Genomic DNA, 288,358 nt, shown 5'->3' on the forward strand with positions numbered 1-288,358 from the left:
TTTTTACATTTTTTCATCAGAATTATGGTCACTATTAGACAATATTCGGCAACGTTTGCAAACTGGTACGAAATCACTTTCATCTCCAGAAGAGATAGTCAGTGCATCAGATCTGTATGGTAAAGGCAATGGTTCTTCACTAACAGAATTAGCTTCACCCTCATTCTGTGCTGATTTTTTACTTCTGACAATGTAATCAATGATTATACTTTGCAATGATTTTACTAATTTTTTATACAGCTCGCGATATCCAGACATGCAGTTCTTCAGCTCATGTTGAAATTTAAAGGCTTGTTCAGAATTTGTGTCATTAACAAGAAAATGATTTTCCAATTTATTGCACAGTTCAAGACCTTGTCGAATTATATTTGCAGTGAGGGGGACAGGTTTTTCTTCCGCTTCACTATCGTTTTCTGGATCTTCGACGATATCTAAAGTTAATCGAAATCCAATAATATCGTCACTTAAGGCATTATCCACAAGCAATTTGTCTACATTATTCTGGCTAAATGTATCAAAACCTTCTCCACCAATTTCATGTACCAAAGTAATGATTTCAGCTGATAAGGCAGATGTTTGAATAGCTGCACTGTTTGCAACACATTCAGGCCAAGCTGTTTTCCAGCAGGCATTTAAAGTTTATGGTCTTATTTCAGCGATAGCAAATGCAACATGATTTAAGCAGTCCAAAATAGAAATTTTTTCCAAACATCAGTTACTGTTAATGATTAATTTTCTAGTTTATCCAATATAAATTGACAAATGTGCTTAATGTAATATTTTTTATAAGTAGCATTAGCCTTGATCTAATGGCTGAATAATGCTTGTTGTATTGGGTGCCTGCACATTTGGATGTTCTAAATGTGGATGACTTGGTGCATTGTCAACAATTAATAAAACTTTAAAATCAAGAGCTTTTTTTTCATATATGTTTCTGCTTCTAGTACAAAGCAATTATTGAAGCATTCAGTAAATACAGCAACTGTTACCCAGGCCTTTGTATTAGCCATCCAATGTACTGGCAGCTGTTTTAGATCATGTGGTCTTAGAGATCGATTTACTAGGAAGGGTTTCAACATTCGATCCCCTGCTACAAAGTAACACATACTTGATCTTTGCTTGCTTTAAACTCACTTTTTTTTCCTCAGACTTTGTGATGCAAGTTCGACTAGGCATTATCTTCCAAAACATTCCTGTTTCATCATCATTAAACTTTGATCGGAACAATATCCACCATCTTCAATAATTTTGGCTAACTTCTCTTGGAAAATTTTTGGCTGCTTCTTCATCTGCTGCTCCAACCTCGCCTGTAATCTTCATGCTATGAAGTGCATTCCTTTTAAAAACTCGGTTAGCCATCCTTTGCTAGCATCCAAAAATTCTTTATCAGCCTGGGAAGCGGAAGTAGATGGCTCCAATTGTTTAAAACCGAAGAGCTTTTTGTTTAATTAAATAACCACTTATAGGAATTGTTCTCAAGTTAATTCTTCAATCCAAATTACGAGCGCTCATTCCATTTTTTTCTAATAAAGCATCTTAAGTACGATGATAATTTGGCACTTAGTTTTGTGCCAGAAATGACAGATTTTCTTATTGTGACTTAATTCTTTTTAATTGCTCTTATAGATTCTTAATATGTTTACCAATCGCCATAGATCCCTCTCCTTTTGCTAAGTGATCTAAAATGGCAATTTTCATTTCCAAAGAAATTGTTTTTCTTTGGTGCTTTTTTTTCTCCATTGGGCCAAATTAAATTTTTAAAATAAAAATTAGCAAAATTTAGACTTACGCTAATGAAAAGACAAATGCTTACTCACATGCAAAATTAAACTTCACGGACACTCGCTGCTTACACGTTACACCTGAATGTGCTGCAACACGCTGTTCATTATGTACAACGGTACATAAGTTTTGAAGTTGTGCGGTGCATAACTTCAAAACCGCATAAAAAGAGACCGGAGTGTATATAATACCATGAGACCAAGTTTAGTATTCTTTGGGTTTCATAATTTTAGCTTTTTAGTTCACCATGTAACCTGTCCTAATTGGAACATCCATATAGTTAGCTACTTCCTAGGAAAGTACAACATGATCATGGTTACCCAACTAGTGACTTCTGTTGCTATGATCCATTTCTGGCTTTGAATATAGTCTTGTTTTATAGGTGTGATATATACACTCAAGTGATTGTATCCTTGCATTAACAAAAGCAGTGCATGAAAAATTAAAATATGCTCTTTAACATCCCTAAAACAAAACTATAAGGGGACCATTTGGACAGGAGAATTACACTGAACATGTTCAATAATCTTAATTGCTCCATTCTGGTAACAACTTGCGACTGAAATGTGTACACAGCCTCCATAGTTATTAATCATCACTAAAACTCCTCTCTGAGTGGATATTCAATGTATTGGCAATCTCAATCTTCTGGATAAACAGCATGTTCCATCCTCTTGTCTATTCATTCATTGTCTCCTTATACTTATCAGCACTTCAATATCAAGATCATGCAAACTGTTATTCCGATATCTCTGCAATACAGAACATAATTTCTGCAGTTAACAATTTATAAAACATTTCTGTGATTGAAAATACGGTTAAATTAGGGTATAATAACATGATAGCAAAATACATTTTAATTTCAGTATTCTCTTTCTTTTAATCTGAACATCACTCCTATACTAACTTGGAATATCCTTAAGTTTCCACTGGATTCTTTTCTAAATTTTAAAAATATAGATTTTTTAGTCTCACTCTACTCAGTGGGTCCACCTATTTTACAGTAGATATTGGTGCCACCAAAAATGATTGTTTATTAACAAGCTGCTGCCACAAATTAATGAAGCCAAAGTCATGTGAAGTGCAGCAAAATTCTGAAAATTTGGATTGGATTCACCATTCTTGTAGCAAGGACATTGGTCATACATAACTGGTAATTAACTTAAGGAATTTACAATGCATAAAATGGATATTAATTAAAAGAAACTTTAATGAATACCTTCAATGCCATCTTCAGGAACATACAAATATGGTATGTGCACGCAGGCACAGTTTCCTTTAATTTTTATGCATTGTAAATTCCTTAAGTTAATTACCGGATTCAGCATTATAAAGTTTTTCACAAGATTTTATTTGACATCTTTGATGTTAGTTTCATAAAATAACTAATATGAGAAGCAATGCATGAGATAATACTTGTATGTAGTGCAATGTATTAATAATAACCTTCGTTATTCACATTCTTTAAAATAGTTTTAATTACATCTATGTTAACAAGAAATGAGTAAATTTGCATGTTGTAATAATGTTGGCTTCTATTTAAAATCCAATTGACCTATTCAGATCAGTTTGACAGTTCTGTAATAATTATATTGCTCAACAAATGATTTTCCTTGATCGAAATTTATATGCAAATAAAATTTAAATGAGAAGTTTTTGCAGCTATATATTTTGTTATGCAACAGTATTGTTGCATAACAAAATGCTGTGGATCCTAAGCAAAAATGACCCCCAAACCCACCACTGTTATTTGACAAAGTGAGAGAAGACAATTGGGGCAGAAATTTTAAATTTAATCATTCCAGTAAATGATGTACGAGGGTGGTCTGAAAAGTTCTCAGCCTAACAATGAAAAAACATTCATAATTTCAAAATTATTTTTATTTTTCAACGTAATCTCCCTTAAGACTAATACATTTATTCCAGCAATGCTCCAGTGCCATTATCCCCGTCCTTGTAATGGTTCTCAGTAAGATCTGCAAAATATCCCTCTACAGCTGCAATCACCTCTTGATTCGAAGAAAAACGCTCACCAGCGAGGAAGAGTTTTAGTTTTGGGAAGGGACAGAAGTCAGAGAGAGAGAGACAAATCTGAGGAATAGGGTGGATGATCCAACATTTCATAGTGCAGATCCCTTAATTTTCCCATTGCCAAAACACCTTTGTGGGCAGGTGCATTGTCCTGATGAAAGGAGATTTTTTTTTTCCTTCTGCAAACTGGGTCTTTTCTCACGAATTTTTTCGTCTCATCTGGTTAAAAGATCGGAATAATATTTCCCGATTATTGTTTTACCCTTTTTGAGATAATAAACAAAATGCCTTTAGCATCCCAAAACACAGATGCCATGACCTTTCCTGCTGACAGAACCAACTATCTTCTTTGGTGATGAACAACCAGCTTCTATCCACTGTTTAGACTGCTGTTTGGATTCTGATGTGTAATGGTGAATCCAAGTCTCATCCATAGTAATAAATCGACACACAAAATCAGTTTTATTCTTGTTAAAAAGCTCCAAGCACTATTCAGAGATTTTCATGCGAGTGCATTTTTGATCTGCTGTGAGCAAGCATGGCACCCATTTTGCACAAAGCTTTTTCATTTGCAATTCTTAATACAAAATATATCCTGCATGTTCTTTTGAAATGCCTATAGTCTCAGCAATTCCACACACTTTGACTCACCGGTCATCCAATATCATTCGTGCACTTGATCAATGATTTCTGGCGTTGATACACTTTTTGGACGTCCTTCACATGGATCATCTTCAAGGCTGGTACGGCCATGTTTAAACTCAGCAGCCCATTTCTCAATTGTCAAAAACGAAGAAGAGTGCCCATAAACTTTTATGAACTTTGAATAAATATCTTTTGCATTAAATCTTCTTTTACAAAGAATTTTATAACAGCACGATACTCCATTTTATCCCTTTCAAGGGATACAGACAACGCTTTTGCTTCAGACAGCTGTATAAAGCAAACTACTTGATAGAATGACTTGTAATTTCATATGGATGCTTATGACAGATGCACCAACTTAGTAAAAAAAAAAAATCGTGCTGATAGTGTTGCCATCTATGGTCGAGGCCGAGAACTTTTCAGACCATCCTCGTACAGTAAAAGCTTTTAGAAGGAAAGTATGAGGTCAATTAACAGTAACTATTAAAGAGGATTTTACTCTTAAAATTTTTTTTTTTTTTTTTTTTTCTCTCCTGGTATATTTCTCTAGTGTGGTCAACTTCTATCAATAACAGCAAAACATGAAGTTGTTTCTATTAAATATATGAATGAAATCTCATTTTTATAGTTATATAAGATTAAACTGTATTTTTTTTGTTGCTTGCTTATAATGATTTTACTATACAGTCATACCCCGAAGTTACGCGGTAGGTGGGACCAACAAAAAGCGCATAAGTCAAATTCGCATAATTCGGATATAATTTTGCATACAAACATACAAAATATTAGTTAATTGGGACCAAAGGTTTACAAAAACACCTATTTTTTTAAGAAATATAATCATAATTGTAGTTTTTCGTACATAAAAAAAAGAAAGTTATTTCGATGTCAATGGTTTCATAAAATCTAATAGATTCGTCTGATGACATGTCTTTTTCTTGTCATGCAAAATTTCTTCATAGCAAGCTAATGATTTTTTATTCCTTACCTCGTGGCTATAATTCATTCCTCGTTAGAATCTATGTCCTCCAAAATCTGTAAACCTTTCTTTTATGATTGTTCTTACTGTGGATTCCTGTAGATCAACCTTCTTTGCTAGCTCACAAATTTTCATTCTGCCTTCAAAATCCTTAATAATGTTGAGTTTTGTTTCCAAAGTCAATGTTTTTCTTTTCTTGCTAGCTGTAGGGGAATCTGACTTGCTTCCTTTGGACGACATTATTTTTTTTTTATGTGATAAAATTTTTATCAAGAACATAACATCAAACAATCGCAGGGTTTGTAGACTATAAAAATTATGTATTAATGGAGACCCCGCAAAATGTCAGTGCTTTTCACAGCATGTGTGAATCTGGCAAATGCGGCTGGCGCCAGAAAAATACGACTAGTGGTGAGGCATGAAGCGGGACGGGAATACGTAAATACCATATTTTCCGGTGTATAAGACGCACTTTTTTACCTTAAATATTCATCTTAAAAACGGGGTGCGTCTTATATAATGAAGGTAAAGATTGTTTCCTCTTTTCAGTCATACGCACTCCCTTTTATGTTCCAAGATCTTTGTAGGCAGTTAATGGTGCAATCAAATTGATGCATGACCTTCACGTGACTTCTTCTAGCGCGTCATTGGCTAAGAATGGGGAGTCCCTATTCAAGTTTCATAATATCTTATCCGAGTAATCAGTTACCGATGTTTATCAGTATCGAGTTAACGTGTTGAGATATTTTGTGTTCAGTTTGATATTTCCCCATAGATTTAGTGATGGAAAAAAACAGGCGACATTCATATTCTTCACGTTACAAATTGCAGGTTGTAAAATATGCAGAAGAACACAGGAATAGGGAAGCTGAAAGACATTTTGGACCTCCTCCTACAGAAAAAAATTATTAGAACTTGGCGTGGTCAGAAGGAGATTTTGTACAATTTGCGTAATGAAAAGTGCGCGGAAAGTGGAAAAATTGCGAAGTGGCCAGAACTAGAGACCGAAGTTTTGAAATGGGTGCAAGAAAATCGGAAAAATGGCATTGCCATTTCAACAAAATGTCAAAGTAGCCTGTGAGCGTAACATTGAGGATTTTAAAGGTGGTGCATCACGGTGTTACTGTTTCATGAAACGCAGCGGACTTTGTATGCGTATAAAAACAAAAATCAGTCAAAAAATGCCAAAAGAATATGAAGACAAATTTCTTTTTTCATAAATATGTGATTCAACATCGAAAAAATTACGATTTTGAAATGGTTTAAAGTTTAGGTTTTTTCCAGAAAATTGTATTAAATTTCTTGGGTGTGTCTTATACAACGGAAAATACGGTATATGAAACCGCGTAGCTCCGGATTCGCGTAAGTCGGGGTATGACTGTATTTTTAAACAGCTGTTAAACATAAGACAGCAGAATGCTATCTTTTATTTTATGATGCAAACAAGGGAAAACAGCCCTTGTTTTTCCTCTACTTCATCAGAGAGGAAGGAAAAGAATAGGTAGGTCACAATGATCAAGAAAATAACCACTGAAGCTGGAAAGAAAGAAAAAAAAAATCTTGTGACATGATATAAAGGATTTATTTACAATGACATGATATCTACATCCAATTGTGGAAATCTCATGACATTATTTACAGGCACTACTTCAATACAAGATAAAGATATTTTGGAAATAAGCTGCACATAGCTTTTTCACTTCCTCTGAAAGATTAAAAACAAAGTTATGTTAGTTCTCTACAACTATTTAATTAAAAAGAAACATGAATTAAAATTTACACTGCAAAACATAAGAACCAAGTCATAAGAAAAATTTCTAAAACTAGGAGTGTTTAAAACTTACATTCACTAAGCTTGAACTATCCTAATTTCAAAGTTGGTTATTTTATCATTTTTTTAAGCTATGCAGCGGGTCACTTGGTTATTGTATTAGAGAGCTGATGCTGTTTTAATGACGTGCATAATTGCAAGGGTTCGAAGTAGAATGTAAAACTACTTTACATATTAGTTATAATAGGTAAACAAAATCATCTACCTCCTAAGAAAAATGAACTGCAGGCAGGTAACAACTCGGTACTTGTTAAAGATACCAAGCAATTTTATAAGTTAGGTTTTTAATCCATTTTCTCAAGTAAGCAAACAGACAAGTAAGTCAAGTTTGTGGCTGCACGTAGTGCAACTCGTTGTAAAGGTGGAGTAAGCTCAGCTCACTTTCCTTAGAATTTTCCTCTAATGCAAAGCACATTTCTAAACCTAGCTTATAAAATTGCTTGGTATCTTTAACATAATATATACCCAAGGTGAAAAACTTTCTATAACTCAGTACTTCTTGCATGATATGCAGGGAGTAGGAAAAAATCTTAGTGATGACCACTTGTTAAAATTACTACTAAAAAGTTTTATGGTTTTTAGAATTCTCCATTTTTCCTTTTATGTGCAAGTTTATAAACAACAGGGCCAGTTTTCATACTTTTAAATGCAGTATGTAGTTTTGCATCAAGCCTAGCAAATCCTTTTGCATGTGGTAATATTTTCAGCAATAAAACTGAGTATGAGAGGACTCTGCAGTGAGGCAACCAATCCCAAGGAAATGAGCTATTGTGGTAGTTAGCAGCAACTATGTATCATATGAATATTTCCATTTAAGTTATGGTTCAAGAACAATTCAAAAAGCAGAAAGTCAAATAATAATACCAACATACTGTACTGCAATTATGAATATCAATACCTAGCATCAGTCAACTTTACCAAATGCAACTGCTTCTTTTGCCATGGCTGACTTTGGATATTGACAAATATTATAATTAGCTATTTAGCTGCAGAGAGACAGAATGAAACTCTGCAGGCAACGAAATATTTTCTGCTTGGAACAGCCTTCCTCTCAAAGTATTATATTATCAATAACTACAACCTCCAGCTATTCAACAATCAACATATTCCTTCTCTCTACCCACACAGAGCATCAATGTGATGTAGGTTCCATAACCTTTCATGTGTGGGACATATAATATAAAAATATCTGATGGCATTTTGACTGGCCTCTCCACCTAAGATTAGCAACACTTTCAAAAAAGTTATAAACAAACAGGTTGTTTATAACTACATATTTTAGCATACATATTTTACTCTTTAGTCTTTTTCTTTTAGTCAACTTACCCACAGAATCCAAATAGATGTGCTATAAGACGATATGTTCTGCACTGAAGATAGCTATGATACAGGACAAACTTTTCCCCCTAATTTATTGGAAGGAATTTTATAACAATGTACTATGTAAAGCTCACTTTTACACTTTCTCTCTCTATCTTCACTCTTTTGCTTTCTATCATTTGACTTTCACATTTAGAAGTCTAATTTCTTCTATTTTTAAGTTAATTTTATAACAATGCTGTTTGAGTTTTAATAAATTGTTAATTCCTGTTCAGTTCACATTTCAGGCTTTGTGCAGCATGAGACAAACTTTCTAAGGATTAGTGCTAGGTCATTAATTTCTATCATTTAGGATTGCCAGGTATAATCTAGGTAAAATCCAAATCTAAAATACACCATGACAAACTTTGTATGCTATCTATTAATTCATTTGTTTTGAAGAATTACATTGAATTAAGCTGTTGCCATCAAAGAGAAGGCTCAACAGATGAACAAGGAGAAAGGAAATTGAAAAACTAGAATTCTGATCACTACAAATATTCAACTGCCTGACTTGGAGAAACTAATCCAAAGTTCTATAAATGTATTCTATTCTAATCACTTTCTGCGTGACATAAAGCATTTAAATGTCAAATACATGGCATTTAACTAGATGGTTAGAAATAACTACAGCAAGCTGTAATGGTGAACTTTGCATTTTATAAGTTAAGATTTATTGAAGTTTTACAAGAAGTACTTGCCTTACTGAAAGATGCATCATCAAGGTGCATATTTACCTTGATGAGAACATATGGGAGGAAGGGAACAGAAAATCTCTAGTACCTCATAAATCAGGAGAGGTGATGCATATGCCAGTATGATTTATCATGAGATTTTCCAAAGCACTTATTCTATCATTTGAAGTCAACTTAAGTATTTTTTTAGCAGATGTGATTTTGTCATTAGTCATACTGAAGTTGCCTTTAACAAAAAATTCCAGTCCTCCAACAAATATCAATTGAATAAACCAACAGCAACAAACCTTCAAATGAACAACCCTAATCCAAAATACTGATTATCCATTTTATATGATGCACTCACCTTGTAAGTTTTATTTTCAAAATGCTGAAGAAGAAACTAGCAACTCAAAAGAATATCAAGAACGTAGCCAAAGAAGAGAGAATGTATATTATTAATGATCCTTGTATATTCTAAACTGATATGAACACTGGTTAACCTAATTACAGTTCTGATAGTAACACTGGGTAAGGTTTAATTTATATTTATTAAAGATTTTTTTTTTTTCCCTCTTCATCATTATGTAGCAAACAGACAATTTCAAAGTTTTGTGATTATTTCCACTTATATCGTTCCTATAGGAAAGCAGACTTCAAATGGAGCTCAAAGTTTCAAGCAATATTCCCCTGCCTCCATATTATTAGAGCATATATGATACAATTAAAGCATATATGACATATTATTAAAGCATATATGAAAGCATATATGTTGAAATAAGTGCTAAGAAAGCACTATTTCAAAAGCATATAGGCCTTCCTTTGGCTTTATCATTCATCATTCTATGAATATTTTGCAATTACCAGTTTTATGAGTCAGTATTTGCCACTAATCTTGGATACACTGATTCTGATCTATACCCTGATACTCTAGTTCACTTCAATGGAGTTTTACTGGATTGAGATTATGCAGGCCAGTTATGTGTTTTCTATCATTTTCCTTAATGTTTGAAGAGCAACAACAGTATGATGTGGTGCACTATTTCGTTGAAAGAGACATGGTCTTCCATAACATTATCACAATGCAGGAAACATTATATTATCTGGAAGTGTTGCATATCTGAGCATTCATCTTTCAAGACATTACAACCAAAATGTTAAACAACCAAGTTAAAGTTAATACTAGGAGAAACAGTTCCACATTATTATACCTTCTTCAAACTTTCCAGCAAGGATGAAAATCCTGAACATAAAGCATTCCCAGGCATCTACTACATCTGAAAAAGAATACCATGATTTGTCACTCCATAGCACACGTTTGGTGCTTAAAGGTCAAAGCTGGATAACTGAGAGGAGACCTCCACATAGCCTTTAAAGGAATGCAGAGAACCGACCAGGGCTTTTGACCTAACATCCAATCTTCATGTTCTCGTGGTGAACCGTGTTAGGTATCTACCTGGATAGATACCTAATAGATACCTAGAATTTGGGATTAAGCGGACCAAATTGAATTCCTATTGGCTTAAACCGCAATGTAAAATGATGGTACAAAATGACAGAATTTCATGCTGGCTGGGGCGTTGCCTGGTTAAACAAGACCCATTGTTTTCACCACAAAACTAGGGTGAACAGTGAAAAGCCAGCTACTGAAAAAAATCCTGAAACACATCCCAACTCAACATCGGTACTATCAACATAAGAAACCTGGTGGCAAAGAAATAGAACTAGCTGAAGAATTAAATAAGTACCAAGACAACCCAATTTAGCCCACTTGGGGGGAGAGGCACCTTTAGGACCGACTTCAGTTGTTTTCTTCAGCAATATTTGCTTAGTGTTAGTGCCTGCGTGCACATATTATTTTGTGAACCCTGAAGATGGCAATGTAACATTACCGAAATATCATCTTCTTTTCAGTCATTTTCTGTCCACTGCTGGATAAAGGCCTCCTCCAGTTCCTTCCACCTTTCTCTGTTCTTAGCAATGGTTGACCAATTTTTCCCAACAAAATTTGATAATTCCACCTTTTTTTTTTTAGGATGTCCTCGGCCTCATTCCCCTTCTTTTGGAATCTAGTTCGTTAGTATGGTGGTCCATCACGCATCTTCTCTTCTGGAGATAGATGCTGAGCCCATTTCCATTTTAGTTGCTTGTAGTGAAGAATGATATCATTGATATGAGTCTGGCTTCTTATCCAGGTGTTTCGTTTCTTATCTTTTAATATGATGCCTAGCATCAAGCTCTTAATTTTTCTTCGAGCTGTTCCTAGCTTATTTTTCAGTGCTTTTGTTAGAGACCAAGTTTCAGAGCCATATGCGATCATTGGAAGTATACACTGGTTATGTCTTTCTTTTTAAACAGAGTGGAACATCATCATCATCAAATTCCTGCCATGTACCCTCAAGGGGTGTACAGGATATGATAGTACTACATGAAAAAAATTACATTAATTTCCTATCTACAATTTTCCTCCAAATCAGTCTGTTACTTGTCAAGACTCCAACATTATCAGATCTTATATTTCTATCGTCTAAAGCACTTTGTACTGTATCAATCCACCTATATCTTGGTCTTCCTCTGGGTCATTTTGCTTGCAGAGAACACTTGTTTTGCTAATCTTTCCTCGCCCATTCTGTTTAAGTGACCATACCACCTGAGATTAGCTCTGCTAACGTATTCCTGGATGCTGAGAATGTCAAGTTCTTTCCTAATATCCCCGTTTTTAATATGATATTGCCATTGATGCCATCTGTTCACGCCTATAATCTTTCTCAGGACTCTCATATCTGCGGTCTCTAGTCTTTGGTCAAGTGTTTTACTTCTGACCCAGCTCTCAGATCCATAGGTTAAAACTGGTTTGAACACTGTCTTGTATACAGCTAATTTAGTGTTCCGACTGATTTCTCTCTTATTCCATATGAATTTATTCAATTGACTTCCCACCATACCAGCTTTGCTGATTCTGTTGTCTATTTCTATATTTAATTTACTGTCTTCAGTAAAAATCGTGCCTAAATAGCTGAAATGTTTTACTTGTTCCACAGGTTCTCCATTCACAACACAGTTGATATTTTCAATAATTCTGCCTATTTTCATTGTCTTTGTCTTTTTATTGCAGACCTTCATACTATATCTATTACAACAGCTATTCAATTCAGTCAGAGAATCTTGCAGACTTGTAGCAGATTTATTTAGAAGTATAACATCATCCGCATAAAGCAAAGAGCTGACATTAACATCTCCAATTTTGATATCATGTTTAATACCACTTTCCTTCATAATGTGATCCGTATAGATAATGAATAACAGAGGGGATAATGTACATACTTGTCTCACACCAGATTTAACATTAAACCATCTTCCTGTACCTCCTTCAATTCTAACTGCTGACTTACAACTCAAATAAAGACTAAGTATAGCTCGATATAATGCCCCATTGACACCATATAACTGCAGCGTATTGAATAGCTTCTCTCTTGGCACCTGGTCATATGCCTTTTCCAAATCAACAAAACTTAAATACAGATCTTTGTTATATTCCCATGCTTTCTCGACTATTTGTCGTAAAGTGAAGATCTGATCCTGACAGCCTCTATTTGGCCTGAATCCAGCTTGTTCTTCACCAAGATTTTCTTCCACAATTCTTCTCAACCGTTTCTCAAGTATACTTGCATAGATCTTGCCAGGAACACTCAGTAGGGAAATACCTCTGTAATTCTCACATGCAGTTTTATTTCCCTTTTTATATATGGGTACTATGAGAGCTCTACTCCAATCATCGGGAATTCGTCCCTCTGTCCAGGCTTTCTGAACTATGCAGTGCAGCCACTGTAAGACTCTTATACCACCATACTTCAGCATTTCTGGTCGAATATCATCTACTCTTGCTGCCTTTCCACATTTCAAGCCTCTGATGGCTTTTTCTACTTCTAGTATGGATATGTATTCCTGACTGCATGCCTGGTCAGTGTTTTTTACCACTGTGCTGTCATCACTGCTTGTTTCATTTAGCAGTTTTTCAAAGTAATTACTCCATACTTCAAGGATATCTTTTTCTCCCGTTTTCATGTCACCTTTATCATCTCTAATTCCTTTTACAGCACTCTTTCCTCCATTCTTAAGCTTCTTCAACAACCTCCAGAATATTTTGCCACCTTCTTGATATTTATTTTCTATATTCTTGCCAAAGTCTTCCCATGACTTTTGTTTAGCTAGTTTTACACAGTGTTTAGCATTCTTGCATTTGTCTCTATATTCTCTAAGAGCACAAGCTGACTTATTTGACAGGAACTTTTGGTATGCGTTCTTCTTTTCCTTCACTGCCTCTTTAACTTCCTGTGTCCACCAGGGAGTTCTGATTTTTTTATCCTTACAGATAACCTCACCACATGCCTCTCTGGCAGAATCAATCAATGTTTTCTTCAGAGTTTGCCACTGAATCTCCAAGGTTTGATTCTTGTTCTCACACTCTTTCATTTTTTCTTCAATAATCTTTGTGTATTTTAGCCTACAGTTCACATCTGAGAGCTGCTCAACTTTTATTCGCTTTAAAACTTTCTTACATGTTATTCTTTTCAATATGAAATTCAATTTTATCCTGCTCAAGACTAAATAGTGATCACTTCCAATTTCAAATCCTCTGTACACTCTGGTGTCCTGCACCAGGGAGAAAACATCACTATCAACAATAACATAGTCAATGAGACTTTTCTTATTCCTAGCCTCTTCTCTCCATGTGAATTTGTGCACATTTTTATGTTGGAACATGGTGTTAGTAATAACCAGTCCATGTCCTGAGCAGAAATCTAACAGATATTTGCCATTATTATTAGCTTTGCTCTTTTCTCCAAATTTTCCCAAAATATTTTTGTATGTCTCACAATCATTTCCTACTCTGCTATTCAGATCCCCAACAAGGAACAACTTTTCCTTTTTCATTGTGTCAGTTGCTTTTTCTAAAGCGTAAAAAAATTCCTCCACTTCTACCTTAGTAGAACCTTCTGTGGGACCATAGGCACAAATAAGTCTCATTGTCCAGTTCCCCATTCTCATATTTGCCCACATTACTCTACTTGAGACTGACTGCCATTCAAGAAGATTAGCCTCGTATTTTGTGATGAATACTATGGCTACTCCTTCTTTTCCTTGATTATCATTGCCTGAGTATAACATTTTGTATTTATTGCTCAGAAAGATCTCACCAGTTTTGGTCTTTTTTTGTTTCAGTCACCCCTATTATGTCGATCTGGTACTTATCTAATTCCTCAGCTAGCTCCATTTCTTTGCCATTCAGGCTTCTTACGTTGATAGTACCGATCTTTAACTTGGGTGATAGTGAATTGGGGTTTATTGTCAGATTTGTTCCAGTAGCTGACTTTTCGCTGTTCGCCCTGGTTCCCTGGCGAAAACAACAGGGGCCTTGCTTAACCGGGCAACGCCCCAGCCGGCATGAAATTTTGTCATGTTGTACCATCATTCTATATTTTGGTTTAACCAATAAGAATACAATTTGGTCGGCTAAATCCCAAATTGCCAGCCCATCCTCGTCCGTTCAGTATCCAAGTAGATACCCAACAGGGTGCACCACGAGAAGGTGAGGATTGGACATTAGGTCAGAAGCCCTGGTCGGTTCTCCGTATTCCTTTAAAGGCTATATGGAGGTCTCCTCTCAGTTATACAGCTTTGACCCTTAAGCACCCCAGTGGAACATCATTGTTTTGAAAAATGCTTTTCGATTTTCTGAATGCACTCCAGGCAAGTTGAACTCTTCTATTTATTTCCTCTTGGAATCCACAGTTTAGATCAATGAGATGACCTAAATATGTATATGAAGAGACTCTCCAAGAAATTGTTTTCTGTTATTATGTATTTTGGTGCTACAAAATGATTAAACATGGTTTTAGTTTTTTCTCTGTTTATTTTTAGGCCAACTTTTCTGCTTTCATGGAGTATTTGCAAAAATTATGATATCATCTGCATATCTTAGGTATGTTAAGTTTCTGTTATTAATTTTCATACCAAGGTTTGTCCAGTTCATATTGTTAAATATTTCTTGAAGGACTGCCATCAAGAATTTGGTGATAGAGAGTCTCCTTGTTGGATGCCTTTTTCAATTGATATTTTATTGCTACTCATGTATAGTTGGATTGTTGCTGTTGCAATGTGGTATATTTCCTGGAGGAGGTCCATATATTCTCCAGGAACTCCCTGATTCTGGAGTGATTTGATTATTAATCATTAGTGATCATGATCATTAGTTTCGATGGAATCAAATGCTTTTTCATAATCAATAAAGGCTTAACAGAGAGGCAATTGGTTTTCTTCTGTTTTTCTATTATTTGTTTTACTGCATGAATATGATCAATTGTGTTAAAACCATCACAGAATCCTGCTTATTCTGCAGGGTTGATTTGAGTGTAAAAAGGGGGGGGGGGGGAGAAGATAACATGTTTGTTATTACTTTTGTGAGAATTTTATACAGATTAGAGAGAATACTAACTGGTCTATAGTTCTCTTCTTTGTCTCCTTTTTCAAATAACAGTATCAGAGCAGCATTTTTCCAGTTTTCTGGTATCTTTCCCTCTTTTAGGCATAGATTTAGTAAGTTTGTGACATGGTGAATTATGTTGTTCCCTATTTAATTCTATGTGAATTAAGGTCTTGTTTTTAATGCTTGTTTTTTTTATTTAAGGTGAATGGGGGGATGAATTCCATTTGTGATGGGGAAAGAGTTATATTTGATTTCTTTATTAAAGAATCACTATAGAGATTATTGTAGTTCCATTCTTATCTTTTATTGCAGTTATTTCACTTTTACCAACTGATAAATGTTTTCTTAGTATTTTCATATTTTTCCTTATTGCTTTGCATAGTTCTGAAAATTCTATTTTAGAAGTTTTTGTCTTGTTTCATATTTCATCTTTTAAGTAGTTGTAAGATTTCCTCTGAAAGTTTATGGTCTTTTTGGTCTTTTATTTCTTGCAAGTGAATTCGTTGGCTGCTGAGATTATTAATTCCGTTAGGTTTTTGCTTATTTTATTTATGTCTTCTTAAAATATGTTTATTAAGCCTAGTTTTTGATTGACCTAATTCACCGAAATATAGGAAGTATTAATTTAAGTTTTTAATTAATATTCTAGTATTAATTGATCTTTCATAAAAGTGATCTTTCCCTACAATCTGACAGTTATATATTACCAACATATAAGTTTATCTACAAGAATTGGATAAGTACCAGATCAACATAACATGGGTGACTGAAACAAAAGACAAAATGTTTTGTCTTTTGTTTCAGTGGTGAGATCTTACTAAGCAATAAATACAACATGCTATAGTCAGGCAATAACAATCAGGGAAAAGAAGGAGTAGCTGAAGTATTCAACATTAAATACAAGGCTAATCTTGAATAACAAGCAATGTCAAGTAGAGTGATGTGGGCAAATATCAGAATAGGGAACTGGATGATGGGACTTATTTGTGCCTATGATCCCACAGAAGGTTCTACTAAAGCAGAAGTGGAAATTTTTGGAAGCTTTAAAGAAAGCAACTGACAGAATGAAAAAGAAAAAGTTGGTCCTTGTTGGGAATCTAAATAGCAGAGTAGGAAATGATTGTCAGACATACAGAAATATCTTGGAAAAATTTAGAGAAAAGAGCAAAGTTAATAATAATGGCAAATACCTGTTGAATTTCTGCTCAGGACATGGACTGGTTATTATTAACACAATGTTTGAACATAAAAATGTGCACAAAAATTGACATGGAGAGAAGAAGAAAGGAATAAGAAATGTCTCATTGACTATATTATTGTTGATAATAATGTTTTCTTACTGGTGCAGTACAATAGAATATGCAGAGGAATTGAAATTGGGAGGGATCACCATTTAATCTTGAGCAAGATAAAATTGAATTTCATATTGAACAGAAGAACATGTAACAAAGTTTTAAAGCAAATAAAAGTCGAACAGCTCTCAGATGTGAACTGTAGAATAAAATACACAAACATTATTCAAGAAAAAAATGAAAGAGTTTGAGAATATGAACCACACCTTGGAGATTCAGTGAAAAGCCCTGAAGAAAACATTGATTGATTGATCAGCCAGGGAGGCACGTGATAAGGCTGCAAGGATAGGAAAATCAGAACTTCATGGTGGACACAGGAAGTTAAAGAGGCAGTGAAGGAAAAGAAGAAAGCATATCGAAAGTTCCTGGAAAATAAGCTTACTTATTTGCCAGGAACTTTCGATATGTTCCCTGATGCTTCAATACACTCTCTTAGAGAATACAGAGACAAATGTAAGAAAGTGCTGAATTAAACACTAGCTAAACAAATTTCATGGGAAGACTTTGGTAAGAACATAGAAAATAAATATCAAAAAGGTGGCAAATATGTTGGAGGCTGTTGAAAAAGCTCAGAAATGGAAGAAAGAACACTAAAAGGAATCCAGAGATGATAAAAGTGACATGAAAACCGGAGAAAAAAAGATATCCTTGATGTATGGAGTAATTATTTCCAAAAATTGGTAAATGAAAAAAGTAGTGACAGCACAGTGATCAAAAAAACACTCATCAAGCATGCAATGGCAATCAGGAATACATATGCATGCTTGAAGTAGAAAAAGCCATCATAATCTTGAAGTGTACAAAAGCAGCAGGAGTAGATGATATTCGACCAGAAATGCTCAAGTATGGAGGTATAAAAGTCTTGCAGTAGCTACACTGCATTGTTCAGAAGGCCTGAATAAAGGGATAAATTCCAGATTATTGGAGTTGAGTACCAGTATATAAAAGTGAAATAAAACAATGTGAGAATTACAGAGCAAGTGTACTTAAAAATGGTTGAGAAGGACTGTAGAAGGGGAAACTTGAAGAACAAGCTGGATTCAGGCTAAACAGAGGCTGTCAGGATTAGATTTTCATTTTACAACAAATAGTTGAGAAATCCATGGAATATAACAGAGATATCTAGAAAAGGCAAATAACAAGGTGCAAAGAGAAAAGCTATTCAAAATGCTACAGTTGTGTGGTGTCAATGGGATATTATATCAAGTAATACTTGGTCTTTATTTGAGCTGTAAGTCAGCAGTCAGAATTGAATTAGATACAGGAAGATGGTTTGATGTTAAATCTGGTGTCAGAGAAGGATGTACATTATCTCCTGTTATTCATTATATGGATCACATTAAAAAGGAAAGTGGTATTAAACCTGATATCAAAATTGGAGAAGTTAATCTCAGCTCTCTACTTTATGCAGATGATGTTATGCTTTTAAATAAATCCAGTACAAGCCTGCAAGATTCCCTGACTAAATTGAATAACTGTTGTAATAAATTTCGTATGAAAATCAGCAATAACTAGGCAGAAATATTGAAAATATCAACTGCATCGTGAATGTGGAACCTATAGAACAAGAAAAACATTTCAGCTACTTAGTCACAATTTTTAGTGAAGATGGTAAATTAAATGTGGAAACACAATAGAATCAAAACTGGTATGGTAGGAAGTCAACTAAATTAATTTATATGGAACGTGAGAGAAATTAGTCAAAACACTAAATTAGCTGTATACAAGACTGTTCAAAACAATTTTAACTTATGGACATGAGAGCTGGGTTAGAAATAAAACACTTGGCCAAAGACTAGAAGAAACTACAGATATGAGAGTCCAGAGAAAGATTAGAGGCATGAACAGATGGCAATATCATATTAAAAACAAGGATATTAGTAAAGAACTTGATATTGTTAGCATCCAAGAATGTGTTAACAGAGCTAATCTTAGGTGGTATGGGCATTTAAACAGAATGCAAGAGGAAAGAAATTAGTAAAACAAGTGTTCTTTGCCAGGTTGGCTGAAAAAAGACCCAGAGGAAGACCAAGATATAGGTGGATTGATACAGTAAAAAGTTCCTTAGAAGACAGAAATATAAGATCTGATAATGTTGGAGTCTTGACAGATAACAGATTGAATTAGAGAAAAATTGTTGATAGAAAGTTAATAATGATGTAAGTTTTTCATGTAGTACTATCTTAATATCCTGTACACCCCCTTGAAGGTACATGTCAGGAATTTCATGATGACACACATTTCAATGCACTAGAGATCATTCAATGATTTTCACACTAGTTTACTATGTTGTTGATTGCCATGGTTGATATTTGTCTCATTGCAGCTGCTTTTTGCAAGCACCAAGAATGAGATCCCCCACCCCATCACACACATCTTGGCAATAGCTTAATGGGTGATCTTGAGTTTCTTGACTGAAGCAATATCCTCATTTCCATCAAGCTGATACTGTATATTGTCTGCAGCTGATTTTGGATGAAGGAGTCTTACTAATTTCAAAAACCGATAGGCCACATATATAGTCCTATGATATATTTATATTTCATTTATATTGCTCTCTGTGACATGGATAATGTATATATGACAGGCATTATACAGTTGACTCAAGTAGATATACTATATCTGCTTAAGCCAACTTAGCACTTAAATATACAACAGCTTACAAACTTTTATGACCAGGATTGACATTAATAAAAAAAAAATATATCAATATGGTTCATTCTCACACCTCATATTTATTACAAAATAGTGTATATAGTGTATTTAAATACAGTTAAAAATAAGAATTTGCTTTATTTCTCACCATTGACATCAACTATATTGGCATTTTTCTGTTGAAGCACAACATAGAACTCTCGCCTATCTGACAATTTTCCTATTACCCAGCAATCATTAAGGGTTTTTCCAATCACTTCACCGGTATCATTCAGCCTAAATGACATCAATACAATTTACATGATCATACAAGAATTAAATTGATCTGTATAAAATTTAACCAAACCAGAAATAAATTCAGTTTGCTTGGATATGAATATTATCATATCAAAAACTTAATCCGTTTTATAAACTTGAGTATTTTTTTTTGATTCAACAACAACCACAAAAAAAAAAAAAAAAAAAAAGAGTTACTTCCAATGATTTGCCACAACACCAGAAATAGATGCCTTCATTTATATCTCAATTTTATAATAAAGCTTGTGATTCTTAATAAAACCAGTAAGTAATCTTGTAAAATTTACAAACCTTAAAATTAATATAATGCTACTACTAGAAACTGCCTGGCAGTCACAGACTCAGAGGGATGTCATATATCTAGCTGTCATACCTTTCTTGAATTCATTCATTCACACTACTTGCACTAACCCCATCTAAAGACAAGCCCATTCCAATCATATACTGCTCCATGATTGAAAACTCAAGCTCTCACCAACTTTTCTTGAATGCATTCATTCTCAACTTCCATATATGCCCTTTAATTTTAAAAATGAAAAATTCCATCTACTGGTATCCTATATAAACTTTCAAAAGTGTAGGTTTATATCACATCATTCCCTCTTTCTTCTGGTTGCTAGTGTCTGCAATAATAAATTCTTAATCTGTTCTCATTATCTACATTCAACAGTCCCGATATCATCTATTAACACTCTCCTTTACACCCTCTCTGCTATATCTGCATCACCACAGAGGCCAGAAGATGATCTGCTCCCAATAGTCTAGGTGAGGCTGTATCAAGGCCAAATGACTTCTTTGCCAATGTATGTCAATACTTTTTCAGTATTGCAATTATATGGCTCCTGAACTTCCATCTACCAAAATTTAAAGATTCCTATCCTGATGAGTTTCTTTTAGCATAATCCAAACAATATATCAATACCAAAGTCAGAACATTTACTAACATTCAACTAACAACTTCTCACACAATTCCAGCCTATTCGAATCATTCGGCAAGCGTGCATGTCAATCACATTCCCGATTACCTTGACTATCTTTACATCATTAGCAGAACTGTCCATCAAATTCTTCCTAATGTTATTAATGCAAAGAGAGGATGTAAAAATAATCATAACTGACAATTATGAATCTTTTTACAGTTGTTTCTATATTCTAATATAATCATTAGTTTGGGATTCATGACACATATATCAGCACTTGCAATGTGCCCGTTATTGATATTATTATTGTAAAAATGAAATGTAAAGCATTTGAAATTGATTACTTACTAGATTCTGATGGTTATGTTACTTTCAAATATTTTCTTTATTGTAATTTAAAATTAAGTATGGAGGTATTTGTGATGGTTTGTTTAGACATTCTGTTTACACTAACGTAGACGTGTCAGTCATTATACATAACTTCTCGCTTGCCATTTACATGGAGTGCATGCTTGCCGAGGAGTTTGATGGGTGATTGACAACTGACAGAGAGAGCATTCGGTATCAGGGTAATGAGGAAAACAAATAGAGAGCTAATGGAAATTTGAGAACGGAAGTTTTAAGTTTTACGTGACAGATGGGAGAATATTAATAGAAGATTCCGAAAAGGAATCATAGAACTGTGAGTCTTTAAACTGGAGGAGTTGAGACTGTAGACAAGTATTTAGTAAATAAAAGATATTGCAGCCCATGTTCTAATTGATGTTTGAGGAAATACTGAATGGAAACTTTCAACTTCTGTCTTAAGGACACCAGATTACTATGGAAAAAGCAACTGGTGAAATTTGAAACTGTAGAGCTCTTCATGTAGACTTAACATGAAGAGCTCAACTTAGATATGTTGTTTATGAAGTAGTAGAATTAACTTCTTTCTCTGGTACAAAAATTAGTAAACTGCGCATCAAATTGAACTGCATAAGGTAAGAATATTATACTTCAGTGAGACAGGAGGAATAATATTGTATGCTACATAAGGGAGATAAAAAAAAGGATCCCATGGAAAAGAAGAAAATTTTATATTTTCAGAAAGGGCCTAACAAAGAAACTGACTCTGATGAAAATTTTTGCTGTTGTGAAAACAAGGTGTTTAGTCTGGTAGATGTGATTTTAACTATATGTGAAACAATCCAATAATAGAATGAGTCAGAGAATGAATAATTTTAATATTTTTGGATAAAAAAATCTCTAAACTGTAGATTTATTTTAGAAGGCCTTGGATCCAGTTATTTTTGTAGTTATGTAATTTTATTTAAAGTATATATATTTTTTTTTTATCTGGTCTTGAATCAGTGTTCTGGATTCTAAAAGAAATAGTTAAGTCGACTGCACGATTGTTTATATCTCTGTTAAAGAGATTTTTACTCCAAGTGTTTATTTATTAATAAGGGTTCAACTCCAATTTGGTGCAATAACTTAAGAGATGATATTTTGCCTCTTGATAAGGCCTCACTTGGACTATTGTGCGCAGGTCTGGTCTCCTGGGTTCCATTGTAATTCTGATATACTGGAGAGAGCACAAAGGAGAGTGTTGAAAATATCAGGATTGTGGAATATTGATTATGAAGACAGATTGAGAATTTGTAGACTGCATGTGGTCAGAACTTGCTAGTAGTAGTAGTACCCAAGGCAAAGTTATTCAAATTAAGTGGATATTGAATCCAACATTACTTCAAAGCCGAGTAGAGAAACTACAAGAGTTTCGTGCCGAATATAGAAACTATAAAAGTTTCGGCGGATCCAAGCATAAGCAAACCTTTCATGACAGGGGCAACTCGTAGTAAAGGTGGAGTAAGATCTGATCACTATCCTTAGTATTTCCCATAATGTAAAACACATCTCCTAGCAGTCATGTTATGATGTTATACATTATGGGGGGGGGGGGGGTCACTACCCAGACCAGTTTCGACCTTTTTTGAGGTCTCGTCAGTGAGAGCCAGATCCAGAATGTAAATAATCAGGTTGAAGTGATGCAGAACTTATACTTTACCATACGAGTTGCCAAAAAAGGTGTCACATCACAAAAGGCACCAAGAATTACTGGAGAAAAAAAAAAAAAAAAAAAAAAAAAAACAGCCAAAAGGCTTCACTTTGGCGATGCAAAATTATTCAAATTACATGGATATTGCAATATCCACTTAATTTGAATAATTTTGCATCACCAAAGTGAAGCCTTTTGGCTCTTCTTTTTTTTCAGTAATCCAAGGCAAAGTTTTCATAAATCCTCTGAATACCTAGCAACAAGCAGCTTCAAGAAACTCCCAAATGAAATAAAATCAATGACCTCAGAATATGCATTCAGAAAAAAAGATTGAGAAACTACCTCATGGGACTAAATAATGTGGACCTTTATTTTAAACGTATACTATAAGAGATCATTATAACTTACATATCATGTCCAATTACGAGATGTTACGTGAGTCCTCATAGCCAGTCACTGGATTTTGCAGTGACTGTATCACGCAAATTTCCTAGTAACCAGTATGGCTACGGCCCTTGGTTGCACATAAAAAAAATTGTAAAAACTCACTAACTAACATTTTTATAGCCTATGAAACTATTTGATAATGTATTTTACTCTATTTCAATATATAAGGAAAATATTTTTATTTGTCTATAACAAAATAATCAGGACAAAATAAATGTAAAAACCAACAGAAAGTGCGATAGTAATATTTGAATTGTATATTTATAAATATCATGTATATGTGATGAGAATAATAAACTGTCATTGTCAATATCATAGCATGCCCCCTGATCTCTTCTAACTTGCCTATTCTTCCTAAAAATACTATCTTTTTCACTCAATACCACTTAGTATATCTGCATCTGAGAGCCATATTTCACTAATGCCTACAATCTGAAGCTACAATGTATTCACCAAGACAATAAACTTTGTTCCAAATACTCCCGGTTTGTGTATACTTCTATAGAATAAATAACCAAGTTGGAAAACCTGCAGATCTCTATTTGTATCTAAGGCCTCATCTATGCATTCCTAAACAGATGTCAGAACCAGGCATGCACAGAATCTCATCTTTTCATTATGATCAATTCCATGATTATGCACATTCATATCATTAACACAACTGCAACAACTAAGTTGCTCTTAGGCATAAAGTAGCACTGCTAATCTATACCTAAGAGCAACTTAGGCATAGATTAGCAGTGATATATTACTTTTTTCAATTCATTTTTCTCCAGACTCCTGATACCAAGTACATTCAAATGTAGATCATCCCTCATATAAATACATTTTTCCTTTAAACTCACCCCACAACCAAAGACTCAAGCATTTCCTTCTACAGAACCTATGCATAGAATCATTTGCCATCATAATTCAGTACCATCATATCTTGTTAATATACTACTGATTTTCATTGTCTCACATATCATATTCATTCAGCAATCCTTTCATGACCTATAAATAAATATGTTATTATGATTATCATGTGACACCACCAAGTCCTTGGACACCAAGTAGTCCAAGGACTTGTCACAGGAGGACTGACCCTCTACTCCACTCTACTACACTACACAAGTTTCACTGTCTCCCCTACTAAATTCTCCCACTACAATCTCATATGAAGATAGGATTTTTTTCTTTGGAAACTCAAGTTTTTCATCCCACATACAGGCAAATACATCATGAGAACATGCAATTTACAGACAAAAAATACTGTTGTTGTTGGTGATGGCATTGATAGTAGTTGCATGTAGTGGAAGAATTAAGTAGTAGGAGAGATGAGATGTGTGTGTCAGAGTGGAGTGCCCTTCAGTGATGAGCCCTTGGAGGTGTCACATAATAATGATAAATATATATTTATTTAGAGTGGTGTTTCACGAAGTGTAGTATATGCACTTTTATTTTTTATTACTTTTTTTCTTGCATACATGTACAGACATGTACCCTGAGGAGGTGTACAGAATACTATGATAGTAATGATGTAACTTTATCATCTAGTACTAACTTCCTATTGACAATTTTCTGCTAAAATAATGTTATCTGTCAAGACTCCAATATTAACATATATTTTGGTTACCATCTGAGGTTAGCTCTGCTCACAAACTCCAGCATGCTAACCATATCAAGTTCCTTCCTGCCTTCTTAATATATTTTTATTTTTAATATACTGCCATTTATTAACTCCTCTTATCTTTCTCAGAACCCTGTGGTCTCCAGTCTTTGATCAAGTGTTTTATTTCTAACCCAGCTCTAAGATGCATAAGTTAAAATGGGTTTGAACACTATCTTGTATACAACTAGTTTAGTGTTTTGACTAATTGATCTCTCTCTTACTTCATATAAATTTATTCAGCTTCCTATCATACAAGCTTTGCTAATTCTGCTAAATATGTATCTATTTCCAAATTTAATTTCACATCTTCACTAAAAATTGTGCGTAAATAGCTGAAATGTTTTACTTGTTCTATTTTTCCACTCAGGATGCAGCTAATGTTTTTAATGTTTCTTCCTATTTTCAATGTCTTTGTCTTTTTACTGCTGATTTTCATACTAAATTTATTACAGCTGTTATTCAATGTAGTCAGGGAATCGAATCCTGCACACTGGTAATGGATTTAGAGAGATTAACACCTCCAATTTTGATATCAGGTTTAATACCACCTTCCTTCATAATGTGATCCATATAGATACATTTCATATGGGTTGGATTTGTGCAAATAGAAAAAATGAATATATATACTAAAAGTCACAAATTTAAAGTTCAGATTGTTTCTAATCCATTGGACTGCATCCAGAGTAGCCTGGAACAGATCTGTCAATGTGTCCTTAAAACTCCGCAGTGGGCAGTCCTAAATAATATGATTGACAATTAGTTGATCAGCACCACGTGCTGGGGATTGACACAAGCCCCACTTGTACATCATAGTAGCACATCTGGCATGGCCTGTCCTCAGGCGGTTGAGTGTGCTCCATTGTCGTCTGGACAAGTCAAAACCAAGGGCCTCTGTTGTGGGGTCTGTAATGAGGAGTCCATTTTTTATTGTTGAAGTAAGCCAGCGATTCTTCCATTCAGTTTTAGGAGAATATGTATCTGTTTGCTGAGTTTTCCAGATCAGGTTGTGGGACTTCCAGAATAGGTGGTAGATTTTGGAGGTCCTTATGGATGGATAAGTTATTTCACATACATTTTATCCACTCTGTTAGTAGCAGCTTTCCTCCTTATGTCTGGTGGTATGATGTTAGAGAGTGTTAGTAGCCACTCAACAGGTGTAGACTTTATGCAACCCATGATAATTCTCATGGTATCGTTAAGCTGCACATCGACCTTGCTGACATGATGACTCGAATACGACACCAAAGCACAGTTTTCTGCACAGTGTTCTGCTGCCCATGCCCTAGTGTGCACAGTTTTCTGCTGCCCATGCCCTAGTGTGCACAGTTTTCTGCTGCCCATGCCCTAGTGTACTAGGGCATGGGCAGCAGATTTTAAAGTGTTAGCTCCTGCTCCCCAGCCCAAACACACAAGCTTCCATGATATTATTCATAGTTTTTAGCTTTTGACAAACATTTTCCAGGTGCTTCCTGAAGAGCGATCTAAGGTGACTCTGAGATATTTTGGGTTGGGGTTGTGCTCCCAAGTTTCTCCTTTGAATGAGATCTTCAGCCATTTATCAACTTGATGATTGTTCAAGTGAAACGTGCAAACTTCAGTTTTAGAGGGATTTGGGTAGGGACGTCATTTGATGTAATAGTTGTACAGAACTTCACGGTCAGAACTGAGCACAGTCTTGGCCTCTTTCAGGTGTTTAGTCTGAGTTCCCAACACCAGATCATCTGCATATGCAAACTTTCAGGAGGAGGTTTGTGACATATCACTCTCTCTCCTTCAATCTTTTGATTCTGGCCACTGCTGGATGAAGGTCTTCCCCCCATGATTTTCCAGATCGCATGGTTTTCTGCCTCTCCTATCCATCTCACCTCTTCACCTTCTTCTTGGTCTTGCTTCATCCATTGGTCTTCACTCTGTTGTTTTTCTAGTCCATCTCCCATCACTGCATCTGGCAATATTGCCAGCCGCCCATCTCCACTTAGCCTGTTTAATGTATTTTACAATGTTCGTGACATTGTAAAATACATTACAGGCATGTCACTAATGTATAAATTAAAGAGGAGCTGAGCTAGCACAGAGCCCTGTGGTAGTCCATTTTTTAGTACTTTAAAGGGACTATTTTTACCATTCAATTGTACCTTTAGAATGTTAATCATCACTGGATCTTGTACTACAGTTGCAAATTTCAGTATGTGTCCATTCACCCAAACTGTGTTGTATGCAGTGGACAGATCTATGAATGCTACTAAGGTTTTAAGGCCTTTTTGAAAACCAGCTTCTATATGTGTAGTAAGGGCAAGTACTTGATTGCAGCAGCTGCAAGTCTCTCTGAATCCAGATTGTTCATTTGGTACTATGGCATTAATCAATGGGTAAATTCGATTATAGAGTAATCATTCAAAAAGTTTATAGGGAATACTTAGTAAAGATATTGGTCAATAATTTGCTGCATCAGTATGGTTATAGCCACATAACCGTACTGATGCAGTACGGTTATATGGCTATAACTTTGCACCTCAGGAATTCCTTTGGGATGTTCCCACTTTCTAGAATTTTACAGAAAAACTGCAAAAGCCACTTATGAGCATTATTTCCATCCAAATTTGTAGCTCCAAATTTGTATTATCCTTAGGGTGAATTCAGTTTCCCTTATTTTTTGGTCAGTTTTGGAAAACTTTTTCGAAAAGGTCTGCTTTGTTTCTTCCTGTTCCAGTTTCCTTTCAATTTGCACATATTAGCTGGGAGGTCAAAAAAAAAAAAAAAAAAAAAAAAAAAAAGAGAGACAGGTTCGGCTCCCAAGTCATGAAAGTTTAGCTGCCAAAGACGTTGCCCAGGTGCACCACAAGGAGGTATTTTGTGACAATTCAGCACCCATCCTAATAGATGATGAATAACAGTGGAGATACTGAACACCATTGTCTCACACCTGATTTAATATTAAAACCACCTCCTGTACCTCTTACAATTCTAACTGCTGACTTGCATTTCATATATAATATCCCATTTACAGAGTCCAACTGTAGCATTTTGAACAGCTTTTCTTTTGCCACCTTTGTCATATGCCTTTTCCAGATCTACAAAAGTCAAATACAGATCCTTAGTTCCCATGTTATCTGAACTATTTTTTTTAAATGAAAATCTGATCCTGATATTTGGCCTGAATTCAGCTTGTTCTTCAAGCTTCCCTTCTACAATTTTTTAGCTCTTTCTTGAATATATTTACATAAATCTTACCAGGCATTTAGTATTGAATTATTCTGTAATTCTCACATTATTTTATTTCCACACGTTCTTCTTCTTTCATTTTTTTTTTTTTTTTTTTTTTACAGATGGATACTATTGAGAACTGTACTCCATCATCCAGAATTTGATCCTCTGACCAAGCCCCAAGCCTTCTGATTTATACAATGTAGCTACTGTAAAACTTTTATACCTACATATTTGAGCATTTTTAATTGAATATTATTATTATGACATGGATCTCCATGGAGTCATAACTCATCGTGGAAGACCTGCAATAACAATTATTCTCACAATACTTATCATACCACTCCTTCAACTTATTTTGAGGCACTCAAAACTACCTCTGGCAATCCATTCCACTCATTCACCTCTTCAAGCAAAGAACCTAGTCCACACACACCCTTACTAACACACTCTTACACAACAATTTCCAGTTGTGACCCCCCCCACACACTCCTCATGTACTGAAAAATTTCTTCTTTGTCAATCCCATACAATCTCTTTAGTAACTTATCATTTTCTATCATTTCTTCTGATGTCAATAAACTCTGCAATCCGCACACCTTCAATCTATCCTCATAGGGAGCATTCCACAGACCTGTCATCAGCTTGATCGCCAAGGAATCCAGGTGACCAAATCTGTGCACAGTAGTCAACATGTGCCAAATCACAGCCTTATAAAGAGGGATAATAACCTCCCTGACTATCTTTACTTGTCAATGTATTCAACATCCAAGTAATCCTCTGAGCTATTTTGCTAACTTTTGCAATATGTCCTCTGAACTTCAAATCTCTATCCACTATCATCCACAGATCACTTCTTCAATTTCATTTAATTTAGTACCATCAACATGATACAAAGTATGTAATCTTTTCATCTCAAAGTGATGAAAAGATTACATATTTTCCTTACATTTTGCAACATTAAATTGACAACCATTGTTCTTGCCTACATTGTCAATTTATTTAAAATCTTGCAGGATATCTACATCACCTCTATTAACTGCTGCTCTTCCCAGTTTTGCATCATCAGAAAATAACAGAATACCCCCCCCCCCCCCTTAAATCTTCTGCTATGTCATTAATATACAAATTAAAGTACTGGCTGCAGTCAGAGCTCTGGGGCACACCACTAGTCACAATTAGCTTTCTTACACTTTATTTTGTATTCTCTAAGAGCACAAGCTGACTTACCAGGAATTTTTGATATACTTTCTTCTTTTCTTTGACTGCCTCTTTAACTTCCTGAGTCCACCATGGAGTTCAGATTTTCAATTCTTGCCGACAACCTCACCACATGACTCTCAGGCTGAATCAGTTGGTTTTCTTCAGGTTTGCCAATGAATCTCCATGATTTGCTTCTTGTTTTCAAACTTCAATGTCTTCTTGAATAGCATTTGCATATTTGAAATATTAGTCTAAAATTTCAACCAAAGTTGAAAGCTGCTTAACTTTGATTCATTTTAAAACTTTTTTACACTCTTCCTTTTCAATATGAAATTAAATTTTATCCTGCTCAATACTAGATGGTGATTACTTCCTCTGTACACTCTTGTGTCTTGAACCAGCATGAAGATATCACTATCACTGGTGACATAGTTAATAAGACTATTTCTTGCATCTTCTCTCTCCATACAAATTTGTGCACATTTTGATGTTGGAACCTGGTTTTAGTAATAAACTAGTCCAAGTTCTGAACAAAAATCCAGCAGGTACTAACCATTATTATTAGCTTTGCTCTTTTTTCCGAATTTTACCAGACATGTAGAAATGTTTTGGAAATCATTTCTTACTCTGCTGTTTGATCTCCAACTTTCCAACTTTCCCTTTTTTGTTGTGCCAGCTGCCTTTTCTAATGTCTCGAAAAAATTCCTCTTCCTTCTTTCTTGCAGAACCTTCAGTGCAATTATTGGCACAAGTCAGTCTCACTGTCTAGTTCTCCCACTGTGTTATTTGCCCACATCACTCTACTTGATATGGTATGCCATTCAAGAAGATTATCCTCAATATTTAGTGTTGAATACTTACTATAGCTGTTATTCCTTTTCCCCTTATTGTTATTGAATGAATATAACATCTCGTATTTACTGCTTAGAAAGATCTCACCTATTTATGTTCTTGTTTCTGGAAGACCTAAAACAAGGCAAAAACAGGTGAGATCTTTCTAAGTAGCAAATACAAGATGTTATATTCAGTCAATAACAATAAGGTTTTGTTGAACAGGTAACACACCAGCTGGCATAAAATTCTGTCATATTTAACTATCACTGCACATTATGGTTTAAGCCACTAAGAATAGAATTTCTTTGGCTAAATCCCAAATTGCCAGCCCATCCTCATTCATTCAGTATCCAGGTAGATGCCTACTAATGGGTGCAGCATGAGGTGAGGACTGGACATTAGGTCTGAAACCATCGTCAATTCGCTGCATTCCTCAAAGGACTATGATTCAATCTCCTCCCAGTTATCTTGCTTTGACCCTTAAGTTAGGCTTTAATACATCATCATCAAATTCCTGACATGTACCCTCAAGGGGTGTACAGGATATGATAGTACTACATGAAAAATTTACATCATTACTAACTTCCTATTTACAATTTTCCTCCAAATCAGTCTGTTACTTGTCAAGACTCCAACATTATCAAATCTTATATTTCTGTCATCTAAGGCACTTTGTACCGTATCAATCCACCTATACTTGATCTTCCTCTGGGTCGTTTTCCTGCCAACCTGGCAGAGAACACTTGTTTTGCTAATCGTTCCTCGCCCATCCTGTTTAAGTGACCATACCACCTGAGATTAGCTATGCTAACGCATTCTTGGATGCTGACAATGTCAAGTTCATTCCTAATATCCTCGTTTTTAATATGATATTGCCATTGATGCCATCTGTTCATGCCCCTAATCTTTCTCAGGACTCTCATATCTGTGGTCTCTAGTCTTAGGTCAAGTGTTTTACTTCTGACCCAGCTCTCAGATCCATAGGTTAAAACTGGTTTGAACACTTTCTTGTATACAGCTAATTTAGTGTTCCGAATAATTTCTCTCTTATTCCATATGAATTTATTCAATTGACTGCCTACCATACCAGCTTTGTTGATTCTGTTGTCTATTTCCATATTTAATTTACCATCTTAACTAAAAATCGTGCCTAAGTAGCTGAAATGTTTTACATGTTCCACAGGTTCTCCATTCACAACACAGTTGACATTTTCAACAATTCTACCTATTTTCATTGTCTTTGTCTTTTTAATGTTGACCTTCATAGCATATCTATCACAACAGTTATTCAGTTTAGTCAGATAATCTTGCAAACTTGTCGCGGATTTATTTAGAAGTATAACATCGTCCGCATAAAGCAAAGAGCTGACATTAACATCTCCAATTCTGATATCGTGTTTAATACAACTTTCCTTCATAATGTGATCCATATAGATAATGAATAAAGAGGAGATAAAATGTACATCCTTGTCTGACACCAGATTTAACATTAACCACCTTACTGGCCATTATGGATCAAATACGTATCCTCATATGCTACTTATCCATCATATATTTCAATGTAATATCAATGGTATTACAATTTTAATATGCCCTTCGCATCCATGATAACCTTGACGTCTATAGACATATTGGCCAGTAGCGTGGTTAAACCATTTTCCTGTACTTTCTTCAATTCAAACTGCTGACTTACAACTCAAATAAAGACTAACTATTGCATGATATAATGCCCCATTGACACCATATAACTGTAGCGTATTGAATAGCTTCTCTCTTGGCACCTTGTCATATGCCTTTTCCAGATCGACAAAACTTAAATACAGATCTTTGTTATATTCCCATGATTTCTCAACTATTTGTCGTAAAGTGAAGATCTGATCCTGACAGCCTCTATTTGGTCTGAATCTAGCTTGTTCTACACCAAGCTTCTCTTCCACAATTCTTCTCAACCGTTTCTCAAGTATACTTGCATAGATCTTGCCAGGAACACTCAGTAGGGAAATACCTCTGTAATTCTCACATTCAGTTTTATTTCCCCTTTTTATATTTATATATATATATATATATATATATATATATATATATGGGTACTATTAGAGCTCTACTGCAATCATCGGGAATTCGTCCCTCTGTCCACACTTTCTGAACTATGCAGTGCAGCCACTGTAAGACTGTTATACCACCATACTTCAGCATTTCTGGTTGAATATCATCTACTCCTGATGCCTTTCCACATTTCAAGCCTTTGATGGCTTTTTCTACTTCAAATATGGATATGTATTCCTGACTGTATGCCTGTTGAGTGTTTTTTTACCACTGTGCTATCACTGTTTGTTTCATTTAGCAATTTTTCAAAGTAATTACTCCATACTTCAAGGATATCTTTTTCTCCCATTTTCATTTCACCTTTATCATCTCTATATCCTTTTACAGCACTCTTTCCTCCATTTCTGAGCTTCTGCAACAATCTCCAGAATATCTTGCCACCTTTTTGATATTTATTTTCTATGTTCTTGCCAAAGTCCTTCCATGACTTTTGTTTAGCTAGTTTTACACAGTGTTTCGCTTTCTTACATTTGTCTCTGTGTTCTCTAAGAGCACAAGCTGACTTATTTGCCAGGAGCACTTGATATGCTTTCTTCTTTTCCTTTACTGCCTCTTTAACTTCCTGTGTCCACTTATGCAGTTCTGATTTTTCTATCCTTGCAGACAACCTCACCACACGCCTCTCTGGCTGAATCAATCAGGGTTTTCTTCAAGGCTGGCCACTGAATCTCCAAGGTTTGGTTCCTGTTCTCAAACTCTTTCATATTTTCTTCAGTAATCTTTGTGTATTTTAGCGTACAGTTCACATCTGAGAGCTGCTCAACTTTTATTCACTTTTAAACTTTCTTAAATGTTATTCTTTTCGATATGAAATTCAATTTTATCCTGCTCAAGACTAAATAGTGATTATTACATCCAATTTCAAATCCTCTGGACACTCTGGTGTCCTGCACCAGGGAGAAAACATCACTATCAACAATAACATAGTCAGTGAGACTTTTCTTATTCCTTGCTTCTTCTTTTCATGTGAATTTGTGCACATTTTTATGTTGGAACATAGTGTTAGTAATAACCAGTTCATGTCCTGAGCACAAATCCAACAGGTATTTGCCATTATTATTAGCTTTGCTCCTTTCTCCAAATTTTCCCAAAATATTTTTGTATGTCTGACAATCATTTCCTACTCTGCTATTTAGATCCCCAACAAGGACCAACTTTTTCTTTTTCATTGTGTCAGGTGCTTTTTCTAAAGCATCAAAAAATTCCTCCACTTCTACCTTAGTAGAACCTTCTGTGTTACCATAGGTGCAAATAAGTCTCATTGTCCAATTCCCCATTCTGATGTTAGCCCACATCACTGTACTTGAGACTGCCTGCCATTTAAGAAGATCAGCCTTGTATTTGTTTTAATACATTTGGTATGAAAATCGGAAATAAAAAGACAAAAGTTGTGAAAGGCAGGAACATTGAAAACATGAGATAATTCCTGAATGGGAAACATAAATGTTTTACTGTTTATTAGTGAAGATGACAAATTAAATATGAAAATGGACAACAGAATTAGTTGTCCAATTCCATATCAGTTGATATACAAAAGACAGCATTAAAACCATGTTGATTCACAGGTCTAAGAGTTGGGTAAGAAATAAAACTTGATCAAAGACAGGAAACCACATACTGTGGTCTTAAAAAAATTAGAAACAGAACATGTGGAATCAATGTCAAAATCATATTAAAAATGAGGACATCAAGAAGAAACTTGATATTGGATAGCATTCAGGAATGGGTGAACAAAGCTAATCTAGCTGATATGATCAGTTAAACAGAATAGGAGATGAAGGATACGAAAAACAGGTGTTTGATGGCAGGTAAACAGTCTCAAGAGAAAATGAAGACGTAATGGATTGGATGCAGTTAGAAGTGCTTTGAAAATTGAAATGTAAGATACGACTATACTGAAGTCCTGGAAGATAACAGACAAAATAACTATCAATAGGAAGTTAGTAATATTGTAAATTTTTCATGTAACGCCATCATAGTATATCCTGTAGATCCCCCCTGCCCTTGAGGTTACATTTAGGAATTCAATGTGTGTAGGATTCATACATATTCATATAAAACATCTTGAAGTAGTAGATTAACTATAGAGCTGCTGCTGTAACACACGTATCTATGCTAGGAAGATATATTTACTCCAAAAGAATATTATTTTATTTCATTTTAAATGGTTACTAATTATTTGATTTTTGTTATCTGTTGATTTTCTGATATCAGGTATCAGCATCATCATCAAATTCATGGTATGTACCCTCAAGGGGTGTACAGGATATGATATACTACATGAAAAAAAACTTATATCATTACTAACTTCCTATCTACAATTTTCCTCCAAATCAATCTGTTACCTGTCAAGACTCAAAATTTCTTATATTAGATTTTATATTCTATCTTCTAAGGCACTTTTTACTGTATCAATCGGCCTATATCCTGGTCTTTCATGGGGTCTTTTTCCAGACAACCTGGCAGAGAACACTTGTCTGTTAATCATTCTTTCCCATTCTGTTTAAGTGACCATACTACCTAAGATTAGCTCTGTTAACACATTCCTGGGTGCTAACAATGTTAAGTTCTTACTTAATATCCTTGTTTTTAATATGATATTGCCACTGATACCATCGGTTCACCCCCTCTAATCATTCTCAGGACACTCATATCTGTAGTCTTTAGTCAAGCGTCCTTTCTAACCCAGCTTTCAGATCAGTAAGTTTAAATTGGTTTGAACACTGTCTGTATACAGCTAATTTAGTGTTTTGACAAATTTCTCTCTTATTCCATATAAATTCGTTTAGTTGACTTCCTACCATGCCAGCTTTGATTCTGTTGTATATTTCCATATTTAATTTACAATCTTCACTAAAAATTGTGCCTAATTATCTGAAATGTTTTTCTTGTTCTATAGGTTCTCCATTCACAATGCAGTTGATATTTTCAATGTTTCTGCCTAGTTATTGCTGATTTTCATACCAAATATATTACAAGACTTATTCAATTTAGTCAGGGAATCTTGCAGACTTGTAGCAGATTTATTTAGAAGTACAATATCATCTGCAAAGAGTAAAGACTGAGATTAACATCTCCAATTTTGATATCAGGTTTAATACCACTTTCCTTCATAATGTAAACCATATAGATAATAAATAACAGAGAGGATAATGTACATCATTGTCTCAGACCAGATTTGACATAAAACCATCTTCCTTCAATTCTAACTGCTGACTTACAACTCAAGTAAAGATTAAGTATTGCTTGATATAATGCTCCATTGACATGATACAACTGTAGCACTTCGAACAGCTTCTCTCTTGGCACCCTGTCATACGGCTTTTCCAGATCTACAACACTTAAATACAGATCTTTCTTATATTCCCATGATTTCTCAACTATTTGTCGTAAAGTGAAGATCTGATCCTGACAACCTCTATTTTGGCCTGAATCTGGCTTGTTCTTCACCAAGCTTTTCTTCCACAATTCTTCTCAACCGTTTCTCAAGTATATTTGCATATATCTTACCAGGAACACTCAGTAGAGAAATACCTCTGTAATTCTCACATTCAGTTTTATTTCCCTTTTTATATATGGGTACTATGAGAGCTCTACTCCAATCATTGGGAATTCATCCCTCTGTCCAGGCATTCTGAACTATGCAGTGCAGCCACTGTAAGACTTTTATACCACCGTACTTCAGCATTTCTGGTCGAATATCGTCTACTCCTGCTGCCTTTCCACATTTCAAGCCTTTGATAGCTTTTTCTACTTCAAGTATGGATATGTATTCATGACTGCATGCCTGGTCAGTGTTTTTTACCACCGTGCTTTTTACCATTGACACCATATAACTGTAGCGTATTGAATAGCTTCTCTCTCTCTCTCTCTTGGCACCTTGTCATATGCCTTTTCCAATTCAACAAAACTTAAATACAGATCTCTGTTATATTCCCATGCTTTCTCAACTATTTGTTTGAAAGTGAAAATTTGATCCTGACAGCCTCTATTTGGCCTAAATCCAGCTTGTTCTTCACCAAGCTTCCCTTCCACAATTCTTCTCAACCGTTTCTCAAGTGTACTTGCATAAATCTTATCAGGAACAGCACTCAGTAGAGAAATACCTCTGTAATTCTCGCATTCAGTTTTATTTCCCTTTTTTTTATATATGGGTACTATGAGAGCTCTACTCCAATCATTTGGAATTCGTTCCTCTGAACTATGCAGTGCAGCCACTGTAAGACTTTTATACCTCCATACTTGAGCATTTCTGGTCAAATATCATCTACTCCTGCTGCCTTTCCACATTTCAGGCCTTTGATGACTTTTAATACTTCAAGTATGGATATGTATTCCTGACTGCATCCTTGTTGAATTTTTTTGCCACTAAGCTGTTAATAATCGTTTCATTTAGCAACTTTTTGAAGTAATTACTCCATACTTCAAAGGATATCTTTTCTTCAGTTTTCATGTCATCTTTATCATCTCTAATTCCTTTTACAGCACTCTTTCCTCCATTTATAACTTATTCAACAACTCCAGAATATCTTGCCATCTTCTTAATATTTATTTTCTATGTTCTTACCAAAGTCTTTCCATGACTTTTGTTTAGCTAATTTTACACAGTGTTTAGCTTTCTTACATTTGTCTCTGTATTCTCAAAGAGCACAATCTAACTTATTTGGCAGGAAATTTTGATATGCTTTCTTCTTTTCCTTCACTGCCTCTTTAACTTCCTGTGTCCACCATGGAGTTCAGTTTTTTTCCTATCCTTGCAAACAATCTCACCACATGCCTCTCTGGTTGAATCAGTCAATGTTTTCTTCAGGTCTTCCCACTGAATCTCCAAGATTTGTTTCCTGTTCTCAAACTCTCATTTTTTTATTCAATAATGTTTGTGTATTTTAGTCTATAGTTCATATCTGAGAGCTGCTCAACTTTTATTCACTTTAAAACTTTCTTACATGTTCTTCTTTTCAACATGAAATTCAATTTTATCCTGCTCAAGACTAAATGTTGATTACTCCCAATTTCAAATCTGTACACTCTAATGTCCTGCACCAGTGAGAAAACATCACCATCAACAATAACATAGTGAATGAGACTCTTTTTATTCCTTGCCTCTTTTCTCCATGTGAATTTTTGTGCACATTTTTATGTTGGAACATTGTGTTAATAATAACCAGTCCATGTCCTGAGCAGAAATCCAAGAGGTATTTGCCATTATTATTAGATTTGCTCTTTTGTCCGCATGGTTAACCTAGTGACTTTGCGCTTCGCAACCATATGCCTGGGGAAGGAGTGTCCCAGGTTCAATTCCAATCGAAGACGTGAGGAACTTGAGGATCTTCATCAGCCATAGCCAAGTTAGCCAGTCTTGGGCGTGGGCAGTAGGTTTTTTTCCGCCAGTTTATCTGACTTTTTCATCCCGCAAGCAGGCAAACCAGCTCTGTGAACATACGCTACTACAGTCAAAAATATATATATAACCCCCCCCACCACCACCACCACCAGTGGCAGGCTAGGTGACAGGTCGGTTGGAAGTGGTACTAACAAGAAGTCGCATAGTGAAAGAAGAAGATTAGATTAGATCTTTTATCCAAATTTTCCCAAAATATTTTTGTTTCTCAGGTATTCAGAGAATAATTAAAAAAAGTTGTGAGCAAAAGGTTATGAAGATTTGAACTACAAATTATTTTGAAACAAGGAGATTTTTTGAATGATAACCAAATTAGTTTGTCTTCAATGAAAATCAATAACAGAGTATAAAAACAAAAAGTAACTACAGCTTACTTTGACAAGTCAAGGTTTATGTCAGCCAAAAGTTTTACCACTTCTGGAGGAACTGAAGCCTGAACAAGTCTCTTCACATCTGTGTGAATAGTTGACTTCTGAGCTAAATTCATGTGATTGAAATACATGTACAGATATTTTGTTTGGGGATCTCCTGAAGTACTGAAAATAAAGTTTAAAAATTCTTCTTATATTAAGGCATTATAATTTCATTATCTTTTTGCCATATACTGATACAAATGAACAACTTTTCAAAATAATTTCAAAATTAACAAACTATCAGCACAGTAACTATATGATAATAACAAAGCATGTGGCCTGGCTAACCAGGTAGATGGAGTTCCGACTTCCACATACTTGCCATGAGTTTTTATCTCAATTTGGTATATCTGTTTGTGTACATTTTTAAGTGGTAAATGATTATCATTATCATCTGGTGTAAAACTACCACCTGCTTACTGGAGACTGCCTGAAATGGCTTGAAAAAGTACAAAGTTGATTCTAGAGCAGTGTGATACTTAGTTCACTCAAATTGCTCATGTGCTACAGATTTATAATTTCTTATAAATAAATAGGAGTTACAATTGAAATCCCATTAGGGTCGCCCATATACTTTCAAAAGTAGTAGTAGTGTCATTAGTGTTACAGTATCAAATGAATGGGATTCCTAAATTACAATTCTGACATTCAGTCGAAAGTATCAGTGGAAAGGACAGATGTTGAGAAATCCGGGAATATAATAAGCATCTCTAAGTTTTGTTGATTTCAAAAAAATCACTTGACAGAATAAATATTCAGTAAACTGTTCAAAACACTAAATCTGAACTAAATGGAACAAAATAAACCAGTGCATACTTAATTCACAAATCAAAGCAGTGTAATACAGGATTGGTACACTATACTTCTCTTTATAATCTATGAACTACATCATTAAGGAAAGTGATATTAATCCTAAGATTCGAAAGAGGACATAATATGAAGCTCAGTTCTTTATGCTAAGCAGAAGATTGTTTCTTAAATAAATCTGCACCACTTTGAGAATAAGTAAATTGAATAACTGCTGCAAAAATTTGGTATGAAAAGTCAGTATTAAAAATAGAATACATTATTCAAATTAAGGGAACATTAAATCCCACATTGTTCGGTTTTAAAACCGAATAAGAAACTCAAAGATTGGAATTAGAGAGTTTCATGCCGAATATAGTAATCTATAAAAGTATCGGTGGTTACTAGCGTGAGCTAATGCAAGTAGTCCTAGTATGTAGTACAATCTCAGGCAACTCGTTGCAAAGGTGGGGAAAGTTCTGATCGCTAATCTTGGTATTTTCCATAATATAAAAACACATTTCCTAGGAAATGTATGCTGTTATTACATTATGGTGGGAGGTGATATTAATCCTAAGATTAATATTTGAGGCTTCATCAGTGAGTAGCTAGACCAAATAGATACCAAAGGGTATAGCGAAAAGAACTTATATACTCTGCTATACAAGTTGTCAAACAGGTGCAACCATTAAGTTACTTAAATATAAAGAGCCAATAGGCTTCATTCCGGCGATATAAACATTATTCAAATTAAGGGGATATTAAATCCCACATTGTTTTAAAACCGAATAAGAAACTCAAAGATTGGAATCAGAGAGTTTCATGCCGAATATAGTAAACTATAAAAGTATTGGCGGTTACTAGCGTGAGCTAATGCAAGTAGTCCTAGTATGTAGTACAATCTCAGGCAACTCGTTGCAAAGGTAGCAGAGTATATAAGTTCTTTTCGTTATACCCTTTGGTATCTATTTGGTCTAGCTACTCGCTGATGAAGCCTCAAAAAAAGGCTGAAACCAGTCTGGGTAGTGACCTCCCACCATAATGTAATAACAGCATACATTTCCTAGGAAATGTGTTTTTACATTATGGAAAATACCAAGATTAGGGATCAGAACTTTCCCTACCTTTGCAACGAGTTGCCTGAGATTGTACTACATACTAGGACTACTTGCATTAGCTCACGCTAGTAACCGCCGATACTTTTATAGTTTATATATTCAGCATGAAACTCTCTGATTCCAATCTTTAAGTTTTTATTCGGTTTTAAAACAATGTGGGATTTAATATCCCCTTAATTTGAATAATGTTTATATCGCCGAAATGAAGCCTATTGGCTCTTTATATTTAAGTAGAATAACATGAAAATTAAGCAAGAACACAAAAAAAACTACAAGTTTCACTGTGTTCTTAATAGTGAACCTATACAAAAGTAAAATATTTCAGCTACTTGGGCAATTTTTTTGTAAGATGTTAAACAAGGCAAGAGATAATGGTAAGCAAGACTAATATCGTGAACAGCCAGATGACTACATTTACATGGAGTAAAGAAATCAGCCAGAACACAAAATAAACAAAACAGATAATTCAACTCAATTCTAATTTGTGGATCTGAAGAGTTAGGACAGAAATAAATGAATGAAAATTGCATGGATGAGTTTGAGTTTATATCCCAAAAAGTTAGTTTGTTTGGTGTTCCTGTGAATAAATGATATTTATCTGTTTTATTGTGTTTTTTCTCACAATTATTAGTGTTTAATATACATTACTGCTGATTTTCATGTTTTTAAGTATTTCATGTATGTCATATCTGTTGGGATATTGTAATATAATAGTAGTACCATTAAGTCAAAAATGCACAAGAACAGTAGTACAGAAAAGAGAAATACTAACTTGTGAAGTGGAGAACAAGGCATGTCCCACCAAACAAATAACATGCCAATACTGAAACAAATAAGACTGATAATGAATTAACTACCAAAATCTCAAGACTGAAAGAAATTATTACACAGATGACACGAGAATTATAAGTCAAGAAGCACTTAGAGGCAGCATTATTGTGTGCTCATCTGTTTTGGACTTTTTTAATATATTCAAGGATGTCTGCATAAGTGAGGCATTAGATATATGAATAGCACTCTGCTAGTTACCCAAGTGGTCATGCAGACAATAGAGTTATCGATACAAAAAAAGTCTGAAGGTAGCTAACTTATTATGTCTACACAGATGCCAAGAGTATCAAGAACAAATGATTGGAGTTTTTGCCTGGACGAAAATACACTGTGGCCTGAGGTTATAGACAATAGTGAGACCATACTAACTGCCATCGAGGGTAAAGGGTACAATATTTTTGCAAAGGATAGAAAGAATAGGGGAGGACGGTGGCATGCTGCTAATGATACTGAATTATTTGAGTACAATTAGGGTAGAAAGCTATGATTGAAATATTAATAACTGTATGTAGCAGTTAGCTTTAAGCTATCTGGTGTGAAATAGTCTAATAAGATCAAATATATGGTAGGGTGCTGTTACAGACCTATTGAATCAGTTTCAGGTGATGAAATCAACGTAATGGGTGCTAAATGAGTAATCATCATGGATCGTTTTAATTATCCAAACATATTGGGTAGCAATGAAATCTCATGAGAAGAATGAAGCATAATTTACTGAGCTGTGGCAAGACAACGTCCTCAAGCAACCTGTGATAACAGAAAACTCGAGGTCAAAGAGTATAATTGATTACAGCATAAGTGAGAGCTTCAGTTAAAGATGTGACTGTTCTGCCTCCAGTTGGTGATAGTGATTATGCTGTATTGACCTGAGAAGTGCCAGGTCAATGGATGTTCAATGCAGAAAACATTAAATGCTAAAATACGAACCAGGAAATCATGATAAACTAAGGAGAATACAAATTTCTGTCACATGGTATTGGTTGTTAGACAAAAATGAAAAGCAGGGCAGGAATGAAATGGATGTGCAGTATATTCTTATGAAAAGATGATGTGGAAGGAATGCCATTTGCATCAGGATGATGTCAGTTATGAAAATCATGTCGCAGGCCACAAGTGTTACAACTATTGTATGGAAAGCTAAGTGTATGAAAAGAAACTGGCTCTGCAAGCTAAAGACAAACCAAAAGATTTCTACTGTAATGTTGCAAGTAGAAGACAGAATGAATGTGAAAGAATAATGCTACTAAATGCAGAAGATTGTTTAACTAATGAGCGCCCATTTTGCTAAAACTATCAACCTAGTATATGCAATGTGGAGCTCTGATACTTCTACATTGAATGAAGAAAAGTGTATAAGGAGGAGATACCAGAGCTGTTATATAAACTGAATAAGAATTTGGAAGTTGAGTCTGAAGTCAATTTCCAAATTCAAACGATGGATACATTCACAAACAATCACTCCCCCCCCCCAATAGTATGGGATTATAAAAACTTTATATAACAGGGCTAAATTAATTCAGATAACAGTGTCCTCTCAATGGAACCTGACCACCTTTACAAAACCTTAACCAATAGCACCAATTCTTACCATATCCAAAAAAACCATTAAAACCCCAAACCTCTCCAGAATAGAGACCACACCAGAGCTGTCACCATTCCTTATATCTGGGGCGAACACCTGAAAAGCTATCTAAAATATTAAAAAAATACAACCTTACAACTACTTACAGACCATATAAAAATTGTCATCCTTTATCCAATCCAGTGAAGAACAGCCACAGTCCCTAATCTACCAGGTGTTCATCTGATCCCTTGCAGTTTTAAACTATCCTACTATGGCCAACAACAGAATTGCTGAACATAAAGACTATATGTTTCCACCACTACAGCTACTTGGAACTTGCTGACCATGCTTTGGACACGCACCCTAGAATACATTGGTCATCGTATGTTATGCTTTCGCACAGGCCCTACACATTTTACCATGTAAGCTTCCGTAACCGATAATCCCACGGAGTAGATTGGTTGCTCCTTATTCCCACTAGTATCCCATTTCTGTCGAAGCTTGTGTTCACAGGGCTGGTTTGCCTGCTTTGCAGGAGGAAAACCCCCCCAGGATAAACTGGGGGACAAAACCCTGCTGTCCACGCCTAAGACCAGCTAACTTGGTGGTGGCTGAGGAAGATCCTTAAGCTCCTCACGTCGTTGATGGGAATCGAACCTAGGACACTCCCTCCCCGGGCATATGGTTGCAAAGCGCATAAGCCACTCGGCTAACTGCGTGGACTTGGTTGCATGAAACTGCACCAAATTTGGGAAGCTTTCATCCTCTGTATTTCAGTCCAACAGTCAAGCCACCCACAATTTAGGACTTTAGGCCTACTCTAAGTTGACATGCTTTGGCTTCCTTACTTAGTGTAGTACTTGCACATACTTCTTTATATTTTGTTCCCTGATGATGGCAATTTGACTTTTCCAAAATATTGGAAGTATTAAATTTATTTTAGTTAATATATTAGTCAACATAATTTCCAGTTGTTAATAACATAGGTGAGACTTTTCTTATTTCTTACATCTCTCCATGTGAATTTGTACACATTTTTATGTAAGAATAGGATGTTAGTAATAACTAGTCTATGTCCTGAACAGAAATCCAGCAGGAACTTACCATTATTATTAGCTTTACTCTTTTTTCCAAATTTTCCCAAACAATGTCTGTCTGGCAATCATTTCCTACTCTGCTGCCTTCTTCTAATTCCTCAAAAAATTTCCTCTGTTTCTTCCTCAGTAGACCTTTCTGTGGTATCGTATGCACAATTAAGTCTTATTTTCTAATTCTCCATTCTTATATCTGCCCATATCACTCTACTTGTTACTGCCTGCTATTCAAGGAGATCATCCTTGTATTTAGTATTGAATACTATAGCTACTCCTTTTCTCTGATTGTTATTGCCTGAATATAATATAATAGAATAACATTTTGCATTTGTTGCTTAGAAAGATCTCACCTGTTTTTTTTTTTTTATTTATTTCAGTCACACTTTTTATATCAATCTGGTACATGTTTAACCATTTGGTAGTTCCATTTATTTTCCATTGATGTGTCTTATGTTGATAGTATGAATCATGAACTCTGCTGATGTTGAATTGGGATGTGTTCCGAGATTTGTTTCAGTAACTGACTTTGAGTTGTTCCTCCTGGTTTCCTGACGACAATAGTTGGGCCCTGTTTCATTGATGTTCCATCCAGCATGAAAAACTGTCATTATATGTCATTATTTTGCATTAAGACTACAATTTGGTCAGCTAAATCACAAATTGCCAGAATGCACCAAGAGAAGGTTAGGATTGGACATTAGGTCAGAAGCTACAGTCAGTTCTATACACTCCTTAAAAGGCTACATGCAGGTCTCCCCCTAGTTATACAGCTTCTATCCTTAAGCACCCCTAACTTTTACTTAATAAAGTCAAATATGGAAAACATGCTTGGTTGTTTTGTGGACACCAGGTTTTGAGCATTTTCTTTTTTCTTTTTTTTAACAGCCCATTGAATATTATCAGCTTAGCAATCTAGTTGTACATGGTATTCATGTGTTTTGTGTGAATGTGACAAAAAAGTACATAGTCAACATAGCATATAGAAGAACTGGACACAAAGTGTCATCCTGCACAGTGACATGGAAATACCTGGAGAAAATGCAAGCAGCAAAAATTTGAGTGCTTCCTAAAAAGTAAATTTAGGAAGCACTCATTCATTTCCAAATATTGGAACTGATAAGATAACTGAACAGATTGTCAATTGTATGAATTAATAGCTATTCAGAACAAAAGTAACATTGGAGGAAAAGAGGAAACTTAATTTCTTGGATGCTGAGGAGGTGATTATGTTTAAACCAAGAGTTAAAATTATCCCAAGGAGAGAAATTTCATGTGTTACAGATGATTTTTCAAAAGTAAGATCAGAAGCCCCCCCCCCCCTTACACACACACACTGACTTCACTATTAAGAAAAATCAGCATTAAATCAATAAAAAAAAAATCAATAAGTTCAGAATGATTGGTTGCATCTGCATGAGAAAGACAACAAAGAGCATGTAAAATAAGAAGTTGTTATCCAAAAAAGTAGACTTGTCAAACACTCTCTCTGGAATGGACAGGACATATCAGAAATCAAAATAAACACTCACAAAAGCATACCTTTGAGATCAAAAGAGCCAGTGTCATTATGAAAAGAGAGATAAATGGGCAAATTAGAGTTCAGGTTCTATTAGTAAAAGTAGGTTTGACAGAATGGAAATGGAACTATCATTAAGGTTGGAACCAAGCCCACATATATTTTAGAAGTGGATCTAGAAAGTTTGAGGTGGTTTATAATTTTCCACATGTAATTACTTCTCTTTGCTTGACTTTTTTTTTGTAGTCTTGTTCTACAGATCCATTCAGGATGCAGTTGATGTTTCAATGTTCCTACCTGTTTTCAGTCTTTCAAAAGAGGGGAAAGGAAAAAAATTTGTCTTTATAATTTCTGACATCAAATTCCTGATATGTATCCTCAGAGTATGTACAGAATATTATGATAGTACTACATGAAAGGCTACATCATTCCTATAGACAATTTTCTTCCATGTTAATCTACTACACATCATGAATCCAATATTGTTAGATCATATATTTTGGACTTCTAAAGGCACTTCGTACTGTATCAATCCAACAAGATCCTAGCCTTCCTATAGATCTCTTCCCCACCATCCTAATAAAAAACACCTATTCTTCTAACCTTAACTCTTCCATTCTGTTTTAAGTGACCATACCACTTCAGGTTAGCTCTGTTCACACACACATGCCTGAATGCTAACATTAAATTCCTTCCTAATATCCTCATTTTTAATATGATTCTGCCACTGATGTCATTTGTTCATTGCTTCAACATTTCTCAGAAATCTCACATCTGGGATCTCCAGTCTTTGATCAAGTGTTTTATTTTTAACCCAGCTGTCAGATCCATAAGATAAAATTGTTTTGAACACTGCCATGTATACAGCTAGTTTGGTGTTTGACTTAATTTCTCTCTTTTCCATAAGAGAAAAATTCATGTTCCATAAAAATTTATTCAGTTGACCTCCTATCATAACAGTCTGTAATTCTCTTGTTTTAATTTGTCATCTTCACTGAAAATTGTGCCTAAATAGCTGACCAAATTAAGCTGATAGCTATAATTTGATCAGCTAAATCCCAAGTTGTCATTCTATTCTCGTCTGTTCATTAACTAGATAGATACCTACTAATATGGTGCATCAAAAAGGTGAGGACTGAACATTAGGTCTGAAGCCAGGACTGGTTCTCTACAATGCTTAAATGCAGAGAACCATTCTCCCAGTTATCCAGCTTTGACCCTTAAGCACTTCAGCTAATTCTTCAGTTAAGTCTTGCATTAGCTGAAGTGGTTTAATAATGGAGTATTACACAACTCTAATCAATACTAAATGCTGAAAGAAATGGGTGAAAAAGTAAACCAAGACTTTGCTTCCGAGTCCAAACATGATGTGTTGTCACTTTAAGCCTCCAATAACAAGAGCAATGATATTATGCAGTTGATTCTCACTATAACAATCAAGAAATTTAATGACAGCTGATATGTACCTATAAAACAATCATTACTATGACAAATTCATTCACTCAATGTAACAAATTACTGAAATGTCCTCACCAAAGATCTACAAGTGCATGCTATGCTAAAAGAAATTCATTATACCAAGCTACATACACTACTTTTGTGGTTCCTTCAAGTTGTTCCAACAATGCGGTTGGAACAACCTGGGTTCAAATCCTGTCTAGGATGTGAAAAATCTTTAATAAGGGATTTTTGACAAGATGAATTAGCTAGTCTCATATGGAGATGGATTTTTCCTCCCAGAAACTCTGTTTTTCATTCCATAAAACAAGCAAACTAGTTAGAACACACAATTTACAACAAAATACACTAGCCTCACAGTCTTAGTTGTTTCAGCTGTAAATACAAAATAGCCAACCAACCCTTCAAGTTCACAAGTGAGAGTTTAGTGTACAATCACAATCAGATGGAAGAATTTCTGCTGACACTTAGTGATAGATAAGTTTTCTCCAGTCTAATGGTGGACTTAACTAAATGATTATCTTTTTTTTTTTTTTTTTTTTTTTTTTTTTGTTAATACATACATAAAAAAGATGTATAACATATAGCAGAACAATACTATGGATAGGCAAATGTTAGAACATGTGGATGTTGCAGTTTTGGAGAGCCACATTTTTAAGAAAGCTTGTTCCACCTGGAATGAAAGTGAAGCATTTTAGTCTTTTTTTTTCCTTTTTCCTTTTTTTTTTTTTTTTTTTTTTTCCAGATGAACTATAAAAGGATGTGTGAGCCAAGTGCCTGCTCATTTTGTAACAGGTTTAGAGGAAAAGTGCAGGAATAATGGATATTCATTTTGTGTAACATACGTATGAAAGTACCTGCTGAAAAAACATAAGGCCAAAACAGACTGCATGTGAGATAGCAATTGAAGTAAGTCTGTGATGGAGATCACTGATTAGCTGAACTACCCTTTGCTAGACAAAATATAAATCTGAATCCATTAATTTAGATTAACACAACTCAGTTCAAAGTCAGTTTTACAATATAAATAATGTCAACTTTCAGATAGCAAACAACAGTATAACAAATTCACTCACTATAACAAACTAATGAAGAGTTCCAAATGAAACAATGCAGGCAAAAATACTAAGATTAAATAAAATTCAATATAGCAAATTATCCACTAACAAACTATTCCAAACTATGAGTCTACTATAGTGAGTGAACTATAAATGATAGCAACAAAAATAAAACTACTATTTTATAGTGAAGCAAATGTAAAATATCTTATACCTGTTTACAGTTTTGGAATATTGGTCTCCAACCTCAGAAGCCAAAGAAGAAAGCTGTGGACCAAGGAATGTGTCAAGAATTTTGAAGAAATTTAATGACAGCTGATATGTACCTATAAAAAGACAGCATAATTTAATTTTCAAAAATCCTCATCAACAGGATGGAATCTTTCAGTTTTGAATATACAGCAAAGAATTTTAATAATGATTCCTGAAATGTACTTCCCAGAATAACAATAATGTGCTAGTCAACACACTTAAGTTTCCTAGCATAAATTTTCTTCCATACTGTTTTATTATTTCTTAAGTGGACGAACTCTCTTCAGCTGCCTTGTGGAGAGAACACTAGTCCAACAAACTCCCAACAAATGGTTTCCTGTTTGAAGATCCCTGTGCTCTGCAGCCTAGTTTTGCCCTTCCTAAGAAGATTTGGTCATCTATCAACATGATCAGAACTAACCAGGGCAGATGTGGCTACCTACTGCATAAACGGAGACTGTCAGACCACCCTTATTGTAACTGATTCCCTGTGGCCTAGACGTTCACTCATATTGTGAATGATTGCCCAAGGCACCAATTTCATGGTGGTGGCCTCCAGGACGTCCACGAGATGACCGATGAGACCCTGGATTGGTTTTCTGGTCTGGATATTGACCTGTAGCTGCTTTTGCCATAAGAATAAATAAATTTCTTAAGTTTCTAATTTTATTTGTCTCTATACTTCTATCTTTATAGCCTAGCAGCATCCATCTTAGTTTTTTTTTTCTTCTTTTAAATTAATTCATACTTTACGGACAAAAGTTAATTAGAAATCATCATTAAAAATGCATCACTTTTGAGACTTGTGGTCCCCTTCCACTTCAAAAAAAAATAAAAACAGACCCATCCACCTCCCTCCATGATTATTATTTTAACAAATGTGATGTAAGATTTTTCAATTAAAATTTCTGGATGAACAAGTTTCTACTTTGATCTTTCTTTATGCTTCTATCTTTATGAGCCTGTGTAATGTGAGCCAGAAAAAAAAACAATCTCACTCATTTTATCTAGTCAACATTCAACAGGCTTTCAAATATCAGCAATTCTACTTGCATTGTAATACAATGAATCACTGTTAATTCAAAGCATCGAGGAACCAAAAAACTGTCATCTCCTAATTAAACATTCATTTATAAATTGTTTCCGCAAAGTTTATTCCTGCCTGGAAGAAGAAAAAATCTTGATCACAGGCTCTGCAATCTTTTCTCTACCTCTGGTTCATATAAGAAGTTCTGCCACAATTTTTGAAAAGCTTCCTTGTCATCTTCTCTCCCACTTAAAAAAAAAAAAATGCAGGCATGAATCCTGCCACTGGCATGGATATTTCTGAATGTCTTTAGGCCTCACACTGCTCCACTTATTGAAGTGACATGAAAAAAGCTCCACCTTTGGTCTCTAGAGCAGTTTCTGGACCTGTGTAAAAATAAATTTTAAAAATGCATACAAGAAATAAAATAATAATAATAAAATAAAATATTCTTTAGCCTCCACAGTACTGATGTACTACAGATTACAATCTTCAATGGTGAGAGGAAAAAAATGCACACACACGCGCACACACACACACACACACTGAGATCATAAATTTTAAGCTCAATAAAACTTGATAAGTTTTATTAAACAAACACAAAGCAGTAAGTGAAAAAAAATTCTGATCCCCTGACATGCAGAAGCTACAAAACTTCATATTCGCCTTCTAAATCCTGCATCTATGCAACATCAGATTTAGTCTTTCCTATAAATCTATTTCTGTAATTTAACTTCAATAATCACTATAATTTTTTTAAAACTAATTTTGTAAAATAAAAGAGTTGATATTTCACATCATCTCTAGAACATAATCAACAAGAAGTACAGGATACTATGGTAGTCCAACATGAGGTTGATCAGCTTGAAACTAGTAATAATTTTCTTCCAAACTAATTTATTATTTGTGAAGTGTCTGTATGATCAGCACTTAACATTTGTTTTCTAAGGCACCCACAACCACATCAATCTAGAGCTTGGTTTTCATGCCATTTCCCCCCCCCCTTTCAAAACATCAGTTCTAACCTCCCATTTCCCATTGTGGAATTTAAGTGACCATACCACTTGAAATTATCCCTGGTTACACATTCTTGAACACTAATAGTGTTCAACATCCAGTTTATTTCTGATATCATAATGGTGGAGTGCTTAAAGGTCAAAACTGTATAACTGGGAGAAGACCTCCACATAACCTTTTAAGGAATGCAGAGAACTAACTGGGGCTTCTGACCTAATGCCCAACCCTCGCCATCTCACAGTGCATCACATCAAGTATCTACCTGGATACTGAACAATCGAGGATGAGATAGCAATTTGGAGATTTGGCCTACTAAATTGTATTCTTACTGGCATAAACCACAATGCAAAATGACACAATTTCATACCGGTTGGGGAATCACCCAGTTAAACAAAGTCCACGTTGTTTTCATCAGGGAACTAGGATGAACAGTGCAAAGTCAACTACTGGAACAAATCTTAGAATTCATCCTAACTCAACATCTGCAGAGTTCAAGATTAGTACTAATCAACATAAGCATCAACACAAAAGAAATGGAACTAGCAGAAGAATTGGATAAGTACCAAATTGACATAATAGGCATGACTGAATGATTGAATTCCATGATTGAATTGACAATAATAGGCATGACAGGTGAGATCTTTCTAAACAACAACATATACAAAATGTTACATTTAGGCAATAACAAGAAAAGGAAGAAGCAGCTATAATATTCAACACTAAATATGAGGATAATCTTCTTGAATGGAAGGCAATATCATGGGGGAAGTGGACAAAGACTTATTTGCAGCTATGGTCGCACCAAAGGTTCTACTAAGCAAAAAGAAAAAGGAAGAATTTTTCGAGGCATTAGAGAAGGCAGCTGACACAATGCAAAAGGAAAAGTTGGTCCTTGTTAGAGATCCAAATAGCAGAGTAGAAAACAATTACTAGACATATAGAAATTTTTTGGAAAATTTGGAAAAAAAGCACATAGCTAATAATAATGGTAAGTGCCTGCTGGATTTCTGTTCAGGATATTATGCATTAGTTATGAACAATACCATGTTCCAACATAAAAATGTGCACTAATACACATGAAGAGAAGATGCAAGTATTAAGCAATCTCATTAACTGTTATAGTTGACAGCAATGTTTTTCCTGCTGGTTCAAAACAAGAGTATAGAGGATTTGAAATAGGAAGTGTTCACTATTTAGTTTTTAACAGGATAAAATTGAATTTCATATTGAAAAGAAGTGTGTGCAAGAAAGTTTTAAAATGAATCAAAGTTGAGCAGCTTTCAGATGTGAACTGTAGACTCAATACACAAACATCATTCAAGAAAAAATGACTTTGAAACTAAGAACCAGACCTTGGATATTCAATGGCAAACTCTGAGGAAACAGTGATTGATTCAGCCAGAGAAGAATGTGGTGAGGTTGTTTATGAAGATAGAAAAATCCTAACTCTATGGCAGACTAAGGAAGTAAAAGAGGCAGTCAGGGAAAAAAAGAAAGCATATCAAAAGTTTCTGGCAAGTAAGTCAGCTTTGTACTATTAGAGAATACAGAGAAAAATGTAAGAAAGCAAAGAACTGTGTAAAAACTATCTAAACAAAAGTCATCAGAAGACTGGTAAGAACAAAGAAAATAAATATCAGGAGAGTGGCAAAATATTCTGGAGGATATTGAAATAAATTAAAGAGTATTGTAAAGTGAATCCGACATGATAAAGATGACATGAAAACTGAAGAAAAAGATATTCTACATATCTGCAGTAATTACGGTGAAATATTGCTAAATGAAACAAGCAGAGTCAGCACGGTAGTAGAAAACTCCCAACAGAAATGCAGTCAGGAATACATATCAATACATGAAGTAGAAAAAGTCATCAAAAACTAGAAAGGTGGAAAGCAGCTGGAGTGGATGAAATCTGACCACAAATACTCAAATATAGAGGTATACATGTTTTACATTAGGTGCATTGCATAATTCAAAAGACCTGTTCAGAAAGTTAAATTCCAGATGAATGGAGTAGATCTCTCATAGTATCAATCTATAAAAAGGGAAATAAAACTGAATGTGAGAATTACAGAGGTATTTCCCTGCTAAGTATTCTGGTAAAATTTATGCAAGTATACTTGAGAAACAGCTAAGAATAATTGTGGAATAATAAATTTAGTTTAATCCTTTATCCAAGTGTGAGCAAACAAAGTTTGCGCCTGAAAGTATCTTCAAGACTGGGGTAAGGTGGTACAACACCAGGGCACTCTTTGCAAAGGTGGAGCAAGCTACCAACACTCCTATCTCAGTATCTCCCATAATGCAAAACACATCTCCTTGCGGATATGTCTAATGTTATGCATTAAGGGAAGGGCCACAACCCAGACTAGTTTCGACCTTTATTGAGGTCTCTTCAGTGGGAGCCAGGCCCAAGTGGAGATACCAGGCAGAAGCATTAGCAGGTCATCTCTACCTATAGGAGTTGCCAAACTTTGTTTGCTCACACTTGGATAAAGGATTAAACTAAATTTATTATACTCTAAACAAGTGAAAAATAAACTTTCAACATCTTTCTCTAAATCCAGAGTAATTTATTAAAAAAGGGTGGCACACCATTTGGCAACTCCTATAGGTAGAGATGACCTGCTAATGCTTCTGCCTGGTATCTCCACTTGGGCCTGGCTCCCACTGAAGAGACCTCAATGAAGGTCAAAACTAGTCTGGGTTGTGGCCCTTCCCTTAATGCATAACATTAGACATATCCGCAAGGAGATGTGTTTTGCATTATGAAAGATACTGAGATAAGAGTGTTGGTAGCTTGCTCCACCTTTGCAAGGAGTGCCCTGGTGTTGTACCACCTTACCCCAGTCCTGAAGATACTTTCAGGCACAAACTTTGTTTGCTCACACTTGGATAAAGGATTAAACTAAATTTATTATACTCTAACCAAGTGAAAAATAAACTTTCAATAATTGTGGAAGGGAAACCTGGTGAAGAACATGCTGTATTCAGACCAAATACAGGTTGTCAGGATCAGATTTTTACTTTAAGACAAACAGTTAAGAGATGGTGGGAATATAACAACGATTTGTAATTAAGTTTTGTAGATCAGTAAAAGGCATATGACAAGTTGCCAAGACTAAAGTTCTTCAAAAACACTACAGTTATATGGTGTAAATGGGACATTATATTGAGCAATGCAAAGTCTCTATTTCAGCTGTAAGTCAGCAGTTAGACTTGAACGAGATACAGGAAGACAGTTTAAGGCAAAATCAGGCGTATGACAAGGGTGCACATTATCTCCATGTCTATATGGACCACATTATGAAGAAAATTGATATTAAATCTGATAATTGATGTTAATCTTGGCTCTTTACGTTATGCAGATGATGATAATTCTTCTTTCTAAATAAATCCAGTACAAGTCCGCAAGATTCCTAAATTGAATAACTGTTCTAATAAATCATCGTCAAATTCCTGCCATGTACCCTCAAGGGGTGTACAGGATATGATAGTACTACATGAAAAAAAAACTACATCATTACTAACTTGCTATCTACAATTTTCCACCAAATCAGTCTGTTACTTGTCAAGACTCCAACATTATCAGATCTTATATTTCTATCATCTAAGGCACTTTGTACCGTATCAATCCACCTATATCTTGGTCTTCCTCTGGGTCGTTTTGCTGCCAACCTGGCAGAGAACCATTATGTTTAAGTGACCATACCACCTGAGATTAGCTCTGCTAACGCATTCCTGGATGCTGACAATGTCAAGTTCTTTCCTAATATCCTCGTTTTTAATATGATATTGCCATTGATGCCATCTGTTCACGCCTATAATCTTTCGCAGGACTCTCATATCTGCGGTCTCTAGTCTTTGGTCAAGTGTTTTACTTCTGACCCAGCTCTCAGATCCATAGGTTAAAACTGGTTTGAACACTGTCTTGTATACAGCTAATTTAGTGTTCCGAATAATTTCTCTCTTATTCCATATGAATTTATTCAATTGACTTCCCACCATACCAGCTTTGCTGATTCTATTGTCTATTTCTATATTTCATTTACCATCTTCAGTAAAAATCGTGCCTAAGTAGCTGAAATGTTTTACTTGTTCCACAGGTGTTCTCCATTCACAACACAGTTGGCATTTTCAATGATTCTGCCTATTTTCATTGTCTTTGTCTTTTTATTACTAACCTTCACACCATATCTATTACAACAGCTATTCAATTTAGTCAGAGAATCTTGCAGACTTGTAGCAGATTTATTTAGAAGTATAACATCATCCGCATAAAGCAAAGAGCTGACATTAACATCTCCAATTTTGATATCATGCCTAATACCACTTCCCTTCATAATGTGATCCATATAGATAATGAATAACAGAGGAGATAATGTACATCTTTGTCTCACACCAGATTTAACATTAAACCATCTTCCTGTACCTCCTTCAATTCTAACTGCTGACTTACAACTCAAATAAAGACTAAGTATAGCTCGATATAATGCCCCATTGACACCATATAACTGCAGCGTATTGAATAGCTTCTCTCTTGGCACCTGGTCATATGCCTTTTCCAAATCAACAAAACTTAAATACACATCTTTGTTATATTCCCATGCTTTCTCGACTATTTGTCGTAAAGTGAAAATTCGATCCTGACAACCTCTGTTTGGCCTGAATCCAGCTTGTTCTTCACCAAGCTTTTCTTCCACAATTCTTCTCAACCGTTTCTCAAGTATACTTGCATAGATCTTGCCAGGAACACTCAGCAGGGAAATACCTCTGTAATTCTCACATTCAGTTTTATTTCCCTTTTTATATATGGGTACTATGAGAGCTCTACTCCAATCATTGGGAATTCGTCCCTCTGTCCAGGCTTTCTGGACTATGCAGTGCAGCCACTATAAGACTCTAATACCACCATACTTGAGCATTTCTGGTCGAATATCATCTACTCCAGGTGCCTTTCCACATTTCAAGCCTTTGATGGCTTTTTCTACTTCAAGTATGGATATGTATTCCTGACTGCATGCCTGGTCAGTGTTTTTTACCACTGTGCTATCATCACTGCTTGTTTCATTTAGCAGTTTTTCAAAGTAATTACTCCATACTTCAAGGATATCTTTTTCTCCTGTTTTCATGTCACCTTTATCATCTCTAACTCCTTTTACAGCACTCTTTCCTCCATTCCTAAGCTTCTTCAACAACCTCCAGAATATTTTCCACCTTCTTGATATTTATCTTCTATATTCTTGCCAAAGTCCTCCCGTGACTTTCGTTTAGCTACTTTTACACAGTGTTTAGCATTCTTGCATTTGTCTCTATATTCTCTAAGAGCACAAGGTGACTTATTTGACAGGAACTTTTGATATGCTTTCTTCTTTTCCTTCACTGCCTCTTTAACTTCCTGTGTCCACCAGGGATTTCTCATTTTTTTATCCTTGCAGACAACCTCACCACATGCCTCTCTGGCAGAATCAATCAATGTTTTCTTCAGAGTTTGCCACTGCATCTCCAATGTTTGGTTGCTGTTCTCAAACTCTTTCATTTTTTCTTCAATAATCTTTGTGTATTTTAGTCTACAGTTCATATCTGAGAGCTGCTCAACTTTTATTCGCTTTAAAACTTTCTTACATGTTATTCTTTTCAATATGAAATTCAATTTTATCCTGCTCAAGACTAAATAGTGATCACTTCCAATTTCAAATCCTCTGTACACTCTGGTGTCCTGCACCAGGGAGAAAACATCACTATCAACAATAACATAGTCAATGAGACTTTTCTTATTCCTAGCCTCTTCTCTCCATGTGAATGTGCACATTTTTATGTTGGAACATGGTGTTAGTAATAACCAGTCCATGTCCTGAGCAGAAATCTAACAGATATTTGCCATTATTATTAGCTTTGCTCTTTTCTCCAAATTTTCCCAAAATATTTTTGTATGTCTCACAATCATTTCCTACTCTGCTATTTAGATCTCCAACAAGGACCAACTTTTCCTTTTTCATTATGTCAGTTGCTTTTTCTAAAGCCTCAAAAAATTCCTCTTCTACCTTAGTAGAACCTTCTGTGGGATCATAGGCACAAATAAGTCTCATTGTCCAGTTCCCCATTCTCATATTTGCCCACATCACTTTACTTGAGACTGACTGCCATTCAAGAAGATTAGCCTCGTATTTTGTGTTGAATACTATGGCTACTCCTTCTTTTCCTTGATTGTCATTGCCTGAATATAACATTTTGTATTTATTGCTCAGAAAGATCTCGCCCGTTTTGGTCTTTTTTGTTTCAGTCACCCCTATTATGTCGACCTGGTACTTATCTAATTCCTCAGCTAGCTCCATTTCTTTGCCATTCAGGCTTCTTACGTTGATAGTACCGATCTTTAACTCTGGTGATGTTGAGTTGGAGTTTGTTTTCAGATTTGTTCAAGTAGCTGACTTTTCGCTGTTCACCCTGGTTCCCCGGCGAAAACAACGGGGGCCTTGTTTAACGTGCCGACGCCCCAGCCGGCATGAAATTTTGTCATGTTGTACCAACATTTTTTATTTTGGTTTAACCAATAAGAATACAATTTGGTCGGCTAAATCCCAAATTGCCAGCCCATCCTCGTTCGTTCAGTATCCAAGTAGATACCCAACAGGGTGCACCACGAGAAGGTGAGGATTGGACATTAGGTCAGAAACCCTGGTCGGTTCTCCGCATTCCTTTAAACGCAATGTGGAGGTCTCCTCTCAGTTATACAGCTTTGACCCTTAAGCACCCAGTTCTAATAAATTTATTATGAAAATCAGCAAAAAAAAAAAAAAAAAGATAAAGACAGTGAAAATAGGCAGAACCATTTGAAAACATCAACTGCATCCTGCATAGTGAGCCTATAGAACAAGTAAAACATTTCAACTATTTAGGCAGCACGATTTTTAGTGAAGATGGTAAATTAAATATGGAAACAGACAACAGAATTAGTAAAGCTGGTATGGTAGGAAGTCAAGTGAATAAATTTATATGGAATAAGAAAGAAATTAGTCAAAACACGAAATATAAGATGGTATTCAAACCAATTTTAATTTTTGGATCTGAGAGCTGGGTTAGAAATAAAACACTTGATCAAAGACTGGAGACCTCTGATAGAGTTCTGGGAAAGATTAGTGGAGTATACAGATGGCATCAATGGCAGTATCATATTAAAAATGAGGATATCAGGAAGGAACTTGCCATTGTTAGCATGCAGAAATGTGTTAGTAGAACTAACCTCAGATTTTATGGTCACTTTAGACAGAAAGGAAAAGGAAAGATCAGCAACTAGTGTGCTTTACCATGTTCTTTACATCTGGAAAAGATCCAGAGGAGGACCAGGATGTAGATGAATTAATACAGTAAGAAGTGCTTCAGAAATAGAAAAATAACATCTGATAATGTAGAAAACTAGTTTCAACAACATACATTTTCTACAAACAACGTTGCTATTCTGCACAACTATCAGTAATTTTCACTGGAACAACTCCAAGCTCACAAATATTTTTCTTACTCTTCATCCATTCACTCACTATTACTATCCTACAGAATAATTTTCCTTCATATGCTTTCCTAAAAATGTAAAATACTAATGTTTCAAAAACAAAGGCATATAAAAGCAAGTAAAGACTGATATCTGATTATCTGTTACTACTTTTAATAAACATTCTAGAAACTTTAATACAAGCAAGATAATCCAAGAAAAAATACAGATATATATGTATGTATATAAAAAATTAGTTTGAATGACTATATACCGAGAATAAAAAAAAAAAAAACTTTAATATTAAGATACAACTAGTTTTGTTGAATGATTCAACTTCTTCAGGTATCACAGGCAAAGAATTATAAAAAAAATGACAGAGACATGATAAAATTACATCAACAGATCTAGTATAAAAGACAATAGTACATTTTACAAATAGGAATGCGAGCTTGAGTTCCAACTAAAGTTGACTACGTGCATGAGCTGCCACGAGTGCACCAATACTGAACAGTGGCAATGTGTGCGTCAGAGAGATTGAAACTAAGGCTGTTGTTAAATTCTAGTGAAATTTCTCTGGATTCGATGATCTTCTTTTGAGATTACTGCATTACAAATCTTTATTTGTAATGCGGTAATTTCCAACCACACCCCATCAGGTGGGAAATTACTTAAATTCTAATCCCTTTTAAAATTATGAGGAAAAACTTATAATGCCAACTAAAGTTGCATTAGCTGGTCTCATAAAGAGATGGAAAGCTAATTCCAGTAAATAAACAGTTTCTTTTTCTTTTTTCATGAAAAACAGAAAGAGGATGGGTAACAATTTGGAACTCACCAAATCAAACTACATCCTACTCTGACTGGAACTACACATACATTAGAACAGTACAATGCAATCAGATTACGCTGGCTAATGTATCACGTGGGAAGTTAGTTACTGAAACAGTCAACTCCAAGAGAAGTGAAGAAAGATACTACAATGGAGGAAATGGCACTAGCAGAAGAATTAGAAATGTACCACATTGACATAATTGATGTTACTGGAACTAGATATGAAATAAATCCTAATGTGTATAGTGAAATTCAGTACAGCAAACTCGTAAGGGCCAAAGAAAAGACTGTTAAAGACCGTTTCCTTATGCATAACACTGACACTATACAAACTTTTCAGTCATCTGTTATAGCAAGTGAATTCACTGCAGTAGATACTTGCTATAGATAATCGTGTATGTATTTATTTTCAAAACATGAAAATAAACTTCTAGAATGCAAGTATATTTCAAGTATAGTGACGTGGACAATTTCGAAAGGAAACTATAATAAGACTTATTTGTGCCTACAGTCCACACAGGTTAGAAGATAACTCACAAAGAAAAAGCTGGCTCTTTATAGACCTGAACAGCAAGGTAAGAAGCAAATACAAAACAGGCAGAAATATTTTGTACAAATAAAAGTCAGATGGTTACAGCCAAAGTAACTATGGCTGTGAGGTCAATGTATTATTTCAGTAAATGGTGTGTTGTGCTTTCAGTTTGTCTATTTTTAGGGTGAAAACCCACTTTCAGGGAGGAAAGACACTGTGCCTACATAATGAGACCAGTTAACTTACTTTTTATTTGGAAAGTGCTTATATTAGTTCTTCACATCTTGAAAGGGATTCAAACCCAATTCTTTACATCCAAAAGGTATTATTATTAGCTGAGCTACAGATGCTTGGACAAATAAGGTGAAAAACCAAAGCTGACAACAATAATAAGTATGTGTCAGATTTCTGCTCAGGACAGGGAGAATAATTTTACATGGAAAAAAATGCATGGAATAAGAAAGATTAACAATTATATTACTGATAATGGGTTGTTTAGAATGGTACAAGATAGATACAAGTGATTTGAAATATTGTACAAATAATTCTGGATTTGAGTAAGACAAAATGAGTGTGAAAAGAATTTTCTTCAAAAGTCACGCTCATATGAACTTTCAACTCAAACATATGAATACTATTGAGTAAAAAGTGAAAGCTTCAAAACAGAAATCTGAGTAACAAAAAGTGAAAAGAATAGTGAATTCAGCCAGAGCTTATTAAGATAAACTTTTGGCAATGAATCTGGAACAAACTCATCACTTTCATCTTGTATACTCTGCTAAATCAGCACATACTCTTCGAATATATTTCAATAATTAGGTTAAAAAAAAAAAAAGCCATTAGAAACTCAAAATGAGGAAAGATGGAGTAGATGATATCAGACCTGAAATATAGTAGCATAAGTTTTACAATAGTTGGATTGTATGACTAGTTAGCAACTAGTAACCATGTGGAAAATTTACATGCTGTGGTTTCCAGAAAATAAGGAAATTAACAATACAAGTGTTTGAAAGCAAAAATGGATGGAAAACTGGAGAAAGATCAAAATTGGTTGAAGCAGTGTGGAATGCTTTTGAAGGTGAGAGCTGATCAAATCAGTTCTGACAAATATTGAACCAACCAATCTGAGGAAACTGATAGGACACTACACAGGAAACAGTGTGTTAGACTATCATAATATCCAGTATACCACTTGACAGAGTACAGCATAAAATAAAACTCACTGTCAACTAAAAGGCAAACTGTTGCACTTAATGCTCTATATGCTAGTAAGTAATATTCCTCTTCACCAGAATTAAGATAAACTTTTGGCAATGAATTTGGAACAGGTTCATCACTTAAATTTTTTGGCCCCATCATAAATCTGGAAAAGAAGTTTAAAAAGCTAATATTAACAAGTTGAATTTTTCCCTCAACAATTTTCATACTTTTGCTTTATTAAATTCATTCAAATTACACTTATTATAGTTCATAAACTTTATTATTTGAACAAAAAAAAAAAAAAAAAGGTCTCAATGATCAGAATTGGAATCAGTTTTAATTTTTTTTTTTTTTTTAAATATACAGCATACAAATTTCAGTGAGAATCTTAAAATTCATGTATTTCAAGTTAAGACTAATTAAAAAATAATTTCAATGTTCAGATTTTAAACGTTAAATTTCATGTTAAGTAAATACAAACCATACACCAGTTTGACAACTAGTGCACATGCCCATCTATATCACTGACTCACTCATGACATTATATTATTATACGGGCACCTGCATGGAGTCCGAAGACTCATCGTGGGAGACACAATCTATCATACCTCTCCTTGAACACATTAACACTTTTATACTTTCATAATTAAGCATTTCTGGTCAAGTATCTATTATCTACTCCAGTTGCTTTTCCTCATTCAAGTTTTTGATGGTTTTTCTACCTCAAGTATTGATATGTACTCCATTTTGCATTCCTCTTGAAAATATTCTAGTATGGTCCTGTCACTGCTTTGTTCCTATAAGTCTTTCAAAGTAATTACTCCAGACATCTAGGATTATTATTATATGGACACCTCCATGGAGTCCGAAGACTCATCGTGAGAGACCCAATCTATCATACTCTCCTTGAATCCATCAACAGACAAAGCACTCACAACTGAATGTGGCAACCCATTCCACTCATTCAACACTCTCCAAGCAAAAAATCTAGTCCTTACACCCCCTAATGACTACACCTTTATTCAACTTCCAGGAATGACCCCTTGTTCTGGTCCCTCTAGTCAAGTACTGAAACATTTCCCCTGCATCTATCCTATAAAAGCCTTTAAGCAACTTAAATGTTTCTATCATATCCCCTCTTTTTCTCCTGTCAACAAACCTCTGCAATCCACACATCTTCAATTTATCCTCATAGGGAACATTCCACAGGCTACTCACCATCTTGGTCACTCACCTCTGAATCCTCTCCACCGTTTCCTCATCCCCAAGAAACCTAGGGGACCAGACTTGAGCACAGTACTTCAGATGTGGACATATCAAGGCCTTATAAAGAGGAATGACAACTTCCTTATCTCTATTGTTAATGTGTTCTTCAACAGCCGAGTAATGTTATGAACTTCCTTAGCAACCTTAGCAATGCGTCCTCTAAACTTTAACTCTGTCTACCACCACCCCTAAATCTCTAGCTTCACTATACTTCACACTTCACAGTGATGACACTATACTCTATTTCCTAGAGTATAGTGTCATCACTGTGATACAGAGCTGGTAATCTATTTATCCCAAAATGCATAACTTTACATTACTCAACATTAAACTGACACCTGTTAACATTTGCCCATACTGACAGTCTATAAAAAATAATCAAAGCTAGATTTAAAACTAAATACAGAAATATGACTATAATAATCATACATGGACAAACAAACAATGCAAAAAACAGAAGAGAAAGAAGACTTCTATGATATAATGCAAAAAGAAGTGGATGAAGTAAAAGAGTAAAGCTATGCTTTTAATAATAGGGGACATGAATGCAAAAGTAGGAGATAGTAATGTGGGATATGAACAAATAATGGGATAAGAAAGTTGAGGAAACTGAAAGAAAAGGCTGGTTTCTGGTCAAATAGATCTTGTATTGACCAGATGATAACATTAAGAATGTAAGTGGAGGTTTCTGTAGTTTAGAAGTTTTAAGGCATATGTATAGTTTGCCCACCAATTAGAGGTCCCTCGACACTCCTGCGCATCTCAGAAAAAGGAGAACCCATTCCGATAATAGGGTAATCAGTCCGTATTGTGGTATGAGTTGTTTATTATTGCCGGTCGGAAAATTAACTTCTCTTTTATGATTATTGTAGTTAACTATGTTGCTTGTATAACAGTTGGAAAATTTTACCTATAAAGCACGTAATTTCGCGTGTTGGCGACCAATTCAGACATCCTTCATTTCTTTCTCCCCTTCAGCATGAATCGACTATTCTTGGAAAGATGCAAAGCAGAGTACAAAACAGAGTACTTATATTTCTATCGTCTAAGGCACTTTGTACCATATCAATCCACCTATATCTGTCTTCCTCTGGGTCATTTTCCTGCCAACCTGGCAGAGAACACTTGTTTTGCTAATCTTTCCTCACCAATTCTGTTTAAGTGACCATACCACCTAATAATTGCTCTGCTAACATTCCTGGATGCTGACAATATCAAGTTCTTTCCTAATATCCTCATTTTTAATATGATATTGCTATTGATGCCATCTATTCAGGCCTCTAATCTTTCTCAGGACTCTCATATCTGTGGTCTCTAGTCTTTGGTCAAGTGTTTTACTTCTGACCCAGCTCTCAGATCCACAAGTTTTTATGGATCTGAAATCTGGGTCAGAAGCTTTTCTTCCACAATTCTTCTCAACCGTTTCTCAAGTACACTTGCATAGAAACACTCAGCAGGGAAATACCTCTGTAATTCTCACATTCAGTTTTATTTCCCTTTTTATATATGGGTACTATTAGAGTTCTACTCCAATCATCGGGAATTCATTCCTCTGTCCAGGCTTTCTGAACTATGCAGTGCAGCCACTGCAAGAATTTTATACCACCATATTTCAGCATTTCTGGTCGAATATCATCTACTCCTGCTGCCTTTCCACATTTCAAGCCTTTGATGGCTTTTTCTACTCCAAGTATGGATATGTCTTCCTGACTATATCTCCTTCATTTTCGACAATTAAGAAATGGGCTGCCGAGTTTAAATGTGGCCGTACAAGCCTAGAAAATGATGCACGTGAAGGATGTCCAAAAAGTGTAACAACACCAGAAATCATTGATCAAGTGCACAATATAGTATTGGATGACCGGTGAGTCCAAGTGCATGAAATTGTTGAGACTATGCATTTCAAAAGAACGTGTAGGATATATTTTGCATAAGGAATTGCAAATGAAAAAGCTTGTGCAAGATGGGTGCCGCATTCGCACAAAAATGCACTCACATGAAAATCTCTGACTAGTGCTGGGAGCATTTTAATAATAATAAAACTGATTTTGTGTGTTGATTTATTACTATGGATGAGACTTGGATTCACCGTTACACACCAGAATCCAAACAGCAATTAAAACACTGGACAGAAGCCAGTTTTTCAGCCAAAGAAGACAAAGTAGGTTCCATCAATATCTTGGGATGCAAAAGGCATTTCGTTTATTAATTATCTTGAAAACTGTAAAACAATAACCAGGGAATATTACCCTGATCTTTTAACTAGACTAGACCTGGTTTGCAGAAGAAAAAAAAATCATCTTTCATCATGACAATGCACCTACACACAAAGGGAAAATTAAGGGATCTGCACTATAAATTGTTGGAACCGTCACCCTATTCCTCAGATTTGGCTCCCTCTGACTTCTATCTCTTCCCAAAACTAAAATTCTTCCTCGCTGGTCCGCGTTTTTCTTTGAATCAAGAGGTGATTGCAGCTGTAGAGGGGGGGGGGGGTATTTTGCAGATCTTACTGAGAACCATTACAAGGACGGTATAATGGCACTGGAGCATTTTCAGGATTTTCAGGACAAATTACACTTCAACAGCTAAAGATTTGGTAAAAAAGCATAACATTAAAAAAGCTCCAAATAAAAATATACAAGCAAAATCCATCCATCCATCCATTAGTTGCTTTAATAAGCAACTAAGCATCCACAGCCTTCCAAGCATCCTCGGACTTCTCAACCATAATACAAGGATAAGGTGGTTAACCCTATGCCTCCTGGTATTTGTCTATAAATTGTGTGTTCTACTAGCTGGTTTGTCTGTTTTGAGGGACGAAAAATCAGAGTTTCAGGGAGAAAAAACCCTCTACCTCTGTATGAGACTGGATAACTCACCTTTAGTCGAAAAAGACCAGATAAAGGTTCCTCACATCATGGACAGGAATCGACTTTGACAGATTTTCCAGAACTGATTTTACAACTTTTGTTTCATGGTGGATTCAAAACAGCAATCATTGTTGTCATGCATTGCCTTATCAAGTGAACTGAAAAGGCTGACCAAAACTTTTAAGATATAGAGGAGATTTTTCTGAAAACAGCCATATCTTTAAGTATCCAATAGTTTTTAAAATTAAAGTTGGTGCAAATCATTCTTAACAATTATTACTTTATTAAATGATAAAATGTGAAAATCATTTGATTTGATCATACCTGCCAAAGTGCATTGCAATGCATCTGGAAGGAGAAAAAACACCACCTCTAAGTTCTGATTCTTGAAAGGCAGGAATTACAGTTAGTGTAAGATATCGATATAGAATTTGCATATCTTCTTGTTCTAACCCACTCCTGAAATTGAAATTAAACACAATAAAATGTCAGCATGATAAAAATAACCAAACTGACATTTAATTTTAATGTTAAGAGTTTGTAATACAAATCTCCAGTTTAAAATACAACCAACTCCATTTTCTTAATATTAATTTATGAGTAGCTTAATGAAATCAACATTCTGGACACAGCATAATTAAGGCTTCCACTTTATCTTGGTCAACTCTTGTCAAACCTGATATTAAGAGTTGAGAAAAACATTAATACTTCACGACAGCATAAGGCAGTTAAGCCCACCAGCACCATCAACCAAGTGATGAATGATGAAACCATTTTGCATCATGACAGTATACTAGATTTGTACATTTGTAAACTGTTCATTTACTCTATACGTCATCAGCTATATGAGCTAAAATTTTGTGGTTTGCAATAACGATTCAAATTTATGTTGACAGACTACTTATTGGGACACTAGTATGTTTAAAATCAACTTCTATTTACAAGCTATCAAAAAGCTAACAAATCTCTTACTTTTTAATTAATTAGGAAGAACTAATTAGAACTAATTAATTACTCTTACTAAAAGATCGAACAGACTAATAAGATATAACCACTTGCTGTAATGTGCTTTGATTTCACTGTACATAAAGCATCTCCATACAAACTAAGTCCCCTTTCTGAACCAATACAGTATGCTAAGTTCATCATGTAGGGAAATTTTTTCAACTATGGGTAACGATATCTATATGAAAAAAAAATCATTTATTCAACGTTAAATTTTGTGGTTTTTTAATTTACTCACATTTTTCTCTTACAGCATTAATTATTAAAATATCCCTTGTCATGAAAGGTATAAAGGCTATGAGGTTAGATCTACAGATTTTTATTAACATTGTAACTGCAAAGCATTAGAAATTTCTTTATGCATATCAACTATTTAATCCATGAAATCCTTATCTGACACTTGATTTTAATAAACTAAATTATATTAATTCTTCATTCACTTATTCTAATATAAGGCTAAAATTATAGAAGCCTTATTAGACACATTTCAGAATAATTTCACTGTCTGTATCACCAGCAATATCAATTTATAAAATTGATATTGCTGGTGATACAGTAATTACTTCTCATGCACTCCCCATCTCCAAGAGAATCTGAATCCTAGTTTCAATATTCAATCCTGTCAAATGACTTGGCAAAATCCAGAATCCATATTACATCTGTTCCCCCCATGTCCAATTCTGCTGACATGCTATTACAAAATATGAGCAAATCGCTAAAGGAAGCCCTACCTTTAACAAAACCATGAAGTCTCTCTATAGAGGATCCTACTGCTGTGTACTTCCATTGGATGTAACTCCTAACCTGTCTTTCCAATACCCTGATCGTCACACTAGCAATACTGACTCATCTACAGATGCATCAGTCCTAGCACCACCCTTGTATAATGGAATTTTTTTTTACTCTCCTTCCAATATCAGGAATAATGTATGTGCTGATACTCAACTAAAATCAGGTCAAGCACATTACTGTCTTGCACATTCCTTCAGCACTCACCTACTCTGAATGCCATATTCATATCAAGCTCTTATAATAGCTTTAATATCTCTATTCTTTGTTGGCATCCAGAGAATTCGTGGATCTACCCAGTATGCACAGCTTACTAAAGTGAAGCTTCAAAAATATGTTATTACTATTATTATATAAAAACATCACGGACAAATTAGAACTGTAAATATCACAGAAATCAGAAGCATCTATAGCATGTCTGATGAGTATGTTTTCACATTCACCAAGCTTGACTAGTTCTATGTAAAGAGAACTGTGCTAGCAACTGGAAATGCTTCAGGTTGTAGAGGTATTGTAAAATCATTTTGTAGTCTAGCAAAATACATGATATTCCAAAATTGAAAAGATAAAACTTGACCATGTATGAATCACTGCATTTCAATATATGGTCTCTTTAGAAAACCTCAAATTCAAGTGTTCAGTAAAAAATGCACTGTGCAATACACAATGATAGAACTGTTTCCACTGATGTAAAACTTATTCAATCAGGTAGCTAGAGGCATCGTACCTACCCTCAGATAGGTAGCTTTAGTATTTCAGTAATTTTGTCTTGTGGATAATGGCTGGAAAAATAATGATAGAGCCTCCATAGCTCAGTCAGTATAGACAAAGCCCTTTGGTCAGAAAGACCTGGGTTCATTTCCCGTCAGTGATGGGAGGACCTTTATCTGATCCCTTTAAACTAAAGGTGAGTTAGCCAGTCTCATATAGAGGTAGGGAGTTTTCTCACCCAGAAACTCAGGTTTTTCGTCCCCCCAGAACAGGCAAACCCATAAACACATGCATCTCAAGACATAGGACACACTGGGTGGCATAAGGTTACCGCCTTATTATTATTATTATGTGACACCGACAGCGAACCTCATCACCTACACCAACTGCATCTACTGCCCACCATCATCATTAGTATTTTCACAGACAATCACAAACATTCATGCCCACAGCAGGATTAGAACCCACAGCCTTTTGGCTAGAGAGCAGATATGCTAACCATTGTTCTCGTGATATGGTTGCAGTTAAATGAATAGAAAATCCTCGATACTGAAAGGTAAAAGAAGACGAAAGGAAGAAGAAATAATCATGTCATTGTACACAAAACAAGAATCAGGAAGTGTTGGCTTGCAGTCAGCATGTGGAACAAAATGGACAACAGAAGAAAATCTTCAGATGTTGATCTGAAGATTTTCTTCATAAGTCCATTTTTTCCCATATGCTGACTACAAATCAATACTTTTTGATTCTTGGTTGGTGTAGAATATTTTAAAGGCCATTATTTTATGCCAATCACCAAGTGTAACACCACATGCACTTTTCTCATTCATATAAGTTCTGGGTGTATTGCATAGCAACATGAATTTGAACTGGATATAGCAACTTCAAATATTTTTGTCACCCATGCACGGTGCACTGGTACTGAAATTGATCTAGTTGGACAACTTAAACAAGCAGTATTTCAATATGACAAATGAAACCAATTTTTCTTTGTTTGTAATAATAATAAACATCAATCAACTGCTGTCTCCAAAATCATAACTGGTGATTTGTTCACTACACACTAGGGATATGGCAAACCATGATCTGACCAAATAACTGAATACTGAATATTCAGTTGGAAACTAAGCCTAAGCATACTGAATTAAATTTTATAAATAGATGTTTGGGGGAAAAAAAAATTAAATACACTCCTTAAAAACTGATAAAAAATTCGATGTGTGTATATTTTTTGTTCAAAACACTTTGTCCAAATATCTGGTGCTTCAACCAAATTGCAAAATGAACTAAGACATCATCATCAAACTCCTGATATATACCTTCAAGAGGTGTACAAGATATGATAGTATAATACTACATGAAAAACTTACGTCACCACTTACTTCTTATCTACAATTTTCCACCAAATAAATCAGGGTGTGCTTAAGTCAAAGATGTATAACTGAGAGGAGACCTCCATATAGCCTTTAAAGGAATGCGGAGAACTGACCAGGGCTTCTAACCTAATGTCCAATCCTCACATTCTAGTGGTGCACCCTGTTGGGTACTGAATACTGGATACTGAACGAATGAGGATGGGCAATTTGGGATTTAGTCGACCAAATTGTATTCCTATTGGCTTAAACCAAAATACAATGATGGTACAACATGCAAAATTTCATGCCGGCAGGGGCGTCGCCCGGTTAAACAATGCCCCCGTTGTTTTCGCCAGGGAACCAGGGTGAACAGCGAAAAGTCAGCTACTGGAACAAATCTGAAAACACATCCTGACTCAACATCCAGAGATAAAGATCGGTACTATCAACATAAGAAGCTTGAATGGCAAAGAAATGGAGATAGCTGAGGAATTAGATAAGTACCAGATCGACATAATAGGGGTGACTGAAACAAAAAACACAAAAACTGGTGAGATCTTTCTGAGCAATAAATACAAAATGTTATATTCAGGCAATGACAATCAAGGAAAAGGATTAGCAGCCATAGAATCATCATCAAATTCCTGCCATGTACCCCACCCCCAAGAGGTTTACAGGATATGATAGTACTACATGAAAAATTTATATCATTACTAACTTCCTATCTACATTATCAGATCTTATATTTCTCTCATCTAAGGAACTTTGTACAGTATCAATCCACCTATATCTTGGTCTTCCTCTGGGTCGTTTTCCTGCCAACCTGGCAGAGAACAATTTTTGCTAATCTTTCCTCGCCCATTCTGTTTAAGTGACCATACATACCACCTTAGATTAGCTCTGCTAATGCATTCCTGGATGCTGACAATATCAAGTTCTTTCCTAATATCCTCATTTTTAATATGATGCCATCTGTTCACACCTCTAATCTTTCTCAGGACTCTCATATCTGCAGTCTCTAGTCTTTAGTCAAGTGTTTTACTTCTTACCCAGTTCTCAGATCCATAAGTTAAAATTGATTTTAATACTGTCTTGTATACAGCTAATTTAGTATTCTGACTAATTTCTCTCTTATTCCATATGAATTTATTCAATTGAATTCCTACCATACCAGCTTTGTTTATTCTATTGTCTATTTCCATATTTAATTTACCATCTTCAGTAAAAATCGTGCCTAAATAGTTCAAATGTTTTACTTATTCCACAGGTTGTCCGTTCACAAAGCAGTTTACATTTTCAATGATTCTGCCTATTTTCTTTGTCTTTTTATTGCTGACCTTCATACCATAGAATGGTAGCCATAGTATTCAGCACTAAATACAGGGCTAATCTTCTTAAAAGGCAGGCTGTCTCAAGTAGAGTAGTCTCAAGTAAGAAGCAAAGGAATAAGAAAATCTCATTGACTATGTTATTTTTGATAGTGATGTTTTCTCCCTGGTGCAAGACACCAGAGTGTAAAGAGGATTTGAAATTGGAAGTGATCACTATTTAGTCTTGAGCAGGATAAAATTCAATTTCATATTGAAAAGAATAACATGTAAGAAAGTTTTAAAGCGAATAAAAGTTGAGTAGCTCTCAGATGTGAACTGCAGAATAAAATACATGAAGATTATTGAAGAAAAAATGAAAGGGTTTGAGAACAGGAACCAAACCTTGGAGATTCAGTGGCCAGCCTTGAAGAAAACCCTGATTGATTGATTCAGCCAGAGAGGCATGTGGTGAGGTTGTCTGCAAGAACAGAAAAATCAGAACTGCATAAACGGACACAAGAAGTTAATGAGGCAGTAAAGGAAAAGAAGAAAGCATATCAAACGTTCCTGGCAAATAAGTCAGCTTGTGCTCTTAGAGAACACAGAGACAAATGTAAACAAAAGCCATGGGAGGACTTTGGCAAGAACATAGAAAATAAATATCAAAAAGGTGGCAAGATATTCTGAAGGGTGTTGAAGAAGCTCAGAAAAAAGTGCTGTAAAAGGCATTAGGGATGATAAAGGCGACATAAAAACTGGAGAAAAAGATATCCTTGAAGTATGGAGTCATTACTTCAAAAAATTGCTAAATGAAACAAGCAGTGATATAGTTCGCCCACCGATTTGAGGTCCCTCGAAACTACTGCGCATGTCAGAAAAAGGAGAATCCATTCCGATAATAGGGTAATCAGTCTGTCTTCTGGGAGGTAATAAAAAATTTTCCGACCTGTAATAATAAACAAACTGAGTTTGTTTATTATTACAGGTCGGAAAATTTAGCTTTTCTTTTACGAACATTGTTGTTTTTAAAGTGTAACTATTTTGCTTGTATAACAGTTGGAAAAATGTACGTAGAGTGTTAATACGTGCAAATACTACGTTCTACATAAAACAATGTCACTTCGCTCCATGATAAGTTTCCTTTTATTCTGGGACTTTTTAAAACAAAATCCGATTTCATGAAGTATTTTCCTTAAAGTTTCTCTTTTCCAAGGAAAATTAATTTTTTCTTTAAGCACAGGAATCAATTTCGGAACAGTTGGCACTCTTTTCTCGAATACGTAAAATTCGTGAATAGCTCTTCTTATAACGTCTACATCAAAATCATTCAAAGCTACGGTTTCGATGGTTTTACTCTGGCGCTTTATTTTTATTTTTTTTTTTTTTTAGGAGATTTAAATTTTGGCTTACGTTCACCTTTTGATTCCCTACGAATTCTTTTAACAGTCGACCCCGATACGCCTGCAATTGCACTTGCACGTTTTATGACTTGAGAAAGGGGAACAAGAAGACGGCCTTCTGACGATTCTTTTTCGCAGAATCAGCACATTATTCAATATTCTTTTGCAAGAGCTACTGAAAAGTGTAACAATAGAACTTGTTGACTGTACTGGATCCATCATACAAATTAATAATAAAAAAATAATGCAAAAAGAGAACAACAAAAATCAAGCTAGTACTAGTACAGCGACAGACAAGAAAGCACGTGATTTCGCATGTTGGCGACCAATTCGTACATCCTTCATTTCTTTCTCGCACAAATCCAACAAGGGATCTAGAAATGGTGGGCGAACTATAGCACAGTGGTAAAAAACACTCAACAGGCATGCAGTCAGGAATACATATCCATACTTGAAGTAGAAAAAGCCATCAAAGGCTTGAAATGTGGAAAGGCAGTAGGAGTAGATGATATTCGACCAAAAATGATGAAGTATGATGGTATAAAAATCTTACAGTGGCTGCACTGCATAGTTGACAAGGCCTATACAGAGGGAATAATTCCCGATGATTGGAGTAGAGCTCTCATAGTACCAATATATAAAAAGGGAAATAAAACTGAATGTGAGAATTACAGAGGTATTTCCCTGCTGAGTGTTCCTGGCAAGATTTATGCATGTATACTTGAGAAACGGTTGAGAAGAATTGTGGAAGAAAAGCTTGGTGAAGAACAAGCTGGATTCAGGTCAAATAGAGGCTGTCAGGACCAGATCTTCACTTTACGACAAATAGTTGAGAAATCATGGGAATATAACAAAAATATGTATTTAAGTTTTGTCGATCTGGAAAAGGCATATGACCAGGTGCCAAGAGAGAAGCTATTCAATACACTACAATTATATGGTGTCAATGGGGCATTATATCAAGCAATACTTAGTCTTTATTTGAGTTGTAAGTCAGCAGTTAGAATTGAAGGAAGTACAGGAAGATGGTTTCATGTTAAATCTGGTGTGAGACAAGGATGTACATTATCCCCTCTGTTATTCATTATCTATTTGGATCACATTATGAAGGAAAGTGGTATTAAACATGATATCAGAATTGGAGATGTTAATGTCAGCTCTTTGCTTTATGCAGACGATGTTATACTTCTAAATAAATGCGCTACAAGTTTGCAAGATTCACTGACTAAATTGAATAACTGTTGTAATAGATATGGTATGAAGGTCAGCCATAAAAAAACAAAGAGAATGAAAATAGGAAGAATCATTGAAAATGTTAACTGTGTTGTGAACGGAGAACCTGTGAAACAAGAAAAACATTTCAGCTGCTTAGGCACGATTTTTAGTGAAGATGGCAAATTAAATATGGAAATAGACAATTTCTCTCTTATTCCATAAGAGAGAAATTAGTCTGAACACTAAATCAGCTGTATACAAGACAGTGTTCAAACCAGTTTTAACTTATGGATCTGAGAGCTGGGTCAAAAGTAAAACACTTGACCAAAGACTAGAGACTGCATATATCAGTCCTGAGAAAGATTAGAGGCGTGAACAGATGGCATCAATCCCAATATCATATTAAAAATGAGGATATTAGGAAAGAGCATGGCATTGTCAGCATCCATGAATGCGTTAGCAGAGGTAATCTCAGGTGGTATGATCACTTCAACAGAATGGGCAAGGAAAGATTAGCAAAACAAGTGTTCTCTGCCAGGTTGGCAGGAAAACGACCCAGAGGAAGACCAAGATATAGGTGGATTGATATGGTACAAAGTGCCTTAGACGACAGAGATATAAGATCTGATAATGTTGGAGTCTTGACAATTAACAGACTGATTTGGAGGAAAATTGTAGATAGGAAGTTAGTAATGATGTAAATTTTTCATGTAGTACTATCATATCCTGTATACCCCTTGAGGGTACATGGCAGGAATTTGATGATGATGATAAATCTGTTACTTGTCAAGAATCCAACATTATCAGATCTTATATTTCTGTCTTCTAAGGTGCTTTTACCATATCAATCCACCTATATTTTGGTCTTCCTCTGGGTCTTTTTTCCTGCCAACCTGGCAGAGAACACTTGTTTTGATAATTTTTTCTCTCCCATTCTGCTTAATCGACCATACCATCTGAGATTAGATCTAACACATTCCTGGATGTTAACAATGTCAAGTTTTTTCCTGATATTGTCATTTTTAATACGATATTGCCATTGCTGCTATTTGTTCATGTCCCTAATGTTTCTCAGGAATCTCATATCTGTGGTCTCTAGTCTTTGGTCAAGTGTTTTATTTCTAACCCAGCTCTCAGATCCATAAGTTAAAATTGGCTTGAACACTGTCTTGTATATAGCTAATTAGTGTTTTGACTAATTTCTCTCTTATTTCATATACATTTATTCAGTTGACTTCCTACCATACCAGCTTTTTCGATTCTGTTGTCTATTTCCATATTTAATTTACCACCTTCACTAAAAATTGTGCCTAAGTAGCTAAAATGTTTTACTTGTTCTATAGGTTCTCCATTCATAATTCAGTTAATATTTTTAATGTTTCTACCGATTTTCATACCAAATTTATTACAATAGTTACTCAACTCAGTCAGAGAACCTTGCAGATTTGTACTGGATTTATTTAGAAGTATAACATCATCTGCATAAAGCAAAGAGCTGAGATTAACATCTCCAATTTTGATATCAGGTGTAATATCACTTTCCTTCATGATGTGATCCATATAGATAATGAATAACAAAAGGGATAATGTACATTCTTGTCTGATAGACTTATGAAGAAAATCTTCTGATCAACATCTGAAGATTTTCTTCCTGTGTCCATTTTGTTCCACATGCTGACTGCAAGTCAACACTTCTTAATTCTTGGTTGGTGTACAATGACATCACTATTTTCTTCTTTCTTTCTTCCTCTTTTACCCTGCTGTGTCAAGAATTTTTTGTTCATTTAACCACAACCGTATGACGAGGATAAGGTGGTTAGCCCTATGCCTCCTGGTGTATCCTATGTCTGTAGATGCATGTGGTCACAGGCAGATTTGTGTGTTCTGGGGGGGGGGGGGGGGGGGGATGAAAAACCCAAGATAAAAAGAATAAAGAACCATCCTTCTTATATCATAACCAAATACATATAGAAACTTGAAAAGTTTCAATAAAAGACCAGAGGGCTTATTATTATACAATCTATGGAATTGAAGTTGTTTATCTTTCACCACTTTATACACACACACTGCTTGGAAAGAAGTCAACGGACACCATAGTGAGGTACAAACAGCCATGGCTCCCATCTTAAGATGTAGGACCTTTCGCTGCAATGACTGCAGCAATCCTGCAGGCATACTTTCCACAAGCACACAATAAAGACTAATGGGAATTTTGGACCATTCTTCCTGTAGACGTATAATCAGATCCTGGACTGTCATGGGGGCAGATGTCCTTGACCTCACACAGATCCACACATGTTCAATAAGGTTGAGATCAGGGCTTTGTGGAGGCCAGTCAAGTGTGGTGATGTTCATGTCCACAAACCACACAATTACATAGCAGCATTATGACATGGTGCATTTTCTTACTAAAAGAAACAATGTCAGTTCCTTGGAAATGCCACAAAATAGGAAGCATTGCATTGTCCAGAATGTTTAGATATCTCAGAGGTCTGAGACCAAACTAGGAAAAACAAAACCATACCACCACCTTGGAATTTCATTGTTGAGGTTGTGCACTCTAAGAGAGATTCACCAGGCATCCACCACACTCATACATCTGCTCAGTAGAAGGTATAGCATGATTCATCATTCCATAACACAGCTTTCCAAGCTTCATGGTCCCACTGAAAATGGCGCTGCATGTTGGTTCGAGTAATGTGGGACTTGCATAATGCAATCCTACTATGTCGTGAGCTTCAGTTAAAGTTTTTGTGCAAATTCGTGTTCCATTCAATGCCCAGAACTCTATTTCAATATCAGCCAAATAATGGCGGTTTTTACATATTATTCTTTGTAGCACCCTACAGTCACATTCAGTGAGTGTGGTGGGTCATCCACTTTGGATAGCACTTACAGTTGATTCCTTGCTCTTCCATCTCAGTATGGTATCACTGATTGTGGACGTGCAATGGCCCAATTTGTCAACAATTTGCCAAACAGATAGACCTGCAACATGATGCTATCATAATGCCTCTTTCAAACTCCGTCAGTTCCCTTCTCACAGCCATTTCACATGGACACAATTACGCTGACTTGGGAACATCATATTCCTCCAACGTACTGTTGTGTCCCAATTTATGATTTTTATTCTATCTAGTAATTTCCTCTTATCTATGCTCTACTATTATCTATGCTCGAGATATCACCAAAAATTTTTACTAATACTTAAGTTATTTCTCCCCTTAGTACCCCTAATATTTGTATTTATACTGCGCCTTTTGGGATATTTAGTTTGAGATATTATATACAAAAACAAGGAGAAAGAACTAAAATATGTCAGTAAGTGTAACTATGTTGCAGTCGTGACACTTTATCCCGTTTCTTAACACATTAATTTCCCGCGTGATTAGGTTCGTAAATTTTCAAGTGGTGCATTGGACAGCAATTTCAGACAACTGTTTTATCATTGGACAAAAGGTTTATTAAATTCCTTAACATGGTACAATTCAAATTTTAGTTATTACTCAATTCAATGCTATACTAAATATTTACAAACTGACATTAGCTTATCATAAATAATTAAGCTATGATCCTATAATGGGTATTACGATCATGCCGCCATACACATTCAACACATAACTTCATATGACATGGACATATAAGATTAATTCACACAATTTAACTATTCAAACTTAAGTAGATTAACTAAACCTTTTACTGCACTAACACACAACTATGACATTTTAACTTTCCTATACATTACAATAGACATGCAAAATTCTCAGGACACTTAATTATTCATATAACATTAACACTAGCCAGCTTACTTTTAATATATATTCTGTCAGATACTAAAGTCCTAGTAGAAATTTTCCTTGGTCACTTCAACAGTTCCGTATTAGAATAATGATACCTATTACAGACAAATTTTAGTTAACATTAGATATGTTTTACAGTATACCTTTCTTTCTTGAGTTTTTCATATGGGCCTTTACCTTTTTCCGATTGAACTAGCTTTGTATAACATCTCCGATAATCTGCTACTCCTACGTTCCTTTTGGAATTGAACTATGCTTACATGGTCTTAAACTTTCGTAATTCAGGACACTTTGAATCATCTATATGACGGCTGTGCAACTCGCGACGTGGATATCGATATCTTTACAGCTTTCCCTTTCTCGTGGTTGTCACTGAAGTTGAAACACAAAGAATATGTTTCCTTTTCTTTGACTCTATGGCATTCTTCGCTTCTTACATAGGAAATCCAGAATCGAAATCCCGCTCACTTTTGTTTCCATGTTGTGACGACGGAGATATAACCCCAATCCCCACTCAGGAAAACCGCATGAAACCTATGTCACGGAGCTCGTAGAGAACTCCTCGGGAACAGAACCAAAACAAAAACCAAAAAGCCTTCTGGGGGGTGAGGGGTTCCAACCCTTTTATACTTGCTCTCCTAACGGCACCCTCTTTTCTCTGCCCCCTACTTGTTTCTACTTCACCGCCCAATTAGGGTGACGTTTTTTTTTCTCTGCCAAACGTCCTTTGGTCAGCGAGCCAAACGATGTCTCAATCCGGGAATCAGCCCTGAGCGATAGTCTGTTGTTTTTCTTTTGCTAGCCTCTAATTTAATCCCCTTTCCAAAATTTTTCTATGAATTTACTTAATAACTTAATCTCTAGCCTCTCACATACCATCTCTTATGACTAATCCTTCTCTGTCTTATTTATTTAAATTTTCTCATTTAAATCATATCACAATATTAATATATTCTTTCTTTTGTTAGTTAGTTTAACAAAAACCTTTATTTTTTATACATTTTATTGGATGCAAGAATCTTTCTTTTTCTTTTAATTAATTCATCTGTTATTTTTTTTTTTTTTTTTATGCAGGGTTTTTTATTTATTTGCTCTTCATGTTACACCATGATAGCTGAGAATTCTATATTCTTTAGATATCAGGTGTAACAATACCGACTATAAACACATGAATTCTGCCATTGCAGGTCCCAAGCCCAGATGAGAGGAGGAGGAGGGTTGTAATTGTGGCTAGCAACTGCAACATGTAAAAAACATATTACTACAGAAACCTCAACCATTGTTGGAAAACTGACACAAAAACAAGATGGAGAAGTACTGGGAGAAATGAAGCAAGCCAGTGAAAACCTCATGGGGGGAAGCTGACAGGCAGAAAACTTCAAGGAAAAAAACCTCTTTAGCCAAAAACTTTGAACCAAAATTGGATGCTGGAATATTAGGACTTTGTACGAAAGTGGAAAAGTTAATTTACTGTACCAGAGCAATGTACAGATACAAAATAAAAATACTAGGTCTAAACGAGACAAGATGGAACAGTAGCAGAGAAATCCAACTAACAACAAACAAATGCATTTTATATTATGGAAACCAGAATAAGGATGACACACACAGCAAGGTGTGGCTTTCATGCTAACAACAGATGCCAGAAGAGCACTAATTGAATGGAAACCAGTTTCTGAATGAATAATCAAAGCTAGATTTAAAACTAAACCAACAAACAATGCAAAAAATAGAAGAGAAAGGAGATTTCTATCATATATTTCAAAAAGAAGTGGATGAAGTAAAAAAGTAAAGCTATGCTTTTAATTATAGAGGACATGAATATGAAAAGAAATAATGGGAAAAGAAGGTTTAGGAAACTGTAATGAAAATGGGGAAATCCTAAAAGATTTTTGCGCTTTCAATGATATGATCATAGGAGGAACCTCATTTAAACACAAAGACATCCATAAACAGACTTGGATATCACCTGATAAGAAATCCAAAAACCAAATAGACCATATTTTAATCAACAGACTATGTTGAACCTCTTTGATAGATGTAAGACTTTGGAGAGGTTAAGATGAATTTACAGACCACTTATTGATTGCAAAAATAAAAATGAAACTAAGAAAAGTATTTAAAGGCAAGAACCAAAGAATTAAATACCATATATCCAAACTGAAAAAAAAGGATACAAAAGAACAATAAAAAGAAACATCATCATCATCAAATTCCTGCCATGTACCCTCAAGGGGTGTACAGGATATGATAGTACTACATGAAAAAAATTACATCATTACTAACTTTCTATCTACAATTTTCCTCCAAATCAGTCTGTTACTTGTCAAGACTCCAACACTATCAGATCTTATATTTCTATCGTCTAAAGCACTTTGTACCGTATCAATCCACCTATATCTTGGTCTTCCTCTGGGTCGTTTTGCTGCCAACCTGGCAGAGAACACTTGATATACTAATCTTTCTTCGCCCATTCTGTTTAAGTAACCATACCACCCGAGATTAGCTCTGCTAACGCATTCCTGGATGCTGACAATGTCAAGTTCTTTCCTAATATCCTCGTTTTTAATATGATATTGCCATTGATGCCATCTGTTCACGCCTATAATCTTTCGCAGGACTCTCATATCTGTGGTCTCTAGTCTTTGGTCAAGTGTTTTACTTCTGACCCAGCTCTCAGATCCATAAGATAAAACTGGTTTGAACACTGTCTTGTATACGGCTAATTTAGTGTTCCAACTAATTTCTCTCTTATTCCATATGAATTAATTCAACTGACTTCCCACCATACCAGCTTTGCTGATTCTGTTGTCTATTTCTATATTTAATTTATCATCTTCAGTAAAAATCGTGCCTAAGTAGCTGAAATGTTTTACTTGTTCCACAGGTTCTCCATTCACAACACAGTTGACATTTTCAATGATTCTGCCTATTTTCATTGTCTTTGTCTTTTTATTGCTGACATTCATACCATATCAATTACCACAGCTATTCAATTTAGTCAGAGAATCTTGCAGATTGTAGCAGATTTATTTAGAAGTATAATATCATCCGCATAAAGCAAAGAGCTGACATTAACATCTCCAATTTTGATATTAATACCACTTTCCTTCATAATGTGATCCATATAGATAATGAATATCTTAGGGGATAATGTACATCCTTGTCTCACACCAGATTTAACATTAAACCATCTTCCTGTACTTCCTTCAATTCTAACTGCTGACTTACAACTCAAATAAACACTAAGTATTGCTTGATATAATGACCCTTTGACACCATATAACTGTAGCGTATTGAATAGCTTCTCTCTTGGCAGCTTGTCATATGCCTTTTCCAAATCGACAAAACTTAAATACAGATCTCTGTTATGTTCCCATGCTTTCTCGACTATTTGTCGTAAAGTGAAGATCTGATCCTGACAGCCTGTATTTGGCCTGAATCCAGCTTGTTCTTCACCAAGCTTTTCTTCCACAATTCTTCTCAACCGTTTCTCAAGTATACTTGCATATCTCTTGCCAGGAATCAGTAGGGAAATACTTCTGTAATTCTCACATTCAGCTTTATATCCCTTTTTATATATGGGTACTATGAGAGCTCTACTCCAATCATCGGGAATTCATCCCTCTGTCCAGGCTTTCTGAACTATGCAGTGCAGCCACTGTAAGACTCTTATACCACCATACTTCAGCAATTCTGGTCAAATATTATCTACTCCTGCTGCATTTCCACATTTCAAGCCTTTGATAGCTTTTTCTACTTCAATTATGGATATGTATTTCTGACTGCATGCCTGTTCAGTGTTTTTTACCACTGTGCTGTCATCACTGCTTGTTTCATTTAGCAGTTTTTCAGAAGTAATTACTCCATACTTCAAGGATATCTTTTTCTCCTGTTTTCGTGTCACCTTTATAATCTCTAACTCCTTTTACAGCACTCTTTTCTCCATTCCTAAGCTTCAACAACCTCAAGAATATTTTACCACCTTCTTGATATTTATTTTCTATATTATTGCCAAAGACCTCCCATGAGTTTTGTTTAGCTAGTTTTACACACTGTTTAGCATTCTTGCATTTGTCTCTGTATTCTCTAAGAGCACAAGCTGACTTATTTGCTAGGAACTTTTGATATGCTTTCTTCTTTTCCTTCACTTCCTTAACTTCCTGTGTCCACCAGGGAGGTCTGAATTTTTTTTATCCTTGCAGACAAACTCACCACATGCCTCTCTGGCAGAATCAATCAATGTTTTCTTCAGAGTTTGCCACTGAATCTCCAAGGTTTGATTCCTGTTCTCAAACTCTTTAATTTTTTCTTCAATAATCTTTGTGCATTTTAGTCTCTACAGTTCACATCTGAGAGCTGCTCGACTTTTATTCACTTTAAAACTTTATTACATGTTATTCTTTTCAATATGAAATTCAATTTTATCCTGCTCAAGACTAAATAGTGATCAATTTCAAATGCTTTGTACACTCTGGTGTCCTGCACCAGGGAGAAAACATCACTATCAACAATAGCATAGTCAATGAGACTTTTCTTATTCCTTGCCTCTTCTCTCCATGTGTATTTGTGCACATTTTTATGTTGGAACATGGTGTTAGTAATAACCAGTCGATGTCCTGAGCAGAAATCCAACAGATATCTGCCATTATTATTAGCTTTACTCTTTTCTCCAAATTTTCCCAAAATATTTTTGTATGTCTCACAATCATTTCCTACTCTGCTATTCAGATCCCCAACAAGGACCAACTTTTCCTTTTTCATTGTGTCAGCTGCTTTTTCTAAAGCCTCAAAAAATTCCTCCACTTCTACCTTAGTAGAACCTTCTGTGGGACCATAGGCACAAATAAGTCTCATTGTCCAGTTCCCCATTCTCATATTCGCCCACATTACTCTACTCGAGACTGCCTGCCATTCAAGAAGATTAGCCTCGTATTTTGTGTTTAATACTATGGCTACTCCTTCTTTTCCTTGATTGTCATTGCCTGAATATAACATTTTGTATTTATTGCTCAGAAAGATCTCACCAGTTTTTGTGTTTTTTGTTTCAGTCATCCCTATTATGTCGATCTGGTACTTATCTAATTCCTCAGCTAGCTCCATTTCTTTGCCATTGAGGCTTCTTATGTTGATAGTACCGATCTTTAACTCTGGTGATGTTGAGTTCGGGTTTGTTTTCAGATTTGTTCCAGTCGCTGACTTTTCGCTATTCACCCTGGTTCCCTGGCGAAAACAACGGGGACCTTGTTTAACCGGGCGACGCCCCAGCCGGCATGAAATTTTGTCATGTTGTACCATCATTTTTTATTTTGGTTTAACCAATAAGAATACAATTTGGTCGGCTAAATCCCAAATTGCCAGCCCATCCTCGTTCATTCAGTATCCAGGTAGATACCCAACAGGGTGCACCACGAGAAGGTGAGGATTGGACATTAGGTCAGTATTCAGGTAGATACCTAACAGGGTGCACCATGAGAAGGTGAGGATTGGACATTAGGTCAGAAGCCCTGGTCGGTTCTCCGCATTCCTTTAAAGGTTATGTGGAGGTCTCCTCTCAGTTATACAGCTTTGACCCTTAAGCACCCCTATAAAGAAACATTAAGGAATAAATATGGAAGTCTTATAGAGCTACATAAAGACATAGACATAAAAATGAATTGGGAAAAATAAAGAGTATATTTAAATAATACCGAAGTAGTTCTTGGAAGGAAGAGCGGAAATCACAAACAATGGATCTCTGAGAAAACCATCAAATTATGTGAAGAAGGGAAAGCTTTATGGAATACACCTGTGCAAAAACAGAAGAAAATGAAAGAAATAGAATAAATGAAAGAAAAATGGACAGGTAAAAAAAAAAATGCAAGGAAAGATAGAAGAGATTGCCTGGAGGAAATGTGTAAAGAGGCTGATGAAGCAGCAAGTAAATTTGACTCAAAGAGGGTGTTTGAGATAGCAAGAAAGTTAGCTGGGAAGAGTTTTAAAAGAGAAGGACCTGTAAAAAACAAACAAGGAAAGCTATTCACAAATGTAGCGGACATAGAAAAAAGATGGGTAGAACATTTCCAAGAAATTTTAAATGGAAAAATAGAAAATCTAGCATAAGAAATACTAGAAAAACAGAAGAAGAAGAAATACTTAAAGAAATACAGGAACTATAATTAAATTAGAAATAACTCGGGCAGTAAAGAAAACAAAAAATAATAAAGCTGCTGGCAGTGACAATATACAGGCTGAACAGCTTAAAGCATATATAAACATTACTGTTGAAATGCTACACACCCTCTATTTAATGAAATACAGGAAAAGGAGGAATGGCTAGAAGACTGGAATATAGGACTCCTGGTGAAACTACCAAAAATAGGAGATATAACACTTTGTAAAAACTGGAGAGGGATTTCACTTCTAAATGTTGTAAGTATTTACTAGAATACTATTAGAAAGAAACAAGAAATTGAAGCTAAATTGAGGAAAGAACAGGCTGGGTTCAGGCCAAATAGATCTTGTATTAACCAGATGATAACATTAAGAATAATTATTCAACAATCAACAGTGTGGCAGAATAACCTATTTTTGGGATTCATTGACTTTGAACGAGCATTCGATAGCAGAGACGGAAAGACTATGTGGAAGTTAATGAAGCACTAGGGATTCACCTAGAAAATCATAAATATAACAAAGAAAACTCATAAAAAATACAAAATCCAAATAATAAATAATGGCAAACTATCAGAACCATTTACAACAAACACAAGAGTATGACAAGGATGTATACTCTCCCCGACAATCTTTCTCATTGTTATTGATTGGGTGACGAGGAAAACATCTGTATGGTCAAATAAAATAAATGACCTGGATTTTGCAATGACATATGCCTTTTGGCACAAAAACATCAACACCTCCAAAAGAAAACAGATAATTAAATTAGGAAGCAAATAAATGTGGAGTGAAAATAAATCATAACAAGACTAAAGTAATGAAGATAAACTCCAAACAAGAATTAGTTTGACATACTAGGGAAAACATTGAAACAAGCAGATAACTTGGTCTACCTGGGATCAGTGATTAGCACACAAGGAGGAAAATCGCACAGGATATACAAAATAGAATTCAGAAAGCACAGATTGCATTTAGTATGATGAAGAAAATTTGAGGATCCAAAGAAATAAAATTCATCATCATCAAATTCATGCCATGTACCCTCAAGGGGTGTACAGGATATGATAGTACTACATGAAAAATTCACATCATTACTAACTTCCTATCTACAATTTTCCTCCAAATCAGTCTGTTAGTTGTCAAGACTCCAACATTATCAGATCTTATATTTCTATCGTCTAAGGAATAAAATTAGAAACCAAAATTAGGCTCTTTAACACTAATGTTAAACCAGTTTTACTATACGGAGATGAGACATGGTCATTAACAAAGGAAAGCATAAATAAAATACAGGTCTACATAAATAAACGCTTGAGGAATATAGTGGGCGAATAAAATAACAAACACAGTACGTACTTTGTGGAAAGAACAGGTCAAGCCAGCATCAGAAATGAAATCACTAAAAGAAAATGGAATTAGATAGGTCACAATCAGGAATCCAGATAAAGAAATAGCAAAAACTGCACTGGAATGGAATCCCAAAGGCAAGAGAAAAAGAGGTAGACCCAGGATAACATGGAGAAGAGAACTGAGACAGAGAGAAGACAGCTGGGACGTTCCTGGAAAGAAATAAAAAAAGAAGCACTGCATAGAGTCAGATGGAAGTCAATGGTTGAGGCCCTATGCTCTGTAGGGAGCAAAGAAGAGAGATAAGGCAACATATACATGACTCATTACATGGCACAATGCATCTTGTCCATATGGTTGTCCGTTGACTTTTTCCCAAATAAAAAGTAGTATTGCCAGCTAAGGTAACACTGCTGCAGAGAACTGTATTTTCAATATCTAATAATTTTATGCTTTTCATAAATATAATAAATTGTCAAATATTAAAAGTAGAGCTAAGAAACTTCAATTTGGCATTAGTAAGATATTAATTTTGAGGAAATATTTTGGCAGGAAGTTAGTAACGGTGTAACTTTTTCATGTATTACAATCATAATATCCTGTAAACCCACTGAGGCTGTATATCGGAATTTGATAATGAGATATTGAAATTTGAATATTATGGATCCATCCACATTTTATAGCCAAATGTAGCTAAATTTACCAGAACTATTGAAATCTACAACTACTTTATCATAACTATGGGAAATTTTAGAAACTTAGGTTTTTTCTAAATTTGGGTATTAAATAAAAGTTAAGTAGCTCTCAGATGTAAACTGTTTCTCTCCGAAGAAAACATCGATTAATTCAGCCAGAGAGGCATGTGGTGAGGTTGTCTGCAAGGATAGAAAAATCAGAACTCCATGGTGGACACAGGAAGGTAAAGATGCAGTGAAGGAAAAGAAGAAAGCATATCAAAAGTTCCTGGCAAATGAGTCAGCTTGTGCTCTTAGAGAATGCAGAGACAAATGTAAGAAAGCTAAACACTGTGTAAAACTAGCTAAACAAAAGTCATGGGAAGACATAGAAAATAAATATCAAGAAGGTGGCAAAACATTCTGGATGCAGTTGAAAAAGCTCAGAAATGGAGAAAAGAATGCTGTAAAAGGAATTAGAGATGATAAAGGTGACATGAAAACCAGTGAAAGAGGTATCTTTGATGTATGGAGTAATTATTTCCAAAAATTGCTAAATGAAACAAGCAGTAATAACAGCACAGTAGTAAAAAAAAACACTCAACAGACATGCAATCAGGAATACGGATCTATACTTGAAGTAGAAAAAGCCATCAAAAGCCTGAAATGTGGAAAGGCAGCTGGAGTAGATGATATTCAGAACAGAAATGCTCAAGTATGGAGGTATAAAAGTCTTACAGTAGCTGCACCGCATAGTTCAGAAGGCCTCAACAGAGGCACGAATTCCAAATGATTGGAGTAGAGCTCTCATAATACCCATATATAAAAAGGGAAATAAAACTAAATGCAAGAATTATAGAGGTATTTCCCTACTGAGTGTTCATTGGTAAAATTCATTCAAGTATACTTGAGAAACGGTTGAGAAAGATTATGGAAGGGAAGCTTGGTGAAGAACAAGCTGGATTCAGGCCAAATAGAGGCTGTCAGGATCAAATTTTCACGTTACAACAAATAGTTCAGAAATCGTGGGAATATATATATCTGAATTACAATTTTGTAGATCTGGAAAATGCATATGACAAGGTGCCAAGAGAAAAGCTATTCAAAATGCTACAGTTGTATGGTTTCAATGGGGCATTATATCAAGCAATACTTAGTATTTATTTGAGTTGTAAGTCAGCAGTTAGAATTGAAGAAAGTATAGGAAGATGATTTAATGTTAAATCTGGTGTCAGACAAGGATGTACATTATCCCTCTGTTATTTATTATCTATATGGATCACATTTTGAAGGAAAGTAGTATTAAACCTGATATCAAAATTGGATATGTTAATGTCAGCACTTTGCTTTATGCGGATGATGTTATACTTCTAAATAAATCCGCTACATGTTTGCAAGATTATCTGACTAAATTGAATAACTCTTGTAATAAATTGGTATGAAGGTCAGCAATAACAAGACAAAGACAATGAAAATAGGCAGAAGCATTGAAAATATCAAGTGCATTTTGAATGGAGAACCTATAGAACAAGTAAAACATTTCACCTACTTAGGCACAATTTTTAGTGAACATCATCATCATCATCAAATTCCTGCCATGTACCCTCAAGGGGTGTACAGGATACGACAGTACTACATGAAAAAATTACATCATTACTAACTTCCTATCTACAATTTTCCTCCAAATCAGTCTGTTACTTGTCAAGACTCCAACATCATCAGATCTTATATTTCTATCGTCTAAGGCACTTTGTACCGTATCAATCCACCTATATCGTAGTCTTCCTCTGGGTCGTTTTGTTGCCAACCTGGCAGAGAACACTTGTTTTGGTAATCTTTCCTCTCCCATTCTATTTAAATGACCATACCACCTGAGATTAGCTCTGCTAATGCATTCCTGGATGCTGACAATGTCAAGTTCTTTCCTAATATCCTCATTTTTAATATGATATTGCCATTGATGCCATCTGTTCATGCCTCTAATCTTTCTCAGGACTCTCATATCTGCGGTCTCTAGTCTTTGGTCAAGTGTTTTACTTCTGACCCAGCTCTCAGATCCATAAGTTAAAACTGGTTTGAACACTCTCTTGTATACGGCTAATTTAGTGTTCCAACTAATTTCTCTCTTATTCCATATGAATTAATTCAACTGACTACCCACCATACCAGCTTTGCTGATTATGTTGTCTATTTCTATATTTAATTTATCATCTTCAGTAAAAATCATGCCTAAGTAGCTGAAATGTTTTACTTGTTCCACAGGTTCTCCATTCACAACACAGTTGACATTTTCAATGATTCTGCCTATTTTCATTGTCTGTCTTTTTATTGCTGACCTTCATACCATATCTATTATAACAGCTATTCAATTTAGTCAGAGAATCTTGCAGACTTGTAGTGGATTTATTCAGAAGTATAACATCATCCGCATAAAGCAAAGAGCTGACATTAACATCTCCAATTTTGATATCAGGTTTAATACCACTTTCCTTCATAATGTGATCCATATAGATAATGAATAACAGAGGGGATAATGTTACATCCTTGTCTCACACCAGATTTAACATTAAACCATCTTCCTGTACTTCCTTCAATTCTAACTGCTGACTTACAACTCAAATAAAGACTAAGTATTGCTTGATATAATGCCCCATTGACACCATATAACTGCAGCGTATTGAATAGCTTCTCTCTTGGCACCTTGTCATATGCCTTTTCCAAATCGACAAAACTTAAATACAGATCTTTGTTATATTCCCAGGCTTTCTCGACTATTTGTCGTAAAGTGAAGATCTGATCCTGACAGCCTCTATTTGGCCTGAATCCAGCTTGTTCTTCACCAAGCTTTTCTTCCACAATTCTTCTCAACCGTTTCTCAAGTATACTTGCATAGATCTTGCCAGGAACACTCAGTATGGAAATACCTCTGTAATTCTCACATTCAGTTTTATTTCCCTTTTTATATATTGGTACTATGAGAGCTCTACTCCAATCATCGGGAATTCATCCCTCTGTCCAGGCTTTCTGAACTATGCAGTGCAGCCACTGTAAGACTTTTATACCACCATACTTCAGCATTTCTGGTCAAATATCATCTACTCCTGCTGCCTTTCCACATTTCAAGCCTTTGATGGCTTTTTCTACTTCAAGTATGGATATGTATTCCTGACTGCATGCCTGGTCAGTGTTTTTTTATCACTGTGCTGTCATCACTGCTTGTTTCATTTAGCAGTTTTTCAAAGTAATTACTCCATACTTCAAGGATATCTTTTTCTCCTGTTTTCATGTCACCTTTATCATCTCTAACTCCTTTTACAGCACTCTTTCCTCCATTCCTAAGCTTCTTCAACAACCTCCAGAATATTTTGCCACTTTCTTGATATTTATTTTCTATATTCTTGCCAAAGTCTTCCCATAACTTTTGTTTAGCTAGTTTTACACAGTGTTTAGCATTCTTGCATTTGTCTAAGAGCACAAGCTGACTTATTTGACAGGAACTTTTGGTATGCTTTCTTCTTTTCCTTCACTGCCTCTTTAACTTCCTGTGTCCACCAGGGAGTTCTGATTTTTTTATCTTTACAGATAACCTCACCACATGCCTCTCTGGCAGAATCAATGTTTTCTTCAGAGTTTGCTACTGAATCTCCAAGGCTTGATTCCTGTTCTCAAACTCTTTCATTTTCTTTTCAATAATCTTTCTGTATTTTAGTCTACAGTTCACATCTGAGAGCTGCTCAACTTTTATTCGCTTTAAAACTTTCTTACATGTTATTCTTTTCAATATGAAATCAATTTTATCCTGCTCAAGACTAAATAGTGATCACTTCCAATTTCAAATCCTCTGTACACTCTGGTGTCCTGCACCAGGGAGAAAACATCACTATCAACAATAGCATAGTCAATGAGACTTTTCTTATTCCTAGCCTCTTCTCTCCATGTGAATTTGTGCACATTTTCATGTTGGAACATGGTGTTAGTAATAACCAGTCCATGTCCTGAGCAGAAATCGAACAGATATTTGTCATTATTATTAGCTTTGCTCTTTTCACCAAATTTTCAATTTTTTTTAAAAATTTTTTTAAATAAAATTTTTTTAATTTATTTATTTAAATAAAATAATACAGCATAAAAAATCAGAGCAAATATTTCACTTATTTCCTCAAATAACAAAATACAAATATTAATGGAATTATTAATCAAAATGAATTCACAATAAATTACGATATTTATGTCTATTATGAATTATGATACTTGGTCAACCTGGCCTGGTTGGCCGAGTGGTTAGCGTATCCGCTCTCCAGCCAAAAGGCTGCGGGTTCGAATCCCGCCGTGGGCATGGATGTTTGTAATTGTCTGTGAAAGCACTAGTGGTGGTAGTAGGCGGTAGATAGCATTGGTGTTAGATGATGGTTGGTGGAGTAGTGAGACGAAGAGTTGTAGAGTTGATGCCCTCCCTTGATGAGTCTTTGGATTTCCTGGAGGTGTGATATAATAATAATATAGGAAAAGAAATTTGTTGCTGTTTTTGGGATAAGCCTACATTTGCCTGTTTGCATATATTGCATATATACATATTATTATTTTTTTTTGAATTATTTGTTAACATCAAATAACATTTGCTGTTTTGGTGGATTTACTTTAGATTCTGACTGCATACTTGTTTTTGAATTGTGGTTTGATATTTCAGTTTGCTTCACAAATTCATTGCAATGCTGGTGTTTTTACATGATTAATCCTAGATATGCATTTCCTTTTTCCTGTGTCAAAGATATTTTGTCGTTTGCATATTTTACATTTTGCAAATTTTGTATCTTCGTAAAACAAAACTTCCAAATACTGCTTTTTTATTATGGCCAAACTGTCCTCTTTTTCAATATTTTTAGACTGCATAATATAGACTAAAATATATACATCAAAGAAAGTGCCTGTATCAAATGTAGCCTTTGGATGAAGTGGTGCAAGATAAGGGAAGGCTTTTCCTGATTTGTTGCATTTGCTATGATGCACATAACAGGAATTTTTCTGCTTCAGTATGCAAATATTTCTATTGATTTGATCAAAACCAAATATCTGGAAAACATGCAAAATCAACCAAATACCAAAGCAAAACCAAATTATATTAAGTTATAACCATGTCAAAAATCATGCATGCAGATTAGCAGGTATGCTAAAGATATTGTTCAACAGAAACCATCAATATGCACTATAGCATAAAATACTAGCAAATCTTGCTCTTACTTAAGCTCTTGATTTTTTTTTTTTTTTTTTTTTTTAAATAAACAATTTTCTAGTCCAACAGTTCATGACATACATTAATTCTTACTTCATTTCTAAAATTTCAAGTGGGTTGATTAGAATTCTGGCCAAAGCAAATAACGCTTATGCAGCCAGCATTATCATCAAATTCCTGATATGTACCTCAAGGGGGTATAGAGAATGCTGATTAGCACTCATGATTAGGTTTACATTATCAATAACCTCTTATCAACAATCTTCCATCAGATTAATCTATTTGTCCAATACTTCCAGTTCTTATATTTCAGTATTCTAGACACTTAATTGCATCAATCCACTTAGATCTTGATCTTCTTCAGGGTCTTTTTTTTTTAACTCAAAATCTTTAAAAATTAAAAAAAAATTTTTAAAACATCAAAATCAAACCAGCTAATGCCTTTTATTCCCTTATAGAGAGTAGGTGAGGCCTTTATACCCTATCTAGCTTTTAAAGACTGAGTGGGCAGTTCAATCTCCACCAGTAGCCAATCAGAGATAGCTGGCCCATGTCTATCACTAATTATAGCAGCCACCGATGAAGAGGCTGGCCAACAAGTGCTGCCATCTCTTGGTATCTAACCCTAACAAGATATGTCACTGTCTGAAATAATGTGGGTACTACAGTCGATTTTCTTGAGTTTAAGGGATGAAACACCCCGAGTTTCCGGGAGGAAAAACCCGCTTGCCTGTTCCAGAGATCGACTAATTCGGGAACAGGTGGAAGAAAGGCTTAGAAAAAGTTCCTCCAGTCGGTGACCAGACTTGAATTTAAGTCAAAACTTCGAGAGACCAAGCGCCACTTCCAATGAGCTACACAGGCCAAACCAGACTAAAAGTATACAATACATTAGTCCTACCAGTCTTATTGCAAGGAAGTGAAATCTGGACAATAAAACAAAAAGACAAACAAAGATTAATAACAGCAGAAATGAAGTTTATGAGAAAAACTGCAAAGTATACTCTATTTGATCACAAAAGCAATGAAGAAATTATGAAAGAATTAACCAAGAATCAATAATAGAAAAAATTAAAAAATATAAACATAAATGGATGGAACACATTCAAAGAAGGAAAATAGAAAGATCACATACCAGAACAAGCCTTAAAGTACAAGCTATTAGGGAAAAGAAAACCAAGACATCCTCTTAAACGATTCAACAATGACTTCTAAGGTTGGAACAGACCAGGCTAGGCCTAAATCCTTGATGTGCATAATGATGATGATCAATGCATCAACTGTTTCAAATAAGCTAAGTTACTCAGCTATGACAGGCCAGGGAGCTTAACATGCAAGGAAACAGTACATCGAATAGGAAATGGACAACAGAAGAAATTATGCTGGTAGGTGAGGATCCATTAAATAAATTCATATGGAATAAGGGAGAAATTAGACAAAACTAAACTAGCATACTGTGTTCAAGCCAATTTTAAGCTACAGATCTCAAATTTGGATTAGAATTAAAGCAGTTGGAAGTTTATTTTCCACTTGGTTAGACTATAATAAATTTAGTTTAATCCTTTATCCAAGTGTATGCAAACAAAATTTGTGCCTGAAGTACTTCAGGACTGAGGCAACTCGTAGTAAAGGTGGACCAAGCTCTCACTTCAGTACTTCAGGCACAAACTTTGTTTGCATACACTTGGATAAAGGATTAAACTAAATTTATTATAATTAAAGCAGTTGATCAAAGACTAGAGAAAGCAGATATGAGATTACTGAGAAAAAATTAGATAAGTGAACAGATAGTATCAAAAGAAGAAGGTGCTGGCAATTTACAGGTGCTAAATAAGTATTGATGCTGAAATACAGCATCAATACTTATTTAGCACCTTAATTGTAAACAACAGTAAATCAATAAGGTTAAATAGAACAGAAACTAAACATGCACATGAAATATGCAGTACACCATGCAGTTTTATTTTTCTCTAATGGAGTAATTCATGCATTCTTGTAATTCACACACACCACAATTTGACTTCTCCTTTTGCATAATTTTTGTCCTTAATTAAGAATTTAATGAAATAACACTTACCATGCCAACTGATCATTAAACAAGAAAACTGAGTGTTTGATTTGGCTGAAAAATAAATATACACATTTTGTATTTTCAAATATTACCTTCATCATAAATATTTTCAAACACTGACAAAATAAAATATTCATACGTGTTTAATTTTAGAATAAATTCCGAAATATTTTCAAAATGTTATTGTTTATGTAAATAAGATTTATTACAAGGTTAACTTTTACCTTAATGTAGCTTCCAGAAGATTGATGAAGCATTGAATCTTCAAAAAAGCACCACGCTCCAAAGGTAAAAACTTAATACCTTGAAACACGTCCAGAAGGTCAGCTTGATTTAACTTCAATGCTGGTAAATGCTGCAATATTTAATAAGCATTAATGCAAGAAAAATAAAAAAAAATTCAAGAAAGCTAATATATAAACTATACGTGAATTCCCTGTGTGGAACTTGCAGGACAAAATAAGCAATATAAGCTTTCAGAAAGATTTTTAAACTGATGAAAATTGATAACCATTTGTAATGTTACCCGTTGAAAGATTTCATATTTTTCAATGTATCATTTTCTGGTATACACCCACAAGGGATGTTCCAGATATGATAGTAGCACAATACAGGTATCTCTTGCTTAACACAGTTTTGCTTAAAGCAGGATTTGATTAATGCAGCGAAATTAATTGCAACAATCCCTTTATATACGTGGCAAGAGTTTTAATTAACATGCCTTTAAATTTACCACGCAAAAACATGAAACTCGAGGAGTGTTTCCTGGTCAAGAGAAAGAAAGTTGTGAGCATGATGACGTCATTCCTCCCATTAAGCATTAAAATGGGTATATTACAAGCTAAAATTGTTCTGCTGAATTCACAAATTATGTTCTTCGTAAATTTTTTCATCCAAATTCTCTTAATGATCTGTGCGAGAATGTGAAAGTTTTATTTTTTACACCAAATACATCATTGCTACATCCCATGGACACGAGCATCATTGTGACTTTCAAAGCTTATTTTCTTAAAAAGACATTTTGAAAGGTAATAGAAACAACAACGGTAGAAAATGCGATTATTATTATTATATAACGGGAGTTTAACTAAATCATACTTACCGGGTGCAAAATTTAAGGATATAAGTGAGAGTATTAGAGTGCAAAACAGAGGGTGAAAGAACTGATAGTAGTGGCGGGTATGAATGAATTGAAAGGAGATAAATTTTTTATGAGAGGACTTGAAATTATTGTTAAAGATAGCGAAAGAAAAGAGTGACAGACTCACTATGCAGAGAGGAGTTTAGGAGGAGGGTCATAATCGCAAATGACTTTATGTGCAGGTTATGCAGACTGTGTGGTGTGGAATGAGTTTGATAGGCAAAAGGATTTATACAAGATGGATGGCCTGCATTTGGATGGATTTGGTGTGCGGAGACTGGAAAAAGTGTTGCAGTGAAAAATGGATGTGCAGAACCAGGGAAACTAGAACTACCAAGGAGGGGGGGGGAGAGTGGATATGCAGACATCAGTGAGACAGTTGAGTGTAAGAATGTATATAATGTACCCGAGCCAGTACAAAGGACAAGTAATCGGAATGGGATAGTTAGAATAACGCATCAAGAGAGGGGTAGGACAAAGGGAGCTCTGCATTTCATGTGTACTAATTCCAGGAGTATTAGGAACAAGAAGGAAGAATTTTTGGCCTTGGTTGGCTCTTCCTGGCCACAGGTTATTGGCATTAGTGAAACATGGCTAACGGAAGATGATATAGTTAGTGGGACAGAATGTGTAGATTATAGTGTGTTTAGGAGGGACAGAGAGAATAAAATGGGGGGGAGGAGTGTTATTGATGATAGCTGATGAACTGCAGCCAAGGAGAATTGAAGTTATATTGCAGGATAGTGAAAAGAGCTCATTTGAGGCTATATGGTGTAAGATTGAGACTGGCAGAACAAAATATACAGATGGGTGCTGCTATAGACCAGATGGTGAAGATAGTATGCATATACAAATTGATGAAATGAGTGGAAGGAGGATAATTATTATGGTGGATTTCAACTATTAACATTGATTGGAAGGAGGAGAGGACACATGTGAGGAAGGAACTGGATTTTATTCAATTATTAAGGGATAACTATCTGAGACAGCATGTAATTAAAAATACTAGGGGTTTGAGAGTGCTTGACCTGGTAATAGCATCTGAGAATTTGACTGTAATGAATATGATCATGTCATGTTGCCACCTATCTGTGAGAGTGATCAAAAGACCTGGGAGGTGGGTAAAGGTGTGGAATTTTCGATTAAGACAGGGTATATGTGGAATTACCGTGCTGGCAAGTATGACAAGCTTAGGAGATTGCTTGGTTTAGTGCTATGGCATGTAAAACTGCAAGGGCTGGATGTCGATAGAACATGGGAAGTGGTCAAGGAGCATTTACAGGAGGTTATGGCTGATTGTACACCTAGGGTCCGAATAGTAAAACAAGTAGGGGTTAAATGGATGAATAACACTATTAAGCTTGAGCTGCAAAAAAAGAAACAACTGTGGAGGGAATTTAAAGAGAAAGGTGACCTGCAGGAACACGAACGGTATAAAGCGCAGGCCAGAAGGGTAACGAGTGTGGTAAGAAAAGCAAAAGCGGATTATGAAAGGAAACTAGCTATGCAAGCTAAAGAGAATCCCAAGCAGTTCTTTCAATATGCTGCAAGCAAAAAAAAAAAAAAAAAAAACTGTACACAGCAGAATGATTTTAAGGAATGCCGATGGTAAGGAGGTCGCTGAATCAGTCGATATAGTGGAATTACTAAGTGAGCACTTTGCAAGAGTATATCATCCAGGTGGTGACATTGAAAGAATGAAGGAACCATTAGTTTATATGAGAATTGTGATGAATGAAGTGGAGATGAATAGTCTATTACAGAACCTTAATGTGAATACATGTGTGGGATTGGATGGTATACCGGCACGGGTCTTACGTGAAGCGGCTAAAGAATTATCAGTGCCCTTGACCATGTTGTTTAATCTGAGTCTCGGGTCTGGTTTAATCCCGAAGGTGTGGAAGAAGGGGAAAATAGTTCCACTGCATAAAGGAGGATCCAAGATTACTGTTGCAAATTACCGACCGATCAGCATATCAGGAGTCGTTGTCAAGGTCTTGGGGAAAGTAGTCAAGGGAAAAATATAGGAATGGATTGATGAAAATGAGATACTGTACGGGGGACAGCATGGCTTTGTGAAGGGTAGATCATGCCTTAGTAACTTGTTCAAGTTTTATAAACACAGTGACGGCTGAACAGGATAAGGGTAATGGGTTTACAGTGATAGTGCTGGACCTGGCTGCCTTTGACAGGATACCACATGGAATTCTAATCCGTAAACTGCAACATATGGGAATGGACATAGGGTTGGTGAGATGGATAGGTGGGTGGTTGATGGAGAGATATCAGAGAGTAGTTTATTCAGGAGTAGAGTCCAAAAGAAGGCCTGTGACTAGTGGTGTGCCGCAGGGTTCTGTTCTTGGACCACTGCTGTTTAATTTGTTCATTAACGATATAGGGAAGGATCTAAGAGGAACAGTTCATTTGTTCGCTGATGATGCAAAGTAGGGTAGGGCAATAGTGAATGCACATGATGTCAAAATTTTGCAGGATGATTTGGATAGATTGGAGTTCGGGGCTAAGGAAAATGGATGTCAATTTAATGTGACAAAATGTAAGGTTATGCATTTTGGGGCAAAAAGATTAGCAGCAGTATTCCACATTGGTGGAACTGCACTCCAGCAGATTGATGAGGCCAGGGACTTGGGAGTGTTGGTGGATAGGGAGATGAAGTTTAGAGGGCACATTGCAAAAGTGGCTAAATCAACTCATCAACTCACTCACTTGGTTGTTGAAAAATACTTTGACGAGCAGAGACAAGCAAGTTATTGTTCCTCTGTACCGAGCCTTGATAAGACCTCATCTCGACTACTGTGCCCAGATTTAGTCACCTAGGTTTCTTCTTGATGGGAAAGAGGTGGAGAGGATCCAGAGGCAAGTGACCAAGATGATAGCAGGTCTATGGAATGAACCTTATGAGAACAAGTTGAAGATTTGTGGGTTGCAGAAATTGGTTGATAGGAGGAAAAGGGAAGATATGATTGAGACATTCAAATTGCTGAAGGGTTTTTATAGGATTAATTCAGAGGATATTTTTGAGATCAGGACTGGTGGTGAGAGAACTAGGGGACATCTATGGAAGCTGGGCAAGAGTGTGGTTAGCAAGGGTGTTAGAGCTGGGTTCTTTACTTTTAGAGTGGTAAATGAGTGAAATAAGCCGCCAGAGTCTGTTGTGGGTGCTATGACAGTGAGTGAGTTCAAGGCAAGGTATGATAGATACTGTGAGAATGTCGAATAGTTGTGTGGACATGATGTTTAGGGCCTCCCTCGATGAGTCTAAGGACTCCCTGGAGTCTCCCGTAATAATAATAATAACGCCTCCAGGGAGTCCAAAGCCTCGTTGAGGGAGGGTACCTACTCTACAACTCTCAGTCTCCACCACTCCACCAACCATAACTGCCTACATCATCTACACCAATGCCATCTACCACCGACCACAACCACCACTAGTATTTTCACAAACAAACATCCATGCCCACGGCAGGATTCGAGCTTGCAGTTTTTTGGCTGGAGAGTGGATATGCTAACTGTAATCTTTTTTACGCTCCAAGAATTTTAAATTCAATGTGCAACTTAAAACATTCATGACTCGTGGCAGCAAGTGCCTAGCTGCATGAGAGCTGTTTGGAAAAACCTTTTGCCAGAATGCACTAATGATTTAGGTGGGTTTCAAAATCCTGTGAACAATGCGGTCGAAGAAATCATTGCAATTGGTAAATACCTTGGTTTTCATGGTGTTGATGCAGAAGACGTTAAAGAATTATTGGATTCACATTCAAAAGATTTCAGTGATAACGATCTTCTTGACCAACAACATGCATATGAAGACAACGAATGGAATATGAAGATGAGGTTCCAAATGAGATAACAATCAAAGAACTGGATGGAATATTTCGCAGTTTAGAATTGCATAAACAGCAAGTAATGGATATGGATCCAGATGTTAATCGAAGAATGCTTGTTATCGTAGAATTTATGCTAAGAAAAAAACTAAAACTGTTCAAACGACTCTTGATAACTTTTTTGATAAAAAATTGTAGTAACTAGGTGCAAGCATTTATTAAACATTTACTTTGCATAAAAGAGTACCATATAAAACAAATTAATAAAGTAATCGATCATGGACGAATTGTAAATTTTATCATTGGTTATTACATTTGATTAGCGCGATTTTGATATACGTGGTAACACCAAGTGATTAATTAATTGCATTAATCAAGGGATACCGGTATTTTACTTCTAGTTTCCAATCAACAATTTTCCTCCACAGGTTGATTATTTATCTGGTCTGTGATTTTATCAATTCTTACACTCAAATCTCCTAAAGTAATTCTAACTCATCAATCTACTTATACCTTGGTCTTACTCTATGTTAGTCTTTCATTTTCTATTCTGTTTAAATAAACATTCTTTGATTAGCTCTGCTTGCACATTCTTGAATGTTAATAATGTCAAGTTCTTTTACTAATATCCTAATTTTTAATATGATTCTCCACTGATTCCATCTGTTCACTCCTGTAATCTGTCTCAAAACTCGTGTGATCTTCAGAGATCTTTAGCCATGCTGTTTACAAGGCATCCCATAGTTGAGAATGTACATTTCATAGAATAATAAAGGGCATCCAACAGATATTTGAATTGAGATTCCTTGTTAAGGGATATTACATCCCATATCGTTTCTTAGCCAAATAAGAAACTCAAAGAGTTTCATGCCGAATATAGTAGAAACTATATAAAGTTCAGCGATTCCAAGCGTAAGCAAATACCTGGATACTGCAGCAACTGACCCTTAAGGTAGTGCAAGCTGAGACAACTTGTGTCTAAGGTGGAGCAAGCTCCGATCACTATTCTTGATATTTACCCATAATGTGAACTTAGCTCCTAGGAGCTGTATCTTCATATATCTAATAATTTATTAGGACACCTCTCGGCAATATTCATAGAAGGGTTGTAAGTTCTGTTCGCTACAAACTTGATATTAACTAGGTCTACCTACTCACTGATGAGACCTCAATAAAGGTTGAAACCGGTCTGGGTAGTGACCTTCTCTCATAATGTAGAACAGTAATACAGCTCCTAGGAGCTAAGTTCACATTATGGGTAAATATCAAGAATAGTGATCGGAGCTTGCTCCACCTTAGACATGAGTTGCCTCAGCTTGCACTACCTTAAGGGTCAGTTGCTGCAGTATCCAGGTATTTGCTTACGCTTGGAATCGCCGAACTTTATATAGTTTCTACTATATTTGGCATGAAACTCTTTGAGTTTCTTATTCGGCTAAGAAACGATATCGGATGTAATATCCCTTAACAAGTCATATGTCGCCGAATTGAAGCCTTTGGCTCTTCATATATCTAATAATGATATTCCTTGGATTTGTCACCCATTCAAGATTCATGCATGAGAGTAACCACTTCCTGACAGGCCTCTCTTTATTTGGACTTTAAAATATTTATACCTCCATTAAACCTGAGTTATCCTAGAATTTTTAAAACAAGGTATAGAAGAAATACATAGAAATCACGAAATACAGCGATGCTATTTCTGTACTTAAGCTGCATAAAAAGGTAAAACTTTTAAATAAACAGGGGAATAAAAAAAAAAACTAGTACAGAAAAATGTTATTGATTGGGGGTGATTACATAAACGACAAAAAAAAATAAATAAAAATCAATAACATTTAAAAAGAAAAATCAGAAAAAATCCTTAATCCACCCAAGATATACTAATGTATTATAGGTTTACAATCTTTTGTGAGTGGGAAGTGACAGAAATCTGCCTTAAAGGAAGTTTTTACATGAACCGAATTGAAAGAATAGAGGAGTTAAACTTAATGAGAATATTTGATTCATTTCTGTTTTGCCGATGATATAGTTCTCTTGACAGAAGATGCAGATGATCTAAAAATAAAATTAAGAAAATTAGCTCTGGTGTCTATTCAAACTGGACTAAAGATAAATCTAAACAAAAATTAATGCGGTATGACAACATCCAAAAAAACAATGATACTGAAAGATGGGGACATTAAGAGAGTAAACTCATATATTTATATGGGTACAAATTATGAAAATGAAAGACAAACAGAAGAAATCAAACATACAACCAGGGCTCCAGAAATAAATTTTACTCGCCAAAGGTATCAGTCTACTTTATATAGATATTGTTATAAGTGATTTAAAAAAAAAAAACATTAAATGTTATGTTCACAAAGCAAAGTAACACATTCTTCAATTCTCACTATACATTACACATAATTGTACAGAAATATTTTTCCTTTAATGTGGGTTTAAAACGTACTCCACAACTCTGTGTTTTCTTTTGTCTACTGTACACAATGAAAGATAAATTTACATAAACCATCCATAAACAATCAGAATGGGGAACTGGACAATGAGACTTATTTGTGCCTATGGTCCTACAGAAGGTTCTACTAAGGTAGTAGCAGTGAAGGAATGTTTTGAGACTTTAGAGAAAGCAAATGACACAATGAAAAAGGAAAAGTTGATCCTAGTTAGGGATCTAAATAGCATAGGAAATGATAGTCAGACATACAGAAATATTTTGGGAAAATTTTAGACAAAAGAGCAAAGCTAATAATAATGGCAAATACCTGTCGGATTTCTGCTCAGGACATGGACTGGTTATTACTAACACAATGTTCCAACACAAAAAAATGTGCACAAATTCACAAAAAGAGGAAAGGAGTAAGAAAAGTAAGAAAAGGAGTAAGAAAACTATGTTATTGTCGATCGTGATGTTTTCTCACTGGTGCAGGAAACTAGAGTGTACAGAGGATATGAAATTGGAAGTGATCACCATTTAATCTTGAGCAGGAAAAAATTGAATTTCATATTGAAAACAAGAACATGTAAGAAATTTTTGAAGCAAATAAAAGTTGAGCAGCTCTAAAATATGAACTGGAGATTAAAATACACAAACATTATTCAAGAAAAAATAAAAGAGTTTGAGAGCAGGAACCAACCTTTGGAGGTTCAGTGGCAAATACTGAAGAAAACATTGATTGATTCAGCCAGAGAGGCATGTGGTGAGGTTGTCTGCAATGATAGAAAAATCAGAACTCCACGGTGGATACAGGAAGTTAAAGAGGCAGTAAAATTTTTGAAGCAAATAAAAGTTAAGAGCAGCTCTCCGATATGAACTGGAGACTAAAATACACAAGCATTATTCAAGAAAAAATGAAAGAGTTTGAGAGCAGAAACCAACATTTGGAGGTTCATTCTGTGGCAAATACTGAAGAAAACGTTGATTGATTCAGCCAGAGAGGCATGTGGTGAGGTTGTCTGCAAGGATAGAAAAATCAGAACTCCATGGTGGACACAGGAAGTAAAAGAGGCAGTGAAGGAACAGAAGAAAACATATCAAAAGTTCCTGGCAAATAAATCAGGTTGTGCTTTTAGAAAACACAGAGACAAATGCAAGAAAGCTAAACAATGTGTAAAACTAGCTAAACAAAAGTTGTGAGTCGATTTTGGTAAGAACATTGAAATAAATATCAAGAAGGTGGCAAGAAATTCTGGAGGTTGTTGAAGAAGCTCAGAAATGGAAGAAGAGTGCTGTATAGAGATAAAGTGACAAGAAAACTGGAGAAAAAAGATATCCTTGATGTATGGAGTAATTACTTCGAAAAACTGCTAAACGAAACAATCAATGCCAACACAGAAGTAAAAAAACACTCAACAGGCATGCTATCAGGAATACATATCCATACTTGTAGTAGAAAAGCCATCAAAAGCCTGAAACATGGAAAGGCAGCTGGAATAGATGATATTCAACCAGAAATGCTCAAGTATGGAGGTATAAAAGTCTTACAGTAGCTGCACCATAGTTCAGAAAGCCTCTTTTGGAACTCATCCAATTTTGGAAATCATTTGGAATCCATCCCTCTACAGAGGGACGGATTCCAAATGACTGGAGTAGAGTTCTCATAGTACCCATATATAAAAAAGGGAAATAAAACTGAATGTGACAATTAGAGGTATTTCCCTACTGAGTGTTCATGGTAAGATTTATGCAAGTATACTTGAGAAACGGTTGAGAAAGATTGTGGAAGGGAAGCTCAGTGAAGAACAAGTTGACTCAGGCCAAATAGAGGCTGTCAGGATCAGATTTTCACTTTAAAACAAATAGTTGAGAAATTATGGGAGTATAACAAAGATGCAAAGAGCTGTATTTAAGTTTTGTAGATCTGGAAAAGGCAAATGACAAGGTGCAAAGAGAAAAGCTATTCAAAATGCTACAGTTGTATGGTTTCAATGTGGCATTATATCAAGCAATAGTCTTTATTTGAGTTGTAAGTCAGCAGTTAGAATTGAGGGAAGTACATAAGATGGTTTAATGTTAAATCTGGTGTCAGACAATCGTGTACATTATCCCCTCTGTTATTCATCATCTATATGGATCACATTAAGAAGAAAAGTAGTATTAAACCTGATATTATAGATGTTAATTTCAGATCTTTACTTTATGCAAATGAATGTGAAAATTAAATTACTAAATAAAATAAACTTTTAAATAAAACCGGTACAGGTGTGCAGAATTCCCTGACTAAATTGAATAACGGTTGTAATAGATATGGTATGAAAATCAGCAATAACAACTCAAAGACAATGAAAATAGGCTGAAGAATTGAAAATGTCAACTGCATTGTGAATGGAGAACCTATAGAACAAATAAAACATTTCACCTGCTTAGGCACGATTTTTAGTGAAGATGGTAAATTAAATATGGAAATAGAGAACAGAATCAACAAAACTGGCATGGTGGGAAGTCAACTTAATAAATTTATATGAAATAAGAGAGAAATTAGTCAAAACACTAAATTAGCTGTATACGAGACCGTGTTCAAGCCAATTTTAATTTATGGATCTGAGAGTTCTTGAGAAAGATTAGGGACATGAACAGATGACATGAATGGCAATATCATATTAAAAAACGAGGAAATTAGGAAAGCAATGACATTGTTAGTATCCAAGAATGTGTTAGGAGCTAATCTCAGGTTGTATGGTCACTTAAACAGAATGGGAGAGGAAAGAATAGCAAAACAACTGCCAGGTTGGCTGGAAAAAGACCCAGAAGAAGACCAAGGTATAGATGGAATCAAGCAGTATAAAGTACCTACCTTAGAAGACAGAAATATAAGATCTGATAATGTTGGAGTCTTGACAGGTAATAAATTGATTTGTAAGAAAATTGTACATAGGAAGTTAGTGGTGATGTAAGTTTTTCAAGTAGTACTTTCATATCCTGTACACCTCTTGAAGGTACAATTTCAGGAATTTGATGATATCACACATCATCATCAAAAAGCCAAGAAAGACAGAGAGAGAAACTATTCAAAACGCTACAGTTATATGGTGTCAATCAGGCATTATATCAAGCAATACTTATTCTTTGAGTTGTAAATCAACAAATAGAATTGAAGTACAGGAAGGTGGTTTAAGAAAATTGTACATAGAAAGTTAGTGGTGATGTAAGTTTTTCAAGTAGTACTTTCATATCCTGTACACTCCTTGAGGGTACAATTACAGGAATTTGATGATATCACACATCATCATCAAAAAGCAGAACCTATAGAACAAGTAAAACATTTCAGCTACTTAGGCACGATTTTTAGTGAAGATGATAAATTAAATATGGAAATAGACAACAGAATCAACAAAGCTGGTATGGTAGGAAGTCAAGTGATTAAATTTATATTGAGAGAAATTAGTCAAACACTCAATTAGCTGTATACAAGACAGTGTTCAAACCAATTTTAACTTATGGATCTGAGAGATGGGTCAGAAGTAAAACCAAAAACTAGAGACTGCAGATATGAGAGTCCTGAGAAAGATTAGGGACATGAACAGATGGCATCAATGGCAATATCATATTAAAAACGAGGATAATAGGAAAGAACTTGACGTTATCAGCATCCAGGAATGCTTTATGAGAGCTAATCTCAGGGGTATTGGACATGCAAATGGGAAAGGAAAGATTAACAAAACAAATGTTCTCTGCCAGGTTGGCAGGAAAAAGAACTAGAGTAAGACCAAGATTGATTGATATGGTAAAAAGTGCCATAGAAATATAAGATCTGATAATATTGGAGTCTTGACAAGTAACAGACTGATTTGGAGGGAAATTGCATATAGGAAGTTAGTAATGATGTAAATTTTTCATGTAGTACTATCATATGCTGTACACCCCTTGAGGATACATGGCAGGAATTTGATGATGATGAAATTGAATATCATATTCAACAGAAAATTTTGTAAAACAGTTTTAAAATAGAATCAAAGTAATCAGTTCTCAGACGTGAACTGTAGACTCAAATATACAAATATTATTCAATAAAAATTGAGTTTGAACACAATAACCAAATATTGCAGTTTGTTACAAATTCTGAAGTTAGGGGAATGTAGTGTGCAGGGATAGAAAATAAGTCTGCAGGATACAGAAAAATCAGAACTCCACAGTAGATGGAGAAGTTAAAGTGGGCAGTCCTTGAAAAGAAGTACTGAAAGCTCCTAACAAGTAGGCAAATGCCCTAAGAGAAAACAAAGAAAATAATAACTTAAAAAAAAGACAATAAAACAAGCAGTGAAAGAACAGTGGTAGAAAATATTGAAGAGGAATGCATTGGAATATATGTCAATATTTGAGGAAGGGGGGAAGCTATTAAAAGCCTGAAATGTGGAAAAACACAGTAGATGATTTTGGACTAGATATGGTCAAATATTCTCATATACAACTGAATATGAGAATATTTGTGATCCAGATTTTACCTGGAACACTCAGCAAGGAAATTCCTCCAAGTAAAATCTGGATCAGGACAACTTCTCTTTGTCAGGATCAGATTTTCACTTTATGACAAATAGTAGAGAGAGAGAGATCATGAGAATAGAAGGTCAGTACTTATGTTTGGTATATCTGAAAAAAGCATACAAAATATTAAGAGAATAGCTGTTTAGAACACTTCAATTATATAGTCTAAATGCAACATGATACAACTACGTATTACACTGCATGTCAGCAGTTGAATTTGAGGAGGTATAGGAAGATGGCGTAAATTCAGGTGTAATAACATAAGAATACACTATCTCCACTCTTATTCATCATCTATATGGATCTTCAAATAAACATAATTCTGCAGTGCCTGGCTGGAATATAATTTAATGAAATTTGACATTTATAGTATTAAAATTTGTCAACTCATTTTAATCAGACCATTTGAGTGGGAAAAATTAAAAAGAATTTTTTTTTTAATGACCCACATGCATGAAAGTTAACATTTACTCATGCAGTGCTATGTGTGAGTAAATGATTAGGAAATAAGAAATAATCTACTGATATGTTTCTTAAAGAGTTGGAGATTGTACTCGGTGTGAAAAAGAGTATGGGAAGAGTGTTCAAAAGAACAGAGTTGGATAGAATGAAGGAAAGTGAGAAATTTATTCAGTATGTTTGGAGTCAGACATATATGGGCATTGGCCAGTCCCTACTCTAGTTCTTGAATGATTAGAAGAAAGTGGAGGGATGGTAGTGGTCAGTTCAGTGGGGCAGTGACTATGTAAGCACTTATAAAAAATATAAAGCTGGCAGTAACTCACAAATACCATCCTTGTGGGAGAAGGGATCAGTGTATAGTTAAGACAGACTATGCTTGTTATGCCAATAATTGGTGATTCTGTCAAAAAGAGATCACGTTTGGATGTCTGTATCAGGCGATGCCACATATCATATAATTTAAGATGGTGTTTATCATGAATGTTAGTGAAGTGAATGTGGAAGAGAGATTTTTTGTAAAGTTTCTTGAGTTTTAATCTTTCCCTAGTTAACTAGGATATATAACATCCTAGTTATCTTGTCTCAATATTTAATTAAATAAATATGTGCTACTTTATTAAAAAAATAAGCAAGCCAGTACTGAACAGTGAGCTAAGATTTAATTTTTTTTTTCTTATACCTATTAAGTAAAACCACTGGTATGAATTTTCAAAAATGAAATACTTACTGCTCTGAAAAAGTGTTCTAATAACTGCTTCAAAACATTAACATCTCCTTCTGCTCTCCTTAGAATACTTGTGAAAGTTCCTCTAAGTAACTGAAGGAAATTGTTTTCATTAAAGAAAATGAAATTTTAATAATATTTAGAGCATTTAAAAAAAGTAACTTAATAAAGACAAGCAGTAAAAGTACAGTATGTGTACTTTTTCATTTCATTTTGTTCCACCATTACATAATGATTCTTCCAATAGCATAGTTTCAGGATGCAGTGACATTTTTAATAACTCTCCCTATTTTCATACCAAATTTATTACGGACGCCATTCAATTTAGTCAGAGAATCCTGTATTTCTAATGGATTTGTTTAGAAGTATAACACATCTGCATAAAGTAACAAGCTAAGTTGCCATCTCCAATTTTGATAAATTTAATACCAATTTCCTTCGTAATGTGATACATATAGATGATGAATAACAGTAGAGTTAATGAATGCTCTTGTCTCACACCTGATTTAGAATCAAACCTGTATCTTCCTGTAATCCTTCAATTCTAACTGCTGACTTAAATAGAGACCAAGTACTGCTTGTTATAATGTCTCATTTATACCATATAACTATAGCATTTTGAACAGCTTTTCACACTTGGCACCTTGTCATATGCCTTTTCCAGATCTATAAAATTAAATATAGATCCTTGTTATATTCCCATGATTTCTTACAATAATAATCTGATCCTGATAACCTCCATTTGGCATGAATCGAGCTGGTTCTTCTTCTTCTTCTCCAAGCTTTCCTTCAACAATTTTTCTTAGCCATTTCCCAAGTATACTTGCATAAATCAAACCATGAACACGGAGTATGAAAATTCCTTTAATTCTCACATTCAATTTTATTTATTTTTTTTTTTTTCTTATAGGTAGGTACTAATGAGAGTGCTATTCCAATCATCTGGAATTCTAGCCTCTGGCCAGGCCTTCTGAATTATGCAGTATAGTCACTGTAAAACTTTTATGCCTCATATTTGACAATTTCTGGTCAAATATCTACTCAGCTGCCCTTCCACATTTCAGGGTTTTTGATGGCTTTTTCTACTTCAAGTAATCCTAACTGCATTCATGCTGAGTGTTTTCTACCACCATGTTATCATTGCTTGTTTCATTTAGCTTTCATTTACTGTCACTTGCATGACAGTGTCTCACAGGGTGACAAAGTTGCTCACATCCATAGCGATCCTTAAGCTATACGTGCCCCCTGGGTGGTGCTAAATGAGCAACAGCAACAGGCTGTTGCTCATTTAGCCAGTCCATCCTAAGGATCTCCTGGCCAATTTCATGATGTCTACAATATAGTGACTTGCAGAAACCAGAATTTAGCAACATTGGCCCTACACTACGTATTTGTCAATTAAATATTGAATCTATTAGCAAATCCGATGTGATTAGATATCGAAATTATTGCTAACCAACAATGTTGATATGATTATTGTCCATGGAACACATGCTGCTGATCCTGAACAGCTCCTTAAAAGAGGTCGCATTCCAGGTTACACTGCTATTGGTGCAACTTATCATGAAGTATATGGAATAGCAAAGTACGTGCAAAATCGTCTTAAATAAGTTTTTCTTCTATCTCAAAATATTGAAGAAACATACATACAGTAGTGATAAAAGTTCGAGATATTACAATTACGAATATTTTTAAGCCACTTGGTTTAGAAAAAATTATTCCTATTGCTGAACATCCCGCAATTTATATTGGGGACCTTAATAGTCACCATGAACAGTGGAATTATGCTCGAAACAATGAATGTGGTGAAAAACTTGTCGACTGGATTGAACTAAATAACCTTCATTTAGTCTTTGATGCCAAAGACACTTTTAGATCTGTGGTCTGGAAAAGTGACATTTTCTGTGGACTATAACCCTGATTTATGTCTTGTGAACAAAAATAATTCAGGTCACCCTATGCAAAATTTGAGAACTGACTTTCCTCATAGTCAACATAGACCGGTATTAATTGACATTGGTATTTCTATTCCACTTGTCAGATCAATGCCTTTTCCACATTGGAATTTTAAAAAGGCTGACTGGAATAAATACGCAAATGAACTTGACAAATGTATTTGCTGGACATCTCCAATAAGTAGTAATTTTAATCGATTTATAGGTGTAGTCCTGCTTGCTGCCAAGAAAAATATTCCTAGAGGTAATAGGCATAACTATATACATGGTTGGAGTGAAGAATGTGAATTACTTTATAATGAATATCAGATAAACAATGACCCAAAAAACAGATGATCTTCTAGAAAACTTGGATATATCCCGAAGGAAAAAATGGGTAAATACAGTTGATGGTATAGACTTTACTCATTCCAGCCTTAACGATTAGAGCCTTCTTAGGAAACTAGGTGGTAGTGCTCCATTGATTAAAGAACAACCAAGAATCACCTCAGATCAACTAGTTATACGTATTGTTAATACATCACGTACCCCAATCAATAAAAAGCATACAAGATATATTAAGAGAAAATTAAAAGAATTTAGCAAGTCTTCACCTATAACTTCGAATTTTGCATGCCCTTTTAAGCAACAAGAAGTTGGGGCAGCCTTAAAGGAATTAAAGCCTGGTAAGGTTCCTGGTTTTGATAACATTCATCCAGAATTTTTGATTAATCTGGGAAGAAATGCAAGATTAACGTTAGCTAAGTTCTATACTGACATTCTTACAACTGGTAAACTTCCCACTATTTTTAAAAAAGCAAAAATACTTTCAATTTTAAAGCCTGGTAAGCCTAATCATAAACCGGAAAGTTACCAACCTATTACTCTCCTCAGCTGTTATTATAAACTCTTTGAAAGACTTATTTATAATAGAATAAGCTCCACTATTTTTAAATATGTCGCAATAAAACAAGCTGACTTCAGACCTAATCGTGGGTGTTGTGACCAGGTTTTCTCTTTAGTAACTCACACAGAAGCTGGTTTTCAAAAAAGGTTTAAATTCCCTAAACATCAGCAGCATTTATTGATTTGTTAGCAGCCTTCAACACTGTCTGGAGATAAGGCCTTCTATATAAAATTATTCCATGTAAAACAATAGTCCACATCGTTAACAATATGCTAAGAGATAGAAGATTTATAGTGGCTATAGGTAATAAAACTAGCAGCAATAGATAATGGATTGCCACAGGGATCTGTTTTATCTCCCTTATTATTCAATCTGTATATATCTGATCTTCCCATCACTACATCAAGGAAATTTTGTTATGCTGATAATATAGCAATAACTATATAGCATAAATCGCACAGAAGAAATTCTAAAAGCTGACTTAACTATACTGGATGAGTATTTTAATAGATGGAGACTGTCTTTAAATAGGAGCAAAACAGTAATATCTTGTTTTCATCTAAATAATAACTTGGCAAATGTGCAACTAAAAATTGAATTGAACAACACTACACTTCCATATAATAAATTCCCTAAGTACTTGGGAGTCACACTTGACCATTCTCTCACTTTCAGGCAACATCTTTTAAACTTGGCATACAAACTAAGGACATGTAATAATATTCTACAGAGACTCTGTGGCACTACCTGGGATTCAAGAGCCTCTACTCTTCGGACAACAACAACCCTTGCTTTGGTATTCTCAAGTGCTGAATATTGTGCTCCTGTGTGGCTAAATAGCCCTCACCCAAGGATTATCGATTCTCAATTGAATAATACCTTAAGATTAATTACGGGCTATCAGATCAACTCCAACATATTGGTTACCTCCTTTAGCAGGCGTTATCCCTACAGAACTATGTAGATTGAATTCTTTAGTCTGTGAATTTCAAAAAATTGCTGGTAATCCAAACCTACCTATTCATCGGGATCTCCCAACTCTTAATGTGAATAGAGTGAAATCTCACCATCCATCACTATGAGCAGCAGAAGAACTAGTGCTAAATAATTTTAATCATTTATCAAAGTGGGAGAAAACATGGAAGGAAAATACGAAAGAATATTTGTATAACATCCTTAAAGGTGATCAATTCATTACGGGATTGGATCTACCTCACAAAACCTGGACAACATTAAATAAGATTCGGACAAACCATGACCTATGTGGAGATACTCTCTGCAAATGGAACAGACAATCATCTTCAAAATGTGACTGCGGTGCTCCACGACAGACTATGCAACATATTGTAAAAGAATGCACCTTCCATGCTTATCAGAATGACTGGAATGACTTTTTACAAGCAGCTCCTGAAGCTGTGACCTGGATTACAAACTTAGATCTGAATTTATAATGATATATATGCTTTTTTCCTTATTATAACATATTAAGATTTTTAACTTTTATTTATTTTATTTTTATTTTAATTTTCCAACTCCTTGGAGTAGATTATGTTTTCCCTTCAAAGTTTTCAACTTAAAATATTTTAAATTCTTCAATCCTGTTAATATATAATGACATCATGATTCTCTTTTTTAACATCATGTTTTTGCCATGAGCTATGTATGTGGTGTCTCACATCAACAAAAACATGGATGCAAAGTGTCCAGTGAAAGTGAAATATATTCAGATGTGATTAAAATATGGATACAAAGCATAACATGGCTGATATATTTCATAAATATGGATTGATGGGTGCTTAATATTTCAGTTTGATTAATAAATTATTCTAGAAATATTTTAAAAACAAGTATTAGTTAATATCCTTAATTTAAAATTGTAATTTTATAATATATACTGAAAAGATATTAGTAATTCATCATCAAAATAAAATTCTTGATATGTACCCTCAGAGGGTGTACAGGATCTGATGATAGTACTACATGGAAAAGTTACACCCTTACTAATTTCCGATTAACAATTTTACTCCAAATTAATCTGTCATCTGTCAAGACTCCAACATTCCACATCAGGAATTTGATGATGAAATGTCAGCTACAATAAGCAAAAACCACAAACAGGATAAGTGTTTTATCATTATTTATGATGTTGATTCATTTTTTTATTATATTTTGCATATCATGAATTTGTGCTGTTAGATTATAGGCTAATATGATGTAAAACATATTCCACAAAAATAAAGTAGAAGCCTATATACTATTAGTATAATATCATTTCTATTAAGTTTTATGATGCTTTTTATTACATTCCTGAAAAGATGTCCATACTATCTTTCTTTCAGGTCACTAAAAGCAAAGTATGGTTGCTAAATCCCAATTCTCTTTGGTGAAAGAGTATGAAAATGACATTAGCAAACTAATGTCATTTAGATGTTTGTACCATGGATGTAGAGATTTGAAACCTGAAGGAAAAATTGTTCCTATCTTGTTAACTGATTTCAATGCCACTTTACTATCATAACATTTTAATATCTTTGAAATGCTAACTGGCACCATTACACCAACAAAGTCATTGTGCCATGAAATCTGTGTATAACATCAGAAAGTCTTGATAACGTATTTCTTTTTTTCTTTGTCTTTCTTATAACCACTGCTGGAGTATAACTTTAATAAACTTGAGTTCTTATTCAAACACTGAGAATAGAAATCTCCGAGGAGAGTATAAAGTTTTGTATGTTTTATCTTATAGCTATTGCTAGAGATCACCCATTCTACTGGATACCCTTGAATATAAATATTTTTTTTTTTTATTATCCTACATCACACCTCCAGGGAGTCCAAAGACTCATCGAGGGAGGGCATCTACTCTACAACTCTTTGTCTCACTACTCCACCAACCTTCATCATCTAACACCAACGGCATCTACTGCAGACCACCACCACTAGTATTTCCACAGACAATCACAAACATCCATGCCCATGGCAGGATTCAAACCCACAGCCTTTTGGCTGGAGAGCGGATACCCTAACCACTCAGCCAGCCAACACACTGGAATATGGGCAAATTGTCATTTGTTCCAAGTGTTATGTATTCTGAATGGAGGATACTGCAGGTAGAGCATAATATTAATGGGAAATGCTACAATTAGTCAATGAAACTAGGAACTTTGTTACAGTGAACAGAGAATTAGTGTTGAAGAGAACACTAACTTGTAAGAAAAAGGAAGTTACTCTCCTACTTCAGATATTTAAGGCTACGATAAGATCACATCTGGGCCATATGAGAACTGCATAAGAGAACAGACCAAAGGAATGTGACCTCAACTGTTTGAGGAATACCTAGAGAGGAAATATGATAGAAACATATATATTATTACTAATTTAATAAGCCGAAAGGCTATTTTACCAACGAATATGTTAATAGAAAGGGGGATGGTAAATCCCTTTATGTTTTTATAGCCGAGTATGAAACTCGGATCGAAATCCATAGTTTCATGCCGAAAAAACTATCGGCGAGCCCAAGTGTAAATGATCACTTGGGTAGTACAACACCAGGGCAACTCCATGCAAAGGTGGCACAAGCTCCGTCACTAACTTTAATATTCTCTCATAATGTAAAACCCAGCTCCTAAGAGATGTAAATATATTGTTTTACATTATGAGAAGAGGTCACTACTATTATTAAAGTTATTATTAAAGTTAGAGACGGAGCTTGTGCCACCTTTGCATGGAGTTGCCCTGGTGTTGTACTACCCAAGTGATCATTTACACTTGGGCTCGCCGATAGTTTTTTCAGCATGAAACTATGGATTTCGATCAGAGTTTCGTACCCGGCTATAAAAACATAAAGGGATTTACCATCCCCCCTTTCTATTAACATATTCACCGGTAAAATAGCCTTTCGGCTTATTAAATTAGTAATTAACAATAAATATAGGAGTACACCACTTCGGCAATTCGATAGCAGAGGTATGTAAGTTCGTGTTCACTTAAAACCTTGATATTCCAGGTCTACCTACTCACTGATGAGACCTCAAAAAAGGTTGAAACTGGTCTGGGCAGTGACCTCTTCTCATAATGTAAAACAATATATATACATCTCTTAGGAGCTGGGTTTTACATTATGAGAGAATATTAAAGTTAGTGACAGAGCTTGTGCCACCTTTGCATGGAGTTGCCCTGGTGTTGTACTACCCAAGTGATTATTTACACTTGGGCTCGCCGATAGTTTTTTCGGCATGAAACTCTATGGATTTCGATCTGAGTTTCGTACCCGGCTATAAAAACAAAGGGATTTACAACCCCCTTTCTATTAACATATATATTATCTTAGCATTGTACTCCTTTTAGGACTTATGTCGTAATAGGAACAAAATACACTTTGTAATCAATACCACTTTATTGTTTTGAAACTGTGTCTTTCTACCAATGACATGAAAACTGCTAACATCAATAGGTTCCTATCCAACAAGAAAGTTTGAAACTATCTGGCAATAGAATCTTAAAAAAATGAACTAAAAAAAAATTATTTCACTACAGAAGATGGCACTGTTTCATAGTTTTGTTCTTAGTAAGTAAGAAAAAACCTACCAAGAATAAAAAAAGAACTCTGCAATCTTTTGGTAGGTAGAAACCTAGCTACCAGCTTATTCCTTGAAAATTTTTTTCAGAAATCTGAAATATTTATGAAGAAACCAGACATATGCTACTCCAAAAAATGCTGAAAAATTTATTTTCCTACATCATAATTTATTGCAAATTCATTTTGATTATTAAACCCATAATTTTCTCTATTTCAACATTTAAAATAAGTTCCATCAATATTTTTGTTACTTGAAAAAATAAGTGCAATATTTTGTTCTGATTTCTATGCTGTATTATTTTTAAATATAATTTTCTCTATGAAATTAAATGAGTTTCATTATATTGAAATGGAGCAGATATTATAGATCCATCTATATTTTGTAGCCAAACAGAAAGTGAAGTTTTTAAAATTTACCAGTGAATTTATGAGAGCAAGATAGGAATCGAATTACCTTAGCAGCACTATTTAAACATGAACTCTACCCACAACCCATATATTCACCTTTTATTAATGTACAGAGCAAATAGCCTAAAACACCAGATTTCAAACTGACCATGCTAAAAAAAATACAAGTGGAACTGAAGATTCGATGCTGTAAGCAAGCCATATCAGAAAGTTAAATTCCTCTTAAGTGGTGATTTAATAAAATATTAAATATTTTAAATAAAATTAGATAATAAAATATTGAACTATAGAGCTGAGCAGCTCATATTTTCTCATATAAGTGTAGAAAAATATTCTAACTTTCGAAAAATTACAATTAATTAATTAAATTTTAAACATTGCAAATTACATTTTATAAAAAAATATTTTGAACAAAAAATATATACTCATTAAAATTTTTTATCAATTTTTAATGAGTATTTTTTTTAAAACCATCGTCATCATCAAATTCCTGCCATGTACCCTCAAGGGGTGTACAGGATATGATAGTACTACATGGAAAATTTACATTATTACTAACTTCCTATATGCAATTTTCCCCCAAATCAGTCTGTTACTTGTCAAGACTCCAACATTACGATCTTATATTTCTATCATCTAAGGCACTTTGTACTGTATCAATCCACCTATATCTTGATCTTCCTCTGGGTCATTTTCCTGCCAACCTGGCAGAGAACACTGTTTTGCTAATCTTTCCTCACCCATCCTGTTTAAGTGACCATACGACTTGAGATTAGCTCTGCTAACGCATTCCTGGATGCTGACAATGTTAAGTTCTTTCCTAATATTCTCATTTTTAATATGATATTGCCATTGATACCATCTGTTCATGCCTCTAATCTTTCTCAGGACTCTCATATCTGCAGTCTCTAGTCTTTGGTCCAGTGTTTTACTTCCAACCCAATGCTCAGGTCCATAAATTAAAACTGGTTTGAACACTGTCTTGTATACAGCTAATTTAGTGTTTCGACTAATTTATTCCATATGAATTTATTCAATTGACTTCCTACCATACCAGCTTTGTTGATTCTGTTGTCTATTTCCATATTTAATTTACCATCTTCACTAAATATCGTGCTTAAGTAGCTGAAATGTTTTTCTTGTTCCACAGGTTCTCCATTCACAACACAGTTGACATTTTCAATGATTCTGCCTATTTTCATTGTCTTTGTCTTTTTATTGCTGACCTTCATACCATATCTATTACAACAGCTATTCAATTTAGTCAGAGAATCTTGCAGACTTGTAGCGGATTTATTTAGAAGTATAACATCATCCGCATAAAGCAAAGAGCTGACATTAACATCTCCAATTTTGATATCATGTTTAATACCACTTTCCCTCATAATGTGATCCATATAGATAATGAATAACAGAGGGGATAATGTACATCCTTGTCTCACACCAGATTTAACATTAAACCATCTTCCTGTACTTCCTTCAATTCTAACTGCTGACTTACAACTCAAATAAAGATTAAGTATTGCTTGATATAATGCCCATTCACACCATATAACTGTAGCGTATCAAATAGCTTCTCTCTTGGCACCTTGTCATATGCCTTTTCCAAATCGACAAAACTTAAATACAGATCTTTGTTATATTCCCATGATTTCTCCAGTATTTGTCATAAAGTGAAGATCTGATCCTGACAGTCTCTATTTGATCTGAATCCAGCTTGTTCTTCACCAAACTTTTCTTCCACAATTCTTCTCAACCGTTTCTCAAGTATACTTGCATATATCTTACCAGGAACACTCAATAATAGATATATGTCTGTAATTCTCATATTTGTTTATAAAATTTAATTCAGTATGCTTTGGCTGAATATTTCATGCTTCGGTCAAATCCTGCTTCAGCACATTCCTAGTATTATCAGAGCTAATACATTTATTCACATTTCACTAACATAAAATATAAAGCTTGGAAATTTTCATAGATCAACAAATCTCAAAAGGATTATTATGATTTTTAAATTAGCACTAAAGTTTTGACCTATCAAGGAAAGAATTCTAATCTCAAAGTAACAGCACTATCAGAATAACTGTTAATTTGCCCAATCTTTGCAATCTAATAATAGATTGCAAATAACTGTTAGAAATTTATTGCAAATAACTTATAGATCGTAGTTATCGATAATAACTACGATCTATAAGTTTCATGCCGAAAGATGAGACCTCAAAAAAGGTTGAAACCGGTCTGGGTAGTGACCTCTCCTCATAATGTAATGACAGTATTACATCTCCTAGGAGCTGTGTTTTACATTATGAGAAAATATCAAGAATAGTGAGGGAGCTTGCTCCACTTTTACTTCGAATAGCCTTCACCAATAGTTTTTCGGCATGAAACTTATAGATCGTAGTTATCGATCTTTAGTTTCGCTTACTGGCTATAAAACAACAAAGGATGTTTATCCCCTTATTTTCTATATTAAGGTGCCAGAAAACTAGCCATTTGGCTTTTTATCTTAACTAAAATTTTTAACTATCAGTGCATATGTTTCTCATTGCAACATGATGACCAGATTAGAAAAAGTGATCTGAACACATTATCGAGATATAAAAGGAAACAGTTATTAAAAAATAAGCAATAATATGTAATATTATCCAGTTTATTAAACTGACCCTAAACAGCTTATATACAGCTTTGAGTAATGCTTGGAATACATGATCTTGGACTTCATCTGCTTGATAATCTATGTATATTTGGCTGTCTCTAGTCTTTTGCTGGAATGGTATAGCAACTGTCTAAAAAATAATAAATGAAAAAATATATAACACCAAAGTAAATTACCTCTCAACTATTTCTATTTCAAAATTAATTATATAGCACTAACAAAACTGATTGCAATCACGTACCGAGTTACAGTCAAAGAAATATAACCAAAATGATTTTAATGTCCTTAATTCTTCTTTTATCAGTATTCTTTTTGCTGATATATATCATCATTAAATTCCTGATATATACCTTCAGGGAGAGTACAGGATAATTATGATAGTACTACATGAAAAAGTTATACCATTACTAACTTCCAATCAACAATATTCCTCCAAATTAATCTACTATCTATCAAGACTTCAACATTACTAAATCTTATTTTTGTCTTTTAAAGACTGTACTGTATCAATCCATCTATATCTTGGTCTTCTTCTGGGTCTTTTTTCCTGCCAACCTGACAAAGAACAATTCTTTTGCTAATCGTTCCTTTCCCATTCTGTTTAAGTGACCATACCACATGAGATTAACTCTATTAACATATTCCTGAATTCTAATAACGCAAGTTCTTTATCCTCATTTTTAATGTGATACTGCCACCAATGCTATCTATTCACTCCACAAACCTTTCTCAGAACTCTCATATTTGTTTCCTGCAGTCTTTGATCAAGTACTTTATTTCTAAGCCAGTTCTCAGATCCTTAACTTAAAATTGGTTTGAACAGTCTTGTATATAGCTAATTTAATGAAATAACTATATTTCAGATCTTTGACAAATTTCTTATTCCATATAAATTTATTCAACTGACTTCATACCATACTAGCTTTACTAATTCTGTTGCCCATTTCCATATTTAATTTACCATCTTCACTAAAAATTGTGACTAAGCAGTCACAATGTTTTATTTGTTCTAATAGGTTCACCATTCGGAATAAAGTTAATGTTTCTGCCTATTTTCATTGTCTTTGTCTTTTTTATTGCTGACTTTCATACAAAATTTATTAGAGCAGTTATTCAATTTAGTCAAGGAATTTTGTAGACTTGTATTGGATTTATTCAGAAGTTATATAACATTATCTATATAAAGTAAAGAGCTAAGATTAACATTAATTTTGATAAGTTTAATACCCCTTTCCTTCACAATGTGATCCATATATATAATGAATAACAGTAAAGGTAATATGCATCCTCGTTGCACACCTAATGAAATCATCTTCTTGTGCCTCCTTCAATTCTAAAAGGAGGATTCTAAAAGACTATGGATTGCTCGATATAATGCCCCATTTACACCATATAACTAACATTTTGAAGAGCTTTCCTCTTGGCACCTCGTCATATGCTTTTTCCAGATCAACTAAACCTAAATACAAATCCTTGTTATATTCCCAAAATTACTGGACAATTTGTCTTAAAGTGAAAATCTGATCCTGACAACCTCTATTTGGCATGAATCCAGCTTGTTCTTCTACAATTTTTCTTAGCCTTTTCTCAAGTATACTTGAATAAATCTTACCAGGAACACTCAGTAGGGATATATCTCTGTAATTCTCACATTTGTTTTATTCCCTTTTTTTATAGATGAGTACTATGAAGGCTCTGATCCAATCATCTGGAATTCGACCCTTCTGACCAGGCCTTCTGAATCATGCAATGCAGCCACTGTAAAACTTTTATACCTCCATATTTGAGCATCTCTGGTCAAATCTCATCCAATCCAGTTGCCTTTCCATATTTCAGGTCTTTGATGACTTTTTCTACTTCAAGCATGGATCCAACTGAGTGGACATTCACCATGGAGCTCTGATTCTTCTATCCTTAGAATCTCACCACATGCCTCTCTGGTTGAATCAGTGTTTTCTTCAAGGTTTGCCAATGAATTGCATGCTTTCAAAGTCTTTCATTTTTTCTTCAATGGTGTTTGTGTATTTGAGTCTACAGTATTCAGCAGGATAAGATGAATATCCTATTCAAAACAAGATCTAAAAATTTCCAAAAAGAATCAAATATGAGCAGCTTTCAGATCTGGACTCTGCACTCAGATATACAAATATTTTTAAAAAATGAACGTTTCAAGGCAAGAATGAAACCTTGAAGACTCAGTGGCAGAGTCTGAAGAAAACATTGATTCAACTAGGGAGCTGTGGAAAGAAAGAAATCACATCAAAAGAAGAATCATATCAAAAGTAAATCAGATGTCCAAAGGGAATACAGAGAATTCTCTCAGGATCTTGAAGGCTCTGGATCTATCCAGTGATAGTGGCATGTCTGGGCAAGTGATTACAGAAGAAATGTACCTACTAATGTGTTTCTTAAAGAGCTGCAGGTTGTATTCATTAGGAAAATAATATGGGATAGATTGTTCCAAAGGGCAGAGATATGTGGAATGAAGGGAAGAAATGAGAACTTGGTTTGGTGAGTCTTGGGCTGAACCAAATAGAAATGTTGACCAGCAACTGTCAGTGTTTGTACATGATTAGAACAAAGTAGAGAAAATGTGATAGCAACTTGAGTGGAGCAGCATCCATGGAAATACTTATAAAAAAGACAATGTAAAAAGAAACAAAGAATCTATGGGAAAGTGACTGTAGGAGTCACTGCTTGTTTCCTTTAGCAGTCATTCAAAGTAATTACTCCAGGCATCAAGAATATCTTTATTTTCAGTTTTCATGTCATCTTTATCATCTGATCCCTTTTACAGTACTCCACTGCTTCATCTGTAAGTTTTTTCAATAGCCTCCAAAACATTTTGCCACCTTTCTGATATTTATCTTTTATGTTCTTACCAAATTCTTCTCATGACTTTTGTTTAGCTAGTTTTACACAGAGCTTTGCTTTCCTGACTTACTTGCCAGGAACTTTCGATTGGCCCTCTTTTTCTCGACAGCCTCTTCAACTTCCTCAGTCAACAATGGAGTTCTGACGTTTCTATCCTTACAGACAACCTCATCACATGCATCTCTGTTGAATCAATCAGTGTTTTCTTCAGGGTTTGCCAATGAATCTCCAAATGATTCTTGCTTCCAAACTCTTTCGTTTTTCTTCAGTGATGTTTGTGTATTTGAGTCAACAGTTTGCTTCTGAAAGCTGCTCAACTTTGATTCATTTTAAAACTTTCTTACACACTCTTCTTTTTAATATGAAATTCAATTCTAACCTGCTCAAAACTAAATATGATCACTTCCCATTTCATATCCTCTGTATATTCTTATGTCCTGAACCATTCAAAAAACATCACTATCAACTATAACATAGTCAACAAGACTTTTCTATTTCTTGCATCTTCTCTCCATGTGAATTTGTGCACATTTGTGTTCAAAAATTTGTGTTGAAACATGATGTTAGTAATAACTAATCCATGTCCTGAACAGAAATACAGTAGACATTTACACCATTATTCTTAGCTTTGCACTTTTCACTAAATTTTTTCTGCATTTTTCTACCAAAACATTTCTACATGTCTGGTAATCATTTCCTACTCTGCTGTTTAGATCTCCAACAAGGACCAACTTTTCCTTTTTCATTGTGCTAACTGCCTTCTCTAATGCCTCAAAAAATTCCTCCATTTCTTCCTTAGTAGAACCTTCTGTGGGAACCACAAGTACAAATAATTCTCATTGTCCAGTTCCCCAATTCTAATATATGTCCATATCACTCTACTTGATATTGCCTACCATTCAAGATTATTCTCATATTTAGTATTGATACTACAGCTACTCCCTCTTTTCCCTGACTGTTATTGCCTGAATATAGCATTTTGTATTTGTTGCTTAGAAAAATCTAAGATCTGTTTGTCTTCTTTGTTTCAATCAAAGCTTATCCAATTCTTCTGGTAGTTCCATTTCTTTTTCATTCATGCTTCTTACGTTGATAATGCCAATCTTGAACTCTGCTGATGTTGAGTTGTGTTACGGAATGTGTTCCAGTAGCTGACTTTGCACCATTCACCCTGGTTTCCTGACAAAAACAACAGTGGCCTTGTTTAACTGGGCAATGCCCCAGCCTGCATGAAATTCTGTCATGTTGTACCATCATTTTACATTGTGGTTTAAGTAAATAAGAATGTAATGTGACTGACTAAATCCCAAATTGCCAACACATTTTCGTTCATTTCAGTATCCAGGTAGATACCTAACTTACGATTAAAAACAACTAAAGTAAAATAATAAATAGCTATTCTAGTTTAACTAAGTAAGAAAAATACTAAAAAAAGAAGTCCCCCCACCATATTTCATAAATTTTAGAATACATTTGAATATACTCAAATGATTTAAGAATAATAAAGGATAACTGGAATCAACAATCTGTGAAAGTAATAAATACCTTTACAATGAGCAGATATGCTTGTTTTACTTCTTGAAAAAACTATATATTTGAAAATACCCAAATCTCTAGATAGACAAGATCTCTCTCATGATAATTAGCATCCAATTTGGCATAAAACAGAAAATATTCTTAGCCCACCTGTGCCACTAATGTATGATAAGTTTATAATTATTCATGGTTTGGGAGTCATATAAAAAATATTGATAATATCACCTCTTCATGATTCAAGAAATAGATTTTTTGCTCCAGCATTAAACCTCTGAACAGGCATTAACACTATACAAATCAGTCTAATCATCAAATACTGTTTTCATGTTTGGTGTTTATACTACTTTATTTGAGCATTTTAGAACAAAATATGATTTACTTCAGCTGCCTTTCTGCGTTTCTAGTGGCTCTTTATTGAGAAACTGATAATTTAAGTGAAAGAGAGAATGAATTAGTGAATAGATCCTTAACTTGCTTTTCTGTTGTCAAGCATTTTAAGGGAGCGCTCTGGAATACTCAAATTTCAGCCAGTATTTGATGGTTCAAATGTCTGATACAATGTTTAGAAGTTAAAGTGTAATGCCGTGTGCAAAAGAGATTCTTGCATTCTCAGGCATCTTGCACAGTTGAAATTTCCATTATTTAATAAAAAATTCAAAATATTTTCTGATTTTCTTAAAGGAATTTGAAAATAGTCTAAATTTAGATCAAGTTTTAAAAAGTAATCTGTTCCATCAAGATTCATTAATAATTCCTCAGGCTTACACAAGAAAATCAATATGTTTAGATAACTTTGTTTACAGCTCTAAAATCTAAGACAAACTTCAAAATTTCCATTGGCTTTTCAATTAAAATAAAAGGATTCTATTGAGAAGTACTTCTCAATTATACCAGGCTGTTTCATTATCATGTAATAAGCTTTGAAAATTTTCCATATACTTGTGAGGAATTTGATATTTAACATGAAGAGGATTATTACTCCTAATATATAATGAATGCTCTATACTGTGCATGACACTGAAAGAATGTCTTCTAACATTGCCTCAAGAAAGAGCTTAGATCTGCATGAATACCAAGATTTGTGAGTAATCCTCACTGTTCTATCAACTAACTGCAAAATACTAATTATTACTGGCTATGTTTCCAAAGGAAATTACTTGGTTTTCAATCTACTGCATCAGAAATTTAATACATTATAGGAATTCCTCAAAGGTGAACTTTGTACAAGATCATATTCCAGACATCAAAATTAAAGTTACAGTAAATTTACATTATCACAAACAACGGCATACTTCTGGAGAAAATCCAATCCCAGAATAACTCGGATGGATGGATGTATCAGCAGCACTAGGAGATACTAGGAATTGATGACTAATTACAAGAAGAAAACAAGTGAGATTAGGTATTAACAATTTTTGTTGCATATAATTCTGGGTCAAAATTCCTTTAAATTTAACTGGATGACATCATCATCATCATCAAACTCCTGATATATATACCCTCAAGGGGTGTACAGGATATGATAGTACGACATGAAAAATTACATCATTACTAACTACCTATCTACAATTTTCCTCCAAATCAGCGTGTTACTATCAAGACGCCAAAATTATCGGATCTTGTATTTTTGTCTGCTAAGGTACTTTTTACTGCATCAATCCATCTATATCTTGGACTTCTTCTGGATCTTCTTCCTGCCAAACTGGGAGAGAACACTTGTTTTTGCTAATCTTTCCTCTCCCATTCTGTTTAAGTTACCATACCACCTGAGATTAGCTCTGCTAACGCATTCTTGGATGCTGACAATGTCAAGTTCATTCCTAACATCCTCATTTCTAATATAATATTGATGCCATCTGTTCATGACCCTAATCTTTCTCAGGACTCTCATATCAGCAGTCTCTAGTCTTTGGTCAAGTGTTTTACTTCTGATCCAACTCTCTGATCCATAAGTTAAAACTGGTTTGAACACTGTCTTGTATACAACTAATTTAGTGTTCTGACTAATTTCTCTCTTATTCCATATAAATTTATTCAATTGACTTCCTACCCTACCAGCTTTGTTGATTCTGTTGTCTATTTCTATTTAATTTACCATCTTCAGTAAAAATTGTGCTTAAGTAGCTGAAATGTTTTACTTGTTCCACAGGTTCTCCATTCATAATGCAGTTGACATTTTCAACAAATCCACCTATTTTCATTGTATTTGTCTTTTTATTGCTGACTTTCATACTATATCTATTACAACAGTTATTCAGTTTACTCAGATAATCTTGCAAATATGTAGCGGATTTATTTAGAAGTATAACATCATTCGCATAAAGCAAAGAGCTGACATTAACATCTCCAATTCTGATATCATGTTTAATACCACTTTCCTTCATAATGTGATCCATATAGATAATGAATAACAGAGGGGATAATGAACATTCTTGTCTCAAACCAGATTTAACATTAAAACATATCCCTGTACTTCCTTCAATTCTAATTGCTGACTTACAACTCAATTGCTTGATATAATGCCCCATTGAGACCATATAACTGTAGCGCATTGAATAGCTTCTTTCTTGGCACCTTGTCATATGCCTTTTCCAGATCAACAGAACTTAAATACAAATCTCTGTTATATTCCCATGCTTTCTCAACTATTTGAATTGTAGAGTGAAGATCTGATCGTAATAACAGCCTCTATTCGGCCTGAATCCAGCTTGTTCTTCACCAAGCTTTTCTTCCACAATTCTTCTCAACCGTTTCTCAAGTATATTTGCATATATCTTACCAGGAACACTCAGTAGAGAAATACCTCTGTAATTCTCACATTCAGTTTTATTTCCCTTTTTATATATGGGTACTATGAGAGCTCTACTCCAATCATTGGGAATTCATCCCTCTGTCCAGGCATTCTGAACTATGCAGTGCAGCCACTGTAAGACTTTTATACCACCGTACTTCAGCATTTCTGGTCGAATATCGTCTACTCCTGCTGCCTGTCCACAATTCATGCCTTTGATGGCTTTTTCTACTTCAAGTATGGATATGTATTCATGACTGCATGCCTGTTGAGTGTTTTTTTACCACTGTGCTATCACTGCTTGTTTCATTTTGCAATTTTTCGAAGTAATTACTCCATACTTCAATGATATCTTTTTCTCCTGTTTTCATGTCACCTTTATCATCACTTTTTCCTGGTTGTCTGAGTGGTTAGCGTATCCGCTCTCCAGCCAAAAGGCTGCAGGATCGAATCCTGCTGTGGGCATGGATGTTTGCGATTGTCTGTGAAAATGGTAGTGATCGGCAGTAGATGCCGCTCATGTAGATAATGAAGGTAGTTGCGGTTAGCGGAGTGGTGTAGACGGAAAGCTGTAGAGCAGTTGCCCTCTCTCGATGAGTCTTTGAACTTCTTGGAGGTGTTATGTAATAATAATAATAATAATAACTCTTTTAACAGCACTCTTTCCTCCATTTCTAAGCTTTTTCAACAACCTCCAGAATATTTTGCAACCTTCTTGATATTTATTTTCTATGTTCTTGCCAAAGTCCTCCCATGACTTTTGTTTAGCTAGTTTTACACAGTGTTTAGCTTTCTTACATTTGTCTCTGAATTCTCTAAGAGCACAAGCTGACTTATTTGCCAGGAACTTTTGATATGCTTTCTTCTTTTCCTTCACTGCATCTTTACATTCCTGTGTCCACCATGGAGTTCTGATTTTTCTAACCTTGCAGACAACCTCACCACGTGCCTCTCTGGCTGAATCAATCAGGGTTTCTTCAAGGCTTGCCACCAAATCTCCAAGGTTTGGTATAGTTCGCCCACCGATTTGAGGTCCCTCGAAACTACTGCGCATGTCAGAAAAAGGAGAATCCATTCCGATAATAGGGTAATCAGTCTGTCTTCTGGGAGGTAATAAAAAATTTTCCGACCTGTAATAATAAACAAACTGAGTTTGTTTATTATTACAGGTCGGAAAATTTAGCTTTTCTTTTACGAACATTGTTGTTTTTAAAGTGTAACTATTTTGCTTGTATAACAGTTGGAAAAATGTACGTAGAGTGTTAATACGTGCAAATACTACGTTCTACATAAAACAATGTCACTTCGCTCCATGATAAGTTTCCTTTTATTCTGGGACTTTTTAAAACAAAATCCGATTTCATGAAGTATTTTCCTTAAAGTTTCTCTTTTCCAAGGAAAATTAATTTTTTCTTTAAGCACAGGAATCAATTTCGGAACAGTTGGCACTCTTTTCTCGAATACGTAAAATTCGTGAATAGCTCTTCTTATAACGTCTACATCAAAATCATTCAAAGCTACGGTTTCGATGGTTTTACTCTGGCGCTTTTTTTTTTTTTTTTTTTTAGGAGATTTAAATTTTGGCTTACCTTCACCTTTTGATTCCCTACGAATTCTTTTAACAGTCGACCCCGATACGCCCGCAATTGCACTTGCACGTTTTATGACTTGAGAAAGGGGAACAAGAAGACGGCCTTCTGACGATTCTTTTTCGCAGAATGTCAGCACATTATTCAATATTCTTTTGCAAGAGCTACTGAAAAGTGTAACAATAGAACTTGTTGACTGTACTGGATCCATCATACAAATTAATAATAAAAAAATAATGCAAAAAGAGAACAACAAAAATCAAGCTAGTACTAGTACAGCGACAGACAAGAAAGCACGTGATTTTGCATGTTGGCGACCAATTCGTACATCCTTCATTTCTTTCTCCCCTTCAGCATGAATCGACTATTCTTGGCACAAATCCAACAAGGGATCTAGAAATGGTGGGCGAACTATAGTTGTTCTCAAACTCTTTCATTTTTCCTTCAATAATCTTTGTGTATTTTAGTCTACAGTTCACATCTGAGAGCTGCTCAACTTTTATTCGCTTTAAAACTTTCTTACATGTTATTCTTTTCAATATGAAATTCAATTTCATCCTGCTCAAGACTAAATAGTGATCGCTTCCAATTTCACATCCTCTGTACACTCTGGTGTCCTGCACCAGGGAGAAAACATCACTATCAACAATAACATAGTCAATGAGACTTTTCTTATTCCTTACTTCTTCTCTCCACGTGAATTTGTGCACATTTTTATGTTGGAACATGGTGTTAGTAATAACCAGTCCATGTCTTGAGCAGAAATCCAACAGGTATTCGCCATTATTATTAGCTTTACTCTTTTCTCCAAATTTTCCCAAAATATTTTTGTATATCTGACAATCATTTCCTACTCTGCTATTTAGATACCTAACAAGGTCAAACTTTTCCTTTTTCATTGTATCAGATGCTTTCTCTAAAGCATCAAAAAATACCTCCACTTCTACCTTAGTAGAACCTTCTGTAGGACCATAGGCACAAATAAGTCTCATTGTCCAATTCCCCATTCTCATATTTTCCCACATCACTCTACTTGAGACTGAGTGCCATTCAAGAAGATTAGCCTTGTAATTTGTGTTGAATACTATGGCTGCTCCTTCTTTTCCTTGATTGTCATTGCTTGAATATAACATTTTGTATTTATTGCTCAGAAAGTTCTCACCAGTTTTTGTCTTCTTTGGTCCCCTATTATGTCGATCTGGTACTTATCTAATTCCTGAACTAGCTCCATTTCTTTGCCATTCAGGCTTCTTATGTTGATAGTACCAATCTTTAACTCTGGTGATGTTGAGTTCAGGTGTGCTTTCAGATTTGTTTCAGTAGCTGACTTTTCACTGTTTGCCTTGGTTCCCTTGCAAAAACAATGGGTGCCTTGTTTAACAGGTCGACGCCTCAGCCAGCATGAAATTCTGTCATGTTGTATTATTATTTTTTTATTTTGGTTTAAGCCAATAAGAATACAATTTGGTCGGCTAAATCCCAAATTGCCAGCCTATCCTCATTCAGTATTCAGATTCTTGGCAGGGTGCACCACGAGAAGATGAGGATTGTGATTAGGTCAGAAGCCCTGATTGGTTCTCCGCATTCCTTTAAAGGCTATGTGGAGGTCTCCTCTCAGTTATATAGCTTTGATCCTTAAGCACCCCTAACTGGATGACTTAAATTATAAATATCACCAGGGATAAGATTGGTAAGGCTTAAAAACAATTTCAACTAAAAGGAAACAAAGGCTCCTATATCCAAAAAGTATTTTACATGGAGTACTTTCTATAAATACTTCTAATATAGTCAAACTGACTGTCATCCATATATAAATGTCATCCATATATTAAGTCCCTAAAGAGTGGAAGGAGGGCAAGATTGTGCCACTTCATAAAGGAGGTGATCGAACTCAAGCATCAAACTATAGGCCTATCTGTGTGTCGGGTGTTGTGGTTAAGTTGTTGGAGAAGCTTGTGAGAGCTAGAATCCAGAGTTGGGTTGACAACAATGGTATAATCTTTGATGGACAGCATGGATTTGCTAAAGGGAGGTCGTGTTTTAGTAATCTACTTACTTATTACAATAAAGTGACTGCTTCCTTGGACAGAGGAGAAGGATACACAGTAATATACTTGGATTTCGCAAAAGCTTTTGATAGAGTGCCTCATGATAAGTTGACAGTCAAACTAGAGCAGATGGGGTTGGATATTAGATTAGTGCATTGGATTGGAGACTGGCTATCTGATAGGTATCAACAAGTTGTGTATGGGGGTGCAATATCCAGGAAAAGGAAAGTCACTAGTGGAGTGCCTCAGGGATCTGTTTTAGGGCCATTACTATTTAACTTGTATATTAATGATATTGGCGAAGATTTGGATGGAGATATTCAGTTGTTTGCAGATGATGCAAAGTTGGGAAGAACCATAAAGAGTAGTGAAGATGTTGTGGCCTTGCAAGAAGACTTGAATAAATTGAGTGATTGGGCAAGCAAATGGGGGTGTGAGTTCAATGTTGCAAAATGTAAGGTTTTAAAATTTGGAAAACAAAGATGGGATGCAGAATTTATGCTTGGTAAGAATATATTGTTGGAAGTAGAGGAAATAAGAGATCTGGGAGTGATAGTGGATAAGGATCTAAAATTTAGGGGTCACATCGCCAAAATTGTGAAGACAACACAAAGACTTCTGGGAATGATGAGGAGGACACTGACGTGTAGAAGTAGGGAGATTCTTGTTCCATTGTATAAGGCTTTGATTAGGCCACACATGGACTATTGTGCCCAGATTTGGTCACCTGGTTTTCAGAAGGATAAGGAGATGTTGGAAAGGGTCCAAAGGCGACTGACTAAGGTAGTTTCTGACCTCTGGAATGTCGAGTATGAGGAAAGATTGAAAAGATGTAATTTGCAGAGACTAGTGGAGAGAAGGAAGAGGGGAGATATGATAGAGACCTACAAGTTGGTAAGGGGTTGCTATAGAATCAATGGTGGAGAAGTTCTACAGCGAATAGTGGGAGATCAGGGGAGAACCAGAGGTCATCCCTGGAAACTGTATAAAGAGGGTGTGAGTAGGGGAGTGAGAGGCAGGTTTTTTTCGTGCAGAGTTGTGAATGATTGGAATGCCTTGCCTGAGAGTGTGGTGTCTGCAAGGAGTTTGAATGTGTTTAAGACCCGGTATGATGAGATGTGTGTGAGATAAAAGGACCTCCTAGATGAGTCTTTGACTCCATGAGGTCTTGTTTAATAATAATAATAATAATAATAAATTTCAGCAACATCAACTACATTTTTTTTTTTTTTTAACCCTTATAACTGATTATCAATCATATAGCGCAATATATCTCAATTTACCTGGATTATGTTAGAATCAAACTCCCTTCTTTTAAAGCATTGTGTTTTCTTTCTTTCTTTAATTCCTACAATCAATTGCGAAATAACCATATCTGCAACAACGAAAACATTTCAGGAATTGCCTTTTTTCGGTATTGGTCCTACCTTTAATTTCTTGCTTGGTATATATTGACTGTGCTAAAAATAAGTCAGACATTTTAACAAGAAGATTTTGACTTTCTAAAATTGGCTGCTACCACTTTCAATTTTCTTCAGTAAGTAAATTCTTTAATTGGCCCATTTCACATGATTCAGAAGAAGTGTTTTACAAAAGGGATTTGCAGTGTTCACCAATCTACTTATTCTGATCTATTCCCTTTGCACCTGCATTTTTTCTTTTCTGATTCATCTACCTTACTAGCATTATAAAGTAATGCATTAATCCATACAATGCACTTGCTTAGAAGAAGAATGTTTCAAGATGTCTCTTAATCCAGTTTCCTTTTGACTACTTCAAAACATGAAGATTCTTGGCATGCCTTTTATAAGCTGATTCGTTTAAAATGTCTTTCAGACTGGATCTAAGGATTATCTGATCAAGACAGGATTGTTCTTCAGGTAATACATATAATCCATGATTGGTCTCTAATGACTATTAAATTATTTAAGGAATTCACAACGTATACTGGAATATTAATTAAAAGAAATTTAATAAATACTTCCTATATTTCGGGAATGTCACATTGCCATCTTCATGGGAACATATAAATATGGCAAGTGTACGCAGGTACTACAAAAAGCAAATGAAGATAAGAAACTACTTTTGTTCCTAAAGTCCTACTGGTGCCCCTAGCAGGCTATATATTGGGTTGTCTTGGCCGTTGGGCTGATGTTCTCATGATATAAGTCTCCCAAATTTGGGGCAGTCTCATGCACATAAATTTGTTGAGGTTTGGAACATTTTTTAGAGCTGAGGTTGATTCTATGAATAATCTTTCGTACTTGAACTTGCTGTGGTGTATTACTTTGGCTTTCTTCCAACGCATTCTGTGGCGAGTATCTAGAACATGGTCTGCAAGACCAGAGTGGCTATACTGGTGAAACCGGATGTAGTCCTTGTGTTCTGAAATCCTGATATTCGCTGCCCTGCCTGTTTGGCCAAAGTAGGACAATTTACAGCTGCAAGGGACCTGGTATACCCCCGGGTAGGTATAGGGGAAGTGGTTGGTCTTCGGTTGAGCAGATAAGGGATGCCAACTTTTTATATGGTCTGTAACAAGAAGTCAGGTCATATTTTTTAAGGAGTTTGGTTATTTTTTCAGAGGTACCCTGAATGTAGGGAATGGTGATACATTTAGTGTAATCTTTATTATGGGGAGAGTGGGAGTTTAGTTTACTGGTTTTTTTGGGGGGTTGTAGCCATTGGCTAAGAAAGTATTAAGGATGTGGTTTAGTTCAGTGGTTAGGGCATTGTCATCTAAACAGATTAATTTTGCCCTGTTATACAGTGTGTTAATAAATCCATATTGCTGTGGTGGGAGGGGGGGATTGCTGGTAAAATGGGTGGGTTTTCTATAAACAGAGAAAACCAAGTATCCATCAGGTTGGCGAGTGATTAGAGTGTCTAGGAATGGGAGGCTGTTGTTTTCCTCCTTTTCCAGGGTTAACAGAATTCTGGGGTGTTGGTTGGTTAAGTGTGTTAAGGAGTAAAGTGCATCTGAGCCATGTGGCCAAATAGTGAACACATCATTCACGTAACGAAGCCAAATAGTGGGTTTTTGTGGGGCAGAGTTTAAGGCTTTCTCTTCAAAAAAGTCTCCATAAAGAAGTTGGCCAAGGGTGTGGAAAGCGGTGAACCCATGGCTGTCACCTCTATCTGTTTGTAGAATTTTCCTTGCCAAACGAAATAGCCCGAGTTCATTGTGAACTGAAACAGGGCTGAGATATCAGGAGGAAATTTGACTTGTATGAGCTCTAAGGTTTCTTTGAGTGGGACATTTGTGAATAGAGAGGAGACGTCAAAACTGACCATTATGTCAGTGTGTTGGAGTGAGAGGTTTTCTATACTGGCTTTGAAGTGGGCTGAGTTTTTTTATGTGTGATGGTGTGTTGCCAGTATAGTGTGTGAGCGCTTTGGCTAAATGTTTGGCTAATTTATATGTGGGGGGAATCAATGCCATCCACTGTGGGAAGTAATGGTCTCTAGAGCAGAATTTTCAGACTATGTAAAAATAAATAAATAAATTTAAAAAAATATATAAAATTAATAAAAATTGAAAAAAAAAAAAAAAAAAAAATCCTCAGCCCGCCTACAGTGTGAAAATGTACTATAAGTTTATAATAACCTTTCATCTGTGGGAACCACATACACTAAAAAAAAATTATAACCTTTAAAATCAGATTCTATACTTCCTTGATGTATTGCTATATTTTCCATATATTTCAACTAACTTTACTTATCCTAGAATATTCAGTAAAGAATAATTCATTAAAGGTATTGTAATCAGCGTCCTAAATTTACAAGTTGGAAATTATTATAAAATTTAATTTTTTTATATAATGGTTTTAATTCACAATATAAGAAATATATTATTTATTTATTGAAATTTCACAGTTTTATATCCAGCATCTTCAAAGCAGAAACAGTGCATCACAGTACACAAGCAGCACAATTAGTTAAGTTTAAATCTGTGATAGCCAGCGCAAAAGACCTACAGTCCAGCTATGTGCTTTCTACTGTTGGATAAAGAGAGAGTTTAACAAGAATTAATTTGATCTTAAAATAACTATCTCCCAAATTTTGATAAGTTTATACAACAATACTTGTTGAGGTTAGAGGAGGGTTTGAAAGATGCTGCAAGATTCCAGAAATATTATCTGACTTATGACATCTGTGTACCACTTCCATTTTCTTCCATCTGATCCTGTATGAAGGAATGGTCTGTTAGTCCTGATTTGCCATAATAATGGTGCCGTATGTATTTATTGTTCTCTGAGTCAACAGATCTTCCATGAGAGTTTGTCCTTAGGTGAACAGATGAGTGTTACCAATTTAATATATATATACAGTTTAAATGTGGTGTAGTGTTTATATGAATTAAGCACTCCAGATATCTTTTCAGATGTGCCCTTAATGTGTGGGATAGTAAAATTTTGTTGCAGTCTTGTGTATTAGGAAAGGTGGGGAGGGATCTAAGGGGCATTTAGTACTTTATCTATTTTCTGGGGATTATAGTTCACTGGCTAAAAAAAAAAAAAAAAGTGTGGCAAGGGTAGGCAAGTTCAATGGTAAGAGCAATTTCATTACAACAGATAACTGTGGGTGGGTGTTAATGTTGACTATATTGATGATGTGTTTCTCTTTGGCCACATGGTACAAACACATTAGATAGATTTTGTGTATTTAAAAAGCTAACACCCTAAAAATCCACTTCACAATGGAAAAGGAATTTAATAACAGTCTGCCCTTCCAGATATGCTAGTCACACATACATATGCTTCATTATCCTTTTCTATTTATAGAAAACTTACACATGCCAGAAGATTTGTTTGCACAAACAATCACAGCATGACAGTTTGTACAAACAATATTTTTTATTATTATTTTATGTGATCTATGCTACAGGTTGCAAGATCTATAGCATATGAATGGCACGTGTGGACAAAAGAGTAAGAAGAAAAGGAGGAAGCTGTTGACATTCTTTTTGTATAGCTGAAGGTTGTATTTTTTGGAAAAGCAGAGTGAAGGAGACTGTGCCAAAGAACAGAGAAGTAGATGGAATAAGAGGAAAGAGAGAAATTGGTTCCGTAAGTTTCGAGCTGGAGTGTAAATAGTATTGGTTAGTAGCAGTTCTTATAATTTTAGAGAAAACTGGCCAATCCAGCAGAGCAATGTCTGTGAAAGTCTGTAGAATCAAGGATTGAACTGTATCTGTAGATTAGAGGGAGAGATCATTTAATCAACCAAATTGCTGTCATCGAGAGGGCATGAAGTATTTGCATTCAATAATCGCAGATTTTTGACTACCCTATTTGTTATAACCCAGGTAGGTTAATATTCAGTATAGGCTGAGTGGTTAGAGAAAAAGATGTCGCCAGATTAATGAAAGCGGGGTGCTTAAGGAACATAGCTGTATAACTGAGAGGAGACCTCCACATAGCATTTAAAGGAATGCGGAGAACCGACCAGGGCTTCTGACCTAATGTCCAATCCTCACCCAACAGGGTGCACCACGAGAAGGTATCTACTTGGATACTGAACGAACGAGGATGGGCTGGCAATTTGGGATTTAGCCGACCAAATTGTATTCTAAATAAAAAATGATAGTACAACATGACAAAATTTCATGCCGGCTGCGGCTTCACCTGGTTAAACAAGGCCCCCCGTTGTTTTCGCCAGGGAACCAGGGCAAACAGCCAAAAGTCGGCTACTGGGACAAATCTGAAATCTGAAAACAAGCCCCAACTCAACATCACCAGAGTTAAAGATCGGTACTATCAACATAAAAAGCCTGAATGGCAAAGAAATGGAGCTAGCTGAGGAATTAGATAAGTACCAGATCGACATAATATGGGTGACTGAAACAAAAAAGACAAAAACTGGTGAGATCTTTCTGAGCAATAAATACAAAATGTTATATTCAGGCAATGACAATCAAGGAAAAGAAGGAGTAGCCATAGTATTCAACACAAAAATACGAGGCTAATCTTCTTGAATGGCAGTCAGTCTCAAGTAAAATAATTTGGGTTCTACTAAGGTAGAAGTGGAAGAATTTTTTTGAGGCTCTAGAGAAAGCTACTGACACAATGAAAAAGGAAAAGTTGGTCCTTGTTGGGGATCTAAATAGCAGAGTAGGAAGTGATTGTCAGACATATAAAAATGTTTTGGGAAAATTTGGAGAAAAGAGCAAAGCTAATAATAATGGCAAATACCTGTTGGATTTCTGCTCAGGACATGGACTGGTTATTACTAACACCATGTTCCAACATAAAAATGTGCACAAATTCACATGGAGAGAAGAAGCAAGGAATAAGAAAAGTCTCATTAACGATGTTATTGTTGATAGTGATGTTTTCTCCCTGGTGCAGGACACCAGAGTGTACAGAGGATTTGAAATTGGAAGCGATCACTATTTAGTCTTGAGTAGGATAAAACTGAATTTCGTATTGAAAAGAATAAGATGTAAGAAAGTTTTAAAGTGAATAAAAGTTAAGTAGCTCTCAGATGTGAACTGTAGACTAAAATACACAAAGATTATTGAAGAAAAAATGAAAGAGTTTGGGAACAGGAATCAAACCTTGGAGATTCAGTGGCAAACTCTGAAGAAAACATTGATCGATTCTGCCTGAGAGACATGTGGTGAGGTTGTCTGCAAGGATAGAAAAATCAGAACTCCCTGGTGGACACAGGAAGTTAAAGAGGCAGTGAAGGAAAAGAAGAAAGCATATCAAAAGTTCCTGTCAAATAAGTCAGCTTGTGCTCTTAGAGAATATAGAGACAAATGCAAGAATGCTAAACACTGTGTAAAACTAGCTAAACGAAAGTCACGGGAGGACTTTGGCAAGAATATAGAAGATAAATATCAAGAAGGTGGGAAAATATTCTGGAGGTTGTTGAAGAAGCTTAGGAATGGAGGAAAGAGTGCTGTAAAAGGAGTTAGAGATGATAAAGGTGACATGAAAACAGGAGAAAAAGATATCCTTGAAGTATCGAGTAATTACTTTGAAAAACTGCTAAATGAAACAAGCAGTGATAACAGCACAGTGGTAAAAAAAACACTACCCAGGCATGCAGTCAGGAATACATATCCATACTTGAAGTAGAAAAAGCCATCAAAGGCTTGAAATGTGGAAAGGCAGCAGGAGTAGATGATAATCGACCAGAAATGCTGAAGTATGGTGGTATAACAGTCTTACAGTGGCTGCACTGCATAGTTCAGAAAGCCTGGACAGAGGGACAAATTCCCAATGATTGGAGTAGAGCTCTCATAGTACCCATATATAAAAAGGGAAATAAAACTGAATGTGAGAATTACAGAGGTATTTCCCTACTGAGTGTTCCTGGCAAGATCTATGCAAGTATACTTGAGAAACGGTTGAGAAGAATTGTGGAAGAAAAGCTTGGTGAAGAACAAGCTGGATTCAGGGCAAATAGAGGCTATCAGGATCAGATCTTCACTTTACGACAAATAGTCGAGAAAGCATGGGAATATAACAAATATCTGTATTTAAGTTTTGTCGATTTGGAAAAGGCATACGACAAGGTGCCAAGAGAGAAGCTATTCAATATGCTGCAGTTATATGGTGTGAATGGGGCATTATATCAAGCAATACTTAGTCTTTATTTGAGTTGTAAGTCAGCAGTTAGAATTGAAGGAAGTACAGGAAGATGGTTTAATGTTAAATCTGGTGTGAGACAAGGATGTACATTATCCCCTCTGTTATTCATTATCTATATGGATCACATTATGAGGGAAAGTGGTATTAAACATGATATCAAAATTGGAGATGTTAACGTCAGCTCTTTGCTTTATGCAGATGATGTTATACTTCTAAATAAATCCGCTACATGTCTGCAAGATTCTCTGACTAAATTGAATAGCTGTTGTAATAGATATGGTATGAAGGTCAGCAATAAAAAGACAAAGCCAATGAAAATAGGCAGAATCATTGAAAATGTCAACTGTGTTGTGAATGGAGAACCTGTGGAACAAGTGAAACATTTCAGCTACTTAGGCACAATTTTACTGAAGATGGTAAATTAAATATAGAAATAGACAACAGAATCAGCAAAGCTGGTATGGTGGGAAGTCAATTGAATAAATTCATATGGAATAAGAGAGAAATTAGTCAGAATACTAAATTAGCTATACAAGACAGTGTTCAAACCAGTTTTAACTTATGGATCTGAGAGCTGGGTCAGAAGTAAAACACTTGACCAAAGACTAGAGACCGCAGATATGAGAGTCCTGAGAAAGATTAGAGGCGTGAACAGATGGCATCAATGGCAATATCATATTAAAAACGAGAATATTAGGAAAGAACTTGACATTGTCAGCATCCAGGAATGCATTAGCAGAGCTAATCTCAGGTGGTATGGTCACTTAAACAGAATGGGCGAAGAAAGATTAGCAAAACAAGTGTTCTCTGCCAGGTTGGCAGCAAAACGACCCAGAGGAAGACCAAGATATAGGTGGATTAATACAGTACAAAGTGCCTTAGACGATAGAAATATAAGATCTGATAATGTTGGAGCCTTGACAAATAACAGACTTATTTGGAGGAAAATTGTAGATAGGAAGTTAGTAATGATGTAATTTTTTTCATGTAATACTATCATATCCTGTACGCCCCTTGAGGATACATGGCAGGAATATGATGATGATGATTAACGAAAGCATTTTTTTCTCTACATTCTTTGGGAAAAGCAGAGTGAAGGAGAATGTGCCAATGAACAGAGAAGTAGATGGAATAAGAAGACAGAAATTGGTTCAGTGAGTTTCAAGCTGGAGTGTAAATAGTGTTGGTTAGCAACAGTTGTTCTTATGATTTTAGAGGAAAGTAGAGAAATTATACTGGCCAATTCAGCAGAGCACTGTCTGTGAAAGTACATGTAGAATCAAGGATTGAACTGAATCTGTGGATTAGAGGGAGAGATCATTAATCAACCAAATTGCTGTCTTTGAATGGGCATGAAGTATTTGCATTCAATAATTACAGATTTTTGACTACCCTATTTGTTATAACCCAGGTAGGTTAATATTCAGTGTAGGCTGAATGGTTAGGGAAAAAGATTTGTCTCCTGGTTAATGAAAGCATTTTTTTCTCTATGGGCAAATAGCATGGTGAGAGTGAGAAAATCCAGAGTTCAGAAAAGACAGTTGTGTTATACATAATATTAACAATTTTTATACGTAATACATATCTCAAACATCTTACAAAGTTTGAAAAGCTCAATCAGAACAGTAAGCAAAATTAAGGAGTTCATAATTTAACTACAAAAATAATTTCATTATCTAACGTAATCTGTTTCATAAAACACAGCAAGTTAATTCCTTGTCAATTCAAACATGACAAGATATTATGGAGAATATACCTTTACAACATAATTCATTACTTACTGAATGAACCTTAAGTTACTGATTACGTACGACAACAAAACTTTGGTACATTTCACAATACAGTGTTTCCTTATTTAACCTGATGTTACACCATTCTTCGATGTTTTTATGTTTTCACTATCTCTTTTCTTTTTACACAAAGAAATAATGTCTTACCTTCAAAGTACCTTGAAGGTAAGACATTATTAACTAACTTTTAATTATATATTTATAAGCATTAACTAACTCTTAAGTTTACAGTTAGTTTAATGGGAGAGGGAAATGGCTTTTTTACTGGCTGAAGTGTGTTCATTGCATTAAAAAGCATCATCTTTGCAATCACTGGGATAAAGCTGCTGTTAGTATTTAAAATGAAGGAAAGTTGTCTTCCTGCTGAGATGATCTTCATAGACTCTCCTAGCTTATCGACTGTGAAGAAATTTTCAAACCACAATTTATAGAACTTTCACCTAAGGTACAGAAATAATAATATTCTTAAACACAGTTCTTCAAGCCTCCACAGCTCAGTCAGTATAGACTAAATCCTTTGGTTGGAAAGACCTGGTTTGAATCCCATCTAGGATGCAGAGCCTTAATCAAGGTGATTGCCAGTCTCATATGGAAGTGGCAGGATTTATCCTCCTCGAAACTGATTTTTCATCCACAGAAAAGGCAAAATGGCCAGAAGAACACACACAATTTACATTCATAGCAGGCAATGCAGATAGGATTATAAGAAATATCATGTTTCTAAGAAGTTACTTGGCTAAACTAACATGAAATGGATGGATGGATAACAACATAGTTCTTCCTTCCAAATAAATTCTTTCCACTAAGGTTTCATGCTTCCACCTTCCTTCTGTTTACTCATCTTTTCCCCTCTTTGCCTTTTTTGGCACACACTCTCTCAGAATGCCTTCAGGATTCATCGTCAGTACTCTCTCCTGGGCACGTTCATAGCAATTCTTCTGGAACTCCTCCATACTAACTTCCAAGAGCCTAAGATTCCTCTCTTCTTTTTTTCTTTCAATTTGAGTAGGTCACATGCCACTTTTGAAGTCACAAAGCTGCACCATTGGTATTTGTGTTCTTGGATATGACAATATGACCAACCGTTGAACATCTGTTTCTGCTTACATCATATTCTCTATTTTTCTAACCTTTTATAATCCTGTTTTCGTAAGATTTCAGACACATGAAATAATTCAAAACTAATAAGACTGAATTCTTACATTTCTTTATGATTTCTGTCCTTTAATATGTTCTGATAGCTAGTTATAAAATTAAGAACCCTAATGTTATATTTTCAACTCTCACTATAGCAAACTTACTTCCCATGACAAACTATCAAAAAGTCATGGCTGAGCTCCATAACAATGCTATGTTAAAACAAACGAATTTACTACTATAACAAACTATTCCTTCGATACTGCAAGTTTGCCAAAGTGAGAGATGACTTTAGCATGAGGCTCTCAACTTTTGATATTTAAAATAATTGAGATTAAAATGCCACCCTATATAACAGATAAAAAGAAAGATTTACACTCTGAAAATATAATTTAAATTACATTTTGGTCTTGATGCATAGAATTATGCAACAAGCAATGCAAAGTGTAAATCTGAAAAGATGCTTCAAAAGAAACTTAAATAAGCAAACATCTGTATAGTAGTTCATTCTAGAACTGGCTGTTGTTAACAAGGAGAGATAAATGTGCTTTTATCTCTAAGTACAAATAAGTGAGGTACTACTGATAATTTGTGAAATTATGCTATCAAAGTTCTTAGAAATAATCAATTAAACATCTCAAATTTGAGTGATAAATGTTAAAGTGTTAAATAAAGTGAATTTCTTAGAGTAAAATTATCTAGGAACACAATTTTAGCATAAATGCCAACCAAAAATTACCATAACAATCCAGAAGTTAGTTTCTGGTTGAAAAAGCAGCTGTCGTGTCTTCTGAGTATGCACAGCTTCACATGAATTACTGGGATTAAATGACCTAAAAAAAAAGAATACCAACACTTTTACACATTCAATTTTTGCTTTTAAATCAAAAAGTTTATGCTAATATGGAGATGGTGAACAGTCTTATCTAAGTGTTTTTATTCTCAATACATGCATCTGAGTCAGAATCTGTACTGTCTTGAATCAGAATCTAAGTCAGTAGCATCACAGACAGTTGATTGATATAAAGTGATTCTGTATGGTGATACTGAACAAATATGAGACTGGTTCAGCTATTTTCCAATTACAAGTGAGTATGCCAAGACTGACATGCTATTTTGCAATTTCACTTAACATGTACATTCTCAAAAGGGGCTATCCCTGAAAGTTGTATAAAAAAAAGGATGTGAGCAAAGGAGTGAGGACCTTTTTACCGGGAGGGTAGTGAGTGAGTGGATTCTGTTGCCATAAGGTGCTATGAATCTGAGGAGCAAATGAGTTAAGATATATCACAAATATATTTATTATTATTTTTATTTATTTTATTTTTTTTAAAATAACGAAACCTGTGGTGAGATCATAATTAAAAGAAACACTTATTAACCACAGTGAAAATTATTTACTTGTAAATATTTCATCCTAAGTATCTTAGGACATCATCAGTACAGTAGTTTAAACAATAATAGGAATAACATACAGTTAGGGTGCATGATTACAATAGAATCTCATTAAACGTGCGTAACGTGTTACAGAAGTAAAAAAAAATAAAAAATAAAATAAAAAATAAAAATAAAAAACGAATAATAATTATTTTACACAATTTTCTATGACAATTTCCCATACTTTGGGAATAGTAAGAATGTCATTGCGGTTTAAATTTGGTCTGTGTAGTAGGGCTTCAGAACTTTCTTTATATAAACGTTCATGTTTATATAAAGATCTATGTAAAAGCTTAGACTTTTCCCAATGGATCCAATGGCTTGGATTTTCAATTCCGTGTTGAGAGAGGCCAGATTTCTGTGGTTTAAAAAGACGAATATGGTCTTGATGTTCCGAGATGCGTTTCTGAACAGACCTACCTGTCAGTCCAAAGTAAGACAATTTGCATGAGCATGGAATCTCATAAACGCCAGGCAACATCAAAGGTGAGAGTTTGTCCTTAGGAGAAGGTAAGAAGTTGTAAATTTGGTTGATAGGTTTGTAAGCAGTAGCAAAATTGTATTTCTTCATAATTTTAGAAAGACGTTCTAAAATTATGAAGATGAAGAAGGTTAATTTTATCTAGAAACAGTCTGGGATCATCCCAAACATGAATTACAACTGTTTCTAGATAAAATTAACCTTGTTTATCATTGCATCAACTTTACGTCAGAAAAAGAATCTCCAGAGGGTATCTCCTTTTTGGATTTACACATTCAAAGAAAAGAAGATGGTTCCATCGTGACGTCTATCTTTCGCAAGCCTACATTCTCAGGTCGCTACAATTCTTCCGCTCATCATCCATCTCAGAAATCTGGCATTATTAAATCACTAGTTTCCAGAGCACACAAATTCTGCTCCTCTGAAGAATCTCTAAACCAAGAATTAGAAGTAATCAAAAATACAGTCATCCTAAATGGATATAATCCTAGAACAACCCAAAAAATCATCAGTCACTTTCCCATACATCAAACCAGACAAGAAGAAGTTCATAGGATTCCCATACCTTACATCAAAGGCATCTCCGAACGTCTTTCTAAAATTATGAAGAAATACAATTTTGCCATTACTTACAAACCTATCAACCAAATTTACAACTTCTTACCTTCTCCTAAGGACAAACTCTAACCTTTGATGTTGCCTGGCATTTATGAGATTCCATGCTCATGTAAATTATCTTACTTTGGACAGACAGGTAGGTCTGTTCAGAAATGCATCTCGGAACATCAAGACCACATTCGTCTTTTTAAACCGCAGAAATCTGGCCTCTCTCAACATGGAATTAAAAATCCAGCCATAGGATCCATTGGGAAAAGTCTAAAACTTTTACATAGATCTTTATATAAAGAAAGTTCTGAAGCCCTACTACACAGACCAAATTTAAACCGCAATGACGTTCTTACTATTCCCAAAGTATGGGAAATTGTCATACAAAATTATGTAAAATAATTATCATTAGTTAACTTCTGTAACACGTTACGCACGTTTAATGAGATTCTATTGTAATCATGTGCCCTAACTGTATGTTATTCCTATTATTGTTTAAACTACTGTACTGATGATGTCCTAAGATACTTAGGATGAAATATTTACAAGTAAATAATTTTCACTGTGGTTAATACATGTGTTTCGTTTAATTATATGTATTATTAGTTGAATAAGTCTACTGATTTCATGCATGTCTGCTAACCTGTGTTAAACATGGAATGAAAAGTAACTTTTAGAATATTAAAACTTAAAAATAATACTATGTATTTTTAGTCACTGTTTGGTTACTGATAGCAATTGTTAGTGCATGAGTGACATTTAGACTGATGCAGTAAAGTGATATTTGGTTTCTTGCATTATGGTTTATATGTGCTCTCTTTGCAATGGTGACTATCGTTATTTAACTTTATGATGACATTGATGTGTGTTGGCTTGGTTGGCCAAATAGTCACCATCCTACTCTAACAGACTGCGCATTTGAATTCCACTATGAGCATGAATGTTTATGAATGCATTTAGGAGGATAATTTTGCTGCCCGGTGTAATATCTGAAATCCCATGTTTGGTCTCCAGAACAGTTTCCTAGAAATATAAAAAAAATCTATAAAAAATAGGTGAGATTTACATTTAAAAAAAAAATAAAAATGCAATGGTAGGTAAAAGACTCAAATATACCATCAACACAAAGGGAATCCCATCTTCTGTCCATGCATGGCCTAACAGCTTTTCCTGTATACTGCCATGCTGATTCCCCCAGGAAGTCTGGAAAAGAAAGTGGCAGGAAGCTTCCTGATTCAGTTACTATTTGGTCTGATCCTAGTACTATCTAGCAGCTAGCCTGCAGACTGTTTTACTATTATACCCTAGAATGAGAGAGAGAGAGAATCTGGATCCTTCCAGTTTATGTGGGATGCCCTTGAAGGGTTTCACTTGCACTGCATATGAGAAAGGAGGGCAGAAACTAGAGATTTTGTTCTGGAAACTATAAACATGGCAGCAGGCCAAGAATAGAGTGGTGTTTGTTTAAAAAATTGTTATTCCCACTCCAAAAAAAATGGTTTTTAAACTATGTAACCATGGAAGGGCTGAGAATCAGGTAATCTAGCATCTTTGCTCTAGAGCCTAAGCAGAGAATATCTGCAAGCCCAAGCATCCAAATAAAACAAGATAAGCAGCAGTCTCACACTGGATGATGGATACTGCTCATCACTATAAGATTTAAACCTTAATTAGCTCTTTGATTAGATCTATGGAGAAACTGGAGGAAGATGGCTGGAGTGTTATGTGATAAGAGGGTGCCGATCAATCTGAAAGGCAAAATTTATAGGACAGTAGTGAGGCCAGCTATGACATATGCTATAGAAACTGTGGCCCTGAGGAAAAATAACATTAGCAGGATGGAAGTAGCAGAGATGAGAATGCTTAGGTGGATGTGCGGTGTGACCAGAAAGGATCATCTGAGAAATGACTATGTCAGGGGAACAGTGAAAGTTACGAACTTAGGAGCGAAAATACAGGAGGCAAGGTTGAGATGGTTTGGTCATGTGATGAGGAGAGAGGACGAATATGTGGGAAGAAGGGTCATGCAGATGGATGTGCAAGGAAGGCGGAAGCGTGGGCGGCCAAAGAAGAGATGGAGAGAGCTGGTAGAAGAGGACTTGAAGATGAAGAACTTGGATGTGGTGACAGCCCAAGACAGGAAGGTGTGGAGGAGACTCATAATAAACAGTGACCCCACTTAAGTGGGAGAAGCTGCAGAAGAAGAAGAAGATTAGATCTATGGAGTTCAAATATGTTGTTTAAACTTCAGTGATCTCTCAATTATCAAATCAGACATGCAACTAACAATTCTTAGTTTAACAATCCATGAAAGGATTCACATATCATCTGACTCCTACAATACCAGTATGCAAACTATGCACTCCCCCTATATCCCTCAGTTAACTGACTAGCAAATCTATTCCCCATAGTGATCACATAATTAAGAGTAGTACTGTGTTACAAAATACGTGTGAAAGTAGTAAACAAGCAACAAATAACATTTTTTTAAAAAAACATTCCTGACCAAAAGAAAATAACTTATTAAAAATTTATGGAATAAAATGCATAAAACATTTTCTACTTTTAAACATATTAATCCATATATTTTACCACAAATTAGCTATATATAAAGTAACAATACAATAGTTTGGTGTAGTTAAACTTACTGTGTGAATTTAATTAATGCCTCACACAGGCCTACATTTTTTATTCTGGTATCCAGATCTGCTTGTTCTGGGAAATAATATAATATCTTCTCTTGTTCCTATAAAGAAATCAATAAAAAGAAATCAATCAATTTAGCTATACAAAAGAATACACACAACACACACCTCACTGCTCATGTTTTAATTTAATGGGAAAAACAGATGTCTGGGAATAATAAATTTATTATCCCTATAATTCATGTGTCATTAAACTAAAACCTGAGTGATAATCAGAATCATGTATCCACACCAGATTATTTACACACACACACAGTAATCTCTCAATTATGACTACAAATAACTCAACTGACCTTCGAATGGTTAGCATGCCAAATGTTCTTGTACAGTACCATACCAGATTGATTTCTAACTGCAGCTAGATGACTGATATGGATGTAAATGAACTAGTGAAAATTGAGGAATGAATTTACTTGCACAAGAAATTTTATTCTATAGAACTTCCCAGTGTTTTTTTTTTTTCATGATTATGTTCAATGTATATTGCCAATTGGCTCAAAAGATGAAACGAGTTAAAAAGCATGATTAGATTAAATCAACTTCAATGAATGAAATAACATCACATAACATGAAGATAACAGAACTGCAATTTAAAAAAAAAAAAAAAGTAAAATTATCTATTTGCTAACTGTGTTGCAAGTTCAGAAAAACAATTTCTCAAGGTTGTAATAACCAACAACCACCATTTCCAATTAATATGCAATAAAATCCTACAAAGTAAAATAAAATACAATATAATATAAAAACCTACAAAGTAAAAACTTTCAAAATGGGAAAAATGCTACAATAAAAATGATGGAACTTAACAGCTTAACTATATATTGAGAGAGAGATCTTGAACATGAAAGATAGAATTCCACAAAATTTCTCCCTGAGGAGAGGAAGTTCTATAACTGTCCATAGCTTCTTACATATTGTTCCTAAACCCATTGTTGGATTCTGATTATGTAGAAATTAGATTTGTTATTTGATTCAGAATCCAACATGATTTTCTGTCACAAGGGCTAAATTTGTAAATATTATTTAATGTAAATAACATAAATTATAATTTGATATCATATAACTACCTTAATTATATCAAATATTTAATTGTTTAATCAAAGGAATGTGTTAATGATAATAAGATTCTGTGTTAAATATTATTAAGCTATTTTATTTATTGTTATGTCAATATTATAAGAAATTATATTTGCAATTTAACTACGCATTTATTGAAAAGCAAATATTCTAATTATTCCTAGTTTGTGGAAGCTTAACGTTATGTAATAACTCAATGTAGTAGTATAGCCTAATGGAACATTAGCGAGAATGTTTACGTTTATCCGTTGTCATAGAGACGCGTGAAATAAACGAGCGCGAGTGGAAGAGAGCGTGGACTAAAGAGAGAGGAGAAAAGATATACGAAGTAAGGGAGTCGGAACGGAATTTTGGAAGTAAAAGGTAGCAAGGGGATAAACTAGAGAAGTAGAAGTAAATAAAAGGTTCTTAAGGGTAGGAGTTAAGTGGATAATTTTTATAAGTGAGCATGGAAGAAACGAATTTTATAGTTAGCTGAAAGTGAAATCAGCAGTAATTATAGAAAGGAAATTAATGCTACAATCGGGTAAAATAAGTAGCTGGACGTTTAAGGAAGAATTCTGAATGAACCCAGCTATTCTAGAATTGTGGCTTATTTCCGATTTGCCCTAAAGGAACCTCACAGCGTTTTAATTAATTTATGAGTGGTAACAACGATAGTTGAAGTACCCTATAATTGAAGTCTAGAATTCTGAAGTGCGTTTGATAGTGCTTTAAGTATAACTGTGGATAAGTCTTGTTGATGTGTTTTTTTTAAGTAAGATAAATAAATTCCAAAAGTTTGCTCACAACATAAATGATGTACTAGGAACTAATTCCGGTAAGGTTTATCATAGTGTATTGTTTCAATGCTTGAAGAATTGTGTGTTAATTACGCTATGCTTAAACGCTACTTTAACTGTGGAAATGCTTCGTGAATGAGAGTTGGAGATAAGAATTGTTTGAAAGATATTTTCAGCTATTAGTGCTTGTGATATTTTGAACTTATAGCATGACTGAGAATTGTGTGAAAACTGACTAGATTGGATGTTCCATTATATTAATTTAAGTGTAGAAACTTTGTAACCCAGAAGCTGAGAAAGTACATGTGAAGGCTTGGAAGATTGTGCTATTGAGATTATCTAAACTTAATGTTTGACTTATTTCTAGTATATAGAAATTAGAAGTAAAATATATGTATGTGTTATATGACCTATATTAAATGTTTCATTTGTTAATCTAACTATTGTATTTGCCTGAACTTCTTTTTACTGCACCGTTCACAAAATAAATACTTCGGCCTGAATGAATGAAAAGACTGCTAACTAACTTTGAATTGATCGTACTATTTCATATAGACTTATCTAAGGATAGAGTGGCGCAGTATAATAGAAATTTCTCTACCCTTGGATTAGTGATCAATTTACAATTAGTTGTGTTTATTTTGGTGAAAGTGACTTGTAACAAGATGGCGGATTCGAACACACCATGAGAATAGAACGTCACGACAAATATTTATCGTGACGTGTGTTCGAATCCGCCATCTTGTTACAAGTCAGATTCAATTCGATTAGATTCGATTAATATCCTCAATCTCCAGAAGTATCTCCAATGCTTGTGTATGATGTAGTGTGGCATTATCACCCATAAAAATGAATTCTTCACCTACAGCACCATGGAACAATCAAATGTGATGTTGAAGGACTCTGTTGCAATATCATTCACCAGTCACAGTCACTTTTTCCAGCACTTGTAGCTTGGTTCATCCATTAAGCATAATGCCTTCCCACACCATAACCTCAGCACCACCACCATATCTATCCCTTTCAAGAACATTCTTGCAATGGTAAGCAATAACCACTATCATGACTGATCAGGTATCATCTAGAATCAGACGAAAGACTAAAACGACTCATCTGTAAAGAGTACATTAACCCAATAGTGTCTTGTCCAATTTTTATGAATACAACACTGCAAAATGTGCTCTACAATGAGCTGTCAATAAAGGGATGACTACAGACCTTTGGATGTGTGTAGGCCTACTTGTCACAGTTTGTTGAGATATTCATGTACCTGTGCTTGAATGGAGCCGACTTGCAAACTGACCTGCTGTGGTGTGTCAATTACATTTTGCTGTTATAACCAAAAATCTGTCTTCATGCTTCATGGTAGAACAAGAATGACCTTTTAGCAAGCATCTTGAATGCATTCTATTAGTTTGAAACACTGCTCAGAGCCTGGACACAATGCTATGTGAGATTCCAAACTCTGGCAATATCAATAATTCTCATTTTCATTCTGCATACAGACTAATCAGATGAATATAAGATGAATACAAGCAATTAACAGACAAAAATACTATTTGTAGGTGCGAGACTGCATAAGTGTATGATAAATTATGTAGCCTATTAGGGCTGGTAAATGTATGTAGGTGGTACAGCAACTGTGGCAAATCCTTCAACCCCTAGAAAGTGTCATGTAATAAGAATCTTGCAGGATTTCTATAGCATCTTTATTATCATTCTCCCTAGTTCAGCATCAATGGCAAACAACTGGGGCCCCCACCCATCACTTTATTATCACTGCTGTACAACCTGAACATCAGCAGCAGTAGCCTAAGGACAAAGCCCTGTGGCTCACCATTGGTCACTTGCCTTTGCTTTTGATTCAACTATACCATATACTACTCTGATATCTGTCCATTAGCCCATCTTATGTTGAAAATTCATTCGCTTGGTTAAACTATAAATTAAAGATGCCAAGAAATTATACTTTTGGTTTCATTCTTTGTAAGTAAACAAAGTTTGCACGTGAAGTAATTTCATGAGTGGGCTACTTGTATATAGAGGGCTGATGACTTCACATTAATAGCCTTAGTATTCCATAATGCAATGTACATATCTAACATATATAATGCTATGGGAAGGACCAGTTTTGATCTTTACTGAAGTAAAAAAGTAAAAGGGCATCATAGGCCTAGAGTAATTAGTATAGGGGGGGTGCAAGAGAGCCTGATAGTATTAGGAGAAAGATAGATAGTATGAGAGAGAGAGAAAAAGACCTCAGCTCTTTTATATCATCATATAGCCAAAGGCTATCAGTTTTCCTTTTTTACCAGTCTCATGCAGATGAACAATAAAAAGACTAATTGAAACTAAAGAGCAAAGATGCCTGATACTCAGGTTGTTAGCCTTATCCAAGTTAACCACCTTGAGTTAGCCTTCTCTAACTAGGATTGCTCTCCAGTCATCCCTGCAATTGACCATGAGACCACATTGAGCTAATAGGATCGAACCATTTAAAAAACTTCTCAAGTAAAAATAAACAGAATTTTATCCCCTCCCAGTGAATATTGCACAATGTAGATGGTCTACACCAGTGCTTCCCAAACTACTGGCCCCTTTATAAAAATTAAAATATTTCACGGCCTCCCTCGAAATAAAATCGTAATTGAGACATATATTATTATAATATTTATTGTATTTATATTTAATACTAATTTATATCCAAAAACATATGCAGCGAATATTGCAAAAATCAAATGCAAATATTAAATTTTTAGCATCTTACATACATATTTGACATGGCACATTATCTCAGATTTTTATATAGATATATTGTTATTGTACATTTGCATATTGTACACAAGCACATGAAACGTCAGACGATTAGTAATAAAGAAAGAATCAAAAACATAAAAGAAGTTTAATAATAATTTAATGTGATGGATGTGTTTCAATACTGCTACACGAAAAGTCAATATCAGGTGAAATATTTGAAATGGCTATTCTTAGATTTCTTTCCAATTTTTCCATTGATAAGCAGGACCTATGTTTATTTTTAATTATCAATAACGATGAAAATGCTGTTTCACAAAGGTACGTAGATGCAAAAGGAATTAACATATTTAAGGCTGCGTTTGCTAATGAAGGACATTCTTTTTTTGTCGAATCCAAAATTCGGATAAATCACTGTTAAGAAATTCTGATTCGAGGGTTGAATCTGCTCTCACATCAATTAGTTCTTCTTGGGATGACCATGGAAGATGGCTAAATTGTAGAGAAGGAGCAAATGGTGTTCTTATCCAATCATATTCTTTATCTTCATTCAAATTAGGAAAATATTTTTCGAAAAAAAACCATAGCATTTGTGAGGTGGATAATTATTATTCTTTTATTTTCTGCTGATAGTAAAATATTATTTTCTTTAACATATTTATGAAGAGAAGTAAACATTTCCATTTTCTTATCCTTAAAACTTTTTAACCACGCAAAAACTTTACTTTGAAATGCTTGCAATTTAATGTTTAGTGTTAATATATTGGTGCTTTTTCTTTGCAGAGAAAGATTCAATTCATTACCTTTTTCGAAAAAATCTGACAGATAAGAAATGAAACACAATCAATTTTGATCACAAAAATGAGATGCTAACATGGAATTCTTATCAAGAAGAAAAATTCGTAATTCATCTTTCAATATTAAAACTCATTTCAGAACTTTTCTGCGGGACGATGTTACTTCTGTGTGATATAAAAGAGTGTCGTAATTGGAATCCATCTCTTGGAATAAAATACGAAACAGTCTTGTATTAGTAGCATTACTTTTTATATAATTAACTACAGTAGAAACTTCTGATAACACTTTACTCAGCAATTCTTCCATTTGTCGAAATACTAAGTTTTCTCTATGGATAAGGCAATGAACATGTCTTGCATTCGGATAAACTTTTTTACTTCTGCTACAAACCCTGAAATTCTCTCCGTCATGGCTGCGGCACCATCAGTGCAAATTCCGATGCACTTTTGCCAATCAAGTTCATATTCTTTACAAAAATTATTCACTTTTTCAAATATATCTTTTCCTTTGGTTGTACTGGAAATATTTCTGCAAAACAGTAGATCTTCATGAATTTGAAAATTATAGAGATATCTAACAAAAACCATTAAATTAGTGTCCTTTGTATTATCTGTAGATTCATCAAGTTGAATGGCAAAGGCATTACTTTGTTTGATTCCTGAAATTAATGTAGACATGATATTATCGGCAATGCAATCTATTCTTCTTTTAATTCTGTTATTAGACACAGTAATTTTTTTTTAAAGTTCTGATATTTTGGAACCATAGATAGTTTCGCAAATTTTTATTGCTGCTAATAAGACGAGGTCTTCACCAACTGTATGAGGTTTCTTTGTTTTTGCAATTAACAAAGCAATTTCGAGATACTTTTACTAATTTGTCATTCAGTTTAACATACTTTGAAAAACATTTAGTTTGTCGTTTTAATTTTTCAGCCTTTCTTTGAAAAAACTCAATTGTCTTACTCTTACATTCCCCATGAACAGTATCTAAATGGTGACAAAGTTTTCCGGGTCGCATGCAATCATTTGATAACTGTTTACAGCAGATTATACACATGGGTTTGTTTGGATTATTATATGATGGTACAAACCCATATTTCAAATAAGAAGGATCATATTTTCGAATTTTTTCATGCGACATTTTTTGCCTCTTACCGTTTGGTGCTGAAGACGACGCGGACTGCTCTGGTAAAATATGAAATCCTTTTTTTTTGAGTCTGTTTCTGCTTCTGATTGTTTGCTGGATTTTTTTTTAACAGCCACTTATCCATCTCAGTGTTAAATTTTTAACGGAGAATAGATCAAATAATAGCACCACTTACCAATACTGGCACACCACAGACTAACAACATGAAATTAGTGAATATTACCTGAATAAGGGAATCCCCAGACCAGGAACATTTTTCTCTTTTGTGACTTTTCTCCCTTTACGGTAATTAAGCCTAACGCGAAACAGACAGCAAAGGCAGGTTATTAAAACGTGCATATGATTCGTGCAGTATTAACAAAAGATCGTGCGACCGAAAGATAAAAGCATAGCTGACAATTGAGTTGAAATGCTAATTCTCTTCAATTAGCATTTCAACCGAATTCCATATGTGAAACTGCCATAACATTCACTATATATATATATTTCTTAGTTTTAACACGTTTACAAATTTTAACATGTTCGGTTGAATTTTATTGCTGCCTTGCGAAATCGAACTCGCACACATCTAATTAATAACAATAGTTTTTAGTTAGACACTATGTTTTTCAGTGCAACATATGGTTTTGCTTGAGTCTATATATACAGCATAGTTTCTGTATGAGGGGACATGTGATTCATTAATTAGTGTCGTTTTTATCTTAGTTGTCTCTAATTGCATTATTTGTTGAGAAATATATTAGCAGACTGCTCATACCTTAATCACTACATAATAAAAGTACTTGTTTTTCTTGCCTCTGTAGTATAGTGATGGGAGGAGTGTTGTTTACCCCTGCAAGCAAGTTACTATTGCCCCACGTGAACTTGTTTAAGCTCTTTTTCATGTGTGAAGTATATGCGAAACTTTTATTGGTAACAGAAAACTAGCTCGGATGACAGTGATAATAAAAAACGAGTTTCGATATGTATATAAAGTCAATATCAACAGTCGCTTGATTATGAACGCGTGATGAAAGGGACGGGAAGATTTGGAGCTTCCCCGGAGAGCATTCAAAGTAAATACAAGTAACCACTGCTTTGAAATGAAACTTATATGAATAAGCATATATTTAGTAATATTCATTAAGTGCTGAAATAGCAGGAAGTAAAGTTTGTGAACCAACCCCAATGTGTGAATTTTTCCATTAAAATATAAAAAATAACAAAAAAAATAAAATAAATAATAAAAGTTAAATACGTTTCTTTTAAGATAAGAAAAATCTACTTAGTCTTAAAACATTTTAAATTTGTTTTCATTATTTCACAGCCTCCCCTCAACAAAACTTACGGCCCCCCCAAGGGGGCTGCAGCCCACAGTTTGGGAAGCACTGGTCTACACCACCTAGTCAAAAATTTGATATCTCCTAGAATGCTTCTTTATAAATACAAAAATCATCTGATTGAACAATAAAACTTCCAAGGACAGAGCCCTGTGGCATACCATTGGTCATCTGTCTTCGCTTCTGATTAAACTCCGCCATATACTAGTCTGATATCTGTCCATAAGCTTAAATCCTCCATGCTTCCACAATGCAATATTATAAAGCATTTGTATGTCAATATTATAAAGCATGCTTCCACAATGCAATATTATAAAAGCACATGGATTAGAAAACATGGTTTTCTAATCCATGTTTCTTTTTAACCATCCATAAATGGTATTTTAATTCAATAATTATAAAAATCAAAATTCTCTTCCCATTGCTGATGGGTACTGCATAAAAAAGAACCTGTTCTGTTGTAAGTAATGGAATGCCAACACATTACATAATCTGTTCCAAATACGCAAGGCAAGAGGGCAGCTGTAGAATGCATGTTCTACTGTTTCCAATCGGTAACAGATGTCACAGATTGCATCTCCAATGTTACAGTACCTCCAATTGATGGTATTGACTGGAAGGTGGCCATATGCGATTCTTCAAGAAAGATCCCACTATTAGGGTATCCTTGAAACTTCGATAAGTTACAAAACAAACTGCTGTTGTCAGTATCCAATTGTGAAGTTCATGGCAGTTAAAGATTTCTTTATACCAAATTTTACTTTTTTTTAATGGAAAGAATGTCAATGTCAGAATTTGTAGCAATCTTAGAGTTAAGATTGCTACAAACCACAGAATGTTGTAGTATTCAAGAACAATCTCAGCTTTTGGACCTTTATAATCATTTACTCCAAACAGGGGAAGATGAAAACCCAGGTAGTACCAGAGAAGGTCTGCACATATGTGATATTGGTCTGCAACATTTTATGGATTTTTGAAACCGTATTGCTTAAATAGCAGCATTTTTAAGCTGGAAACTCAAATCGTCCATGCTTTTTTGATAATTGAAGAAATTCCTTTTTAACTTCTTAGTATCAGCTAGAACCAAAAAAAATTGCACAGGTTTACTATATAATTGCTTTTCTTCAGCTTCTGTGATATCTGTAATATTTATTATGGTTTTTAGATTATGGCTTTAGAGGAAAAGGAAAGTGGCCCAATTTTCCAGTCTTCTAAGGTTTCAATGTTCTTGTAAATAGTATGGTGAACCAAAAAAATGCACAGGCTTACGGTATAATTGCTTTCCTTCAGCTTCTGTGATGTGACTGAGTGGTTAGCGTATCCGCTCTCCAGCCAAAAGGCTGCAGGTTCGAATCCCGCCATGGGCATGGATGTTTGTGATTGTCTGCAAAAATACTAGTGTAGGTGGAATTGGTGTAGATGATGATGGTAGTTGGTGAGTAGTGGAGACAAAGAGTTGTAGAGTGGGGACTCTCCCTCGATGAGTCTTTGGACTCCCTGGAGGTGTCAGGTAACAATAATAATAATGTCTGTAATATTTATTATGTACAACTGAGCAGAAAAGATGAGTTTAGTTCTTGAAATGTAATACTGGGTAAGTGGAAAAGGGAATTCCAAGGGGTTAGTCCAAAATGAATGACTCCAAGATCCCACTTTCCAAATACTTAATTTTGTCTTGTCTTCATTAGCAGTTAATCCACTGATCTTGCTGAATTTTTCCAAAATACCAAAAAACATTATATGGAATCATTATCCTTCAAATGCTCACTACATCATTGGCATATGCTAATACCTTATTTTCCTTCATAGTTGAAGAAACTGTTATTCCTTGCACAGCACGTGTATTGTCGACTTTCCAATGCAAAGAGCAATGGACTAAGAGGGCAACTTGCTTGACCCCTTTTTGAATTCTGACCAGGTCTGATAGGAACCCATTAACTAGAGGCAGGTAGTTGAATTGGCATAGGCTCCTTTAATAATGGATAACAGTTTTTTATCCACACCAATTTGCTGGAGGATGTGTAACAGAAAGGGATGCCGGACATTATCAAATGCTTGAGTAAAGTCGACTGATAGCACTGCCATTGGCTGCTTTTTTGTGTTAACTAAGAGGAGTAGATCACATAAGAGAAAGATTAAATTCTACTGCTCTGCATGAAACTCCATACACCCGTATGCTTTTAATTATGTATATCATTCTTACTTTGAGCCTGTTATTGATAATGTGGAAAAATATCTTGTAGTCACTATTAGATGGTGAAATAGGTCTCCAGCTGCTGATTAAGGTGTGATTTCTATTAGGGTTTAGGAATGAGGATAGTATGGCTTGCTACAAATTCACTTGGTATGCATCCTGATGAGAGAAAGGAATTAAACAGTGTAACTAGAATGGGAAGAATAAAATCCCAGGCCGTGCGATCAAGTTCTATCCCTAGACAATCAAGTCCTGGGGATTTTCTTGTCTGACATTCTTTATAGGCTGTTAACTTCAGATGCTGTAATGGATCTGTCAAGCCTATCTTGGATATGAACAGGAAAGCCATTAATGTTCCAAGAGTTATAATTTCCCACAGTGCTATTGTCTTCAAACAGATTTTATGGTGTTTTTGAAAGGAGTCAAGGATGTCATGAGCAGTGGACATCTTCACCATCAATGCAGATTTGAGTGACAGTCCTTTCTTTGTGGAATTTAGTGAATTGTCTATTGAAAAATGCAGCTGAAGGACTAACTGCTGCTGCTGTATTCTTATTTTAAAATTTCTTTCTTCTACTTGTTTCTACCTTTTCACTTCTGTTGCATTTCTAATGTTACATTCTATACCATTGTACTAGCTTGCTACGAACCAGCTTTTCTCTTTATATGTCTTTCAACTTTTTCTTTTGAGGGAAAACCTGTTCCTTTCCCCCATTCAATCATATTCTGTTTTACTGCTCGTTTGAATTTTAACCATATATCTCAGTTCCAAGTAACATTGTTCCAATTTGAACAGAGGGTCTGGAATTTGGCTAAAAAGATCGATGGAAAATTTGGTAGAAGTCTCCATAGTCCAGAACATCTCTACTTGTTCCTTCCAGCGGAATTTAAGTAGAACTGGATTATGATCTGACATATTGATGTCAAGATGTTTTATCTAAATTATCCTATTTATAAGGAAAGAGAGATAAATTTGATCAAGACATACCTTGATTCATGTATATGCAAGCCTGGATATTAGGATTTCAACTCTTCTGTATATCTAGTTGAGAAATTCGAGATGTGTTTTTAACTGTGCATATCCCACTTTTCCACTCCTGGGATGTCCTTCTATTTTGTCTAATGTGGGGTTTTCAATACAATTCCAGTCTCCAGCCGCACTATATAAATACGGCTGCAAATTCCTGGAATCTATTGTCAAGATTCTCCCTTCTGCATCCCTTTAGATATTACAGAATAACCCAAGGAGGAGGGGGGGGGGAATAAGAACACCTATTCCAGTCCTGTTAAATCTTCCAAAATCTCCAATAAGAAAGAAGTGAATATCTGTTAGTTTTCATATCTATAACTGCAGACGCATGTTTCTTGGAGAGAAAAAAAACTGATATTATGGCACAGCATAAGTTTCCATAGCTTCATGTTTAACTTGCCTGTGGAATCTTCGTACATTAAATGATGCAATGTAGAAAGGAGATGTTATGATTAGCGAAGTGTCACTGATAAGTCTTTAACTTCTAGATTTTGGATGAAAACATGAAGTCTTCAATATGTGAAGGAGCAACTGTGTAACCTGCTTCTTATAAACTGTTTTCTAATTTTTTTTTTACAGTTGCTTTCCATTATTTCAATTTCATGCCTATCATTCTTAATTTAGAAGCTAGTGATTTTCTTTTCATGTAAATGATAATCATACTGAAAAAACTTTAAATCAATTAACTTTATTTTTTCTTTAACTGTATTTCTTGCTTTCCTTTTATTAGCATGAGATGGTTCTTCATAGTCCATAAACTCTTAAGAGTCTGAAAAGTCTTCATTTGATGATCCACATTGAGAAATCTCCTTATTTACATTTTTATTTTTTCTTCATGTTAAGTTCTTTCAGTTGTCTTACTTGCTTTTCTGTTTCTTCTCCAGTTTCTCCTTGTAGAACAGTTTCATTTGTTTGCATTCTGTCTTGTATCTGTTCAGTTGTTATACTAGGTTCATTATTGGTAATTTCAACTAATGTTGTTCCATCCATATTTGACTGGGAAAGTGACTCCTGCAGTTCTGGAATTTTGGGGCTAATTTCTGGCTGATTTGGTCAGGAACTTTCAGTGATTTAATCAAATAAAGTTTGTTTAAAAGTATCACCTTTACTAGATTGAATTGAAAGATCTGGGAACTCTTCTTTATGCCTCTCTGATATATATATATATACACTGTTCTAACTGGCTCTACTGGTGCTTCCACTGTTTCGGCAAAAATTCTGAAAGAACAGGTGTTAACACAGTGTTCAGAACTTTTGCATTTCTGACATGGTTTGAAACATTCATTAGCAAGATGTCCAATCTCCATACAGTTGAAACATTTAGCTTTGGGGAAGTTGCCACCCAAATGATCGTATGAACCACAATGCAAGCAATGCCTCTGTACTCGGGGATAGTTTACCATAACTCGAGTTCCACCAATGTTGACAAAATTTGGTGCAGGCGTCTTCATATCCATTGTGCATGTTAAAATCTGCATTATGGGATTACTTTTGGCAGTATCATGGCCACCATTTTATAGTAGCTTAAATATAGCATTTGCTGGTGGTGTAAAAGCATTTTTATATCATGGGATTATTTAGTTTTCAGTTTTATGATTTTTTTTCCTCTTACAATCAATCACAGGGGTTTTAGACCCCCCCCCCCTTATTGAGGTAATTGTACCACTTCCTTGAAGGGTGAAAGCTGCAATCTCTAGGAATTGAAATTCCAAGATATTTCAATAAGGCAAACTACCAGCAATCGTGATATTTACTTTAAAAATGTCAGTGTTGGTGGGGGTGAAACCGCCACTAGCGTCAGTAAAATAAAATCAAAGTCAAAAACAAAGGAAAGAAAACCTTAAGTATTTATCTTGCCAAAATCCAAGATGTTATCAGTGGGAGCCAGACCCAGAAGTGACACCAAGGTTGAAGTAATGCAGAAGTCATATTTCCATATACAAGTAGTTAAAAGGTGTAACACCTTATTACTAAAATACTCTGCATTAGAGATGTTAAGTTTTTCCACTTAATTATACTATAAACTAAAGATGCCAAGAAATTATATTCTTGGTTTCATCCTTAATCCGAGTGTAAGTAAACAAAGTTTGTGCATGAAGTAACAAGTAGCCCAGTCATGAAATTACTTCACATGCAAACTTTGTTTGCTTACAACTTGGATAAAGGATGAAACCAAGAATTTCTTGGCATCTTTAATTTTTAGCCCATATCTATGTAACTTGCTTCATATCCATTCCCATGCGCTCCAACATACATAACAGGGTTCTATGTAGTATCCTGTCAAATGCCCATGCAAAATCCAATATCACAGTATACCATTTCCCCTATCTAAGTTAGTTGTTGCTTTATTGTTGAGTAAGTAAATTACTAAGATAAGACTACTCTTCACAAAGTCATGCTGTTCCCTATATAGTGCATTTTCTATCCGATTCCTAAATTCTGCCCTTACTCGACTATAATTTGAAACTCCACATTTGAAGCTTCCATCGTATAATGCAATTATTTTGCCCTCTTTTTCACTTTCTTGGCAGTCTACTAATACTGAGAAACAGTCTGGTTAAGAGCATTGCCATTTTTCACTTGTATTTTCCCATAACATCAAGGTCAACATCCCATCCACCTCACGCTATGTTCAGTGAGTTTTCTTACCTCCAATTAATCTCGTCTTGATCTTGCATCATCTTCACTTGAACACACACATGTACAAAGTATTCACTTAATAATTCAACTATTTTTTCTGTTTCTACAACCTCCTTACCATCAGAATTCATTTAAAGTTAGCCTTCATAATCCTTCTTTTCTTTACCTTGCCATTCTCCATAGCAGCTTCTGCTTAATGATTCCACTCATCCACTTAACTTCCACCTGATTTATACTCCTAATGCTCTTATTTAGCTAAGGACTAAGTATTCAATCAGATACTGTTTTCCTTAAATACACTTTCACCATTTCCTATGCATTACTCACACTTCCCCCTGCAGTTTTAGGCACAAGTTCATCATAATCATCAGCTTTGTAGTTCCATATATATATATATATTAGCCATCTCCCAAGTCAAGGGACATGATCAGTCTTCCTAACCCAGAGGCGTGGTGATTACCTTTGTTATGAACAAATTCTCTGATGTTATTGCCAGATCTGATACTCTCAAACCCTAAGTACCGTCCATCACATGCTTTTTCAGATAATTATCTCACAATAGCTGTAATTCCATCTCCTTTCCTCTTTCAATCTATGTCTTCATAGTTGAACTTAACTATGATTAATCACCTTGAACTCATTCAGCTTATTTGGCAAGTCAAGTCATCCATATCTTCTTTTGCTTCCCACCCTGGCTTATAGTAAAAACCCACGAATATATTGGTTTTTACTAATGGATTTAGTTTCCCTGATTTTGCACATTCATTCTCACTGAACATAATTTCTCTAAACACCTAACTAAATCCATTCAAGTAAAAAAAAAATATGTAATTATATATTTAAGAAAAAAATAGGAGGTGTAAGGTAGGGATGAAGCTTGTTCATCTCCAGTCCTTTAATATATTAATGAAATATTAAAACATGAAAGAATGATTTCTTCAATTAATGTGAAAAAACACAAGGGATAGGTAATACTATTTAAGGCCATCTATTTCAGCCTGAATAAATAAACGAATAGTATTACTTATTCCTTGTGTTTTATCGTGTTAATTGAAGAAAGATCTCATGACACAAGTATCTCTTAAGCAATTAAAAGAATGAGTTTGTAAATACAGTAAAACCACCTTATACGAACACCTCCAATTATGAAGAAATCGTTTTACGAACTTTTCCATCAAAAAATAATTGTACTGATTGGCGAACATTCATTTTATGAACGCACCAACACTCATGTGAGCAGGCATTATCTCTGCAGTTGCTGATCAATTTGCATCAGTGAGTCTGGTTCTATTCAAGTGCTGTGAATCCACTCTTTAGGGTGTGTTGTAATTTTGATGAATTTACTCTCTAATTCAAAATTTTTTTTTTTTTTTTTTTTTTTTTTCAGTTGTGTTGTGGTATTTATTAATAATTAGTTAATATGGTTCCTAAAAAGTGCAATGAGACAAACTATTGAACTCAAAAAAGAACTTATAGCTAAATGGGAAAATGGGACTTGTATTTCTTAACTTTCTAAAGATGATAACATGGCAAAATCAGCAATCTGTACTATTATTAAAAACAGAGATGTGATTAAAAAGGATGATGTGGTGAAAGGAGTGAAAACTTTATATCCTAAAAGATCTCAGGCTGTTGAGGAAATGGAGAAACTTTTGTTAGTGTGGATTAGTGATAAACAAATGGCAGGTGACAGTATTTCAAAGGCAATGATTTGTGAAAAAGCTAAGCAACTAGCAACCTTAAGGCATTTAATTCCAGGATCTAGTGCCAACAGGGACAGATTTCAAAGCTAGTAGGGGATGATTTGAGCATTTTAAAAAAGAACTGGAATCAATAGTGTAGTAAAGCATGGAGAGGCTGCTAATCAACTTGTGAATGAATTTAAAACTTAATTAGGGATGGAGGGATTTATTCCTTAGCAAGTGTTTGTGACAAGATGAGACTTTTCTGGAAAAAGATGCCTAAGCGAACATATATTACACAAGAAGAGAAAGCACTGCCAGGACACAAACGGATTAAGGAACAGTCAACTCTCTTGTAGTGTGGTAATGCTAGTGGCAACTATAAAATTAAACCTTTGTTAGTGTTTCGCTCAGAAAATCCCAGAGTGTTTAAATTAAATAATGTAATAAAAAGTAAAATTGGGTATAACAAAGCAGTTTTTTAAAAGAGTGGATCCACAAAGTGTTAACCCCCAGTGTAAAAAAATACCATGAAAAGAACAATCTACCTTTGAAAGCAATTCTTGTGCTGGACAATGTTCCTGCTCACCATCCAGACTTGAAGAATAATTTGGGCAAGCACAACTTTATAAAAGTCAAATTTCTACCTCCTAATACCACTCCTCTTATCCAACCCATAGATCAGCAGCTCATTTCCAATTTCAACAAACTTTATACAAAGGCACTATTTCAAAGATGCTTCGAAGTGACATCTGACACACAACTGATCCTCAAGGACTTTTGGAAAAAGCACTTTAACTTCCAAAGTTTTCAATGATACCCCCCCCCCAATGTTTTTAAATAAAACATGAGGGGAACGTTTCTTTGAAAACTATGAACTCAGCCTGGAAAAACTTGTGGCCTGGGTGTGTGACAGGCACAGATTTTGAAGGTTTTCCTGCAGAATCTGTGGTTGATGAAATTGTGTGTCTGGGCAGATCCATGAGATTAGAAGTGGACAATGCTGATGTAGAGGAGTTGGTGAAAGATCACCAGAGAGAGAGCTTACCACTAGGAGCTGAAAGAACTGCAAAAGGAGCAGAATGAGGAGTTTTTAAGGAACTTTTTTCAGAGGAGGAAGGGCCCAGTAAGGGGACCATTTTCACTGCTAAAATTAAAGAACTGTGTTTCCATTGGGAAAAAATCAAAACCACAGTAGAAAAGTGGCACCCTGATGCATCTATGGTTAGTAACAGTGTTAACGTGTTTAATGATATCACTTCATATTTTAGAAAAATTTTAAGAACAAGATCAGCCAGAGAGGCATGTGGTGAGGTTGTCTGCAAGGATAGAAAAATCAGAACTCCATGGTGGACACAGGAAGGTAAAGAGGCAGTGAAGGAAAAGAAGAAAGCATATCAAACGTTCATGGCAAATAAGTCAGATTTTGCTCTTAGAGAATACAGAGACAAATGTAAGAAAGCGAAACACTGTGTAAAACTAGCTAAACAAGTCATGGGAAAACTTTGGCAAGAACATAGAAAATAAATATCAAGAAGGTGTAAGATATTCTGGAGGTTGTTGAAAAAGCTTAGAAATGGAGGAAAGATTGCTGTAAAAGGAGTTAGAGATGATAAAGGTGACATGAAAACAGGAGAAAAAAATAACCTTGAAGTATGGAGTAATTACTTCAAAAAATTGCTGAATGAAACAAGCAGTGATAGCACAGTGGTAAAAAACACTCAACAGGCATGCAGTCAGGAATACATATCCATACTTGAAGTAGAAAAAGCCATCAAAGGCTTGAAATGTAGAAAGGCAGCAGGAGTAGATGATATTCGACCAGAGATGCTGAAGTATAGTGGTAAAAAAGTCTTACAGTGGCTGCACTGCATAGTTCAGAAGGCTTGGACAGAGGGATGAATTCCTGATGATTGGAGTAGAGCTCTGATAGTACCCATATATAAAAAGGGAAATAAAACTGAATGTGAGAATTATAGAGGTATTTCCCTACTGAGTGTTCCTGGTAAGATATATGCAGGTATACTTGAGAAACGGTTGAGAAGAATTGTGAAAGAAAAGCTTGGCGAAGAACAAGCTAGATTCAGGCCAAATAGAGGCTGCCAGGATCAGATCTTCACTTTACGACAAATAGTTGAGAAAGCATGGGAATATAACAAAGATCTGTATTTAAGTTTTGTCGATCTGGAAAAGGCATATTCAATACGCTACAGTTATATGGTGTCAATGGGGCATTATATCAAGCAATACTTAGTCTTTATTTGAGTTGTAAGTCAGCAATTAGAATTGAAGGAAGTACAGGAAGATGATTTAATGTTAAATCTGGTGTGAGACAAGGATGTACATTATTCCCTCTGTTATTCATTATCTATATGGATCATATTATGAAGGAAAGTGGTATTAAAAGTGATATCAGAATTGGAGATGTTAATGTCAGCTCTTTGCTTTATGCAGACAATGTTATACTAATAAATAAATCCGCTATAAGTTTGCAAGATTCTCTAACTAAATTGAATAACTGTTGTAATAGATATGGTATGAAGGTCAGCAATAAAAAGACAAAGACAATGAAAATAGTTAGAATTGTTGAAAATGTCAACTGTGTTGTGAACAGGGAACCTGTGAAACAAGTAAAACATTTCATCTAATTAGGCACGATTTTTACTGAAGATGGTAAATTAAATATGGAAATAGACAACAGAATCAACAAAGCTGGTATGGTAGGAAGTCAATTGAATAAATTCATATGGAATAAGAGAGAAATTGGTCGGAACACTAAATTAGCTGTATACAAGACAGTGTTCAAACCAGTTTTAACTTATGGATCTGAGAGCTGGGTCAGAAGTAAAACACTTGACCAAAGACTAGAGACTGCAGATATGCGAGTCCTGAGAAAGATTAGAGGCGTGAACAGATGGCAACAATGGCAATATCGTATTAAAAACGAGGATATTAGGAAAGAACTTGACATTGTCAGCATCCAGGAATGTATTAGCAGAGCTAATCTCAGCTGGTATGGTCACTTAAACAGAATGGGCGAGGAAAGATTAGTAAAACAAGTGTTCTCTGCCAGGTTGGCAGGAAAACGAACCATAGGAAGACCAAGATATAGGTGGATTGATTTGGTACAAAGTGCCTTAGACGCTAAAATATAAGATCTGATAATGTTGGAGAAATATAAGATCTGATAAAATTAACAAGTAACAGACTGATTTGTAGGAAAATTGTAATGACTGATATAGGAAGTTAGTGATGATGTAAATTTTTCATGTAGTACTATCATATCCTGTACACCCCTTGAGGGTACATGTCAGGAATTTGATGATGATGACAAACCCAAACAACACTTGTAATCAAAGCTAAAGAATCACCATCTAGTCTACCTACAAAAAAGACAGAAAGAGCAGTGACACCTGAGGGAAAGTTACCGGACATTTTTATGACTGGTAACTTTACCATCAAAAGAATAATTTTCTCCCTCTTCCTTCCCATGTATCTTCAGTAAAGGTAAAGTGCATGTTATATTCTTATTTTTATTTTAATTATTTTGAATTTGGGTGTCAATGCTATCAGGTGAAAAGATGTGCTATTAGAGAGCTGAAAGATTTGTAATTTTTGTTGATTTATTAACTGTTTTTTCAGAATTAATTGTATACTTTTAGTATATTATTCTAGTTTTTTAGCGTAATTATTGTACTACAGCATTTTAAAACATGATTGTGTTTATGTTTATGACTGCAGCAAACTTGTCATAACAAGGCAGTGTCTAAAGCTCAAGTTGTTGCTACTGAGGAGATCGTTTGTCCTGATGAACAAAAGTACTGCAGCAGTGATGATAATTTAGCTGAAGATAAGTTGACATTAGAAATATCTCGATTAAAAGAAATTATTAGAAAATGGACCGGGGAATTGGAAAAGATGGAAAAACATTCGACTAGAATAAGAAAAATGATCAGAACAAGAACAGGTGAAATTGTGATATCACTTCACAATTTGTGCTTGCCAAAGAAGTCACCACTTTTTTCCTGGGAGCAGAAATTAAATATATCATAAACGTAATTCAAAACCAAAAAAGAAAATTAAAGAGATGGTAGTTCTGGTAGGTACAAATAATTTAAGTACTGACAAATATAGTATGAGAAAAGATATGAATGGTCTGTTTGAAGAAGCAAGAAAGAAATGTGACACAGTAAAAATTGTAAGATTACTACACGGATATGATAGTAATGAGTTAAGAAGGAGGAAGGCGATGATAGCAAATGATTTCACACACAAGCTGTGTAGAAGATATGGATGAGAGTTTTTAAATGTGTGGGATGTGTTTGATGGCAGGAAAGACATATAAGAAAGATGGCCTACACTTGAATTGATTTAGCATCAGAAGACTGAAGAAATTACTTCTTGGTATGGGACCTAGTGCAGAGAGCCAGGGAAACTAAATTGTCAAGGGAGGAATAGGAAGAATTCGTGTGTGAAATTCAGTTATGGTAGCAAATATGATAAAGATATTGAAAGTTTAATTTTCACTTGGTTAGACTATAATAAATTTAGTTTAATCCTTATCAAATTGTGAGCAAACAAAGTTTGCACCTGAAAGTATCTTCAGGACTGGGGTAAGGTAGTACAACACCGGACAACTCATTGCAAAGGTGGAGCAAACTAACATCACTCCTATCTCAGTATCTCCCATAATGCAAAACACATATCCTTGCGAATATGTAAAAAATAAACTTTCAACATCTTTCTCTAAATTCAGAGTAATTTAATAAAAAGGAGGCACACCGTTTGGTAACTCCTATAGGTAGAGATGACCTTGCTAATGCTTCTGCCTGGTATCTCCACTTGAGCCTGGCTCCCACTGAAGAGACCTCAATAAAGGTCGAAACTAGTCTGGGTAGTGGCCTTCCCTTAATACATAACATTATACATATCTGCAAGAAGATGTGTTTTGCATTATGGGATATACTGAGATAGGAGTGATGTTAGCTTGCTCTACCTTTGCAACGAGTTGCCCGGTGTTGTACTACTTTACCCCAGTCCTGAAGATACTTTCAGGAGCAAACTTTGTTTGCTCACACTTGGATAAAGGATTAAACTAAATTTATTATGATAAAGATATGAATGTCTTTGAACATGGTTATTTATGTGGTGAAGGGGGCAGAAAAATATGCTTTGGATTAGGACCTTTTAAATATATCTGGGGAGAGAAAAGAGAAAATTCTAGAACAAGACCAAGTAGATTGCATATCTAATTATAAGAATAGGCTAGGTGATAATTTATTATGTCTATACACAAATGCCAGGAGCATTAGAAACAAAGGGGTTGAGTTTATTGAATACGATGTGGCCTAAGATTGTTGACATTAGTGAAACCTGGCTATAAGAATTAGATGTGGTAAGTGGGATAGAGTGTAATGGGTATACTATTTTTATATATATATATATATACTATACAGAAGAGATAGGAGAGGAGGAGGAGTGCTACTAATAATGATATCAGATGACTTAAATCCAGTTAGGGTAGAAACACAAAAAAACAATGATGGTAACAATGTCCCATTTAGCTGTGAGTTTGAGTCTATCTGGTGTGAAGTGGAGGTTAACAGAATGAAATATATGGTGGGGTTTTGCTTCAGACCTGGTGGCTCAGTTGCAGGGGAAGAAGAAATGCATCGCCAATTTAGCCTTATGGGTACCAAACGAATGATTATTGTGGGTGATTTTCCAAACATTGATTGGGTAGAAGAGAAATCTCATGATACGAAAAAGAGGAATATATTGAATTGTTGCAAGACAACTTTCTCAAGAAGCATGTAAAAGATGGAACTCGAGGTCAAAGAGTGTTTGATTTGCTCATAGCATCAGAAAGGGTCTCTGTCAAGAATATGGCTATTTTACCATCAATTGGTGACAGCAATCATGCTGCACTTTCTTGGGAAGTATCTAATTGTTAGAAGATTTTTACACTTAGTTAGGCTATAATAAATTTAGTTTAATCCTTTATCCAAGTGTAAGCCTGAAGTATCTTCAGGACTGAGGCAACTCATGGTAAAGGTAGACTAAGCTCTCATCACTTGTGCTTTGCATTATGGGAGATACTAAGACAAGTGATGAGAGCTTAGTCCACCTTTACCACGAGTTCCCTCAGTCCTGAAGATACTTCAGGTGCAAACTTTGTTTGCTTACACTTGGATAAAGGATTAAACTAAATTTATTATAGCCTAAGTGGGAAAAAAACTTCCAACATCTTTCTCTAATCCAGAGTAATTTAATAATAAGGTGAGACACCTTTTGGTAACTCATGGTAAATATGAGTTCTCCATTGCTTCCACCTTAGTATCACCACCTCTGGATCTGGCTCCCACTGATGAGACCTCAATAAAAGTCTAAACCAGTCTGGGTAGTGGCCCTCCCTTAATGCATAGCATTATACATGTCCACAAGGAGATGTGCTTTGCACTATTGGAGATACTAGGACAAGTGATGAGAGCTTACTCCACCTTTACCACGAGTTGCCCGAGTCCTGAAGATACTTCAGGCTTACACTTGGATAAAGGATTAAACTAAATTTATTGAAGTATCAAATTGTATTGATGCTCTAATTAAAACAGGTTACATGCTGAACTACAAAGCTGGAAATTATGATCAACTTAGGAGAGCATTATCTTTGGTCCCATGGTATCAGTTACTGAATAGGAAAAATGTTAGCAATGCATGAAAATCTTTGAAAAAGTACTTAAATGAAGCAGTATCTGAATGTATCCCTAGTGTTCGAAGAATAAATAGGATGGGAATGAAATGAATGTACAACTTTATTAAGCAAGAGATCCACAAGAAGATGATGTGGAAAGAATATCGTGAAAATAAGAGTGGGAGAAGTTGTGAAATATAAAGCTCAAGATAGAAAAGTAACGAGTATTATGAGGAAAGCTAAATTGGAGTATGAAATAAAATTGGCATACAAGCTAAAGACAATCCAAAAGAATTTTATCTTTATGCTGCAAGCGAAAGAAAGAATGAATGTGGAAGAATAACTTTACTGAATGCAGATGGTAATCAAGTGTCAGAAGCTAATGAGATTGTTCAGTTAATGAGTGCTCACTTTGCTAAGATATATCAACAAGGTGTATGTAACATGGTGCACAGTGCTACTGCTACATTGGATGAAGAGTTGGAGGTTCATGAAAATGAGATTGAAGGGCTGTTGCATAACCTGGGTAAGAATTTGTCTACAGGGACAGATGGAATATCAACCCATTTGCTAAAGGAATGCTCAGCCGAACTGGCTATGCCTTTCACATGTTTGTATAACTTGAGTCTGCTCAGGAAAGATACACTGCAGGAATGGAAGGAATGTATGATAGTTCCATTGTACAAGGGTTGCAAAAACTGATGTGTCTAACTACCAACCTATTAGTATCTCTGGTGTGGTAGTGAAGATTTTAGAGAAGTTGATAAGAACTTGCATATAGAAGCTCACATGCTATACTCTGCAAGGAGCAGCAAAGGTTTACTAAAGGAAGGTCATGTTTTACCAATTTGCTCATATTTTATAACAATGTTATGGCCGAGTTGGATAAAGAGAATGGATACGCTATGATAATGTTGGATTTTTCTAAGGCATTTGATAGGATACCACACGAAAGGCTGTTGCATAAACTGGAGCATATTATTATTATTATTATTATTATTACGGGCAACTCCAGGGAGTCATTAGACTCATCGAGGGAGGCCCCAAATCATTTTCATCACAACTATTCGACATTCATACAGTATCTATCATACCTCGCCTTAAACTCATTCACTGTCACAGCATCCACCACAGACTCAGGGAGCGCATTCCACTCATTCACTACTCTAAAAGTAAAGAACCCAGCTCTAACACCTTTACTAACCACACTTTTGCCCAGTTTCCATGGATGTCCCCTAGTCCTCCCACAACCAGCCCTGTTCTCAAAAATATCTTCTGAATTAATTTTATAGAAACCCTTCAGTAATTTGAATGTCTCAATCATATCTCCCCTCCTCCGCCTATCAACCAATTTTTGCAACCCACAAATCCTCAACCTGTTCTCATACGGTTCATTCCACAGACCTGCTATCATCTTGGTCACTCGCCTCTGGATCCTCTCCACCTCCTCCCCATCAAGAAGAAACCTAGGTGACCAAATCTGAGCACAGTAGTCGAGATGAGGTCTTATCAAGGCTCGATACAGAGGAACAATAACCTGCTTGTCTCTGCTTGTCAACGTATTCTTCAGCAACCAAGTGATTTGATGAGCTGATTTGGCCACTTTTGCAATGTGTCCCCTAAATTTCAATTCCTTATCCACCAACACTCCTAAATCTCGTGCCTCATCAATTTCCTGGAGCACGGTTCCACCAATGCAGTAAACTGCCTCCCATCTTTTCACCCCAAAATGCATAACCTTACATTTTGCCACATTAAATTGACATCCATTCTCCCTAGCCCAGACCTCCAATCTATCCAAATCATCCTGCAAAATTTTGACGTCATCTGCATTCACTATTGCCCTACCCAACTTTGCATCATCCGCAAACAAATCAACTGTTCCTCTCAGATCCTTTCCTATATCATTTATGAACAAATTAAACAGCAGTGGTCCAAGAACAGATCCTTGTGGTACACCACTAGTCACAGGCCGTCTTGTGGACTCTACTCCTGAGTAAACCACTCTCTGATATCTCTCCGTCAACCACCCTCCTATCCATCTCACCAACCCTATGTCCATTCCCATATGCTGCAATTTACTGATTAGAATTCCATGTGGTATCCTGTCAAAGGCCTTAGCAAGGTCCAGCAGAATCACTGTAAACCCATTACCCTTATCCAGTTCAGCCGTCACTGTGTTATAATACGTGAGCAAGTTACTGAGGCATGACCTACCCTTCACAAAACCATGCTGTCCCCGATACAGTATCCCATTTTCTTCTATCCAATCTTGTATTTTCCTCTTGACTATTTTCTCTAAGACCTTGATAATGATTCCTGTTATGCTGATTGGCCGGTAATTTTCAACAGCAGCCTTGGAACCACCTTTGTGCAGTGGAACTATTTTCCCCTCTTTCCACCCCCTTGGGACTGACCCAGTCCTGAGGCTCAAATTAAACATAATGGTCAAGGGCACTGACAATTCTTTTGCCGCTTCACATACGACACGAGCTGGTATACCATCCAATCCCACAGATGTATTGACATTGAGGTTCTGTAACAGACTAGTTACCTCTACCTCATTCATCACAATTCCAGTATAAGCTGTTGGTTCCTCCATTTCCGCAAGGCCACCACCTGGATGATATACTCTTGCAAAGTGCTCGCTCAGTAATTCCACAACATCGACTGATTCAGTTACCTCCCTACCCTCAGCATTTTTTAAGATCATTCTACCATGAGCATTTTTCCTTTTACTTGCAACATATTGAAAAAACTGTTTGGGATTCTCTTTAGCCTGCATGGCCAATTTCCTTTCGTAATCTGCTTTTGCTTTTCTTACCACCCTTGTTACCATCCTGGCCTGAGCTTTATACTGTTCATGCACCTGATGGTCACCCTTCTCCTTAAATTCCCTCCACAATTGTTTCTTTTTTTGCAGCTCAAGCTTAATAGTGTTATTTATCCATTTAACCCCTACCTGATTTATTATTCGGACTCTTGGTATACAGTCAACCATTGCCTCCTGCAAACAGTTCTTGACCACCTCCCATGCACCATCAACATCCAGCCCTTGCAGTTTTACATGCCATGGCATTGAGCCAAGCACACACCTAAGCTTGTCATACTTACCAGCCCGATAATTCCACATATACCCTGTCTTAATTGTAAATTCGACTCCTTTAGCCACCTCCCAAGTCATGACCTTATGGTCACTCTCACCAATTGGTGGCAACAAGGTCATGTTCGTTACAGCCACATTCTCAGTTGCAATTACTAGGTCCAGCACTCTCTGCCCCCTGGTATTTTCCAATACATGTTGCCGTAGATAGTTGTCCCTTAATAACTGCATAAAATCCAATTCCTTCCTCCCATGTGCCCTCTCCTCTTTCCAGTCAATATTACCATAATTGAAATCACCCATAATAATTACCCTCTTTCCATTCATTTCTTCTATTTGCTTATGCATACTATTCCCACCATCCACTCCATCACCCGGTCTATAGCAGCACCCAATTGTATATTTTGTTCTGCTAGATTGTATCTCACACCAAACAGCCTCAAATGTGCTTTTTTCCCCATCCTGCAGTTCAACTTCTATACTCCTTGGCTGAAGCTCATCAGCTATCATCAATAACACTCCTCCCCCCTTTTTATTCACCCTGTCACTCCTGAACACGCTATACCCATCGCATTCAATCCCACTAGCTTTATCATCTTCTGTCAGCCATGTTTCACTAATACCGACAACCTGTGGCCTGGAAGTGCCAACCATGGCCAAAAACTCTTCCTTCTTGTTCCTAATACTCCTGGCATTAGTGTACATGAATCGCAGAAGCCCATTTGTCCCATCCCTACTTTGATTCCTTATACTAATTATCCCATTCTGATTTGTTGTCCGTCGTACTCGCCCGGGCATAATATACTCATTCATACACTTAACTGCCCCCCCTAAAGTCTGCATATCTACTCCCCCCCCTCTTAATAAATCTAGTTTCCCTGAGTCTGTACATCCACTTCCACATCATTCATCAACACTCTTTCAAGTCTCCGTACACCAACTCCATTCAAATGTAACCCATCCATCTTATATAAGTCCTTTCGCCCATCGAACTCATTCCACACATCCACAAATTCCACACCACTCTCCATGCATAACCCACGCATAAAGTCATTGGCAATTATGGCCCTCCTTCTAAACACTTCGCTGTCATACCGCGGTAAGATACTCACCATCCTAACTCTCTCACTCTTCTCTTTTGCTACCTCAAACAACTCCCTCACATCCTCTATCATTTCCATTTTGTCCTCTTTCAAATCATTCGTTCCTGCCACTATTATCATCTCTTTCACCCTCTGTTTTTGCAGTCGAATAGATTCGCTGACGTCCTTTATGTTCGCACCCGGCTGGTACGACTTCGTTAAACTCTCAATTATTACGCCTCTTAATAGCGAATCCCCATACAGCACTCGCTCCTTCATTTTATTGACGTTTACGTACATTCTATTGTTTGCCGTCACAGACTTCCGCCGGTTATTTGTCGGTACGTTCAACACACATTTTTGCATACGCTCCAGTTGTCGTTTGGCTCTGTGTATCGCGCCATTTAAACGGGCAATTTCGCTACTCGCATTTATCTCACCATTTTCATTATCGATCAAATCATCCATTCCTTCGGTGTTTCTACCTTCATTTACACTTTCAGCGACGCTCTCACACATATCTGGCACTACCACGCAATTCTCTAGTACACCGCCATTTTCTGCATTCTGACTACCGTTAACGATATCAGTCTCGATACACGAAACACGCTTGAAGTCCTCATTCTCTTTACACTTTCTACACATATTAACTCCACTATCACTTTCTAACCAGACTCCTACCGCTCTTCGCAAGGCATACATCTCACAGACAGCACATTGCATAAATTCTTTTACATCAAAACTCTTAAGCAAGCATGGCGACCTGGCCGCCATTTTTTTCTTTATCGGTGCCATGTGTACGCTATCTTTTCTTAAAAATAATAGTTAAAATAACAGAAAACACGCAAAAATTGCACAGACACACCAAGAAACAAAAAGCAAACAATACTACTTAAAATTCTGGTAAAATATCTAATGTTAACACAAAATAATACTGATCTTTTCAGGAGCTCTCGACAAGCCGACGATCTAATCCGTGCGACACCTAGCGACCCAATATGGGATTGGAATATAAACTCTTGACTTGGATCAGGGGATGGTTGACAGACAGATATCAAAAAGTGGTATACAGTGGGTGTGAATCTGCCAGATTTAAGGTGACCAGCAGTGTGCCTCAGGGTTCAATCCTTGGGCCATTATTGTTCAATCTATACATTAATGACATCAGGAAGGATCTAACATCAGATGTGCAAATGTTTGCCGATGATGTGAAGATAGACAGAGCAATCAAGCAATTACAAAATTATTTGAAAAGACTGGAAATTTGAGCAAGCAAAAATGGCTGTCAGTTAAATGTTAGTAAGGGTAATTTATGCACTTTGGCATGATTAGAGTTCCAGCGTCATATTATATTAGCAGATTTATGCTACAAGAAACTGAAGAGGCAAGGGATCTTGGCATATTAGTGGATAGAAATTTAAAGTTCAAAGGTCACATAGCAAAAGTTGCAAATACAACTCAGAGGATAATTGCAATGTTGAAGCGAACCTTGACATGTAAGGAAGTCATTTTGCCTCTTTATAAGGCTTTGATAAGACCACACCTGGATTATTGTGTGCAGATTTGGTGTCCTGGGTTCCAAGGGGATATAGAAGCTGTGGAAAGGGTGCAAAGAAGAGTTACGAAGATTATATCTGGATTATGGGATTTAGATTATGAGGATAGATTGTGAGTATGTGGACTGAAGACTCTGGTGAATAGGAGAAAGAGGGGGGTGATATGATAGAGGTCTATAAACTTTTGAATGGGTTATTATAGGCTATCAACTGATGAAATTTTTCATTATATGGAAGGTGGGGAGAGAATATAAGGACATCTATGAAAGTTAACTTTGTTCACAATCAAGAAAGGAGAAAGAGCTAGGTTTTTCTCCCAAAGAGCAGTGAGTGAGCAGAATAATTTACCCTTAGGGGTAGTGAATGCATCTAGTGTGAATAAATTTAAGGGAAGGTATGATAGCTGGTTTGGGCGAGTTACAGCCTCCCTGATGAGTCCTCGACTTTCCTATCATATAATTTTCACCTATTATCAATAATAATAATGATAATAGATGAAAATTTTTCGTGTGGAACGGTGAATTTATATTACATTAATTACTAGAGGTGGAAACTAATGTTTAGTACATTTACCATATGGAGACTCATTAACTGATAATCTTGAACGTACCAATTTTATGTGCATTACAGTACATTTCTCAGGAGAGTGAAATTAACTATTAGGACTGACTGGGTTTCAACAAGCAAGCTAACAGCAGAAATAGTAAAAAGCATATCTGAAAAATAGAGAAGAACACTAGTTATTTGGCTATTTCAATTGCTGGGATATTTTAGTTCTCATTGAAGGTATATCATATGCACATCTCAGACATTCTACTACATATTACATCTAGTCATATGATAGGCTTTTGATGAGAAACTAAACCTGATGCAGGATCATTCCTTGCTCCATTGATTGCAATTTTATCAACATTTTGATGAAAGTTTTTTTTTTTCCCACTTGGTAAGACCATAAATTAAAGATGCCAAGAAATTATATTTTTGGTTTAATCTCCAAGAGTAATGACCTTACATCAATTGCCTTAGTATCCCATAATGTACAGTACATGCTCTTTCAGATGTGTATAATGCTATGCATTATGAAAAGGGCCACTTCCCAGACTGGTTTCGACCTTTATTGAGGCATGTTTAAGTGTGGGGATATCTCTCCAAACTCTGAGTGATCTACAAGATCACTAAATCTCAGTGAGTGAACCTAGAGGATCACTACTAAACTCATTACTCCTGATCTGAATCGGATTGGAAACTCAGCAGTGGCACTACTCAGTGACAGTAAGTCTATAGCAAAAACCTGCTACCAAGAAGAGTCCCAGGTAGCAAGCAAACTCAAAGACAAACATTATAAAATATCATCAATGGGGAGCCAGGCCCAGAAAAGATACCAAGGTTGATGTAATTCAGAAATCACACATTTCCCATATACAAGTAGTGAAAATGTGTATCACCTTATTATAAATTTGTTTGCTTATACTTAAAGATTAAACCAAAAATATAATTTCATAGCATCTTTAATTTATAGTTCCAACCAAGTGAAAAAATTTTCATCTCTAATCCAGAGTATTTTAATAAGTTGATATAGTTCACCCACCGATTAGAGGTCCCTTGACACTTCTGCGCATGTCAGAAAAAGGAGAATCCATTCCGATAATAGGGTAATCAATCTCATCTGGGATGTGTTTGATTATTACAGGTTGGAAAATTTAGCTTTTCTTTTACGAACATTGTAGTTTTTAAAGTGTAACTATTTTGCTTGTATAACAGTTGGAAAAATATTCGTAGAGTATTAACAAAATTAAAAAAGATATAGCATAAAACAAAAATTTAACTAAGCTTATTTTTAAGAAAGTTTTCTATAAAATAAAAATAATTATACAGAAAAACAGAAATTTTTTCAAATGAACTTAGATATTCTAAACTTACAGTTGAGAGAACTGAGACACTTTAATGTCCTAAACCGATTAATTATTTATGACTTGTTGCGACTCTTTTAACAAACCCATGCAAAAAAAGGTTGAAAAAAAATACCATTATCAAATCCTTTTAATCTTCATAGTCATCTGAATCAGTGTCCAAATCGCCATCACTTTCACTTAAACTGATCACCAAAGGTTCGCATAATTCTTCGATAATTCCATCTCTGTCCCAATACATATTTTCCAATTAGGTGACATGAAAGCAATGTTTTCCCCAGTTCTGAACTGTAATACTTTCAATCACCTGTTCTGAAAGCTTTAAAAAGTTTCGACATGTCAATATCTCCAGTTACGTTGCGATGGCGAATGAAACTTTTCACTTCTGCCAAACATACTCAATAGCATTAATATCGCAATGATATGGTGGTAGCCTCAAAGCTAGAAATCCATGCTCTTTGAGCATCGTCTCGAATTTAAAGAGTTTTAGTGTAGGCGAGTTTCTTTTGACCAAATTAAGCAATTCAATTTTTCGCATATCTGGGGAATGTACGTGGAATGAGAAATGTTATTTGCAGAGAGCCGATCCATAAGAACTTGCTTCCTATTCGAGCAATTTGGAACTTTGTTTAATCGAATAGAGTGATATGAAGCGTTATCAATTATAACAACAGCATTTTTAGGAAGGTTTGGAATCAGTCTTTCTTCTGCCCACTTTTCGAAGATCGTAGACTTCATTTGCCCATGGTAATCTCCAGTAGTTGAATTGGCTTTGTATAGTAAGCTTTAATTCGGTAAAAAACCCATTTCTCCACCCACACAAAATTATTATGTGCTGCGAGGCATTTCCGGTTTGTAGCACTCCACATTCTTCTTTAGACTCCCAACATTTTCCATAAGTTAAATTACTATCAATCCAAGTTTCATCTAGATACATAATCGGTCTTTTCTCCTCCCTGAAATGTCTTATTGCTCTCAAATACTGCGTTCTAGATAAAACAATGTCACTTTGCTCCATGATAAGTTTCCTTTTATTCTGGGACTTTTTAAAACAAAATTCGATTTCATGAAGTATTTTCCTTAAAGTTTCTCTTTTCCAAGGAAAATTAATTTTTTCTTTAAGCACAGGAATCAATTTCGGAACAGTTGGCACTCTTTTCTCGACCACGTAACATTCGTGAATAGTTCTTCTTATAACGTCTACATCAAAATCATTCAAAGCTACGGTTTCGATGGTTTTCTTTAATCTGGCGTTTTTTTAGGAGATTTAAATTTTGGCTTACCTTCACCTTTTGATTCCCTATGAATTCTTTTAACAGTCGACCCCAATACGTCTGCAACTGCACTTGCACGTTTTATGACTTGAGAAAGGGGAACAAGGAGACGATTTTTTTTGCAGAATGTCAGCACATTATTCGATATTCTTTTGCAAGAGATACTGAAACGTTTAACAACAGAACTTGTTGACTGTACTGGATCCATCATACAAATTAATAATAAAAAAATAATGCAAAAAAGCAACAACAAAAATCAAGCTAGTACTAGTACGGCAACAGACAAGAAAGCACGTGATTTCGCATGTTGGTGACCAATTCGTACATCCTTCATTTCTTTCTCCCCTTCAGCATGAATTGACTATTCTTGGCAAAATGCCAAGGAGAGATCTATAAACGGTGGGCGAACTATACACCTTTTCACAGAACCTGTGTAGCTCAGTGGCTGTGACATTTGCATCCCATGGTGCTTGACAGCACGAAGGAAGACTTGGTGTTTCGAATCTAGTCGATGACTAGAGGAAATTTTTCTAAGCCTTTTTTTGACTGGTTCCCGAGTTAGTCGATTTCTGGCACAGTCAAATGGATTTTTTCTCCTGGAAACTCTAGGTCTTTGTCCCATAAATTCAAGAAAATCAACAGTAGAACCCACACTATTTGAGACATTAAACATATTGTGTTAGGGTTAGGGACCATGAGATGGCAGCACTTGTTGAGCCACCTCTTCACTACGTGCAGCTTAATCAGTGATAGCCTTGGGCCAGCTATCTGATTGGGTAACAATGGAGATTGAACTGCCCACTCAGTCTCCAAAAATTAGATAGGGCTAAAAAAGGAGCCTCGTCTACTCCCTTTACGGGAATAAAAAGGCATTAGCTATAATAATAATAATATTATTATTATTTTTTATTTCTTTATACCTTTTCATTGCTTGGATTTGGGAAATATAAGGCTTCTGTCGTCCTCCATTCTCCCTGAAGCTATTAGAGTACTCAAGGGCTAGGGGTGTTTCCTCCTCTTTCAACTAACCACTAATAGTTATAGTAGTGAGCAGCAGCAGTGCTACTTGTATTAACCTCCTGTAGCATACATGTTACAATACTGCGATGTGGAAGGCAAGGGGAAACCACCATATTACATTCCCAAGTAAAAGCAGCAATGGAAGTTAAAAATGAAATGAAGATTGGTGATGGAGCCTTCACTGAAGGAGTCATGCCCGGCAGGAGAAGTAACCGGGCTTCTCGGGTCAACAGCCAACGAAATCCTGGTACTTATTCAAAAATGAAGACAAGAAATAAGCTGAATATTGGAACATGGAATGAAATGCAAGAACACTGCTAGAACCAGGTAAAATAGAAAATGTGAAAAAAGAAATGGAAAGACTTGAAATAGACATTCTGGGAATTAGTGAGACGAGATGGGAGGGACAGGGCGATTTCTGGAGTGGAGAATTTCGGATAATATATTCAGGACAAAAGAAGGGAGAGTCAGGTGTTGCAATAATGCTTCATAAAAAAGTTGAAAAGTTAATCACTACAATATTTAACCATAGTGACAGAATCATGGCGATAAACATTCAAAATGAACTAGTAAACCTCAATATTATAATGGTCTACATACCAACATCACAACATAGAGAGATGAAGAAATAGAAGAAATTTATGAACAAATAGAAGAAATCTGGAGCAGCTTTAAAGACAGAAACAATACAATAATAATGGGAGATTGCAATGCTATAGTGGGAGAAGAGAGCAATGATAATGTTTCAGGAAGATTTGGTCTTGGACATAGGAATGAAAGAGGAATGCAATTAATAGAATTTTGCACACAAAAACAGTTAGTTATAGCAAATACACTATTTCAAGTTCCAAAAAGAAGAAGCTACACCTGGAAAGTGCCTGGGGATTCAAACAGATATCAAATAGATTATATATTGGTCAAGAAAAGATACAGAAACCAAATAAAAAATTGCAAAAGCTATCCAGGTGCCGGCATCTGTAGTGACCATAACCTTGTCTTAATGAAAACAGAACTGAAACATAGGAAACAAATCCAAAGATACAAACTAATAAGATGGAACCTTGAAAAATTAAAGAGTAAATTAAAGAGAGGATACCAAGAGGCAACTGATCATAACATTCCAGAAAACATAAATAGTCAGAATAATATTGAAAACCAATGGAATATGATTAAAGAGTTAATTACAAATTCATCAAATCAATTATTGAAAAATGCAGAAAAAGAAAAAAGAAAACATTGGATAACAGATGAAATACTTGGCCTTATGGATGAAAGAAGAAAATATAAAAATGTTGTTAAAGAAGATGTGGCCAAATACAAATATCTTAAAAATCAAATTACAAGAAAAGGTAGACAAGCCAAAAAAGAATACCTGGAAGAACAATGTAATAACATAGATGAATTATTTAAAAAAGAAAACACAGAGAAAGCCTATAAAGAAATTAACAAACTGACTTTCAAATTTAATAAGAACAGCAAAAACAATGCCATCAAAGATGAAAATGGAAAATTACTAATAGAATCTGAGGATATATTAATGGAATGGAAGAATTATCTTGAAAATCTCTATAATGGCGACGAACTTGATGTTGATATCAGCATAGAAAATCAAAATGAAGATAGTCTAGTACCCCCAATAATGCGAAAAGAATTTGATAAAGCACTGTCTGAAATGAGTAAGGGAAAAAGTCCAGGTGTAGAAAATATTCCTATAGAACTGCTACAAAATCTAGGTGATGAGACAAAAACCTTACTCTATCAATTAATAGCCCAAATCTATGATAGAGGAGAAATACCAAAGGAGTTTATGAAATCAACCAATACCAAAAAAGAATAATACAAACAAATGCAGCCAATTTAGAACAATAGCTTTAATCCCACGTTAGCAAAATTCTGCTAAAAATTATTCAAAATAGAATTTATTCAAAAATAGATTGTCTATTGGATGAAGACCAATGTGGATTCAAAAAGAATAAAGGAACAAGAGAGGCAATACTCTGTTTAAGAACAATCGAGAAAAGATTAGACCCTAGTCAAAATACTTACATTTGCTTCCTTGATTTAGAGAAAGCATTTGATAAAGTAAACCAGCAAATACTCCTAAATTGTCTAACTAATATCGGCATAGATTTGAGGGATAGGAAAATAATTTATCAAATTTACAAAAATCAAAATGGGTGGATTAAAATCAATGATAAGGAGAAAATAATAAATATAAGGAGTGGAGTAAGACAAGGATGTATACTTTCACCACTTTTATTTAATTTATATATTGAAAAGGCCATTCAGGAAACTAAAGATAAAATAAATAGTGGCATAAAGATAAATGGTGAGCAAGTCATGTGCATAAGATTTGCTGATGACAGCCCTTGTAGCAGAAAACAGAAGAATGTTAAAAACAATGCTAGAATTACTAAATTGAATTACTAGAATTACCTTGAAAAATATAAAATGAAAATCAACATAGATAAGACTAAAACCATTGTTACAGGCAAAATCCTTATCAATACAGAACATATAGACATCAACAGGGAACAAATAAAACAAGTGAAAAGCTTTAAATATTTAGGAAGCCTAATAACAGAAGATGGCAGAACAAGAGAAGACATAAGATAAAGAATAAACAATGCAAAAGCCCAATTCTCTAAGATGAAAAGCATGTTAACAGGAAACCTCAACCTACAATTAGAAAAAAAATTAGTAAAGACATTGATAAGGAGCATTGCACTGTATGGATGTGAAACCTGGATTCTAGGCAGAGAAGATGTAAGAAGATTGGAGGCTTTTGAAATGTGGTGCTGGCACTGCATGAACAAAATAAAATGGACAGAAAAAAAATCAAACCAACAAGTCCTGTGTCCTGAACTCTAATTAAATCAGTCAAAATTAGAAGGGATAGGTGGTTTGGACATATACTTCGACATGATGGACTTGTGAAAAGAATAACTGAAGGCAAAATAGAGGGGAAAAGAAGAAGAGGCAGACCAAGGAAAAGCTTTCTTGACCAAGTCAAAGACAGCACAGGTTTGAGGCGTTACCAGGAGGTTAAGAAGAAAGCCAAAGACAGGGTGGAATGGAGGAAATTGCTGCTGAGCTACCAGTCCCAAGACTGATGCAACTGATGAAGAAGTAGACTTCTGTATTACTTCAACTTTGGCATCTCTTCTGGCTTCAACTGATGACATTTATGAATGCTTGTCATTAGGTTTGCTTACTTCCTGGGAAATAGAGAGGTTCTACTAGGTAGTGGTGTTTTTCCTGTCACTGGGTGGAACCACTACTGAGTTTCCTATCCTGGAGTGATTAAGGTCAGGAGTAATGAGTTCTTAGTAATCTCTAATATTAAGAGTTATTATTAATCTTTAGTAATCTAATCTTTATTAGATTACTACCTCTAGGGTCACTCAGTGAGATTTAGAGTGATTTCGTAGATCGGAGTTTTTGGAGAGGTATACCTGTACTTAACCATACTTGAATAAAAAATCAAGGTCAAATCAAAACAGGTATGGGTGGTGGCACTTCCCATAATGATAGTATTATGCATATCCAAAAGAGCATGTCCTGTGCATTATGGAATACTAAGGCAATTGATGTGAAGTCATTAGCATACAAATAGCCCAGTCGTGAGGATACTTCACTTGCAAACTTTTTTGTTTACACTTGGATAAAGGATTAAACAAAGAATATAATTTCTTGACATCTTTAATTTATATTTCTAATGATTCCCTGAATTCTTTAATTAAAAAATTGTAAATCAATATAATAGGCCATTTCTATACACTATATTTCATAGTGTATAGAAACACAAATCATAGCACTTGATTTGTCTGCTGTATGTATGGCTAGTCCTGATTTGTTTTTTTCTCATCCTTGATATGTTCTTGCATGCATATCTCTCCTGATCCCTGTTTGTCCCACATAGCAAATTCCATACAAACTATTGATCTTCTATACTTCTGGTTCAGAGTGGTGAACGGGATAGGTTTAAGAGGATGGAGACATGTTTAACAGAGTGAATACCACTTTTGTTCCAATTGTTTCAGATCTTATGTGTGATAGACTGAATAAGGGAGTGATGCTGCTCATCTATATTTCAGTTTTTTTTTTTGGCGATTGGTTTCTTCAGGAAGCTCTTCTAGGTATTCTCTACATTAGGCTGTTACCACATGGAAACTGTTAGTTGAACAAGTTAAAGGTGTTAAAGCATTTTTTTAAAAACAATTATTATTCTATTTTAATATCCTAAAAATGCTTTACAAATGTATCCCACAAAAAATGTTTCTTAATGGAACATCCTAAAAGCATCTCCTAAACAAACCAATGAAGTGGGGGGGGGGGGGGACTGCAATCTCTCAAAGACACTATGGCAGTAAGAAATAAAAGTGGCATGCTCATTATTAAACAAAATTAAATGCTTCGAACCTCCCCATTCACATCATTTGTGCTTCTACTTGATATTACAATGAGTGGGTTTGTTACAATAAACCCAGTCACAGTAATATCAGATTTATTTCACTCTCCTGAAGAAATGTATTATAATGAACATGAAAGTAGCTGAAATTATAACTTAAATTCTTCTGCCAACAACTTCTATGTGATAAATGTACTAGACAATTTCCAGTGTGTTTATGAATAAGCATAGAAATATAACTGGAATCTAATTGCTGGCTAAATATGTAATCATATGCAGCTGATCAAATCTCAACTTGGAATACAGATGATGAACTATAATAATTCCTTTACAACCTTGACGAGATTTACAAAGTGTGGCATGAGAATATCTTCTGACAAAACAAAAGTTATGGCATTTATTTTTAGAACAGCAGAATACATTAAATTAGATAAAAAAAGAAACAAATTTTACAAAAACTACAACCTTGAATTTTGGTTTTGGAAAAATTACAAACCAGAGATACAAACCACTTTACAAACTATAGATAACTACACACACAAATGGATTTAAAACATAAACAGAACATTAAAGATAGAAAACTAAAGAAATAGAGGGCAACCCTTAAAGAGATGGTGTAAGACCACCTTCAATGAAAGAAAACCAAAAGGTGCAAAGTGATCTATCAACTGTTGAATCAAAAAAAAAAGCAGAAAGTGAATACCTATATTCTAAAAAATAGCAAATTTATGTTTCTTAAATTTAATCTTGAATTTTAATCAAAATTTTTTGATGGAAAGATGTTGGAAATCCATTGTAAGAGAACAAATGAAAATTCATATACTGAATCTTAATAGTGTGCTAGTTACAAAGTATTACACTATTAATATATGCAGAGATAAGCAAGTTATTGTTTCTCTGTATCGAGTCTTGATAAGACCCCATCTCAACTACTGTGCCCAAATTTGGTCACCTTGGTTTCTTCTTGGGGAGGAGGTTGAGAGGATCCAGAGGCGAGTAACCCAGATGATAGCAGGTCTATGGAATGAACCTTATGAAAACAGGTTGAAGATTTGTGGGTTGCAGAAATTGGTTGATAGGCAGAAAAGGGGAGATATGATTGAGACATTCAAATTGCTGAAGGGTTTCTATAGGATTAATTCAGAGGATATTTTTGAGAACAGGACTAGTGGTGGGAGGACTAAGGGACATCCATGGAAGCTGGGAAAGAGTGTGGTTAGTAAGGGCTCGGTTTTTTACTTTTAGAGTGGTGAATGAGTGGAATAAGCTGCCAGAGTGTGTTGTGGGTGCTATGACGGTGAATGAGTTCAAGGCAAAGTATGATAGATACCATGTTAATGTCAAATAGCTGTGATGGACATGATGTTTAGGGCCTCCCTCGATGAGTCTAAGGGCTCCTTGGAGTCGCCCGTAATAATAATAATAATAATAATAATAATAATAATAAATATATATATATATATATATATATATATATCACAAAAAATTAAATAATACAGTGTTTAATTAAATTTCCCAGAATTTGAACATGCACAGTCAGTCCATCACTGATGTTGAAACGAAGGAAGAATTTGGATGACGTTTGAATTTGTAGATGCTCCTATATTGCAACTAGCATCATTCAAAAGGAATCCTGTGGCCTGAACATGTTAATTTTTAAACATTTTCACTGTAGATATGTTTTGTTATATTTTCAAAAGTATAAAATTATCTTGTTGAATGATATATAACTGATTCTTTCCATGGTCGCTTTGCTGCCATCCACCAGTGTTGCCTTTCAATAATTATTCCTCTTCGCTTGCTACATAGCCGAATTTCCTTCAGTTGGTTAGGCTGCCTAATTACACTATTCATATATTTCACCACTTTATTTATTCGTCTAGTTTTTCGTATACAGTTGTATGTTTGTTAATTTTCACTTCCTTTGCACTTTTAGATATATTTTAACAGGAGCGCAAAAGAATCAGTAAATTTGGTAATCGGGTTTATCAAATAAAGAAATTCAAAATTAGTACCTACTGCGGCGATGCAACATGTTTATTCACCAGATAAATTACAAGTCTGAGATAAATAATAACAATATCAAATGATCTTCATTTAGAAAATAATAAAGTACGAGAAAAATCATTTACCTCACCCTCTCTGGGACCATATAACGAATTAAATACAAAAAAATTTTGGAGAGTTATTGATGACTTCGACGACATTAGGTGCCTTAATTAGACTAGAAATGAGTTTTCACGTCATAAAACTAGAATGTACTTATTCCAAAATAATGGTCACCTCATTATAAATAAATACATGTGATACGCCATATTAAGTAATATTTATGAGCAATAGTAATGCTATACGCTTGGCAGTGTACCATGCAAGAACACGGAGAACTTGTAAACCATCATTTAACAATCGTGCCAGTCACTACATCACCGAAACGTTAAAGTCTAGCGGAACAATCCGTTTTCATAATTCACCAGACAATAGAGGACGCTGTACACAAAATTTATCTAAATTTAATTTAAAAACTATCGATTATTGTTTTTTTTTTTTTTTTTTTTTAAACCTATAACCGTTTGTGGATCAGTGGACCCTAATAAAATCTATAATTGTGAGGCAGTTGGACACATGGAATAAAGAAAACATTCCTGTATCTGATAGATGGGTACACATTTTTTTCTGAAATGAGCGAAAAACGCCTAGACTTTGAAGACCTTTGTAATACTGTAGTTTATTCTTTATCTTCCAGGTAGTAAGTAGAGCACCTGTTGAAAGAATATTTCCTGTTATGGATAGTATGTGGTCAAAGAAGAAATCTAGATTAAGTGTTGAGACAATGAAGGCTATGTTAGTGGTAAGACAAAATTGTGTGATGGAGTATGTAAGATCACTTCATCGGAGAAATATTCATGGTACGATCTTGGTGAAATACAGTCCCCCCCCCTTCATCTACCTAAATTTTTGTAGGGGTTCTATCACTGAAGAATAATGGTAAGCTCAATATGTTTATGTAATAAAACTTTTTTATCGTCTTACTTTTTCATGAATACTGAATATTACATAACCCCAGTCCCGTTTTTTCCACCCTAATGTCCTGTTTTTTGTCTCGAGGAAATATGGTCAGCCTATATACTGTATACACGTTTGAATAGCCTCCTAGAAACTTTCATGAAGCTAGATCTGCACAAGAAAGACTTACAGGTTCGATTTTCAATCCATTACAGTGTTCAACTTTAAGTTAACTCTTTTACCAGAGTTTCATGCTTTAGCATCCCACAGCTTTCATTAATTATTAATTAGAAAAACGTCTTTCATTCAACACACTACAGAAATAAATACATCTGCGACAATAAAGGTAGAGGCCTCTGTTTATTGATTTTATCATTACTGTTATCAACACACCTCCATGGAGTCTAGAGACTCATCCCAGGAGTCCTGCTCTTACATGCACAGCTCATTGTACCTCGACTTAATGCACTCACTGTTCCTGCACTCCCCACACTCTCAAGCAATGCATTCCAATCACCCACTACTCTCCATATAAAAAATCTGTTCCTCATCCCATTGCTCATACCCAACTTATACGGCTTTCAGGGATGGCCAATCGTTCTCCTGTCTCCAGATATTCTAGAAAAATATCATCCATACTAATCTGGTAATTAACCTTTACCAACTTACAAGTCTCTATCATGTCGCCCCTCTTCCTTCTATCCACTAGGCTCTGTAATTTGCATTCTCTCAATATGTCCTCATATTCCCCATTCCAAAGACTAGAAACGAATTTTCTCAACCGTCTGCAGCATCTCGTCATCCTTTCCAAAACTTGGCGACCAGATCTGTGCACAGTAATCTATATGCGGCCTAATCAAAGTGTTGTACAATGGGAATCCAAACATCCTTACTTCTACACATCTGGGTTCTCTGTATGTGTTGTCTTCACAATTTTATCAAAATGTCCATGACATTTCAAGTCCCTATCCACCAAAACTCTCAAATATTTCATCTCTTCCACCTCCTATAAAATATCCTCACCAATCTTATATTCTGCAAACCATCTTTGCTTCCTAAATTTTAAATCCTCACATTTTGAAACATTAAATTGACATCCCCACATGTACCAATTCAGACAGTCTATTTAGGTCATCTTGCAAAGCTATAACATCTGTTCTACCACTCATAACTCTCCCCAACTTTGCATCATCAGCAAACAATTGTATATCATCATTTACATCCTTTTCAATGTCATACACATGCAAATTAAACAAGAATGGCCCAAAACAGCCACTTGGACACACCACTGGAGACTTTCCTGTTCTGGGAGGATATCAATCCCCCATACACAACCTGCTGATACTTATCAGAGAGTTGATCTTCAATGCAACACACTAATCTACTACTCAATCCCATATGTTCTAGTTTAACTATTAGTTTGTCATGCGGCAATCTATCGAAAGCTTTTGGTAAATCTAAATATACTACTGTATCTACAACTGCCTTGTCCAATGTATTCATCTCCTTGTTATAATATGTAAGCAGATTGCTAAACACACAATTGCTAAAAACACAAACAAACTTCATTTATCAAATCCATGCTGTCCATTAAACAGAATTCTACTGCTCTTCACCCAGTTCTGAATCTTGTCCTCGCTAACTTCCCCAACGTGTTTACCACAACTGCAGACAAGCAGAATTAGCCTATAATTTGAAGGCCTATTCTTATCATCCCCTTTATGAAGCAGAACAATTATGCCATTTTTCCAATTCTTTGGGACCTGGGATAATCTAAGATTCAAGTTAAACGTATACAGTACTCTAAAGCTGTTGTTAACTCCCCGAAACATTCTTCCAAGACACATCGTGATATGCCATCAAGTCCCATGGTCTTGTTTTACTCAATTCCTCATATACCTCGGGCTCAATATCAGTGATTTTCCTTCCCCATTCCCACTGCTCTCACGTTCTGCATTATGTTACAATCACTAGGATGGAATACTCGTACTTTAATGAACTGCGCATTAAACACCCTATTATATCCTCCTCACTGTTTATCATTCTCCCATTATCACTGACGAACATCATCCTCCCATAATCATTCTTCCTTCTACTAGCCACATATCCAAAAAAGCTCTCTAGGATTTCTTTAAGCGTCATTTACTAACTGCTGCTCACACTGCACTTTTGCTATCGTTACTAAGTGAGCTACCTCTCTTGATTGCTCTTTGTATTCTTCATGTAACTGATTATCTCCACTCACCTTGTGCCCCCCTCCACAATGTCTTTTTCTTCCATATTGCATGCTTCACCTCTTCAGTCTTATCTTATTTAATCTTCTGTCCTTTGGAATACACTCATTCATCGCCCCTGCCAAGTAATTCCTGAGTAGAGATCAAGCAGTATTGATTTCCTTTTCATGCAATTCTGCATTCCATGATATTGCCGTAAGGCGCCTCCTGAGTTTGCCATAATCAACTATAAGGAACTATAAGGTAGTTCCATAAAAAATGTGGAACTACCTTATAGTTCTACACATAACCCTTTCTCACAAAAGTCCTATCGCTGGCTACCTTCGTGTTCAGGGCTGCAGTTACACTTTTGTAAAGGCTGGTGGGACCCGATTCTCTAGACTGCTCCTGAGCCCCCTCATTGTTTAGGGTCTTTAAATTGGCCCTAATTTTTCGGGGCCCTAGCTAGAGCCTCATGTGCCATTGCATAAGTACGGCCCGTTTCATGATCACTTTCACAAAGTGGAGGAAGAAGTAGCACTTCATTTACAATATCTTCTGATGAGATAATCAAATCCAAGACCCTCGATCAACGTTTAACCTCTGTGACGTTTTGCTTGAGGCCGTTATACCTTAACAACTCAAGAAATTCAGTCTTTTTGGTTCCTGATGCTGTCTCTTCTTCCCATCTATATTACTGTAATTGAAATCGCCCAAAATGATCACTCTTTTCTTATTAGCCAGACCTATTTCATAAACATTTTCTTCTCACTGCCTTGCACATTACAGATCAGGTCTTTATATGGACTTTATAACATCATGTTCAAGAATATTTATATGGTTTTTTTCAATTGAAGGTCGTTTTTTTCCACACTGGAAATTCGTGTTTTCATCCTGCATACAGGTGAATCAGCAAAAATTCACACAATTTACAGTCAAAAATGCTACTAGTGGACGGTAATGGTGGAGTAGTGTGTGTGTAGATAGTGGTAGTTCTATATCATTAGCTGTACAAATAGATTGAGAAGTGTAGACGGTGGTTGTGTGGAACTGAATGACCTCGTGCGATGAGTCCTTGCACGTCTCATATAATAATAAGAAAAGAAGAAGAATTCTTATATTCTATTCTTAGATTTTTGGGTAGAATCTGAATTGTTCTGTATCACCAGTCAAATTGTTGTTTAAATAATATCTTGTTTTGACTGTGCATCAATTATGTGAATAAAATGTAATAATAATAATAATAATAATAATAATAATAATAATAATAATAATAATAATAATAATAATAATAATAATAATAATAATAGCCGAAATATGGAAAACTGGAGGGGATTCGTTATATTGTAAGAATTGTAATATTTTCAGTATTACAAATATTTAATTATATTTCTCATAAGACTAAAAATCACTGTGAAAACTTTTCAAATTCAGGATAAAATCAGATCATCACGTACTCTCTGCCATGCAATGTATGTTAGATGGTCAAATTTGTCACAGGCTATGTCAAGGGAAAAGTCCAATTGTGTAGTTTATATGAGGATGTTCCATAGGCAGAAGCAGAACGAAAACAACTCATGCAATTGACAGCAAAATAACAGCTGAAAGAATGTAGACATCGTACTGGAAAGAGATGAGCTAAATTGTTATTTTATTATTGTCATTGCTATTGCCAGTGGTTAGCGCATACGCTCTCCAGCCAAAAGGCTGTGGGTTCGAGTCCTGCATGAGCATGAATGTTTGTGATTATCTGTGAAATGCTAGTGGTGGTAGTTGGAAGTAGATGGCGCTGGGTAGATGATGATGGTAGTTGTGGTTCTCTGTGGGTGGTGAATTGAGGTGGAGATGGATTCAGGTGAAAATGGAAATTTGTAGAGTTGGTGCCCTCCCTCAATGAGTCTTTGGACTCCTTGGAGGTGTCACATATTAATAATAATAATTTTTTTTTTAAGTTTAAGTCTCCATAATTGAAGCCTCCATAGCGGAACTAGAAATATGAGAGGACGTTGCACCCTCTAACCTAAAAAGATCCCTCAAAATATCCCTAACCAGTTGGCAAACAACAATTTCAATCAGCACTGTGAGCTCTGTCCAAAAACTGCATGAAACATTCTCCTTTCACACAAAAAAATATTCCCCACTAAGACCACACACAATCCAGTGAATGCAGTTCCCTATAGTAACAAAAGAAGAACATCATCAAATTATCAAATTTGATGTTCTTCTTACAATTCATCAAATTAACCCTAATAAAGGGCCAGGAATAGACGAAATCAGACCAAAAGGCATCAAAAGACATTCATCTAGCCTATGTACCGTAATACTAAAACTGTTCAATAAAATGTATGAAATGGGGCACATACCTGAAACACTAAAGACTGTATTAATCACTCCTATACATAAACATGGAAAAAGATACATTATAAGTAACTACAACAAACCCATCGCCATATTGTCAGTAATCAATCAAATCATGGAATGCATTGTGTCTTGAAAACTCTCCACATACATAGAAAAATTCTACATCGTCCCTAACACAAAATATGGTTTCCAAACAAAATCCACCAAAATCCTTAACACAAAAAACCTTTTTGAACAAACTAACACACAAAACCTTGTTGAACAAACCAGTGGCGCACCCAGGGAGGGGGCCAAGTGGCCCTGCCCCCCCCTCAAAAAAAAAAGAAAAAGGAAAAAAACTAAAAAAAATTATAAAAATCTTTTCCTAATTAAAATTATTATTTTTTATTTATATTGTGTCGTGTCTTCTATTTCTATACTACTTATGAATTAGCCGTCACATAAGGTGGGAATACCCTATGGCTCTCGGGAATAATCACGGCCATTGTTGAAAGCGAGGCGAATCAACTATTCCTCCGCTGACCGAGCGCTACTTCGTTTGCCCGCGCCGGGCCAAAGGAGATCACGGGTATCATGTATTCTCAAATCGTATACTTAACACCCCCAACCCCCCAAGATTAAATCTTGAGTGCTCGGCTCCCTCCAAGATTAAATCCTGAGTGCGCCATTGGAACAAACTAACACATATCGGAATCGGAGAACATCTACTCCTGTGGTTCAAGGCATACATGAAAAACAGAAAGCACATCGCGCAGCAAAATGCCTCCTAGAAACCTGTGAAGCACCACAAGGAGCTGTTCATTTTTTCCATTCTGTTTAACATATACATATGATATTAGCCAATTTCACCTAAAAAATAATATCTTCCAATAGGCAGATGACACAGCCATAGTTTCACAACAATGCAGATACAGCTTACACATATATATATAATATATATATATATATATATATATATATATATTATATATAATATATTATATATTATATATTATATAATATTATATATTATATAATATTATATATTATATAATGTTATATATATATATAATATATTATATTATATATAATATATTATATTATATATAATATAATATAATATATATAATAATAATATATATAATATATATATATATATATATATATTAGGGTTACCAAGTAATTTTATAAGCTAGGTTATTTAACTCCTAATCCCAACTATGCAACCAATTAAGTTTGCGCCTGAAACATAGTTCAAGTCTAAAGATGGTACAACACCAGGGCAACTCATTGTAAAGGTGGTAAAAGCTCTGAACACTATTCTTAGTATTTTCCCATAATGTAAAGCACATGTTACTAAAAGATGTATACTGATGTATACCGGTTTCAACCTTTTTTGAGGTCTCCTCGGTGAGTAGTTGGACCCTAAATACCAAAGTTTTAGTAATACAGAGCATTATCTACTTTACCTATAGAAGTTGCTGCAAGGTGGTTTTATTTTTAATAAGAATCTGTGGAGGAGATATAGATGTAATTAATTTTTTTAACTTGGGGATAGTGTATATTAGGGTTACCAAGTAATTTTTTAAGTTTGGTTATTTAACTCCTAGTCCCAAGTATGCAAACAATTAAGTTTGCACCTGAAACATAGTTCAAGTCTAAAGATGGTACAACACCAGGCAACTCATTGTAAAGGTGGTTAATTGTTTGCATACTTGGGATTAGGAGTTAAATAACCAAGCTTATGAAATTACTTGGTAACCCTAATATGCAGTATCCCCAAGTTAAAAATTAATTACATCTATATCTCCTCCAGAAATTCTTATTAAAAATAAAAACACCTTGCAGCAACTTCTACAGATAAAGTTTATAAGGCTCTGTATTACTAAAACTTTGGTATTGAGGGCGATAGGATCAATCAATCGACCGTGAGATGCGGTGATTGATTCATTCAATCCAATCCAATACCCTTGGAGGGAATGGATGGCAATGCTGTAGCTAATGAAGTTCTAACTGAGGCTCGGCTATTGCTGTTACCCTCCTGCCATGATCAGAGCTTTAATTGCTCAATAACACCTTATCCCTACACTGTCCTCTACAGATAACGGGGAAGATGAAAAGCATTCTTGCTTCGCCACTTTAAGCCAGTAAGGATTATAAGAACCTTGGTATTTAGGGTCTAGTTACTGACTGAGGAGACCTCAAAAAAGGTTGAAATCGGTCTGGGTAGTGACCCCACCCCTAATGTATTGCAGTATACATCTTCTAGTGAGATGTGCTTTACATTATGGGAAATACTAAGAATAGTGATCAGATCTTTACCCACCTTTACAATGAGTTGCCCTGGTGTTGTACCATCTTTAGACTTGAACTTTGTTTCAGGCGCAAACTTAATTGTTTGCATACTTGGGATTAGGAGTTAAATAACCAAGCTTACAAAATTACTTGGTAACCCTAATATACATTATTCCCAAGGTAAAAAACTGATTTATATATATATATATATATATATATATATATATATCAGTGACGAATATTCCAGGTGTGCGGTGCTCATCCAAGAAATATCAATATCACCGATATCATATTTTTGCATTTATTCCCATTAACGAATTCCCCAACTGTTTGCATACTTCACATGATTCCTAAAATTGAACACAGTATACTAATGCTTCATTTCCCTCTTCACAAGGGTAATAAAGCATTATTGCTCCATGAAGAGAGCACTTTTCGACACGTAAACATTGAGTCACATTCGCGTTAATAGCCCGGGCATGCTTTCAAAATTCATACACCTTCGAGCCCTTCTAAAAGATGTAAAGAGGGTGCAGTGGGTCAAATTCTTAGCGTTTTAGTATTTTTAAACCACTGAGAAGGCGAGGCTGGGTGAGCTAACATTTTTTGCTCACTCAGCACCTAGAGGCTGTGATTTGTTATTCTGCCAACCAATCCAATTGAATGTTGTCACTTGTCATGAGTTGAATGCTTTCTGTATCCGATGGCTGTATTACAAACAGTTACACATGTTTTCTGAAACTGAAAATTTGATAGTGGATGTTAGGAGAAAAATGCTAATTGTTTTTTCTTTTGCTTGTGCAGTATAGCATCTGTTGCGGTTGCAAAGTTTTTTTAATGGTATAGAGGCATTTTTATTCTATTCTACGGAAACAGCAGACAGTTAAAAAATACTATTCCTGAATAAAAATGAATATTCTGTGTATTATAAGACTTTATTGATCTACAACAAAATACCAACATATGTGAGATTGATAATACAGAAAACCACTGATACTGGAAAAACAAAAAGAAGGAAAACACTAATGAATGTAGGATTCCTGAAAGTGTGGATAATTCCGATATCATGTACACTGAGTCTCAATAAACAAAGGAAAATTCTCGGAAAACGGAGCGAAATATACCCAAACCAGAGAAATACACATAACATGGACAACAAACTTTACTAAATGATTGTCTGGTACTCCATCGAACCATATTTATTCCTGCAATACTCTCTCTCACTTCATAATTTTTTTTTTAATTATGCCATCATAAATTCACTATTTCATGTCTAGACTATAGAATCATGCTATTCGCTCTGCCCAGCAACTTATAGGACACATATCACAAATGATAATTATTAATAATTCGTTTACCATTAAAGAAAGTATTTCTACTCACACTTATTCTTTTCTTTCATTTCATATTCTTACATGTCTTATAAATGACGGTTCACGTTGGTCGATTGGTAGAGCCTCTGCTATTAATGGCTCATGCAAAACGTTAAGCAAGTTTGAGCGCGGTTAGTAGTAGTTGGAAGGGATAAATCGTTCGATGCTGTTGGCACATTCTCCCTCGATGAGTCTTTGGATTCCTTGGAGGTGCCCAAATAATAATAATAATAATAATAATAATAATAATAATAATAATAATAATAATAATAATAATAATAATAATAATATTTCAAATATACCAACCAAATATTGCATTCTCCTTCATTGTTGTTTTCTAATAAATCCTAAAACAAACAGATTGTTTCCCCCACTCTATGCAAAAGTATTCAAAGTTATCCTGCAATTAATTGCATTGGACATTAAGATGAGCGCTGATGCGCTATGCACTCTCAAAACTTTCATACATCAATAAAAATGCAATCACAGAGTCATGGGTGTCTGCAAGGGGCATTTTCCCCGGGATCGAGTAAAAAATTCCACAAATAATAATCGTAAAAGTGATTGAGAAATGTTATCTTACGCCCTCAACCCTGGGATGCTTTGTCTGTCTTAAAATTTCATTATGGGTTGACCAGTTTCGGCTCATGGTGGGGTAACCATAGAACATGTGTTTTATTCAAAGATGTGTTTTATTGAAAGTTTATTTTTCACTTGGTTAGAATGTAATAAATTTAGTTTAATCCTTTATCCAAGTGTGAGCGAACACAGTTTGCGCCTGAAAGTCCTGAAGATACTTTCAGGCGCAAACTGTGTTTGCTCACACTTGGATAAAGGATTAAACTAAATTTATTACAAACTATGAGGGGGAATTTGATACTTGCTCTGATCAATAATCTTCCACACAATTTAGAACACCCAACCAGTTATCGAACACTAAACAAGAGATGAAAAAGAAGAGGACTTTGCTCCCGGATCTGTTTCTCTAACATGTCCCATACATGCTCAATTGGTTCAGATCTTGGCTTTGTGTGCTGGCCAGGGAAGATGGTGGAAAGTCGCTTTCATACTCGCCGAAACCACTGCTGAACAATTATTGCTCGATGGACAGTAGCATTGTCGTCCATGAAACAACCGTCACCTGCTGGATAAAACTCAATATTGCAGGATAGACTTGATTGGCAGCCATGTTAAGATATTCCTTGAAGAATGCCAGACTTTCCAGCAATATCAGGGGATCCATTCGGCACCAACAGAACACCTCCAGAACCTTGAGTTGTGTTTATTGCTTCATGGAGCTCCAGCCAAACTCTCTGCCTGTCATCGGCATAGAACAAAGTGTAATTTGACTTTTTGAACCATGTGGCTTTTTTTTCCAGTCTTCCCGTGTCCAGTCAAGTTGTTCCTGACACGACAGTAGATGAACTTTCCCGTTCTTTACAGAAGTCACTGGTTTCCGCAATGGCATACAACTGCCAATACCACCCTCTTCAATTCCCTGCGCATTGTTCAGTGAGATATGGGACTGGAACAGACTTCATTAAATGCTTCGGTCAATTTTAGGTGAAAGATGAATTTCATCGCTGGATACAAAACCACCTCCCCACTTATTGGAGGACTGACGTGGCTGAAAAAAGTTCCATGTTTGGTCTCTAGGGTAGGGTTTCAGGACCATTTAAAAATAAATAAAAAATTACAAAAAATATACAAAATTGACAAAAATGGAAAACATATCCTTAGCGCACCCACGGTACAAATGTACTATAGATTTAGTAATAACCTTTCATGGGTGGTAACCACATTAAAAACAATTGCTGCATACAAGTCTTCTCAGACGCCGAAAACCTCAATCCGGCGTCTCCTACACAAGCAATCAGGGTTATTATTATAATTACGGCTATTTTGCCTGCTTCAGTTTAGGAGTGCCCCTGTTTAAATGTCACTGGCTATTTACTCATGGATTCTTAGGGCATTGTAGATGTAAATTTACCAAAAAGTATATGTAGCATAAGGAAGAGAAATTTACACATACCTTTTTCTGGGTGTTGCGGCTTTTCTTCTTTCTGCGATGTCCAAAAACTACTGAGTGTGTGGAGGAGGAGGTAGGCAATTTGGGAGAATTTTCCCCTTCCCTATATAAAAAATCAACCCTTTCACCTTTTCCCCCACCCTATATAATATAGTAATATAATATATATGTTTATATATATATTACTGAAAAAAAAAACTGGGTTTTTCTAATTTAATTCTCCCAAATTGCCTACCCCCCCCCTCCACACACACACTCAGTAGTTTTTGGACATCGCAAAAAGAAGAAAAGCCGCAACACCCAGAAAAAGGTATGTGTAAATTTCTCTTCCTTATGCTACATATACTTTTTGATAAATTTACATCTACAATGCCCTAAGAATCCATGAGTAAATAGCCAATGACATTTAAACAGGGGCACTCCTAAACTGAAGCAGGCAAAATAGCCATAATTATAATAGTTTATTAAGAGGAGTAACATGGGAGTTTTCCCAGAAATAATATACACAATCAGGGTTATTTTTCCACCGATTTTTTGAGAAACCAGTCAGCTCTGCTGGTTTCGAATTCGTGACCCCCAACCAGACGAGCACCCACAATAATTCCTTTATCAAACTCCGAAAGGCTCTTTGTTTTTCCCATTGTGATCAGCACTATTGACGATTGCTGACAATAGCTTTCATGAACAGCTGCCTGCGGAGAACATGTGGTGACGCATGGGACCAAGTGTTTTAGATATATGCTGCATAAGTGACGTTCACGGACATCTGCATAAAGGTTTATAATTCGGTATGTGTATTACTGTTACTACTACCAGTAATGCATGAATTGCTCTACTGTATGATTTCATATGTGCAAAGCAGATATTGGAATCTAAACTGAAGCACATCTGAAGAATTGTAGTATTATTTCCTAAATTGTATGCTATACTATATATATATATATATATATATATATATATATATATATATATATATATATATATATATATATATATATATATATATATATATATATATATATATATATATATGTGTGTGTGTGTGTAATTTATCCGCTACATAATTTAGTTGACATATAATAAAGAGTACATTAACATTTAGAGAAACCACCAGGGAGTCAGGGACTCATCGAGTGAGGCCAGATATTACAGATATTACCCACACCATCTGTCACACCTATTGTTGAATTCATTAGCTACCTGCACTCACTACTTCTAATGGCACTGCATTCCAATAACGAACCACTATATGAGAGAAAATTCTAGATTCCTTACCCCCCCCCCTTCTTGGCAACGTTCATTTTCAATTTCAATGATGCTCTCTCATCCTTTCCCTACCCTCTATAATATGAAAATTTCATCTGCTGATATCTTGTGTGACCCTTACAGAAGTTTGCAAATCTCAATGATATCAATCCTCGTGTCTCTTGTTTTCTATTGACTGAAGTCCAGAAATTCTCAATGTGTCATCATAATCTACATTCCACGGTCCTTGTATATCATTTTGAACACTTTTTGAACTCTACACTTATTAGAATCACTATGTTACTAGACCTGCGCACAATAGTCCTCTGAGTTGTATTTGCGATATTTACTATATAGCCCTTGAACTTTAACTTCCTATTTACTACACCATCAAGATCCCTAGTCTGATAAATTTCTTCTAGCATAATTCCCGAGATACAATATAACATTGAATATCTCATCATACCAAATTATGAGTTTGGTACATTTACCAGCATTCAGCTGACAGTAATTTGAACATGCGTACAATTCCAGCCTATTCATATCATTCTATGAGTACTGCATATCAGCCGCATTCCTGATTATCCTGCTATCTTTGCATCAGCAAAGATAACAGGATGTCATCGGAAAAGAACTTTTGTATGTATATGTAACTGTATTTTTTATGTATGTATATCTTTTTGTCGCCTGTTAAATCCTTCCAAATATCATTAATGTACAGATTGAATAACAGTGGACCAAGGACTGATCCTTATGGTACACCACGGGTTATCTTAAATCTTGCAGACTCGCATTCCCCGTATACCACTTTTTTATATCTGTCAGTCAGCCATTCTCTTATCCACTAATATTTAATAATCCAACTTACCTCCATATTCTCCAATTAATACAGCAGTTTTCTTCATAAGCCTTATCGAGGTCCAAAACGGTCACAGAGTATTCATTTCATTTGTCTTACCCAATGGTAGCATTATTACACAATGTGAGCAAGTCGCTCAAACACGACCTTATATTAGTAAACCCTTGCTGTTCTTTTTTAAAGTATAGTTTCTCTGTGAAGCCATTTCTGTATGCGAGCCTAACCAAATTTTCCAAAATCTTCACTACCACTCCAGAGATACTGCTAGGTCGATAGTTAGATATATCAGTCTTTGCATCACCCTTGTGCAATGGGATTACAATACATTATTTCCACTCCTGTGGAATCTTCCCTGTTCTGAGAACTCAAATTATATAGCTTGGTGAAAGGAATAGCCACTTCAGCTGAATGCTCTTTTAGAATCTGTGCTAATATTTAACGTCGCTATTTCAGAATTCTTATTCACTTTGTGCAACGTCTCTAGTACCTTCTCTCATAAAAATGAGCTTCTTCATCCAATGAAAAGGTAGCAGTAAGTTCAATGTTATCAGGTTATATGGTGTATACCAAGCATTGGCGCACCCAGGGAGGGGGGAAAAGGGGCCCTTCCCCCAACGAAAAAAAAAAGGGGGGGGGGGCTTTTACTCTCGGTAATCACGGTCTTCGTTTGCCTTGCGTTCACAACGAACGCAAGGTGAACGAAGTAGTGCTCGGGCTATACTTTGTTTGCCCGAGCCCGGCCAGAGATCACAGGTATCATGTATTGGCGATCACTGCAGATGCGTATTGTGCGTATTCTCAAACTGTCTACTACTCAACTCGGCCTCCCCAAGATTAAATCATGAGTGCTCGTCCCCCCCCCCCCCCCAAGATTTAATCTTGAGTACTCTGCCCACGCCAAGATTAAATCCTGGGTGCGCCACTGAATTACCAAGTTCATAGCGCTTAGCAAAATGGGTGCTCATTAGCTGAACAGTCTCTTCTGCATCTGTTATCTGCATACCATCTACATTCAGTAAAAGTGTTCATTCATATTTATTCTTTCTTTTACTTGCATATCATAAAAGACACATTCTCTTCGGTTAGCTTTAGCTCTCACAGTCAGTTTCATTTCATACTGAGGCAGATTTCCGTATAATAACAGTTGAAACTCATAGGACCTACCCCTTTTAATTTTCATAACTGACATAATCCTTACGCAAACGCTATTCATTCGACGTCATCTTTTTCTTACGAATCTCTTGCTTAATAAGATTACACATCTATTTCATTCCTATTTATTCTTCGAACTCTAGGGACATAATTCGATAATCTACCATTTAAGTATTTTTAAACGCTTTCCATACACTTCAATATATCCTTAGATCAGCTGAACTTACTGTCTTTCTTAGAGCGTATTCCTAGTTAGTCGATCTCAACTCAGTTTTATTTTATTTTAGTTTATTTTTTCCTCCTCTCTGAAACTGAGTTCATCATCCCAAATCACACAAAAAAAAATAAAAATCTACCCTATATATATAAAATGATAAGCCTTTGTATGTCACGTTTTATGAAATGTTTTGAAACTCAGTGGCTACCCTGAGTGTCGAGTCTTCAAAATTCGAGTCATCAGAATTCAAGGAGAACTGGCCTACCAGTCCGGAACACGGGGGGGGGGGGGGCGCCGTAGGCGCCAGGTGGGGGCATGCCCCCTAGTAAAAAATAAAATAGAAAAATAAATAAATGAGTTAGAAAATATAATAGTTTACAAACAAGCAAGCTAAACCTAAAATGCTAAGGGCCAATAAGTTAAAAGAACTTGCAATTGTTACTCTTAGGTTACACATATGATTGTGCAACATATTGTACTATTATAGGAAGCTTACAATAAACATGATTTTTTGATTAACTGTAACGATTAATCAGCCACAAAGACCGTTATTAATCTCAGAATAATTGACGCCATTCTTCAGAAGCTCCACTTCAAGCACGAAAATTTAAAAAAAAAAAGAAAGAAAGAAAAGAAAATTTAAAAGAAAAAAATTAAAAATAACACAAAGATCCAAGACTCTTCTTTAGGAAAAATGTAACACCAAGGTATACATATGTAATCAGAAATCCAGCAAACTAAATACCTTATGGGAGAAAAATACTATATATATAAAGCTTTGTATACAGTACAGGCAGCCCTCGGTTTACACCTCAGTTCGATTCCTAAAAAAACGGGCGTAAACTGAATCGGCGTAAAACAAACCCAATTTTAATGGGAGGTATGAAGTTATGTTCCGCGCAGTCAAAAAATATGCACATGAAGTATGTGTAACATTATTATATTTAAAGCTTTGATAATACATACATATATATTTGTTAAAATACAATTATTAATAACGAAAACAAAACAAAATTATATACAAAAAATATGGAACTTCGAAAAGATATTACATATTTCTATATTTCTATGTTGAAGTTCCTGGTTTCGGATTACCTGCATTTTTTTTTTTAAAAGTATCCAGTATTAACTGCCTAGATTTTCTTTTATAGATGCGATTACACTTTTTTTATAGATGCGATTACACTTTCGCACTCCGTTCCCAATCGTGCTCCATTTCGTAGAGTTCATCAGTCAATGTCTCTATGCTTGCAAGGATACCCTGTAAATCGACCGTTTTCATATCTCTCAGAGGACCTTCTTCGTTTTCTTTCTCCTCCTTTGGATGTTGACTTAATTGTTCGGCTAATTCTTTTAAGTCTTCATTGGAAAGCGGTTTATCATGGCTCTCTAAGACTTCTGTCACATCTTCAGCTGTCATATCGTACAATCCCACTTCTCGCGCAAGCTTGGTAATATCTTCAATAACATTCTCCTCTTGCTGTAATTCCTCGAAGTCGTGCATAAATGCTAGAAGAAATTTTCGCCATGCTCATTTTAAACACTTTGCTGACACGTCGTTCCAAGCTGCCTCGATGTGTTAACGCCCTTCAAAATAACGAATAACCGCTAATAGTCTTTTATAGTTTTTCCTGAAGTGTCCAAGACTCTTACCATTTTCGATAAATGTTATACGGAGGTAATAGGCTTTGAAGATTGATATAATCCCCTGATCAATCGGTTGCAAAAGCGATGTTGTGTTTGAGGGGCATGTAAACAACCTTGACATCTAATGGTGTTCTTATTTCAGCAAGGTTTTGAGGATGTCCAGGGGCATTATCCAAGAGAAGCAATGTCTTGGCTGGCAAATCATTTTCTTTACAGAAGCGAAGCACGGTAGGACAAAAATAATTTGTGTACCAATCTATAAAAACGTCTTGTGTAACCCACGCTTTCTTGTTCCATTTCCAAGAGACTGGCAGCATGACTTTTAGAGACCCTTGAAGGCGCGTGGTATCTGTGAATGGTACAGCAACATTGGTTTAAGCTTCAAAGTTCCGGAGACATTTGCACCGGAACTTTGAAGCTGCAAAAAAAAGACTTACTTACGGTAACAAAAGCGTAAGTCTATCTTTTGCAGCTTTAAAACCTGAAGCGGAACGTTCTTCACAAGAAATGAAGGTGCGTGATGGCAATTTTTTCCAGTAGAGCCCAATCTCATCAACATTAAAAATGAGATCAGGAGGATAACTTCTTTGTTCTACACAGTCTTGAAATTTTTTAGGAAAAGCAGCCGCTGCCGCAACATCTGCACTTGACGCCTCAGCACATAATTTGACACTGTGGTACTTACTTCGAGACTTAAATCTCATGAGCCAACCTTTGTTTCCTAAAAATGTTTCTTCGCGTCCATCTGTCTTTTTTTTTAAGATCCTCAAAAATTGTTTTTGCTTTCTCAGTTATAACAGCCTGCGTCAGAGGAATCTTTTTCTGATTCAAGTCATCCACCAATAATGATAATAATTTTTTCGATTTTTTCATGACATTTACCCCTGCTATAACGTACATGTTTTGCATTTAGTGGTGCTGTAGATTTTTTGCGCAGACTATTTTATTCTATCTGCATTTTTCATAATTGTAGTAACAGTCGATGGAGGTAAGTTCATTCTGCCCATCTTCCATTCTTCGAATCACCTCCATCTTCTTTTCAAGTGTGATTGATTTGCGCGCTTTCTTAACACCAAGTTCTGCTAATTTTTCTACACTTCTATTATCAGACATGGTATGTAATTACGTAATGTATCAATTTAAATACTTATGTACTTAAAATAATTAAATTGAACAATTAGGTAGATTCAAAATTAAAACTAGGTTTGATACATATACGTCGTAATAGCTAGATAAACACTCAAACACTAGAGTGCCTGTTAGCGTAGTTTCTCAGTCAACCATACTACAGTAAGAAGGCACGCGCAGGCAACCGGCGTTATTGTGAATCAGCGTAAATTGAACCGGCGTAAACACCTGCGGTTCCTCTCAGTACGAGAGGAACTGCAGGTTCGGACACTTGGTACATGTGCTTGGTCGAGTTACCAGTGGTGCGAAGCTACCAACCGTGGGATTATGAGTGACGACACAGGCGACACTAATCTTGTTAAAATGAAATGTGATTTCTAGCAGTCTTCTAAGAATTTCAATCAAAGCTTTATTCAGAAAATTATATCAACTTGCTTCACATCATTACTCGAATTACAATTTGAATATTGACAGTAAGTACAATATTCGAATACGTACTGCAGAAAAAGAGGAGGAGACGTACGTGGAGATATCAGCAACCTACAGTGTGACTGAAGAAAATGTTCCATTTATAGCTGAAGATGATAACCTTGTGGAATTTTTGATTGATTTTCCTGCACAAAACAGGAAACTGCATAAGAAAATCCTAAGAAAGTCCCACCTTAAATAAATAATCAAATTGTTATGATTGGTGATAAAAACATCGATTTATGACCCACTCCCCCCCCTTCTATATCGAATTAACTTGAACTAAACGCTAACTATAACTTTATGAATACCATAACAGATGTAACTAGAGATGAACTTATAGAATTAACCAATTCGGCTCATCGAGCACATCAATATATTCGCCCCAAAACAGTGAGCTATCTCATATGGCTGGAAAAAAAGGGGTGCAATTTTTTCATTGTGGAAATCCATCTTACTCAGATGAAAGTTATCAGAGAAGTTGGTTTTTGATTTAGTTTTGAAACATATTAATTATAATTTCGTTGAACTTACTAGTGATGTATGCGTTTGAATCATCTAGATGAAATATTATAAATAAATAAAAATAAATTTAAGTTACATTTAAGCTAGCATGTAGCCTGTGTAGCTCAGTGGATGTGGCGTATATGCAGAGCTACCGTCTGTTTCAGTGTATGTGTTTCATGAATTCTGTTTGTTTGCATCGTGCTACAGTGATTATAAAAGTCTTCCAAAATAACTCCACAAACTATCCCTGAAGCCGACGTACAAATCTGGCAAGAACCCTGGAATTCCCCTTGCAGGTACTTCTGCAGACTTTCAAATGCCGTTAGAGCAAGTTACACTTGGGACTTCTGTTACGATGATTGACAACTGCAGCTCTTGGACTCATAGATGACCACGATTTAATACCTTTTTCCTGCATAAGTTGGTACTAAATATTTTTACTAGGTGGTCACCCTGATTATCAGTGGAAGTTCATCGATGGCGTAGGACTGCAACATACTAGCAGCCTGTGTAGCTCAGTGGATGTGGCAGTAGAAAAGAAGTGGCGTGAACTCTGACCAGAGCAGACGTGTTTTTGTGTGCTCCTTAGTGTTCGAGCGTAAGAGGATTAGTGCTGCTAAGCCTTACCAGTGCGGGCACGCTGCCCTTAACGTACCGTCTGCTTTCATACAGCATGTCGTCGATCGCGGAAAAATCTTCACTTGCTAATACAAGCTCACCTATTAAGGCTACTAGCTTTCAACAACTACCGGAAGGAAATGTTTCATCTGGCAATACCTCTTCAAGTACCAAGGCTACTGGATCTCTGAAGGACATCCCCAGTCTCTACAGTAACAAATCTACATAACACAATGGAACAGGCATCAGCGACTGTCTTTCAGTCACCTGTTGCCAGTACAACGAAGGATTTCAATTCAGATGTTCTCTCATTGTTGAATCTCCCAGATGAACTAGATTGGAGCAAGGCCTGCATCCTAAAGTGTGATCCTTCTGGCGCCCCATATACAGAACTGGATATCATCGAAAGTTTGAAAGGCAAGGTAAGAGGTTCCGATGTATGGCACCTTGGCTCCTTAAAGTTCAGTTATGTTTTCATAATTTCATTTAAACATGTTTCTTTGAAAGAAAAATTTGCTAAATTAAAATCGCTTAATGTTAATAACCATACATGTGAAATTATCCCCATTGTGAGATCTAGAAAATTAGATATTTTAATTCATTGGTTGTTCCCCCAAATATCTAATAGATTAGTTGGCATGCACTTTGAATCATTTGGTAAAATAGAATGTATTGAAAATGTATCCAATATAAAAGATAAAGAATTGGGCGCATGTATTATCCAACAAAAAAAGATTGACTATTACATTGAATGACGATGCCAGAATAGAAAATATCCCGTACATTATAAAAGTTTCTAAAATGCCAGGCTTAGTAATCATTCCAGGAAGACTCCTGTATGCTTCAGATGCAGGAGGTCTTCCTGCATCTAAGAAGAGAAGTACATTCTCTTCTTAGATGACCTACCTAAGAAGAGAATGTACAGCATCTAAATGTGAGCGATGCAAGAGAATCGGACACGATATTAAACAATGTCCAGGGCAGACATATGCCTCCATGTTGGCCGCGCGCCCTTCGGGCAGTCAACCGAACACATGCGATGAGCTTGAAAAAGCAGAAGACTTCCAGGAAATAACCTCAAGTATTGCATTTGAGGCAGATAATCGGGTCAATGAGAGAAGTACCCCAGGGCTTAACACCCACGGCCACGCCACGCGGAATGTAATGAGAATAACTCTCCGCTAAAGGCAAAGGAAGGGATTATCCGGGCGGGCGAGGAGACTAGCAGCCAAAGGTCAGTTTCAAATTCAGAAAAAGTAACAAAACCTGAAACTACAGAGAAAAAAAAAATCACTCCGAATAGCACAAATGAAGAATTAAATAATAATTGCCCGGTTGAAGATGAAGAACTTCCAAACAGTGAAATAATTCAAACCATCTCGGTAACACAAATTACAGAAAAAAGTAAAACGGATTTAGAAAACGAAGTAGAGAAATCAGAATGGAATACTAAACAGACCCCAGTAAAGAGAGCAAAAATGAATTTTACGCCTAACATCACCAAAAGCCAGAAGTCAAAACCCAGAGAAAAAAAAATAGCTAAGTGTCCGGAAAGAAAAGGCTCTAGAAAACTTTCAACTTTCTAACTATGACTCACAATCTAAAAATCATCACACTAAATGTAAACGGGCTAAATAATAAAACATCGATTCAACTAACAGTTAATTTAATCTTTCAACACAGACCCGATATACTTATGATACAAGACACTAGGCTACACAACAACACTGACCCATCAAACAGCTTCAAATACAAGTTACAAACAATGTACCATATCGTTGCCGAAGAGGCTCAGACCAATGGAATAGATGGAGTTACTACACTAATAAAAAAATCGGGTAACCTCCAAATATTATCCCATAATGTCGTAATCAGGCATAGAGTTCTGGAGGTCGAGCTCCTTTGGCAGAAAAAAATACACAACATAATTAACATATATGGACCAGCCACACATAATCATAAGACCACCTTCTGGGAGGAAGTGCGACACTATATTCAACAAAAAAAATAACCCAATAATAGCAGGAGATATGAACTTTACAGAACAACCACAAAAGGATCAAGAACACCCAAACTTAATTCCGCAGAAAAATTTCACAAGAGTTTTCACCTACTGTGGCCTATCAGATGCCTTCAGAATCTTGCATCCCCAAAAGAAAGAATTCACATATTTTGCACCCGGAAACGCCTCTAGAATAGACCACATATACATCCAAACATTCAGAAATATAAAGGTCAAAACTGTACAACACACACCTGTCATGTTCAGCGATCACCATATGGTGATGGCTGAACTACAATATCAACAAACAGAAACAGCTGATAAGTTTACAAACAGAAATTTCCCCCTATGGAAATTTAATAAACACCTTAAAGATGACGATGAATTCAACAATAACATAGAGAAAATAGTTGAGGAAATAGAATCCATAGAAAATGCTGTAACAGCCTGGGAGAAATTTAAACACATGACAAAACAAACAGCAATCAAAATTAGTAGAATAAAAAAGCAGCAACAAAGGAACAAACAGAACGCTGACACGAAGAAATTATCAAAATTGTATCACCACCATGACAGAAATAATGAAAACATCAGAACAGAAATAGAAGAAATTAAAAACCGCATAACAGCGAAACAGTTTCAGGAAATAGAAGGAGCGTGGCTACGTGCTGGTCTCAAAATAATTGAAAATGATGAAGGGAAGACCTCGACAGCATGGCTGTTTGAGAAACAACGGAACGCAAAACAGAGAATAAAAACCATAACATACGAAGGCCAAACACTAAATAAAGACTCCGAAATAATTCGTGGTGTTCAAAAATACTTTTCTTCACTATTTCAAGAAAAACCCAGCAGTCAGGAAGAAAGAGAAAGATTCCTTTCACTCCTCCCCAAAATCACCCAGCAGGAGGCTGAGGAGATCGACGCACCAATCACCGTAGCAGAATGCCGTCTTATAGTGAAACAGCTCCCGGATAACAAATCACCAGGTGAAGACGGACTAACAGGCGAATTCTATAAAGAATACTTCCCAAAATTTGAACATATTTTTATTAAAATGATCAACACTGGAGAGGCATAACCCTACTGAATACTGATTACAAAATAATATCTAAAATACTTACAAACCGAATACAAAAGCACCTCCATAAACTTATCTCACCAGCACAATCATGTGCAGTGAAAGGAAGAAATATTCTTGACACAATAATGCACCTCCAATGCATTTGCGATTATTACAGCCTCACAGAAAATCCATGTATTGTAATGGGTCTAGATATTCAAAAGGCATTTGACACAGTTAGCCACCAATACCTGTTTGAAACACTAGACCGAATAGGAGTTGGAGTAAACTGGAAAGAAACGATTAAGCTTTTGTACAGAATCGCGGAAAGTAGGCTGATCATCAATAAAAATCCCTCAGCTTCTTTCCCAATAAAATGTTCCATCCGGCAAGGAGACCCACTATCCATGGCTCTATTTGTTCTAGCCCTAGAACCACTCATTATAGCCATTAACACAAACAACAATATCAAAGGAACACATATACACAGAGAAAGTGACGCCAAAATTTTGGCATATGCTGATGACGTCACTCTAACACTAGGAACACAAAAATCCTTGGACACAACACTCAAAATAATAAAAGACTTCAGCAAAGCCTCAGCACTGAATGTTAATCTGGCAAAATCCCACTGCAAAATAATTGGCAAGTGGGAAAACCAACCAAGGATTCCTTCAGGAATACAGGTGAATAATTACATACCAGTTCTCGGCATCAACATCGGAAGCTCAGAATCACACGAAGAACAGTGGAAAGAACTCCATGACGGCATAAAGAAGAAAATTAATGCAATGCGCCCTAGACAGCTGTCCGTCAGAGGAAGGGCCCGGGTTTGCAACATCTACCTAACATCTCGCCTGTGGTACAAGATACACAACACACCGTATCACGGAAGGTGGGCCGAAAAAATACACAGGCTATGCGCTACATACATCTGGGGCTCTCAGTATGAACCCATGCGCAGATCAACACTCTTCCATGAAGTTGAAGCTGGAGGTTTAGCATTGCTAAACATCCATCTGAAAACTCTCATCGGCAGGGCAATAACAGCAGCCCGAGCACACACAAAAACCTATCATGCCTATGCGGCAACATTCTTACAAAAGTGTTTGCCGCATAGGTTTATAAGCTCACTTCCAGATATAAAAAAACCAAGCCCGAGAATGTTCAAAGAAATAGCCGAAGGGTACACATATATAATGAAACACGCAGATACCGAAACCTTACTGACAATTAAACCAAGAAAACTATATAAAACATTAAGTCAAGTGACATTCCCACCTCCCCAACACAGGGAAATAAGAAAAGGAGAAATTAGGCTAAGTCCAGTGCTTAGCAAAGTTTTCCGACTTCCAATATCACCAAAATACAAAACATTCTTCTATAAAGTACACCATGCCTGTCTCCCCACAAAAATGTGGTGTGTAGCAAAAAAAATCCCACTACAAGGCCCAGCGAAGTGTCATTTCTGTCCCGACCCAGAAACAATATATCATATTATGATGTTCTGTAGCAAAACGTCCACAGTATGGAACACCATACAGAAATTCCTACATAAGACACAACCATTCTCTGAAAACACACCAAAAAATGAAAAAAACAGAACTAATAATCATAATAATAACAATGTATGCAATATGGTCCCACAGATGTGACAAAATACACGGAAGAGACACCAGACCAGACATACTAGCAAAAATTAACAATTATTTAAAGGAAATTATTATAAACACTACACAAACCAAAAGCATAACAACACAGCAATGGAGGAAACTCGGCCTAATTGAAGAAGGAGAAGAAGAAGGAAAAATAAAACTTATACCGATAATGGAACCCCCATAGTTAGTGGTAGACAATAATGATAACCCACTATCTGAACAAAAAGCATAATCCCAGACAAAGGTGCTGTTAACGTAGGCTCATTCGCCACAACGAGAGGAATAATGACAACAAGATATCAAATCAAATAAAAAAAAATAAAATAAAAATAAAAAAAATTAAAAAAAAAGTATATATGTATATAAAATAATTAAAATAAATAAATAAGTAAAAGTTTAAAAAAATAATAAAAATATTAATAATAATATATAGGTACGCCTATATATAAGGGATAAGAATGTTATATATATATATATATATAATTGTGTAAAAATAAAATTAAAAAAAAATAAAAGTAAATAGCAAATTAGTCCTTAAGATAAGTCAGTACTACTCTAGTAATAAATATGTAGATTAAGATATACTACCAGACATGTATATGTTCTTGTACATACAGACACAAGGACGGTAGAAATGTCAATTGTAAGAAATGCAGATAACATAAGTTCATAACATGATAATAACCCAAAATGTTAATAGGATATATTATCCATTTATAGACCTGTAACTAATTCTGCAATTCAGAAAACTTTGTACATAAGAAACTACAGATTTACCTCTTAAGTTAAGCAAACAATATAATGTTAAAGCAAGATGGAATTCTTTTTGTAAAAATAAGAGTGCCTACAAAAAAATAAAATCTGCATGAGATATAGAGATAATACCAAAATATATGCATATATAAATGTAAATAAAAACATAAGCAATGTATGTATTTTAAGAATAAGATGTGCATTTAAATTAAGTTAATAAAATAGTCTTCCAAAATATGTGAACAAAGATATAAAATGAAGATATATGTAAAACGAATTGTACATATGGAAAATGTCAATGCTAACATATATATGTATGTATATGTATATGTGTGTGTGGGTGTATATGTATGTATATATGCATATGTATGTATGTGTGTATGTATGTATATATATATATAAACGAGAATAGACTGATCTGATAATGGAACTTATAGACTGAAATCACTATGTAACATATACCAACAAAAATAACAGCTCAAGCAATTCAATAGGACAATAAGGAAAATAGAAATTGAGCATGTGATGTTGTATCTTATTTAAACAGTGATTGTAAAACAGGTGTCATAAGTATATTGTAACGAGTAAATGAAAATGCCTAATAGAATTAGCAGCCTATGTACAAATTGTAAATAGCTGTATATATATTTATTTTTAAATGTACACAGCTGCTGTTGTTGATACAAATAACCTCAGTAGAAGTAGCCTCAAGAAATGTAAATCAAAATGTCAATTAGAATAAGCATTCTATGTACAAATGTATATATTGTAAATAGTTGTATATATATTTATTTTGATTGTACATAGATGCTTTAGTGTTAATAAAAATATACTCAGTGGATGTGGCGTTTGCACACTATGGCGCTTGGCCGCACGAAGGAAGACTTGGTTTCGAGTCTAGTCGGCGACTAGAGGAAATTTTTCTAAGCCTTTTTTCGACCGGTTCCCGAGTTAGTCGATCTCTGGCACGGGCAAGCGGGTTTTTCGTCCTGTAAACTCAAGAAAATCGACCGTAGAACCCACATTATTTCAGACATTAAATATATTGTGTTAGGGTTAGGGACCACGAGATGGCGGTACATTTGAGCCGTCTCTCTTCACTGAGTACCGCTTAATTAGTGATAGCCTTGGGCCATCTATCTCTGATTGGTACCAGTGGAGATTGAACTGCTCACTCAGTCTCCAAAAGTTAGATAGGGCTAAATGGCCTCGCGTACTCCCCGTATACGGGAATAAAAAGGTGTTAGTTGATTTTTTTTTTTTTTGTAAGCTTGGGTAAGAAAAAGGATCAATAAATTGGGGAAAGAAGAAATGAGTTGCTGACCAGGGAAGTTCTACTGGCAAAGTCCAGGCCGGCACTCTACCTGGCGTTAGCCACAGTACGAACATTATGAGTGTGTTGTATTATAATTTGGAATTGTCTTGTGCTGGCGAGTATGGCTGATAGTCATACTGTGGTAAATGCATGAACTGAACGACTTTAGGTTCATGTAACACGGAGCGTTAAGGACTAAGCGTCTTTAGGTCCTTAATGCGAGACAGGCGCACATTGCCAAGAGAGTCTGACCTGATATTATAGTAGACCAATAGAGGATAACCTGATAAAGATGATAGGTTAGTTTTACCCTACTGATGACTAGTCGTTGCGATAGTGATCTGCTCAGTACGAGAGGAACCGGAGGTTCGGACACTTGGTACATGTGCTTGGTCGAGTGACCAGTGATGCGAAGATACCATCCGTGGGATAATGAATGAACGCCTCTAAGTCAGAATCCCGTCTAGTCACTGCAACGATACCGTTCGTGTCTCGCGCGTTAAAAGGCAGCGCTAGCCGGAGTTGCTTTCGTACTGTTACGGTGCGATCAATCTGGCGATGAGGCCACTAAAATGGAAGCATCAAGGCAGCCGTTGAGACTATGCGGCAGCTGCTTCCTACGCCGCACCATTCAGGTGTGATGTGCGGGCACCAAATCGTCCGCAGACAACCTAGGTACTGGGGAAAGAAGAAATGAGTTGCTGACCAGGAAAGTTCTACTGGCTAAGTCCAGGCCGTCGCTCTACCTGGCGTTAGCGACAGCACGAACATTATGCGTGTATTGTCAGTATCAGAGGATGAGTCTCGATCGATCGCAGTATGGTGGCTGCTCTTCTAAGCATGACACCCAGACCAGTAAGTTCCCGTTATTCTATTTCATTCTCTTTATTCATAGACAAGCACATGATTTCTTGTTCCCATCTTACAAACTGGCTTACAGACTAGCTTACGTCTAGGAATTACATTCCCACCTATTCCTATCTGGGAACTTCAAATAATAATATTAGATTCTTCTTACAGAGTAATTCATTATTTGGCACATTGACTCGGCGAGACCACAATCTGCAATCCGCCGAGAAACCCAATGCCTGTGGGTTAGAAAGAACCTCCCTAGAGGTTAATGATAATAAGCAGTATACGATGAAAACAGTACGATAGAAAACTGCTGTTATCTCGTAGTCCGTAACGCAATGTATTATTTTCTGAAATATGTGGGTTGTACGGTCGATTTTTTTCTGTTGCGGGATTAAAAACCTGAGTTACCTGTGCCAGAGATCGACTAACTCGGGAAATGGTCAAAAAAAAGGCTTAAGAAACGTTTATGTAGTCGCCGACCAGAATGAAACTTAGAACGCTTCTTCTTTGGATGGCCTAGCGCTACACATGCAACTGCCACAGGATACATAGGTTTTTAGATAAAATTTAGAATAATTCTTGGACATTCCCTTTCTTCATTTATTTATCAGCTCCTTTATTCCCTTCCACGGTTTCTTAATGTCACCTTTCAATGATTGAAAATATGCTGCTGTAAGAAAAACATAGGTTCGATTTCGTCAACGAGAGGAGTTTTGAAGGCATTTCTTCAGCAGTTCCCGAGTTTGTCGATCTCTGACATGGGAAAGTAGTTTTTTTTTTAATGGGGATCTCGGTTTTTAACCCGAGTTCCTGCAGTCAGGAACTAGAATCGAATCTATGAAGGTCTTTTAATCTGAGATCTGGAACTATGGACCATGTGTAACTCCGTGTGTTACCATAGATACAAGCATTATGTGAATTATTTGAATTTTAAAATGCCATTTTGAATTTTTTTAAATTTACCCCTTAATAGCTATATAATTATACATAACTATATAGTTTAGAGTTATATGGTTTGTTGTTAAAATTTTATTATTATTATTATTAGTAGTAGTAAACACTGCATACATGGTTCAAGAACTACCTCTCAGACAGAACATAAGTAACAAAAATAGGTACATGTCACAGTCGGAGTATACAAGTAAAACACGGTGTACCTCAAGGTGCCATACTATCACCCACTCTATTCAACACATACATTAACGATGTTCATAACATATCCATAAGAAGCCAAATATTTCAATACGCAGATGACACTGCACTACTAACAATCCACGCAGACATTAACACAGCTCTCTGCAAAGCACAACAAGACCTAAAAGAAATCACAACATACTTCCACCAAAACGCAATTCTAATCAACGGCACCAAAACACAGATGTTGATAATACACAACCCAAGAATCATACGCCCTGCATCATTATCGATACATTGTCACACATACCGCTGCATTAACAACAAAAATACCTGCCAATGTTCCGAAATCAAACCTGTAACACACGCAAAATACCTCGGTCTCTATATAGATTCCCACCTTAAATGGACAAAACATATAGAATACCTACACACCACACTCCGGATCATCGCAGCAAAACTCTTCCAAGTTAAGCACATTATTCCACCCAACATAAAAAAAAAAACTCCTATATCACGGTATCTGCGAATCCCTACTCAGATACGGAATAACAGTCTATGCAAATACATCAAACAGCCACCTAACAAAATTAGAAACACTACGATCTCGACACCTTACACGCTGCATTAACAACAAAAATACCTTACAGGTATTTTTGTTGTTAATGCAGCGGTATGTGTGACAATGTATCGATAGTGATGGCGATACACAGAATTCTGAGCATTAAAAACCTGAAACACTACATGACATTAACAAGGAATTACTTCAGCATCACCTATCGAAACAACAGAGACAGATATCGTATTACACGACCTACAACAACTCTACATCCCCACACCCTTCAACAACTCATACGGTTCTTTTGTGAGATAACATCAGATACCCACGCAACTAAACAACCTACCAAGAAAGTTAAAAACACGTACAGGGTGTTCGGGATAAATTTGACATATTTATAATTAATTATATTTTTCCGTAAGTTACATGTATTAACACACACTTCTCTTCATTTAAAAGTTTGGACCCTTCTTCATTCATATACAAGATGTCAGAAAGGATGGATAGCTGGAACCCACCTGAATCATGGAAGAGAATAACTTGTATCATGATGATTCGTGCCCGCCATCAAAATAAGGATATTACGACTGCTGCCCAATGCTCCCTGAATACAGTAAAAACAATCAGGCATGAACTAGAGACTTGCAATGGTGACTACGAGGATGTAGCAAGAAGAAAGATCCCTAGCAGACGATCTGATTGCGTTCGTACAGCAGAATTCCTCGCAAATCTGCAGGAACAGGTGTTGAAGAACCCTGGCATTGGAATTCGGGCTTTGTTCGTGGAGTTGCTAACTGTAGTCAAGCCCTGGATAACAAGGGTAGCCAATGGTAGGCCGTATGTATGGCAGCAGGATTCGGCCCCTTGCCACACCTCTGGGAAAAGTCAAAAATGGTTGTCTGAAAATTTCTACGACTTCACCAGTCCAAATGTTTGGCCTCCAAACTCCCCAGACCTTAACCCCATGGATTATTTTGTATGGGGCGCAGTTGAAAAAGACACCAATCGCACTTCCAGTAATACAAAAGCCCAGTTAATGGATAAAATTAAAACAGTTTTTGTGGCCCTTCCCAGGGAGACTGTAGCATCAGCTTGTTCGAGGTTCCGAAGCAGAATTGAAGCTGTGATCGATGCTAATGGTGGTTATTTTGAGTAAATCTTGTTGATAGTATTGTAATTAACTCTGCCTGTAATGTTTTTTTGGTCAATTCATTAAATTTAATAGATACAAAAAAGATTTTCTTTTTCCTTACGAAACTGTCAAATTTATCCCGAACACCCTGTAGATAACTACAGAACATTAAAAAAACGAACTCTGGAAAATATACCAACAAAGTTAAGAAACCATTAACACTAATATACACATCACAAATCACTAGCATCCAATGCCTACATCCCATACATAAACAGTAGCAACAACACAAATAGTGAAGGCTAAATCCCACTCTCTTCATAAAAGCTAACCCAAGCTTCGAAGTAGGTGGGATTAACTTGCCTCACCCATCTACAAGTAATTCTTATAAGCAAATGCAGAAATTTGTATGTATAATCACTCTTTCTCAAACTTCAAAAAAAAAGAAATAAATAAATAAAAATGAAATAAAAAAATAAAAATAAAATAAAAAAATAAAAAATTATACAAAAAAATTCTGTATAATCTTCATCGTTAATATAGAATAACATGTATTGTAAATACATAATATAAAGGCAAAAAAGTATTACTAAAAATTTTAATTGAAATCCAATGTAGGAATTGCAGCACTTAGTGCTGGACTCTGTAAAATTATGGGGTGCAATGTCACACAAGATGTTTATTGTATGTATAAATATTTTAGCAATCAATAAAATATATATATATATATATATATATATATATATATATATATATATATATATATATATATATATATATATATTTTTTTTTTTTTTTTTTTTTAAATATTATTAAGAGAGATCTCCAGGGAGTCAGAGACTCATCGAAGGAGGCCACATACTACACACACACAAGCTGTCATACTTATTCTTGAATTCATTCACACTGCTTGCGCACACACATCATCCAATGGCAATCCATTCCAATACATCACCACCCTCTGAGAGAAAAATCTATCCCTCACACCCTTCTTGGCGGCCATCATCTCAGTTTCCAAGGATGCCCTCTCGTTCTTTCCACACCCTCCATAAATTAAAACCCTGTATGACACTTTCAGACGTTTGTAAGTGTCGTTCATATCACCCCTCTTTCTAATGTGTGCTAGTGTCTGCAGTCGACAAATTCTCAATCTGTCTTCATAATGTATTCCACAATCCTGATATCATTTTTAACACTCTCCTTTGTACTCTACCCAGCATATCATAATCACAACGGAAACCAGGAGACAAGACCTGAGCACAGTGTTCCAAGTCAGGTCTTATCAATGCCATCCAAAGAGGAAAAATAACATCCTTATCTCTACGTGTGAATCGTTTCACCATTGCAATTATCTTTGGAGTTGTATTTGCAACCTTTGCCACATGGCCCCTAAACTTCAGCTTCCTATCTATTAACACTCCAAGATCCCTAGCCTCATCAGTCTCTTCTAGCCTAATCCCACCAATATAATAACATTGGATATCTAATCATGCCGAAGTGAATGACTTTACATTTACTCCCATTAAACTGATGCCCATTTTCCCATGCCAAAAATAAATAAATAAATAAAAAAATATTATTATTATTAAGAGAGACATCCGGGGAGTCAGGGACTCATCGAGCAAGGCCACATACTACACGTACCATACTTGTCATACTTGTTCTTGATTTCATTCACACTACTTGAACACACAACATCCAATAGCAAACCTTTCCAATCATGTACCATTCTCTGAGACAAAAATCTAGATCTTACCCCTTTCTTCACGGCATTTATTATCAGCTTCCAAGGATGCTCTCTCGTCCTTTCCCCACCTTCCATAAAATGAAATATACCACCAACTGAAATCCTGTATGACCCTTCAGAATCTTGTAAGTATTCTGAAACATATCACCCTTCTTTCTCTTGATGGCTAGTGTCTATCATCTAGAAATTTTTAATCTATCTTCGTTCAGTACTCGACAATACTTGTTCTCCCTCTCTCTCTCTCTCTCTCTCTCTCTCTCTCTCTTCACTATATCACAATCACTACGGAAACCAGATCAGACCTGCACACTACTCCAAGTCCAAATGAGGTTGTATCAAGGCCTTATAAAGAGGCAAAAACGAATCCTTTTATTATTATTATAATTATTTGAGCATGGCAAACCCTGATACTGGACCATGCCTTACTTCATGTAATATACATCTGTTATATTATCTGTATACTGGTCCCTCCCCTTCTTTCTTTGCTTCTTTCTCCTCTTCTTGCTCCTTCACCCCAATGCTATTAGAGTATTTGAGGGCTAGGGGGTGAATCTTTCCTATCTTGCTAAGTCACTTCGTCTTACGCAGACACCGAAGGAAGCAAACTAGCCTCAATAGGTGCCGGTCTCAAGCCCGGATAAATGGCGAGGGTTGACGTCAGGAAGGGCATCCGGTCGTAAAACTTCACTGCCAGCTCTAGCTATGATCTAATGAGTCAAAGAGAAAGTGATACAAGGGCTAGCGCGTACCCTTTAAGCGATGCGCAGCCACAGCGCCCTACAGCTGCGAGAAGTGGACGAGGGCTACCGCATCAAGGGCGGGTGCGGTTAAAGAAGAGAGCCCAGCAGGTGGAGCGGATGTTGCGAGTGGGAACACTGAATGTTGGAAGCATGACTGGAAGGGGAAGAGAGGTGACAGACATGATGAGGAAGTTGGATATTTTATGTCTACAGGAGACGAAAGTGGAAGGTGAAAAACGCGAAGGAACTAAGAGATAGGTATAAATTGTTCTACTCTGGAGCTTATAAAGAGGAAAGAAACGGTGTCGGAATTGTGGTGTGTGGCAGAATGAAGGGCGAAGTACTGGAAGTGGGTAGAAGGAATGACAGGATCATGCGAATGAAATTGGTTCTTGGAGAAGAGCAAGTGATCGTCTTATGTGTATATAAATTGGTTGTACAGCAGAGGAGAAAGATGAGTTCTGGAACGTGTTAGATGAAGAAATGAGGGAACTGGAAGAAAACGAGATGATGATTGTCGTAGGAGACTTGAACGGGCACATAGCGAGACAGAATAGAGACTGTGAAAGGGTGCATGATGGCCATGGAGTGGGAATGATGAACCAGGAAGGAGAGGGGATTGTAGACTTTGCAGTATCGTTTGATCTGGCAATTGTGAACTCGTTTTTCTACAAGAGGGAAGAACATTTGATAACATTCAGAAGTGGTTACAACAGTTCACAAATTGACTATATTTTGACTAGAAGAAAACATCTTAAGGTTGTGACAAATGGTAAGGTAATTCCAACAGCTCAAGTGGTGCAGCAACACCGACTACTGTGCTCAGACTTTAAAATAAGATCGAAGATAAGAACCTCTGGAAGCCATGGGATGAAGACAATTGAGTGGTTTCGCTTAAAAGAAGAGAGCGTGAGGAATCGTTTTAAGGAGAGGGTGTTAGAGAGGATTTCGGATGGACCGGAAAGTGTACAAGATTGGTGGAAACATAATTCAAAAGTAATCCTGAGCTGTGCAATCGAGGTGCTTGGTGAGATATCTGGAAAGATTAAAGAGCAGAATGAGGGTTGGTGGTGGAATAATAATGTTCAAGAAGCAGTGACAGTTAAGAGGAAGGCAAAGCAGAAGTGGGATAAGTCAAGAGTGGAAGAGGACAGTGAGGTGTACAGAGAGAGAGAAAGCAAGAAGCCAAGAGAGTTGTGGCCCAGGCGAAAGCCATGGCATATCAGGATCTGAGTGATCAATTAGAAACAAAGGAAGGACACAGAAAAATTTAGCAACTAGCAAAATGTAGAAATAAAGCAGCAAAGGACATCTTACATGTGAGGCAGATCAAAGACACTGAAGGAAGAGTATTATGGAGGGATGTGGACATAAGAAACAAATGGAGAATATACTTTGAGGGACTTTTGAATGAGGAAAATGTAAGGACTCATAGAGAAGATGGGCAGCCTTCTGAGGGGATGGTGCACAACATCAGTAGAGTGGAAGTGAAGGTGGTCATGAAGAGGATGAAGAATGGAAAATCGGTGGGTCCAGACAGGATTCCAGTGTAGGCATGGAAGGCACTGGGGGAAGAGGGAATTGACCTGCCATGGGATCTGTTCATGAAAGTTTGCCAATAGGAAAATATACCAGAGGAATGGAAGGAAAGTACTCTTGTCTCCATCTACAAGGATAAAGGGGATGCACAAGACTGTAAAAATTACAGAGGAATAAAGATGGCGTCCCACACAATGAAAATTCTAGAAAGGGTTCTTGATGGAAGATTGAGGAAGGAAGTGGAGGTTGCAAAGGAACAATTTGGCTTCATGCCTGGTAGATGAACGACAGATGCTATCTTTGGGTTACGGCAGATGATAGAAAAGTTTCAATAGAAACAACGGGAGCTACATCTGTTGTTTATTGATCTGGAGAAAGCATACGAAGTGCCAAGGCAAGAAGTCTGGAGGTGTCTGAGGGAGAAGAACGTACCGGAGAAATATGTCAGGTTGGTGCAGGAGATGTACAAAAATGTGAAGACAAGAGTTCGCACTTGTCTGGGACGGACAGAAAGTTTTCAAGTATCAGTTGGCTTGCATCAAAGGTCAGCATTAAATCCGTTTCTGTTTAATATTGTGATGGAGGTGGTGACGGAGGATGTGAGAAAAGATGCGCCTTGAACAATGTTGTATGCAGGTGACATCTTGCTGTGTGCAGATTCAAGAGAAGAAATGGCAGCTAAACTGAAAAGATGGAGGAAAGTACTGGAAGAGAGGGGTATGAAACTGAGCAGAAGTAAGACAGAGTATATATATTGCAGAGTGGCCAGCGCTCAGAAGACAGATCTGGAGCTGGAAGGAAATGTCATCAGGAAGGTGAGGGACTTTAGATACTTAGGTTCAACAGTGGGAGGCAGGATACAAGCGGGTTGGAGCAACTGGAGAGAGAGAGAGAGATGGGTGGAGTGCTATGCGATAAGAGGGTGCTGATCAATCTGAAAGGCAAATTCTTTAGGACAGTAGTGAGGCCAGCTATGACGTATGCTATGGAAACTGTGGCCCTGAGGGAAAATAACATCAGCAGGATGGAGGTAGTAGAGATGAGAATGCTTAGGTGAATGTGCGGTGTGACCAGAAAGGATCGTCTGAGAAATGACTATGTGAGGGGAACAGTGAAAGTTACGAACTTAGGAGCGAAGATACAGGAGGCAAGGTTGAGATGGTTTGGTCATGTGATGAGGAGGGAGGACGAATATATGGGAAGAAATCATGTAGATGGAGGTGCAAGGAAGGAGGACGCGTCGGCAGTTAAAGAAGAGATGGAAGGAGCTGGTAGAAGGGGACTTGAGGATGAAGAACTTGGATGTGGTGACAGCCCAAGACAGGAGGATGTGGAGGAGACTCATCATTAACAGCGACCCCACTTAAGTGGGACAAGCTGCAGCAAAAGAAGAAGATTATTATTTGACATCTCCAGGGAGTCCAAAGACTCGTCGAGGGTGAGTGTGTCAACAGTATCGAATGATTGAACCTATTCCAACTACTTACCGCGCTCAAACTTGCTTAACGTTTTGCGTGAACCATTAGTCGCAGAGACTCTACCAATCGACCAACCTTTGCAGGCAATTATTATTAAGAGAGACCTCCAGGGAGTCAGTGACTAAATGTTTTGGCCCTTATCTTCACATATCGAAGTTTGTTTCAGCATTACAATTATCACATGAGTTGTACTTGCAAATCTTTGCTATATGGTTCTTGAACTTCAACTTACTAATTAATTACTAGTACTAATTTTGTATGAATTAGAACTGTCAGTTAAAACCTAGTCTATTACCTTCATATCGCTTACTTACCAATGGTATCACTGAAGATACCGATAGCAAAAATCGGTGAAACTAGTCGGATAATAAATATTACTCACTTGACTAATATTCCTAAAAAACGAGTTATAGTTTCTAATACAAGTAGTCAAGAAAAAGTCACAATATGAAAATTTGTTTCTGTACCACCAATCGAAAAATAAAATGCAAGGAAGTTTTTCACTTGTTTGTTATAAATCAAAGATGCCAAAAATTATATTTCTAGTTTAATCCTTTATCCAATTAAAAATTGTTGATTTAAATAATTTTATCTAATCCAGAATAATTTAATAATATGTTGATACACCTTTTCAGAATTTGTATGTGTGAAATATATAATTTCTGCATTAATTAAAGAATGCGAGGGGTATTAGTTCAGTGCGATAGTTTGAATGATAAATGATATATACAGAGGTAAGTGTTCTTCATTTTCTGAGGTTTTTTAAGGTGAAATATTTTCTACTGATGCTGGTAGATCGATTTGATCTACGGGATATATAATTATAGAGTAACATTTTATTGCTGGTAGACACCTAAGAGTGTCTACGGGATTTGCTAGTGGACCCTCAAAAGTCCACAGGATTGTCTTTGCCTGCTCGGGGCACCTGAGGGATCTCTACTCTTTCTTCATCTGTGTCTCAATACATTTTAAATTCCTGAAATGGAAAAACTTCTGAATGAGACCAAATTCGAAGAAGTTTACAGGGAATTCCTCAGACTGGGAAAGCTACTGAGTGATAATTGGCCGGGAAAAGTTAAAATGTATGACACGTTTCCCCCCGAATGTGTCTCAGACGCTGTCGCTGAAGATCATTTAGAGTCGATGCCTTCTACTCCTTCAGACTTTGTAGAAGTGCGTGCTCGCAAAGTTGTCGCTGAAGATCATTTAGAGTCGATGCCTTCTACTCCTTCAGACTTTGTAGAAGTGCGTGCTCGCAAAAAGCGAAGAACAACAGAAGAACCGCACAATGACAATACTATAATGGAACAGGATTCTCAGGGTTCGGACGCCGCTACTTCTCCCAAAGAAAAGGTGCCTCCGGTCATCCTTAGAGAAAAACAAAAGTGGGCAGCTTTACGATCCACAATGTCCAATCTGCATATTGGCTTCATTAAGGCCAAAAGCATGGATGAAGGCATAAAAATTCAGCCAGCAACAGTGACAGAATATAGAAGGTTAACCAAGGAACTGGACGACAGAGGCATCCAGTATCATACCTTTGCGCTCAGTTCGGAAAAAAATTTAAAAGTAGTCCTTCGTGGTGTCTGTGAAGACATTGACACAGCAGAAATCGCTGCTGACCTAAATTCTCAGGATCTGCCACCAGTCAAGGTCAGCAGAATGTACAAAACAGACAAAACTCCCATGCCATTAGTCCTTGTTGAGATTCACAAAATATATAAGGATATCTACAACTTAAAAACAGTCTGTAGTCTCATCGTCACACCGGAACCACTCCGTAAAAGATCATCTTCTGGGCAGTGCCACAGGTGCCAAAAGTTTGGCCATGCCCAGAATCTATGCAGAGCAGAATATAGATGTTTAAAATGTGGAGACAGCCACCCAACCAATACCTGCACTAAGCCTAGGACCACCTCAGCCAAATGTGCCAACTGCAGTGGCCCTCATCCGGAGAACTACAAAGGATGTACTCAACACCCAAAGAACAGTCGGATGGAGGCAATCAGTCAGCCCTCTTCCTACAGTACAAGAACACCAGCGGCCCAGACATCAAAACCGGAGACTCAGCGGCCACAGTCGGAGACCTCCAACCAAAAGCAAACAAGAAGTTATGCCGATGTGACCCGTACAATCAGGCCAATTCCAGAACAAAATCAACCAAGAGCACCTAAAAACCTAACAGCTATTATCACGGCCTCACTAGCTAATATGCTACAAAATTTCAGCCTATCAAACCCTACTGAAACCTCCACTAAAAGATTTCTTCGTGAAACACAGGTCATCCTCACAGCTCTCATAAATGAATAGAAACAAACTCATTCCAGCATCTCTTCAAATAGTTGCTTGGAACGCAAATGGCCTCAAAAACAAAATCCTGGAACTCCGTGCCTTCACATCTAGGTATCAGCCAGATGTTATTCTAATCAGCGAAACTCATCTAAGACCCTCAGACAATCCGACAATAAGGGGCTATCACCTATACAGAAATGACAGACTACTCTACAGAGGCGGTGGCACTGCCATCTTCATTAAAAACTACATTAAGCACCACTCTGTGAGCATTCCTTCAACCACTAACCTTGAGATCACAGGAGTGGAAGTAGTCACCAGCTCCACTGGCAAACTGAAAATCTACTCAGCTTACAACCCTCCCCAAAAATCTCTACTTCACTCTGATCTAAATGCCATCTTAGGCATCAGAGGGCCCACCATTATTGCCGGGGATCTGAATTCCAAGCATCCTGCGTGGAATTGTTCAACCACAAACAAGAATGGTTGCATCCTTTTCAATTACTTAGGATCAAGCAACGCTGTTGTGGCAGGCCCCACTGAACCAACTCATCTCAGTACGTTCGGCACTGCTGACATCCTGGATATAGCTATCCTGCAGGATATTAAACTTCAGTACAGTATCATATCTATGGATGAGCTATCATCCGATCACAATCCAATTCTACTACAGCTGGGAAATCAGGAATCCCTGTGTCCTCCTTCTCACTCCTACATTGTATGGGAAAGACTGTCAGCAGCACTCAAGGATTATATTGGACCTGTTCCTCACATACGCACAAAAGAAGAAGTAGAAACTGCAGTTACAAATCTCACACAACAAATTAATTCTGCTATAAAGGTAGCTTCCTCCTACAAATCTTCCCGCAAGCCAGATCGTTTGCCTGAAGACATCATGAACTTAATCAGAGATAAAAACAGAGCTCGAAAAAGATTCCGTAACACGTGTGCACCACAAGACAAAACAAATCTAAACAGACTAAATGGGGCAGTAAGAGATGCACTGAAAGCTCATAGAGACTATGTATGGGATGAAAAGTTATCTTCCATTTCACCTAGTGATCACTCCATCTGGGGACTACTGAAAAATACCAAAAACAAAGGCAGATCCCTTCCCCCAATATTAACTGATCAGGGCCTTGCTCACACAGATGTGGACAAAGCAGAGGTTATAGCGCACAGCTTGGAAGAGCAATGCAGGCCTTCGTATGGAAACCTTGACTTTGACCACATACATAAGATTCACAGCAAGGTCAGACACTCACTCAAACTTCCTATCACCAGCACTGACCATATTGCATCAACATCACCTGCTGAGATATATGACATTATTAAAAATTTAAAGAACAAAAAAGCTCCTGGACCAGACGGCATTACTAATCGTGTGATTAAACTTCTGCCCCGGAGGGCAGTAGTGTACCTGACCAGTATAATAAATGCAATTTTAAGATTTCGCTATTTTCCTTCCACCTGGAAACTGGCTGACGTAATTCCCATACATAAGCCAGGCAAAGACTCACACCTACCCCAAAATTATCGTCCAATCAGTCTCATCTCAAATCTGGGTAAGGTTGCAGAGAAGGTCATCCTTTCACGACTTCAGACATAAATAAATGACCTAAACATCCTTCCAAAAGAACAGTTTGGTTTTAGGCAACACCATAGTACTACCCAGCAAATCCACAGAATTGTTGAATACATCACAACCAGCTACAACTGGCGCCAGTGCACAGGTGCTGTTTTCCTAGACTTATCCAAAGCATTTGACAAAATCTGGCATTTTGGACTCCTGCACAAGCTTATCTCAGCCGGCATCTCACCTAAAATGGTTCATTTAATCCACTCATATCTTCAAAATAGATCAATGCAAGTAAAAATCAACGGTTCTAGATCCTCCCAGCGCCACATCTTTGCTGGAGTGCCGCAGGGATCTCTACTGGCTCCATTGCTGTTCTCTATATACATGTCAGACATCCCGCACAATCCGATGACTTCCATTTTGGCACTATATGCGGACGATACGGCAATACTAACCAGATCCCTCAGACCCCTTTTCATTACCAGAAAGCTTCAAGAAAACATTCTAAAGCTGGAGGGTTGGTTCTCTAAGTGGAGATTGGAAGTCAACCCCCAGAAAAGCTCAGCCGTTCTTTTCTCAAAAAGGCCAATGTCTCCTGCAGGAGATGTGTTACTATTCAATACTAAAATTCCCTGGCAGACAGAAACAAATTACCTGGGTGTAATTCTCGACAAAAAGCTATCTTTCAACCAACACATCAAATCTGCGTGCACAAAGGCATCTAAAGCCATAGCTCAGATCTATCCGCTAATTAATAGAAATAGCAAGCTCAGCAACAGAATCAAATTGCAACTATACCAGATGACAATTCGTCCTATAATCACCTGTGCCTCTCCGGCCTGGAGCCACACCTCTAATGCTAACATCATCAAAATACAGCGAGTGCAGAACAAGTGCCTGAGAATGATTTTGAACGCCCCGTGGTATGTTAGAAACATTCAACTCCACAGAGACACAAATATTCCCTATATTTTCTCTTTTCTACGATCCTTAGCCACCAAGTTTTTCCTAAAGACGTCCACACATCCCAACGATTTGGTTCAACAAGCTACAGCATACGATCCAACGGACATATTCAAATATAGAAGACCAAAAGCTATATTGGCCTCCTTCAGTGATGCATAATCTCCATACCCAATCAGGGCGAGCATTCTGCTCATAAATTTTACCTTCACTGTAACCACAACAGATAGCGGGGAATATGAAAAGCATCTTGCTTCACCCCTAAAGACATAAATGTCAATTGTCAATTGTCAGAATGCGAGAGAATAAATAAGTGACCTATTTTGATGCGAACTGACGTATTATTTTAGACTGAGCCTGATTCGTTTGTTTAGAAGGTTTTTCACGGAATGCGCATTGCACTGGTGCAGACACAGTTTGTTTCCTACTGTCTCCCCCTATGCATGAAACGTGCAAGAGGTCTGATGGCCGGCAGGCCACACCCGCAATGAGGACCAGTGGTGGATTTATGGTTTTATTTTGGGAGGTAGGATTTCAATCTGTGGCCAAGTGATTTCGTGACACTCCTTTTCCCTATCATAAGACAGCTAGTTGTATTTTATTGCTGGTTGACACCTAAGAGTGTCTACGGGATTTGTTAGTGGACCCTCAAAAGTCCACAGGATTATCTTTAACCTGCTCGGGACACCTGAGCAATCTCTACTCTTTCTCCATCTGTGTCTTAACACATTTCTAAATTATTGTCATGGCAAAACTTCTGAATGAGTCCAAATTCGAGGAAGTATACATGGAATTCCTCAGACTAGTAAAGCTGCTGAGTGATAATTGGCCAGGAAAAGTCAAGCTCTTTGACCCCCCCCCCACACACACAGCAGTCACAGAGGACAATATGGATGACATAAGTGAAGAGCGCATAACTCTGACGCAATCAGATTTTGCACGCTCCCCAAGTCTGTAAGATGCTACATCCCAAGACAGCAGTTATCATATCTTGGAAACAGATACAGAGTTCTAAATGGTCAAAAAGAAGAGGAAAATCTCCACCAATGTGGAAGAACACAAAACAACAGGGATAGAAGCACTCAATAGTCCTAAAGAAAAGATACCACCAGTCATATTAAGGGATAAGGAAAAATGGATCCCTGTCTCGTCAGCCCTCAGAGAACAAAACATTTCATTCTCATGGGTCAAAAACTAAGATGATGGAGTTAAAATACAAGCCGCTACTGTCATGGATTACAGACAGATGACCAGATTTATGGACAATGCTAACGTCCCATATCACACCTTCACTTTACCCAGCGAAAAGAACCTGAAGGTGGGATAGCTGAAGGTATCACTCCTGAAGATGTGAGCACTGATCTCTCCTGACAGGGCCTGTCCCCAGTAAGTGAGCAGGATACTCAGATCTGATAAAAGACCAATGCCTTTGGTGCTGGTGGAAATAAGCAACACACAAAAGCAGATCTATGAACTGACAGTACTATGCGGACTCAAGAACTTCAACTGAGCCTCTTAGGAAAAGAGCATCTGCAGGTCAGTGTCATAGATGCCAAAGGTTTGGACATGCCCAAAAATTATGTAAGGCAGCCTTCAGGTGCTTGAAGTGTGACGAGAGACACCAGGCCATCACATGCACCAAGCCACGCACAACTCCAGCACGCTGTGCAAACCGCTGAGGACCTCACCCCGCCAACTAGAAGGGATGCCTTTCCAATCCAAAAAAATCGAGGATCAACACAAGTCAATTTTGCTCCTCCATGTAACAACGTTGTAAGCAACCAAACAGATCGTCCTCCAGTCCAAACCACCTCACCTTCAACCTCACAGGAAGGAACAACCATGACCAAAATATATGCTGAAGCTGCAAAAACTAAGCCTCCTACATCTCTCGAGCTAGAAAGCTCCAACATAACATCCGTTTTAACATCCTCACTTGCCACCTTGCTGCAGGAAATCAGCAAGAGATGCCCCTCACCATCTTCCAGAAAGAGATTCCTGCAAGGCACTCAAAACATTACAACAGACATCTGTCATGAGTAATAAATTCAAACCAAAAGCTCTTAAGATAATCGCATGGAATGCAAATGGATTGATGAACAAGGTTTTGGAACTTCAAGAATTTGCAACTCGTCTCAGTGCTGATATCATCTTGATTGAAACAAACCTAAGACCAGCTAATAACCCCAAAATCCGTGGATACACTATGTACAGAAACGACAGAATTGGCACAAGAGGTGGAGGCACAGCCATATATATTAAGAGTTATTTGAATCATAATACAATAGACAAGCCCCAAACAGTAAACCTGGAAGTGACCAGTGTGGAGGTACATACCTTCAATGCTGGGAGTCTCAAGATCTATGCTGCTCATAACCCTCCGAGCATTTCTCTGCTGACAACAGATCTGGACTCCATACTAGGTGCCAATGACTCCATAATAATAGCAGGAGATCTCAACTCAAAACACACAGCTTGGTACAGCTCATCGATTAACACCCAAGGCCACACACTTTTCAACTTTGCAATGCTCAACTCTGTTGTTGTGGCCGGCCCTACCGAGCTCACCCACTTCAGTCCTTCAGGTAGCTCGGATGTACTAGACATTGTCATCTTTAAAAATTTAAGATACCAATTCAAATTGGAATCAGTCAACGAATTATTTTCTGACCACAGTCCTATAGTGCTTAATCTAGGTTCATCAGATCAATTCTCTCCTCTGCACACATTCATACCATGGGACAAGTTAGCCAAGGTTCTTCCCGATCATATTGGTCCAGTGCCCAATATCAGTAAAAATGAAGCGATTGACACAGCAGTAAATAACCTAACCATACAAATTCAGAAAGCAATAGAATCAGTCAGACAATCCATTGTCTTCCACCCAACCAACCGTATCCCTGAAGAAATCATGGAGCTAATCAGAGCAAAAAATAGAGCCAGAAAGAGATACCACAATACCAGAGCCCAACAAGATAAAACAGTATTGAACAATCTAAACAGGCAGGTCCGGGAAGCTCTTCAAAAACACAGAAACCATCAATGGGAAACCAAATTGGCTAACATCAATACTGAAGATCATTCTGTATGGAAATTCTTAAGAGCAATCTGCACCAAAAAGGAACTCATATCCCCTATACAAACCAAGAAAGGGACAGTTCACAAAGATGAAGAGAAAGCCGAGGCACTAGTAGATAACCTAGAATCTCAGTGCAATCCATGTTATACAAATCTAAATATCAACCTTATGTACAAGTTTCATCGTCATGTTAGGAAAACCTTAAGACAGAACACTGTCAACTCTGAACATATCACTCCTACAAATCCAGCAGAAATGATAAATACCATCTCCCATCTAAACAGTAAAAAAGCTCCAGGACTGGATGGCATAACTAACAGAATAGTAAAACTACTTCCAATAAAGGCCATAGTCCATCTCGTTAACATTACAAATGCAATCTTTAGATTCCAACATTTCCCTACTACATGGAAAACAGCCACCATCATGCCACTGAAGAAGCCAGGAAAAAATCCTCACCTTCCCGAAAGCTACAGACCCATAAACCTATTTTCCAGCCTCGGAAAGGTGACAGAAAAAGTGATCCTCTCAAGATTCCAAGCAGAAACAGATAAGTTAGGAATTTTGCTTAATGAACAGTTCGGCTTGCATAAGGCCCATAGTACAGCTCAACAAGTGCACTGGCTGGTAGAAATCATTACTAAAGGTTTTAACAGGAAACTCAATACAGCTGCCATCTTCATCGACACGGAGAATGCGTTTGACAAAGTATGGCATCAAGGCCTTCTCTACAAACTGATAAAATTTAACTTGCCAGTCAAGTTAATAAAAATAATACATTCTTACCTGAAAGACAGATATATGCAGGTCAGGGACGGCAAAACGGTTTCGACCAGACGCAGGATCTTGGCAGACGTACCTCAGGGATCTCTTTTGGCACCTCTCCTGTTCTCAATCTATGTAGCGGACATCCCTATGAACCCAAGAACAACATTCGCTGCATTATATGCAGATGATACTGCACTGATCGCAAGATCACTGAGCCCAAAACTGGCAACTAAAAGACTCCGAACCAGCATACACATTTTAGAAAAATGGATGGCAGACTGGAGGATCCAAGTTATCCCCCAGAAAAGCTCAGCTATATTGTTTTTACTAGAAAGAAGTTTACTAGAAAGTTTACTAGAAAGAAGTTTACTAGAAAGAAAATCCATACCATGGAGGATATTTATTTATTTGGGAGTAAAGATTCCATGGCAGACTTAAGTTAAATATCTTGGAGTGATTCTTGATAGTAAACTCCTATTCAGCAAACATATTAGTTAGATTACCTCAAAGACATCCAAAGTCTTAGCACAGCTCTACCCTATGATCAACAGACAAAGTAAACTGGACACACAAACAAAATCAACAATTTACAAGATGGTAATTCGACCGGTCATCGCTTGCACATCCCCTGCGTGGAGCCACACCGCGAATTCAAACATTCTAAAACTTCAGAGATTATAGAATAAGTGCCTGAGGATGATTCTGGATGCTCCTTGGTTTATAAGAAACACCCAGATCCATAGATAAGTTAATATCCCTTATATCTCTTCCCTTCTCCTAAATCTAGCTGAGAAGTTCTTTACCAAGACAAGTAACCATCCAAACCCGTTAATCAAGGAAGCCTCGGAATATAATGTAGCAGAAAGTTTCAAATATAAAAGACCAAAGTCTATCTTAAGTTCAGCTGAACACAGCTAACTTCACTGCCCTCAATGGGCGAGCATATAGCTCACAAACACTCCATTCTAAGTTCTTGCATTACAAGACAAAGGGGAATATGAAAAGCAATTTTGCTTCACCCATCTATCCAGAAATGTTAATTTGAATCTAAGAATTGTATCCTTTTAAATTTATATACAATGTTTGGTTCGAAGTATTGGATTTTACTGAAAAATTCCAGATGCTCCTTAACCCCTTAACATACAAAGACGTCTGTGACACGTCTTTTGTTTATTGCACCAAAATTGGTTTTGAATTTTGGTTTCACATATAATATAGACGCTAGACAATCTTGTGCCTATTTCCTTTCAGCCGAGAAAAGTTGCCAACGGCGTGTATCGGCTATTTCGTTTGCACAAATTCATTGTTATTTTTCAAATAATGATGAATTTGATCCAGCAAGTCACCCTCGCCCAAAACTCATCCAAAAAATTGGCAGAAAAACGACCGCTTTCTGATTTTTAATTGGTATGTTAAGGGGTTAAGATACTTGCATGCGAAGACTATTTTTTCCGAAGAGAGATATATTATATATTATACTATTATAATGTATATTATACTATTATACTATATATTATACTAATATACTATATACGTGGATTATACGAGGATTACCTGTATTTTATAAAGCAATGCGCAAAATGAAAAAAAAAATTGATCTCATTACGAGGCCTGGAAGCACAATCGTAAAGAGACAGAACGGATTACAGAAAGAAATAATTTTTTGTGAATTCTTGCAAATTCACAAAAAATACTGATTATGCTATTAACAATATGTTTTATTTATTTATTTATTTATTTTTATTTTGAGATTATTTCTTCGAACACAATATATTATACACATTGCGATAAATACTGTTTACAAATCCGGTTCCCATGCTGCTCATAGATAGTGGCGCTGTGCGCGGCCAACATTCGCGTGCTTATCAGTTGACAGAGAGAGAGAGAGATATCCAGCTGTACAGGTTAATATGCAGTGGGGAAATTATGAGAACCATGTAGCTGTAATAGCACTTCACAAGGTTGGAATGCAGCCACCTGTTATTTTCAACACGCTAAAAACACTCGGGATCAGTACGGTGTTTGTGTATCGGACTGTTAACTGTTATAATGATACAGAAGATGTATCTGACTACCAGAGAACACGTCGACGACGCTTCGTTAGGACGCAAAAGCTTGTGAGGGCCGTGAAGGCGCGCCTACGCCGTAATCCTGTGAGATGCAGAAAGTGATGTAGCGAGAGACGAACGTTCGCAGAGAACAATGTTACGTACATTAACCAATGACGTGGAGGTGACAGCTTATCGTCTTTCTGACGAACACTTCTTAACACCACAACTTATGCGGTATAGGGTGATAAAATCAAAAGGCACTTCTCTGGTGGTTTGCGAATAACAGACACAAAGATATCCTCTTCACATATGAGAGGATTTTCACCACTGAAGAGTCGTTTAGCCAGGTCGCATGGCACGTGACATAGCACCCAGGATTCAGAGGGGTCATCTGATGGTTTGGTTGGGGTGACGTATTAGGGGTATCCAAGTTGTATTTCTGCTAGAAAGTGGTCAAACCTTCTCCCGAACTGTAAGACACCATGCTGAAAACTGTGATATGGTCCCTCAACAACAACAACACTTTGTTTTACAATAGGCAGTGGGCCTTCCAACAGGACTCAGCCGCTGCACACAAGGCGAGGACCACTCAACAGAGGTTGCAGACTTCAAATTATAGTCGGAGCTTGACAGAGTAGCCTGAAAGAAACAAAACCTCAGCATTGCCAGCCTGAAGGTGGGTTTAAAGCGAGCAGTGGTAACGTTTCCGTTGATGTTGTGCATGCAGCCATCAATATGTGGACTCACAGCCTTTGGACATGCAAGAAGGCCAAAGGGTACATTTCGAAAATTGAATGCTGTATTACAGTTCAGAACTATTCAGGTTATACACGTGGTTTGAGATGAAAGCTGTAAATGAGTTACTGATAGATTAAAGATTTAGCGCTGTTTAAGTTGTAACAGTATTTATGGCTAGGCTATTGATATTTGCTACTGATATTTGCTAATGTTCCATAAATACTAACAGTATTTATGGCACATTAGCAAATATCAGTACTTAACATTAAAACAACAACAACAACAAAAGGACCTGCTTAATCCAGTGATAACTATTTAGGAAACCTCTAGGTCAGTTAATCATTAGGAGACATTGAGCTCTCCCAGTGCAACTAACCAGTCTGTCTGAACTTTTTGATTTCCTTTCTTTTAATACTGATTTTCTGCTGTCCAACTTTCCTAATAGTAAGGGCATATCCGTTGGAGATTTTAATATCCACAAGTCCAACTGGATTTCCTTCCTTATCTGCACTGATACAGCACGTAGAGATGCAAACGCATTTGCTCTTATCAGTTATCTCACAAAAATTGTTAGTATATCTATCTGAATAGCAGATAATATGAAGCACTTTTCAAACCATTGATTTCTTCAGAATTAGTCAGTTTTCGAAGTTATATTATGGTTGCTGTTTGTCCACCAGGCAAATGAGATCACATTTAGTGTCTTCTCCCACTCACCCACTCTTATCCTCGTGTTTATTATTGCAAATGTCAACACCGCCATATTCCCTTGGTTGAAGAACTGTTTTTTCAGTCTTCTGATGAACATTTGCACCGAACACATCAGCGAAACATTTATGATTGGTATCGAAATGCATCGTTAGCAATTCTTCTTTAGAAGGCTATTGGCCTTAGCATCTATCCAACTCTACTTCCATATTTTTTGTGCTATGATGGTTTTACGAAATAGTTCCCATGGAGGAAAAACGCATCTTCCGAATTTGCCAAATATGCCATTTCAAAATGATAACTTTCAGTGTTGTTTGGTTTTTCACCAGAATGGAATATTGTTGAAACTGGATATCAATAAGTCTCTCAGTCCTTATGGTATTTATCTCATTGATCTGAAAATATGTGTTTCAGAGTCGCTTCCTGCTGTGTGTTTGTTGTTTAGTCTCTCCTGTTCCTCTGGTATCTTTCATGTGCTGCCGGATAATAAGCCAATATTCAATTCATTTCCAAGAAGGCAACAAACCTTTATCATCTCATTACCGTCTAATTTTTCTCACTTCAGTTTTTTTTAAAAGTAATGGAGAAAACCATCAACGTTTAGGCTAGCTTGAGACCTCTTAACTAATAAGGGAACATCAGTGTGAATTCCACAATAAAGATAAACAGGGATCTTCTTGGTTATGTCAACCATATTTGGACGAATGCTATGGAAAAGTGTGAGGAATCTCAACTTGATGTTAGTGTTCTAGTGAATTTGAGTAAGTGTAACACAGAAATGCCTATTAAATGATTCCATCATATGTTTATCTTTAGACTTCTGCAAATGGACTGTCTGGTATTCAATTACGTGTGATGGTGAATGGATTTATTCCTGAGCTTTGAAGTTACGGCTGCCAGTTCGAATTGAGATCTTTCATAGCTCAGTCGCTAACGATGATGCATTCTACTGTAGTTGGAAAGATCTGGTTCGAATCCAGTTTATTAGGATGCGTTGTTTATAATTACAGTTAAAGTTGCTAAAGCTATGATGCTAGTCTATTATATCTATAAACTGTATATGTTGTTCTGGCTGGTTTGCCTATTTTTCTGGATGAAAACCTAAAGTTTCCAGGAGGAAACGATTGCCACTCGGAGATAGCTGGTCCATGACTGTCACTAATCTTAAGCGGCATCCAGTGAAGAAACTGGCAAACAGGTGCTACCATATCGTGGTCTCTAAGCGATATGCTATTGTCTGAAATAGTGTGGGTTCTATAGTCGGTTTTCTTGAGTTTAAAAGAGTCGCCGGCACCTGAGTTAGTCTATTGCTCGCCGTGCAATAGACTGACTCGGGAATGGGTCAAAGAAAAGACTTAGAAAAAGTTCCTGTAATCGGTGACTAGAATTGGGTGACCTAGCACTGAAGAAGCAAACGCCACTTTCACTAAGCTACATAAGCCTTGAATGTAATATAATAAAGTGCTTTAATTTAAACTTTTTAATTTAAACTTTTTAATTTAAAATTAAGATACTTTCGTAACTCATTTGGAAGGACAATTTGCTCTTAGATTGAAAAAGAGACCTCAATCGATTGTCGTCATAACGAGAGGAACCTATATGGACTTTTCAATTGAGGGTGAGTTAATTGATCTCATATGGTTGTGACAATGTTTATTCTCTGTAAACTCGTTTTATTTTCCCATCCCATACATAGGCTGACCATATTTCCTTGAGCCAAAAACGGTACATTGGGATGGCAAAAACAGGATGGGGTTATGTAAAGTAAGACGATAAGAAAAGTTTTATTACATAAACACATTATTTTTGCAAAGTCTTTTGCAACCACCAAAATTGGTGTTCTTGTTATATGCACACAAAACAACAATTTTGTTTTGTAAGGCAAATTTGTCACTTACTTCCTTTAATAGCACACTGTAGGTCGGATGTTTCACCAGATAAGGAAATAAAGTGAGTAATTTTGTCTTGAACACCACAATTTAGCAAAACGTTCCGCACAACGATTGGTAAAAAGTTTGATGTCTTTCTTGTTTGATGCATCTAAACTGACTGTAATGCTTTTTGTTTTATTCAAATCCTGTATTACTTTGCCCAATATGAATGGTGATAAAACGTTAGTAATTCTTGCTTTTGATTTGGTACGTACTGAAGAAAATTTTAGTTCATAAATTTTGTTTATCAATCTCGACAAGCAATGAGCCTGTGTAGCTCAGTAGAAGTGGCGTGTGCATTCTATGACGCTTGACCGCACAAAGAAAGACTTATAATTTCGAGTCTAGTCGCTGACTGGAGGAACATTTTCTAAGCTTTTTTTACCGGTTCCCGAGTTAGTCGATCTCTGGCACTGGCAAGGGATTTTATTCTCCCGGAAACTGAGGTTTTTCGTACAATAAACTCAAGAAAATCGGCCGTCGAACCCACACTATTTTCAGACATTACAAATATTGTATTAGGATTAGAGACCACGAGATGGCGGCACTTATTAGCCGTCTTCTTTACTGCGTGCCGATTAATTAGTGATAGCCTTGGGCCAGCTATCTCTGATTGGCTACCAGTGTAGATTGAACTGCTACTCAGTCTCCAAAAGTTAGATAGGGCTTAAATGGCCTCGTCTACTCCCTATATGGGAACAAAAAAGGTATTAGCTGATTTAAAATTTTTTTTTTATGTCGACAAGCAGTCATTTGAGCGAAAACTTTGGCCGTGGCAGACAGTATGATAAGTAACAAGAGCTTCACTTGCTGCAGTTTTATTGTTTTCACTATCACCATCACATCTCACCATAAACGAGCTGATGTTTTTAACTGAAGCCAGAGTCTTTTCAGCAACCTTATGTTTCTGGCTATGTAGAAGTTGGTTAATGTCGCTTCTGCCTGCATTAGCAACGGAAAAATGGACATTACAATGTTGGCATACCACTTCTGTTCCATCATTACGCAGCCTGTCCATTTTAATAAATTTGAATTCTTTCTGGAGATCGTCATTAAAACTGCAGTTTCGCCTTTTTGACATTGCAAGGATAGACTTAAAGCTTTAAAAAATATGCAATTGAAAGCACAGCATTGAATAACAAATCCCCCGGTTAACATACACGCGAAACAAAAACTAACGCTACACTAGAACATACGCCACGTCTGACAAGTGCAAGAGTTGCCAACATGCATTTTTTTTATTTTCTCTGAATAAATCACTGCAGAGATCGATATTTATTATCGAAAAATGCGACTCCATGTTAATACAAATCAGTGGTATGCATGATATTGATATACGATTACAGGTTGTGAAAAATAATTTATGATTGACTAGTATTAAATTATATTTAATAGTTTTTTTTTTATTAAAAACGGGACAAAAGTGACATTTTTATTTAAACGACGGGACGGCCGGGAAATATGAAAAAAAAAAAATGATACTATTCCGTTCAAAACGGTATGTATGGTCAGCCAACGCATGCAGGAAAATCGACCAGAGAACATTCATAAATAATAGACAAATATTTTGGGCGGTAGATGGCATAGTAGTGCAATGCACGCTAGCAACGAGCCCTTGAAATTCATGGGGGGTGTCAAGTAATAATTATTATAATTTAATATAATTGTTTTAAATTATTTTTAAACTAAAGCATCGATATTCGTAGTGTGCGCTGAAATATAATTTGTTTCCTAACACCATTGTTTATTGACTTTATACGTAATATTGCCTTGCTGTTGTTGCCATGAGGACATGAAAATATCATATTCTTCTTTAACAATAGATTTTATTGTATATATATCAGAGGTCGCCAAACTTCTTTGACCGTCGACCCCTTCAAGAGTTTCTTGACTTTTTATCGATCCCCTCTATTTTACTAATACGTAATTATGACAGGACAAGAACAAAAAAAGACGCTTATGTGAGTTTTTAGATTGTTTATTTTATAGTTACAGTATTTCTTGCATGTATAATATAGTATATATTATTATATTGCTGTTTTAATATAATAATTGTATATTATATTATACAATATAATATACCATTAAGCCAATATAATATTATCATATTGGCTTAACGTCAAAGGGATACGTTTTTGACGTCCTTATTAACATTATATATTTGATAGGAGGGATAAATAATATATAAAATATGAAATTTAATTTAGATAACAAAATAATAATAATAATGCAATCTTCCTATAGGTATATATAGGATGTACCACGGACATCCGTTTATTGGTAAATACGTCATTTTGGTCTACATGATTGGCCTCCGTAACTATTTTCATGACCTTGCTCCATCTTACGGGTCCTATTCATGTCACTGTTCCCACGATTCACTCTTAATTGCGTTGTCATTCAGGATGGAGGTAATCCAAGTTAACGGAATTAAATATTACCCGTACAACGATGTCTTATATTTTTCTATCGATCCCCAATCAACCCCAGAGCCAGAATCGACCCTAACAATGTTATATCGACCGCTGGGGGTCGATATCGACCACTTTGGCGACCACTGGTATATATAGAAATATAACGTCAATACAATAAATAATATTTCTAAATGTCGTATAATTTTTGCATTTATAAATGAGAAAACGGACGCAACAAGAAATAATGTTTATGATCACTTGAAAACAAATTCGTACTTGTCAACAGCGTTGCAGGGTTTCTGTTGTTCGTTATTTTTCTAAAGAAGCAGCAACTAATCAGGTACTCGCTGCGCAGTTCAAGTTCACATAAATTGGATTTCTCTTCTCTTCACCTTTAGACTTTCATTCTTTAGAACAAACTTTCTTTTTACGTGCATATCGTAAAGTTACAAATTACAGTTAGCCTTCGTTCTTCCTGACATTTAACGCATCTATTTTATTATCAATTCTACAAATTTTCCGGTTCATGATTGTCATTAAAAAAAAATAAAATAAAATAAAATCCATGCATGTAATTATTCTTTCAAATTTAACAGGTTCAGTCTTTTATATATTTGGGACAAATGTTTACAGACAGACAAAATTCTCTTAAAGAAATAAAAAGAAAAACAGAGATAGCAAGAAAAGCCTTTACTGATATGACACCTGTTCTAAGATCCAGAGACATTAATATAGACACAAGAAAAAGATTAATAAAATGCTATATCTGGTGAAGCCTTCTCTACAACAGTGAAATTTGGACTCTAAATAAAGGAGCAGAGAAAAAATTAGAAGCTTTCGAAATGTGGACCATCAGAAGAAGGTCGAAAATACCATGGCTAGAGAAAATGAAAAACGAAGATGTTTTAAAGAAAGCAAAAATGAAAAGAACATAATTAATGAAAATAATTAAAGAGCGAAAACTTAAATATTTTGGACATCTAACTAGACAAGAAGGCATTCAGAAATTAATATTAGAAGGAAATTTGGATGGAAAAAGAGGGAGAGATAGACCCAGGAGAACGTGGTTTGAAGACATTAAGGACTGAACTGGCTTGAATTAGCATAAATGTTCCAGAACAGCAAAAGAAAGAAAAAGGTTCCGTGACATGGTTGCCAACCTCCTTCTATGGAATGACACTTGATGAAGAAAAATAATTATTCTTTCATTCAATACATAATATTTGTTCTCTCTTTTTTTTTTTTTAATATATAATAATTGTTTTCAAGAAAGTAATCATTTATTGCTTTTGTTTTCAGAGCTGGCACTAAGTGGCGCTAATATTTTGAGGGATTTGTAACAAAAAAATAACTCAGTGCTTTTTTTAATTAAATTTTTTGAACGAAAGATTTTTTTTAATTGGCGCTACAGCGAATGCCCACCTTTAGCGCAAGACCAGATTGCAATTCCGTGCTGCTATATGCAATTTTATAAACTGCGCTAGTGTTTGAATACACTTCGGATTCAATTTACTTCGGATATTGTATTTACCCAAAATATCAAAATTTTAAAAATGGAAGCGTTTTGGGCACGAAATTAATTATTTTATTGATTAAATAACATAACTTTTAACAATGAAAACAGCTAAATTTTCTAGAAGGTAATTTCGATCCTTAGGTTCACTTTTAATGCTCATTCTTTGTGTGTGTGTGTGTGTGTGTGTGTGTGTGTGTGTGTGTGTGTGGAATAGATTATTCGTTACTATGGAAAGTTGGTGATTTCTAGTAATCCATAATTAAAAAATAATTTCATTGATATTCTTTTTATTTTCTCATTAATATATTTGATAAGTTTAATTCCAATAAAAGTGATTCTGAGCGTATCGTAATATATAAGATGCATGTGCTGTATTTTTTTTTTTTTTTTTCTTTTTTTCTTATGAAAGAATTCCTTTCTCCGAAACAACATAATCTGAAGTGCTATCTTTATTTTCATGTGTACCGATTTCTGAATGGGCAGTTAAGTGAATTTCTTACATTTTGGAAAAATGTAAAAAACTAATAACGTAAATAATGTAAAATGTAAAATGCAAAAGACATAGACTGCGCTTTTAAAAGTATTTTACTAATGAATGAATTACCAGAAAAAAAAAATCAAGCCATAAAACGCATATTTGACAGATAACTAACACGAAAAGTTCCCTGCGGTTCTACCGCTGTGCATATATTTGCAACTATGAAAATTTCTTTCGACAAGTGAAGATTTGCCTGTGACTTGTAGGCAATCTTTACTTGTCGAAGATGATTTTTGTATGACTTCGCTTCAGTCTGTGTTGTCATCCCTCATTTCATGTCGCACGGTTTGTTCGCATGAAAAAAATAAAATATAAAATGTGTCACCTGAACAGTTTCCTAAAACAGAAAACTTCAAAACTATTTTCACGAACGGGGAGTGTGTGGGGGAGGGGACAGCAATACATCAATGGAAAAGTAATATTAGCGCAATTGGGTAGTAGGAAGCTCCTTCTTCCCAATAAAATTCCTCGTGAATTTTATGCTATAATAATAATGCAAAAAATAACATCAACGACATTTATGGGTTATGCAAAGAACCATCATATATTTCCTTATTTAGTGTGTGTGTGTGTGTGTGTGTGTGTGTGTGTGTGTGTGTGTGTGTGTGTGTGTGTGTGTGTGTGTGTGTGTGTGTGTGTGTGTGTGTGTGTGGCCAATTACTAGTAGTTAGCAAGCAGGGTGAATACTTCCTTTCTGCTTGTGCAAAGCAATCAGCATGGCCCCACAAGGTGGGGGGGGAATGACCGGACTCTAGCCTGGGGCCCGGAATTATGGGGCCCCGTCTTGTCGGGTCGGCCAGTTAAGTGAGACTAACAAAAGACAAAAAGAAACTTTAAAATATGAATGAATATGTGCCGAGAGAGAGAGACTACTAGCTTTTGCAGTCGTTTCCAACCCATTATCCATCTTTTCAGACTTTTGGTTACTCTTCTGAACTTCCAATTCGAAAGGATTTACTTTAGTTTTCGGTTTTCGTTCTCACGTCTCGCTTTCTACGCACGCCGTCGTTTCAATACTGACGCCGCGCCGACGTTACCAGCACACTACCCTACCGGGCCTACGATGCGTATGCTACGGATGCTGAGAGAATTTTATTTTATTCGTAAAAGAGAAAGCTTTATTTGATAGTTTTAGTTGGTTAAGTTGATCTCAAGAAACTGAAAATTTTCTACAAAATTCTTTATTTGAGAAGGATTTATCTTATTTGAATTAAAATTTTGCTAGTTAGTAAGTAAAAGAAAATATAAAGCTTTTTTAGTTATGATTTTTTTTTTTTGTATGAAACAAACTTAATTATTTAAATTCTACATGTTTTTGGTCGTAAAATGTTACAAAATATAAGACATTGTTAAACTGACCATAGATTTTTAATTCGTGCAAATTACCTACCGGTTTCGCTAGTAACTGACTAGCTTTCTCAAGGCTTGCTCAGTACAAAAAAATGGTAAATGCAAAAAAGGTTTAAGAATACAAAAAAAAAAAAAAACGTTAGTATCTGTTAGTTAGCTAAGGTAACACGTTGGCGTGACATTTCTACTCAGAATTAATTAGAAAAATCTAATTAATTCCCTCAGTTCAACAGAACTACAGTACGCGAATAATCATATTATGCGTTTGCATGTAACGCGTGTTTATGATACTGAGTAGAAATGTCACGCGTACGTGTTACCTTAGCTACCTAGCAGGTACTAACGTTTTTTTTTTTTTTTTTTGTATTCTTAAAGCTTTTTTGCATTTACCATTTTTTTGTACTGTGCAAGCCTTGAGAAAGCTAGTCAGTTACTAGCGAAACCGTAGGCAATTTGTGCGAACATACGTACGAATTAAAAATCTATGGTCAGTTTAACAATAAGTCTTATATTTTGAAACTTAATTATTATTTTTTTTTTCAGATAATACAAATTTGAGATATTAAAAATATTTAAATTAATTGCTCTCAAGCAAGCAAAGAAGTTCTAGTTAAAATAAATAAAATCCCAATGTCTGATTCAAAGTACAAACATTCCTTAGCACCTGTGCAAAGTACAGGTGCTAAGGGATGTCCGTTATATCGAAAGTCCGTTAAATCGAGAATTTTTTAAAATAAAAATATCTGTAACATTATACTGCAATTTTATCAATATTAGCACTGTAATAACAAAAAAAAAATTGTTTTACACGCACTTTTAGATAACTTAATGTGAAGTTAATGTTCGATGTTGAGGCGCTTGGTTTAGGTAATCCTGCTCTGAAAAAACTATTAATTTTTTTTTGAACTTCCGAATTATGCTGTTTTCTTATAATTAACTCCCTAAAATTACAAAAATGTGTGTAATAAAACTGCCGCAGAAATTCACGCCACGCGACAAAAGAACCAATTACAGTGCGATTGGTGCGATCACGTCCTAATCATTCGCCGAACATGTTTTATGAGCGGTGACTCATTTAAGCGGCTAAATTACTACAGTGTTTTTCCAACATATGATGGCCTATTCGCCAAAATTTGTTTAAAATAACAGGAAATTAATGACAAAAAATAACCTGTTAATTTAATTATAAGCAAATCTTGGTTTAAAGCATTTTTAAATTTACAGGGTATTAATTTTTCACATGTGACATGCGAACCGGAAATTTTGTCCGTTAAATCCGAAGTCTGTTAAATCGAGAGTTTACTGTATGTATGAAAATGATCTGCAGAAGAGTTACTGAATGAAATTCTTCACCTTAAAAGTATTCATAAGATACTTAAATTAAGGGGATATTAAATCCAGCATAGTTTCATTGCCGAAATGAAGCTTATTAGCTCTTTATACTTAAGTAACTTAATGGTTGCACCTGTTTGGAAAACTCGTTCGCAGAGTACATAAGTTCTTTTCGCTATACACTTTGGTATTAGGTCTAGCTACTCACTGATGAAGCCTCAAAAAAGGCTGAAACCGGTCTGGGTAGTGACCTCCCTCCATAATGTAATAACAGCATACATTTCCTAGGAAATGTGTTTTTACATTATGGAAAATACCTAAGAATAGCGATCTGAACTTCCGCCACCTTTGCAACGAGTTGCCCGGTATTGTACTACGTACTAGGATCACTTGCATTAGCTAACGCTAGTGTCGCCGATACTTTATAGTTTACTATATTCGGCAAGAAACTCTCTGATTCCGATCTTTGAGTTTGTTATTCGGTTTTAAAACTATGTGGGATTTAATATCCCCTTAATTTAAGTAATGTTTTCATTGCCGAAATGAAGCTTATTAGCTCTTTATACTTAAGTATTCATAAGATAGTTTTTGACATAGAAATAAGTTCGGTGAGACTTCTGAAGCAATTTATATCAAAAACCTGCGAGGTATATTTGCCAATATCTGCCTCGCCATTAAACTATTTTGCACAATACCGGTTACTGTTTCTTCAGCTGAGAGATCATTCAGCAGACTGGCCAATTCATTGAAAAGATGGCAAACAAGCACAAGTAGCCAAGAACAACTTAATCATCTAACAATTTTGTGCATCGAAAATGATTTGGTTTGATTTTACTGACATTATTGATAAATTTGCGTCGACAAAAGCTAGAAAATATACTTTGAAGTCTTCTTCTTCTTCTACGCGTTATTCCCGCTTCCTATGCAGGGTCCGCGTGTTACTTAGCGACTTCTTGTTAGTACTACTCCCAACCGACCCGTCGCCTGGTCTGCCGCTGGGGGGGGGATATATTTTTGACTGTAGAGGCGTATGTTCACGGGGCCGGTTTGCCTGTTTGCGGGATGAAAAACGCCAGATAAACTGGCGGAAAAAACCCTACTGACGCGCCCAAGACCGGCTAACTTGGCTATGCCTGAGGAAGATCCTCAAATTCCTCACGTCTACAACGGGAATCGAACCTGGGACACTCCTTCCCCAGGCATATGGTTGCGAAGCGCAAAGCCACTAGGCTAACCGCGCGGTCTAGAAAATATACTTTGAAGTAATTTTGAATATTATTATTAGTTTGTATTATGTAGATGTTGGTAGTTATTTAAATAAATATTACTTTTGTGTTCTCATTTAAACTAATTGATCCTAAACCCTGTAGACTGTATAGCAATGTGTTATCCTTAACCTGAGCGACAGGTAAGGGGCCCGCCAAAAATCTTGGCCTGGGAGCCCACTTCAGGATGTGGGGGCCATGGCAATCAGTACATGTTTTTGATGTCGAAGGATATCAAAACATGCACTGAATGCCATCAATGTTAATATTATTTCGTTAATTTTGTTACTTAATGCTTGAAGTTTAGTAATCGCAAATAAATTAAACAACAGTTTATGCTGCTGGAGTAATATGATCAGCTAATGTCAGAATATTAAGCTGAATTCATTGTGAGGATCGCTTGTCGCATTTTAGCCTAGCTCTTGTCTGGAAATAGGTTAATATGTTGTAGCTACATTGTTAATCATAAAATTGCTGGTATCATAGACAGTGCTTTACTAGATATCGGACAAACGGCATTCAATAATAATAACAATAATTTATGTTTAAGGGAGATAGTAAATCCCGTATTATTCTATTTTATTCTACAGCCGGGTACGAAACTCGGATCGAAATCCAAGAGTTTCATGCCGAAGAACTATCGGCGACTCCAAGCGTAAGTAATCACTTGGGGTAGTACAACACTAGGGCAACTCGGAGCAAAGGTGGAGCAAGCTCCGTCAATATCCTTAATATTTTCTCATAATGTAAAACACAGCTCCTAGGAGATGTATTACTATTTTACATGATGAGGAGAGGTCACTACCGGTTTCGACCGTTTTCGAGGTCTCATCAGTGAGTAGGTAGACCTGTAATATCAAGGTTTAAGTGAACCGAACTTACATATACCCCTACTAACGAATTGCCAAACTGGTGTACTCATGTATTATTATTACTACGATAACAAGCCAAGAGGCTATTTTCCGGCGGCATAAGTTAAGTTTAAGGGAGATAGTAAATCCCGTATTATTCTACAGCCCGGTACGAGCTGTAGAATAATACGGGATGTGGGGGTAGAATGACGTAGAATTCTGTAGAAAGACGGAGCTTGCTCCACCTTTGCTCCGAGTTTCTCTCGTGTTGTACTACTTAAGTGATTACTTACGCTTGGAGTCGCCGATAGTTCTTCGGCATGAAACCCTTGGATTTCGATGGATTTCGATCCTAGTTTCCTACCCAGCTGTAGAATAATACGGTATTTACTATCTCCCTTAAACTTAACTTATGTCGCCGGAAAAATAGCCTCTTGGCACGTTATCGTAACAATAATTTATGTTATATTTGATTATAATTTACCCAACATGCTTTCCGTTGTGTTTGCTGCATGGGAAAAAAAATCTGCTTTGTTAGAAATTAGAGCAAGATTTACGATTTCATGCAATAATTACAGGAATTTACTTTCGTAAATTATATAAAAAATAAAAAATTAAAAAAAAATATGCCTCTATCATCTTGCATTATTTAACAAAAATAACCTAACTAAATAGGATGAAATATTGGTTTAAAGCAAGCATAAAATATTTATTAACTAATTATATTAATCACATTCCTTTATAGTCATTACTGAAACAAACAACAAATGGAGAGCGAGAGATAAATTATATTTCGTATAACCTACCTGCCTTCACCGATGTCAGGTTTATTTGACTTCAAATAATACTGTTTTATTATTCCGATGAAAATTTATTCTCAGGTTACCTGAAAATAGTTTTATTTTCCAAAAGAAGTAAATCGGTGTGTTTTATTGCTAAACGTTACATTACGCTGATTGGTTGAGATTGTCAGCGCTACCTATCATGAAAATTGCACTAGTTATTTCCTCGGAGATGCATTTATTAGCGTAAACTCATAAAAAGAAGACCGCTTTTGGTACCTGATTGCCTGCACTCTCCACGTTATTCGATTTTTCTTAACTTATGTCCCTACAGACAACGTTACTTCAAATTTACTATGCAGTAGCACATGCGTTCGTCATGTTTTCATAAAACTTTCTACCTGTAAAGAATATTAAAAAAAAAAAAAACATAAATCTAGTGAAGCGTGTTACTCTTAGTGCTATATGAATCCGTGAGCGAGAAAGCAATTTTGAATGCGCAAGAAGATTTTGGACACAAAGTAAAGATGAGAACTTTAAAAAAAAAAAAAAAATCGGAAAATTTTAAATAAAAACGATCAAGTTGTAACATTGTACAAAATATAATGTCGATAACTTTTAAAAAATATCGGATTTTGCTTTCTAAAATAATTAACGAATCTAATTATGTAACAATAAAATGGCAAGGGTTAGTTACGCCACCTTTATTTTTGGTTATATACATTAAACTAACTGGTCATGTTTAATTATTATTAAACGTGATCAGGTAGTCTAAAATGTAAAAATATTTTCAGTCTAAAATATAAAAATATGTTAGTAACTGCCTTATAGCGCCAGAATTTTAGCATGCACTAATCTTGCAAACAAATACCGCCAAACGTATCAAATGTTTTTACCCGTCTGTTTATATGCCAAACCAGGGGTCGGCAACCTGCGGCTCCGAAGCCGCATGCGGCTGTTGGCTGAACAAAGTGCAGCTCTTTTATATTGAATTAAAAGATACATAATTAATACAAACAACTAAATATTGGTTTTTGATACGTCCTGTTCGTGGCGCTAGATACTACTACTATGCATGTGACGTGTGTTACGCATGCAATTTTATGACGAACAACTGACAACTACGTTACATTTCAATTGCAGAACTACAAATGGAAATTTCTGGAAACACAGGATAAAAGCGTCTGGGTACAAAAACTTCAGGAAATGGTAGCACAAATTGAAGAAAATGAGGAAACTATGGAAGAAACACCACAGGAAATTATATTTAATTGTTGGAATTCTTTCCCAACTAATTATTCAAATGCCAGGCGAGTTGGTTTTGACTCTTTTCGGTTCAACGTACAATTGGGAACAATTCTTCTCTTCAATGAATTACATTAAAAATAAGTATAGGAACAAATTGACTGATGAAAGTTTGAAAGCCGAATTACTATTAAAGTGCACGACATACAATCCAGATTTAAGTAAATTGGCTAAGAAGATGCAAAATCAAAAGTCTCATTAGTGAATTTTAAATTAAAACAATCAAATATCTATTAAAATAATATTGCATTATTTTTGTTCGGACTAATTCTTTTTGCAATACAAATTCTGACTTTTTTTGCAATATTATACTTATTTAAACATGTTTTGTGATTAAAAACTTAATCAAACGTAATGTTGTTTTATTTATTGAATATATAAAAAATTTATATGCAAACATAAAAATGGTATTTGATATCTGGAAGTACTGAATTAAAAACAAATTTATCTAAATTTGAACTAACTGCAACTTTGAGTCACCAGAAAAAATCGAATCGAAGTAGCGGCTCCCAAAATTTTGTTTTAATTAATTTTTTTGGTGGAATAGCGCTTTGGTTCAAAAAGGTTCCCGACCCCTGTGCCAAACGATTAAACGCTAACTTAATTGTAGGAACAACGGCATATATATATTTCTTAAATTAATGAATATTTTCTGTGACAAAATAATGTTTTGAGTTACATAAATGAACCTTGCATTGCATGTATTTCTGCAAAAATTTCATCTCATTCTTTTTCGAAACAACAAAAACAACAACAACAAAAAAAAAAAGTCATTATAAAGTAATTTATACATTGCTATATATTAAAAAATTGTCTCCATTTTTTTTTCAATATTCCTGCAAATAACACTTTTTGTGCTATATACACACACTTCTTGTACTATGTGTATTGCTATAGAAGTTCTGAACTTTTATTATTCCGAAATCCGATGTTGCCATGAAGAAATGCCATCGATATGTTGGCGCTTTATGGAGAACGCATTTGCAACTAGAGATGGAATGCTGCCGATCTAGTTGCATCTGTAGTATATCACGTTTCCTGCGGCAATTTACATTTGATGTATATCCACATATGCCGTTGTACGAAATAATGGTGTTTTGGTTCTATGCGAAAGCTTTAGATTTACAGAATACGTTTCTGCAATTCTTCCATCGAAACAAAAAGAAATATTCAATTTCTTTGTTTTTGTCGATGGTCAGCACGTTTCTGGATTTCCTTTTCCTCTACATTTAGCCCCATTTTTTTTTTTTTTTTCGATTTTTCTCTTTAGCTATTCTGCGAAAGAGAAAAGGAAATGGTCTGACTTACTTTGCGAAAATTATAGTGTGCGTTTTCATAGCTTTTGAAAAAGAAAGGCAACCCCAGCATCGTGATTGTCACTAGTCCATTATAATATTTGTGTTTTAAGGTTTTGTGATCATTTAAAATGCAATATTAGCAGTTCCAAGTGTGCAATATGAATAATGAATATAAGCCGGAAATAGTCAAATCAATTATACACATAATTCGACTCTTACTTATATAAATGAAGAAATATTGTTATCCAAAAGTGAAAAAAATATAATTAAATAAAAATTGCAAATATTGATGTAGACATTATTGTTCAATAAGGCTTCTTATGCTGAATTTTGCAATATAAGTTACGTACATTAGATTCTTAATATTGGACTTAAAAAAAAAATTGACGTGTAACAAATTAACATTCTCGATAATCTTGAATCGTGATCATTAAGATTATGATTTCGAGACGAAATATTGGACTATAGAGTGGGAAATAGGGAAAAAGGAGGACATACGATAGAGAAGTATATTTATTATTATTATTTTTTAAAAATTTTATTGATCGTCGGAGGGCTAAGAGGTGAAGGAATTTTCCACCAGATGGCAGAAGAGAAGACGAGGAGGTGATGAAGGATCATCCATGGAAGTTGAGTTATAATTCAGTAATAGAGTGAGGAGGAAAAAATGTCCTCGTGGTGATTACGTTGCCAAAAGAAAAGGTGCACTGAACGAATACATTTCAGCATGATTGGGGAGTGGGGAGGTTGTGAATGAGATCAATGTTACATCCTAACTTAATCCGAAGTTATTCCGAAAGCTTTTGTTTGTGTTTTCTCTTTGGATAATAATATAAAATTGAAATTCGATTTTTACTTTCAATTTTATTTTATTTTGTTTATTTTTTATCTTCATTTTTAATTTTCTTTATTATTATTATTATTATATTATTATATTATATAGTCTGTGTAGCTCAGCGGAAGTGGGCGCGTTTAAAGCTGTAGAAAACGATGAAGGCAAAACATTCACTGGCTGGCTGTTCGAAAGAGACAGCGACGAAAGAAGAAGGATAAAGGCTCTGCATTATGAAGGGGAAACATTGCAAGAAGATTCGAACTTACTGAAGGTGTCTCACAAACAAACACTTTACAGCTTCGTTCACTGAAAATGAGAGTGATACCAGTGAACAAAATAATTCGTGTCGTTTTTACCCAAGATAACTCGAATAGAGGCTGAAGATATTGATGTCCCCATTAAAATATCGGAATACAATAATACAATAAAGCATCTCCCAAAAGGAAAATCTTCGGGAGCTTCTCCCGAAGATTTTCCTTTTGTTTCCAAATGTTGGAAACATAGGGAAAACCAGATTTTCAACACTGGATACATCATCTTAATACCGAAAGTTTCCAATCCAGAAAAACTGAAGGATATAAAAAAATGAAGAGGTATAACATTGTTAAATACAAATTATAAAATAAATTCAAAAATTCTCACAAACAGAAAACAGAAATCTCTACAGAAACTTGTATCGCCTAATCAAGCATGCACAGTAAAAGAAAGAAATATAACAGATACCATAACAAATCTTGGATGTATATACGAATACTATCAATTGACCAGCAGACCATGTACTTTACTAAGTTTAGACATAGAAAGAGCTTTTGACACAGTTGTTAAAAATATTTTACGAAAATGCAGAAAGCCGTATAATCATAAATAAAAAAAAACTCTCCGCACTTATCCAAATCTGTTCCGTACCATAAGGTGACCTTCTCTCTCTATGGCCCTCCTTGTATTAACACTTGCAGTACAGTAACAAGTGTATGAAATGCCTGTGGCAAGTGTCTAACTTGCGCCCCCCAACCCAAAAATGAAAAAAAAAAAATTTGAAAAATTTAAATGTAACAAGTTACATTTTACTAAATGCAATATGTTAAACACCTTAAAACTAGGTTTTGGGCCCCAAACCTAGTTGCGGGCGGCTCCTCTTTCACCGCGCCCTCGTTACGCACTGAGCACTTGAACCACTAATTAGAGTAATAAACACAAATAAACAAATCCAAACAACAAATATTCATGGAGAAAGCGAAGAAAAATTGTTAGCTTATGCCAAATGATAATAACACTCACTCTAGAATATGAAAAAGCCGTGGAAGAAACAATGAGAATATTGGTCTCCTTCGCAAAGGCCTCAGCTCTTAGGGTGAACGTGGCGAGGTCTTGCTGTTTGGTAGTCGGCGACTGGAAAAAAGGAACCTAAAGTAGTACCGGAGGAAATGTTGAGAAAAAAACTACTTGCCAGTATTAAGAATAAAAATTGGAGGCCCAGACACATATGTAAATCAATGGAAAGGGTTCTATGAAGCCATATTAAAAAAAAATTTAGTAATATGCGAAATAGACACCTTTCTGTGAGAGGCAAAGCTAGGTTCTGCAATATGTACTTCGCCTCTCGATTGTAGTACAAAATACATAACATTCCATACCACGGACAGTGAGCGGATAAAATGCACAGGCTCTTTGCAACATACATATGGGGTTCACAATATGAACCAATGCTCTTTCACGAAATGGAAACTGGAGGTCTCGGTCTAGTTAATATACACCTTAAAACATTGATACGATCAAAAAAAGACCATCAAGAATGTTCACTGAAATGGCCGAAGGTTTATAGAAGAAAGTTACAGCATTGAGAAGCTACGACATACCAAATCAAGAGAACCATTTTCCCAATACCTCAGCATCAGGAACAACAAAGAGGAGAGATCAAACTAAGCTCCGTTATAAACAATGTATTTTGTCTTCCACTAAGTCTGTTCTACAAAACCTTTTTCTTTAAAGTTCATCATGCATGTTTGCCAACCAAAATGCGGGTTATGGCAAAAGGAATACCGTTGGATGGTCTTGCAATCTGTCAATTCTGTAAACAGCCAGAAACACTTTATCACATGATGATTTATTGTAAAAAAGCAGAAGAAATCTGAAGTCTTTGGAAACAGCGGCTGCCACAGAATCAAATAAGAAATGAAAATCTAATATCTTCGTTAAACGAGAAAAAGTTAAGCAGAGTACAAACAGTCATAATTATTATAACGATGTATACTGTTTGGACATATAGGTGTGACCATATGTATGACACAACAGGCGGTGAAAATATCCAAACAAAGTTCCATAGATACCTCCAAGATGTCATGAGGAACTCTATCCTTTTGAAAGAGATGAACGTAGAAGAATGGGAGTTCTTAGGAATTCACTTCGCATCAAATTAATCAAGGCTACCTTTCAGCTATCTTTATTTATTTTTTTTTTGGCTAGATGGGTGAAGCAAGAATGCTTTTCATATTCCCCGTTATCTGTAGAAGAAAATGTATGGACAGGGTGTTATTGAGCTATAAGCTCTGGTCATGGAGGGGTAACGGCAATAGCCGAGCCTCAGTTAAAACTTCATTGGCTACAGCATTGTCATCTGTTATCCTCTGGAATCTACCTTTGATTAGTATCATCTTCAGCTATTATATATATATATATATATTAAGGATACCAAGTAATTTTATAAACTTGTTTTTTTATTTTTTTTTTATTCCTTCTCCCAAGTAAACAAAACAGTTAAGTTTGCGACTGAACGTAGTTCAAGTCTAAAGGTAGTGCAACTCGTTGTAAAGGTGGGTAAAGCTCTGATCACTATTCTTAGTATTTCCCATAATGTAAAACACATCTCACTAAGAGACGTATATACTGTTATACATTATGAGTGTGGAGGGGGTTACTACCCAGACCGGTTTCAACCTTATTTGAGGTCTCCTCTGTGAGTAGCTAAACCCTTAAATACCAAGGGTTTTAGTAATACAGACCTTATCAACTTTACCTATACAAGTTCCTACAAGGTGCTTTTACTTTGAATATATGAAACTCTGGATGAGATAAAGATGTGAAAAGTTTTTTACCTTGGGGACAATATATATTAAGGATACCGAGTAATTTTATAAACTTGTTTTTTATTTTTTTAAATTTTTTTTTACACCTTCTCCCAACTAAGCAAAACAGTTAAGTTTGCGCCTGAATCTAGTTCAAATCTAAAGGTAGTGCAACACCAGGGCAACTCGTTGTAAAGGTGGGTAAAGCTCTGATCACTATTCTTAGCATTTTCCATAATATAAAGCACATCTCACTAAGAGATGTATACTTGGGGACAATATATATTGTCCCCAAGGTAAAAAACTTTTCACATCTTGATCTCATCCAGAGTCTCATATATTCAAAGTAAAAGCACCTTGTAGCAACTTGTATAGGTAAAGTTGATAAGACTCTGTATTACTAAAAACCTTGGTATTTCAGGGTCTAGCTACTCACTGAGGAGACCTCAAAAAAGGTTGAAACCGGTCTGTGTAGTGACCCCCCCCCACACACACACCCATAATGTATAACTTAGTGAGATGTGTTTTACATTATGGAAAATACTAAGAATAGTGATCAGAGCTTTATCCACCTTTACAATGAGTTGCCCTGGTGTTGCACTACCTTTAGACTTGAACTACGTTCAGGCGCAAACTTAGCTGTTTTGCTTATTTGGGAGAAGGATTTAAAAAAAAAAAAAAAAAGTTTATAAAATTACTTGGTATCCTTAATATATATTGTCCCCAAGGTAAAAAACTTTTCACACACACACACACACACACACACACACATATATATATATATATATATATATATATATATAGAGAGAGAGAGAGAGAGAGAGAGAGAGAGAGAGAGAGAGAGAGCATCAGTTAGCAAGACAATTTCTGGAATGGTAAGTGAAGTTTAAGAAATCAAAATGTGTAATCAAATAACAGCGTGCTAAAATAGTTAACAATTAAATAATTAATAACAGTAAAGGAAAGGTATTAAGAGTTAAACCTGAATGTAACTAATAATGTAATTAATGTCATGTAACTAATCACTGTTAATGATTATGAGAAGTAAATTCGCAATATGAATTACTTGTAACAAATAGTAATATCCTTAAGGCGTATCCTTAATAGATACCTTAAGGTATCTCTTCATGATGTATCTATTTTTACTAGTATGTATTAATTTGTTATTGGTTTAATAAAATATATTCAGTGGAAGTGGTGTTTGCACTCAACGTCCCGCTTGCCCGTACGGATGATTTGGATTCAAATCTAGTCGCCGACCTGAGGAACTTTCACTGAGCCTTCTTTTTCTACCGGTTCCAGTGTTAGTCGATCTCTGGCATAATCAACCGGGTTTTTTCTCCAGGAAAAAAGTCGTGTTTTTCGTCCCGTGAACTCAAGAAAATCGACCGTTGAACCTACACGATTTTCAGACATTAAAAATGTTGTGTTAGAGTTAGGCGCCACGAGATGGCGGCACTCGTTAGCCGTCTTCTTCACTGCGTACCGATTAATTAGTGATAGCCTTGAGCCAGTTATCTCTGATTGGCTACCAGTGGAGATTGAACTGGCTACTCAGTTTCAAAAAATTAGATAGGGATGAAAAACGGCATCGCCTACTCCCTACGGGAATAAAAGACATTAATATAAACATTAGGAACATAACAACACAGAACAATACCTAGACCTATTATCGGCATATAACATAACCCCATCCATACAGTCGTATACACGAGAAGAGATAGTCGGAAACACAACAACCTCATCCTGCATTGATCATATAAATATAAGGGCCCCTCCAAACAGCTACACAGCAGCCGTCATAGCATGCAAACTGGCAGACCATTATTTCACAGCATTACAGTTACACACTGAACCAGAACCCATAAAAATCACTGAGACTACAAAACAGTATTATAGCATTCTAAACGAAACAATAGTAAACGATGAAATCAGAAAAACAGACTGGATGCAGATAGCATCTTTAGACCCTGCTGAAGCTGTATATAATAATCTTAAACTTGCATTTAACAAAATATATAACAAAGCATTAACAAAAATAAAAATACGCCCCCAAACGGAACAAAATCCATGGATAACAGACAACATACTAACAGACATACAAAGAAAAGATGCCATATGGAAACAACTTAAGAAATCGCCGAACAATATCGCTTTAAAAGCTGAATACAAAAGAAAACGGAATCTCCTAACAACACAGATTAGAATGGCAAAAAGAAACTATTACAGCAACAAATTAACAACAGCTCAGAATGACATAAAGGAAACCTGGCACCTGATTAATGAAATGCTGGACAATATACACAGAACCACTGCCTCAGAAACAATAAAACACAGCTTTGCCTGCGACCCCAAATCCCTCAAACAGTTGGCAAACAACTTTAATCAGCATTTCGTAAACTCTGTCCAAAAGCTACAAGAAACAACCTTTCCTCACACAAACGAACATTCTCCACTAGGTCCACGAGCAACCCAGTCGATGTGGTTTCCCACAGTAACAAAAGAATAACAAAGGACCGGGGATAGACGGAATCAGACCAAAAGACATCAAGAAACACTCAACCAACCTACTTCCAGTTATACAAAAACTGTTAAATGAAATCTTCGAAACGGGACACATACCTGAAACACTGAAGACTGCATTAATTACACCCATACACAAACAGGAAAAAAGAAACATTACAAGTAATTACAGACCCATCGCCACGCTGTCTGTAATCAACCAAATCATGGAGCGCATCGTGCAGCAGAAACTCTCCACATACGTTGAAAAATTTCAAATCATACCCAAAACACAGTATGGCTTTCAAAAAAATAAAGGAATAGCAACACTCTTGGAAAATTTCACAGATCTAATAAATGCTGCATTGGATAAAAACAGAATAACATTAGTGGTATTCATTGACTTAACAAAAGCATTTGACACACTAACACACAAAACCTTGTTAACGAAATTAACCCATATCGGAATTGGAGGTCGTCTACTCCAGTGGTTTAAAGCATACACAAAAAACAGAAAGCACATCACACGTATAGGATCAGCATACAGCAAAGAGGTACATGTAACCTGTGGAGTACCACAAGGAGCTGTCCTATCTCCCATTCTATTTAACATATACACACACAACATAAACCAACTCCCCCTAAAAAGTAAAATCTTCCAGTATGCAGACGACACGGCCATAGTATCCATTCACAACAATGCAAATATCGCTTACACAAATATGCAACACGATATCAATCAAATCACTAACTGGTTAACCGAAAACGGCATATATATATATAAACCCTGGAAAAACAAAGTTAATGGTATTCAAAAACCCCCAAACCCTGTCCATAAAAACTAAATATCTCGCTATCTGACATTCATCCTCCTATACACAAAGCGCAGAACCTAAAATCACAACCATCACACAGGTGAAAACAACACGTTATCTCGGACTTCACTTCGATGCTGATCAAAGTTGGAATAGCCATACAAATTACCTACATACCAACTTAGGATAATAGCAAGCAAACTATACAGATTAAGAGACATTGCCCCAACCCACATAAAAATGCTAATCTATAAAGCATTATCTGAAAACATTTTAAGATATGCAATCACATCATACGCATTCTGCGCAGACTACAGACTTAACCGGCTACAATGGTTGCAAGATAAAATAGTAAAACTGATATTCTGGGAACAACCCACTCTTATGCAGGAAGCATGTACAAAACACAAAATATTTAAGGTGAAACACTTATGCCACTACACACTCATGTTAAAACATTACTACAGCCCAACATATAGAGTAACCAGAACAACATATCAAATAACAAGACCACAGTCAATAAACTACATAACATATAAGTACAACAATCATTACAGCAAGGCACCCGAAACTTCTATGTACCTGACATGATAAACAAACTGCCGTTCGCCAACAGAAACCTAGGAACATACAGAGAGCTGAAACAGGCCCTATATAAATATTATAGCGAGAATGAAAATTAGAGCAATTCCTGTTTCTCTCTCCCCACACACACACACACACACACACACAAACCTAAGACAAAGCCCCTCTCAAAAAACCATCACTACAAGAACACAAGGAAACAAACATGCGATGTCTAAATCCAACCCTATCTGCACAAAAAAAAAAAAAAGTTCAACTGTAATAGCAGTTGAAGTCTTCCAAGCACGTACCAACAAACAGTAAAATCAACACTTGGCTTGTGACCAGTATAGGAACATAACCAAGAAACCACCACCACCATCCATCATCTATTATCTTCCTCAGATAAGCTCTGCTAAGCTTCGAGAAAGAAAATTATTAACTTGCAATAACTAGTAATAATTATTACAGCATCTATGTATGCAATTTATCTGACACATAAAAAAAAAATAAATAAATAAAATAAATAAATAAATTATTATTATTATTATTATTATTATTATTATTATTGTTATTATTATTATTATTATTATTATGTATATTCTATATTAAAAAATTCTGTATAATCTTTATTGTAAATATTAGAACATGTGTTGTAAATACATAATACAGAGGCAAAAAGTATTTATAAAAATTTTAATTGAAATCCAATGTAGAAAATGTAGCACTTTGTGCTGAATTCTGTAAAACTATAAGTTGCAATGTCACTCAAGATGTTTATTGTACGTGTATATATTTTAACAGATCAATAAAAAAAAAAAAAATTATTAATCCCACTCTCTTCATAAAAGTTAACCCTAGTTAACCCTAAAAAAGTTAATCAACTAATCCTCATAATTACCATTGTGTCATAGTTGTTATTAATATTGCTATTATTTCACTTAACACTGAACTCCTCAAAAGACTGGAATATGTTAACCCTATAGCTGTAAATAACCTGAATGATAATAACAATCTCTCTCTCTGTAAACATACCTATTTATTATTTTTTTTAAATGAATATGTTCAGAATTGTAAACTTTATCCCTGTAGTGATGACGAAAGAATGCAACAACTATATCTTAATGGTATAAATTAAGATATATTTAAAAGCCATCATCTTGATATGCAAGATGATGGCTTTTAAATAGGAATGTGAATATAACAGATATTTGTTTGCCCATATGTGCAACGTATAAATTGTAATAAAAAGTATGAATTACGAAGATTGAATAAACATTAAAAACTGTTATTAATACTATAAATAATAATTTCATGTATCAATTTTACTAACTGTAAGTAAGTAAAAGTTTTAAAACTTGTAGCACTGAAATGATTCGAGCCCCAAGATCTGCCACAGCCAATATCTCTTCACCATTCTCAAAAATCTAGTAAATTTAAATGCTATAAAAACACTTCCTGTTTTAGAAACAAACAGCAAGAAATATCCTACATCACTTCCTCTTACGTTTAATAATGCTTTAATCAAGATCAATTTTCTCTTTTTGATTTGACTTTTCCCACCTGGCTTATCCTTTTATAAACATATCACCCCCATAATCTCCTCAGCTTCCAAAAATCTTCAAATTATTGTTGACCAAAACATTACTTGCCTTCTTCTCAACTCAGAAGACTTCGTTAGGGTATTGCTCTACTTTACCGCTAATACAGTTCCTCCACTTTCCTCTAATCATGTAAGAATACGAGCAGTTAGACCAACATCTGTATACACAATCAACATCCATATGCAGTTCATACTTATTGAATCAAGTTTTCATCTACTTCACCTGTTTTCTTTAGAAACAGCCTTCCCGTCGGGAAACTGTACTCATTGGGAAACTGTTTTTCCCCAAATGAGTACAAACCCCCAGATTTTCAAGAAACTTGTTAGCAGATTCATTCTTTCTAGTTAACCATTTTCCCATATATTACATTGTTGTGTTAGAGGTTTCGTGACCTTTCGTGTTTATGGCGTTAAACACAAACAACAACTATTAAAAATCGTTGTTAGAATCATTTAAATTAATTTTGGTTACAAAAAAGAAAAAGTCTCTATAATACTGCGGAAATGGCGATTGCGACCACAGTGCTAGGCTGCCTGAAGAAAAATCGTTCCAAGTTCGATTCTAGTCGTTCAACTGAAGGATTTTTTCTAAGTCTTTCTTCGCCAGGTTTCCAATAGAGTCAATCTTTGGTATTGGAAAGTAAAAATTTTTTCTGCAGGAAAACTCGGGTTTTTAACCCTACACACCATTACAATGAACTTACATAAGATTACAGAATTCACGCTATTGCAGACAACAACACGACTGTTAGGAACACGATTGTCACGCCATCTTTGCTTCGTTGAAAGCCTTGATTTATTGAAGCGTCTGTTTGCTATTGAAGGTTTGTGTGGTGTACATAAATTTTATTTCATTAAATCGATAAATTTCAATTATAAAATAAATTTTACAGAGGATGACGCATGTCTAGATGTTTAATTATTGCTATTCTGCAAATACGCGTTCTCCTTCCATTTCTTTCTCTCATTCTTGGCTTATTAGCACAATTTTAAGATCTCTTCAAACCTTTCCGCTCGCAAGGCATAAATGTTTTTTCGGTTCTTTTCAGTGTGAGACTTCAGTAATGCGTGGTTATTTATTAAACCCGTGATACAAATGGAATTCTAACACTCTGTTATCTCACTACTGTCTACTGGTTGCTAAAAACAGCAAATGATGAATGACACCGAATAGTCAAGCCACCTTAAACTTAGTAATGAACTTGCAATTTATCCGTAACATTTAATTAGCAAGAAAACCATCAATATTCGTTAATCCTACAGAGGTAATTGATAATACTCCATAAAAATTGTTAAGATGAAGAAGAAGTAAAAAAAAGAAACTAACATAAAAACAAGCATTAAATAGATCGGGTTTCTTGAGTTAATGAAAATTGCTTAGAAAAGCGTTTTGTGGTTTTGTAGGCAATAGGGTGAGAAGTCGAAATTAATGAAATCCTCAACCATTTGCGTCGTTTACTATACAAAAGAATTAGCATGCATACGTCAAAGTCAAATGTAGTTGGAAAAGATTTTTGCCATAATTTAGTAAGTTTTTCGTAAGTTACACAACTAAAGAAGTCTTTTTTTTTAGTAATTTTTTAGGATCAAAATAACCACATATTGCTTATGCATACTAACTAATTCAAGATTCGAAGACCCATTTTTTCACAATAGTTGCAGTCAAGTTTTATATATATCTGTTGCTATTATTGTTGGCTTTACATCACATTTATGTCTGTTTAGGATTGAATGGCATGGATTAGAGCACGTGTATATTTAATACCAATCAGAAACAGCTCAAAAGAACGAAACCAAATAACAATCCAACTGTTCACGATCTTTCTCTCCCTTAACACAGATGCTAATGAAGTACAACACAAAGCTACATGTATATGCAGGCAACCCAAAGCAAGTGAAAATCGCCAGATCTCAAAGTTCCAGGATGGCTTTCTAACAACAACAGGAGCAAGTCGGCATCCCCGGATAATGGGAGGGAAGTCTCCAGAAAGACAGCCACGAACATTAAACATTAATTTATTTTATAAATCGAATTATTATTGAATAAATTTATTCAGTATTATTTACTAAATAAATAAATACGAAATAAATGTATTATTCATTTTTTATATATCTCATCTTAAAGCAAGTTTTTTCCCCCTGGGAAGAAACTAAATTATATTTAACAATAAATTGTGTTCTTGTATTCAATTCATATTTAAACCAAGTGTGAACAAACAAATGTCGGTTGCTCACAGTTCGAGATGTGAACTATTTCCACGAGATAGTTTACGAGAACTTGGACGTATATAAGGCCATGCATTATGGGGATGTCATTACGCAGGCCAGTTTCCACTTTTATCGAGGTGGAAAATTTGTTTTAAACATTCTACCTGCGGGTATAAAAGTGTTAGACTTCAATAGAAATCTATTTTTATGAACTTCACGCGATGAGAGATCCAGTGGAATACTCCAGAACACTTTGTTTCTGTTGTTTTACCGTTCAGATAGATAGTACTGCAATCAGTCTTAGTTCTCCACAGTGGTAGTCAGCAGCCTTCTTCCTTAATGTTAAGTCCCATCAGATGACTTTAATCTAGGATGACTTAAATCGCCTAAATTTAAGCGATTAAAGCATCTATTATTATGGGAACAACTTTCGTTTTCTTTTGCCATATATATATATATATATATATATATATATATATATATATATATATATATATATATATATATATATATATATATATATATATATATATATATATATAAAATTTATTACATATATATATATATATATATGTGTGTAATAAATTTTTTAACTTGGGGATATTGTATATTAGGATAACCAAGTAATTTTATAAACTTGGTTATTTTAAGTCCTAATCCCAAGTATGCAAACAATTAAGTTTGCGCCTGAAACAAAGTTCAAGTCTAAAGATGGTACAACACCAGGGCAACTCATTGTAAAGGTGGTTAAAGCTCTGATCACTATTCTTAGTATTTTCCCATAATGTAAAGCACATCTCACTAGAAGATGTATACTGCAATGCATTATGGGTGGGGTCACTACCCAGACTGGTTTCAACCTTTTTTGATATACATCTTCTAGTGAGATGTGCTTTACATTATGGGAAAATACTAAGAATAGTGATCAGAGCTTTAACCACCTTTACAATGAGTTGCCCTGGTGTTGTACCATCTTTAGACTTGAACTTTGTTTCAGGCGTAAACTTAATTGTTTGCATACTTGGGATTAGGAGTTAAAATAACCAAGTTTATAAAATTACTTGGTTATCCTAATATATACATATATATTTTTTTTATTATCATTATTAGTAGTAGTTATTATTATGTTTATTATTTTATTTTTCGAGAGTAAATTAGTCCTCTACATCAGTGCTTCCCAAACTTCTGGATGTCAGTGCCCCCTTTGGAAAAATTAAAATATTTCACGGCCTCCCTCGAAAAAAAATCGGAATATAGACTACTAATTATATGAAGAGCCAAAGTAATATAGACATATATTATTATAATATGTATGGGTTTATATTCAATACAAAACATACACAGCGATTATTGCAAAAATCAAATGCAAATATTACATTTTTTGCATCGTACATACGTATTTGACATGGCACATAATCTCATATTTTTATATAGATAGATATATTGTTATTGTACATTTGCAGTACAAGCACATGAAACGTTAAACGATTAGTAATAAAGAAAGAATTAAAAACGTAAAAGAAGTTTAATAACAATTTAATGTGATGGATGTGTTTTAATACTGCTACACCAATATCAGGTGAAATATTTGAAACTGCAATTTTTAGTTTTCTGCTTTGAAATGAAACTTATATGAATAAGCACATATTTACTAATATCCATTAAGCGCCGAAGTACGCAGGAAGCACAATTTTGTGAACCCACGCCAATGTGTGATTTTTTTTCTATTAAAATATAAAAATAACAAAAAATAAATAATAAATAATAAAAATTAAATACGTTTCTTTTAAGATAAAAAAAATCTACTTAGTCTTAAAACATTTTCAATTTGTTTTCATTATTTCACGGCCCCCAAGGGGGCCGCGGTCCACAGTTTGGGAGGCGCTGCTCTACATGATCTCTTAAATAAAGCTGGATCGCATTGACTAATTATCAAAAATTACCGAAAAAAATATTAGTGTAACGCGGATTGTAAAAAAGAAATTGTATTATTAGTTTTGAACTATGCATTTCCTGATAATTTTTTTATGGAAACTAAAAATACTCTTCCGTTAAAGACATTGAATTTGCAATTCGTTTTTAAACTTGGTAATATTATATCACCTTTAGTCTACATACATCCATCACAAAGTTAGTAGATAAGAAATTTCTTCATTTCGAATTGACAATTGACATTTGTGTCTTTAGGGGTGAAGCAAGATGCTTTCCATAATCTCCGCTATCTGTTGCGGTTAGAGTGTGGGTGAAATTTATGAGCAGTTTACTCGCCCTGAATGGGCATGGAAATTATGCATCGCTATAGGAGGCTAATATAGCTTTTGGTCTTCTATGTTTGAATATGTCCGTTGCCTCGTATGCTGCAGCTTGCTGAACCAAATCGTTGGGGTGTGTGGACGTCTTTAGTAAAAACTTGGATGCTAAGGATTGTAGAAAAGAGAAAATATAGGGAATATTTGTATCTCTATCACGATGATTGTTTCTAACATACCATGAGCATTCAGAATCATTCTCAAGCACTTGTTCTGCACTCGGTTGTATCTTGATAATGTTAGTATTAGAGGTTTGGCTCCAGGATGGAGATGCATAGGTGATTATAGGACGACTCGTCAACTGGTATAGCTGCAATTTGAGTCTATTGCTGAGCTTGCTATTTCTGTTAATCAGCGGATAGATCTGAGCTATGGCTTTAGATGCCTTTGCGCACATAGAACTTGATGTGTTGGTTGAAAGACAGCTTTTTGTCGAGAATTACACCCAGGTATTTTGTTTCTGTCTGCCAGGGAATTTTAGTATTGAATAGTAACACATCTCCTGCATGTGATATTGGCCTTTTCGAGAAAAGAACGGCTGAGCTTTTCTGGGGGTTGACTTCCAATCTCCATTTGGAGAACCAACCCTCCAACTTTAGAAGGTTTTCTTGAAGCTTTCTGGTAATGAAATTGGGTCGGAGATATTCTGGTTAGTACTGAGGGATGATCGTGCGGGATGTCCGACATGTATACAGAAAACAGCAATGGAGCCAGTAGGGATCCCTGCGGCGCTGGGACGATGTAGAACCGTTGATTTTGACTTGCATTGATCTATTCTGAAGATATGAATGGATTAGATGAACCATTTTTAGTGAGGGTACCGGCTGAGATAAGTTTGTACAGGAGTTTAAAATGCCAGATTTTGTCAAATGCTTTGGATAGGTCTAGGAAAACAGCTCCTGTGCACTGGCGTCAGTTATAGCTGGTGGTGATGTATTTCACAATTCTGTGGATTTGCTGGGTAGTACTGTGGTGTTGCAGAAAACCAAACTGTTCTTTAGGGAGGATGTTTAGGTCATTTACTGAGGTTTGGAGTCGTGAGAGGATGACCTTCACCGCAACCTTACCCAGATTGGAGATGAGACTGATTGGACGATAATTTTGCGGTCGGTGTGGTCTTTGCCTGGCTTATGTATAAGAATAACATTAGCCAGTTTCCAGGTGGAAGGAAAATAGTGAAATCTTAAGATTGCATTTATTATACTGCTCAGGTGCACTACAGCTTTTCGAGGCAGCACCTTGATCACCCTGTTTGAGATGCCGTCTGCTCCAGGAGATTTGTTGTTCTTAAGTTTTTTAATAATATCATATAATTCAACAGGTGATGTGGGTGCAATATGGTCAGCGCTGGTATCTGGGAGATTTAATGCGTGTCTGACCTGTCTGTGGATTTTGTACAAGTGTTTGAAATCTAAGTTGTTATAAGAAGGATTGCACGGCTCCTCTAAATTCTTTAGAATGGCTTCTACCTTATCTACATCTGTGTGAGCTAAGCCCTGGTTTGAGATTATGGGGGGGTCCGTTTTTATTTCTGATGTTTCTCAGTAATCCTCCAGATAGAGTGATCAGTAGGCAAAATAGAGGATAACAATTTATCCCAAACTTGGTTTCTATGAGTTTTAAGTACATCTCTCACTGACCCATTCAATCTATTAAGAACTGTTTTGCCCTGAGGTGCGCGAGTGTTACGAAATCTCTTCCTAGCTCTGCTCTTCTCTCTGATCAGGTCCATAATATCCTCAGGCAAACGACCAGGCTTGGGAACAGGTTTGTGGAAGGTTGTAACCGTTATAGCGGACTTAATCTGTTGGGTGAGGCTAGTCACTGCAGATTCCACATCTTTCTGCTGCGCATATGTGAGGGACAGGTCCAATTTGATCCCTAAGTGCTTTAGACAACCTCTCCCACGATATGCCTGAATGAGAGGGAGGAGACAGGTGTTCTTCTTCTCCCAATTGTAGTAGAATTGGATTGTGATCCGATGACAACTTGTTTAGTGATTTAAGGCTGTAGTGAAGTTTAATGTCTTGAAGGATAGCTATATCCAGGATGTCAGCGGTGCCAAACGTACTGAGATGAGTTGGTTCGGTAGGGCCAGCCACAACAGCGTAGTTTGATCCTGTGTAGTTGGAAAGGATGGGGCCATTTTTATTGGTAGATTTACTGTTCCAGGCAGGATGTTTTGCATTGAAGTCTCCAGCGATGACAACCGGTCCTTTTATTCCAAGGATGGCATCCGGATCTGAGGTCAACAATGTCTTTAATGGAGGGTTGTAAGCAGAAAAAATTTAAGGTTTCCGATTGTGTTTGTGAGGACATTAATTCCTGTGATTTCGAGGTTGGTGGTTGTAGGGTTGGTTATTGAACGATGCTTGATATAGTTTTTGATAAGGGTGGCTGTACCTCCACCTCTATACCCAAGTCTGTCGTTTCTGTAAATCTGATACCCTCTGATTTTTAGGTTGTTTTTATATAAAGGAATTATTGAATTCCTGAATTTCTAACACTTCATTTTTGATACCGTTGACATTCCAAGCGATAATCCTAAGCGAATCTGGGGCGGTTTTTTTTTCTATGCATCAGAGAGTGCAGATAATCTGTATTGGGTTTGCTGTAAGAATATTTTTGTAACACTTAGTGATGGATTTGAGTTGCTAAAATCTTGCAGCATGTTTGCAAGAGAAGAGGTGATAATAGCTGATAGATTTGAATGTGGATTAGCCAGGTTCTGGGTTTGTATTATCTGTTTCGAGCGGGCCATATCAGCATATGTTCTCGCTTGATGTTGAAGATTCATTTTCTTAAGGGGCTCAGTTAATGATGAGCGAGCACCTGTTGTCATGTTCTCACTCTTGGAGGACTGAGGAGCCTGAACGTCAGGAACTTTCGCACTAGATGACGAGTTAGATTGATTATTTGGATCGTTCCATCTGTTTTTGGGGTGATGTATACACCCTCTATAATTAGCAGGGCGAGGACCTTCACAATTTGCACACTTAGCCGGTGTGGATTTTGGTTTGGCGCAGGTGTTTGTGGGGTGATTCTCGTCACATTTTAGGCATCTGTACTGAGTTTTGCATAGCTTCATGGACACATTTTTGGCATCTGTGGCACTGCCCAGAAGATGCTCTCTTTCTCAATGGTTCTGGGGTGATTTTAAGTCCATAGATTGATTTTAGATTGTATATGTTTTTGTAAATATTATGAATTTCTACTAAGACTAGAGGCACAGGTGTCTTATTTCATCTGAACATCCTAGTGACCTTTATGGGAGGAAGATTCTCTAATTGAGGTCAGTAACTATTTTATTCGTGTCAATATTCTCGGAGACTCCTCGTAGGACCCCTTTAAGATTTTTTTTGGAGGCAAATGAAAATGTGTGATATTGTGTTCCTCTTGCGTCCAGCTCCTTTGTAAGATTTCTATAATCAGCCACTGTGGCCGGCTGAATTTTTATGCCCTCATCTACATTTTAAGCCGATCTATAACTTATTTGTAAGTTAGCCATGATGGTTCTTAGTGTTGTCCTTCTCTGCTTTTTCCCTTAGGATAATCGGTAGCACCTTTTCATCGGGGAGGCAGAGGGATCTGATATGGGAGCGTCCTCATCCATACTAACATCATTTGTTGGTCAGCAGCGAGAGTGTTTCGCTTCTTACGAGAGTGGATCTCTCCTTGATCAGAAGGATTAGAGGTAGAGACAACTAGATTGAGTTTTTCCTTCATTTGAGGAGAGTCTTCATTTTTCCTCAACGTCGACTTTGGGTGAAGAATATAGGTTTAAGTAGCCGGGCCAATCCTGTTCAAATTTCTTGAGAAGCATTTTAATAAAAGTGAGTGCTAGCCCTTTATCGAGATATAATGATGTCGGGGTCGATCATGCTAGTAGGCCATGTCAGCTTGAATTTCTTTTGGAGTTTATTAATGAGTATCTTCATTTCCTTCCTTATAGTCCTTATAAGGACTGGCTTAAAGGGGGGAAGCAAGAATGCTTTTCATCTTCCCCGTTATCTGTAAAGGGCAGTGTAGGGATAAGATGTTATTGAGCTATTAAAGCTCTGATCATGGCAGGATGGTAACAGTAATAGCCGAGCCTTAGTTAGAACTTCATTGACTACAGCATTGCCATCCATTATCCTCCAAGGGTATTAATCACCGCATCTCCCTCTCTTCATTTCCAGTATTGCAGATGTGAAAAGAAATTTCAGATAAATATTTTTAACAAAATCTTTGTATGTTATAAAATCATTTTAATTAATATATAATTTAGAGTAATATTTTATATTAAAATATCTTTAAGCTTTCAACATCCTTCTGGTGCTGAGGTCTTTAACAAATGAAAACAATAAATTTATTGAGAAATTTATTGTTTTCATTTGTTGAAGACCTCAGCACCAGAAGTACGTGTTTAAAACAATAATTATGGAGAACGATTATTCCTAATTTCTCCACAGTCTTCAAAGATTGTAAGAACACAAGCATCCGCTTGTCAACATCTGTCTAATGCCCAGCTTTAAAATTACCAAAATCAACTTCTTTATTTCATATACCTTCTTTCTGCTGAACTGCCTCCCTCATAGTAAAAGGAGTTCAAGAGGTATTCGTCCATTCTTCGAGCACGGAGATTCTATTGCACCAACAACTGTAAAAAAGAGAAGTAAAATTAGGATTGGAGGATTTTTGAAGGAAAATGTAGGGACGCATGTTTGAAAATGGGTAAGAAAAATAAGTAGAAAAACGTCTATTAAAATACCTTAACTAGGCTTGATAATGTTTTAAGTAATTTTGATTACATTTTAAGTAATTCGATACGATGTAGCATTTACGAATTCGAGGTAGGTTCGAATTCGTAAATGGGACTTGAGCCCAGGTCTTTCCAAATCGAGGATAACGTCGCTACGATTTTTTTTTCCCGACTGACGTATGGAGACGCAGCGAACCGAAGACCGTAACAACATTTTAACGTTAAAAAATAATTGAGTCATCAGAACTATGACAATAATCTGATTTTAGCTTGCAAATTTATATTAATTACTTATAACAACTAATTATTTATAGTAAGTATTTATTTCAATTAATAATTAATTATTTATATTAATTACTTAATTTATATTAATTACTTATTTTAACACAACGGAAGCAGTACTCAGTCCTGAAACTCGTTATAGCTTTATATAACGTTGTATCGCATAGATGACGAATTATCAAAAAAAAAACTAGAAAAAAAAACAATTATTAGTGTGACGTTGATCGTCAAAAAGCAATTGTATTCCTAGTAATGATCTATGGATTTCCTGATAGCAGGTTTTTTCATGGAACCCCAAAATACTGAAGACACCAAGTTTGCACTTCGTTTTTAAACTTAGTAACATGATGACGTTTTATTTAATCGCATCGAAACGTCAGTAAGCAAATGATATAAATATATTTTATAGGCAGGAATAAAAAAACATGAACACTTTTCTCTTTTATCAGTTTGGATGTTTAAACAGAATTCCGTTCAATAGTTTTGTTTGTACAGCATGGATCTTTTTTTTACCCTTGTGTCTAACAGGTTGAATGTTGTCTTTGGAGAGAAACTTAGATTCCGTCAAGATATTCTCTAAATTGGGAAGTATGTCCTCGAGGAAGTTAGTGTTGTCGGCAGTGCTTCGAAAACAGCAGTTGTCCTGAAGGCAAATCAGGACACTGAACTTTTTTTATTACTTATTTATATTTTGATACCGATTTTCCGCCTGAAAGACCTTCACATATACGGAAACTGCCTCACTCGATATACGATCAATATCACATAAAAGACTCACTTATTGAGAAGAAAAAAAAGGAAGAAAAAAAAACAGAGAGAAATGCCGTGCATCAGTTCCTCTCGTTTCGGTAATCTCAAAGAAAAGTTTTAAGCTTTTAAGAAACTTAAACATCAAAGGAAAAAATAAATTAATAAAAACAAGGAAACTAGATATATCTTTCGGATTGTTGAAATATTTTCAACAATATGCATGTTTTTTTTGGGGGTGGGGAGGAAAGGATTGGGGACAAGAGTATGATAATGTAAATATACTTCGAGTATTGAAAGAAATGTAGTTTATATAGGTGGTACCTGCTGTTAGATGCAACTAGAAACCAATATTATTTTAGCAAAGGAGAATCAAGAATTTTTTTTTTTTTTTTTGCCAAAATCGGCAGAAGGAAAGCTAGCACATGTTATTTACGCATCAGCAGACGTCGCCGGTAATGATGGTTGAAAATGAAAGAAAAAAATTGTCTTTTGGCATAAAGATTTCGCACATGGCATTTCTACTAGTGATGCGTATCTGTAAGAAAAATAATTGCAACTACCACTTCTTCTTTTTTTTTTTTTTTTTTGTATGGAGTGCGTGCATTTCGGGACTATTATGTTTGTAAATCCTAAGACTGCTCAGTTTTATAAACCGAAGAGATGGTATATTAGAATAATGACAATCACTCGAATTCTGAGTGCAATAAATCTGCTGAATGACGATGCCGACAAATGAACAAATTGAAAAGCCTCTCAAGTTATTCAAATCTCATCTCTTTCTCCTTTGATAACAAGGTTCAGTTTTTAAATATTTTCTGGGGGGAAAAAGGTTATGATCTATTAGATTAATTTTGTTGCTCGTAAGAAATCGTGCTATAAAAACTAAACGTCTTTATAACAGGATTTTATTATTGCTTTTGTTACTGTTGTTGTCATTTTAAGATATCCGGCACTCTCTAATAATCGGAGTAATGTTGTAACACCGGGAGATTAAAATCATCTACGTATTGGAGGAAATGTCTGCGGATTTAAAGAAAGACAAATCGTTTCGTACTCTTTCTACTGAAGATAGTGGTCTCACGAGACCTTATGTATAGCCGCGTTTCGGCAATTTTCCAAAAGGTCTATAGCAGCGTTCTTCAACCTTTTTACACCTGCGAACCGGAGAAAATAGGAGAAATATTTCACGGACCGGCTGACGGATAAGACAGAAACATAAACCAATGTAGATAGTATTTTATTTATTAAATCCAATGTTATAAAATTACAATTTTTAACTAGTGCGACTGGTGAGATCTTTATGAGCAATAAATACAAAATTTTATATTCAGGCAATGACAATCAAGGAAAACAAGGAGTAGCCATAGTATTCAACACAAAATACGAGGTTCATCTTCTTGAATGGCAGTCAGTCTCAAGTAGAGTAATGTGGGCAAATATGAGAATGGGGAATTGGACAATGAGACTTATTTGTGCCTATGGTCCCAGAGAAGGTTCTACTAAGGTAGAAGCGGAGGAATTTTTTAACGCTTTAGAAAAAGCAACTGACACAATGAAAAAGGAAAAGTTGGTCCTTGTTGGGGATCTAAATAGCAGAGTAGGAAATGATTGTGAGACACAAAAATATTTTAGGAAAATTTGGAGAAAAGAGCAAAGCTAATAATAATGGCAAATATCTGTTGGATTTCTGCTCAGGACATGGACTGGTTATTACTAACACCATGTTCCAACATAAAAATGTGCACAAATTCACATGGAGAGAAGAGGCAAGGAATAAGAAAAGTCTCATTGACTATTATTGTTGATAGTGATGTTTTCTCCCTGGTGCAGGACACCAGAGTGTACAGAGGATTTGAAATTGGAAGTGATCACTATTTAGTCTTGAGCAGGATAAAATTAAATGTCATATTGAAAAGAATAACATGTAAGAAAGTTTTAAAGCGAATAAAAGTTGAGCAGCTCTCAGATGTGAACTGTAGACTAAAATACACAAAGATTATTGAAGAAAAAATGAAACAGTTTGAGAACAGGAATCAAACCTTGGAGATTCAGTGGCAAACCTTGAAGAAAATCCTGATTGATTCAGCCAGAGAGGCATGTGGTGAGGTTGTCTGCAAGGATAGAAAAATCAGAACTCCCTTGTGGACACAGGAAGTTAAAGAGGCAGTGAAGGAAAAGAAGAAAGCATATCAAAAGTTCCTGTCAAATAAGTCAGCTTGTGCTCTTAGAGAATATAGACAGAAATGCAAGAATGCTAAACACTGTGTAAAACTAGCTAAACAAAAGTCATGGGAGGACTTTGGCAAGAATATAGAAAATAAATATCAAGAAGGTGGCAAAATATTCTGGAGATTGTTGAAAAAGCTTAGAAATGGAAGAAAGAGTGCTGTAAAAGGAGTTAGAGATGATAAAGGTGAAATGAAAACAGGAGAAAAAGATATCCTTGAAGTATGGAGTAATTACTTTGAAAAACTGCTAAATGAAACAAGCAGTGATGACAGCACAGTGATAAAAAACACTGACCAGACATGCAGTCAGGAATACATATCCATACTTGAAGTAGAAAAAGCCATCAAAGGCTTGAAATGTGGAAAGGCAGCAGGAGTAGATGATATTCAACCAGAAATGCTGAAGTATGGTGGTATAAGAGTCTTACAGTGGCTGCACTGCATAGTTCAGAAAGCCTGGACAAAGGGACGAATTCCCGATGATTGGAGTAGAGCTCTCATAGTACCCATATATAAAAAGGGAAATAAAACTGAATATGAGAATTACAGAGGTATTTCCCTACTGAGTGTTCCTGGCAAGATCTATGCAAGTATACTTGAGAAACGATTGAGAAGAATTGTGGAAGAAAAGCTTGGTGAAGAACAAGCTGGATTCAGGCCAAACAGAGGCTGTCAGGATCAGATCTTCACTTTACGACAAACAGTCGAGAAAGCATGGGAATATAACAAAGATCTGTATTTAAGTTTTGTCGATTTGGAAAAGGCATATGAAAAGGTGCCAAGAGAGAAGCTATTCAATACGCTGCTGTTATATGGTGTCAATGGGGCATTATATCAAGCAATACTTAGTCTTTATTTGAGTTGTAAGTCAGCAGTTAGAATTGAAGGAAGCACAAGAAGATGGTTTAATGTTAAATCTGGTGTGAGACAAGGATGTACATTATCCCCTCTGTTATTCATTATCTATATGGATCACATTATGAAGGAAAGTGGTATTAAGCATGATATCAAAATTGGAGATGTTAATGTCAGCTCTTTGTTTTATGCGGATGATGTTATACTTCTAAATAAATCCGCTGCAAGTCTGCAAGATTCTCTGACTAAATTGAATAGCTGTTGTAATAGATATGGTATGAAGGTCAGCAATAAAAAGACAAAGACAATGAAAATAGGCAGCATCGTTGAAAATGTCAACTGTGTGAATGGAGAACCTGTGGAACAAGTAAAACATTTCAGCTACTTAGGCAAGATTTTTAGTAAAGATGGTAAATTAAATATAGAAATACACAACAGAATCAGCAAAGCTGGTATGGTGGGAAGTCAATTGAATAAATTCATATGGAATAACAGAGAAATTAGTCGGAACACTAAATTAGCTGTATACAAGAGAGTGTTGAAACCAGTTTTAACTTATGGATCCGAGAGCTGGGTCAGAAGTAAAACACTTGACTAAAGACTAGAGACTGCAGATATGAGAGTCCTGAGAAAGATTAGAGGCGTGAACAGGTGGCATCAATGGCAATATTATATTACAAATGAGGATATTAGGAAAGAACTTGACATTGTCAGCATCCAGGAATGCGTTAGCAGAGCTAATCTCAGGTGGTATAGTCACTTGAACAGAATGGGCGAGGAAAGATTAGCAAAACAAGTGTTCTCTGCCAGGTTGGCAGCAAAACGACCCAGAGGAAGACCAAGATATAGGTGGATTGATATGGTACAAAGTGCCTTATACGATAGAAATATAAGATCTGATAATGTTGGAGTCTTGACAAATAACAGACTGATTTGGAGGAAAATTGTAGATAGGAAGTTAGTGATGATGTAATTTTTTTCCATGTAGTACTATCATATCCTGTACACCCCTTGAGGGTACATGGCAGGAAGTTGATGATGATGATGAACTAGTGCGACTTCTGCTGCTTCTTAGAGGTTAGAAAATTTGATATACGTGGCTTCAGCGTTGTTTCTGAGAGACGAAGAAATTTTTGGCCGACCGCCAGGAAATTTCCTCGGACCACAGGCTGAAAAATAAGGTTCTACAGTACCATTTTAAAATACAATCATATCGGATTATTTATTTTAATACTGAGAGCAATAAACCAATTATTAATTATATATACGGATATTTGCACAGGTAATATTAATACTGTAGCTTTATCATAAAAGTTACTGAAAACGCAACTCAGTTTTTGTTCGGAAATCAGTTCATATAAATTATCAAAGCACCAACTGCTTTTAAGTCAGAATAAACGCCTTCCTTTCTAGACTTGACTAGAATTAAATGAACATTTTAGATGTTTTTTTTTGTTTGTTTGTTTGTTTTTCAGTAAAATCCCTAATTTGTTTTCAGTATGATTACTGGTTTAACGGAATTTTGTTTCTGAATTATGCATGAATATATAAAATGAACAAAAAAAAAAAAAAAATGGAAATGTTTCATTTATTTTTACTCTATAAAAGTCTAAATTTAGAAATCAAATTTACTTTCTTTTTTAAAAATCAGACTTTTGAATTTTGATTTGGGAATATTTTCATAATTTCTTTTTCATGTATGCAAATTTCATATTAAATTTTGATCTTCCAAATTTGTTTTCCATTTTCAATTTTTTCAAGGTTCTGAGATTGAATTAATAATAATAATAATAATAATAATAATAATAATTATTATTATTATTATTATTATTATTATTATTATTATTATTATTATTATTATTATTATTATTATTATACATTAAAATTGACTAATTTGATATCATTGGCAATATAAATAGAAATATACAAAAACACCTATAAAATCATTGCATAAACATTTATTATAATAAATGTCATAGTACAGTGACTAGTTTCACCCAACAGATTAAGTCCGCTATATGTATATAACCTTCCACAAACCTGTCCCCAAGCCTGGTCGTTTGCTTGAGAATATTATGGACCTGATCAGAGAGAACAGAGCTAGGAAGAGATTTCGAAAACTCGCGCTCCTCAGGACAAAACAGTTCTTAATAAATTGAACGGGGCAGTGAGAGATGCACTTAAAACTCATAGAAACCAAGTTTGGGATGGGATGAAAAGTTAGCCTCTATCTCACCTATTGATCACTCTATCTGGGGATTACTGAGAAACATCAGAAATAAAAACAGATCCCTCCCCTTATAATCTCTAACCAGGGCCTAGTTCACACAGATAAGGCAGAAGCCATTCTAAAGAATCTAGAGGAGCAGTGATTGTAATCTTATAACAACTTAGATTACAATCACTTGTACAAAATCGACAGACAGATCGGATACCCATTAAATCTCCCAGATACCAGCGCTGACCATATTGCACCCACATTACCTGTTGAATTATATGATATTATTAAAAAACTAAAGAACAATAAAGCTCCCGGACCAGACGGCATCTCAAACGGGGTGATCAAGCTGTTGCCTCGAAAAGCTGTAGTGCACCTGATTATTATAATAAATGTAATCTTAAGACTTTATTATTTTCCTTCCACCTGGAAACTGGCTGATGTAATCCCTATACATAAACCAGGCAAGGACCCACACTTACCGCAAAATTATCGTCCAATCAGTCACATCTCCAATCTGGGTAAGGTTGCGGTGAAGGTCATCCTCTCACGACTCCAAACCTCAGTAAATGACCTAAACATCCTCCCTAAAGAACAGTTCGGTTTTCTGCAACACCACAGTACTACCCAGCAAATCCACAGAATTGTGGAATACATCACCACCAGCTATAACTGGTGCCAGTGCACAGGAGCTGTTTTCCTAGACCAATCCAAAGCATTTGACAACATCTGCCATTTCGGACCCCTAGACAAACTTATCTCAGCTGGTATCTCACTAAAAATGGTTCATCTAATCATTCATATCTTCAGAATAGATCAATGCAAGTTAAAATCAACGGTTCTACCTCATCCCAGCGCCATATGTTTGTTGGAGCGCCGCAGGGTTCCCTACTAGCTCCATTGCTGTTTTCTATATACATGTCGGACATCCCACACAATCCGATGTCTTCCATCTTGGCCCTGTATGCGGACGATACAGCAATACTAACTAGATCTCTCCGACCCCCACTTCGTTACCAGAAAGCTTCAAGAAAACCTTCTAAAGCTGGAGGGGTGGTTCTCCAAATGGAGATTGGAAGTCAACCTCCAAAAAAGCTCAGCCATTCTTTTCCCGAAAAGGCCAATATCTCCTGCAGGAGATGTGTTACTATTCAATACTGAAATTCTCTGGCGGACAGAAACAAAATACCTGGGTGTAATTCTCGACAAAAAGCTGTCTTTCAACCAACACATCAAGTCTATGTGCACAAAGGCATCTAAAGCCATCGCTCAGATCTATCTGCTAATTAATGGAAATAGCAAGCTCAGCAACAGACTCAAATTGCAGCTATACCAGATGACGACTCGTCCTATAATCACCTAGGCCTCTCCAGCCTGGAGCCATACCTCTAATATTAACATTATCAAAATACAACGAATGCAGAACAAGTGCTTGAGAATGATTCTGAATACCCCATAGTATGTTAGAAACAACCAACTTCATAGAGATACAAATATTACAAATATTCCTTATATTTTCTCTTTCCTGCAATCCTTAGCATCTAAGATCTTCCTAAAGACGTCCATACACCTCAACGATTTGGTTCAAACTGCAGCATACTAGGCAACGGACATATTCAAACATAGAAGACCAAAAGCTATACTTACCTCCTATAGCGATGCATAATCTCCAGGCCCATTCAGGGCCAGGAAATTGCTCATAAATTTCACCCTCATTGTAACCGCAACAGATAGCGGGGAATATGAAAAGCATCTTGCTTCACCCCTAAAGACATAATTGTCAATTGTCAGTGGCGACTTGAATGAACAGGGCTACAAGTTATGTTCAATAATATCAGAAATTCTTAATTTTCCTAGTTAATGTGCTGAAATACCATATCGAAAGTGAGAAAAAAATCCCAGATACGGGATGAAAATAGAATATACGCGAAAGTGCTCAGTGGGTTTTATTTTTACTTACTAAGTTCTTGGCAGAGGAGAGATACCTGCTAGGGGTTGGAAGATTTTTCAATAAATGGTGAAAATCAGTAATTATCTGTTTCATGATACAGGGCCAAATTAAACCTTGTCTGTTTTTATAAAATAATTCTTTGGTGTCATAGTTCACAAATAGGAGGGGAGTTGATCTAATTTAACCGGAACTGCGAAGGCCAACATCGAGGCGGTTTATCAGCTCCCTGAGAGCTGTACCACTCGGGCTGGGTTCTTCCTCCATTTTTCTGTTCATTTGGTTCTCTAATCCAGGGTTTCCCAAATTGTGTTCCGTGAATAAGTGTGTAATAAATGTGTTTCCATGAGAAATTATCAATAATAATATGAGCATGGAATGGTTTTAAACGCTGCGACTCTAACCAAGGTGTTCCGTTAAAAATTTCATGATTTGTGGTATTCCCTCGTAGGAAAAATTTGGGAATCGCTGCTCTAATCAATGATTATTGCATTATGTCTTTGTGATCATTTCGTCTCTTTTGTTTATTTATTTTGAATTTATGTTTATTTATCTTTTTTTTAGGACAGGTGTGATGAGAGTGATGTTTAAGGACCTTTTCAGCCAGAACCTCACGGTTATATAGCTACATTGGTCGACTGAGGCCTCTTTTGTAATCTCCTAATATCATACTCTACCTTTTGATCTCTTCCACTCTCACTACTTGTTGACCCTCATCGCTCTTTTATACTGTAAAGGACGATGATGAGAGACATGAATTCCCCAAAAAAAAAACGTTTGGGGGTTCGAGGCTATATTGTGATTGGTCGTTGATTTTAGAGCTCGTTGTAAAATAGGTGGTTTTTCATATATATATATATATATATATATATATATATATATATATATATATATATATATATATATATATATATATATATGATGCGGCGAATTACTTTGTGTAGTTCCCGCATCGTCTATGAAATATGAAATTTGAATACATGAAAAGAAATTATGACAATATTCACAAATCAAAATTCAAAAGTCTGATTTTTAAAAAACAACGCACGGAATCAGGTAAGTCAGTTAGTAACGTTGTTTGTAAAAAGGATGTTATTTGATATGGCGACTCTATCACAGAACATGTTGATGAGCGGGTTATAACCCGCTCATCAACATGAGAAAAGTAAACGAAATCGTAATTGTAGTAGGTACTAATGACTAGCTAGTGTTAATTAAGTTCGGTATGAGAGACGATATGAAAGGGTTGTTGGAATGATAAAAATGAATTAAGAAGGAGGGCTATGATGGCAGACGATTAGATGCGTAGGCTGTGTAGAAGGAATGGATGCGAGTTTTTGGATGTGTGGAGTGAGTTTGAGAGAAGATTAGATTTGTATAAAAGGGACGACCTACACCTGAATGCGTCTGGTATCAGGAATCTTGAAAAACTGGTATGAGACCTAACGTGGAGTGTCAAGAAAACTAAATAATAATGAGATGAGTGTGAGAATACATAAGAGTGACAATGTTATATAACTGTGTTAATAAGGGGAATGCACATTATCATGGAATCGTTCTCGTCTCATAATCATTTCCATGATAATGTGCATTATCATGGAAATGATTATGAGACGAGAACGATTTCGACTTTTTGTTCATCCGGTTCGGACCCATCAAACGTATGAAGAGGTGGAGAAGAATAGAGATCTGCAAGTTGTCCATCTGTGTCATGCAGATTGCAGACAAGAGTATATAAAATAATATGCAGGTAGATTATTATGTTTATACACGAATGCTACGAGTATCCGAAACAAAGGAGTAGCGTTTATTGCCTTGGTCAATATGTTGCTACCTCAGATTGTGGGCATTAGCGAGACCTGGCTATCAGCAGCAGCAGCAGCAGCAGACATACATATTGGTATTAAATGAAGGCCTTTAAAGGATACATTCATATTTATAAATTTAGAGACACAAAAATACACGTGTTGTACAAATTATTTTATTAATTACTAATAAAATAAAACTTGACGTTTCGACCCTTGTATCGAGGTCATCATCGGAAGGATACAAGTGTATAAGGAACCAAGCTACATGCTCTAGCTCTGTATACCGGTAAACTAAATCTACGTAGTTAATTAATCCTTTTCCCTAGCCTGACCATTAGTGATTAAAAAATAAATAAATAAATAATATATATATATATATATATATATATATATATATATATATATATATATATATATATATATATATATATATATATAAATTAAAATTAATAAAAAATAAATTAAATAAATAATAAATAAATAAATAAATACAACTCCAATAAACTGCTAAAGTCCTCATGTATTAATATTCTTCTGGATTTGTACAGTTCTGATTGTTATAATATGATTTCTTTCAGTTGCTGTTGAATGTTAGAAACACTTCACCAGGTTGTCTTCTTGTAGTGGGATTTTTCTATGGCTAGTTTAGGTTGTTATACAGGTGTCTTCCACATTCTTGAAATGGTTAGGCCATCATTTTTGTAGATTTGGGTTGTTTTTGAGCATTTCATGTGACTCTTTAAATTTTCTCTCAAACTAGGTTTTGGTGCGGTGTAAGGACTTGGTATTTTTTCAATCAATTCTGTGGTATGTTTGGAGTGCGTGGTCAGAAAGGCCAGTTTTTCCAAAATGGAGATATTTCATGTGTCGTTTGTGTTCATCTTGTCTGATTGGGATAGTTCGCCCTGTTTTCCCTATGTATGGTATGTTCCATGTGCATTGTATTTTGTATACCCCTGGGTGGGTTAGGTGTGGAAGAGGAACTTTAGAAGAACTGAGTGGGTATCTTAATTTATTTGGGGGGTTTAAAGGTGGTTTAATGTTGTATTTGCGTAGTGTTCTGTCTATTTTTTCAGAAATGCCTCTAACATAACGAATGGCAATAGCATTCCTGAAATCTTTTTCGTTCTTACTGGTATCTTTATGGAGGATTTTGTGAATAGTTTTTTTACTGTATCCATTTTTTTTATAAATGTTTGGTTGATGATCCAGGGGTATACAAAATATACAAAATACAATGCACATGTAACATACCATACATATGGGAAAACAGGGCGAACTATCCCAATCAGACAAGATGAACACAAACGACACATTAAATATCTCCATTTTGGAAAAACCGGCCTTTCTGACCACGCACTCCAAACATACCACAGAATTGATTGAAAAAATACCAACTCCTTACACCGCACCAAAACCTGGTTTGAGAGAAAATTTAAAGAGTTATGTGAAATGCTTAAACACAACCCAAATCTCAACAAAAATGATGGCCTAACCATTTCAAGAATGTGGAGGATCCATCTACAACCTATATAACAATCTAAACTAGCCATAGAAAAATCCCACTACAAGAAGACAACCTGGTGATGTGTTTGTAACATTCAACAGCAATTGAAAGAAATCATGTTATAACAATCAGAACTGTACAAATCCAGAAGAATATTAATACATGAGGACTTTAGCAGTTTATTGTAGTTGTATTTTTTTTTATTAATTTTTTTTATTTAAATTTAAATTTTTTTTTAAATTTTTAAATTTTATTTTTATATTTTTTAATCACTAGAGGTCAGGCTAGGGAAAAGGTTTAATTAACAACGTAGATTTAGTTTACCGGTATACAGAGCTAGAGCATGTAGCTTGGTTCCTTATACACTTGTATCCTTCCGATGATGACCTCGATACAGGGGTCAAAACGTAAAGTTTTATTTTATTAGTAATTAATAAAATAATCTGTTCAACACGTGTGTTTTTGTGTCCCTGAATTTATAAATATGAATGCTGATCACCGTGTAACCCTAAAAGAAAGAATTTAAAGGATACAGTATTTTTAGGAAGGATAGACAAGATAGGAGAGGAGGGGGCGTGCTGCTAATGATATCGGATGACTCAAATCCAGTTAGTGTTGAGACTTATGATTGTAGTGCTGGTAACAGCATTTCATGTGGCAGTGAGTTTGAAGCCATCTGCTCTGAAGTGGAATCTTACAAGATCGAATACATAGTTTCGTGTTGTTACAGACTTGATGGATCGTTTGCTAGTGATGAGAAATGAATCACCAAATAGAGATGATCGTGCGAAAAGAGTAATCATAATGGGAGACTTTAATTATCCAAATATCGATTGGATAGCAGTAGAATCTCATGAAAAGAATGAAACTGAATTTAATGAACTGCTGCTTTAATGAGACAACTTCCTCAAGATGCATGTGACAGAAGGAACTCGAGATCAAAGAGTCTTACATTTAATTATAGTGTCGGAGAGTGTTTCAGTTAAAGATGTAGCTATTTTGCCTCCGGTTGGTGGCAGTGATCATGCGGTACTCACTTGGGAAGTGACTAAGTTTATGAATGTTCCATTGAGGAAAGGTCACATGCTGAACAAAGAAGCAAGAAATTATGGCCAACTGGGGAGTATACTGAGTTAAGCGGAATGGTATCGGTTGCTGTGGAAGAAATGTCGTTTGCATAAGGATGATGTCCATTATGAAAATTATAGTGGCCCAGAAAATTATATAAGAAGTGTCACAGCTATTGTACGGAAAGCTAAATCTGAGTATGAAACGTAACTGGCTCTGCGTGCTAAAGACAACCACAAGAAGTCTATCGATATGCTGCAAGTAAAAGAAAGATTGAATATGAAAGAATAACTTTACTGAATGCAGATACTGTGAGGATGATAGATGCACAAGTTGTTCAACTAATAAGTGCCCATTTTAACACTAGCGTTAGCCAATGCAAGTGATCCTAGTACGTAGTACAATACTGGGCAGCTCGTTGCAAAGGTGGAGGAAGAAGTTCAGATCGCTATTCTTAGGTATTTTCCATAATGTAAAAACACATTTCCTAGGAAAAGTATGCTGTTATTACATTATGGAGGGAGGTCACTACCCAGACCGGTTTCAGCCTTTTTTGAGGCTTCATCAGTGAGCAGCTAGACCTAATACGGTAGTGAGTAGCTAGACCTAATAGGTCTAGCTACTCACTGATGAAGCCTCAAAAAAGACTGAAACCGGTCTGGTTAGTGACCTCGCTCCATAATGTAATAACAGCATACATTTCCTAGGAAATATGTTTTTACATTATGGAAAATACCTAAGAATAGCGATCTGAACTTCTTCCTCAACCTTTGCAACAAGCTGCCCAGTATTGTACTACGTACTAGGATCACTTGCATTGGCTAACGCTAGTGTTCGCCGATACTTTATAGTTTACTATATTCGGCAAGAAACTCTCTGATTCCAATCTTTGAGTTTCTTATTCGGTTTTAAAACTATGTGGGATTTAATATCCCCTTAATTTAAGTAATGTGTTGTTCTTAATTTTTGAATTTTTTTTTTTGCATTCAGTGTCCATGTTTCACAGCGTATGTCAGTATAGGAAGAATACATCGGTTAACACTTTCATTGCCAAGCTGAAAATTGGAATTTCGTGTGGTGGCCAAATTTTTTTTTTATTTTATTATTTAGTTGGCGACGTCCACGCGATAACGCGTGATCAGCCGTTTGGTGTGAACTCGCATCGCGCGATATCGCGTGATTGGCAATGAACATGTTAAAACCTTTTCTCTTCAGGCATAATGGTAGTTGGCTTTTGAATACTGAATGTCATTTTTCAAACGCTTTCCATCCGAGCATCGTAAGCCTTTTAATTTCGTCCATGATGTTTTGTTCCATTGGTAACTGTCGTCCTAAGTATATGTAATGAGTTACTGGTTTACTTTCCTCCTTATTGATTTTTATTATTTCTGGTTGTACATAGCTATGGAACATAACTTGGGCCTTCTTTAGGTTTATCTTTAGGCCAGCTGTTTTGCTAGAAATTTGGAGTTCATGGATACGAGTCTGTAATTCATGTGCAGTTGAAGTAAAGATAACTACGTCATCTGCAAAGCGTCAATGGATGAAATATCTTCCATTTATCTTCAGATCTTTCCCTTCCCAATCAAAATGTTTGAATATTTCTACTAGGCACGCTCTAATTAATTTTGGAGATATTGTGTCATCCTACCTTATACCTCTCTGCATTCCCACATTAGAGATGTTTCCATTGAAATTAATATTTGTGGGATTATGCTAGAAAAAAACTGATCAGGCTAAGGATTTTGGAGTGTTAGTGGATAACAAGTTGAAGTTCAGGGGCCATGCAGCAAAGATTGCAAATACAACTCAAAAGATAATTGCAATGCTGAAACGAGCTTTAAGATGAAAAGATAAGGATGTCATTTTGTCTCTTTACAATGCCTTGATAGGATCTCATTTGGACTATCGTGTGCCAATCACAATGGAAACCAAGAAGTAAGGTCTCTTGGTTTCCGTTGTGATTCTGATACAGTGGAGAGAGTGCAAAGGAGAGCGTTAAAAATGATATGAGGATTATGGAATACTCATCATGAAGACAGATGGAGAATTTGTAGACTGCAGATACTAGCAAACAGGAGAGAAAGGAGTGATATGATTAAGACTCACAAACTGCTGAAAGGTTCATACAGGATTTAAACTGATGAAATTTTTCAGTTTGTGGAGGGTGGGGAAAGGACAAGAGGGCATCCTTGGAAGTTGCCGCTAAGAAGGTAGGTGAGGGCTAATTTTTCTCTCAATAGAGTGGTGCGTGATTAGAATGGATCGTCATTGGACGTTGTGTGTGCAAGCGGTGTGAATGAATTCAAGAACAAGTATGAGCGCTCGTGCGTATAGTATGTGACCTCCCTCGATGACTCCCTGACTCTCTGGAGATCTCTCTTAATAATAATAATATTAATAACAATCATCATCATCATCATCATCATCATCATCATCATACGTATCAAGGATTTAGGCCTAGTATGGCCTGTTCCGGCCTTAGAAGTCATCGTTTAAGAGGGCGAACTGGTTTTCTTTTTCCTAATGGCTTGTACTTTAATGCTTGTTTTGGTAATCTTTCTGTTTTCATTCTTTGAACGTGTTCCATCCATCTATGTTTATATTTTTTAATTTTTTCAATTACTGGTTCTTGGTTTAATTCTTTCATAATATCTTCGTTTCTTTTGTGATCAAATAGGGTATACTTTGCAGTTTTTCTCATAAACTTCATTTCTGCTGTTGTTAATCTTTGTTTGTCTTTTTGTTTTATTGTCCAGATTTCGCTTCCATACATTAAGACCGGTAGGGCTAATGTATTGTATACTTTTAGCCTGGTTTGTTTTTGAACTAGATTTGGTTTAAATATAGAGTTAATTAATATTGTTATTTTAAAAATTTTGCAATTTTTATGTTTATATCTTTTTCATTTTCATAAGTGATCATACATCCTAGGTAGTTAAATGAATTCACCTGTTCTAAGATCTTGTTATCTAATACTATTTTAGTTCTTGCTGGATCTTGTCCATTAAAGGCCATAGTTTTTGATTTTTCCGTTGATATTATCATACCATAATCTTTGGATATCTCATTTAGATTTAAAATAGCTTTCTGTAAGTTATCTTCAGAATTTGTAATTATTATTTGGTCGTCTGCAAGAGGAGAGTGTTTAAGTTAACTGTAGGTGAAAGTTTAATTCCTTGATGTAAATTTTTACTCCATTTTATTATTATTTAATAATAAAATGGTGTAAAATTAATAATATTAATAAATTTAATAATAATAATAATAATAATAATAATAATAATAATAATAAATTGGACAAAAGAAGACCTGGACAAACCAGACCGCAAAACTAGAAAACTAATGGCTATGCATCATGCATTACATTCACGAAGTGATGTTGACTGGTTGTACCTACCGAGGAGAATAGGTGGAGGTCTGCTGCAAGCGAGACAGACTGTGGAAGAAGAAATTACATCGACAATAGCCCTGAGCCATTGCTTCAAGCAATTACACAAGAGGGCCTTCTAAAAGCAACAGGAAACAAATCCGATTACAGAAAGGAAACAAAATATCCGATATGTGCGCTGGGAAAATAAACCCTTGCATGGCCAATTTCTTCGAGATACTGAGGACAAAATTGACGTGAACAAGACATGGCAATGGCTACAACACGGATACATTAAAAAAGAAAAACGGAAGGATTTATTCTAGTAGCTCAAGAACAGGCATTACAAACTAATGCAATCAAAGCAAAAATCTTGAACATCAATAATAACAGCAAATGCAAATTATGCGATCAGAAAGATGAGACTGTAGAACAGGGGTTCCCAACCTTTTTGTTTCCTAGAGCACATTCTAAAATACCGATAGGGCGACGGGCACCATCTATTTTTCAAGCAAATTTTTTGAATTCGTTTGTTAAATGAATACATACAAAGTTTACATTATAATCAAATGTTTTATTACTTAAAAGTTTACATTATATAAAAATTTAATTATATATATATATATATATATGTAAGTTAGTGTGATCTTTGGCATTGCATTTCATTGACCAGTGCTTCATAATTAGGAGAATATGATGATATTCCAGTTCTTAAACTGGAATGAACAACTTCGAATGCGCGTCTACTTTACATTGTATGCGTTTAATACTCGTCATGTGTCATTAACGCATGCGTCATATAGCATGCCATGAATTGTTGCGTAATTATTTCAAACTATATGGCACATGGTTGAACAGCGGCGGGCACACACAAATTGGTTGACGGGCGCCAATGTGCCCGCTGGCATAGGGTTGGGAACCCCTGCTGTAGAACATCTAATCAGTGCCTGCAGCAAAATAGCTCAAACTGACTATAAATACCGCCATGATCAAGTGGCCAAAATAGTTCATTGGCACGTATGCAAAAAATATGGCTTTCCTACTTCTGATAACTGGTGGCAGCATAATATAGAGACTGTATAGGAAAACGAAACAGCAAAAATTCTCTGGAACTTTAGAATACAAACCGATCGGCATTTGGAATACAATAGACCTGACATCACAATTATCGAACATCGACAGGTTTGGATTATCGATATTGCAGTACCCAGTGATAACAACATCAACAACAAAGAACTGGAAAAAATGACTAAATATCGAGATCTGGAAATCGAAGTTGGCCGACTGTGGCTTAAACACATCAAAGTCATCCCAATCGTTTATCGGTGCACTTGGTGCAACTTCAAAGAAGCTATCCAACTATTTACAGCAATTAAACATCAACGAAGTGATCCCATATGACCTACAAAAAACAGCATTACTTGGAACAGTCCATATTTTACGACGCTACCTGACGGACTATTCTTAGATTCTTAAGTGGAATCTGAATTGTTCTGTATCGCCGTCAAATTTTTATTCATATGATATCTTGTTTTGACTGTGTATCAATTATGTGAATAAAATAATAATAATAATAATAATAATAATAATATATTTCAATGGAAATGTGAGATCATCGTATGTAACATGAGATCTTAGAAAAATAATTAGAAATGCAATCATTTAATTGCTCATTTAAAGTTAAGAGTAATCTCAAATTTCAAAAATGAATATTGTAATATATATGAAAATATCAATATTGTAATATAAAAAGAAATGTACTCAAGTGTAACTATATGATTTATTATTTATTATAGAATAGAATAAAATGTTTATTATTTGACTTATTTAATTCCTAATTTTCATAGAACAGGCAAAAGATTCTTTTAAAACAAGTTGTTTTTTATATATATATATTGAAGGAAAACAAAATAATAATTGTTTGCAATGTAGTACAGATTTTTTTACAAATCGTGTTTTTCGTGTTTTAAAAACAAACAAAAAATACCTAAATTTCTATAATGTTTTCGAATCGTTATCTTATCCCATTTAGGACTGGATCAAATACCTTAGACACATACATACCTTATCATCCACTTGCTTAGTCGAATGGCACAGATGCTGAAAATTGTTTTGCCTATATTTCATTATGATTAGCAGAACATAATCTGCCCTTTCCGTATCGAATTTTGCGCATCGAATTCCATCACGTCTCCCAAATACTTAATGGCTATTAACAAGCTGCAATGTACAACAGAAAGCACTTCGAAACTAATAACTGCGCATTCTCTACCGATGATCACTATAAATAGCTAAAGCGTTCAGGGAAACAAATTGCTAATCTTTATGAAGATTTAATAAGATTTAATCATTATATATCGTTTTAATAAACACGCTTAGCGGATATTGAAAGCATTTAATTAACTTTATATTTGTCTCCAAAATTTCACCATCAAAGTACATTGGATGTGATTCTCGAGGACTATCTGCACTTAAAATTTATTTTTATTGATTTATTTTTATTTTAAATTTTATTTTAGGTTCAATAAGTGCATCTTTTAGATCCTATTGCATATAATTTCTCATGCACTGATCATTTACTTACAAATATAATAATAATAATAATAATAATATTTTTATAATAATTATATTATTATTATTATTATTATTATTATTATTATTATTATTATTATTATTATTATTATTATTATTATACATTACAAAAATATTTGTAATGTATATGTAAACATATCTATTTGGTAATAATAATAATATTTTAATTATTCTTTCAAACTATATAATTCATACATCTATTTGCAATATATTTTTTTTTACTAATGGGTCGCAAATGGATTTTTTTCCCTTTTTTTTGTTCCTAGAAACTGATATTTTTCCTACAAAAACCGATAAACAAAAATGGAACCCTAGTTTTGTGTTGCTTAGCTTGACTACAAAAGCAATAATGACGAAATTCTCTTAAAATATGAAACTACAAAGCAACTCAGTGTCTTTTTTTTAAATTACCACTTGAAATTTGTTGCATTTTATACGAATACAAAATATATGATGCCTGTGAGGCTCAGTGGCGCTTGCATCCTCTCTATAAACGTTTACCGCCCGAAGATAGACTTAAGTTCAAGTCTAGTCGCTGACTGGAGGAACTTTTTCAAAGCCTTTCTTCGACCATTTCCCGGGGTAGTCAATCTCTGGCACGCATAAGCAGGGTTTTTTTCTTCCTGGAAACACGAGTTTTTCGTCCCGTAAACTGAAGAAAATCGACCGTAGAACCCTCATTATTTCAGATAGTAACACACACACTTAGGGTTAAGTACCAAGAGATGGCATCACTTGTTCGCCCGTCTGTTCATTGGTTGTCGCCTATAATTAGTGGTAGTCATGGATCAGCTATCTCTGATTGGCTACTGGTTGCGATTAAACTGCCCACTCAGTCTCCAAAAGATAGACAGGGTTAAAATGTCTCACTTACTCCTTATAAGGGAATAAAAAACGTTAGCTGGTAATTTCATTTTTATAAAAAATATGATTTCAGTGAAAAAGAATACCATGAAAAATAGTTTTCATTATGCACTGTCAATGTCAGTTTAATACATTTAGAATTTTATTATTATTAGTAGTAGTAGTTGTAATAGTAGTAGTAGCATTGGCGCACTCAGTATTTAATATTGGAGGGGGCCGGGCGCTCAGGATTTAACCTTTGGGGGGGGGGGACAAAGAAATGCCAGATACTAAAAAGTTAAGATACTAAGAACACTGCCAAGTAGAGATGACGATGTCATCATTCCGCGGTAGGAAGCTTTGATTACTTCAACAGGACTACTTGCATCGATTAGGCTATCTGCATGAGAAGCAAGTTGTGAAAAGAGTTCACAGACGGATAACAAAAGCAATATCAGGATTGTGTAATATCAGGATTTAATCTTGGAGGGGGCCGAGCGCTCAGGATTTAACCTTTAGGGGGGGGGAGCCGAGTTGAGTAGACGTTTTGCGAATACACACTACACATCGCATATGACCTATAACTGAGCATCTGCAGTGATCGCTAATTCATAAGTAGCACACAACATAAATAAAAAAATAAAATTTTAATTAGGAAAAGATTTTTGGAAATTTTTTTAGTGTTTTTTCCTTTTCTTTGGGGGTGCCCGGGCCCTTTGGCCCCCCATCTGGGTGCGCCACTGAGTAGTAGTAATAGAAGTAGTAGTAGTATTGAGCCTGACATAGCGAAAAAAACCTGGGTCACAGTAATCTTTTTTTTTTTTCTGCATTAAGTATAAATAATATTCATTCCTGTCATATAATTAAATACTTAAAATAAGTATAACTAAAGTGTAATGCAAACTTTTTATTTGTATACCCAATTATTTCCAAATCGGTTTGTTTTATTAATAGTCTTTACTTTGAGCTCACAAAGGGATGTTTCTTGCTGGTTTAGATTAATGTTTAGAGTTCTAAAATTTTTTAAAATTGAAGGAGAATCTTAAGGAGAGAAATATCTTAAGGAGAGAAATAACCAGTGGCAGCTCGTGGCTTGAAATCGTGGGAGTGCTGCAACTTTCGAAACACACACACACACACTAAGTACAGTGCATGCATACTTGTTTGGATAAAATATCAAAATTATGGTAAAAATTAAAAAAAATTAAACATGAAAAAATATTGTTTATTATCGATAAAATTATAGTTTGGTATAATTCAAAATTATTTAAAAATAAAATATATTCTTCTTGTTTTGTTTCATGAAAAAAATATCATTTATTATCGATAAAATTATACAATTTAGTATAATTCAAAATTACATGTATAATTTTTGGACATTAGAATTAAAGTCTTTAATTGTAATGTAAACATATTTAAAGAGACGGAGTAAACACGATAAGCACTACGAACACTCTACTACTGGAGCAAACTGTATATAAACAACAGTGGAACTGTGCGACGGACAGTGCCGCATTATGCTGATAGCTCGCATCTCATTATGACGTGCATATGCTTGCGCGCGTAGCAATATGACACTGCGCTAAAAACAGTGCTGCTACCGTCCTTCGCCCTCCTAAGTACTACAAGATAGATGATAAAATTAAATATTACAAGGAAATATAAATAAATTAATAAATATATTTATATATCGAGAAAAAATGGGAGTGCTGCAGTTCCGCAGTGCCTATGCACGATCAGCCCTGGAAATAACTTTTGGATGCACGAGTTCAAGTATGCTCAACGTTATTTCTTTATTTATAATCTTCGTTTCCTCTTTCTATGGATGCAAAAGTATGATGTATAAATATAGTAACGGAAATTGATTTATTTGTCATTCCGCTAAGCCACTTATAAATCTTCCACCAAGACATCAATCCATTGCAAGAAGATTGACAATTTATTCAATTCCTAAAAGAATAATACAACTACCAGAATCAGTTTTATGTTTTGTGAATATTAAAATCGTGCGAGAAACAATAAATGAATAAACATTTTCAATTCCAAATTTTGGTTCAGATCGGATCAACTGTTATTGAAGCTTTGGGATAAAAGGTTGATGAAGTCATGTTAATGAATGAATCAACAAGCAATCATGGTGATGGTTGTTGAAAATATGTGATAGAAGGTGATGCAATAGAGCGATGTATTTAATGTTGAAACACAACAGAGGGTGGAAAAAGAAACCGTTCGTAAATGAGAGAACGAAATTTGCTGGGGAGGGGGGGCGTGCTGTCGTAATAAATAACACACTGATCTAAAACTTTGCGAACTGTAAATAATTTTGTTTACTTTTTCGTAATATTTTTGACAGGTTTCAGTTACCTTGCATAACTAATAAATAGTTGTTTTAAATGGGGAGGGGGGGGGGGGATTCGACGAAATGCATTTCGATAGCGAATTCTGAAATGCGAACGTAAAAGGAACCGAACTTCATTCGCAAATACACAAACTTAATTAGTGTTGACGTAATTGCCATTTCCAATGCAAGTTGACGTTGCACGTACAAGATTAATTGCCTTAACGACAACGTGTTTGCTGGAAACAACGAGAGATTGCGTCTTACCAAATTTGTTTAACACTTGTCAGTAAACATGAAAATGCTATTTAGGAATAAAATTTATTCGTTAATGAAGGCATAAACAACATTAATTAGTATTTCAAAACTGACTAATGCTGCAGGTTTTGATTTCGCTGAATGAACACAAAAATGTTTTCTGTCATTTACATAAATACTTGTAGAGACAGGTTAAGTTTTTCCCAAGGACGTTAAATAAATTCATATATTGTTGCTTATACTCTGCATTGAGTTCTTTATTCAAGAGAAATCCCATCGTTTAGACAGTAGATGTGTTTGTCATCGATACGGAACAAAACTTAGTAGCAGTGCGATTACTAAAATTATGCTAGAGATTCTAGACTTCATTATCTGTTATCATCATGGTAAAAAAATAAAAATACAAATACCTCTTAAACAGCCTTTATTTATTTAATGTGTTGTTCTTGTGGCGTGGATAATGAATTAAAATACACAATAACTAAATAATGCCTCTGAATTATTGTTTTGCAGATATCATTTGTAAAACGAATTCTCTTATTGGTTGATTTGATGGCAAGATTAATCCAGAGCTCCAATAACAATCGCAAACAACCGAGCCGAGAAGGAATGGACAAGTGAAATTATTACCTCGTTAATTAAAGTTTGATTTTCAAAAGACAGATTTAGATACATATGATCAAATCTGCAAGAAGCAAGCGTAATACGAATGAATAAACTGACGTCATTCAAGTGTTTGATACTTGCTGGATTTACATCGCATTAGTTATGAGAGGGCGCTGACCGCGTCAGCGCCCTCTAAGTTTTCGATAGTTAACAACTATCGAAATCTCTCTCTCTGTTGGCTTTTATTACTTTTATTATGAAGTTTTTCTTCGATTAAGTTTCCATATTGGTCAAGGCTATCTTTCCCTTAGTGCAACTACGTACACCGTTTAGTAAGTGAATTAGTAAGTGAATTAACATCGTTGTGGTGAAATATATTTGGACTTCAGAATTAAATAAGGTAACATAACCTGAAAGAACAGGCGAAACCCGAAATACGCAATAAAGGACACTCTTGATGACTATGTATGCTCTTAATGATGTGCCCTTTGCCATCTTGTTTTTGTTCTGACCTAATTGGTCATCCATGTTATTACTGTAGCCATTTATTGGGCATTATTTTCTATTATATAGCAACGACTTACTATTTAGAGCAGCATCATTATTAGCTTACTCGGACGATTAGGTCCATAAGTAGCATTTTAGTATTTTCTTGACAAAATGTCAAAAAAAGAAAAGACGTGCTGAATATAGTCAGGCAAGTAACCAAGTTATCGTTCTGAGGAGCAGTCGTTACGTATTATGCACAACAATGTCATTGGTTTTACGACTATCCTTTAGGTCCCCACCTAACTTCTTTTATGGTAGAACAGAACTGTGGCATCATTTACGAGATGAGAACGAGACAATAAAATTCCCATAATTCAGCAGAAAACGTGATGTCTTTATACTGCAGCAACATAACGTTGAGATGAGTTGCTGCAAATAAGGGGTGTGGGAGGGCAGCCTTAAAATGATCGGAAGATTATTTTAATTGGAAGATAAACATTTCAACCCTTCGTAAACACCAAAAGGTGAAGCAAACGTAAGTTTTGCGAGGCTAGTTTTATAATTAAAAAGATATTATAGCAATCTAGAGAGAGAGAGAGAGAGAGAGAATATACTCAGGTTACTTTATTAGGAATGCCATCTTGGTGGCCTTGCAATGATTTCACAAAGATGTCAAAGGCCTTCGGCAGAAACTCCACCTCATGACATTTCTCAACTGAGACTGGAAGGGATAAATCAATGCACTTAAGTCACATAATTTATCATTACTCCATAAGATGCATAATAATGTTTTGTGTAGGCGTTTGATCAGACTGAGCAGTCAATATGTGCCTTCCTATCACATAGAAAAATGGATCGTGGTTATTTTCTTAAGAAGTAGCCATTACAAATAGAATAGACATAGGACTTATAATGCAGTAATCTCGTGAACTACATTTTGACTTGTAATTAAATAAGTAATATAATCTTCCTGAAAGTTTTATTTTTATTCATTTATTTTTAAAACCAGTTCCCAAGTTCATCGATTGTTAGAGGCAAGTTAGTTACGATCTTTCTTTTGGAAGAGAGGGATTCGATTCGAATTTTTAATCTCAAAGTGGAGGAAAATCACACTGTATATTTATATTTACACCCACACGAGATGGCAGTAATTGTCTTCGGCATTGTTGTATCTCTTTCTCCATACACGCTGGTTACGAATTGCGCAGTCTTTTGACGATGATGAAGGTGAAGATCGGCTATCAAATGATTTCCAAATTTAGAGCCAAGAATTACCGCTTCTCTTCCTGGAATAAAAGAGGCATAGTGAATTTATTTCATTCCCAAGCCTAAAGTTAAATTAGACCTGAAATAACAGTAAAGAACATAGTCTTGATCATTGGCGCACCCAGGGAGGGGTACAAGGGGCTCTGGTTCCCCCAAAAGAAAAAGAAAAAAAAAACATTAGAAAAATTTCCAAAAATTTTCTCCTAATTAAAATTCCCTTTTTTTTTTAAATGTATGTTGTGACATGTCTTCTGTTTCTATACTACTTATGAATTTGCTGTCCCATAAGGTGGGAATCCTGGCCGCTATGAACGCAAGGCGAGCGAAGTAGTGCTCGGGCGCTCGTTTGCCCGAGTCGAGCCAGAGGAGATCACGGGTATCATGTATTGGCGATCCTGCAGATGCTCAGTCTATCTCGTATGCAATGCGTAGTGTGTATTCTCAAATCGTCTACTCAACTCGCCATCCCCCAATATTAAATCTTGAGTGCGCCACTGGTTTTGATATATTTGAATATATGTCTGATGGAGTATGTCCTTTATAACGTATGCTTTGCTATCCTATTTTTGATTCTTCCTAACTGGTCATTCAAGGTATTACTATAACTGTTTATCAGTTGTATCAGTTATCAGGGAATCAAATGGATGAGTTCAAGAAATACATTCCATAGACCACTACATTATTTTTACCTACCTTCACCGTTACAATTACACCACTCGAGATGCTTTCTCTAATATCACTGTGTCAGTGCAACTACAGTAAAAATGAACAAGAGTGGAATGTTTAGGACGTATTGATTTTTAGTTTACAGTTGGGAGTCTTTCAATTACAGAGTTTTCTTCGCCTCTGTCATCAAGTAATGTTTTCCATCTCACATGTGTTTCTACAACTACGTCATGCCATTTCTAGGACTATTAAATCGTGGATTCTAGCTTGTTTTCATTTGAGAATACTTCACAAATTCTTTTCCCATGTTTATGCTGCAGCTTTTAAAACATTCGCTAACCACACACACACACACACACACACACACACACACACACAGAGAGAGAGAGAGAGAGAAAGAGAGAGAGAGAGAGAGAGATTTGAATAAAATGAAATCCTACGAGGCGTCATCTTTTGGATTTTAGAATTTTTTTTCGGTAATTGAAGTGCCATCTATACTGACCTTTTAACACAGGTGTCCCCTTTAAGCCGATATCTTTTAAGTTATTGCCAAATGCCTCTCTTATCTTGAAGCGGATCAATTTCTATTTGCATGGCCAAGCACAAGCTGTTGGGAACGAGCAGCTGCAACGGCTTCAAAATCAATACATTATGTACACTCAAATGAATCACATTCCAGAGATTTAATCAAAGCCATATCCTTTTTAAAGGGTATTACAATTTGCAGAAGATTAAACCAAATTAATCAGGCAGAGTTGATCGAGACTCTCCCCCGCGATCATGTGTGTGTGGGGGGGCGGAGAATCTCGACTGCATTTACATTTCTAGCAATTGAAAGCCATGCGTTGTTACAGTAAGTCATATCACTCCATAATATAAACCATTGCACATTTCGGTTTCCAAAGTAGCTGTTGTCATAATAAACCTCCAACAATTCTTAAAGCGATTACTGTGTAACAAGTTTCATTTTGGGTAATATATTATCATTAATTCCTTCACTGTGTCAAATTTTTCTTGATTCTGCAAAATCTGGTATATTGACTTATATCTCAACTAGCATTAGAAGTCAAGTGACCTCAGTTTCATAATGTGCGTCCTTCTCATATGGCCAACTGGCTCTATTTATCACTGCCGAATGGTTGGTATTAATCAGGGTAGTCGGTTAACATTTGAGGTGCGTACCGTGTTGATTCACAATGATGAGTTGTAACTACACAGATCTGCTAATTGAACCTTAAAAATGGAGATCAGCATTTGAAAAACCTACATGACTCCCCCGTCCCATTTTGCGCATGTGGTGGAGTGAATAACGTAAGAAGTTTAGGCATAAATTGTGCGCAATAACGGTGGACAAATTCTATAATATTTGTGGTGTATTTTTCCTTACAAAACTACTCTTATATATAGCAATGTGTGTGTGTGTGTGTGGACTACTCACTTATATTCCTCATGACATAAGGAATATAAGTATCTAAAGTACAAAAAATCAAAGTTGGTGCACTCAAACATTAGCCACAATAACACGAAAGGCCATGTTAGTATAGACATATATGCGAGCACAGTGTGTTTATTCCCCTACCTCCAATAATAAAAAAAAAGATTATTATTTTTTAATAGAACAAGTTGTTTCAGCCGGGAATCCTCAGAATCCTAGTTTCTCATTCGGTTTCCACGTCCTTAATAGAAAACTTGGTTAGCTCAGCGGAAGTGACGTTTGTATCTTCTGTACTAGACCGCCTGAAGAAAGACTTAAGTACTATTCCAGTTGCCTATTACAGGAACTTTTTCTTAAGCCTTTCTTCGACCGATTCCCAAATTATTCGATCTTTGGCACAGGAAAGCGGATTTTTTTTTCTCCAGAAACTCGCGTTCTTCGTCCCATAAATTCAAGAAAATCTACCGTAGAACCCACACTATTTCAAACAATAACGTATTTTGTTAGGGACCGCGAGATGGAGGCACTTCTTAATTGTCTCTTCATTGGATACCGTTTATAATTGGCGATAGTCGTCTTGGACCAGTTACTTTGATTGGCTACTCATTGGTGAAGATCGAACTGTCCCCGTAGTCTCTAAAAATTACATAGGGCTGAAATGGCCTGGCTTACTCCCTATAACAGAATTAAAGGTGTTCGCTGATTTATTTTTAAATTAGAGAATCACTGTGAATATCGTTTCTTTAGTTCGAACGGTACCACTCTACTTCCCTATAGAGATCTCTCTCTCCCTCTCTTTGTACATAAGCTCTTTCTCTACAGAAATTTGAAAAAGAGCTGTTTTATTTCATTTTTAAAGATGCTCATGCGTCCTAGCTCCAGTAGGTGTTCCTACATGTGTCGTACAGCAGCTGCAAATTCTCGTTATACCTTTTCAATCCTATCGAACTACCCGAGGTTTGTGGCAACTTTCCAAGGTCCTCTGGATGTGTCAAAGACCTCGGGTAGTTCGATAGTTAACAGAACCATTTTATAGTCTGCTACTGAACTGCCAACCGCTTTATCTAACAGCGAGTGCTCTACGTTGCTGGAAATATCAACGTCGTCGAGTCTCTTTGAAATTCCTCCCCGCTATCATGTGGTACGGACTCTGTCTGAATGATACCTCCACCCCACGTCAACGAAGTCGACATTATCAGAACAGAGTTTCAGTTCCCTAGAGCCAGAGGTAACAGAATTATTGTTACCACCCTATCTTATCATATCGCGTGTATGAGATGCAGTTCCGGTTCTCTCCCCCCCTTCCCCACCCGCGATGATATATTGAACCTCGTAAAAGTAGGATTTCTGGGGGGTGAAAAACATACA

General features: G+C 35.7%; 1 protein-coding gene across 1 annotated transcript; it reads right to left on the bottom strand.

Moving 5' to 3' along the window:
* Nucleotides 1–6,997: 6,997 nt before the first annotated feature.
* On the bottom strand, nt 6,998–180,406 carry Ccz1 (vacuolar fusion protein CCZ1). The gene is made up of 13 exons (XM_090415643.1): nt 180,125–180,406; nt 141,464–141,561; nt 137,031–137,124; nt 114,933–115,055; nt 104,445–104,534; nt 91,512–91,642; nt 91,294–91,338; nt 64,549–64,683; nt 60,109–60,248; nt 47,949–48,060; nt 38,271–38,432; nt 19,944–20,071; nt 6,998–7,142 (listed from the first exon to the last, which is right to left on the bottom strand). The coding sequence occupies exons 1-13, from the start codon at nt 180,197–180,199 to the stop codon at nt 7,087–7,089; spliced, it is 1,389 nt and encodes a 462-aa protein (XP_090271769.1). The 5' UTR covers nt 180,200–180,406; the 3' UTR covers nt 6,998–7,086.
* Between the last annotated feature and the right edge of the window lie 107,952 nt (nt 180,407–288,358).

Source organism: Typopeltis vanoorti, chromosome 3 (genome assembly GCF_054136105.1).
Source record: "Typopeltis vanoorti isolate ZY-2024b chromosome 3, IOZ_Tvanoo_1.0, whole genome shotgun sequence".
NCBI lineage: Eukaryota > Metazoa > Arthropoda > Arachnida > Uropygi > Thelyphonidae > Typopeltis > Typopeltis vanoorti.

Bases quoted from the DNA above. Each gene is read 5' to 3' on its own strand.
- Ccz1 (XM_090415643.1), bottom strand. From the start codon at position 180,199: ATGTCGTCGAAGTCATCAATAACTCTCCAAAATTTTTTTGTATTTAAT. The intron at 64,684-91,293 runs GTAAGTGTTATT...TTTCAATTTCAG, and splicing joins TTTAATGATCAGTTGGCATG to GAGTGGGTTAGAACAAGAAG. The intron at 7,143-19,943 runs GTGAGAAATAAA...TTAATCTTTCAG, and splicing joins CAATATAGTTGATGTCAATG to AGGAAGTGAAAAAGCTATGT.